Genomic DNA, 288,358 nt, shown 5'->3' on the forward strand with positions numbered 1-288,358 from the left:
AAGAGTTAAACCAGTCGTTGACCCATGAACAAAAGCTAGTAGAGGACTTCGCACAAGTGTATGCCGAGAAGGAAGCAAGAGGGAGGGTGATTGATGCATTGCATCAAGAAGCGACCATGTGGATGGATAGGTTCGCCTTGACCTTGAATGGAAGTCAAGACCTCCCGCGACTACTAGCCAAAGCAAAGGCCATCGCTGAAGTGTGTACAACCCCCGAGGAAATTCACGGGCTAATCAATTACTGTCAACACATGATAGATTTGATGGCCCATATAATTAGAAACCGTTAGGTTCTGTTGTAACACTTTTGTATGATCTTGGCTAGATAAAAGCTTTGTTCCTTTTTATAAAATGAGAAGTTCTGAAACTCATCACGTTATCTAAAAAGGGGCCTTGAGGTGGATCCAAGTGCTCTGATCATTCATTAGCATATTCATGTTTTGGTGGCATACTCACCATTGTTTGTTTCTTTAGGGAACTCACCATAACTAAGAAAGCGCAAAGGCACCCCTATAACACTCGATCCAGAAAAATGGATAATGAAGAGGGAGTGCAAGAACAGATGAAGGTCGACCTATCGGCCTTAAAAGATCAAATGGCTTCTATCACGGAGGCCATGCTAAAGCTTCAGAAAACTATAGAAGATAATGCCACGACAGCCGCCTCCAATACAGCTAGGGAAGCGGAACCGATGCTACAGCCCGCAATAAACTTGGGCCGAGACAGAAACACGACGGTGTTCGGTCGGAGGTATAGTCCTCAAGCCTACCCTTATGGTTTGCCTCCGGACTTCACTCCCCGTACCGCTCTAGACGATCTGAGCCAAGCCCCTACCTTCGAGGGGCAACTCCCTCCTTATGCCGACTATCCTCTGCAAGAAGATGATGAAGGAGAGGCCTATCTAGGCCCTCTACTTCCCCTCAAGGATCCGGCCCCCCATGAATTGTCCCAACCAAACATAGTTCGCCATGTCCCGTCTCCACCCGCACCCGTTAAAGAATCCGTTCCCTTTGCAAAAGATAAGGGAAAGAGGCAAAAACACCAAAAGGGGGTAGTTTTACAAATTATTTACCAAAAAGAGGCTATTTTGAAATTATTTCTGGGGGGGTCTGTTTTTTTATTACAAAGCGCCCCCCAGACAGGCGCCTCCACTGTGCACGTGACACGTGGCACAGCAGGTAGCGCCCCTGACGCGGGCGCCTTTCGTAGCGCCCAGGGGTCAGGCTCCACTGGTGGCGCCCCTGCTACAGGCGCTACTGCTAGCGCAGGGCAGCCAGGCGCCTGCCCCCCCACACCCCTCCCCCCCAGCCTCTTCTTGTCACACCCCCCCAGCCTCTTCCCACACCCCCCAGCCTCTTCCCACACCCCCCCACCCCAAAATTGTATATTTTTTTATATTGTTTATCAAAAATTTAAATTTTGTTTCATTTTTGTTATTAGTATTATTTGTTATTTTTTTATATTCCCACACCCTCCACCCCAAAATTTCAATAAGATTATTTTTTATACACTCTAAATTGTATATATTTTAATTTGTTTATAAAAAATTTAAATTTTTTTCATTTTTATTATTAGTATTATTTGTTATTTTTTTATATTTTATTATTCTCTCTTTTTGAAGTATATATAAGTACATTTTCAATAAAATACATTTTCACCTAAAATACATTTTGAAATCCTAAAATGTTTTAAAATGCTTTTTGATTTGGTCAATTCTTTTTTGATTTGGCCATTAAATTACGTTAGAGATCACTTTTGGTTTATGTGTCATTAACATTATGGTTATTTATTTTTATTTATTTTAAAAGCATTGCACAATAAGATTGAAACGTTGAAGTGACAATAATATAAAATTAACATGAAAATAAATCATACAAAGTACATGACAATATGAAACACATGGAAAAAAATAATACAAAGTACATGAAAATGTTAAACCATGTGGAAAAAATGTAAACTCATTATTAATCAATCATCACTATGTCTGTGATGCCGCGACAAAGTCCCACATGGCCGGTCCCAATTTCTAGCTGCCCTATCAGGATTTCTTCTTCTAGGATTCGCCCTTTCATCCACTTGGTCAGCCTCGGCAGAGAAATCATGACGTAAATCGACCCCTAATAAGTCGTCCATGTCGGGTATATCTCCAGGTACATTCCACGGACCAGCAAGTGGGGCATTTGGGGTCGATACTTGACCACTTTGGGTAAATGAAGGAATTCCCGTTGAAGAAGGAGAGGACCCGAATATGCCTGCAAAAACCCTGGTTGAAAATCATGTGGGTATGAATACATCGGCGGCATCTGAGACGGTTCTTGGGTGAATACCGGCGGTGTGTAATACATTCCATGTTGTCGTTCTGGCATCGGAGGCAAACTATATGTTGTTGCATCAACAGTTTACCGATGTCGCGCTAAGCCTCGAGTCTCCACACTTTGCCGTAGTATATTAAACTGTTGATGTTCAAATTGTGGCTGAGAAGGGGGAGCATCTTCATGTGCCTCAAGTATCCTATCCTCTTCCTCAGACAAAAGAGTGATCTTCTCGATACATGGCAATAAATCGTCAAAAGTACAAACCCTTCTCCCAACAGGCGACACCATAAAATGTAGTGTTTTAGCGATTTCACCCTGCATAGAAAATAAATGAATAGTTATTAAAATAATCTTCAATAAGCGCAACATTCTTTTCTAAATTATAATGGACAATGTATACCAATAGTCCTCTTCTTGCATGTTTTGGGTCGACATAAACTTTTGTTTTACGCCTGTACCACCTCATATATTCAGAGTTCAGACTGAGGGTCCCTGTTTGTGGCGGCGTTTGCTCTACTCTCCTTTCATAACGACTATTCCATTCATTAAGCGCGGGTTGCATTAGTCGCATCCAATTTTTTCCTTCCTTTCCCTTTAATGTCAAGTCATGTATGTTGTTGGGTTGCATTACTGGTCCCGGAATAGGTTGTTGCATTCCAAATTGTCTCATGACTCTATCCGGCTGGTGCCATTCCACTTTTTGAAAACAAATAACTGGTATGATACATGTCCATAATACAGACCCAAAAAAACAAACTTGACTCAAATTCATTTCCACATGTCCAGCATAAGGGATCCATACAAACTGCATATAAAAGTTAAATTTAATAAATTAATTAAGAAATACAACATCATTTAATAAACAAACATCAAAATTGTTACCTCGTCACGTTTCATGACATCTAATTTACGACGAAACTCAATTAAATTGTCATTGCCTATGTGATGCAATTCACCTCCCAACCATCTTCACAAAAAATTAAATAACAAAATAAAATGTTACATAGAATAATGATTAACATCAACCAAGCATGTTTATTAATAATGAATTCAAAATAGTAAAGGAAAGTATACCTGTAACCAAGTGGCGTGTTTTGTTGTTGTGGAGGAATAACTGAGGGGGCTAACGTTGGGCATCGTTCCCATGCCCATAATTGAATCAAGAGAGTGAAACCGCCTATTGATTTAGTATTATAGTCTGTTGCGATGCACATCTCTCTATAAAGGTTACCCAAAACAGCAGCTCCCCATGCATAACTGCTGCACTCTCTAAGGTCTCCCAGATTCTGCAAATATTTCAAATGCACCCGTTTCCTGCTTTTGTCAACAAACATTACCCCTCCTATGAATCGTAAGATCTAAGCACGAGCAAATCTTTCAAGGCCTTCTTGGTTGCCTGTAAAATCATGAATATTTGCAAAATGAGAAGACAACCAACTCAATTTAATTGAGTTCCCATCAATTGCAGCATCGTCAGGCATGACACCCAATAATTCATGAAACAACTCAAACCAGTCAATATTTGTATTTCCAATTAATGGTCTTCCATCCACAGGAATACCAAGTAGCACAGAAACATCTTGAAGTGTAATAGTTGCCTCTCCACACTTCAAATGAAATGCATGCGTTTCTGGCCTCCACCTTTCAATAAAAGCATTCACAAATGCTCCGTTCATTTTCAACTGCGCCAATTTCATTATCGGGTACAAACTCGAAATTTGTAATAGAGGAATAATTTCTTCGGGCGGTGCTTCTCTATGATTGTACAGTGGTGTGGCTCGTCGGATTTTTAATGTCCTATCATTAGCACCATTCCAAATATGTTGGGATACATGATTTTTTTGCACCCACAATAAATCATCCTCTAATGGTCCAGATGCCACGTCATAATGATGAGAAGATGACGAACTAGCCATATTAAAACTCCAGTATAGAAAGAAAAAAAAAATTAATAGTCACACATATCATAAATAATAAATAAAGTCAAGTACGTACGCGTAATTTAAATTTTAGAAACGAGCACGTAATTTAAATTTTAGAAACGAACACGTAATTTAAATTTTAGAAACAAATACGTAATTTAAATTTTCTTCACATTGAGGAATTTTTTTACTTAATTTTCAGAAAAATATATTTTTTTTCTCCATTTCAACAATTTCAAAAAACATATATATATAGATATATATATATATAATAATAATAATAATAATAATAATAATAATAATAATAATAATAATAATAATAATAATAAATAATTTCTACACATTGAGGAATTTTTTTTCTTCATTTTCAGAAAATATATATATATTTTTTGTCAATTTCAACAATTTCAATATATATATATATATATATATATATATATATAATAAAAAATAATTTCTTCACATTGAGGATTTTTTTTTCTCAACTTTCAGAAAATATATATTTTTTTTCCTCAATTTCACCAATTTCAGAAAATATATATGCCTTTCTTTTTTAAATACGCCTAATAACAATATTACAGTAATATTTATTATGAATCTTAATTAAATTTATATTCTAAAAATTAAACAACCGTAACAAAAATAAACAATTTGTTATATAATTAATAAAAAATAACTAAAATAATAAACAAATTAAACTAACAGCAAAAATATATAAAGATAAAGAAAATAACTTATTGTGTTGTGAGTTAATATAATTTTCTTGTACACAAGATGACTACGTGCAAAAAAAAACATACAAATAATAAAATATAACAATTTATAAAAAATAAATAAATTTGAAACAATTAAAAAAATAACATACCTTGCTAGGGAGAAAGGAAACAAAAATGGAGTGTTGGGAAGGGGGGGGGGACAAGCCTGGGACAGAGGAGAGCTTGGGGGAGAAGGAGGGAGTGGGGTGAGGGGGGGACCAGGAGGGGGTGGGGTGGGGGGGGGGGGGGGACCGCCCTTTATCGGGCTGGAGGGGGTGGGGGAGGTGCTAATACCTTCCTCAAACGTAAATACAACTCCCAAACTTGGAATATTCTTTTTGATCGGTTTCCTTCGGTTTTTCCGACGTTTTCCACAAATAAACGTTGGTGGCGACTCTGCGCATCTTTCCTCCTTTGAAAAGCACACCCGTGAGCCTCGCCTGCAAAAGGGAATGTTGCGACACATGTAGTCTTTTCTCTCAAGATAATCAAGGTATTTTGAGAGTTATTCTAAACTTTAGGAGCGAACTTTTTACATAAAGAATTTGAATATGAGCACGTCAGTTGGTTTTTCATCTCTTCAAAACTTCTGGTATTTATAGGCCTTCTTCAACAAGTGTTATTTATCTCTATACATATAGATTTCTTCTCCTAAGCATGTGTTTGAAGAATGTGGTCGTTGGGATACTTAATGCTTGCATTAAATGCACATACTTCTTCTTGCTGGAAAGCCACTCTTCTTTGCTAATGTGTTGTACACTTTAACAGGAAACCACTTCCTTTTGCGTCAAAGCAGGTATGTGCAGCATAACGCATCTTTTGATGGCAATTGACGAAATTTAGAGCTTAGGCTTCATTTATTCTTAATAAGATTCGATAGATCCTTGGAGAATGTCGCTGTGAAACAAATCTCAGATAGAGAGTATTAAAGGAAGTCTTTAAATGTAATCTTTAATATCCTATTAGATCATGATCTAAGCTTGTTATCATCTGGAAAATCAGACGCGGACTTGCGAAACATGTTCTGATAGCGCATAAGACACAAATTTTAACCTTTGTATTTGTTTACATCTAATCAAAATAACTAAGATTCTAATTCATCTTAAGATATAAATGTCTTTTGACTTAACAATCTCCATTTTCTATATGTACATGCCCATCGCTATGAGCCCACCATCTTTGAAAAACAACACTGACAACAAAAGAAAAGATATCAATTTTAAAAATATTGTTACCTAAGGAATTTATAAGGACACTCTTTGTCACACCCATGAATCTGAAAAAAAAAAGGGATAAAAATTGTTACCTAATCAATTTATAAGACACCCTTTGTCACACATGCAAAACTGAAAAGAAATAACATTAGAAATACTATTATGCAATAATCCAAAAAAAGTGTAAAAATTTTAACATTTTTGTTTTGTACATGCACACTCATCACATAATGTCTCTCATGTTTGAAAAACCAACAACAACAAAAATGAGAAGAGATCAATTTTAACATTATTATAGAGGTAGATGAATAAAGTATTTTTCTTGGAAGTAACAAGTAACAAATGGAAAGGAAGAGAAAAAAAATGTTACCTCACCAGAACACCCTTTTATCACAACAAAACATATAAAGGGATGAATAAAGAATACATTTAAAATTTAAAATGATATAATTAAATTCGATTCAAATAATCAAACCGAAAATATGGATAATCATAATTATATATTTTGTTGATTATTTATGATTCATTCCAACAACAAAAAACATTTAAAATAACAATAATAAAATTATAATATAAAATATTAATCATAATTTATATATATATATATATATATATATATATATATATATATATATATATATATATATATACTCAAATCTTCAACCAATTATTTATATTTCAAATAATTAATTAATAATTAAAAAATTATTATCCTTTATAATACATTAGGATATCTAACACAAAATTCTTATTATTTTTTTCTTAATTTACATTTTTGCATGTTAAAAATTTAAAATATTTTATAGTATTAGCATATATGTCATGTAAGACATGCATTGATCACTTGAATTTATGTTTTAATATAAAAATATATAAGTCAAAATGTGATTAAATATTTTGTTAAACTCATTTTTTTATTAGGAACTCTAAAATAATTATTTAAATTATTTTCTTACGTAATTAATTTTTATTTTTCTCATGTTATATTTTAAAAAGCATAATCTGTTAGATATATAATCAACTATTTATTTATAATAATGGATAATTAATAATTAAAAATGTTATAGTTTATAATTTATGATAAAACTAATATAAATATTAAATATTTTTATTATAAATAATTTCTAATATAAAACAAATAAATATTTATATATAAAATATTATACAACAATATTTATAAATAATATTTATCTGTGCACGACGCGAACACGGGTCACCTACTCTACTTACATATATAATCAACAACGTAAGATTTTTTTTTAAAAAGAACGTAAGAATTATTTAAATCGTGTTAGTTGTTACATTAAAATTATTTTCTCAGTTCAATTTTTTACATCAATATTGTCTTTTATTTTATATTAATATTATTTAATTAGTTTTTGAATTATATTTGGATAAAATATTTATTTTAAGTTTAAAAAACATGTATAATAGTATTATAATAGTATATCACTTTAATATTATATATACAAGTCATTTTAAAATATGAATAAAAACTAACGTAAATAGTACAAATGCACAGGTGTTATGCTGGAATATATCATGCCAACATATATAAACTAAAACTAATACTAATAAAACTTAAAATTAAAACAACTATAAATAAACTTATCAAACGAATAGTTTAAGCTTAAAATTATTATTACTTTACTAATACTATGGTCCACAACTCTTTCATCCAATCCATACATTACTGAAAGAGTGTAAGCAAAGAGTCGCACCTGCATGCAAGACATGTGTTTGACTAAAACGAAATGATTTTCTTTAATTAATAATTTTTCCTGAAACAAGAGTGAGATCATTTTGGTAATTGCAATGAGCCATGCCAAATTCTTCAATTTTCCGCCAGCCCGCATCTTTCGCAACCTTCTTTCTTTTCAGACAGTTTTGTTCTGCCCAGAACCAAAAAATAAAATAGTAACTTATCAACATATTTTTTGAAAAATTAAACTAATCTAACTCCCAATTAAACTCAATATTTTTATGTTAGTAGTCCTCAGTCTTGATTTTTCTATGTGAAAAATAAACCTCTATCGCTGTCATTTTACGCCGGTTGGCAGCTGAAACCGCTAAACCCACCCCTTGCAACTCAACACCTTGCTCTCCACTCAACTCATCTTCACTTCTACGCTTATTTTTCCTTTTTCTTTTTTTTTTTCTCTCTCTTAATTGAAACCGTTTTTCATTGCCAATCCTCAACAAGTTCTGATCTTGCATGCATTCTTGGCCAGTTTTATTCCAACCCATCACCAACCAAAACACTTCGTCATTTACTTTTATTACTTTCATTAATTTTATTTATTTAACTAATAATAATACACTCGTGGTGGTGGGGCTGGAGTAGCGCTTTCTCTCAGTGAAACGCCTTAAGCTATAGCTCAGACACTTGAGAGTGGTGATTTTGAGTTTCGGGTTCATTCTTGTTTTTTCGTTCCGTCATTGGTTTGTTTGTTTGCACCGAAAACCAGTTTCGAAACTGGCCTTAATTGTTTTTACTGTTCTGGTCGAAAAAAGAGTACACACAAACCATGGCTGGTGCCACCAAAAATTGGCTTACGTTTTCGTTGACTCCCATGGAAACGCAGTTCGGTCCATACGACATCACCACTCCCTCTCACTGCTTCAACGACAACAACTTTTATGGTAACGCCACTTCTAAAAAAAAAATCCACTCTCCTTAAAAAACTTTTTTGCTTAATCCCAGGGACACCCTTTTGGAACTACTCTCCTATTTATATTTCACATCCTCCAATTTCATTCCTCAGTCACAAATTCAAAGTCGCGTCTTTAATTTCAAAGCAAATAGTGAGCTTGTATATTTCTGTTTCATTCTAGACATAGGCATAGATATAGATAATTAGATACTAGTATTATCTACCATGTGCTATCTTTCTTTCTTTATTTTCTTTATTTGGTTTAATTTTTGTTATTATTTGTAGGGTGGGCGAATTCAAAGGGTGTGATGGATTCACAGAGTGAGACCCAACAACTTGCGGTGCCGAAAATGGAAGATTTTTACTTCGGTGATCACCAGCAAGATCTGAAGGCGATTGTTCCTGGGTTCAAAGCGCTCTCTGGGACCAACTCGGTGGATGACTCGGCCCCCAACAAGACGACGACTCGGGTTGCGCCCGCTGAGTTGACTGGTGCTCACTCAGGCGAGTCTTGCAAAGGATCTGCTTTGTCGTTATGCGATGTTGCTGCAAATGGTTCTGATGATAGTAATGATAATAAGGCCATTGTTGCGGTGGGGTTTGATACTCGGAAGAAGGTTGCTCATACCTTTGGCCAGCGAACTTCAATTTACAGAGGGGTCACAAGGTAGTAGAATCACCATCGTCAAACCATCATTTTGTTTTACTATTGTTATTATTAGGCAAATCTTAATAAAGTATTAATAAGTATCCTTAAAGCATTGTTAAGGAACTAAAATGACATGCTTTAATTAAAATGCGTAAAATTATATTATTGATTATTTTATATGTTTTTTTAATTTTTATAATAAATATTTTTTCTTTTTAATTTTTAATTAACGTCCTAAAGACACGGTTAGTCTTGTTATTGATATTATTATTATTATTGTGTTTTGTGTTTTTTAATTAATGAACTGATCTTGCTAATGCTGATTGCTGAGGTTGCGGTTCAGTTGTCATTTATTGAAATTGAGGTCATGGTCGTCATGAATTTTGGCCAGTTTGAATTGAAAACACCTTTTGTTACTAATATTTTTATTGTTTTTATTTTTATTTTTGTTTTTTGTTTTTTTGGGTTTCGTTCACTGCAGGCACCGATGGACGGGCAGATATGAAGCGCATCTATGGGATAACAGCTGTAGGCGAGAGGGTCAGGCCAGGAAAGGGCGTCAAGGTTCTCTCTCTCTCTCTCTCTCTCTCTCTCTCTCTCTCTCTCTCTCTCTATATATATATATATATATATATATATATATATTGTTTTCTTTTAGATTTGAACTTTGAAAATAAGAAAATGGTAAGAGTAAATGTAAATGAGTAGATACAAAAGGAAATAAAGAGGGTCACTGTAATGCTGAAAAGAGGGTTGCATGCGTTTGAAAGTTTACTTAATTAAATGCTTATTATTAAAATTGATTCACGGTTTCTTCAATTTGGCGGGGCATTGATATGGTATGTGTACATGTACTAATTTAATAATTAATGGAACTAACAGTACTTCTTGCATGTTCAATATTTTCACACTTTGGATGATTTAAGAAAGAAATTGGAAACTTTGACGAGTAATAAAGAAAGTGATAATGTTTTTAAAGTTATTTAATTTTAGAGAAATATATAATAAAGTGAAAAATTAAGATTTTTCTGAAGACATTTATGTCCTTATTCATAATATTTTCGTTATGCTACTTCTAATTTTCAAATCAAAAGGAAGAAATTAAAAATTGGCTTTTGTTTTATAGTAATTTTTTTCTTTCTTTACAAATTTTGTTGTTTCATGCAAAGCATGAGATTTATTTTGACCGATGTGCCGGCGTTTTGTCGCCGTGATTGTGAGTGGGGTCTGCAATTTCCTTCAGTTGATTTGATCCAATGTGCCGCCATTTTTTATGTTTAATAGTATCTCTCATGTTCCGTACCTGTTTGCGGGTGTGCCTCTTTTTGTTACTGTTCTGTTTTAAATTTTGATAAAATTAAATTTAGCATAGTTAGTAATTTTGAACTATTAAAATTATATATGTTTAAATTAATTTAAGTTACATTCTTTTTTTTTTACATTAAAATTGCGAGAAGAATTTTTAACTTTAAATTATAAAGACCATTACCTTTGTGCATGCATTAATTCTGAGTTTGGCTTTAACTTTTGCTTTTGCTTTCCATTCAGTTGGGTTTGAGGTTTGACCACTACACCATTTCTAACTCTCTATATTGAAATTTGCACATACATGAATGTTGAGGGTATGATCCACTGTTGGCTGAAAGGTTTTTCAGTGTGTCTGGCCCTGCAAAATAATAATGTCCTCTAGCTTTTTATTCTGAAACATACTCACAGGATTTATCAGATCCTTGGATGTTTTTGCTGTCACAAATTACATATATAATTCTTATCATAATAATAATTACTTTTGTATGAAAAGGTGAAAAATTGACATTTTGTCTACCAATTAGAATAGGCTATTTGACGTTTCATTTCGGCCTGTTTTTAGTTGGATATAGTGGGATCATTAAGACTCTGCCAAGTCAAAATTTTGAAAATTCACAATCAATTGGTTATTACAATTTTTTGGTACAATTAAACCTTGATGGGTCCTTCAGTGATGGCATCTCGTGTAATATTATCATTTGGCTACAATGGGAATGAAAAGAAGAGGGTAAAACAAATTAAAGCAACTTCTGTGCAGGCGCCATTGCATGCATTTGATCACTTTTCCTTTAGTCGTATGCATTTTTAGCTTACAAAAGTAGTTTTTACCAGAATATTTTGACCACCCCATATGGTTAAAATTTGATTTATTTTTTGGCCTTTTTTTTGCATGGAATGTGGCATTTTGCACTTCCTGACTGTGACCCGTCTTTATGACTGTTCCTACAGTGTACTTGGGTAAGAAATTAATGTTGCTACTTAATTTTATTTTTGGTCTTTTCCCAACTTATTTTTCAACTTGATACGTTTTGAGACATGAAAATTAAGTTGTGGTGATTATTATCAGGTGGTTATGACAAGGAAGATAAGGCTGCGAGGGCTTATGATTTAGCAGCTCTAAAGTACTGGGGACCAAAAGCAACCACTAACTTTCCTGTAAGAGTCACTTTTTTAATATTGTGTTCAGATCTCCATTAGCTGTTGTGCGTGCAATGTGCATAAAATCTTACATATATAGCTGAGCTGATCAGTGCATTGAAAAGGGGCTAAAGAGTGGGGGAGATTCTGCAGAGGGAATGATTTTAGTTCATATTTGAAGTAAGCGAATTAAGCTTTATTTGATACTTGGCTACTCTTTGTGTCATAGAAACATGCTTTCACCTAGTACGCAAAAAGGGTCAAGGCTACGATGGACAAGCCTTTAACTTAGTTCATGATGAACAAATTTTCTTAACCGTTAGATTCATCTGATCCTTACGGTTGTAATCTATGCTCACCACACGAGATCTTTTTCCTTCCCATCCCTTTCACTTTCCATCCTCCACCGGTCTACACCGTTTACTCTCCTTTCCTCTTTTCCATTGTCATCATCACCGCCACAACGACCTTGGTTTCGTGGCAACCACCGCCATCACCTATTACATCCTTTACGGAAAGTGCGTCTCCACCATGGACTTTTTTTGTGAGATCGAAACCCTTGGGGACACAGTCACGCAGAATGAGAATATTGTGCGTCTTGGACTTTGATGGCGGTCGTGCCCTTTGCCAACGACTATCGTATCTCGTCGGAGTCGTATGTTTACATGGCAATAGACTTGTCGCTCCGCCGGAGGCGTTTTACAGAGAAGTTTTGTCAGCAATGAGGTTGAGGATCGTGCCAAGGATACAAAGGAGGACCTCCTTGGTGGCTTTTGGCAGTGCGGAAGGGAAACTGACGGCGGCGACAACGGTGTCGTCGGGGACGAGATTTTCATCTGCGGTGGATGACGATGACGAAACAATTTAAACCTGTGTTCTCGTGGTGGTTGCTTTGTTGGTCCATTAAACTCTTTCTCGAATGCCACTGTAAAGTTTATTTCTTTTCATAAATTTCTGGGTTTGGTTTTTTTGCCTTGATTTTTGGTTGCTAAAGGTTCAAACATTCATTTGTGCATTAACGGAAATATGAGTAAGCCATGAAAGTACTCCTTTTAATCGATAAGTTATGAATCAATTCTCCAACTTTTGAGTTTTTTTTTAACATTTTCCTTTGGTCGTTGCTGTGTTGATCATTAGTATGTTGAATGTACTTTCAGTCATATGTATCACTTGATCTTGGAATAGCCTTAATTTAGCATTTTAGGGGTACCGGTAAATTTTGTGAAAGAGATTGTTGGGAGATGAAGAGACAATGGTGTCGAGGAAAGAAGAATAAGAAAAAAATGTTGCAGGTGACGGAGAATGATGGTCTAATGGTTATTGAGATGGAGAGAAATAAATCTAGTGTGGATAGTGTAAATTGTAACTATATAAATCATATGAATCCAACGGTTAATAGAATTGGACCTCTACGAACCTCTTAAATGACTTGTCCACCATAGCCTTGGCGGGCAAAAATTAGTGGCTATGGGGCCCCAAATAAATGGAGGGTTTGAACAAAGTTGAGCATGTCAACAATGACTAGGATATCTAGCATGGACCTCAACTATATGATTTAGTGTGAACTTTATTTGGAGTGGTCCGTTTATCAAACACTTTGTTACTGGGATAGAATCCAAGGGTCTTAATTTAAATGATATTTCAAGTGGTTGTGTTATATGTCTCAAATATATTATTTTATGGGTTTATATATTTTTAACCGTGTGCCGAATGATATCATGTGATCTATGTAGCCGATTCATCTAGTAGGATAAGGTTTTGTTGTTGTTATATTTGTGACACTGGAAATGTAGAAAAAAGAATTGATGATTTTGAATGGCCCGGTATTGGACCTTATTGCTTAGCATATTTTCTATCTTTTATAAATGTCTCAGATTTCCAATTATACAAAGGAATTGGAGGAGATGAAGCATGTAGGAAAGCAAGAATTTATTGCATCACTGCGAAGGTTTGCCTGTGCTACCCTGTTATACATATTTAGCACCATATTTCAATGCTGAAACTAAAGTTGTATTTGTCCTTTCAGGAAAAGCAGTGGTTTTTCGAGGGGAGCTTCTGCTTACAGGGGTGTTACAAGGTTTGTACTTTAAAATAATAATTTAACATTCTATTGATGTGCTACTGTGTAATTTATGATCCCTATTTCTTTTATTGTGTATACTTTTTGATCCTTCAGGCATCACCAACAGGGTAGATGGCAAGCGAGAATTGGCCGGGTTGCGGGAAACAAGGATCTATATTTGGGAACATTTTGTAAGTTTTTAGCATCTGCCATTGTTATCTTGCTATTATACAGTATGATTATTGGATTTAATTATGGATTATGGTTAAATGTCAGGTTCCACGTTTAACATCATAATTGCTACTCGATACTTGTTAGAGAGAAATCTTGCTATTGTACAGTATGATTGGATTTGATTAATGTATTATGGTTAAATGTCTCGTTTAACAATTGACATCATAATTCCTACTCACAAGAAAGAAAATTAATCTGAGCCCGTGACCTAATAGTAAACATGTAGGTTGAAAAATTAGGTCCTCAATGTCTTCAGGGTAGACGAGTGCAATGCTAACAATCTAGAACATTGCTTTGATAGCATGTCTTGAAAGTTAAAACAATTTTTCTTACATGTTAGATAATGGTTACCATTTTGTTTGTTTTTTATTTTTTATTCTTTTGAACTTGAATAGTTTTGGTTCATGCATTGTTACAGCAACTGAAGAGGAGGCAGCAGAGGCATATGATATTGCAGCCATAAAGTTCAGAGGTGCAAGTGCCGTAACCAATTTCGAGATGAGGCGATATGACGTCGACGCTATATTGAACAACTCTCTTCCAGTTGGCGGCATAGCAAAACGCTTTAAAGTTTCCCCAGAAACGGAGAACAAAGCTCTTGTCAGCACCATTCAACCACCTCAGAACACAAACGCCAGTAGCAGCATCAATTTCTCAACCATTCAGCCAGTGTCTTCTATACCCTATGATTCTGCAATCACATGTTACCCCCACAACCTCTTCCACCATTTTAATCCCACCAACGGTGAAAGTAGCACTGCAGAATTTGCTGCAACTATGACCGATGCAATCGCACTCGCTACCCTTCCACCACTGGCAGTTCCTGGGTTCTTCGTATGGCCTCATCAGAACTATTGAATTGTGGAAATGATCAACTAGCTAATTTTCTGTTCTGCTAACAAATAGAAAGCTAGTTTATGGTGCAATTTAGCTTGACCTGCTTCTGGGTCTGACCCCTCTTTAACCCTTTTGCTGAGAAGAAAGATAGGTTTTTTGCTCGGAAAGTCCGAGTCATAGTAACTGTAGGGAATGGATTATGTAAGTAACTTCTCTAAGTTGAGGAGTATTGAGTTGTGGTTTTTCAAGCTTGAACAAAGCTTTTCTAATTTTGCTTGATAACTTACTGCAGCATAATAAATGCTTACTTTTTTCTTCTCCAACTTGATTGAGATTTTCTTTATTTATATACACAAAACATGCATGCAATTGTGTTAGTTTGTGGAGCGCTATTAATTTATAAAATTTATATATTTTAAAGAAATTTTTCGAGATTTTTTTTATTAAAAGCTTTTGCAGCTTCAAAGTCAAACTATGATTTTTGAACATTAAATGTTTATGCAGTTTTTTTCAAAGCTGTATAACATCACTAAATTTTTTTAGGATATCCTTGTAAAGTTGTAATTATATTATTAACAATAAATAAATAGAATCACCTATGACTATTTTCTGGGGTCATTCATAAAATATTTTAGCTTTAGCCTCTGCACCTACCCTCCTTCACAGGTTATTGTTGTCATTTCTTAGCTTTAGCCTGCGGTTTAAGTAGTTTGTTCGACTCTTTTGCAGAACCTGATGTTACCCTAGTTCATTGGAGGGTTTTTTTTTTTTTTTCTCCAAAATACACTTTCACTCGAATGTTTTCTTAAAATACACATGTTTTTAGAAAAAATCTCAATATACACCACTTTCATGTAGCTTTGGAAAGTCCGGCTTGGTCACCTGACTTCAGCAAGGTCTTTTTTTAATTAATTTGTATGTTTAAATTTTTATTTTTATTTAAATTATTAAAATAATACAAATATTATATCATATAAATATATTTTAATAATTTTAAAAATAATTTTTTATTAAAATAATTTTTTAATAAGAAAATAATATTATTAAATATAATTTTCATTCTTGAATTATTTAATTTATATAAGACATTTTGTAGGTGAATATTTTTTTAAAATCTGAATTTTGTCTAATAATATATTTGCTTTAGTAAAAAAATTAAAACTTTTAATATTATTATGTTACTAAATATAATTTGTTTATTTATGTCATTAGTTTTTCTAAAAATGATAATACTTTTTGTTTAACAATTTATATATAGAAGAACATTATACAACATTATAAATAAAATACTTAAACAATTACATTTGAGTAAGAAAAACTTAAGATGAAGACATGTTGGGAAATTTTCTTTTTCTGTTATGGCCATGTTGTTGACAAATTCCACAATTTTTTTTCTATTTTTTCGTTCATTTTTGTCTTCGTCCATTTGAGTAGGAATGCAAGTTGAAATCGGACGACCCTTTGCGATTCTCTTTCTCCTTGGATCAGGACTGATCTCCTTCATATTCTTGTCAGATTAATTCGTGTGGAAATAAACCAAAAGAGTTGTCATAGACGTGCAAAATGTGTTATAAAGTGAATAACGACGGTGAGTGTTTAGCCTGATATTCACCACAATCACACTTTTGAAATTGTAACATTACTCTAAACTAAACCTTCTAGGTAGTCTGGATGCTTGACGTGGGGATTGGGTCTCTGTTACAATAAATGTGTGGTTGTGTCTGTCGAATTCATTTATAATGTGCGTATTTGATTATTGTTGACTGCTATTCATTGCCTAGCCTCACAGACAACTTCAGAATATTGTGAGCCGGAGTTGATCATTGCTTGAGTTTGTCGGCCTCTAATAGCAAAGAGTTGTGTGGTCTTGAAATACGTCTCCTTAGCCAACGATGACACCGACAAATGTCTTATGTTTTCGAACATGGAATTAATAGACTCAAACAAATTTGTAGTCATATATTCCCAATGTTTCCCCTCATCGAAGCATTGTACCCAATTTTTTTTGGATAACTGATCAAGCCATTCAGTTGCACTTGGCTTATTTGCACGAATATCCCTAAGATGTCGCCAGTGCATCTTCTCCGTGTATGTGTAACCTGTAAATATTCAATCAATCTATTACGTTATGAAATTTGATTGAAAGTAAAGTTTAACGAAGAAATAAAATAGATTCTCACCAGCCAGCATGAGTGATTTCTTTAAATGTTTGCAGTTTGAGTTATCCCAAAGAAAATTTTGTGCAATATGACGCAGGCAGAAGAAATGGGATGTGTCCTAAACCCATAAGTTACCTGCGTTGTTTTGCAGAGTAATATGTCTTCTCAAATTCTTTAGAAAAAAACCCCAAGCTGAAGTTGTCTCCCCTTCTACAATGGCGTAGGAAATCAGAAAAATATGGTTAACTCCATCTTGTGATGTAGTTATCAATAATGTGCCAATATACTTCTCGTACAACCATGTACCATCTACTTGTACTATGGGTTTGCAATATGCAAACCCATTAATGCATGGACCAAATGACCAAAATACATGTTTAAGCATTCTTTTGCCCGGTACGATTTCTCCTCCCTCAAACACGGATTATGTTTGAGCAGTGACCACAGTCCCCGAAACACAAGATTGCAAAGCTCCTAAAAGTTTTGGCAGCTTGGCATATGATTCTTCCCAGTTTCCATGAATCATCTCCAACGCTCTTTGCTTTGCTAACCATGTCTTTTTGTAGGATGGGATATAATTCATGAATGTTTTTATCTCTGCAATCAATGTCTTTGATGGAGACGGTTGTGTTTGTTTTGACAATTGGTTGGATGATCTGTGCTACGGCGTGTTTGTCGAGTTGCCGATGATCTTGCCTGAGCATTGGCGCGAAACAAGTGTGACGACCTTTGATACTCTTGATAATCCATTTCTTATGCCTCTTTGAACTGCATGCGCCTAAGCTCCATGTAGAACCATTTTCATGTGATCTACACACGAAATTTAGTCTTCTCTTGTCAGAATAAATTGTTCTGCAATCAAAATGATTTCTGATGTTGTATTCTTTGACTGCTCGAATGCATTATTCTTTTTCATCGAAGGTCATGCTAACCTCAAGTGCGCTGGTTGTACATTTTGTTGTTGCTGAACGAAATGGTGTTGATTAATGTAATGTGATAGGTGGTCAAGGTTCAAGTCGACTGGACACCTAGGTTGGTGATATTGCAACAGAGGTGACAGAGGTTTCGTTGGTCCACCAACACCCTCGTCATCGCTTTGGTGATTGATGTGATCAAAGAACTATTGATCCTTATCCTCACTAAAATCATCCATGTTTTCCTTATGAGATCGTATAATGGGATCTTCGTTAGCGATGAGATATTCATTTCGGTTTGATGTTTGTGTTTGTGGTTGTTGTGAGGGTGACCTAAAGGGGGATGAAGGATGGTTTTGTTGGTCAAAGGAGCTTTGTTGGGCATAAAAAAAGAATTATTTTCAAATAATAGTTGTGTGTATGAAGTATAAATGTCAAACGTGTCTTGTGTTTCAAGGTTGTTGTATGAAGACATTGGATCATTGAGGTTCAGGTTGTTGTATGTTAATTGTTGTGGAGGAGGTAGTTGTAGTTGTGGACATGACGGTTGTGGAGATGATGGTTGTGGTTGAGGAATAAGGTCAGTAACAACATAGAATTCGGCAGAATTTAATTGTGGATTTTGGAGAATTATTTCCATCGCGCCTCCGAGATCGTCATTGTCGAGTAGTTGTGATGAAATATAACGTGTTTGACCCTGATGAAATGAAATAGGGCCACAAAATAACAATTGAGCAACTTTTGCAGTTGCTCGAGTAGGGAGACGATTGTTAATTTTCTGAATCAATTGTGTTAACGTAATAGAACGACTGACGTAAATAAATATTGGGTTCGCACATGTGTACACCGATCCCTGAACTGGGTCGTCTGCAATGTGACCATTGTGGTAAATGACGATCACAATTTCTTTAGGTGGAGCCATGGTGGTGTTTGTGGGATATAAGTGGAAATAATGTGAGTGTTACAAATAGAGTTTTGTTTTGTGAGAATTTTATTGCATGTGATATGTTATCAAATGGTGAGATTATATATAGGGTGAGAAAGTTTAGTACGAGAGTTAGGCGTCAAAGTTAGGTAGGAGAGTTATATTGGAAGGTTAGGTGGCAAAGTTAGTTACGAGGGTTAGGTGGAAGGGTTAGGTAGGAGTGTTAAGTAGGAGGGATAGATGACAAAGTTAGGTAGGAGAGTTAGGTGAGAGGCATAGGTAGGATATTCAGTGCATGTGAGTGAATATTGTGCATTTGTAGAACAGTGTACGCATGTGAGTAAATAGTGTGCAACACCACACATTAATGTACATGACAGACTATTTGTTGCATCATGAGTGTTGATCGCGGTGTCCCTATTGGCATACAAAATTTCCTTCCTAAGAAGTTCCAAAACACTTCTAAGATGTTCTAGATGGTCATTGAGTGTCAAACTATATATCAAAATATCATCAAAGGAAACTACCACAAATTTTCCAATGAAGTGTCTTAAAACATGATTCATAAGTCTCATGAAAGTGCTAGGTGCATTTGTTAGCCCAAAAGGCATTACCATCCACTCATATAATCCAAACTTAGTTTTAAAAGTGATTTTCCACTCATCATCTTCTCTCATTCTAATTTGATGGTAACCACCTTTCAAATCAATTTTGGAGAAATAACTAGAATTGTGAAACTCATCTAATAAGTCATCAAGTCTAGGATTATACCTTACAGTGATGTTGTTGATAGCTCTACAATCTATGCACATTCTCCAAGTTTCATCCTTCTTTGGCACTAAGATGACAGGCATAACACATGGGCTCAAGCTTTCTCTCACCCATTCTTTTTCCCTCAAGCTCTCCATTTGCCTTTAGATCTCTTTTGTCTCTTCCAGATTGCTTCCATATGTTGGCTTATTTGGTAAGGAAACTCCTGGAATGAGATCAATTTGGTGCTCTATCCCTCTCAAAGAAGGTAACCCGTGAGGGGTGTCTTTTGGGGAAGACATCCCCAAACTCCTTCAATAATTCTTCCACACCCAGAGACAAAGAACTAGCAATAGAAGACAAATAATAATCATGAGACATTAGTAAATACATAGGTTTCCTAGCTAGCATCACTTTCTTCACCTCTTTTTCTCTCACGAACAAGCTCTGTATTTTTCTCTCTTCTTGATTTTCATCTTTTTTTACAGTTTCACTCTTTTCTTTATCTCCATTATTTTCTTTCTTTTCGCTTATTTCATGTTTCTATCTCTTTTCATCAATTTTGTTTTTCTCTTCTTTTCTCTCTTGTTCTCTTTTCACTATCATTTTTATTTGATCCTTACAACCTCACTTGGAGACAAAGGTGTAAGGCTAACCTTTTGCCCTTTATGTACAAATGAAAAATTGTTTGTGACCCCATTATGGACAACATCCCTATCATATTGCCAAGGTCTTCCAAGTAAAAGATGGCTAGCTTCCATAGGGACAACATCAAACAATATCTCATCAACATATTTTCCAATGGAGAAGCATATCAAAACTTGTCTATTTACAACTAACTCCCAATTCTCACTCAACCATTGTAGTTTGTAAGGCCTAGGGTGAGGGAAATTTTCAAAGCAAGCTTTTCAATCAATCTTTGGCTAGCTACATTAGTGCAACTACCCCCATCAATAATCAAAGAACATATTTTCCCCAAGACCATGCACCTAGTATGAAAAATATTCTCCCTTTGAATTTCATCTCTATCCTTACACACACTACCCATTAGCCTCCTAACCATAAAAAAATCACCTTCCAAGGGTTGTACATCACATTCACTTTCACTTTCACTAGAAGAATTAGAAGAAGATTCGATAGTGATATCCCTATTACCTAACACAACCATAGACTTTTTGTTAGGACATTGAGAGGCAATGTGACCCTTTCCTAAACACTTAAAACATTTAATAGAACTTGTTCTTGAAGAAGTGAGAGTAGGGTTAGAATTATTTTTACTAAGTGCATCACCTTTCTCATGAGATTTGAACGAAGATCCTCCCTTCTTCTTGAATGTATCCATATCTTTCCAATTTGAAGAGCCATAGGGGGACTTCTTGTATATTTGCTTCCTCTTTAATTGCTGCTCCACCTTGATAGCTTGATAAATGCGATCCTCCAAAGAGGCATAGTGGTGCAACTCTACAATGTCTTGGATCTCCCTATTGAGACCATGCAAAAACCTTGCCATGGTGGCCTTTTGAGACTCCTCAATTTGAGCCCTAATCAAGGAAATCTCCATCTCTTTGTAAATCTTATCTACACTCCTATTTCCTTGAATTAGTCTTTGAAGCTTGTTGTGAAGGTCTCTTCCATAATAAGATGACACAAATTTTTCTCTCAAAACTCTCTTCATGCCTTGTAAAGTATTAATCAAAGGGCTTCTCATCCTCTCAACACCACTCTTCACTTGGTTCCACCACACTAAGGCATATCCCTCAAACTCAAGGGAGGCCAATTTGATCTTCTTCTCTTCATTGTAGTTATAGCAAGTAAAGACTTGCTCAACCTTCATCCCCTACTCAAGATACACTTTTGGATCACAAGTCCCTTTAAAAGTAAGGATCTTCACCTTCACTACCTCAATTCCTTCCTCTCTTTGCCTACCTCTGTACCTTCTATGGTTTCTTCTCTCCCTATACCTCTCATATTCTCCATGAGAAGATTAGATGATCTGTCCTCTCTTCTTCGCTCTATATTGTCAATCCTCACACTTAAAGCTTTACTACTCCTTTGTATTCTTCCCAAGCTCTCCTCGTTCTCTTTTTTCATTCTTTCCATCCTTTCTTCATTTTCATAACTCATTCTTCTGATTTGATCACCAAGTTTAATCATCTCCGCCATGAGCCTTGCGGTTTTTGGAGATGGTGGAGTAGCATCTCCACTTGTAGAAGTCATTCTTACAAGGAAAGTTAGTGCACAAGTAATAAACAAAATAGGACTTCACCACTCAACTTAGTGTTTCACTCAAGTTCACTTGTGTATCACTCTTTCAAGGCTTTTTCTTTTATAATATGCACTCTTGCTCCTCTTTAGTTCTTAAGGAGAACCTTGAAGCTCAAAATCATGAAGTATTCAATGTGAAATATGTTACAAATCAAAACTCAACTCAAGAAGCCTAGAATAGAAATACTAACTAAGGAATTTTAAAGACAAGCAAAAATAATGAAAGGAATACTCAAAAGAAATGTCAAGGAAGACAAACTAGAAGACTCTAGAATCAACAAAAGGAATGTTGCAGAATTGAACTAAACTAGATGTAAATAGCCAAAAAAGACACATTTTTTTAAGTATAGGTATGTGAAAACTAGAAGGGAAACAATTCTAAATGCAAAACTTTTTTTATGCACTCTTTTTTTTTTGCGTTTTTTTCTCCTTTTTTATCTTTGCACTTTTTTGGCAAGAAATTCAAATTTGAACGCAAATATACAATTGGGCATATCCAAATCTAGACTAACAAAATTTTGGCTCCAAATTTGAAAAACAAATTCAGATCCTAACAACTTAAATTCAAATCTTAATGTAAACTCAATTAAAAAAATGTGAATGTTGTCATTCAAGATTTTAGATCTTGATGATGCAATAAGTGATGCAAAAGGATGCAAATCAAGCTCTGATTACCAATTGTTGAAACCCTAATTTGTGGATCTAATTTTTAACATCAACATACCGAGTAACCTATTTGGGGCTCTCTGGAATTAGGAAAAATAACAAGAAAAAAGGGAATTAGAAAAGGAGATCGAAAGAACAACACCACAATCTTGGAAGATTGATAAGTTGAGGATGATTCGCCACAAAGAATAAAATTCTTTGATAAGAACCTAAGGTTTCACACAAGAACCAAGAGAGACACTCTCTTAACTGCGTCCAATATGAAATTTCATCAAAATTGTTAACAAAGTATTTAAGAAGTCTATTTATATCAGATGCAAACCTACTCCCAAGGGTATTGGATAGAAGACTCCAAGAGGATTGGGCTAGAGCTTCTAAAGAAGGCCTTGGGGTTCTCATGAACCCCAGGGTAGATTTCGGAGCCAATGGACCAAGGTTGGGTCCTCTATTCTTTGTAAATATTAGAATAGGTTTTTCCTTCTTTTGGGCCTTGTATTTTGGCCATTCTAGTAGTATAGGGTTTTAGCCTTGTATTTCAAGGCATTTTGAGTAGTCTTTGTAGTAGGCACTTTTTTTATATTTTCATGTATTTTGGCATGGGGTGAGCTTAGCTATTATAGGGGATGTGTGTAGCTAAGCTCTAGCTTCTTTAGGAATCTTCTCAAGGAAGCTTCTCAAGGAGGTGAGCTTAGTTATTAGAGGGGTGTCTATAACTAAGCTCTAACTTCTCAAGGAAGTTTTCTCAGGAAAGCTTCTCAAGGAAGCTACCTAGTCTATAAATAGAAGCATGTGTAACACTTGTTGTAACTTTGATGAATGAGAGTCTTATGAGACAAACTTCAAAGTTCAACTTCTCTTCCTCTTTTCTTCCTTCAATTCCGTGCTCCCCCCTGTCTCTTTCTCTCTCTCTTTCTTTTCCTCCATTGAAGCATCTTCTTCAAGCTTCTTATCCAAGGCACATTCTTGGTGGTGAAGCTCCTTCTTCCAAGGCTTATTCCCTAGTGGTTGGCACCTCTTTTCACCTCTTCTCCTTTGTCTTCCGCTGCATATCCATGGTGGAAAATCACCATTGAAGGACATCATTGAAGCTCAAAGATCCAGCCTCCACAGAAGCTTCACATGCAAGCTTCCATCAAGTGGTAATCAGAGCACAAGAGCTTCAAGTAGGTGCTTCTTAAACCTCCATTAATTTTTTGCTTTACCTTCTTTTCCATTGTTGTTTCCTCATTTTTTTTCCATGTATCGCCACACATGTCTTGTGCTAAATGTTGTTAACATGATTCTTTAGAATTTCCACTGATTAATCTTGCTATAGAAGCTAGATTTGATTTTCTATGGTTCAAATTTCTTATTCATGTTCTTGAACTATGAGTTGTGTTGAGTTTAGGTTCATTTGAGTTTTGTCTTGCTATTTTTTGTGGCTGAAACCTAAACCATAAAATTCTTACAAAAACATTAAAGTAGAAGAAAACCTCAAAAATCTAGAGTGACTTGTTCACCTATTGTAGTTTTGTCATAGAAGTCATGTCTAGTCATGAAACTTGTCACATAAGATTTCTTATGTTGTGTTGAATTTTATTAATCTTGTTTCTTTGTCTAACTCATTTGTTCATGAGTGTATGAAATTCGTTTAGCCTATTATTTGATTTGGGTCAAATCTTGCATGTTAATTAGTCCTTAACATCTTCATGCAAAATTCTTAGAGAGTCTTTGATTGTGAACCTTTTCTTGAACTTTTAGGTTTCCTTATCATTATGTCTATTGTGAATTTGAGTTTTAGTGAATGAATTGCTGGCTGAAATTTTGATCCTAAGTGAATATTGAACTCCTAAAACTGTGGTAAACAAGCCTAGTGAGTTCAACATACATAGGAAGGCTGAAAGTAAACCCAAGGCAATCAATATTCCATGCTAAAAAAATTTTGAAGTCTAAAATCACTGGTGCTGGCAGCTTGGACAAACTAACTTGTAAAACTTACTGAGAATTGGTCACTGCGAATTTTGATCCCAAATTTTTACTGAATTTTCTAGACATCTGGGAAAAGGTTAGAAAAAAAAAATCAAGTGATTTGGATAAAATGAAAAATTACTAAAAATCACACAAGTTGACAGAAAAATCAGTATCCAGAAAAAAAAAGTGAAAGGGAAGTGTGCTTATTGTTTTGGCTCAAAATTTATTCTATAAGTGCTGCCTATTTTATACCAATCTTAGTTCCGAAATTTCAATTGAAAATTAGTGTGAAAAAAAATGCCATAACTTTTTTTTTGTTGAGTCTTTTCTTTTTTAGTTTTTTTACTCTGCTCTAGAGCCATTCTAAGTTTCTCTTTGAGTCCTAGCTTGCTTCTATGTCCTTTTCATTGCTTTAATTGTTGAATAATCCTTGAAAAAATTGTCTTGTTAAAAATCCATTGGTTTAGCTTTCATTTCATTTTTTTGGTCTTTGGTTATTTCTTGTCTCTTTGTTTCCTTGTTTGTGAGTTTCCATATAGGGAATTGGAAAGGAGGATTGGTGCCATCCATTGAAGAATTTTAGTCAAGAAGCAAGGGGCCAACCACCTTAAGAGCTATTGGACTAAGAAGCACTCCAAATTGAGTGAATCACCAAAGAGAGAACAACCACCAAAATTAAGGACCATTTTGTAATTTGCAATTTACGTACCTTCATTGCTTTCAAATTTTGTAACAAAAAGGCCTTTCATTGGAAGTAAGTTGGGAGCCTCCAATAGGTCACCCTACTTCCCTTTGTGTGTAATAATTTTAGGCGATTTTCCCTTAGGATTGTGAGTGTTTTGTTGGGAACCTTAAATGTGGTAATCCAAACACTCTTAGGATTCGCCTAGTTTACATTTCTTTCTTACTTTCATAGCTTATTTCCTTTACCTTCCATTGTTAAACCGCCTAGATAGCTTGCCTTTTACCAATTAGTTTTTATCTTATCTTTCACACCTCTTATAGTGTTTGTTTTGGCTAGTTTCAACCATAGTTTCTTTTACCTTTTGTTTTCAAACCCCCAACAAGAAAGAACCACATTTTAAGAACCAACATGAGTCTTCATTCTTCATCTAGTGTTAATGGTGAGTGTTCTACTCCTAAGGACCCCTTGTATAAGATATTAGATGAATTGAGATCTCTTAAGGTGTGGAAAGGAAAACAAGAGAGAAAAGAAAAAAGAAAGAAAGAGTGGAAGAAATATGTCAAGATGAAAAAGAGAAAATAAGGGAAGAAGAAAGAAGGAAAATACTAAAAGAGTTAAGAAAAGAAAAACATGTCTCCTATAGTAGTCATAACTCTTGCAAGAGCCTAAGTGAAGAACTTCGTGACTATTATGAAGGAAGGCATAGGTCACATCTTAGACCTCACTCCTATAGGAGAGAAAAGGAAAGAAAGCCTCAAGAGGCTAACATTAACCTCCCATACTTCCATGGGAAGGACAATGTAGAGGCTAACTTAGATTGAGAAATAAGGGTAGAGCAACAACTTAAAAAGAAGTCTACTTCAAAATCTTATGGCTCTCACTCTTATCCAAAGAAAGACCAAAGCCAAGGCATCCTAGGGGTGACACCTTCAAAGACCAAAGATGATAAGGGGAAGACAATAGAAAAGCAACCCCTTAAGGCTAGTATGCAAGAGAAGACTTGCTCCATGAAGTGTTTTAAATGTCTTGGAAGAGGACACATTACTTCTCAATGCCCCACCAAGAAAACCATGATTATGAGGAGCCAAGACATTTATAGTAGCCAAGATGAGGCTACTACTTCACCTTCCTCTAGTGAAAGTGAAGAAGCAAAATGGGAAGAATCTAGTGAAGAAATCTACCCCCAAGAAGAAGGACAACCTTTAATGGTTAAGGAGGAGTGTAAGGAGGTAAGTGTCTCCTCCAAGAGGCTAGCTAAGAAGGAAAGTAATTTTGAAATAAAGACAAACATTAAATAAACTTTCCCTCTTAGACCACCTCCACATCTTCTCCTTTGTAAAAAGACACTTGTTAGCACTGCCACATCTCTTGGGCTTGAGGTTATTCCTCAAGTAAAGAAGTTGTTGGATGAGGGTTTGGTTCGCAAGAGCTTAAATCCTTGTGCTTTGTTGATGCCTGAAATAGGTATTATTAGGCACCAAATCCCTAAAATAAGTGATATGATGAATGTGTTCAATGTTGCAACCATCTTTTGTAAAATCAGTCATGCACCCAACATCTTCATGATTCATGTACATAGGGACTCATTAGGTAGGTTTGTTTTTATTTTTGGTTTTAATACAAACTTAGGTGCTAATATGGGACACCTTAGGTTTTTCGTATTTTTTTGTAGGAATAATCAACATGAAAATACAGAAAAAGGTATGCTTTATTGCATTACTTTCTTTAATTTTTTAAATAGTGATCAAGGGGTTCCCACGGACCCTAAGAGAATAGAGGTCATTCCTGATTGGCCCACTCCACCAAGTATAAGGGAAATTAGGGGCTGCCATGACTTAACAAACTTTTACAAAAGGTTTATCCCGTATTTTTCTATACTTGTAGTACCACTCATTGAGTTGGTGAGGAACCATATTCCCTTATGGGAAGATGTCCATGAAAGGGGTTTTCAGACCTTACCCTACTCTAACATATCCAACACCACTAATACATATGTTTTTATTCTTTTTACAGGTGTCGAGGGAAGGAGCCCAGAATATGAAAAACCTTAGGATTTGAGGTCAAATCCTTTCCAAGGTGGAGGGGATGATGCAAACCTACCCCCCAAGGGTATTGGATAGAAGACTCTAAGAGGATTGGGCTAGAGCTGCTAAAGAAGGCCTTGGGGTTCTCATGAACCCCAAGGTAGATTTCGGAGCCCATGGACCAAGGTTGGGTCCTCTCTTCTTTGTAAATATTAGAATAGGTTTTTCCTTCTTTCGAGCCTTGTATTTTGGCCATTCTAGTAGTATAGGGTTTTAGCCTTGTATTTCAGGGCATTTTGAGTAGTCTTTGTAGTAAGGACTTTTTTTATATTTTCATGTATCTTGGCATGGGGGTGAACTTAGCTATTATAGGGGTGTGTGTAGCTAAGCTCTAGCTTCTTTAGGAATCTTCTCAAGGAAGCTTCTCAAGGAGGTGAGTTTAGTTATTAGAGGGGTATGTGTAACTAAGCTCTAACTTCTCAAGGAAGTTTTCTCAAAGAAGCTTCTCAAGGAAGTTTTCTCAGGAAAGCTTCTCAAGGAAGCTACCTAGTCTATAAATAGAAGCATGTGTAACACTTGTTGTAACTTTGATAAATAAGAGTCTTGTGAGACAAACTTCAAAGTTCAACTTCTCTTCCTCTTTTCTTCCTTCAATTTCGTGCTCCCCCCCTCTCTCTTTCTCTCTCTCTTTCTTTTCCTCCATTGAAGCATCCTCTTCAAGCTTCTTATCCAAGGCATATTCTTGGTGGTGAAGCTCCTTCTTCCAAGGCTTATTTCCTAGTGGTTGGCGCCTCGTCTCACCTCTTCTCCTTTGTCTTCCGCTGCATCTCCATGGTGGAAAATCACTATTGAAGGACCTCATTGAAGCTCAAAGATTCAGCCTCCATAGAAGCTTCACATGCAAGCTTCCATCAATATCTCCCACTAATAATCCTAAATTAGGCCCAAGGTCGAATAACTAATCTAATAATTAAAAGACTTGAAAATAAAAATAAAAGGTTGTGATAGCACATTACAAGTTCAAAAATAGGCCCAAAATACATTTAAAAATGAAAATAAATCCTATTCTAAAAGTTGGCTAAAATACATGAGTTTCGCTGCTTCTTCTCTTTCCTCTATGAGACAATTTAGTCTTTCCCCAAACTCTTCTTGAAATCTCTTACTCCTTTTTGTGGTGATATCCATGTAAAGCCCACCCAAGCCAAATTCTTTCTCCTTGGATAGCCCTCTATCATATAATCAACATGATGTAAGGGAGAAAAACATGATAAAGTATTTATTTTTTATTTTCAAGTCTATTTTCCCTATATGAAAAATATAAATTACAAAAGAATCTAAAAATAATAAATATGAATATATAATATTATATAATTATTAAAATTTGACTATTTGTTTTATTTATTGTTGATATAATGCTAATATGTAGTAATTTTTAAAAGCATTTATTATCAAAATTAAAATTTATTTTGAATTTGTTGAAATGGTGTAACTTTTATTAAATAGATATAGTTTTTAATTATTTTAAAATAATATTTTAATGAGTTTAAAGATATTAATTTTAATTATGTGATAATATTGAAGATTTGAATTGACTAAGCTTATTGCATCATAAATTGAATACTTCCATTTAGTATAATTAAAAATTTATATAATTATTATTATTATCATTATTGTTGTTGTTGAGAGAATTGAAAGCAATAAAGTATAATAATGAAGTACGACTAGCCCAAGGGTAAAGCAACTAAAGCCCTTGCTTTAGGCCTCCAAAAAAATTAATTAGGCCTAAAAAATATATTAATAATTATAAGACTCATATTTTCGTATAATACCCATAAAAAATAATATAGACGAAAAATAATTTTAATTTCTGGAAAGATCCATAATTTCATTGTCTAATTTCCACTTAAAATTAATTACTCACTGATTCTCATTAATTAGTTTGTCTCTTGACGGGTTATATCAAAGGTCTCTCAATGTAAATATATCAATTTTCATTAAAATTAATCTAAAATTTCTTTTCTTATTTTATTTAATTAGTGAAAGTAATCCAAAAGTCACTCTATTCTCTCTCAAATTAGTTAAAATATCACTCTCATTCTCATTTATACTCTTTGTGTTCTAATCATGCAGATTATTCCTTCCTTTATTCTCAGTTGATTAGGTATGCTTATTGATTTTTTTTCTTAATATTCCTTGCTTTGCTTTTGATTTGTGGCTTGGTTTTATTGCTCCTATTCCGATTCACATGTAAGGCATTACATATGTTATTTTAAAATTTCTTCTATCCATTTGGCTAAATCATTTGAATCCTTTATGCTCTTTTTTGCTTTTCAAAATATGATTATAATTTTTATAATTTTTTTATAATTCCATTTTGGTATTATTTTTGTATAATTTCTTGAAATTCTAAAATATTTTTATTTATATTTATTAGTTTCGGAGTTTAGAGAGCATTACGGTAAAATATCTCAACTCAAAGAAGTATATAAAGCAATCCATTTGCAAGTTGACAATTAGGTTTTATTGTTCTAACATTTTTTTTCATAATCTTGATTTATAATTTTTATTTATTTTTTATACATTAGTTGCTTTATTTCAAAATGTCAACTCGAAAATTTGAATCTGATTATTCAAAACTTAAAAAAATGAAAAGAGTTGATGCTTTAATTGAATCACAAAAATGGGGCTCTAGATAGATTTATCAAAACAGATAGAAATAAATATGAAAATATAGGTGATTGCTCGTTGAATGACTAATTTAACAACGTAGAAATTGAAGAAAACGAAAATAGAGAAGAAACATTATGTGTGAAAGATCGAATGAATTAGCTTTAATATCGACTAAAAAAGACATGTTAAAGGAAATTGATTATAATAAATTAATGAATAACTTTGTATCTTAAAAGCTCAAAAAATAAATTTTCAATAAAAATATAAATATTTAATAAAAATAATAATTTTTGTTAAAAAAATTATTAGACTAAAAAAGATCTCATTTCAAAATTTGTTTTAGGCGTCTAAATATGTTGGGCCAGTCCTGTCTCGAAGGATATATGACCTCATAAAAGCAACTACAAGGTCTTGTAGTCATCATCTAATGAACAATTTTTTTAAGTTATATTTTTATTTATTATTTAATTTAATACATATAATTTAATTTTAATGTCCAGAATTTCAGGTAATCATGTCTGTGAGTACAAAGAATTTCATGTAATCATTTAGGTAGCCTTACATGATCATTGATTTATGTTCATGTACAATAAAAAGATTGAGCAAGAAAAGGTAGTTTTGATTTTTGAAGGTTATGGACCTATCTTACATTGTGATAAGTCCTGTTTAGAGAGATAAAGACAGATACAAACAACTGTAGTGCTTAATCTAGTATTCCTAAAATTTAGGCGATCATGGATAACAAGTTTTCAATTGCTCCCTTGCTCTGCACGCTAGTTATCACGTCCTTCCAAGACGTTTAAATAACGTGGTTATCCTCATTGCTCTTTCATTTATGTCCTTCATTAACCGTGTTAGCTAATTTAGCTGTTTCCTGTTGGCTAAATTTTTTTTGGTGTTAACATAACTCTAAAATATTACATTAAAATATTCATAATGAAACTTTACTCTTATTTTTTCTTTTCATACTACATACTTTTTCTACATAATGGTAGAAGTTTTCATAATTATACTTCATGACATTACTTGAGAACAAGCCAAAGTAGATGATGATGCATGGTGGATGATTATGCAGTTTGGTCTTGGGCCTTTTAAATGTTTTGTTTGAGATTAAAACTATGTCTATTTTGAGTATTTTAGAACAAGCTACCTTGTATTCTAATATCTATCTTAAGGTGCTTAGTGTACTGTTTTATTTTGGAATTTGAGATCCCTTTGTTAATGCAGCTTGGCTGTACTTTTGCATTTTAATAAAATTGCATTGACCAAAAAAATTAGAAAAAGATATATTGGATAAATGAAAAAGGGAAGCATTTGAGAGTTTGGCAGATTTTGGTATTAAATTGTTTAAATGGCACCAGTCACTACAGGATCAAAAAAAGGTACAAATGCTCTCTGTTGCAAGATTTGTACATAGATTGTTTCTTTAAATATAGTTAGTTGTTCAGAGGCCTTTAGTCCTTAATGTTAGTCAACCATACAAACTATGATTGCTTCTTGAGAAATTATGCTCAGTACAAGTTCATGCCAATTTACAACCCTACGATATTTTGCCATGCCTAATAAAGGACCCCAGCTTGTGACATTGTCAACTTCACCCACAGGTGGACACTAACACACACCGCTACAAGTATTATTCCATAAGTTTTAATAGATATAGAGGGAAAACATGCAACCCCAAAAGGCAACATCAGCACATATAGCCCACACAATGCATCACTCCATGAGTAATTGCTTGTGCCGATTGAGGTCGTTCAAATAATTAGAGCAAGTATAATCTTCTAGGTCACATGCATCTATCAAGAGTGATCTTGGAGCTGATGAATTTTGATTGAGTTCATTAGGCACCTTTTCCCCTTTTAGTAGCTGCACAACCTGTTGTTCCCAAAGAGGCAAGTCATTAAGTACCCCATTATAAAAACAATAGTAAATTAAACTAACTACTCCCGAAGATTCGTGAAATCACAAAAACTCTATCTGCTTACTAATCCCCATTAATTGTTTGATAAATATACATTGATGCTCCTTAATATTACACTAATTACTCCTAATTGTTTGAAAAATATTATACCGTACTTTTCTATACATTATAAATGTTAAAAAAGGAAGGAGAGTTTATGTAATTTCATAAAATCTCAATAGCTAGTGTAATTTATTTTAAAATAAAGGGGCTAGTTATTTTCTGACGGGCAATAGTGACACAATATGGCAACAGAGACTAAGCTGAATGAGGAAGGATGCTCATTTGTTTACCTGATTCATGTATGGCCGCTTAGAGGACATGTGATGGATACACAAGGAAGCCGTTGCCATGACACACTTCATTTCTGCGAGATCATATTTATCTTCTAATCTGGGGTCTACTATTTCTTCGATCAACTTTGCATCCAGCAGTGGTTTGGCCTTACCAAAGCACAACATGGTGTTAGTCTGTCTTTCTTATATAATTAGTATGCAAATGCAACCTATAATTTTATAAGCTGAGGTATGAACATCTTGATTTCCAACAAGAAAAATACTAGAAACACACTTTTTCAAAAATACTCCTTATTATTGACTGAAATTATTAGAAATCAATTTTTTTTTATTGATTTTACTTCTTATTTAATTAGTCTCCACCTATTAAGTTGATTTTTTTTAATAAATTTAATGTGTTCAAAAATATGTTGCTAATACCTATCTTTTGTACAATCATGTTCAATCTAAGGACTCATTGGTTAATATTCTCAAAGACATTGATCACACTTATCTAGAAAGACAATTCACTTATACATGCCATAAATTCTACTTCATTTTTACAATCCTGTTTTCCTAATAAACTAAGGGAAAAATATATTTTTCTTCCATTAGCAATATTTTTTTCTTTGTTGGAACTATTTTACTAAGTGAACAAGAATAGAGACAAGGTAAGGAAACAGAGGACTTGAGTAGAGCTTTTGAAGACTTACCCATTTCACAAGACTTTCCCTACTATTTGAATCAACTGCACGACGACCTGTTATGAGTTCCAGTAACAAAACCCCAAATGCAAAAACATCAGTCTTCTCGTCAACAATTCCATGCATAAAGTACTCTGGAGCCAAATACCTGCAGCCATAAATCAACCAGCTTTTCAGAAAATGCAATTGCAGGGAGAAAAAAATATGTAAAAATGTTTAAAGATGCTGCAATGCCTACCCGAATGTGCCTTCTATTGGGAACACAACATGGTGGTCGCACTTATCTGCGAGCCACTTTGCCAAACCAAAATCTGAAATCTGCAGTTTATAACAGAAAGAATTGTTTACCTTTCCCCAAAAACAAAGATCAAGTTCACAATTTTATATTGTAGGCTCATACAAAGTACCTCAGCTTCATTATTTTCGTTGAGTAAAATGTTTGAGGCTTTGATGTCTCTGTGAATGATTCTTCTTGGGCAATCGTGGTGGAGATACTGCAATCCTTTTGCAACCCCAACAGCTACTTTAAACCTTATCTTCCACTCCAAACATTCAGAACCTGAAATGTTGAATGTCACCTCTATTAGCCATGTAAGACACCAACCCTTAACATTACTCTTAGTTCATTGGTAGCGTATATAACTCTGCCTATGCTACAAAGAGAAATACTGGGAACACACTTTCTAAGGCACTTTTGAATACACTCTTCTTTATCATGGGTCTCACATCATATTTAATGATTCTCTTTTCTGATTATGTAGTTTTCAATAAATTTTAACTAATTACAAAGAATGTGTCTGAAAGAGTGTATTAGAGAGTGTATTACAAAATATACAGAAGAGTTGAATTGTGAAGTGAGAAAGATTCAGCAATGTACCAAAGAGCAAAGAGGAAAGGCTGCCATGTGGGGCCAATTGTAGAACAAAGTAGAGACCATTGTCGATCCCAAACCCAATCAAGCGTGTTGCATTGGGGTGGTTAATGTGAGCAATGATTCCAAGTTCTGTCAAGAAATCACCAGCTCTGTCCTCGGCTTCTTTTTCATTCCTCATTATCCTCTTTACTGCTACAACTTGACCATCTGCTAAGTATCCTTTGTAGACTTCAGCATGACCACCTTTTCCAAGCAAGTTCTCTACAGAAACAGAAATTGTAAACTTGTAAAAGCAATATCTAAGAATGTTGTGCACATATGGTAATTCTCCTTGCATAGCAAATATATGAGATATATTTCGTTTTTCAGCCTTGGAATAATGTTACTTGAATAATTGATCATTCACCTTGGACTTGGATTAGTTACACAAAATGTTACATGTAGGAGTGTATACCAGTCAAGCTGTTAAAGTTTGGACTTGACTAATTAAACAAAATTTAGCTTGTACTTGACTTGCTAGTTCATTTATAACTTAATTATTTTTCTTTTACAAAATTATACTTAAATCATTTTTTAACTTTATTAATAATACTAGATAATAATCTACAAATACAAAAAATGTGCTTAACATGTGATACATGGAATTAAAAAAAATTAGACTATTACATTTTCAAAATTAATTCAATGTTTCTTTTTAAGAGACAAAAACACTTGATTTTTAGAATGAGTTATTCACCAGCCTTTACTGTCTAGCTTTTAAAGCTTTGGTTCAACTCATTTAAATAATCAAGTCTAATCTTAAGCTTGAATTTCTTTATTTAATTAAACAAAAGAGATTGAACGAGTATTTAACTAGTTAGTCTGAATAGTTTGGTTTATTTACCTCCCTAGTTGCACGGTTTTTATTTTTTTTTTCTTAAGGATTGCAAGTAAAATTAGATAAAAGCAAACGTGACAAGTCGCAACTTGTGTACCAATTATTTTGTGAAGTATATATATAAAATAAAATTAATGTTTTTGGTTAATCGGGTAAATTATTATTTGGCCTAAGGTTGAACGAGTTTTTATGCCAAGGATGGAAAACATATCAAATTCATCACTAATTTGCCATAGTGACGATAGCTACTAACTAGATCAAACTCAACAACAGTATTGTGATTACTAGAAATTACTAGTAGTCAATAACCACCACATGTTCATAATGTTTATCAAATAATGTGTGTTTGGTATTGTGAAAGTAAGAGAAGAGAGAAATAAAAAAAAAAGGTATGAGTTTACACCTTTTTACTTCTCTGCAAAACAACAAAGAAATGGGCAATAGTAAAAATTAATTAATTATGAATTGTTGATAATCAATTGTCTTCAATTTTATATGTAACAATGATTGTTTGAAGAAGATAAATCATTTGTTCTAATTCCCTTTATCTTATTTGAATTCACCTCTATCTTATTTCTCATCTATTCTTTTTTATTTCTTACCAAAACACACTCAAATTCATGTATTACAAGAAATTATTAGATATCAATGACCACCGCATGTTCACAGTGTTGATCAATCTATATGCATGACACGTACTCAAATTTTTTAATTTACAAGAGAGTTAATCACATCCAATTACATCTCATGCAGATTACTAAATCTTCCCAAACCACCAAACCATTTCTCCTACTCAAGAAACTGAAACATGATGACATGTAACTAAGCACAATAAATTAAGGTAATCATGCAAATTCACGACCGTGGAACATGAGCCTTAAGCTTTCAAGTTTCAATTAGAAATCACTTATCACTGCTTTATAACATGTTAGATTGTTTCAAACCACTCCACCCAAAGTGTTTTTGGCAACTTAAGTTCAATCCAACCGAACTTGTGCACTCAACACTAATATCGATCTCAAACCTCATAATATTTTCTTTTTTGGTGAATACTTCTTTATAATTTAATGGTAGGTCTCAGAATCAGTTTGCTGTCATTCTCTGTTGCTAGAGACACATAATTTGGCCTCATCCCTAACCAAATCCAAAAGCACTGGCAGAATTTATAGTGCATGTTTAATTAAAGTGCATCAGCATGTTTACACGTACATACACCATAACATAAACTAACTATTTCAAAATACAATGAACTCTAGGCTGTTTAGTTACAGAGAATTAAATAGACATAACCTGTTACGTAAAAACATACAAATAATTATTTATATCACATATCTAACAACCATTTCAATTAAAGAAATAGTTATACATGGACAACTAGCTAATATCCTCAAACGTACAAATCATATCTTACCAACATTCTTATACTTCTTTTTCTTCTCTCTTTATCTCTTTAGATGTCAAGAGTTTTGATTTGAGTTTTCACAATCATTTTCGCAACCCAGAACATGTACAAAACATCCATTTTTCAAACAGTTCTTAACAAACTCTACGAAAACTCATCCACAAATCCCATAAAGTTTGGCCCCAAATAAAATCAACTAATTAACAACGCGCATGTTGAAAACAAAAAACAAAAAAACAAGAGTGCGTGTTTAGTTTCGCGTTGATTCATACCAGGGCTGAAATCGTCCGTGGCAACGGCAAGGTCAGCGTAACTGAAGTTCCTCCAAGAAGGCTTAGTGGAAATGCCATCAATGTTAATACCGCCATCGAAGTCATCGTCTTCATTCGCAGGCCGAATACGCGCCAACTTGTTCCTCAGGCTCTTCCTCGAGATCTCGTAGCTCGCTGCGAGCAACGGGATCGTCGAGAATCTCCTAACGGACTTGAACCTCAAAACATCAATCATCGCCCTCCACTGCTGGCTCTGAGCCTGGGCTGCCTGGTTCTGGCCCAGGCCCGGCGACCCCGGCCCACCGCCGTAGTTGCTGCTCCCCGTGCTGTCTGAATCCGTCCCCGAAATAGGAACCCCAAACACATCCCTCGGCGATGCCAATACGTCGTCGTCACAGGCAACCACCTCTTTCTTCTGGTTCTGGCCACCCATCGTCATCAACGTTAACTCAATCTTTCGGCTCCATTTCTTCTCTTTCATTTCCTCCCTCTTGCTCCTCCTCTCTATTCTCTCCATCTATAATTATAATAGTAATAGGAATAATGATAATAATAATAATAAAAAGAAAAAACAGCCAGACATTAACGTCGTACTGCTTGCATGGTTTTTCCTTTTCTTTAAGGACAAGCCATGTAACTTATTTTTTCATATGTGAATATTGTGGGGAGAGGGTGTGATTAACGTGTGTTCTCTGTTGTTGAAAGAAAGGACATCATGGTGAAGGAATATTAAAGTTAGGGTGCCTTTAGGAGGCATGGTATGCATTTGGTTGAATTGGTTTGGTTTTCCCCCCTCGAAGGGTTTACTCCTAATATTCCAATTAGTGCTAGCGGATCATGTCGACACCAAAAATGTGAAAGGAGGGGGGTGAGGATTTTCAACGTTGCAAATTCCTTGCCTCCTTTTCCATTTGGTGAGGGTGTGAATCGAGAAGGGTGGTGAATTGGATCAGAGGGGATAAGAAGAAGGTGGATTTAAAATTGGGATATCTTTGAGTGGTGGTTATTCTTAGGACGAGGAGAAGACGAGCATGAGAAAGACCGGCTCACGATGATTGGAATCTTTACTATATTTATACATCTGTGTCATTTGCTTCTATCCTTCTTTCGGCTTTTGGTTCCTTTTTATGTTTATTTTTATTTTTCAAAGCTCTAGCTAGGATTGCTATTCTCTTTAAGTTTTTGCTATTCCCACTCCCACGTGTGTTTAAAATAAATTGTATTTCTAAAATACCCTATTAACTGAAATATTTTTAATTGTATAAATTAAAAGCACACAACAATGAAATCATATTTTTATTGCAGTGTAGCTAGTACGATAAAACTTACAATAGAAATATGTTTTTGTTATATACTTTATACAATAAAAACTTATTTTTGTAGTTGGATTTTTTGGCACCCCTATAACGCAAAGCAAATAAGATTTTTGCTGTATACTTTATACAATGAAAATGTATTTTTGTTTCATTGCCAATCTTCATCACATAATATTACGAAAACACATTTTCATTGCCAACATAACAAAACATAAACACGTTCCCATTTTGTTTTGTGACAAGCATGTATCATGAGATATTGTATTTGAATTCTTGGACTCCTTTGTTCTCGATGATATTTTTTCGTACATTGTATATAGTTTTGATGGTTCTGACATTTGTCTCTTCTTGATTTTTTTATTGTCAACAAAAATGGCAAGGTTTGACCATGTTCTTTATAATTTGATCTAACAATGTTTTTTTGTTAACTGCTTAAAGCAACTAGCATACACAAGAATCAATAATGTTTTAAACACTAAGTGGCTATAAAAATTGCAAACTACAAGTAATTTCCATATGAAATCTCTCTCAAACCTCCCTTTTAATTTCAAGGGATACCCACATTTTTTGGTTCTAGTAGACTTGTGGGTTAACTTTTATTTATATTGCTTATACTTATCTCCCTTTTCACAAGCCAATAACGCAAAGGTCTTCCTCCAAGTTTTTGACCTTTCTATCACAATAACAAATGCAAGCTTGTTTTTGACTTCTCGAACCTACTTCTACAAATCATCACGCTTTGCAGAAACATAGAATCCATAGACTTTTTTCAGTAATAATGCACATGCATATTAAATCTGACTTATAAATTGAATCATTAATTATTCAATATACCTTGTTAGTGATGTAATATTCATAGTAATCAAGAAAATGAGGTTGGGGGGTCAATATCCAAACCATTATCATTTTCTTCAATCAGAATTCCCACCTCATTACCATTTGCTTGTATTGGATGCTCAAAAGCATCCTTGCTTGCTTCAATCATATTTTTCTAACCACTTGGCATTGTAACACCATCATCAATCAAAGTATTTCAACTCCCTTCCATTATTTATATTCTATAGTCAACCAAAAGGGATCAATGAGTTGATAAATCGTAAATGAATTACACAACTTAAATAAATAAAAAATTAAATCATGATTTCATTGTATATTTGGGTTGATACACGAAATGAAATCAGTGTTGTGTATCTCAACCCAAACATACAACGAAATCATGATTCCATTTGTGTCTTGGTTGAAACACATAATGGAATCACGATTCCGTCGTCTCTCAACAAAAACACAAGTTGAATCATGATTTTATTTTTGTCTATGCCCAAATACATAATAGAATTTTGATTTCATTGTTCCCCCCAAGACATAAGAATCATGATTCCATTGCAACCAAATGCAGAAAATAACACATCCACAAAACGAATATGACATTGCTGAATGAGGTTCAAAATAGGAAAATTGGTTATTGAATGAGGTGTGATGCAAAAGCTACAAAAGGTGGGGTGTCAATTGTGGGATGATAAAGTGAGAGGGGAAGGGAAATTGAAGTGGTGTAAGGAATGGATGATGGGTAATTTTTTCACTTTACATTTTTTTTTTGAAATGTAAGGGTGAGAATGGCCAAAAAGTGGGGTAAGAATAACAATCCCTTTAGAAACTAATGAAAAAGATGATGAAACTCACAAACCAAGAGGGGGGGGGGGGTGAATTGGTTTCTAAATCAAATCAAACTTAAAAAACTAGAGTTTTGATAAACCAATATTTAATCAATCACCCTTAACACAAAATCTTTTGTTAAAGTTTTTTCTTCAAAAAGATATTTTCTTTAACCTTCAGTAAATTGATCAAGACTATAATGAGAAAAAGATAAGATCAAGAGAAGATGTATACCAATTTTTATACTGGTTCACTCTCTATCTCTAAAGAAGCTAACCAGTTATCTAATCCAAAATTAATTAGATTTTCACTGTGCATATAAAATTCTTACAGGCAATCACAATTAATCTTAGTTCCTACCAGAAAAAGAGACTAAGGCACCTAACCCTAGCGTCCTTTGTGAATAAGAGCCTTTGAGAAACCTACCCTTAGCCTAAACTTGAAAAACATATTCTAGCATACCTTCATAAATTCATGCATATGCTAACAATATGTAAAACACATGAAAAACTGAATCAAGTAGAGACACAACCTGATTAGTCAAAAGCAAGAACCTTGCTTGAGTGAATGAGTGTCATCTTGAACTCAAGAGAACTTCACAACTCACTTTTTACCATGAGATATTCAAAAAGGAAGTTTAGAGGTTGTGAGTTGCACACTTTTTCTAAGCACTTAATCTTCTCTTTCTTTCACTTATTTCTTTTCTGCATTCAAAAATGAGAACACAAGCTAGTTATTCATAAAAAAATTATAACCGTCTATAATTTGATTAAATATATAATGTAATCGATTATTTCAAGGAAGTAATCGATTATACTATCATTTCAATCGATTAAAGTGTTATTCCCATATCTGGAGAACTTTCAAGAACAATGTAATCGATTAGATTCTTGATGTAATTGATTAAAGTGTTCTTGATCACTTATGGGAACACTCTCAATAGAGAAGTAATCGATTACGATTATCTGGTAATCGATTAAAGCAGAGACTCATGAAAAATCAGGCATTGTCTTAATTGAATTGTGTAATTGATTATAGTTAACTTGTAATCGTTTAAACCGAAATGAGAATATCTTTGCAAGCTATAGACACTTATGTAATCTATTATGATTAGTCTTGTAATCGATTAAAACAAAGAGTTTTATGCACCGAAGAAGTTTCTAACTTATAGAAACAATCTTCTTTCCTCTATATGATGATGCATGATGTACACATAAAAATATAAAGACTAAGATGCAACAAACAAAACAACAATCAATACAAATGTCACTCAAAGAGTTGAGCATGTAAAAAGATAAAACTTCTTCAAGCTTCAAGGCTTAGTTTTCATGTTGCTCCCCCTATCTCTAAGAATCTCCCCCTTTTTGGCTTTGATGATGCCAAACTTGAATTGCTATTTGAGTGCATTTGGAGAGTCTTGAGAGTAGGAACTTTTCTTAGAAAACCTGAAAGTTTCTTAACACTAAGAGAAGTGTTAATTCATATCATCATCATCATTAGGTAGAGTTATATATGAATGTATGTATGCAATGCACTAATCCTTCCTAATGCAATGGTAATGTAATTTTTCTCCCCCTTTTGGCATAACAAGGCCAAAAAGTCACAGTTATTCATAAAATAAATAGACAAACATATGATGTGAACTGGGAAATAACATAGCATTTCATTCATTCAATAACAATTAAAATTTAATCAAACATCATGATAACTGATTAGAGATATAACGACAGGATTGAAATCAAACAGAAATGACAATTAGACAACAATAACAAGCACTTCAAACATGACTAAGCTTCATCCTCATCAAGGTTAAGGAGGTTGTTAAGGGTCAGCCTAATTTTTATGTTTTCCAGCTGGGTAGTTATATTCTCCAATGAACTATGAACTTCTGCTGAGTGCTCTTGATAGAGGTGAAACATAGCATCCATCTTCTGAATAATGAGTGACTCAAAAGGATTTTATTGATGTGTAGGCTCTTGTAGAGCTTCAGCTTCAACATCTTCTTCCATTTGCTGGCTCTCTAGCCATTATCTATTCATGATCAACAAACCTCATTCCAAGCTTCTTGAGATGCCTTTCGGTAATCTCACTGGATGCTTTGGTATAGTCCACAATCTCATTAGAGACATCAACATTGAAGTAGTCAATGAATCTTAAGGCAAGTACAATATAAGAAAATTCATAATCTACCAGAAGATTACTCTTCAACATAATGTCTTCAATCAGCTGTACCTAGTTCATCTTTATACCTAATTTCAGACCATAAACTATTTATAGATCATCATCCGTTACCTGAGCGTGATTACTTGACCTTGGAGTAAGAGTGTAGGTGATGAGGTAAACTAACATTCTGTCCTTTGCAGTCAGTCCACCAACTCCAAAGCTATTCCTCAAGTTCCTTGCTGAGTCAAGAAACATTCCCCTATAGGTCTACATCTTATTGTACCCATCAGGTGTTTCATCGAACTTGCGGACTCCACCCATGTCCAGACTAGCTACTTCCTTCCACACAGCTGCATCAATGACCATTTCTACTTCATTTACAGTAGAGAAAAGGTTACCTTTAAGGTCATCACGTGCACAAGTGTAGAAAACCTTGACTAGCTCTGGATAAAAGGTTCCTGTCATCTGCACCAGCTTTGACAATCGTTGTGCTTCCAGCAGATTAAGAAAGTTAAACCCTTGTTGAGAAAACCATTCCAAGTCCAAATACTTGGGGATCCTTATGTTGTTTTTACAACATATATCACCTTGTAGCCATTCTTCTTGCTTTCATTTGTGAACCATTTGTCCAAGCGATTGAGAGCAGCCTGTGAGCATTCATCTTGCTTCTTCTTAGAAGTTTTCACTTTCTTCTGTGCTCTTGAAGGATTGCTCACCATCTTGAAGAGGAGACAGAGGGTTTGAGAGTTGAAGATGTTTGGGTTCAGAGAATGGTGTTAGAGGAGGTGTTGGTGTGATTTATGAATAGGTTTAGGTTGGCTTTTATAGAGAGGCTGAGTCATTTTGATTGGCTGAGGTGGATGGCAGGAGTAAATGCAAAAATAATGGTGGTTAATGAGGTGAAGACAAAGAGATATAATGAATTACACGCAAAAGATACGCAAGTAATTGATTAAAATAACATAGTAATCGATTAAATTGATCCTCATTTTCACTTAAAAGCAAAAGTTGATATAAGTAATTGATTAAAACGTAGGCATAATCAATTAAATATGCCAGAAAAAATCCCCCGAGGCCTTTGTAATTGATTAAAGCGTAAGGTAATCGATTAAAATAGAACACAAAGCCAAAAGAAGCCATAAACCACAACATGTAATCGATTAAAATTAAGTCGTAATCGATTACAACAGAACAAAATTCCAAAACAAAGCTTTAAGCCCAACATGTAATCGATTAAAATAGAAAATTTTGAACCATAACACCACAAATGCATAAATGGTAATCAATTAAACCATGGGGTAATTGATTGAAACAAAAAATTTTAAAAACTAATAATGCACAACAACATAGTGTAGTCGATTAACACGAGAGAGTAATCAATTAAAACAATTAAAAAACACAAAATAACAAAGTAAAACATGTATTTTTATAGAAAAATGAACTACTCATTAACATATCAACATATTAAGACATTAAAGGAAAATTAACATACATAGGGAGCATATATAACAGGCTACATGTTCTAAGCATAACATCATTTAATACTAGATCCATCTAAGATACCTAGTTTATTCCTAATGAAGAAGAACCTATCTCTAGCCAGAGGTTTAATGCAGATGTCAACTAGTTGAAGTTCACTATCAATAAACTCAATGCAACAATCACCTTTTGATATATGATCTCTAAGAAAATAGTGTCTTATGTCAATATGTTTGGTTCTAGAATGCATGATAGGATTTTTAGACAAATTAATAGCACTTGTGTTGTCATATTTCAAGGAAATGTGATCACATATTACTCTAAAGTCTTTGAGTTGTTGTTTCATCTAAAGATTTTGAGCACAATAACTTTTAGCTGCAATATATTTTGCTTCTACAATGGATAGTACTTCACAAGCTTGTTTCTTGCAGTTCCAAGATACAAGAGAGCTTCTTAAGAGATGACATGTCCCACTTGTGCTTTTCCTATTTAGTTTGCACCCTGCAAAATCATAATCTAAAAAGACAATTAGATTTAAGGAGGTACCTTTGGGATACCACAAACCAACATTGGTTGTGCCCTTAAGGTACTTAATGATCCTTTTAACAGCAATTAAGTGAGATTCGTTAGGATGAGCTTGATACCTTGCACAAAGCAAACACTAAGTATAATATCTGGTTGACTTGTATTTAAGTAAAGAAGTGAACCAATCATATCTCTATACCTTGACTCATCTATTGATTTACCTTTTACATCTAAGTCAAGATAAGTTGATGTTGTCATTGGAGTTGATGCTTCTTTGCACTTTTCCATGCCGAATTTCTTAATTAGTTATGTATGGTGTTTTGTTTAACGTAAGAAGGTTCCATGTTTCATTTTCTTGACTTGAAGTCCAAGGAAGAAGTTTAACTCTCCCATCATAGACAACTCAAATTCTTTCTGCATGGAACTGGGAATTTTTTTACACAAAGTTTCATTAGTAGCACCAAAAATTATATTATCAACATAGATTTGTACAACTAACAGCTCATTGTTTGATCTCTTGATAAAAAAAAATATGTTTTTTCAACTTGACCTCTCACGAAAGATTGTTCAGTTAACAAATTGCTCAATCTCTCATGCCAAGATCTAGGTGCTTGTTTCAAACCATACAGAGCCTTTTTTAGCTTATAAACATGATTGGGATGTTCGAAGTCTACAAAATCTGGAGGTTGGTCTACAGATATCTCTTCTTCAATGTGTCCATTGAGAAAAAAACTCTTCACATCCATTTAGAATAACCTAAAATCCATAATACATGCAAAAGCAAGCAACAACCTAATGGCTTCTGACCTTGCAACAGGTGCATAGGTTTCATCATAGTCAATGCCTTCCTCTTGGTTGTATTCTTTTGCAACCAATTTGGGCTTGTTTCTTACTATGATGCATGATCCATCAAGTTTGTTTTGAAACACCCATTTGGTTCCGATTGACTTATGAGAGGCAGGTTTAGGAACTAAGTCCCACACTCCATTCCTATTAAACTCATTTAGCTCTTCATGCATAGCCATCAACCAATGTTCATCGTACAAGGCTTCATCTATGTTTTTTTGGTTCAATCTAAGAAACAAAAGCCATGTTATTGCATAAAATCTTAAGTTTAGAGTGAGTAGAAACTCCCTTTGATATTTCTCCAATAATGTTGTCCAAGGAGAGGTCTTTTTGAGTTCTCCATTCCCTAGGGAGGTTTTTAGGAGGTGTGGCAGTGATTTTTTTGTTTTGATCAAGCTCTTCAACTTTGGTTTCATCTTCAGGAGGAGAATCCTTATCCTGAAAACCTGCATCTTCATCTTCCAAAGAATTTTCTTAAACAATAGAATTAGTTTCATCACACAACATGAATAGATTTTTCCACACATAAAATTCTCCTATTAAACACTCTATATGCTTTTCTTTGCAATGAGTAACCAAGAAAAATAGCCTCATCGGCTTTTGCATCAAATTTACCAAGAGATTATTTCCCATTATTTAAGACAAAACATTTACAACCAAAGACTCTTAAATGAGATATATTTGGTTTTCTTCCTTTGTCAATTTCATAAGGGGTTTTCTTTAGAATAGGTCTTATAAGTACCCTATTTAAAGTATAGAAAATAGTATTCATAGCATCAACCCAAAAGTACTTTGGTAACTTTGTTTCATTTAGAAGAGTTCTAGCTCCTTCTTCAAGGGATCTATTTTTCCTCTCCACAACACCATTTTGTTGAAGTGTTCTTGGGGCGGAAAAAATGTGGTGAATTCCATTTTCTTCACAAATTTTTTCGAAATACTCATTTTGAAATTCACCTCCATGATCACTTCTAGTTGAAACCATGTTAAGACCTTTCTCATTTTGAATAACTTTGACAAGTTTGCAAAAAGCATCAAAAACTTCATTTTTGGTTTTCAAAAACAAAGTCCAAGTGAACCTTGAATAATCATCTACAATTACTAAGCCATAGTATTTGTCACCTAAACTCATAGTTCTTGAAGTTCCAATTCAGTCTATGTGAAGTAGTTCAAGGGGTTTTGAAGTGAAAACAACGTTTTTACCTTGAAAAGAGTTTTTAGCTTTTTTTCCCTTTTTGACATGCTTCACACAATTTATTTTTCTCAAACTTGAGTTTCGGAATACCAATTACTAAGTCCTTTTTAATTAGATGATTGAGATGGTTCATGTTTATATGTGCAACCCTACAATGCCATAACCAAGAATCATCAATCTTACTTACCAAGAAACTAAGTTCATGAAATGATGCATGCTCAATATTCAACACGTAGATATTACCTATTCTTTTACCTATGTGAACAACCTCACCAGAAGTAGCTTCACAAATGAAACACCAATTCTTGTTGAATTCAATTTTGAAGCCTTTGTCACATAGTTGACTAATGCTCAAGAGATTGTGCTCAAGTCCATTAACATATAGAACATTTTTTATTTGTGTCTTGTGCTGATTTCAAATGTTTCCTTCTCCCATAATTCTTTCCTTATTATTGTCTCCAAAAGTGACATATCCTTCTTCCTTTGACACAAAGTCAGTAAGTTTAGACTTGTCACCCGTCATGTGCCTAGAGCAACCACTCAGTTTCTTCAATGGTTGAGGAGTTATTCATTGAATCTCCCATCAAGCATATATTTGCAACAATTTCTTCACTAGAAGAGTCAGAGGATGTGGATGCATTGTCTTCCCAAGCTATGTAGGCCTTTTTCTGTTTTCTATCCTTCTTTCCTTTCTTTTCAACAAGTTGTTTTCTAAGGTAGATAGGACATTTAAATTTGATGTGACCTTGCTTTCCACATTTGAAACATGTGAATGTGTTGTTGTTGCTCTCTATAATCTTTGAAGGTTTAGAGAATTTTCTATCTTTGGATCTTTTGAGAAATTTTCCAAACTTCTTCACCATCAAGCTTAAATTCTCTACATCTTCGTCATCCCTAGAGCTTTCTTTGCAGTCTTCCTTTGAAGAATTAACCTTCATTGCAATTCTGTTTCTTTTCTTTTTTGTTTCTTCTGCATGAGATTGTTGAATCAACTTATGTTCATATCCAAGCAATTTTCTGAAGAGAGCTTCCATCGACATTGATGCTAAGTCCTTGGGTTCCTTGATCGTTGCGATCTTTGGTTCACAGATTCTTGTAAGACAATTGAGGATTTTAATGTTTTAGCTCATCATCATTAAACGTTTTTCCAAGACCAAGAATTTGATTCACAATATGGGTGAATCTTGTTTGAAGTTCCGAAATGGGTTTTCCATTCTTCATTTGGAAAGCTTCATATTTGGATACAAGGGTGTGCTTTCTTGCACTTCTTACATCCGCAGTGCCTTCATGAGTGACTTCAAGCATTTTTCCTATTTCCTTTGCACTTTTGCACCTCAAGTGACTTCAAGCATTCTTCATGAGAGATGCACCTTCATTGAAAGTGATTTTTTTAGAGCCTATTTTAGAAAAAATGTGATCTTGAGAAACTTTCAAGATGTAGCTCTGATACCAATTGAAAAAGATGATGGAACTCACAAACCAAGAGGGGGGTGAATTGGTTTCTAAATCAAATCACACTTAAAAAATCAGAGTTAAAAAAACTTCTTTTCCAAGGATCGTATTACAAACTTTTGATAAACCAATATTTAATCAATCAACCTTAACACAAAATCATGTGTTAAAGTTCTTTCTTCAAAAAGATATTTTCTTTAACCTTCAGTAAATTGATCAAGACTAGAGTGAGAAAGAAAGATAAGATCAAGAGAAAATGCACACCAATTTTTATACTGGTTCACTCTTTATCTATAGAGAAGCTAACCCAATTATCTAATCCAAAAAGAATTAGATTTTCACTATGCATATATAATTCTTACAAGCAATCACAATCAATCTTAGTTCCTACCCCATAAAAAAAGACTAAGGCACCCAACCCTAGGGTCCTTGCTGAATAAAAGCCTAAGAGAAACCTACCTTTTGCCCAAACTAGAAAAACCTATTCTAGCATGCCTTTAGAAATTCATGCATATGCTAACAATATGTAAAACACACAAAAAATTGAATCAAGGAGAGACACAACCTGATCAATCAAACACAAGAACCTTGCTTGAGCGAATGAGTGTCTTCTTAAACTCAAGAGAAATTCACAACTCACTTTTTACCATGCAATCTTCAAAAATGAAGTTTAGAGGTTATGAGTCACACACTTTTTCTAAGCACTTAATCTTCTCTTTCTTTCACTTATTTCTTTTTCACACTTTTTTGCACTCAGAAGTGAGAACACAAGCTGGTTATTTATAGAGAAAATAATTATAACCATCCATAATAGATTAAATATATAATATAGTCGATTATTTTGAGGAAGTAATCAATTATATTATCATTTCAATTGATTAAAGTGTTCTTTCCATATCTGGAAAACTTTCAAGAACAATGTAAGTGATTAGATTATTGATGTAATCAATTAAAGTGTTCTTGATCAATTCTAGGAACACTCTCAACAGAAAAGTAATTGATTATGATTATTTGGTAATCAATTAAAGCAGAGACTCATGAAAAACCAGGAATTTTCTTAATTAAAAAGTGTGACTGATTACGATTAACTGTTAATCGATTAAACCGAAACGAGAATCTCTCTGCAAGCTACAAACAATTGTGTAATCTATTATGATTAGCCTTGTAATCGATTAAAACAAAGAGTTTTATGCACCGAAGAAGTTTTTAACTTTTAGAAACAATCTTCTTTCCTCTATATGATGATGCATGATGTACATATGAAAATATAAAGACTAAGATATAACAAACAAAACAACAATCAATACAAATATCACTCAAAGAGTTGGGCATGTAAAAAGACAAAACTTCTTCAAGCTCTTTCAAGTTTCAAGGTTTAGTCTTCATGTTGCTCCCCCTCTCTTTAACAACTAAAGGTGTTCAATCTCGGCCTCTTGTCTAGCTGGTATGCTCGACATTTGGGAATTGCTTCTTACACCCCTATTCTTGCTTCATTTACCTTAAAATGAGCCAAACGAACCACAACATCCAACCACCCAACAACATCGTGCCCCACCTCTATGCAACCATCCAACACTATTGATACACACAAACACCACCACCCAACATTGTGATCAACCGTTGTGGTGCTGGGGAAGAAGGCATGCATGGTGTTGAGACACAGGAAGTGTAAAACATGACAACGTTTTGAAAATGGTATTCCAGAATAGTGATTTTTTTTTTACATTCTAGAAAAAGGTTTTCGGAATTGGGATTTTAACATTCTGGAAAGTCGTGATAGTTAGAACTTTGTGAATTTTATCCAAGAGTATGAGTACCTTAGAGCCTTTAGGACTAGGATTAGCCAAGATGGAAAGAAATCTCGATTGGGGGTGTAGTGCAAGAAGTTATAGTGTGGTACACTTTAGATGGCTTACGATGTGGTCTTTATATCTAAGGGGTGTATTGCGTGAATGCGTGCAATCCTAGGGTTGGGCTTACAACCTATGTGTTAGGATAAGTGTTGTTATCTTGCACATCCTGATAAACTTTGGGCTATTTGTGATGATGCAAAGGGTATATCTTTTGTGGTTTTGCATAGTTAGTTAACATAACGAGACTAGTATTCTTGATATGGATATGGATGTTGATGATTAATAGGTTGACATTGGCGTCAGGGTACCTTAGATTGTGGTTTAGAGATATACTTACTCTTTATCACTTCTTGAAGGATGATTTATGATCAATGGTTAATTAATTGATTGTATGAATCTATATTATTACAATGCGATGTTTTGAAGATGATGTGATGATGACACCATGAAGATGTTGAAAGAGATGATACAGACCTAGAACTCTTGTAGGTTTCCTATAGGATTATTATATTTGATTGTTTGCTTGTATGAGGTGGAGTGAGATAAAGCTTCGACTCTTCCCATGGAAACGATATCAAAAGAATGCATCCTCACTCCATACTTTTTGAGTTTCTTTTGTATGTGATGTTTCACAAAGATGGATTGGATTATCTAGGACATCATTGTGGAGTTTGACCCAATAGGTATGTGGATGCTCTTCCCTGAGAAGCGTTGGTATTATTATTGAGGAGATCTCATCGTTCACTTCATTTGCATGTAGGAATCCATTGCAGCAAAATCCAATCCCTAGCTAATAATGAATCCACTGATTAGAAGCAAAATCTCATCATCAACAATGATGAGGGTAAATTCTTAGCTAATAGTGAATCCACTTAAAGATGATGTCGAGGAAGAAGATCCCGAGGATGATCTAGAGGAGAATTCATAGGAAGAGGACCTCGAGATGGATTCATCCAAGGGATCAATATCTGTTTCAATGGAGTATTGACCATAGCTTGTGAGCTCAAAGGATGTGTTCATCAGATCTCCCTATTAATCTTATTAGTTTGTAGGTTCACCCAATTACACACTGTCATCTTTGAACCCTTGCTTAACAATAGGGATCTTTTGTGCTTGGGGATTCTTATAGCGACATGGAGGGGTATTCTAGAGACGATAAGAGAGAAAGTTACGTTAGGGTTTTGTATCACTGCAATGTGGGGTATGGCTAGTTGATTAGGATGATGGATGGTCATTTTTATAGTACCTATGTTTATTTCAGTTTCGATGTATTTGCTTTAGTTGTATCTGACCTTTAGGTACCTTAAACCTATGATTAAGTATTAATGTTATTTTTCCCTTCACTATTAGATTTTGTATTATTTAGTTTTCGCATTTCTATATTAATGTTTATCGCACAATTTTTTTTATAGTTTTCATAAATAAATTAATTAAAGAATTTTATTAAAATGAATTAGTAAGCACATGATGTAAGATTTGGGACAATGTAACAAAGGATGTTGCACTCAATGTTTGAGAAATATCTTTTGTTAAGACAAACAAAACTAGTTAGATGCTTTTGTTTGAAAGTAAAAACATTGTTGTGAAACTTAAGAGCATGTCAAGGGTGGACCACTTGGTCATGTGGTCCACCAAGATCCATTTGTTCTAAGTATTATTATAATAATATAAAATTTTATTTAGTTTTTTCATTTAAATAAAATTATAATCTGAATACATGAGTAGTCATATATGCCCTTCATTAATCTATGGTAAATAATGAAATTCCCAATCCCACGAAGGCTAATTCCCCAAAGTTGAGTTAGTCTTGTTATCATTGTCCCAACATTGGTGCGAGTGATCTCAACGTTGGTGTGATAAAGCAAAACCGGTGCGTCAAAAGACATCGAGCCCATCGTTTGTGGTGGTGGTCATGGCAAAGTGCTAGTCGCGGTTGGTGGTGGTAGTGTCGAAGTGATAGTCATAGTTGGTAGTGGTAGTGTCAAATTTTTGGTCGTGGCAAACATATTTTGAACTGGTTAGATAGGATTCTTAATATTTCTTAAGCTCCTGAATCCTTATTAGGGTAAAAGAACAAAAAAAAAAAAAATTCAAAGTATATGGTGCAAAAGTTATGGTTGAAGATCAACCCTTTGTGAATTAGATGAAAAAGACTAGTATTCCTATATATTGCTATGATAATGCTCAAGGTAGCATTGGCAAGCTTGCTGAAGGAACAGAAACAAAAAGTTATTCCCATAGAGAAATCACAAAATTCTAAAAATTTAGCTTAGTCTCGAGAATCAAATGATGAAGTTGGTTGGTCGTGGTGAACATATTATGAAGTGGGCGTGCGGTTAGTTTTCCTTCTTGGTTCTTTAGAATTTCCTATAGAATTTTTAAGAACAAAATTGAGATATCATACATATATCTCTTCTTCTATCATATTTGTTATCACTTTTGTGTTTGTTGCCAAGTTTCGTTTGGTTAACTGTGCCGTTTAAGGGTAATGGTTTATGTGTTGTGTGTGATATTGGTGGACTTCTGTGCAGTGGCGGATCCAAGACCCTAAGTTAATGGGTGCAAAATATAAAAAATAAAATCAGTGGGTTCAATTATATAAATATAAATAAAATAAAATATAAAAATATAAGATTTTATTTACAAATTTAGTGAATTTTAAAAAATGAGGGGGTGCAAGTGCACACCCTCACAGCAACGTAGGTCCGCCACTGCTTCTATGTATAGTGGTTACTAATTTAGATTTAGAATAGATTGATAGGAGAAACATAGTCATTGGATGCAGAAAGCACAAGGAAAAGAAAAAATGATGATGTTTGTAAGACGAAAACATGGAAGGTGTAAAACCTTGAAATTTCCTTCTACAATTATTTTCTACACATGTAAAAAAAATTCATTGTTAAAGACTAGACAATGAAAATTTTGCACTATATAATTTAATTATATGATTGTGTGATTTGATTTATTCTATGTATGATCTTAATTGTATAAGTTTAGAGTTAGTTTTATTTATTTTTAGTGGAAATAATTTATTTAGTTTGTTAGTAGAAATTTGAAAAACTACATGAATAAAAAATTTCATCAGTAGCGAAATTGCATCGAGCACTGAGTGATAGTGTAATTTAACTCTGTGTTAGAGTGTTCTTTGTGTGAGGGTCATTCTAAGTACACGTGTTCCTAGAGAGATTAGCACAATAACCTAGGCAATTAAGATAAGATTTACTAGTTTTGATAAAAAGAAAAAATACCCATTTTGGCAAATCCTATCCCTTCCATTTTTGGAAGTTTTGCAAAAAGATAAACAACCCATTTGTGGTATGGCTTGGAAAGTTCAAATTGGCTGCCAAGGGGGTCATTAAAAGTGTCACAAAGCCTTGTCAATGAGAGCCTACACCATAGCTTATTGGCCTTGTGAAGAAAAAATCTTTTGGAGTCTTATCCCTTCATTTTTGCACGAATTTAAAGCTTGAGGGAGGGGAGTTCAGTTCTTCTTCTTCTTTTTCTTCTTCTTCCTAGTTGGTTCTTTGTGTTCTTGAGCCTTTGAGTCATCAAGCTTAGGTAAATGAGCTTCATTCTTCATCCTAGACTTGATTTCTCTTCATTCTCTTGTTCTAGTTTCTCTAATAACTTGGAACTGCCATTTTTTTACTCATGAAGGGAAATTTGAAAAACCTGAATATTCTTCATTCTCCTTCAAGATTTCATGAGTTTTTCAAGAGGTAAGGGGGGTCTCTCCAACTCTTGAACCATGTGGTTGTTGTTGAACTTCCTTGAAAATGTTGCTTTGAAATTTTTGAGCTTGCTGTCATGTCCTGAATCTGTGTGTTGAACTATTTTCCTTGAATTTTTTATGCCAAAAATGAGTTCTTTTCATGTTAAAACATAGATTTAGCCTTAAAATTTTCCTAAATCGGAGTTTCCTAGCAAAAGTTGCAAATAAAACAAGTTTAGGGACCTTTATTAAAATGAAAAATCTATCACGAATTAGGATCGAGAGTTACAGCAGTATGAACTATTTTTATTAAATTTTTTACCTGAAAAATGAGTTTGTTAGGTTTGAAAATGTAGGATAGCATATAAGATTTGTGAAAATCCAACTCTAGGAGCATCGAGAGCGCTAAAAATAAGTTAGGAGCGAAACTGTGAAAAAACCAAGTGACAGAGAGATTTTAGATAGTATATAACTTAACTTTGGAATCTGTGTCTCTGTATAAATTATCTTAGAATTATTTATCTCTCAGAACTACTGATTTATTTACTCTATATTGTTGAGATAAATGCGAGATTTGATGAGTGATGTATATTTTGAAAGTGTGATATTTCTCTGTTGATAAAATTACTGAAATGTGTGCCTATATTCTACTATGATTATTGAATGATAAGACCGATAGAGTGTGAACTTCAGCAATTATAGAAATGGCATGCAAATTTATTTTATAATATATATATATATATATTGTCTGCATATTGTTATTTTTGTCTGTACGTGTTGTGGTTTGAGTTCGGAGGTGTTCGACCCTCAGCAAATTGTTTGTTATTTCTGGTTAGATAGTCATAATTATAGTCGTTATGTTGTCCATTTGTTTGTGTGGCAAGTGGTTTCTACCACTTAAGGGATCACACTTGTTTCCCTGAGAGCAGTATGTAGGCGTGAGCCTCGTCTCTCTTTCTTGTTTGTTTGTTTGTATGCGATCGTTTTTGTATGTGGTACAAGGACTGCACAAGCGATACGATGGAAAAATTCAAGAGGACTGGATAAAGAGTAAGAGAACCAATGGTTCTATTTCCTTCTGTGAGAAGGTATGGTTGTGTTGAGGAAGTGGATGATGGACAAAGATACACTAGGGTGTTGTGGGCAGAGAGGTTCGAAGAACCTAGGGGAAATAACGAGTGGTGACTACCCAACATTTGGTGCACTCATTTAGCGTGGGTAACTCACATGCCTCACTTTGTTACTCCTAACGGGCTCCTAGCCTATGCTTTTTGAGTTGGGAGATGAGGGGTCGGTGTACGATATATCCGTATGTAGTGATTGCTCCCGACTGTCATTCACATGATTTCTACGACAACCAAGACCTAGGAGGATTGGTGGCAGTGATTGGGTCCTATGGTGAATTAAGTGTGATAGTTACACGCTTAGGATGTGAAAGTGTTGTTTGTTTAGACAACGACACGCAATGGTTACGTAGATTGTATGTTTTAATTTTGTTTTTCTATTTCCTATTGTTTGTGGTGTTCGAGGAGTGGAGAATTCACCCTTGCAACCACTAATTTCAGGGGGAGGTCATGGAGCATCAATGGAGGATGGTCAAATGGATCAATAGCTATCGCTACAACTACACAATGGAGAAAGAGGAATGCCTCCATGAATATTTTGGATACATTCGGTGCCACGTTTTGTTGTTAGATGAGCCCCATGTTCCACTAATCACCATAGAGGCAAATGCTTCATATCACTACCCGTTTGAGCATACATCTTAGCGTGATATTGCCCATATCATTTCCTACTACACTTACTTTGGACTTCCACGACTAAACAATCCTCTATGATTTGTGCAGCGGTTCTTCGGGCACGATGTCAATGAGAAGGCTACTAGATCTACCTTCTGTCAGGACACGGCCATTGAATGTTACGAGGATGTGGGAGATTTTAGTGATGTTGAGGATCTTGCACCGTTCAAGATTGCCTACAGTCGAGATGTTATCGGTGAAGAGATACTTGAGGGAGAGATGCTTTCATCTGACAAGAAACACGATTCCTTAGGAGATGAGAGCGACCCTTCTGAAGATATGACTTTGCCCTAGGTAGATGTGGGTCTTGGGTAGTGACTGCTCTAAGTGTAGGATGGTTTCAGTGACATAATATTTTGTTTTATGAAACCTTTTGGTGATACTATATGATGTTTTGACGGAAAAGGGGGGGGGGGTTATGAATATTTATTTCTTGTTACGGTTGTAATGATTCCAATACACTTATTTTTAAACCTTAAGGGTCATTGAGACTCAATATGGATGTTTATTATTCCTTCCAATTGTTTTCATCATAATTTTGTGCAAGTTATTTCCTTATACTATGTACTTTATTATAGCGTTACATAAGGACAGAAGAAAAATGGAAGCAACTTTCAAAATGTTTATTTTTCTTACTCATTTTGACAATACCTTTTATTCATAAGCATTTAATTATATGTACACGTTTTAATCAGGCACGAAAAATATATATGCATATGTGTTCCTTCATTTCCCAAAAGAAAAACAAATATATTGAGATAATTTGTCAACTTAGAAATAGAAACTAAAATTTAATGACATGTATTCCGCAATATTTACTATATAAACGATTTTAACGCAATATTTCAAGAAAAAAGAAATTGAGGCGTTACAGAAGGAAATTGTGAGTGATAGGAAGATGAAGATTGAGGAGGTTCATGTTGTATTCAAACAAGTGGTCATTTGGTTGTTTTTGTAGCTTTCCATATGCAATTTGACATAAGTGTTCTAATTTGCTTGGTACAAATATGATACGACATTGGGATATCAGAAGTCACATTCTTCAACATCGTACATCGGCTTTAAACAAGGAACCTAATGGCAAGTGGTTGGTGGTTTGGAGCCCAAGTTATGGAAACATTGAAATAGGATAGTTTTTAAAGATGAGTCTGTGAACAAGGATAAAGAGTGAGATCCAATAGTGTGAACCTCATTGTCTTGGTTATCAAGAAAACCAAATAATGGATATTCTTTGTTGATATAAGTTGGCCTTATTTGTTTTTGTATGAATGGAGGGATACCCTTTATTAATATTATAAAAATTTGTTTGTGTCGGTTGTTTAAGTAGCAAAATTGAGAGGAAGGTGTTTGTTAGTCATTTTTAAAGTGTTAAAATGTAATGTTGTTTTGAGACAGTCTGATTATGGGTGGATAATTTTGTGTCATTTGTACTTGGCACAGAAGTGTTTGTTGGTTATATGGTTAGGTAGTATGAACTAATGTGCTTTTATCATTTTGCTGGTAGTTGATTGGCTTGCTAAAATGACGAGACCTATTGAGGAAAGGTTGCAATGGTAGTTAAGCATGTGTTGTGTAAGCAAGATGAAGGGCAACATAAAATTCATTTGTGGGAAGTATGGATGTGGGAAATGTAGGGTGGTCACCGTGGTGTAGTTGCTTGTAGTTTATAGTGGAAAGCGAACTACAATGTGTGATAATGTATAGTGATACTAGAATCGTTGCATAAACCCATTTTGATAGTGAATTGGGCTTCTCAAAAGATGTGATAATACTTATAAAGAAAAGGCTTTTGCTATATCCACTTTCCACTTTTGCTAATACACTCTCCTTTTTAAGTTTCCCCCCAAAATATCCTTAATTCTGGAAACTAATACACTCCCCTTATGCTTCCTCTCTCTAGATACAGGATTCTGCCAAATTGACATGGCAACATAATGAATTATGTGTCCCAATTTGAAGCTTGTATATTACATTATCACTAGGCAATGAAATTGGAGTAGGGGATTATAAAATCTTGATTTATTAAAGCCTGACAAAAAAGCCTATTTTGGCTTCTTCCCTTTTTCCTAGTTTTACATAAAACATACAACCATCACATAGGAATGGATAATACCTCCTATTGGTAATAAAACATAACCATTGATCACAATAATAAGAGCCCCCAAAATAGAATGTTAATATATTGAATGGGGTGATGTATTTCTTTTTCATTGTTCAAGAGGAAATTGCTAAATACACCCCCAACCCTTACTTTTTTTAAGTTCTTTTTACAAAACAACCCTAAAGTTCCTTCAATCAATCTACCTCATTCTAGATTTCAGTTTCTGGTGAGGGTAATTTTAGAAAAAAAAAAAAGTTAAAAAGGGGTGCAGAAGTATAAAGGAAGGTGCAATTAATAATTTGATGCAATTTGTGTTGTAATTCCGTGATTCCTTAGTGTTGTAATTTTTGTAACATGCGAATCCTGATTTCATTGTGTTATAGACATTGTAGGTGGCAAAGAGAGGTTGCCAATATTGGAGGAAAAAAGGCATAGGGTATTTCGATATTTGTGCATTAATGGCAGGGGACATTATAATTCCCTTAAATCTGGGGCCAGATTTTTGGTTAACTTATTGCTTAAGGCCTTGTTTGTATGACGATTGATATGAATCTGATGGAAGTTGAACTGCTAGCCCAATAAAGTTAGTAACATAGTAAGATAAATAGTAAAATATTATCTGAGGAGTCAAATTTTCATCTAATTATATTCACCGTTGAAAAAAGCATTATATTTGTATAATATGTGGTTGAAATGTTTATAACTTTGTTGTATAGTATAGTTATTATGATATTATCATTATAATACCAATTAAAATATTTACTATAAAATGATTATTTGTGTTTATTTTCAATAGTATAAATTGTTTTAATATTCAAATATTATTAAAGTTTAAATATGATTTGTCCTTTAAATTTGACGAATTTTTTGTATTGATTCTCCAATTAGAAATTGTGTTTTGTGTATGTTGCTTTTAGCCCCTTAAAAATTGATTTTATTTAGAGGAGTGAAAAGCTTTTTTAATGTTCTAATTGAGTATTGTGTGCTAAAAACATGAGTAACTACCCTTTTTGTCCCAAAAAGCTATTTTGCGCTAAAAACATGAATAAGTATGCTTTTTTGTCCCTAAAAGTGATAGATGTTAACAAATTCATCCCTCAAATATGGAAAATTAAAATTTAGTTATTAAATATAAAAAAGTGTGACAAAAATGTTTTGTTTATGCAAATTATGTTTGTTTTGTGTTTTATCTTTACTGTGAGTCTTTGTTACAAAAATGATCACGTGGCAAAAGGAGGAATCTGTGAAATTGGTGCAGCTAAAACAGGAACATGAGGGGGAGGTATGGACTCGCCTCTAGCCTCAAAATTGACAAAAGGAGGATTCAGCATGAAATTATCATTCTTCTCTTTTTTTTTCTGTAACATCTAGAGCAATTGTGTCGACATGGATGTTTTACTAGAAAATAAATGAATAAGTACAAAGGGTTGAATGATAAGAGAGGTAGTCAATAGAGAAAGTGAGATACCTTTTTAGCATCATCTTCACCATCCTTAGAGGCGATCGATCATCTTCCTTCATTTCGGTTAGGAAAAAGGAGCAATTGACTTCATTCTCCGCAGAAGAAATATTAATGAATATATGTTGATAACATCAGAAGGCAAGATCTTACCAAAATCCCAACAATATAATAAAATAATAAAATAATATATTTTCAAATATTATTTAGGATTTATTATCTTTTTAATTCCTAAATTTTTTAAGATTTATGTTTATAATCCTTTGAACTTTATCTTAATGCTCAACTTCTCATACCTTTTTTTCATCTTTACTTTTAATATCTTAAAAGAAGCTAAAAGTAATAATGAAAAAAAAAGAGTTAAGAGCCGAAAGTAACTAACAAAAAAAAGTTAAAAGAAGTTGACTAATTTAAAAAAGTTGAAAGACTATAAATAAAAATTAAAAAAAATTAGACACTAAAAGAAGAATAAACCCTATTGTTTGTTTTGGTGGCCAATATTACATAAAAAATACTAGCTCTTTTATTTTTATCAATGATAATGTTTAGAAATAATGAATTCAGAAATATATATTTTTAGAGTTTAATAAATATGTATTGAAAGTATAATTTTTTTATACAATTAAATAATATTAAATAAATATTAATATAATTTTAAAGTAATCATTATAAAACTATCACACACACACACACACATATATATATATATATATATATATATATATATATATATAATTGTGTTAATTATATGTTATTTATTTTTTATTAAATAATGATAATGAAAACAATTACTCTATCTTTTATAATTATTAATTTTTCAACTAACTGTGTATTTATTATTGTTGACTATTAGATGGAAAAGGAGAAAGACAATTTCACACTCACAAGAGATGAACGAGGAAAAGGGGGCCAACAAAATGTACACTCCAAAATATATTGGCCAGAAAGACGCGCGATATATAGAAAGACGATAATTAACACTAGTGTTAATTCATAATATTTATATTAATAATTTAACTTTACATGCATAACATCATTTTCTTTTCCAGTAAATAACATTTTTTAAATAATGATATGCGTGCAATAAATTCTAACAAATTTAGAATTCTTTTTTATATTTGTTTGAATAATATTATCTAGTTTCTTTCATATTATTTTAAATCTTTCTTTTATTACATGAATTATTGTAAAAAAATTAGGTAAGAAATAGGTTTATCTTTTTTATTTTTTGATAAGCGGTTTATCCTTTTCTTTACATTGATGTTAAACATAGTTTAATTTTAAATAAGGTATGGTAGAATAATAATATAATATACAAATATATTTTTTAGAATATACTATCTTTTTTAGTAGGAGTAAGCAGAAATACTTTACCCGAGAGTGATTGTGCAACCCGCATCATTAAACAAAGAATTGTTGAAAAGGTGCAGAGTTGGTTGCATAGCTGCATTGTTGACTTGTAGTAGATGTACTCTTAGATCTTTGTGTTGAGCATTGCACGGGTTACATGTTATTAAATTTGAGAGTTTATTTATAAATTTAGATTTATAAATTTGTAAGAGTTTATTTTATATATAAATAATAAAATATTTATAAATAATATATTAATTAAATATTTTAACAATAAAATAGAATAAAATAATAAATTATAAATTTTATAATACTTAAATAATTAAGTCTAATAATACATCATTATTAGATAAAACTTGTCAATGTTATAGTACTGATAGATTATTTTCATCTAGGATTTAATGTTATTAGAAAATAAGGATTTGATGTTACTAATGGTGATAATTTTTTTATTCAGAAATAACACACTAAATGAAAGTATGTTGAACATTAAACAAACAGAACATAATCTATATTTTAGTCTAATTTTTTTAATTTATTGACTCGTTAACTCGATAGTAAACTCAAAAGTCTACCAAATTTATTCAGAGTTTATAAGATTTATCTAGAATCTACTAAAAAAAGAGTTTAGACACGAATTAACTTGTGGAGGATGAGTGAACTTCTATATATTTATAAGAATTAGCGAGTTAACTCGAGAGTTTGACATGCATCCCATTAAACTTGTAGATTAAAGCATTGTGATTTTTATCTTTATCTATTCAAATAACATCCTAAATTTTATTTAATCAAGATTATTTTATTTTATTAAAGGTTAACCATTAAACCTTCTCCCTATTTGCAACCGAGCATTGACTGGACGATTACGCGCCATGGACTTTCCTGGTCGATTTTCAGCGGATTGTGTGTTTTGAACTCAAACCTGACCGTAGCTCACCCGTTTTTTTAAGTAGCTAATAAACTTTTTAAAATTTGTGTTTTTAGTCTCTTTAACTTTTTCTTTTGGTTACTTTTAATCCCTTCCCAAAAATTAAAAGTAAAGACAAAAAAAATTAAGAATGCTAACCAGTAAAAAAAAGTTTAATGATTAAAAACAAAATTCATGAAAAAATTACATGCTAAAATGAGAATAAACCCTATTATTTGTTATTGTTGCCTATATTAAATGAAAAAAATACTAGTTCTTTTATCCTTTTGTCAATAATATTGTTCAAAAACAGACTTCAAATACATAATTTTAGAGTTTAATAAATATGTATTGTGAGTGCAAAAGTTTTTATAGAATCAAATAATATAAAATGATCATTAATATAATTTTTAAAACAACAATTGTAAAATATATATATATATATATATATATATATAGATATATATGATTGTATTAATGCATGTGTTATCTATTTTATTTTTTATTTTTGTTATTAAATAAAAATAATAACTTCTCGTTTTATAATTATCAATCTTTCAACTACCTGTTTATTCTTTTATTATTGACTGTTAGTTAGGAATGACGAAAGATAATTTGACAGTGACAACAACAGATGCATGAGGGAAAGGGCACCAACAAATTAAGGTACCATAATAGAGTGAAAATGTGAGTATTTAGTTTTTTTTAAATAGAAAGAATAGGACAAAAAAAGACGGAATGAACAACTATTCATTTCTCCTTATTTTATGAGACTTCGTTCTTCTCTTATTTTTACTGTCCAAACTCATAATATTTTCATTTCCCTTCGGTTTTCACTCTTTCTTTTCTCTGTTTTGAAAATTGACCTGTAACCAACTGATTAGATTAGAAAATCAGGGAATGGATCATGCAACAGTTCAAATACAGCGTAGAACCGCCCTAAGGAAAAACTGATCAAATAACTGACAAATTAGACAAAAATCGGAAAACCCAGTCAAAATAGATCAAAACATGATTTTCAATAGGGTGAATGAAAAAAATGCTTAATAGAGCATCACTCTGACTTGTTATCTTTACTGTGAAATCGTATATTAAAATATGATTTATTTATTTTCATAATTTTTTTAAAAATACCTACTATGATAATTTTTTAAAAATATGTCCATTTTCATAATTAACCTTTATTCATGCTTATTGGTACCGCGCGAAATGTAATATCAATAACACTACTGTTTAGAAATCACAACTTAATATCATCTTTTATTTTTATTTTTATTTATGATGACAATATTAAAAAAATGTAATATTATCGTCATATATTTCAACTACCATTTTTTCAACGAATTGACGGAAACGACCAATGAGGGGCAATTTTTTTTTTAAATTTAAAATTTGAGGGTAAATTTCAAATTAATATGCAAAAGGAGTAAATCGAAATAAATATGACTTTTAAATTGAAACTCATAACATTTTTTACGTCTTCTATTCTCTTTTTTGTATTGGAGTATAAAATTTTACGACTTCTATTTTATTAATATGACTTTAAAATAATAAGGTTTTTAATTTATTTTATTTATGACTTTAAAGTCATTAATTTTAATTTTTTTTTACTATAAAGTAGTAAAACTTCAATTTTTTATTGAAGCCGTAAATTAATTTATGACTGTAATTTTTTATTTTAAAATTATAAATAGTTTTTATATTAATTATTTAATAAATTAATGTGTATTTTATTTTTTTAGTTTTATTTAATATTTTTATATGAATTTATTTAATATTTTTTATATTTGGATCTATATTATATATCTGATCCTAAAAAGCCAATGATAAACATAAGAAATGTCAGCGTCCATACAAATAAATTGATGACTAATCTTATTTTTACTTTTTAGTTTTATATTTATGTTTAATTTGTACGGTTCATTTTATGTTTTTATGTTAATGTATTATGTTATTTTTATTATTAAATTATTTTCTATTGTTAATATTAAAATAATTTATATAATAAAATTAATTTTGTAACAAAATATTTTAATATTTTGTGTTAAACAAATATGTAATGCACTTTAATATTTTTATTTAAATTCAAGACTTTTACATTATTTTTTTAATTTACAAAACAAATAATAATCCTTAACAATAATAAAAAATATAGAAAATATATTAAATAAAATAATATAAAAATATTAAATAAAATCATATCAAATAAATATAAAAAATATTAAATAAAACTAAAAAAAGTAAAAGATACATTAATTCATTAAGTAATTAAAATAAAAAAATCTTACAACTTTAAAATCATATTTAAAAAAAAATTAAAGTCATAAAATATTTTATGACTTTAATGAAAAAAATAAAAGTCATAACAAATTATAAATTATTAATTTAAATTTTACTTCCAAATAATACATTTTAAACAAAAATTGTCCCTCATTGATGTATCCCCGAATTGACCGTGACAAGAGATAATGCATTATAAAAAGGAGCAAATGAAATAAACAGAACGTGTGGACGTACACTTTCTTTTAGCTCTTTGTTAAGTTTCTAATCCTAGAGCTTGTTCTGAAATGGCTAGAACCGAAGAAAAGCTTCACATTGTAATGTTTCCATGGCTAGCCTTCGGACACTTAATCCCAAACCTTGAACTGGCCAAACTCATTGCTCAAAAGGGTCACAATATCAGTTTCGTGTCCACCCCAAGAAACATAGAGCGTCTCCCCAAACTGTCCCCAAACCTGGCTTCATTCATCAAATTTGTGAAGCTTCCACTGCCCAAAGTGGACAAACTTCCAGAAAACGCAGAAGCCACCACTGATGTTCCCTACGACGTCGTTCAGTATCTCAAAAAAGCCTACGACGATTTGGAAGAACCCTTGACCCGTTTTCTCGAATCTTCCAAAGTTGATTGGCTCTTCTACGACTTAATTCCCTTCTGGGCAGGTACTGTGGCTTCTAAACTTGGTATAAAGAGCGCCTTTTACAGCATTTGTACTCCACCGTGTATGGGCTTCCTTGGTCCTCCTTCAGTTCTCATGGGTGAAGATCCCGTCCGGACAAAACTCAAAGGTTTCACCGTTACTCCGCCGTGGATCTCTTTTCCGACTACCGTGGCATATCGATACTTCGAGATGATGAGAAACTCTGACGCCGTCTCCGATAATGACTCCGGAATTTCTGACATGTACCGTTTTGGTGCGGTTATCAAGAACTGTGATATTGTAGTGATTAGAGGGTGTACCGAGTTCGAACCAGAGTGGTTTCAAGTGTTGGAGAACATTTATCAGAAACCGGTTCTTCCTGTGGGTCAACTCATCAACAGAGAGTTTGAGGGAGACGAGGATAACATCACCACGTGGCAGTGGATGAAGGATTGGTTAGACAAGCAACCATGCGGGAGTGTGGTGTACGTGGCCTTTGGAAGCGAAGCAAAACCAAGTCAAGATGAAGTGACACAGATAGCTCTAGGTTTGGAGGAATCAAAGACTCGGTTTTTCTGGGTGCTTAGGGTTCAACGTGGGCCATGGGACCCAGATGTGTTACGGTTACCAGAAGGGTTCGAAGAGCGAACCAAAGGGCGTGGAATAGTGTGCACCAGTTGGGCACCACAGTTGAAGATACTGAGCCACGTAGCAGTTGGTGGGTTTTTGACTCATTCTGGTTGGACCTCTGTAGTGGAGGCTGTTCAGAACGAGAAACCTCTGATTTTGTTAGCATTTCTTGCAGACCAAGGGTTGAACGCAAGAGTGTTGGAAGAGAAGAAGATGGGGTATTCGGTTCCTCGGGACGAACGTGATGGGTCGATCACGAGTGACGCGATCGCTAACTCAATAAGGTTGGTTATGGTTGAGGATGAAGGAAGGGTCTACAGGGAGAAGATTAAAGAGGTGAAGGATTTATTTGTCAATACTGTCAGACAAGAAAAATATATCGATGAATTACTACACTACCTTAGTAGGAATCTTTCGAATTGTTAATCTTGTTGGTGTTGGTTTCGCTTGAGCCTCTACTAAATTTGTTGTCGAAGAAATAAGATATGGTCTTAATTACCATGGTTTGTGTGGTTTGTCTGTGTTGCTTATATGGTGGCGCAAAAAATAACATTATCTTCAAAGGCGAGGAAGTATGTAAAGGACATCATAAAATTTAAATCATGTTCTTGGTTAACACCTCATATGAAGGGTTTCTATTTTTGTTGTTTAGATGGCTTTTGAATGATATGGTCTTACAGGGCCGGAACCACGTTATGGCTGTGCCCTCCCCCAATTTAGTTGTTACAATAATATTAATAGTTGGATTGATAGTTATTTTTGTTTTTAAATCTGTATTGATAGTTTTGCGAATTCTAAAAACAATCTCTTCAACATATATTATGATATTACATGTTTACTTCCCTAGAACAGTCCCATGCATCAGACCAATGCAAACAAGTCCAACAGTAACACAAAAGTGACGTGAAGAGATGATTTTTACCTGTGATTTTTAAAACAGTCGTTGAAAAGTGAATAATTTTAGTTGGACATGTGAGTAAATAAGTCCAATAGTAAACAAGTCCTTATATAAGAATAGATTTTGAAATCATATTAAAATTCAAACATATATATATATATATATATATATATATATATATATATATATATATATATATATATATATATAGCCTGTACGGGGGACAACTGTTTTATTCATTAGGTAGATAGATAAAGTATATGCTAATTGTTATATTTGTTTTTAATTATTTATATTAATTTTATCTATAATTATGTCATGTTATGTTAATTATTTTTACTTATATGTTAATTGCTATATAAATATTTAGAAAATTGTTATATAAATTGTTCATTTTCTTTTATAAATTATAACCACACTAATTTTCAACAAAAAAATATAACAACACTAATTATTTCATTTGCTATATAACTTTAGCAATTATACATTAATTTCTTTTAGTTATCTAATTTTTGGTACAGTTTCAAATACGTTAATTGATTAGGTTTTTTCATTTAGGTGTTAGGTTTTAAATTTCTTTTTGGTTGATAGATAAACTAGTTTATACAAGAAAAATTAATTAACTATATATCATTGTTATTGTGAAAAAAACTATATATCATTATTGATTTATGTGCTAAATTTTCGCTGCCTAATAAAGTTCTTTGGTTCTGCCTCAGGTCTTACCATGGTTTTTGGCATATTCATTGAAGCATAAATGATTGCCTGCATTTTTTAATTTCTATTGATTCTTCCCTTGGCTTGCTTTTAGTTGTGATTAAGTTTATATTTCTAGTTTTTTAATCCAGTGATTATGGCTGTTTCGGGTGTTTTTTACTACCGTCGGAATTCGGAGAAATTACAAATAAATTATAAAAATGAAATTATTTTAAAATATATCATCTAAAATGATGTTATTTTTTCCATATATCTGAAATTAAGTTTCATGAAGAATTACAGTACTATGTCGTGTTTAAATTTATAAAAAATGTTACGTGAGTTGTTCATCTCTTTTTTCAAAATAAAATAATATATTACGTGCAACTCGCTAATTCAAAAAGAAAAAAATGTGGCTCTTGCACCATTATGGTATAATTTTTAATTTTTTTTATCATAATAGGTAAATTTTTTAAAAATTACAAAAATATGTAAATTATGCTTTGAAGTACGATTTTACTTTAAAGAAATCGTGCTTCAAACCACGATTTTGCTTTGTAGAAAACTTTTACACTGAAATCCTATATTATCATAGGATTTCAGTTTTTTTTGTTTTTTTATTATTAAAAGTTAAAATCGTATATCAACATATGATTTCAACATGTTTTTTTAGTTATTTTATAAATCTTGTATTTGAACACAATTTTTTTAATTATTTAAGAAATTGTATATTTTAACATGATTTTGTTTTTTTTATAAATTATTTAAGAAATTGTGTATTTGAACACAATTTTGTTTTTTAATAAAAAATGTTTTAAGTAGGTAACACTTGTTTTTAATTTCTTTTAATAAGTTTTGGCTAGCAAATATAAAATACTTGAAATTTTTCATAAAAATAAGAAAAACAAATACACATTACATATATTAAAAAATTACTTGTGGGCTGATGTTCCACATGTAGGTTGTCGCGTGTGGCGTCTTGGTCTTCCTTCTTCTTGTTGTTGAGTTGGTTCCGCTTGTTATTGCCTTCGTCTACGATCATGTTGAGTTGGATGTGTGGCGTCCCTAAATTAATGACTGGTTTAATAGAAATAATTTAAATAACAAAAACCATGGTAAATTTTTTTTTTCTTCTTTTTCTTTTTCATTTCTTTCTCTTTTCACCATAACTAGGTTTAGAAGGAAAATCCTCACTATAAAGTCCTGAATGGCCAGTTCACAACTCTATTCGGAGTCATTTCTTTCTTACCGCTCATAATTCTCTAAATTATTTTGCTGTTTCAAAAGGAAGAATGTACCAGCCATTACTTTAGGTCGTCACATGAAGATAAAAGAATAAAATACGGTCGATAAACTCTTTTACAAATAAAGTTGCTAATGCTTTCTTTTCAAATAACAAGATCGATTATAAATGCATTCATCATTTAAAGTTGTCCAAAATATGGGAGTTTTACAAAATATATAGTGTCATCCAGAGCAAAGGTGTCCATAGTGGTGGCTTCAGCCACATGTATACAATCATCAAATTCCTATACATCAGGCCTACCCATACAAAAACAAAAGAGTAAACCTAACAGTCAGTCCTAGATACACCCACCCTCAAAAAGTATACAAAACTAATCCAAAAAGCTGTCCACTAGGATGAAGAGCCTCCGCTGATCGCCATCTCCCTCGGGCCACTATCCTCCGTAGAGTCTGCCTCAGATGCCGACATGACTTCCTCGGGAGAATCCACCTCAAGAAGTGGATCCTCATCACCCTCTAGAAAGTCAAGGGCATCCACAGCAGGCTCAGGAGGTAGCTCCTCCAGGTCCTCCTCAGGGTCTTCCTCGGATGACGTTACCTCGATCACTTGAACGGGCTCCACTAGACGATATGGTGTAGGCGTGGGTAGTATCCACTCCATAGTGCGCTGAAGCGTCCGTGCAGGTTCATCTGGATGCACCAAAGAAGTAGCCGTGAATCGAATGGTGCCCCGAAATCGGCACCTCGTGTTGCCTTCGAGAGTCTCCCAAGCTCCCTCTAGACACTCCATCTCTACTCGATCACGGATTAGCTGCGCCGCCATCACGATCTACAAGGAAGAAGAGAAAGGGGTAGACTCTTTCACAAGAATCTAACTGCGCTACACACAATTTGTCTCATAACCACTACATGCAAGTAAAAGGGGTATTTTAAGGCTTTCCATCTCTGGTAATCGATTACACAGCCTTGGTAATCGATTACCAGAGGCTAAACTTGAATTACACAGCCTCAGGACATGAAATATGCAAAAATGCACTGTGTAATCGATTACACATACCTGGTAATCGATTACCAGTGACCCATCCCTCTGTGTAATCGATTACACAGGCTGGTAATCGATTACCAGAGGCTCCCTTAGCTTCCTGACTTCGTTTTCAAGCCTGGTAATCGATTACATCCCCTGGTAATCGATTACCAGAGACCATCTTAGCCTCCTGTCTTCAATTTTAAGCCTTGTAATCGATTACCCACCCTTGGTAATCGATTACCAGAGGCCACAACCCACATATCACTCAAGTTTCACAGCTGGCCAGCCACCACAAGCCTCCTTGCTTTGTGGTCTTTGTTCCTTTTATCTGTTGACTGCCAGGAGCTCGCCTGTTTAGGTACATCACAGGTTCTCACTGACCGACTATGCCCGGGTTGGGTCGGGATTGGTCAAGCTTGGTTTTGGGCAATAGCACCCCACCTGACGTCCCCAAGGTCTCCTGACCCCCGCGACATATCTCCAGGTACCACTCTGTGGTCAACAATAAAAGCAGGAAGTTTCACCCTTCAACACTTCCTCATCTCAAGCTTGTAGGATTATGGGGTACCCATCACATGTGGTACTAGGTGGCGGTCGGGCGATGGTGCACAACAAGTTTTCCACATCCACAATGCGCGCATAAACCCACCATCCCCTGTTGCCCACCTCCAACTGAGCTCACGTACTCCCACGTAGCCCATATCCTCGTTTATCTCAACACCGGGTCCCCATCAATCCTCCCAAGCTTCCACAACATCCAAGCAAAACAGCATTCAAACCGCACAAGCTATCACAGCCAAGCAAAACAGAGCAAAGGCAGAAAACTCTGCCAAAACACCAACCAAATCACAGCTTTTCTCACTTAAAGACCCCAGTAACAATTCCTTCGATCCAATTCGCTAACCGTTGGATCGACTCCAAATTTTTACTGGAAGTCTATAGTACATAAGCCTACATTATGACCGTTGGGATCTACTACAAACATCCAAAACGCATTATGCATTACTCTTTCCACAACCAGCAAATACATGGATTTTTCTGCACTTGTGCAAAATTCTGCTGCACAATTTTACAGCAAAATCTGCACAAAGAGCATATTTCGAAAACCACACTTCCCCTCATCCAATCTTGCCCAAATCAAATCCTACAAGTCCCAAATCATGTATCAATCATGTCTAAACCAAAGTCAAGCTTCAAACCACAGCAACACAAAATCTAGGTGTCCAAAACCCCTCATTTTAATGGATTTTCAAGGTTTGAAAAGTGAAATTTAGAATGAGGTAAATTTGAAGCAAACTCTCACCTCACCCCAGTCCATAACATCTATTTAGACTTGTTCAAACTGGATTTACACCTAAAATCTCACCGAATCAAAATTTGACTCTTCAACACCCAATTTTGCCCTAGAAATGGCTCTTTATTCACTTTGATCATTTGTTTTTCTCTCTAGCACAGTCCAAGCTTTTTCCCAAGTCCTAAATGAAATTTCAAGCTAGTATTAACTCACTTTAACCTCCATTTACCACAGAATTCAGACTTAGCCTTCCAACTCTCAAAGCCTCACTCTTTTTCCACTCATAACACCACATTCTCACTTTCTAACCCTAAGTTAACTCTACCCTTCACCTCTAACAGTTTTCCATAAGGAATCTCAGCATATAAACATCACAAACATCATCACTAAAACCCTAAAACAGAATGGGTATGTCTAACTCATCCAAACATGGCAATTTCAACAAGCTTTCAACAAATGTCTTCACAAATAATCATCACACAGCAGAAACCTAGCAAGACTACCCATAATATCTCCCAAAACCCCATACCCACGAAAATCAAGAGGGAAAGAAGTCCACCCAAACCTGAATTTTCGAAGTCCCACTCGTAGCCACGCACTTCACGACTCCGAAAATGCTCTCCTTTCGCGATTTGGAGCAGAATTGAGCACCAAAGGTTGAAGCTTTGTTGGGCAACAATGGTGGATGGGAGAAAAGAAGAAGAAGGCTGCGTGAGAGAGAGGGAGAGCTGTCTGAAATTTTGTGGGGCTGAGTGAAGAGAGAGAGAGTTGCTTTTTGGTTTTAAAAGAAGGGTTTTCTCTTTTTTTCTATTATTTTATTCAAGCTATGCCACATGTCTCCATTTGAGTGGAGCAAGAAGGGCCCACTTTCCCTTTTGACTGTGACCCATACTCAGTCACAAAAGTGAGGAAAATCTGACCTTTGAAACGCTAAAAATCCTACCTCGGTTTGCGTGCCATTTCTCTGGTTCCAGTTTCTCGCGTTTCTCTGCGTCCGTCGGGGCCAGTTTTCGAAAGCAAGCAATATATATATCAAAACGCTCAGAATAAAACCCCGAGCGTGGTTCAGAGGTTGGTTTCGTTAAATTTTAAGTCGCACGCAAAACGATGATTTTTAACTAATTAATTAGGAATTAACCCATAACCTCCCAGTTATGGATTTCTCTCCCTTAATTAGTCCAACCCGCATATCTTGCCCCCACTATTCCTACTTCTACCAAGAACATATAGGCATAGACACTGAATAATACTTATATATATAATCATTCAAAATACATCGTTTTCAAAAATTCCGGGTAGAAATTTCCAGGATGTTACAGGCTGGGTTTCCCTTGTTGTAGTATCATCACCGTCATTAGTGGTCCAAAGACTACCAACATCATTGTTGTTATTATCTTCATATCCATCGCCTTCATCATCACCATTGTTCCTCGTCTGAGGAGGTAATGTGGGATGATAACAATCCATTAATGATGTTGGATTGTATGCAGACGGTGGTGTTGTGGAATATGTGGCAAACATATTTGAATGCCCACGAAAAATATTAGAAGTATAAGAAACTTGATGAAACGCAGATCAAGATGTATACGTTGAAAACCCCATTGGCTGAAATGCTTATTGACTTGAACTGGGCCTATTCCCGGAGAAGTCAGTTTGTTAATAAGTAGATTGCTCAACAAATTGATTTTGGGGCATATAACTTGAGGAGGTCAGTTGTTGATAAAAAGATTGCCCAACATCATATTGATGGTGGGGTATATATTCAAAAGAGCCAACGGGTTGACAATTGGGTTCTACTTGTGGCTCATTATGAATAATTGGATACAATTTTTAAGTAGTAAAATATAAATTTATATTATATAAGATTGTATACTTACTTCCTCACTAGGTGGTAACTCGTGAGGTGATATGTGGCATATAGTTCTCAGTATATACCATTGCATGTATTGTGAACATGTTATAGGATAGTGACGATCATTCCACATATCCATTCTTGGTGGTATTGGGGCCAATATCTATCGGTTCTTCCTTTCATGTCTTCTTTGAGGAGTTTATCAGTATTTAATGGATCAAGTGGAATATGTTGAGGAAAGTCAAACTGTCTCATGACCTGGTTTGCTTGATGCAATTCCATAGTAGCAAAACATATGAGAGGTACGAAAGCACGAGTTACAAGAGAAACCTCAACATTTCGATAAGGAGTCCATAAAAATTGCAATTAAAATTATATTAGCATATCACAATGGTTTAAAAAATACAATAAAGGTCTTATTAATCAAATAACCTCATTTGGACGTAACCGGTCAAACATGTAGTGTATAATATGCATTGCATAGGTAGGAGTGGTTTTTTTTTCATGGGACGAGACCACCTATCATGTAACACAATTCATTCGTTATACCTGTGAGAAGAAAAAAAATGAAAACAATTAATAGAATCATCTAGTTGATGACACACCTACGCGTAAGAGGAAACCTTAACCTTGTGTGAGCCTCATCATTTGTGTATTCTTCTACGCATGGAGAAATACATGTGATCCAATCCCACACCCATGATAAGAGGAGAAACATACATCCTCCAATGTTTTCCTGCTTAAAATTAATCCCATGATCTAAAGCTCAGTAAAGGCAAGCCAAAACAACTAAACCCTAATTGTAATTGCTTACACTACTTAAGTCCTACAACAACAATTAATACATCAAATGAACCCTAAAGCCTGATGTATCCTGCATCAATAAACCTCCTATGAATGACAAAATATGAGCTTGTGCATGTTGTGCAAAAGCAACATCATTTGCATCATTAGGAAGTTGTTGGAATGCATTGTTCATCCATGATAACTTGATCATATTTCCCGATGCAAAGCCTATGGGAAGAATAGAACCCAATAAAGGTTCACACCAAGCAACCAAATCACCACTACTAATGCTAGTGACGACTTCTCCATCACTGTGGTTTCCTCGTATGGAAAATGGAATATATGTGTCTTTATTCTCCATCTTTCCAATAAGGTTGTTATTAAGTAATGATTGATCTCTACTGGTTGAATTTTTAGGACATGACCAAAACCAGCTTGATCAATTAACACTACCACAAAAACAAGCTTCTACATCGGTGGAAAACCAGCATCTACGACGGGCCCAACACCGTCTTTGTTCCAGGTGTCGTTGTATGTCGACAACAACGACATCGGTCAACTAGCACCCGTCTTTGTAATGGAAAAAAACAACGTCAGTGGCTAGAAAAGAACCCGTCGTTGTTGTGATCCATTTCAACGACGGGTATGCCAAAACACGTCGTTGTTTTGTCCCATTTCAACGTCGGGTAGCCTAACACACGTCGTTGTATGCTTCCATTTCAACGTCGGGTTAGAAAGGCCCGACGTTGTTTTCCAGCATATCAACGTCGGGTAGCCTAACACACGTCGTTGTATGCTTCCATTTTAACGTCGGGTTAGAAAGGCCCGACGTTGTTTTCCAGCATATCAACGTCGGTGTCCGTAGCACCCGCCGTTGTTGGAAAAGAACAATATAAAGACGAATTTAGTATACGACCGTCGTTGATGTATTTTGCCTGCTGACGAAATTTTTGTTATGCCATTCAAATTTCAAAAACAAAGCTACATTTATATACAACAAACATATATATATGAAAACAAAAAAAAAACCAGAAAGAGTGAAGTCTCATGAAGTTCCATATATTTATATAAGTAATCAAGGGTGTAATAGTTAATGTTTGGATCAATATATGACACATACTACAGCTTCAACCTGAAAGAGTGAAGTCCCATTACTATGAGAATAGCTCTAATGACCCCTGAAATCAGCTGCAGATAAATCCACTGTTTCAAAGCTATAGCTCTGTTATGAACAGAGAAACCTCAATGCAGGGCAGCATAGACATAGCAGCAAACATAGAAGGTGAACACACAAGCACAGGGGTGCAGAAAGAAACAATACTCAAAAGAAAGGTCAAAAAGCCCACTTATCTGAAGGACTTTGTCTTAAGGAATCTATAGGAAATTGCCAGCTCAGACAATCTTCCACAATCCTCCTGCTGATGCTGCGTATCTGAGGAAAAAGCATCCATAACAGAATTAGTTATATTCCTAGGATTATACCAATTCTAGAAGGAAATTATTCCTTTCTAAGGATTTATAAATACTATGTAAATAACAGAAGGATTAATAAGAGAAAAAGCTGGAATTCCTTATCTTAGAACTTCTCTAATTTTCCTTCTCTTCTCTGGAGGAGCTGAACCTCTAAATCAGCCCAGTTCCTAACATGCTCTAATGACTATAGCTTTTTAAGATTGTCATGTTTCAACTTTTATGTAAGAAACACCAAACTTTTAGTTTATGCTACAAGAGTGAGTCAATTAAAACGTTTAAGCTTCTTTCTTTGTGCCTAAAACAAGATATGTTCATTGGGAGTGAATATGAGTATTGAGTACTTACCCTCCAAGATATATTTTTTCTGAAAGGATGAAGGCACCCATGATGGCTACGATAATCATCATCAAAGGGCTGAAAGCAGTAACGAAATCTTATTAGTTAATAACATGCAGGAAATCTTATTAGTTAATAACACTTCATTTGTTCACTTAACTGCTGCAGTGGCAAGCTTGGTGGTACTATAGCTGCACTAAATTGTTGCCGTGGTAATCAAATGCAGATGCAATGCAGTAGAAGGGGGTAAAGACAATATATTACTACAATTATATGAAATTGAGTAGGTAATACTAAGAACAGAATATTAGTAGCATGACCGAAAATAAAATAGCCGCTGTGTCAAATAACATAACAATTGTCTCAAATACAGGAAAAAAAATACTCCAACGCCATCATTAGCCGTTTTGACTTATTGCTGTCTTTAAAAAAAATGTTGCCCATTTCTTTCGAATTGTGGTGATGATGTCGATGTCCAACAGTGTGTCATTAGCAAACCACTGCAAGTATTCATAATTGTAAGTTAGTACTGCAAATATAAAAATTCAGTTCCAATTGTACTGAAGTTTATGCATACCATGGACCAATCACTCTTTATGTCGCTGGTTATGATGTTCCAGATCCAATGCATTATGTAATATCCACATTCATAACAGTCGGTTTGAACGTGACTCTACATATGGAAAACATTTGAACATCGTATACATTACATAAGTTCATGACTTAACTAGACAACACTAACGCATGGTACATAGCTGACTTACCTTTACTTCAATCCACTTAGGTGCAACTGCCTTAGTTTCAGGAGACAAGGTCTTCTTCAATTTTTTCATTACACTGCTTTTAAAAAACCACATCAACGCATATACAACAAAATGTCAATCAATAATGACCATTAAAGAAGGCTTGCAAAAAGTTATATGGTATGAGATAACCTATTAATTGTAGCTTTGATATGCATATCAGGTTTCCTACGCAAAGAACAGAACCAAACAACAACATGTTGCCTAGGACACAAAATTACGAGTTGCCAATGTGCCCTGCATGTCATTCACATTAGATACGTATACACCCAAACATCATTTGAAGTATGTTTGTTAAATAGCACTTACTGATGGAAGTAAGGTCCAATGTACACCTCTCGGTCAGATTCCTTAAGCCATCTTTCAAGATATTGTTCGCATTCGCTGCATCTATCCTTTGAACAAACCAACGACTGTGGCTCAAGGAATGCATACATGAAACCTTGACTGAATATCTGACTCCACTCATGCATATACCTATTCACATGATTTGAAAGTATTGTAGTGGATCATGATATAGAATGAATGAGGAATAAATAAATGAAGGATTTCACTTACATTAACCATAATTGTATGACAGATATGTTCAGACTTTTGTCTCCTGCTATTATTTCAGTAACATCTGAATATGTGATGAATATCGATGTAGATGCATCTACAATTCCAAGAAAGCTCCCATCAAAGCTGATTTCAAGTGGCTTGTCGTAAATATCGAAACTGTACTTCATCAATCCACGCAACGGATCATCTGCGTCCACATTAGCCGGCTTCGGCACATGTGCATCCTCGTTGTGTGGAATACTTTGTGGATGCTACATGGTTAATGAAAGTGGGTGAGTATTTGTACTGTAATCTATGAATGTTTTACTTTACGTATGTCAAATCAAACATGTTACCTCATCTAATACAGCTTTCACAAGGTGTGTGGGCCAAGCTACAAATGTATAGACGGCCTGCTTCACATATTGTATTTCTGAGGTGGCATAGGGGACCTCAGCCTCAGGATCAATAACTGTTTCTACACTTATCCTGACAACATCATCTGCATATGCCACTGTGTGTATGATTGAATCCCCCTCCATTATTTTCCCCATGGCCACCAACCTTAAATGAACCATAAACAAAGCTTGTTTTAATGCATATAAAACACAAACTAAACCATGAACAAAACACAAACCAAACCCAACAATTACAGCTGCAAGAAAAAACAAAACTCCGATTCAATTGTAAGTAAGGTAATATTTCTACAAACCTTTGTGTACCATCGTTACGCTGCACAAACAGTCCCATCAATGGTATGGCATCAGCATCATGTTCTTGTGAAGCCTGCGCATTGGTAACAACATTACTTCCCTGTGTGCTGACACGCGCACCTAGTTGTTGTATGTCCGGCTGAATTTGGAGTGCCTCTTGGGATCCTTTATTTGACAACTCTTTTTTAATAGCCTCTTTCAATGCATTGGTCATTATTTCCAAGCTCCTTCTATTTTCCTCTTCTAGCTGAGTCCTCAATTCTTCCTTAATTTGAGTCCTCAATTCTTCCCTAATCTGGCCAGTCATGTCTTCCCTAAGCCTTGCAACAACTTCATCTAGTTGTTGTTGGCTGATGGACGTGGACGAGATGCTGCATGTCCTTGATGCCCTTCCGTAGTACTGAGTAATAGTCACACCTGAGCCTGCTGCCCGAACGCGACCCCCATGGTCAGGTCGGCCAATGGCAGTGTTCAGTATGTCTTGCCGACCATGGGGTACAAACGAACCCTGCGTTACCTGCTCTTCTAAGGAGTCCTACACAAAACAAGTGACACAAAAATACACAACGTGCAGTCATTTTCATTACAAAATACTTAAACATATGAACATTGCAACATATTGGTGAACTTACTATTTTATCTGCAATTTCCTGTGCGGAGTCAGATGTCATATTGCCAACAGCCCTGGTCCGAGCAACCTTCCACTTAACATGCCTTTTTATTGGGGATGGGGGCTCATCAACACTTGCTGGATTTTCACTCAACAATGCTTCCTCTTGTATCCTTTTTCGTTTCTGGTCTAACAATTTCTTCTCAAGCAAATCATATCCCCCACGTGAAAGTACGTGAGGGCAGTCGTTGTGTTTTTGAATTGATTGTGCTCGTTTCCTAATACCCTGTAATGTGACATACATAATTGCGGAGATTTTTTTGAAATTAAAATAATCAAATTGGCAAAAAAATATTCATTTGAAGTTACCATAAACAGATTCAACTAACCTCCCAGTTAGGTGTCAGGCGGGTTTCTTCAAATTGTTTCCACGCTTTAGGATCTAGTCCATATTTTGTCACAACATCCTGTGTTTGTTGACCTTCAGTCTTAGCAAACACAAATTTGCTAGTCAATGTGGACTTAAATTGCCGCCATCTCGTCGCTACTGTTGACATAACCTTCGCCTTCATCTTCGTAGCTTCTGCGATATCAAACTTTGCCTACATAACCAGGTGTCAAAATTTGTGGAAAAAGGCAGCCAAATGTATATCATTATACAATACTAGCAATCAACAATTTAATGACAATGTTCTGCCATAATACCCCCAGTAAAGCAAAAGCATCCAATCAGCATATAATGTAAGTTTACCATGCAGTCACAACCATCAAATTTAACATCCAAATTGAAGAAATAATAAATGAAAAAAAAATTGTGACACTCACTAATAACAGTTATTGCCTTAAAGTATGAATTCCTAGAAAAACTTGTTTTCATGGTTTGTTAAGAACATGCTTCAGCCTTCGCACAAATTGAGTTTTTATCAATGATGTTATTGATAATCCATGCACATTGATAATTCTTAAGTAATTTGAAATCATTACTAAAACATTGATTTCTCATGTTTTCTGCACAATACTAAAAACAACAGAGTAATAATCAAAACTTATGGCATACGCAGATTATTCACTAGTAAAACAAAAGAAAAGTCGGTGCAGGTGATTAGTGAATTCATCTTCCAACTATGCAGATACTATTTGCTGTTTTCCAAAATTTGGGTGCTAGAATTTCATGGTTCAATCACAAATTACCTTTATACTGATGTTGTTATCACAAATTACCAACTATGCATTATAATTAATTTGTGGACATCATACCTCCTATTTAACACCTAACATCTAATTAAATATTGAGATACATGGTTAAAAAATATAAACATAATAAATTATATGATGTGATAGAAGAAGAAACGAAATATAGTCAAAGTGTTTAAAATAGAAGAATACCTACCTTTTATTACAAATTTAAAAAAATATGAAGAGGTATTTATCTCTCACAAGGCGACAAAAAAGGTCTGAATGTATGCTGTAAGAGGTATTTACGTTTGATGCCTAATTATCTCCGAAGAAACATGTCTTAAATTAATTCAAAATCTTACGTAAAATAAGCCAAGAAATTGACAGATCAAAAAACCAAAAGCTGGTAACAGAATTGCAAAAAAAAGGACCAGTAGTGCTAGTATTGAAAATTTTATTTCAGCTATGTACAAACATGTTATTCAACCAAGAAGCAATGTGCCCTTCAATCCAAAAACTTACTAAAAATGAATCTGAAATCCACAAATAATGCACTAACAACAAATCTACACATTTTGCAAGCAAGGAAAGTTCACAAGCCTAGGCATCATCACTCCAATCAAATGTCTCAGCAATTAACTTCAAACCAGATAAGCTCAGCAGCAACAGAATTAAAATTCTTCGAATTCGAAGCAGAAACCCCATCCTGTTTCGAAGTAGTCTCACTCTGACCTAAAATGTGGAATATCTTCCACTCCCAAACCTGCTGGAGCTACCAGATACTTGTTCAGCTGAATTAGAACTATGTTCCGTCCCATCAACATCTCTAAGAAATTCAGGCTCCTTAGTGGTAACCATGAAGTCCATCAAGTTGCGGCTGAACCCCAAATCAGAATACACCCTCAAGGCATCCTAGATATGAAAATAGATACTACTAGATATAGCAGTGGTAGAACATAAAAAAAACTGATATATTGAATAATATCACAATAAAGCACCCATATATATGTTTATATCCTCTACTGTCAAATCAGACAAAGAACTCATATGACTGTGTCTCATTCCTTATGCAGTAGCCATAAAGCCCAATGAAAACAAGCTAAGACTAAGGCCTAATGATTTCAAAAAATAATACATTAAAGTACATGCTTCTTTTACTTATTTTGACAGTCTCATGCTATCATATATAAACATATTATGTATAAACATAATATTTTGACAGTCTCATGCTTCCTTCATTTTTTATTTGCCATTCAGCTACACGTGTTTTATTTTTGTATCCTTATACAAATTAAAGGAATTGTAATTAAAAATGTATGTGCCTGGTAAAATAATTGCTACAATGGCATGTTGAAGAGTTAAACAGTATCAGAGGCAAAGAAGTTAACATAGACAATCAAAGGCTTGAGAAGGGAGATTATAGTGAAGTCAAATGAATCACTGCAGCCCAGGTCTAATTCTAATTCTTAATTATGCCAGGGAGATTATAGTGAAGTCAAAGGAATCACTGCAGCACATGTTAAAAAATTGTCTTATTATAAATTTATTAATATTTATAAAATAAGTTAAAATTTAAAATGATAGGTATCATAATTTATGATTAGCAAGTACTTTATATTATCAGTAGATCACCTTTAAATTCATATTTATATTTAAAAAACGACCTAAGTAGATTAACAAAATTAGATATTGAAGTAAAATTGTAATTAAAAAAATACCACATAATTTAAAAGTTACATTTTAAATTACTTGTTTAGTTGTTATTCCTTATGGTTCGAGTAATAATAACGATAACAATTCAGCCTGAATTGTTTCAGATTAATTTTCTTTTTTGCAGAAAACAAATACGAGAACGAGCAACAATTTGAAGGTTGTACATTCAGGAACTAAAGAATTCAAAATAGCTAGTAATAAGAGGGATTTGTTTTTGGGATTTTCTGAGCACCAATAGCGGGTACGCTAGAAGCTTGCACTTGAGGAGGGAAGCATATTGGCAGCTAATGAACAACTTTCTTAACTATTTGCCGTTCAGATTTGACTGTTTCTTTTGGTAATATGTAAATATAAATAGTATAAGGCTATGGCTTATGGACATGGTCTTTTTCACCCCTAACAATCTTAGAAGTCAATATAGACCATGTTTTTACGCCATAGCTTATACTATTGTGATGTACATATTAACAAGAAGAACCAGGAAAGTCTGAAGGACAAGTAGTTAAGAAAGTTGTTCATTATCTGCAAACATCCTTCCCTCCTCAAGTGCAAGCTTCTTGCGTAGCCGCTCTTGGTGCTCAGAAAATCCCAAAAACAAATCCCTCTTATTACTAGCTATTTTGAATTCTTTAGTTCCTGAATGTACAACTTTCAAATTGTTAGTCATTCCCCTCTTTGTTTTATGCAAAAAAGAAAATTAATCTGAAACAATTCAGGCTGAATTGTTATCGTTATTATTACTCGAACCATAAGGAATAACAGCTAAACAAGTAATTTAAAATGTAACTTTTAAATTATGTAGTATTTTTTTAATTACAATTTTATTTCAATATCTAATTTTTTAATGTACTTAGGTGGAGGATGTTGACGAAGAGAAGGAGAAGGAAGAAAATAATTTAAAGAAGATTAAGGAAGTGTCATTCATGATTGACTAGTGAGGATTCTCTAGTGCAATCCTCCATCCTCGCCTTTTTTATTCGGAGCCCCATGAATTGCGTTTTCGTTCATGCATCCTCCACCCAAAGAGTTTGGAGCCATACTTCATGATTGACTAGTGAGGACCCTCTAGTGCAATCCTCCATTCTCCAGGGTTTTTCATCGTCAAGTGCGGATCCTCTTGACTGGGAAATGTGATCTTTGTTATTTTCCTGATTGATTCCTTTGCCAAACGTGTATATGTATATTATGATATTGTTGTTTTTGTTGTTGTTTGTATTTTGTTTTGTGTTGTGCAGAAAAAGAAGGAGTAGAGACGAGAGTCGTCATAGACTAATCACGGAAAGGGCAAGATGGACGAAATCAGTGTCTTATCTTTGCTTTCCTCTTATCTCCGATAAAAGGTAAGTAAAGACGGGCAACTGTCATACCCTAATTTCGTCCGGGGATTATTACTTGATGATATGCAACCTTTGATCGGCCGCTTTGAGATACTTGGCATCCTTTGTTTCACAATATGTGAAGTCTCGAGACATGCCGGAAATCAAAAGGAAGCAGGCTTACGCGATCCGTGAAATTTCGTAATGTGGCGAAAACCAAAAGGAGGTGTTTTTGCTTAATCCGTGAGTTTCCCTAACTTCTTCGAAAGCTAAAAAAGAGTAAATAAATGATCCGTGAGGATTTGTAACCTTACGGAAAGAAAATAGGTGTCGTTACGAAATTCGTAAAGTTTCGTAACGTTACGGAAAAAGAATTACCAAAAAAAGTAGAAGGGGGTGCATTTAGTAAAAAGGGGGGTACAAATAGCAATCAGGCCCACTTGGGCCTTCCAATTTCTTCCTCCAGAAGGCGGTTGCTTCTGGAGGAAGCAACCTTGCTTGCTTGGGCGAGCTGAGCTCGCCTGGGCGAGCTGGGTGGCAAGCTCCTCCCCTATTTTGCTATAAATAGGGGAATGTGTGAAGAGGAAAGGGGTTCAGCCTTCTTGGGACTTCTTATTCTCTCGAAATTGCTGAGGAAAATTGTTTCTTTGAAGAAAATCCAAGCCGAGGCGCTTCCGTAACGTTTCCGTAACATTTCCGTGAGTAATTACGCGAAGATTTTCAACCGTTCTTCGACATTCATCGTTCGTTCTTCGTTTTCTTTAGTCCTCAATTGGTAAGTACCTCAAACCGAGCTTTTCAATTCATTCTATGTACCCGTGGTGGTCCAAATTTTGTTTCATGTATTTTTATTCTCGTTTTCATTTACTTTCCATACCCCCTTTTGACGTGCTTCAGTCATTTATCCCCTAATCAAAAAATAAAATAAATTTCCACCGATCATTTGATTTGTAATATCCGTTAATTTCTGTAAAAATGAATTCCGACCGTTCGGTCGTGCCGTAACCACGTTGGAAATAAAAAAAGAGGTAAAATAATAATATAATAATAAAAAAATACCTTTTAGTAAAATAAAGCGAAAAATCAATCGGACGTTTTCTCTTTGGAATTTCTCATTCTTAATCGAATTGACTAATAACTAGAGTGAAACTAAGGCTAGAATCAACTCGCCTAGTCAAGCTCGTCCACAGAAAAGGTCACTAAATGGGGTTTGAAAGTTTATCATTTCAGTTTTCCTTATCAAGTAAATGGATCATTTTTAAGGTCCAACGCCTTAAAATGATCACTTTTCAAGTAAAAAGAATCACTTGATTCACTCTTAAGAAAGAACTACGTAGGTCTGATTTCCTCTTCGATGGAGGGTACGTAGGAGCAAAAGCCCCGCTTTTGTCGACCTCAAAAAATAAAAAGAAATAAAAGTTAAGGTAATACAATTTCCACAATTCTAAAGAACTACGTAGGTCTGATTTCCTCTTCGATGGAGGGTACATAGGAGCAAAAGCCCCGCTTTTGTCGACCTCAAAAAATAAAAAGAAATAAAAGTTAAGGTAATACAATTTCCACAATCCTTTGAAACAAACGTGAGAGGTGTTAATACCTTCCTCAAACGTAAATACAACTCCCGAACTTAGAATTTTCATTTTGACCGGTTTCCTTGGGTTTTTCCGACGTTTCCCACAAATAAACGTTGGTGGTGACTCCGCACATCTTTCCTCCTTTGGAAAGCGCACCCGTGAGCCGAGCCTCGCTCGCCTGCAAAAGGGCATTGTCGCAACCTACCCTTCGGCGGGAGGGCGACGCGTGACTCGTGGGATGCGTGTTTCACGAAAGGAATACGCGCGGAGTCGCCACCAACATTTATTTGAGGAAAACGTCGGAAAAACCGGAAAAGACGCGATCTACGAACTTTTAAGTGAAAGGTTCGGGAGTTGTATTTACGCACGGGGAAGGTGTTAGCACCCCACACGTCCGTCACAAGGGACGGCAGCCTTTAATCGAATGTGCAAACATGACTTTGATTTTTACGTTCCCTTTACGTTCTTATATCTTTTATGCCCCTTTTTTATATTTTTCTCTTTTTGTGGTCGACAAGGGTGTTTTCCCTTTGCTCCTACGTATTCCTCAATTGTGATGAGGAAATAAGACCTACGTAGTTCTTTCTTTATGCGTGAGTCAAGTGATTCTTTTTTACTTGAAAGGTGATCATTTTAAGGCGTTGGACCTTGAAAATGATCCATTTTACTTAGTAAGAAACATAAATGATAAACTTTCAAAATCCTATTTTTGTGGACGAGCTTGACTAGGCGAGTCGATTTTAGCCTTAGTTTCACTTTAGTTATTTAGTCAATTCAATTAAGAATGAGAAATCCCAAAGAGAAAACGTCCGATTGATTTTTCGCTTTATTTTACTAAAAGGTATTTTTTTATTATTATATTATTATTTACCTCTTTTTTTTTTATTTCCAACGTGGTTGCGGCACGACCGATCGGTCGGAATTCATTTCTACCAAAATTAACGGATGATACAATTCAAACGATCGGTGGAAATTTATTTTATTTTTAGATTAAGTGAGAAAATGACTTAAATAAATGGCTTAAGCACGTCAAAAGGGGGTACAGAAAGTAAATGAAAATGAGAATAAAAATACATGAAACAAATGGGGACCACCACGGGTACATAGAATGAATTGAAAAGCTTGGTTTGAGGTACTTACCCATTGAAGACTGAAGAACGATGAAGAACGAATGAAGAACGTCGAAGAACGGTCGAAAACCTTCGCGAAATCACTCACGGAAACGTTACGGAAGCGCCTCGGCTTGGATTTTCTTCACGGAACTAATTTTCCTCAGCTATTTCGAGAGAGAGAGAAGTGCCTAAGGGTTTTCTACCTCACTTCTCCCCCTATTTATAGAAAATTGGGGGAGAAGCTTGCCACCCAGCTCGCCCAGGCGAGCAAGGTTGCTTCCACTAGAAGCAACAGCCTTCTGGAGGAATCTTCTGGAGGGCCCAAGTGGGCCTGGTTGCTTTTTGCACCCCCATTTTTACTAAATACACCCTCTGCCCTTTTTTTGGTGATTCTTTTTTCGTAAAGTTACGGAAACTTACGAATTTCGTAACGATACTTGTTTTCTTTCCGTAATGTTACGGAACCTTGCGGATTACATAATCATCCCCTTTTTTACTTACGGAATGTTACGGCACCTCACTATTTGTGCAACGATGCTTCCTTTTGATTTCCAGTGTGTCACGGAACCTTACGGATTGTGCATCAATATTTTCTTTTGATTTCCGGCACGTCACGGAATTTCACAAATTGCCTAATGATGGGTGCCAAGCACCTCAAAATGACCAAACACAAGTTGCATGCCACCAAGCAAAGGTCCCCGGACGAAATTAGGGTATGACAGTTACCCCTCTTTACTTGTCTTTTATTGGAGATAAAAGGGAAGTAAAGATAAGACACTAATTTCGTTCCTCTCGGTTGACGAGAGTCGCGGGTGACCATAAAATCTCCGCGTGCAAATGACTTGTTGTTCCCGGGGGAACAAAGGGTGCAGAAGACGATGTCAGTCTCTGCATGCTATCAAGCGTTCTGTCATATAGATAGCAAAAGAATGTTTATACGGATAACCACTCGGGTATTTCCGCCCGTCAGCGTGACTCAAAAGTCAGTATGACAGATCTTGTGAGCGCGGAAGATGATGTAAATCTTCGCGTGTCAACGGGCTTGTCGGCCGCGATTGACGAAGGGCGCAGAAGACGACGTTAGTCTCTATGTGCTATCAGGCTTTTCGTCTTACAGATAGAAAAAAGAATGTTTATACGGATAACCACTCGGGTATTTCCGCCCGTCAGCGTGACTCAAAAGTCAGTATGACAGATCTTGTGAGCGCGGAAGATGACGTAAATCTCCGCGTGTCAACGGGCTTGTCGGCCGCGATTGACGAAGGGCGTAGAAGACGACGTTAGTCTCTGCGTGCTATCAGGCTTTTCGTCTTACAGATAGCAAAAAGAATGTTTATACGGATAACCACTCGGGTATTTCCGCCCGTCAGCGTGACTCAAAAGTCAGTATAACAGATCTTGTGAGCGCGGAATATGATGTAAATCTCCGCGTGACAACGGGCTTGTCGGCCGCGATTGACGAAGGGCGCAGAAGACGACGTCAGTCTCTGCGTGCTATCAGGCTTTTCGTCTTACAGATAGCAAAAAGAATGTTTATACGGATAACCACTCTGGTATTTCCGCCCGTCAGCGTGACTCAAAAGTCAGTATGATAGATCTTGTGAGCGCGGAAGATGATGTAAATCTCCGCGTGTCAACGGGCTTGTCGGCCGCGATTGACGAAGGGCGCAGAAGACGACGTTAGTCTCTACGTGCTATCAGGCTTTTCGTCTTACAGATAGAAAAAAGAATGTTTATACGGATAACCACTCGAGTATTTCCGCCCGTCAGCGTGACTCAAAAGTCAGTATGACAGATCTTGTGAGCGCGGAAGATGACGTAAATCTCCGTGTGTCAACGGGCTTGTCGGCCGCGATTGACGAAGGGCGCAGAAGACGACGTTAGTCTCCACGTGCTATCAGGCTTTTCGTCTTACAGATAGCAAAAAGAATGTTTATACGGATAACCACTCGGGTATTTCCGCCCGTCAGCGTGACTCAAAAGTCAGTATGACAGATCTTGTGAGCGCGGAAGATGACGTAAATCTCCGCGTGTCAACGGGCTTGTCGTCCGCGATTGACGAAGGGCGCAGAAGACGATGTTAGTCTCTACGTGCTATCAGGCTTTTTGTCTTACAGATAGCAAAAAGAATATTTATACGGATAACCACTCGGGTATTTCCGCCCGTCAGCGTGACTCAAAAGTCAGTATGACAGATCTTGTGAGCGCGGAAGATGACGTAAATCTCCGCGTGTCAACGGGCTTGTCGGCCGCGATTGACGAAGGGCGCAGAAGACGACGTTAGTCTCTACGTGCTATCAGGCTTTTCGTCTTACAGATAGAAAAAAGAATGTTTATACGGATAACCACTCGAGTATTTCCGCCCGTCAGCGTGACTCAAAAGTCAGTATGACAGATCTTGTGAGCGCGGAAGATGACGTAAATCTCCGCGTGTCAACGGGCTTGTCGGCCGCGATTGACGAAGGGCGCAGAAGACGACGTTAGTCTCCACGTGCTATCAGGCTTTTCGTCTTACAGATAGCAAAAAGAATGTTTATACGGATAACCACTCGGGTATTTCCGCCCGTCAGCGTGACTCAAAAGTCAGTATGACAGATCTTGTGAGCGCGGAAGATGACGTAAATCTCCGCGTGTCAACGGGCTTGTCGGTCGCGATTGACGAAGGGCGCAGAAGATGACGTTATTCTCTGCGTGCTATCAGGCTTTTCGTCTTACAAATAGCAAAAAGAATGTTTATACGGATAACCACTCGGGTATTTCCGCCCGTCAGCGTGACTCAAAAGTCAGTATGACAGATCTTGTGAAGGTGGCCGACAAAAGCGAGGCTCTTGCTCCTACGTATCCTCCAATGAGGAACTCAGACCTACGTAGTTCTTGATAACTTGTGAGACTTGAAAAAGTCTCCACCGGAAGATGCTGACATCTCCGGAAAGGGTGCAGATGACCACATTGGCCTCTGCTCGTCAATCACACTTGGGGTCACTGAATGACGAGGTGCGGATAACCGTAAGGTGTCTCCGCGGGCTACCAGCTCTTGGGTCATGGTAACAAAAAGCGGTGTGGTCGACAAAAGCAGTGCTTTTGCTCCTACGTATCCTCAAATGAGGAACTCAGACCTACGTAGTTCTGGATAACTTGTGAGACTTGAAAAAGTCTCGGTGTTTTCTCCACTAAAATGCAAACATGCTTTAGTAAAGAGACAAATATTCCAACTGATTAGAGCAACATATGCTTTTTTCAGTGAAAAAAATGCGTCTACCGAGGAAGGAGAGTATGCTGATGATATTTTCTCATAACCATAAATGAGATTTTGGATGTTTAGCATTTCGTTTCTAAGTGACCATTTAGAGGAAACACTGGGTTCGACAAAAATAGAAGAAATCCACTCAAAGTGTATCAATCTCGCACAGGTAAGTGTTTTATCCTAATTTCGAACCATAGATATGTCATGACTTGATTTTACAAATCATTTCCTATCAAATCAAAGATTACATGCGTGATCATGGATCAATAGGACTTCCCTTGGAAACGGGTTCTTTTGGTGGGTTTTTTGGCTTTTGACCTCTTCTTTTTTTGGCCCTTTTTCTGGCTTTTTTCCTTTTCTGTTTTGGTTTAGTGCGGGGCGAAAAAGTCGCTAGCACACAATATCTTGGTTGGCAATTAAAGGGAGAAGACCACTTTAGGTCACGGTTTCCTTTCCTTCTTTTCGTTCATTTGGTGACAATTCTGTATTGTTCAGATATTGTCCGGTCCAAAGACCTTTCTGCACATTTCTTCTGTTTTCTTTCGATCCTTGATCAGGAGCTTTCTTTCCTTCTTCTTCTTCCCTTTTTTACTTTCTCCCATTCTTTGATTGGGAATTTCCTTTCTTTTCTTTTTGCTTTCTCTTTGATTGGAAATTTTCCTTCTTTTTCTTTTTTTGCTTCCGAGGGTAAGGATTGACATTCTCACCCTGGGTCGAGTTTTATGGTGAGTCAGGATTTTGGCTCGAGGCTTGTAGAATGGCTAGACATGATACATGTCAGGGTTTGGTTTGGTTCAAGGATAAAAGGGATGCCCCACATTATTTCCATGACACAAATGCAAAAATGATGATTTGGAAATTTTATGCAAAACTGGTCATGCATGCACCTATGCGGACACTCAAGCGTCAAATTTTTATGGTCATGTGATGCTAGGGCTCAGGATTCATTTCCTCTATTTTAGTCAACCCAATGTTTCCAAAAGATGTTCTTTTATCCATTTGTGCATTCATCCGAGTCTATTTGGGGCGTCCGGGAAAATTTTCACAGCATTCACCCTTCAGGTGTATACACATTTTTCAAAAACTAGTTATGATCAGTGAATTTTTTCAAAGAAAAGTTGGAAGTCATCTCTTTTCAAAAGCATGTTGGTTTTTCAGCTAGACAACTTATTTTTCTTTTTTCTCTTTTTTTTTTCATTTGTTCATTTCTTTTTCTCGTTTGTTTTTTTTTTCCCCTTTTTTTTCATGAGGTATTTTGCTACCTAAACATGTGTATATTTTTGTGAGGTATTTTTGCTATATACATGCATATCCAAGGTATCTTGCTACCTAAACATACATATATATATTTTGTGAGGTATCTTTTTGCTACATACATGCATATCTAAGGTATCTTGCTACCTAAACATACATATATATATTTTGTGAGGTAGTTGTTTGCTACCTAAATTACATACATGCATATCTAAGGTATTTTTCACTACCTAAACACGCATACATATATTTTGTGAGGTATGACTACCTTCCAAGCTTGTGCTCGTTTTATTTAAATTCTTAGGATCATGAGCAACTAGGTGTGTCCCAATAAGACTTGAGAAACAAAAGGTGATCAAATAGCAAGCAGAAATTTAAAAGTTACTAGGTTGCCTCCTAGTAGCGCTTCTTTAACGTCTTGAGCTGGACGCCTAATGATTTGTCGGTCATGGACCTAGTACTTTGCTTACCTTTGGCTTTGGACTTGGTCGCCTATTGGTCGGCCATGTGTCATAGGCAACGCTCTAACCTTTTTGTGGATGAGCTGAGGTGAACTCTAGAGGTGGTGGCGGTGTGTCTATTGCCTGCTACCGGCCATCCCAATGCTGCTGTGGTGTTTTGCCCTGGGCCTGCCTGGGGGCGCAGTACTTCTTGATGAAAGCTCGATTAGTAGGGGGCCTGATGACCTTGCTGGGGGCGACAGGCACTCCGTAGAACAGAAAAAGGTCCGTAATAAGAGCTAGAAACCCCAAGACCCTGTTGGACTTCTCCGAGTCCACTGGGTGTCTTGCGGGCGCGATCCCTGCAAACAATAGATGACATCAGAAATCAGTTGAGAGAAGTGCATACTTACCTATGTCACGATGGCATGACCTTGCTGGGGGGAACGGGCACCCTGTAGGACTAACAGAGGCCCGTAACCAGAGCTGGAAACCCCAAGGCCTTGTTGGACTTCTCCGGGTCCACTGGGTGTCTTGTGGATGCGATCCCTGCAAATAATAGATGGCATCAGAAATCAATTGAACCATATGCATACTTACCTATGTCGAAACGACATAGACCAACTGATACTTCCACAGGGGGAGATCGACATTGCGGTCGCTGGGCAGAATGTTGCTAAGTAGCAACGTCATCTATATCTATGTAAGAGTGGTCATGTTGGTGCGCATGATCCGCACTCGTCTCTTTGCAGCGGCACGGGTGAAATCTTGCCCCAGTATGCATAGTAGCTGTGTGATAGCCTCCCACTCTGGTTGTGCTCGCACAGTTGGCCCTCCTCCAATATCAGGGGGTGGCCCAGGAATCGTTAAAAGGAAACTACTGGCCCCTTAACCGGGAGTGCAAGTCTCGGTTAAGCATTTGAGGGCAGAGGACCTTAAATTCTCTTAAGGTGTGGATGTGGAGCACACTGAAAATGAGGACGCGTAGCCCTCTAAAGGTGAGGGCGTGCAGTCCTCTGAGGGTGAGGGAGTGCAGCCCTCTCAAGGAAAGAATGCAATGAGCAATGCAACCAATGAAAAGCATGGATGTATGCGAATGATGTACAGTTGAAGTATTGCGAATTTTTACGCAGGATATGGGGTTGAATCAATTTAGATTTTCAACATGGTCCATGACATCTTTGTCAAGGTGAAACTGGAAGTAACAAGGACATCAACAATCCTAAATATGTTTGGCAGTAGATGAAGCAGTGATGTGACTCGATTCATCTTTTGCCCCAATTTTGCAAGACGGTTACTTCCATATTTCAACTTGACTTGATGAACCTTTTTGTAAAAGCATGAGATTGGTTCAACCCTATAATCCAAGGAATGGCAATTCTGATCGCCAATACTTCAACAACATCTCATAGGGATGAATGACTCGGGCATACTTTAAGCTTATGCACGGAAAATGTAATTATGAAATTGAGATGCCCGAAGAAACACCATTTCCTAGTTAACCATGCATTAGGTACCATGTTCAATTATTTTGTTTTGTTGTTGTGTGTTTTTTTTTTAGAAATGGGTTTATGATCCCAACATGGTTGGCTCATGGTGCCTAACACATGCAACTAAGAATGTAGTGTGAAGTTTCACGCTTCCCCTTTTTTGTTTTTGTTTTGTAGAGGAAAACGCAAGGATGAGCAAACATGAAAACAAATGGTATGCAATTTTGCAGATCAAAAAGTTTGTTGAACGCATATGCATGATGATGCCATGACTCATGCAAAATGTGAGGCTGTAATATGATAACAGACAAATGCAGGAATGATATGTTCATTATGATGCCATGAAGAGATGTTTATGCGATGCATGATATGAATGCATTTACATACACGAGAGCACGAAAAATTATCTCTTCTTACTTGCGCATTTGGGGGCGCAGTGCCCTATGTGTACAGTTAAGAAGGTGATATGGACCTTCCGGCTTCCCGTGACAAAGGACGAGACCAACATACAATGCATGCTAGAGACAAAATGCGGGAGTGACTTGATTCGCACTGATTTTTGGAGTAAAAACGTGGAATAAACTCATTTTATTCAAAAAGTAATAACTAGTCAAGATCTGAGCGACAATACAAACTTCCTAGCGGTTTCTAATCATATGGTCCATTAAGTCTATCATATGCTGACAATAGCTGAGAAGTCCGTGGATCTCCTTGGGGGCGGAGTAGGTGTCTACCATTGCTTTGGCCTTGGCTAGCAATCGGGGAAGTTCTTGACTCCTGTTCAAAGTAAGAGCAAATTGGTCCATCCACATTGTTGCCTCTTGGTGCAATGAATCCATTGCCCTTTCCCTTGCTTCCCTTTTTGCTGATATCTTGGCATACTCATCCTCTAGCCTTTGCTAGTGAGTCGCTGCTAGATTTAGCTTCTCTTTGCACTCATCGATGATGGCCCACATATTCCCTTCAGTCTTGCTTAACTGTTGGGACAAATTTCTTTTCGACCTAAGGCAAGCCTTTAGCTCGTCCTTCAAGATCATGCCTTTGACCCGTGATGATTCCTTTCACCTCTTCGGAGCTTGAGCTCACTATTGCTGCCCTATAAAGCCCCTCAAAACTTTGTTTTGGTCGTGTTCTTCCTTTCGGGCCTTCTTGGTTTCTCGTTCCAAGGCTTCAGCGGTGGCCATATTGACGTCCCTTAGTTCATCATACTCTCTTCATACTTTGATGGCTATGGACTTGAACTTCTCTTTGACTACTCGGGCTCTTTCAAGCTCTGCCTTTAGGGCTTGTACCTCATCACTTTCTTCCGAAGCTTTAACCTCATCGTCTCTCACAGTCTTTAGATTTGGGAGCCAATCCAATCCTTGTGTCCGGACTCTCAGCCACTTATGATAGCCGCCGATGATCCCATTACTGCTTCCCCTAAGCTCTCTGTCCTTTCTTCATGCCGCATCCCATGCCTTGCGAACTCCTTGGAGTACCCTCGCGTTATGGTCACTGAAACCCCGTGCGATGAAAGGCGTGATGCTTTCGTCTGATGGCACTCCTCTCATGGGGTAGCCAAGCTGTCTTATGGCGAGGACCGGATTATAATTAATACAACCCCTTGTTCCCATCAAGGGAACATTTGGACATCCTTCGCATGAAGATAGAATCCTGATTCTTCCTTCCTTCTAGCGAGGGAACCAATTAACAGACGCCCCTCTATGCTAGCCAAGAGTTGGTCCCAATTCGTCTTTCTTTTTTCGACGCACGAGCGGTGACCTTATAGCGGATAGACGGGCCTACCTTCTTGGAGAAAAAGGTGCGAAACCAGCCACACATAGAGAGCCGGTGTACAACAAACAATTCTTGCGCCGCTCTTTTCACATCTCTTGTCGAACGTGTCATGCATGGCCAAAATGGCGACGACCGGGCTTCCCTTGCCATGATGAAAGGCGAGGAAAGCGTCAATCGCTGCTAGGTCCACTAACCCTTCCATATTTGGAAAGAGGACACCTCCAAAGATCAAAAGCGCCAAGATGTCAATAAAAGAAGCCCATTCGCCTTGATTTTGCCAAGGCCTTTGCCCTTTCCTCCAAACACTTCCTTGGTACTCCGACTACTCCATTTATGTTTTGCTTTACACGGTCCAACTCTTGTGCTGAGATTTTCACTACCTTGGCAACTCTTGTCGTGGAGGGATAGAACCCAGACAAAAAGATATGGCTTCCTTCCTCCCAGTGGGCATCCCAGGATTTCTTCAAACTCTTTCACAGTCGGCACTAGCTGGAAGTCCTCAAATGTGAAGCACCTTAGGGGCTGGTCATAATACTGGGAAAGGGATGCAATCGGTTCCATGGAGACTTCTACCCTAGCTAGGTCCAAATCTTACCATAGGCTTTGCGGAAGGCTTGCCGTTGAAGTTGACCCATTAATTGCCCCAACTCTCGTAAACTAGTGACCTCTAAGCTCTTGATTTTGACTTGATAGAACCTCTTTTTAAGCAAAGGCTTTTGACTTGATCCCATGTTTTACTAAAGTGAAATAAAATCTAGTGCGAATCAAAACTCCGACATCTATCATGGGTGGAATGGATGAATGCATGAAGAAATGCATATGACACAGATGCAATTTACGAATACGGGAGCCCGGGAAACTGTCTCCTTCTTAGATACAACGTCTAGGGGTAGCAAAGTGCCCCAACGTATGTATTTAAGACGGTGACCCGGACCCTCGGTTGATTTGTCTATAGAGGGGATCAAGACAGAACCCATGTGCGATGCATATGCAAAAGGTGCAATACGGGAATGTACACAGTATGACAATACTTACTGAAAAAATGTGAAAAAATGTACACAATATGATACTTATGCATGGCAATGTGAAAAAATGGCACGCAGCGTGTTTGCTCCGTGCCCCTATTTAAGGGACCTATAAGGGAGAGAGCTAACTAGGCTTTTAGTGATAACCCCCAAGGTAGTCATATCTCTCTTGATGGTTCTAGAGGTATCATCCCCTTCGAAGAACATACAGCAGCAGTAGGGACTACTAGCAACAGTATGTTTTCAAAGAGAAAAACTCTAGATGAGGGTTCACTGTAATCAAGCAAGTCGGAGACCTAGCATGATCACAGATTCACCTCCACTCCTTATGTTCCCATGAACCCGGGTATAGGGCCCTTTTTCAACTCACAGTGTGTGCAAATAGTGTTGGTGTTTGTGTGCATCAAATGAATAAATATTTACCTCATGCATACATTTTAAAAATGCACTAAAAGCAACAAAGAGTTTATATACACAAGAACATAAGACAAATAAAGGGAAACAAAGGAGAAAGTCATGATAAAACATTGCACAAGATTAAGTGGCCTAACTCTCTAAAAAGGTCCCCAGTGGAGTCGCCAACTGTCGCAACCTACCCTTCGGCGGGAGGGCGACGCATGACTCGCGGGATGCGTGTTCCACGAAAGGAATACGCGCGGAGTCGCCACCAACGTTTATTTGAGGAAAACGTCGGAAAAACCGGAAAAGACGCGATCTACGAACTTTTAAGTGAAAGGTTCGGGAGTTGTATTTACGCACGGGGAAGGTGTTAGCACCCCACACGTCCGTCACAAGGGACGTCAGCCGTTAATCGAATGTGCAAACATGACTTTGATTTTTATGTTCCCTTTACGTTCTTATATCTTTTATGCCCCCTTTTTATATTTTTCTCTTTTTGTGGTTGACAAGGGTGTTTTCCCTTTGCTCCTACATATTCCTCAATTGTGATGAGGAAATCAAACCTACGTAGTTCTTTCTTTATGCGTGAGTCAAGTGATTCTTTTTTACTTGAAAGGTGATCATTTTAAGGCGTTGGAACTTGAAAATGATCCATTTTACTTAGTAAGAAACAGAAATGATAAACTTTCAAAATCCTATTTTTGTGGACGAGCTTGACTAGGCGAGTCGATTTTAGCCTTAGTTTCACTTTAGTTATTTAGTCAATTCAATTAAGAATGAGAAATCCCAAAGAGAAAACGTCCGATTGATTTTTCGCTTTATTTTACTAAAAGGTATTTTTTTATTATTATATTATTATTTACCTCTTTTTTTTTTATTTCCAACGTGGTTGCGGCACGACCGATCGGTCGGAATTCATTTCAACCAAAATTAACGGATGATACAATTCAAACGATCGGTGGAAATTTATTTTATTTTTAGATTAAGCGAGAAAATGACTTAAATAAATGGCTTAAGCACGTCAAAAGGGGGTACATAAAGTAAATGAAAACGAGAATAAAAATACATGAAACAAATGGGGACCACCACGGGTACATAGAATGAATTGAAAAGCTTGGTTTGAGGTACTTACCCGTTGAAGACTGAAGAACGATGAAGAACGAATGAAGAACGTCGAAGAACGGCCGAAAACCTTCGTGAAATCACTCACGGAAACGTTACGGAAGCGCCTCGGCTTGGATTTTCTTCACGGAACTAATTTTCCTCAGCTATTTCGAGAGAGAGAGAAGTGCCTAAGGGGCTGAACCCTTTTCTACCTCACTTCTCCCCCTATTTATAGAAAATTGGAGGAGAAGCTTGCCACCCAGCTCGCCCGGGCGAACAAGGTTGCTTCCTCCAGAAGCAACAGCCTTCTGGAGGAATCTCTGGAGGGCCCAAGTGGGCCTAGTTGCTATTTGCACCCCTATTTTTACTAAATACACCCCCTGCCCTTTTTTTGGTGATTCTTTTTTCGTAAAGTTACGGAAACTTACAAATTTCGTAACGATACTTGTTTTCTTTCCGTAATGTTACGGAACCTTGCGGATTACATAATCATCCCCTTTTTGACTTACGGAATGTTACGGAACCTCACTATTTGTGCAACGATGCTTCCTTTTGATTTCCGGTGTGTCACGGAACCTTACGGATTGTGCATCAATATTTTCTTTTGATTTCCGGCACGTCATGGAATTTCACAAATTGCCTAATGATGGGTGCCAAGCACCTCAAAATGACCAAACACAAGTTGCATGCCACCAAGCAAAGGTCCCCGGACGAAATTAGGGTATGACAAGCATGTTGCGGCAGATGGTCAATGTCATCAGATAAAGCGGATCATCGACCTCCGGATATGGCTTTTGAGGTGGTTTTGCCGGAGACACAACTGGATGTTCATGAAACAAAGTTAAATGGGTTAATTTGAGGCACACTGAATAAAGAAGAAACATATAGTAAGAGTAAAGTACCTGCTATGATAAAGACTTGACCAGATGTGTCGATCAAGCAAGGAAGGTGTGAATTGTCTGCCCCACTAAGGAAACCTCATCAGTGGGTGCAGGAACTGGAGCATCTAGATCTTTAACCTCCTCCACACCCACCTATACTTGGCCAAGAAACAAAGGAGTGTTATGAACAATAGTGGATCCCTCATAAACTCTTCCTAGGGCAACCAGGCGGGCAAGATTTGCTTCGATGTACAAGCCACACCTGTCAGAGTCACCCGTCTCAGGATTGTTTCATGAGGGATCAACAAAACTCTCCTTTGTGCTTACTCGAGGACCTAAGGGACCAACCAGAGGCTCCGGAGGCAATGCAAGTCCCTGAGATTTCATCTGGGACTGAAACTGGGACGGCATCTAGTTGAACGTTGCCATGAGCTACCGAGTCACTTTTTCTGTGATCGACTCCTCTAACTAGTCCTTGATTTGCTGGGTCAACTACTACAATTCTTCAGGAGACAGCAAGGAAGAGTTGCGGGACGTCCATGGAGCCGATCCGAAGTATTGCTTGATGGTGACACCGGCTCCAGTAGCACAGGCACGTCTAGGGTGCTCTGGACGTCCAATAGCAGCGGTGATAACATCCTAACATCCATGGGGGACGAAAGATCCCTGTGTCTCCTGCTCCTCAAAGGAATCCTGCACAGAAAAGACACATTTGTACATGGCATTCAAAAAATAAAGAAATATAATTATAATGGTTACTTGAAAATGACTTATGATCTTCTCAGCGATTTCCTTTGCGGCCTCAGTCGTCATCTCCCCTGTTTTCTTGGTGCAGGCCATCTTCCACTTCACGTGGCGTCTGGCAGGGGATGGAGGGTCGATGACGCCATCAACGCTTCCTGACTGTGCAGCTTCCTCCAGTTTCTTCCTGGTCTTCTCAGCTAGGAGCTTCTGCTCCAAATATTCACAACCCCCATGAGACAAAACATGGGGGGCAGTGTTCTATTTTTGGATGGCTTGTGCCTTTTTCCACACATCCTGAAAAAATAAAACAATAATCTTTCAAATTGCTAGAATGAATTATAACAAGTTAATGTTTTTGAAAAACAACTTAAATGGCAAGGTACATACCACGCAAGAAGGGTCTCTACGAGTTTGGCAAAACTGGGCCCATTTTTCCTTGCTTATGCCATATTTCTCACAGACAGTGTCGTCCACACTGTCCTGATCGGTTGTAAGGGCCCATTTCCTCGTGAGGTCTGATTTAAACTACCTCCATCTCTCGCCGATAGTCTGAAGTACCTTCTTTTTCGTCCTACTGTCTGAAGCCTCTGGGATTTCAAATTTCGCCCGACAAGGGAAGGCCCTAGGGTTCTCATGAGCCTTAGGGTAGATTTCGAGACCATGGGCTAAGTATGAGCCCGCTTATCTTTGTAAATATTAGAATAGGTATTTCCTTCGTCTGGGCCTTGTATTTTGGCCATTCTAGTAGTATAGGGTTTTAGCCTTGTATTTCGGGGCATTTTGAGTAGTCTTTGTAGTAAGGACTTTTTTTTGTATTTTCATGTTTTTTGTCATGGGGGTGAGCTTAGCTATTATAGGGGGTGTGTAGCTAAGCTCTAGCTTCTCATCTCAAGGAGGTGAGCTTAGCTATTAGAGAGGTATGCGTAGCTAAGCTCAAGCTTCTTTAGGAATCTTCTTAAGGAAGCTTCTCAAGGAGGTGAGCTTAGTTATGAGAGGGGTGTGTGTAGCTAAGCTCTAGCTTCTCAAGGAAGTTTTCTCAAAGAAGCTTCTCAAGGAAGTTTTCTCAAGAAAGCTTCTCAAGGAAGCTACCTAGTCTATAAATGGAAGCATGTGTAACACTTGTTGTAACTTTGATGAATGAGAGTCTTGTGAGACACAACTCAAAGTTCAACTTCTCTCGCTTTTTCTTCCTTCAATTTCGTGCTCCCCCCTCTCTCTTTCTCTCCCTCTTTCTTTTCCTCCATTGAAGCATCCTCTCCAAGCTTCTTATCCATGGGTCATCTTGGTGGTGAAACTCCTTCTTCCATGGCTTATTCCTTAATGGATGGCGCCTCCTCTCACCTCCTTTCCTTTGTCTTCCGCTGCATCTCCATGGTGAAAAATAACCATTAAAGGACATCATTGAAGCTCAAAGATCCATACTCCATAGAAGCCCCACAAGCAAGTTTCCATGAAGTGGTAATCAGAGCACAAGAGCTTCAAGTAGGTGCTCCTTAAACCTCTATTAATTTTTTTTCTTTACCTTCTCTTCCATTGTTGTTTCTTCATTTTTCTCCATGTATTTCCTCACATGTCTTGGTCTAAATGTTGTTAACATGATTCTTTAGAGTTTGCACCGATTAAACTTGCTATAGAAGTTAGATTTGATTTTCTATGGTTCAAATTTCTTGTTCTTGTTCTTGATCCATGAATTGTGTTGAGTTTATGTTCCTTTGAGTTTTGTCTTGTTATTTTTTGTGGCTGAAACCTAAACCATAAAATTCTTACAAAAATATTAAAGTATAAGAAAACCTCAAAAATCTAGAGTGACTTGTTCACCTATTGTAGTTTTGTCATAGAAGTCATGTCTAGTCATGAAACTTGTCACATAAGATTTCTTATGTTGTGCTGAATTTTATTTTCTTGTTTCTTTGTCTAACTCATTTGTTCATGAGTGTATGAAATTCTTTTAGCCTATTATTTGATTTGAGTCAAATATTTCATGTTAATTAGTCCTTAACATGTTCATGCAAAATTCTTAGAGAGTCTTTGATTGTGAACCTTTTCTTGAACTTTTAGGTTTCCTTATGATTGTGTCTATTGTGAATTTGAGTTTTGGTGATTGAATTGCTGGCTGAAATGTTGATCCTAAGTGAATATTGAACTCCTAAAACTGTGGTAAACAATCCTAGTGAGTTCAACATACATAGGAAGGTTGAAAGTAAGCCCAAGGCAATCAATATACCATGCTTAAAGAAACAAATCGCTGGTGTTGGCAGCTTGGACATACAAACTTGTAAAAATTACTGAGAATTGGTTACTTCGAATTTTGAGCTGAAATTTTTACTGAATTTTCTAGACATCTGGAAAAAAGTTATAAAAAAAGAAACAAGTGATTTGGATAAAAGGAAAAAAAATACGAAAAATCGCACAAGTTGGCAGGAAAATCAGTATCCAGAAAAAAAAGGTGAAAGGGAAGTGTGCTTGTTGTTTTGACTCAAAATTTATTCTATAATTGGAAATTTCAATTAAAAATTAGTGTGAAGACAAGTGCCAAAGCTAGAGTTTTGTTGATTCTTTTTTTCAGTTTTTTTACTCTACTCTAGAGCCATTCTAAGTTTCTCTTTAAGTCCTAGCTTGCTTCTATGTCCTTTTCATTGCTTTAATTGTTGAATAATCCTTGAAAAATTGTCTTGTTAAAACTCCATTGGTTTAGCTTTCATTTCATTTTTTTTGGTCTTTGGTTATTGCTTGTCTCTTTGTTTCCTTGTTTGTGGGTTGCCATATAAGGAATTGGAAGGAGGATTGGTGCCATCCCTTGAAGAATTTGAGTCCAGAAGCAAGGGGCCAACCATCTTAAGAGCTATTGGACTAAGAAGCACTCCAAATTGAGTGAATCACCAAAGAGAGAACAACCACCAAAATTGAGGACCGTTTTGTAATTTTGTAATTTGCAATTTACTTACCTTCATTGCTTTCAAGTTTTGTAACAAAAAGGCCTTTCATTGGAAGTGTGTTGGGAGCCTCCAATAGGTTACCAAACTTCCATTTGTGTGTAATAATTTTAGGCAATTTTTACTTAGGATAGTGAGTGTTTTGTTGGGAACCTTGAATGTGGTCATCCAAACACTCTTAGGATTCGCCTAGTTTACATTTCTTGCTTACTTTCATAGCTTATTTCCTTTACCTTCCATTGTCAAACCGCCTTGATAGCTTTCCTTTTACCAATTAGTTTTTTACCTTATCTTTCACACCTCTTTTAGTGTTTATTTGGCTAGTTTCAACCATAGTTTCTTTTACCTTTTGTTTTCAAACCTCCAACAAGAAAGAACCAAAACTTAGGAACCAACATGAGTTATCATTCATCTAGTGTTAATGGCAAGGGTACTAGTCATAAAGACCCTTTATCTAGAATCTTAGATGAGTTGAGTTCCCTCAAGTTATGGAAAGAAAAACAAGAGAGAAAAGAAAAAGAAAAAAAAAGAGTGGAAGAAATAAGTCAAGATGAAAGAAAGAAAATAAGAGAGGAAGAAAGAAGAAAAATAATGAAAGAAATGAAAAGAGAAAAACATGCCTCCTATAGTAGTCATAACTCTTGCAAAAGCCTAAGAGAAGAACTTCGTGACTACTACGAAGGAAGGCATAGGTCACATTTTAGACTTCACTCCCACAGGAGAGAAAAGGAAAGAAAGCCTCAAGAGGATAGCATCAACCTCCCATACCTCCATAGGAAGGACAATGTAGAGGCTAACTTAGATTGGGAAATAAGGGTAGAGCAACAACTTAAAAAGAAGTCTACGTCAAAATCTTATGGCTCTCACTCTTATCCAAAGAAAGACCAAGGTCAAGGCATCTTTGGGGTGACACCTTCTAAGCCAAAAGATGATAAGGGGAAGACAATAGAAAAGCAAGCCCCTAAGGCTAGTATGCAAGAGAAAACTAGCTCTATAAAGTGCTTTAAATGTCTTGGAAGAGGGCACATTACTTCTCAATGCCCCACCACAAAAACCATGATTATGAGGGGCCAAAACATTTATAGTAGCCAAGATGAGGCTACTACTTCACCTTCCTCTAGTGAAAGTGAAAAAGCAAAAGGGGAAGAATCTAGTGAAGAAATCTACCCCCAAGAAGAAGGACAACCATTAGTGGTTAAAGAGAAGTGTAAGGAGGTAAGTGTCTCCTCCAAGAGTTTAGCTAAGAAGGAAACTCCTTTTACAATAAAGACAAACATTAAAGAAACTTTCCCTCTTAGACAACCTCCACATTTTCTCTTTTGTAAAAAGGCACTTGCTAGCATTGCCACACCTCTTGGGCTTGAGTTTATTCCTCAAGTAAAGAAGTTGTTGGATGAGGGTTTGGTTCGCAAGAGCTTAAATCCTTGTGCTTTGTTGGTGCCCAAAATAGGTATTATTAGGCACCAAGTCCCTAAAATAGGTGGTATGATGAATGTTTTGAGTGGTGCAACACTCTTTTGTAAAATCACTCATGCATCCAACATCTTCATGATTTGTGTACATAGGGACCCATTAGGTAGGTTTATTCTTATTTTTAGTTTCAATACAAACTTAGATACTCATATGGGACACCTTAGATTTGTCATACTTTTTGGTAGGAATAATCAATATGAAAATACAGAAAAAGGTATGTTTTATTGCGTTACTTTTCTTAATTTTTCAAATAGTGATCAAGGGGTTCCCATGAACCCTAAGAGAATAAAGGTCATTCCTGAGTGGCCCACTCCACCAAGTATAAGAAAAATTTGGGGCTTCCATGACTTAACAAACTTTTACAAAAGGTTTGTCCCATATTTTTCTATACTTGTAGCACCACTCATTGAGTTGGTGAGAAACCATGTTCTTTCATGAGAAGATGCCCAGGAAATGGGTTTTCAGACCTTACCTTACTTCAACATACCAAACATCACTAATACATATGTTTTTGTTCTTTTTACTGGTGTTGAGGGAATGATGCAATCCTACCCCGCAAGGGCATTGGGTAGAAGACTCCAAGTAGATTGGCTAGAGATCCAAGGGAAGGCCCTAGGGTTCTCATGAGCCTTAGGGTAGATTTCGAGACCATGGGCTAAGTATGAGCCCGCTTATCTTTGTAAATATTAGAATAGGTATTTCCTTCGTCTGGGCCTTGTATTTTGGCCATTCTAGTAGTATAGGGTTTTAGCCTTGTATTTCGGGGCATTTTGAGTAGTCTTTGTAGTAAGGACTTTTTTTTTGTATTTTCATGTTTTTTGTCATGGGGGTGAGCTTAGCTATTATAGGGGGTGTGTAGCTAAGCTCTAGCTTCTCATCTCAAGGAGGTGAGCTTAGCTATTAGAGAGGTATGTGTAGCTAAGCTCAAGCTTCTTTAGGAATCTTCTTAAGGAAGCTTCTCAAGGAGGTGAGCTTAGTTATGAGAAGGGTGTGTGTAGCTAAGCTCTAGCTTCTCAAGGAAGTTTTCTCAAAGAAGCTTCTCAAGGAAGTTTTCTCAAGAAAGCTTCTCAAAGAAGCTACCTAGTCTATAAATAGAAGCATGTGTAACACTTGTTGTAACTTTGATGAATGAGAGTCTTGTGAGACACAACTCAAAGTTCAACTTCTCTCCCTTTTTCTTCCTTCAATTTCGTGCTCCCCCCTCTCTCTTTCTCTCCCTCTTTCTTTTCCTCCATTGAAGCATCCTCTCCAAGCTTCTTATCCAAGGCTCATCTTGGTGGTGAAGCTCCTTCTTCCATGGCTTATTCCTTAATGGATGGCACCTCCTCTCACCTCCTTTCCTTTGTCTTCCGCTGCATCTCCATGGTGGAAAATCACCATTAAAGGACATCATTGAAGCTCAAAGATCCATCCTCCATAGAAGCCCCACAAGCAAGCTTCCATCACTTAATACGTCATCAAAATGTAAATTTCGATTACAGACAAATATCAACATCAACAGTTCTTTATGTAACTAAATTGGAAATCAGGGTTTCAGAGGGTGCTTATGCTTTATTATTGTAGTTGGGTATGAGTCTTCTTTTGTGAATATGTTAGAGGTATGACAGATTCATTTTATCTGTGATTTATTGTTATCTGAGGCTTTTGGATTGGAGAGGGACGGTCTCTCGCTCTGTGTGTGTGTGTGTGTCTCTCTCTCTCTCTCTCTCCGTGTCTGTGTGTCTCTGTGTGTTTACTTACATTTTTATTAAAAGAAAAACTCAACTAATAATTGGGAGAAGTACACGCCTTTGCGTACTTCAATATAATTTGTGATGATTTAGGAGTAAAGAACCATATTATGCTCCTCGCTATAATGAAATGACAAAGAAAGAACATATCAATTCTTTAAATAACAAGATGCATGATGTTAGGGGTCAAGTAGTCTAAAGGCCCAATATAAGCAACAGGAAATGGGTGGTACAAATCAATTGTGTCAACTAAGATTTGGCAAGAATATACTACAAAGGATGGGAAGGGAAAACAGTGAAGGTGACTCACAATTCACAGGTAACTAATGGAAAAGAGGTCTTGTATAAGACCCTTACAGGGAGGGAGAGGCTACTTTGTGACTCTATTTCTGCATCTTGAGGCTGTAAGCTAGGCATAGGTGCAACTTCACCATCATCTACACTTTTAGTAAGTATCGGCCAAGTTCTTGACTGTGAGGCTGTGGAAAAGATAAAGCTTTTCTTTTGTACAAATAATTTGTATTACTTTATGGATCTGTGAGTTGTTAAAAATTTCTTGACTGTGAGTTGTTAAAAATTTCTTAATACTGTATTCAATTATTCAATTCATACGGATAAAAAAAATTAATTACATCACCACTACTAAGTTGACTCTAGCAATTTAATTTGAACATGTTACATACTGGAACTATATTGAAACAGGGTTAAATAATCATACCATGAAACTTACAATTGTAACTTTTTATCACATATGGGTAAGAATATTCCAAACTAGTGACATCCAACTTCAATAAATCAATAATTGATACGCAACATCGCCAATATAGCTTTTCTCCACTATTATGCAATGATTACAATTAATCCTTGCAACACTACTTTCATTTTAAGATTTTGGATTATATCTCTTAGTTTTATTTCAAGATTCTGTTAGACAAGTGGCCTCAGATATCTTAAGAAGGGGGGGGGGGGGGTTGAATTAAGATATTCGAAACTGTTTCCCCTAATTAAAAATCTATTTGACTTTTTACTCAAGTTATGAATTCCCTTAATGACAATCTTCTTAAATATTAATTCAAATGAAACAATTTGAATATGAATATAAAGCAATAATAAATAAAGGAGATTAAGGGAAGAGAAAATGCAAACTCAGTTTTATACTGGTTCGGCCACACCCTTGTGCCTACGTCCAGTCCCCAAGCAACCCGCTTGAGAGTTCCACTATCTTGTAAATTCCTTTTACAAGTTCTAAACACACAAGGACAATCCTTCCTTTGTGTTTAGAGATCCTTTACAACAAGAGACTCACAGTCTCTTAATCCCTTAGAGAATGAGAAGAAGAAGAAGAACAAATCTCTCTAGAAAGAGATGGATTTTACAGATTGAGCACTCAAATAATTCCTTAATGAATTGCAATTGAATTGGCCAAGGAATTCTTAAGAGGATAAAATGAATTTGCTCTTTGAGAGGATAAACACTTTGTTGTTCTGAAAATCTCTGAGCAATTTCGTGTTTAAGTCACATATATATAGACCATTGGTGGTCATGAGTAAAGCCTTTGAAAAGTTGTGACTCTTGAAATTATTTTTCTGAAAATCCTGTCTGGTAATCGATTACAGTAATTGTGTAATCGATTACAGCTTTTAAAATTTGAATTAAAACGTTTACTAACTGCTGGTAATCGATTACCAAAATTGTGTAATCGATTACAGCTTTTAAAATTTCGAATTCAAATTTTTATAGCTGTTATAAAACGTATTTGGCCACTGGTAATCGATTACATCCTCTGGTAATCAATTACCAGAGAGTAAAACCTTTGAGAAACACTTTTTATTTTAAATCACTTGGCCAAACCTTTGCTAATTCAATTAGGAATTCCCTTCCTAATATTCTAGTGATCATCTTGATGTTGTGACTTGTAATCTTGAAGTATTGTCTTGAATTTTAATCTTGAAAAGCCCATTTGCATCAATTACAACACATCATCATGATCATCATCAAAACATCAAAGCCAATTGCATCTACAATCTCCCCCTTTTTGATGATGACAATACAATACCTGAAATCAAGATTCAAGCAAGCAACAAACAATTGTATATAGATAAAATGTGCATTCGTTTACTCCCCCTATATTTCGGAATTCATGATCACTTGATTTCTAAGTTTGTTAAGCTTTTTCTTAAGCTTTTTCTACAACCTTTTCTCCCCCTTTGGCAACATCAAAAAGCCAAAGACCTCGGAAATCAACACATATATGACAAAGGAGTAAAAAAATATATAAATATCAGAGTATAAAACACAAGAAGCCAAACTCACAAAGAAGAAATAATCAAACCAGAATCCAAATAACTGAAAATGTCAACAATCACAAAACATCCAAGACTGAAATTTAAAAACCACAAGATAAATAAGCAAAGTACTTAGCATAATAATGTAAATTCTAAGAAACTAAAAGCCAAAATACACGGCTTATAAAAGATAAATAATCAGAAACTAAAATCTAAGAAGACGGAGGTGGTGGTGGAAGATCGAAACTCTGACGAATGTATCCGACATCCTCTTCAAGCTGTGTAAGACGAATGTCCATACCGGCAAAGCGTGAATCTAACGAGTCGAAGCGGTCACCAACATAAGAACGAAGACCCCGTAATTCGGAGAGGACTTCATTCATGAGTGCGGAATCTTCACGTTGAGGGGGAGGTGAAGGAGTACGTTCATCTTGAGGAGGGAGTGCATCCTTCTTCAGCCATTGTCCATTCTGATCTTTACGATACCCAAAGGAGGTCACTGCACCAGCACCAATTGCAAAGGAACGCTTGACTTGAACAAAGGGTTCATCATCAAGCGGAATTTGAAAATGACGCAAAAATAGAGTAATCAAATGTGGATAAGGAAGAGGTGCATTGGCCCGTAATGCCTTATGCATTCGGTACCGAACCAAATGGGCCCAGTCGATCTGACGACCGGTTAGAAAAGCCCACATAAGAATCAAATCCTCCTCAGAGGCTTGTGCTAAATTTGAAGACCGAGGAAGCAAAATTCTAACAATGATATAATGCATGATGCGATTATCAAAAGTTAATGACCCAGCCAACAATCTACCGGTCATTTCAGCTTGATCATTGCAGACCATGCGACGAGCATCATGACTCGAATAATCGAATTCCCAGTCATCAACAATGGTGCCCTCAAAAGGTGCACCTTGACTGGGTAAATGAGTCAAAGAAAAGAAAAGTGACTGATCAATGACCATAGAAGTACCATGCACCTCAGACATAATAATACCATCCTGAATTTTTAAATTGCAGTAGAAGACCTTTACAAGTTCAGGATAATATGGCAATTTAAATGACATGAAATCAACAAGACCAGAATTTTGAAACACTTGATAGCAATCAAACGTTTCATCATTAAAGAACTCTACGTCTAGGTACTTAGGGTCTAAGATTATTCTAGAAGAAAACTGAGAAAGGTACCGTAGACGTTGATCATCGGATGAAAACAGTGTTGATGATCTTGGAGATGACAAAGAAGGAGGAATAGGTGCTGTGGGTGCTCCGGATGGGCCGTGACGGCGATGGGCAGCAGCGGTAGCGGTGGAGGATGATCCCTTTCTCTTCTTTGATGGCTCTGCCATTTGATGAAGTTTTTCTGGATTTTGATCGATGGAAGTGAAAGAGGAGTGAAAAAGAGGAAGATTGGGCTTTACGGGACGTGATTTGGTGAAGAATTGAGTGAGAATCGAAGGTTTGAAGTTTTAGGTATGGAGGAAAACGTGGAGAATGCTTTGGCTGCGCAGCAGCTCTGATTTCGTGAGTATTTATAGAAGATGACGCATTGTAATCGATTACAGGTATTGGTAATCGATTACAGGCCCAATAAGCCTTCTGGTAATCGATTACAGGATGTTGTAATCGATTACAGGCTGCCTGTTCATGTGTAATCGATTACACTGGATGGTAATCGATTACCAGAGCCTATCCTAGGCTAGTTTCTTAAGAGAATATCTATATTTATGCTCAAATACATCCTATATGACTAATTTTCACTATTAATACACTAAATTCAATCATTCAATTACTATATACACAAGAAATCATAAATTCTATCATAAAAACAAGAATTCAAACAAGATCAAACAAAATAATCTACAATCAAAAGGTAAAAGTAAATCAACCAATCAATCCCTATTTTTCTAAATCTCTTACATCTAAGAGACCTAATTCTCTTCTAATAGAGAAGAACACTTCCTTGGGGAGAGGTTTAGTGAAAATATCAGCAAGTTGATTCTTAGTATCAACAAATTCTAATACACAATCTCCCTTTAGGACATGATCTCTAAGAAAGTGGTGCCTAATCTCTATATGTTTAGTTCTTGAATGTTGAACTGGGTTTTTGGATAGATTTATGGCACTAGTATTATCACACTTAATAGGTATGCGATCAAGAATGATGCCATAGTCAGATAATTGTTGCTTCATCCATAAAATCTGTGCACAACAACTACCGGCAGAGATATACTCCGCTTCAGCAGTAGATAAAGCAACACTGTTTTGTTTCTTACTATGCCATGAGACAAGAGCCGATCCAATAAATTGACAAGTTCCACTTGTACTTTTTCTATCAGTTTTAGATCTGGCAAAATCAGAATCAGAATATCCTATTAAGTTACATGTTGAATTCTTAGGATACCATAATCCTAAATTGATTGTTCCTAATAGATATCTCATGATTCTCTTTACTGCACTTAAATGTGATTGTTTGGGGTTGGATTGAAACCTAGCACACATGCATACACTAAACATAATATCAGGTCTACTAGCAGATAAATAAAGAAGAGATCCGATCATACCTCGATATTGTTTTATGTCTATAGACTGACCAGATTCATTTTTATCTAAGTAACAATTAGTGCTCATCGGTGTAGACATGTGTTTTGCACTATCCATCCCAAATCTTTTGATCAATTCCTTGCAGTATTTGGATTGATTGATGAATATACCTTCTTGAGTTTGCTTGATTTGTAATCCCAGAAAGTACTATAGTTCTCCCATCATTGACATTTCAAATTCACTTTGCATATCAAGGGAAAACTCCTTGCACAATGAATCATTAGTGGATCCAAAAATTATATCATCAACATATATTTGAACCAACAAAATATCATTATGCTTTCTCTTTATGAACAATGTGGTATCCACTTTACCTCTGGAGAAATCTTTTTCTAGAAGAAAATTGCTTAATCGTTCATACCATGCCCTAGGGGCTTGTTTCAAACCATAAAGAGCCTTTTGTAATTTATAAACATGGTTTGGTTTATCAGGAATTTCAAAACCAGGGGGTTGTTCAACATATACCTCTTCTTGAATTAAGCCATTTAGAAAGGCACTCTTAACATCCATTTGATAAAGTTTAAAATTCATTATGGATGCATATGCCAATAGCATTCTAATGGCTTCTAATCTTGCAACAGGAGCATATGTTTCTTCATAGTCTATTCCTTCTTCTTGATTGTACCCTTTTGCTACTAACCTGGCTTTATTTCTAATAATTATACCATGTTCATCTAATTTATTTCTAAAAACCCATTTTGTTCCTATGATAGGATAATTTTCAGGTTTTTCTACTAATTTCCACACATTATTTCTTTCAAATTGGTTTAATTCTTCTTGCATTGCAATGATCCAATTATCATCTATTATGGCTTCTTTTATGTTTTTAGGTTCAATCATGGATACAAAAGCCATATTATTGCATAAGTCTTTAAGAGAGTGTCTAGTTGTTACCCCTTTTGAGATATCACCAATAATGTTGTCGAGGGGATGATCTCTTGAAGTTTTCCATTCTCTTGGGAGTGCATCATTGGATTTGACTTCTTCTGGAGGATCTTCATTGTTTCCTTTGTCATTTCCTTTGGAATCTTGTTCATGAATGTTCATATGTTCTAAAGAATCTGCAATGTCATCTAGCATATTCTTTCTTGACAATATAGCATTAGATTCATCAAAGGTAACATGAATGGATTCTTCTATATTCATAGTTCTCTTATTATATATTCTATATGCTTTGCTTTGTAAAGAATATCCAAGAAAAATGCCTTCATCAGATTTTGCATTAAATTTTCCTAGATTATCTTTACCATTATTAAGTACAAAGCACTTGCAACCAAAAACATGAAGATGAGAAATATTAGGTTTTCTACCATTAAATAACTCATATGGGGTTTTCTTTAAAATAGGTCTTATCAAGGCTTTATTCATGATGTAACATGCAGTATTGACAGCTTCAGCCCAAAAATACTTTGGAAGAGAAGTATCATTTAATAAAGTTCTTGCAATTTCTTCCAATGACCTATTTTTCCTTTCAACAACTCCATTTTGTTGAGGGGTTCTTGGTGCAGAAAAATTATGTTCAATACCATGTTCATCACAAAATAATTCAAAATCTTTATTTTCAAATTCACCCCCATGATCACTTCTAATGGATGCAATCTTGAGATTTTTCTTGTTTTGTATGACTTTAGCAAGTTTCCTAAATGCTTGGAATGAATCACTTTTATGTGTAATAAATAATGTCCAAGTATATCTAGAGAAATCATCAACTATAACTAAAGCATAGTAATTTCCTCCAAAACTCATGGTTCTAGACGGACCAAATAGATCCATATGCAATAACTGTAATGGTCGAGTGGTTGAAACAACATTTTTAGATTTGAATGAGACTCTTGTTTGTTTGCCCTTTTGACATGCATCGCATAGTTTATCTTTTTCAAATTTCAATTTAGGCAAACCAACTACTAAATCTTTTGAAATTAATTTATTTAAGTGATCCATGTTTATGTGAGCAATTCTTTTATGCCATAACCATGGATCATCATCTTTACTAAGAAAGCAATGATTGTTTTCTTGTTTTATGCTTAAGTCTATCATGTAAACATTATTGACTCTATGTCCTACATGCTTTATATTAATGTCATGCTTATGTTCTATAAGACATTTCTGAGAATCAAATGATACTAGATAGCCTTTGTCACATAGTTGACTAACGCTAAGCAGGCTGTGCTTAAGGCCTTCAACAAGTAGAACATTTTCAATGGAGTTTGAAGAATTTGTACCTATTTTACCCACTCCAAGAATTCTACCTTTGTTGTTGTCACCATATGTTACATGCCCACTTTTCTTTGGAGATATGTGTGTAAAATTTGATGCATCTCCAGTCATATGTTTTGAGCATCCGCTATCTATGTACCACTTCTTTCTCAAAGATACCTGCATAATCAAGTTTTTGACTTAGGTACCCAAATTTTATTGGGTCCTTGCATGTTAGTATAAACTGAGGATCCTTTTGGGACCCATATCATTTTAATGTTACTGTAATTTTTCTTGAAGTAGCAAGTTGATATGCCATGTCCTCTTCTTCCACAGTAAAAACAAGTGATAGAATTAGAATTACATTTTTGTGTGGAAGTGGAAAAGTTTTTATGAACCTTTTGTAGTTTTTCAGATTTATACCCTAGTCCATTTTTATTAGACACATATCTTTGTTTACTTAATATAACATCTAAATTATTTCTACTATATGAAAATTTTGCAAGAGAATTTTTTAACTCTTTAATTTCTTTTACATATTTATCACAACAACTACAAGAATCTGTTATTTTCTTGTCATTAATAGTGAAGATATTAACTTTTTCATTTGTTTTAGAGATTGAGACTTCATTTCTAAGAAGATCTAATTCTTTGTTTAATTTTGAAATTTCATTTTCTAAATTTGAAATTGTTTTCTTTGATGATGAAACTAATTTTGCAAGTTTAATTGATTTTTTATGCAAATCAGCAAATGCATCTTGCAATTCATCAAAAGAAATAGATAAGTTGTTTGAAGATGTTACCTCTTCATCACTTTCGTAACTTTTGGCCATAAGGCAAAGATTTATCTCTTCATTTTCAGAATCTTCAGAGGATTCCAAATCATTTTCATCCCATGTGATGTATGCTTTCTTTAGTTTCTTCTCACTATGATTTTTCTTTTCAGATTTTTCCATCTTTTTCTTGAAGATGGGACAATCAACCCTCAGATGTCCAGGTTGATTGCATTCAAAGCATTTTAGAGTAGAGGATGAATTTTCTGTCCTTCTCTTTGATTTAAAATTTGGTCGCCTCTGATTTCCTCTTACTTTAAGAAACTTGTTGAATTTTTTTACAAAGAAACTTAGATCATCATCATCATCTGCATCATTATCCTGATCACTTTCTTCTTGAATTGAGGATGATGCTTTAAGAGCAATTCCTTTCTTTTTCTTGTCATTTTCTTCATTTTGATGCAATCTCAATAGTTCCATCTCGTGTTCCTGCAACTTACCAAATAAAGTGGCAAGAGACATGTTAGACAAATCTCTTGATTCAGAAATAGCCGTTACTTTGGGTTGCCATTCTCTACTTAAACATCTTAGCACCTTGTTTATAAGATCTTCATTTTGAAATTCTTTGCCTAAGGCTGCTAGATGATTTACTATATGTGTAAATCTCTTTTGCATACTCTGAATATTTTCATTTGCATTCATTCTAAATAATTCATACTCATGAGTTAGTGCATTTATCCTAGATCTTTTAACATCTGTAGTTCCTTCATGTGTTAATCGAAGAGTGTCCCACATTTCCTTAGCACTCTTACAATTTGAAACTCTGAAATATTCATCCATTCCTAGGGCAGATGTTATTATGTTTTTGGCTTTTAGGTTGTATTGTACTCGTTTTCTATCCTCTTCAGACCATCTATCTCTAGGTTTTTCTATGGTTATGCTTTCACTTGATGAACTACCATCTATTGAAACTCTTTCTACTGTGGTGGGTATATAAGGCCCTATTTCTATGGCTTCCCAAATATTTAGATCTATTGCCTCGATAAAAATTTGCATTCGGGTTTTCCAGTAGTGGTAACCCTCTCCATTAAAAATTGGAGGTCTATTGATAGAATTCCCTTCTGGAAATAAGGAATTTGCTGAGGCCATCTTTTTCTTGAGCTTCTAAACTTTGTACAAGAATGAAGCTCTGATACCACTTGTTAGACAAGTGGCCTCAGATATCTTAAGAAGGGGGGGGGGGGGTTGAATTAAGATATTCGAAACTGTTTCCCCTAATTAAAAATCTATTTCACTTTTTACTCAAGTTATGAATTCCCTTAATGAAAATCTTCTTAAATATTAATTCAAATGAAACAATTTGAATATGAATATAAAGCAATAATAAATAAAGGAGATTAAGGGAAGAGAAAATGCAAACTCAGTTTTATACTGGTTCGGCCACACCCTTGTGCCTACGTCCAGTCCCCAAGCAACCCGCTTGAGAGTTCCACTATCTTGTAAATTCCTTTTACAAGTTCTAAACACACAAGGACAATCCTTCCTTTGTGTTTAGAGATCCTTTACAACAAGAGACTCACAGCCTCTTAATCCCTTAGAGAATGAGAAGAAGAAGAAGAACAAATCTCTCTAGAAAGAGATGGATTTTACAGATTGAGCACTCAAATAATTCCTTAATGAATTGCAATTGAATTGGCCAAGGGATTCTTAAGAGGATAAAATGAATTTGCTCTTTGAGAGGATAAACACTTTGTTGTTCTAAAAATCTCTGAGCAATTTCGTGTTTAAGTCACATATATATAGACCATTGGTGGTCATGAGTAAAGCCTTTGAAAAGTTGTGACTCTTGAAATTATTTTTCTGAAAATCCTGTCTGGTAATCGATTACAGTAATTGTGTAATCAATTACAGCTTTTAAAATTTGAATTAAAACGTTTACTAACTGCTGGTAATCGATTACCAAAATTGTGTAATCGATTACAGCTTTTAAAATTTCGAATTCAAATTTTTATAGCTGTTATAAAACGTATTTGGCCACTGGTAATCGATTACCAGAGAGTAAAACCTTTGAGAAACACTTTTTATTTTAAATCACTTGGCCAAACCTTTGCTAATTCAATTAGGAATTCCCTTCCTAATATTCTAGTGATCATCTTGATGTTATGACTTGTAATCTTGAAGTATTGTCTTGAATTTTAATCTTGAAAAGCCCATTTGCATCAATTGCAACACATCATCATGATCATCATCAAAACATCAAAGCCAATTGCATCTACAGATTCTGGATTTGGATTATATATATATATATATATATATATATATATATAGAGAGAGAGAGAGAGAGAGAGAGAGAGAGAGAGAGACAGAGACAGAGACAGAGGGAGAAAGAGACAGGTGAGTGTGTAGCCTTATAGGTTATGAGTGGGGGGGGATACAGTTTTAGGATTGAAAAAAAAGTAATTGTTGTTGTTGGTGGTGAATGGATGATGATGAAGACCAATGGGCTAAACCAGTTGTGTTTTTGTTTAGGGTTGCAAATGGTGTTTATCTCTTTTTCTTGTAATCTTTAATGGATTAGCACCCAGTCCCTATACAATATCTAGGTATTTCGTATAAGGTAGCAGCAGTAAAGAGGCATAGAAGTTAAAAAAGTGGAAATTAAAAGACTAGGAATGATTTCCTTGAGCCTACTGCAACAATAACCAGAAAATTCAACCTCATGCAAAGCAATTAAAAGTAACAATCAATTCAATTTAGATTAGCTTCTAGGTGGTCATGCTTAAATTAGAATCATTTTGGCATAACAAAACATGCAGTGGTCATGCTTAAATTAGAATCAACCTCCAGGTGGTCATGCTTAAATTTATATTAGCTTGCAGGGGTCCACAAAATGAATGTAGCTTTTACAATAATTTGTGGAGCAAACAAAACATACACACCTTCTAGGCGGTCATGCTTAAATTAGAATCATTTTGGCAGAACTTTCACTTTTTTATATGCTTATGTCGACATTGTAAACAAAAACACCCGGTATAAATATAGAACAATTTTTTCTTTGTACCAAGTGATGCTAGGTAATAGTTGACTTGTTTGATGTTGTACTAGTCCTATATCCATCTTTGCTTGTGTGAGTTTGTAGTTAGTTATTCAGACATTAATCAATTCCTTAAAACCCATTAATTTAGTAATTATTACTTTAGGCAAAGTGCTATAGGTTCAAATTCCTTAAAACCCATTTTAGGCAGCTAGTCTGTAGACGTATTATTGATCATATGAGGAGAATTCAACTAATGAAAGTCATAAAGAACTTTTGGTATTGCAAGTCTTGGAAACACTCTTGGGGGGGGGGGGGTTATATTCATGAATTATGGTGTTATCACTTGTTTTCTTCATAATGGTGGGTCTTAAAACAGATAAAACTATAGGCCACATATGGTGTCATTTAGGATGAGTATGGCATGGTTAGATATTAGTAAGTGTAATCAAAAGCCACAGGGACTTAGTGTATCTTTCTGTAATCAACGTATGGTACTGAATCAAGGGTGGTAGTAAATGCATGGGCAATTATGAAAGACTCAAGTGCATGGAGTGAGGCAGAGAATTTCTGGCCAAAGAGATTTTTTTTTTTTTTTTTCTGAAATAAGCTCATTTCATTTGTGTGTAAATAAAATATTGAATACAAGGTGATATGTACTAAAAAAATATGGTGACTAACATAGAATTGCGACTACCTAACTAAAAAGGTGAGCAACTCAATTAGCTTGCTCCTACCAAAAACTAAAAACCCAAGTTTGGATAAGAATTTAATCTATGTTTACACATTTAATCTATGTGTCGCAACCTACCCTTCGGCGGGAGGGCGACGCGTGACTCGCGGGTGCGTGTTCCAAGAAAGGAATACGCGCGGAGTCGCCACCAACGTTTATTCGAGGAAAACGTCGGAAAAACCGGAAAAGACGTGATCTACGAACCCTAAGTGAAAAGTTCGGGAGTTGTATTTACGCACGAGGAAGGTATTAGCACCCCACGCGTCCGTCACAAGAGACGGCAACCTTTAATCAAATGTGCAAATATGACTTCAATTTATATTCTTTTCCCTTTTTACGTTCTTATGTCTTTTTTATGCCTTTTTTATGTTTTTCTTTTTGTGGTCGACAAGGGCGTTTCCCTTTTGTCATACCCTAATTTCGTTCGGGGACCTTTGCTTGATGACATGCAACTTTTGTTTGGTCCTTGTGAGGTGCTTGGCACCCATCATTAGGCAATTTGTGAAATTCCGGGACATGCCGGAAAACAAAAGAAAATATTGATGCACAATCCGTAAGGTTCCGTGACACACCGGAAATCAAATGGAAGCATCGTTGCACAATTAGTGAGGTTCCGTAATATTCCGTAAGTCAAAAAGGGGATGATTATGTAATCCACAAGGTTCCGTAACATTACGGAAAGAAAACAAGTATCGTTACGAAATTCGTAAGTTTCCGTAACTTTACGAAAAAAGAATCACCAAAAAAAGACAGGGGGGTGTACTTAGTAAAAATGGGGGTGCAAATAGCAACCAAGCCCACTTGGGCCCTCCAGAAGATTCCTCCAGAAGGTTGTTGCTTCTGGAGGAAGCAACCCTGCTCGCCTGGGCGAGCTGGGTGGCAAGCTTCTCCCCCAATTTTCTATAAATTGGGGGAGAAGTGAAGTGAAAAAGGGTTCAGCCCCTTAGGCACTTCTCTCTCTTTCGAATTTGCTTGGAAAAATTGTTTCCGTGAAGAAAATCCAAGTCGAGGCGCTTCCGAAACGTTTCCGTAACGTTTCCGTGAGGAATTTCGCGAAGGTTTCGACCGTTCTTCGACGTTCTTCATTCGTTCTTCATCGTTCTTCGATCTTCAATGGGTAAGTACCTCGAACCAAGCTTTTCGATTCATTCTATGTACCCGTGGTGGTCCACATTGTATTTCGTGTATTTTTATTCTCGTTTCATTTACTTTTTATACCCCCTTTTGACGTGCTTAAGCCATTTTATTTAAGTCATTTCTCGCTTAACCTAAAAATAAAATAAATTTCCACCGATCGTTTGAATTGTATTATCCGTTAACTTCGGTTAAAATGAATTCCGACCGTTCGGTCGTGCCGTAACCACGTTGGAAATCAAAAAAGAGGTAAAATAATAATATAATAATCAAAAAACGTCTTTTAGTAATCGGACGTTTTCTCTTTGGGATTTCTTATTCTTAATTGAATTGACTAATAACTAAAGTGAAACTAAGACTAAAATCAATTCGCCTAGTCAAGCTCGTCCATAAAAATAGGTTTTTGAAGTTTATCATTTCAATTTCTTACTAAGTAAAATGGATCATTTTCAAGGTCCAACGCCTTAAAATGATCACCTTTTAAGTAAAAAAGAATCACTTGATAAGAAAGAACTACGTAGGTCTGATTTCCTCATCGCAATTGAGGAATACGTAGGAGCAAAGGGAAACACCCTTGTCGACCACAAAAAGAGAAAAAAATATAAAAAAGGTATAAAGGATATAAAGACATAAAAAGGGAACATAAAAATCAAGGTCATGTTTGCACATTCGATTAAAGGCTGTCGTCCCTTGGGACGGACCTGTGGGGTGCTAATACCTTCCCCGTGCGTAAATACAACTCCCGAACCTTTCACTTAAAAGTTCGTAGATCACGTCTTTTCCGGTTTTTCCGACGTTTTCCTCAAATAAACGTTGGTGGCGACTCCGCGCGTATTCCTTTCGTGGAACACGCATCCCGCGAGTCACGCGTCGCCCTCCCGCCGAAGGGTAGGTTGCGACAGTTGGCGACTCCACTGGGGACTGTTTTTAGAGAGTTAGGCCATTTAATCTTGTGCAATGTTTTACCGTGACTTACCCCTTTGTTGGTTTCCCTTCATTATGTTCTTGTGTATATAAACTCTTTGTTGCTTTTAGTGCGTTTTAAAATGTATGCATGAGGTAAATATTTATTCATTTGATGCACACAAACACCAACACTATTTGCACACACTGTGAGTTGAAAAAGGGCCCTATACCCGGGTTCATAGGAACATAAGGAGTGGAGGTGAATCTGTGATCATGCTAGGTCTCCGACTTGCTTGATTACAGTGAACCCTCATCTAGAGTTTTCCTCTTTGAAAACATATTGTTGCTAGTAGTCCCTACTGCTGCTGTATGTTCTTCGAAGGGGATAATACCTCTAGAAACCATCAAGAGAGATATGACTACCTTGGGGGTTATCACTAAATGCCTAGTTAGTTCTCTCCCTTATAGGTCCCTTAAATAGGGGCACGGAGCAAACACGCTGCGTGCCATTTTTCACACTGCCATGCATAAGTATCATATACCCTTTTGCTTATATTTGTTTGTGAATATTGTCGTACTATGTACATCCCCGTGTTGTGCCTTTCGCATATGCATCATACGTGGGTTTCGTCTTTGATCCCCTCACTTTAGCAAACCGACGGAGGGTCTGTGTCGCCTTCTTAAAAACATACGTTGGGTGCCATGTTGCCCAAACGTTGTATCCAAGAAGGAGACAATTTCCCGGGCTCCCGTGTTAATAAATTGCATCTGTGTCATATGCATTTCATCATGCATTCATCCATTCCACCCATGATAGATGTCGGAGTTTTGATTCGCACTAGATTTTATTTCACTTTAGTAAAACATGGGATCAAGTCAAAAGCCTTCACTTAAAAAAAGGTTCTATCAAGTCAAAATCAAGAGCTTAGAGGTCACTAGTTTACGAGAGTTGGGGCAATTAATGGGTCAACTTCAACGGCAAGCCTTCCGCAAAGCCTATGGCAAGATTTGGGACCTAGCTAGGGTAGAAGTCTCCATGGAACCGATTGCATCCCTTTCCCAGTATTATGACCAGCCCCTAAGGTGCTTCACATTCGAGGACTTCCAGCTAGTGCCGACTGTGGAAGAGTTTGAAGAAATCCTGGGATGCCCACTGGGAGGAAGGAAGCCATATCTTTTCTCTAGGTTCTATCCTTCCACGACAAGAGTTGCCAAGGTAGTGAAAATCTCAGCACAAGAGTTGGACCGGGTAAAGCAAAACAGGAATAGGGTAGTCGGAGTACCAAGGAAGTGTTTGGAGGAAAGGGCAAAGGCCTTGGAAAATCAAGGCAAATGGGCTTTCTTTTATTGACATCTTGGCACTTTTGATCTTTGGAGTTGTCCTCTTTCCGAATATGGAAGGGTTAGTGGACCTAGCAGTGATTGACGCTTTCCTCGCCTTTCATCATGGCGAGGAAAAGCCCGGTCGTCGCCATTTTGGCCATGTATGACACGTTCGACCGGGGATGTGAAAAGAGCGGCGCAAGAATTGTTTGTTGTGCACTGGCTCTCTATGTGTGGCTGGTTTCACACCCTTTTCTCCAAGAAGGTAGGCCCGTCTATCCGCTACAAGGTCACCGCTCGTGCGTCGAAAAAGGAAAGGCGAATTGGGACCAACTCTTGGCTAGCATGGAGGGGCGTCTGTTAATTGGTTCCCTCGCTAGAAGGAAGGAAGAATCAGGATTCTATCTTCATGCGAAGGATGTCCAAATGTTCCCTTGATGGGAACAAGGGGTTGTATTAATTATAATCCGGTCCTCGCCATAAGACAGCTTGGCTACCCCATGAGAGGAGTGCCATCAGACGAAAGCATCACGCCTTTCATCGCACGGTGTTTCAGTGACCATAACGCGAGGGTACTCCAAGGAGTTCGCAAGGCATGGGATGCGGCATGAAGAAAGGACAGAGAGCTTAGGGGAAGCAGTAATGGGATCATCGGCGGCTATCATAAGTGGCTGAGAGTCCGAACACAAGGATTGGATTGGCTCCCAAATCTAAAGACTGTGAGAGACGATGAGGTTAAAGCTTCGGAAGAAAGTGATGAGGTACAAGCCCTAAAGGCAAAGCTTGAAAGAGCCCGGGTAGTCAAAGAGAAGTTCAAGTCCATAGCCATCAAAGTCTGAAGAGAGTATGATGAACTAAGGGACGTCAATATGGCCACCGATGAAGCCTTGGAATGAGAAACCAAGAAGGCCCGAAAGGAAGAACACGACCAAAACAAAGTTTTGAGGGGCTTTATAGGGCAGCAATAGTGAGCTCAAACTCCGAAGAGGTGAAAGGAATCATCACGGGTCAAAGGCATGATCTGGAAGGACGAGCTAAAGGCTTGCCTTAGGACGAAAAGAAATTTGTCCCAACAGTTAAGCGAGACTGAAGGGAATATGCGGGCCATCATCGATGAGTGCAAAGAGAAGCTAAATCTAGCGGCGACTCATGAGCAAAGGCTAGAGGAGGAGTACGCCAAGATATCAGCAGAAAGGGAAGCAATGGAAAGGGTAATTGATTCATTGCACCAAGAGGCAACAATGTGGATGGACCGATTTGCTCTTACTTTGAACAGGAGTCAAGAACTTCCCCGATTGCTAGCCAAGGCCAAAGCAATGGCAAACACGTATTCCACCCCCAAGGAGATCCACGGACTTCTCAGCTATTGTCAGCATATGATAGACTTAATGGACCATATGATTAGAAACCGCTAGGAAGTTTGTATTGTCGCTCAGATCTTGACTAGTTATAACTTTTTGAATAAGATGAGTTTATCCCACGTTTTTACTCCAAAAATCAGTGCGAATCAAGTCACTCCCACATTTTATCTCTAGCATGCATTGTATGTTGGTCTCGTCCTTTGTCACGGGAAGCCGGAAGGTCCATATCACCTTCTTAATTGTACACATGGGGCACTGCGCCCCCAAATGCGCAAGTAAAAAGAGATAATTTTCCGGGCTCTCGTGTCCGTAAAATGCATTCATATCATGCATCGCATAAGCATCTCTTCATAACATCATAATGAACATATCGTTCTTGCATTTGTCCGTTATCATATTCCAGCCTCACATTTTGCATGAGTCATGGCATCATCATGCATATGCGTTCAACAAACTTTTTGATCTGCAAAATTGCATACCATTTGTTTTCCTCTACAAAACAAAAACAAAAAAGGGGAAGCGTGAAACTTCACACTACATTCTTAGTTGCATGTGTTAGGCACCATGAGCCAACCATGTTGGGATCATAAACCCATTTCTAAAAAAAAAAAAAAACACAACAACAAAACAAAATAATTGAACATGGTACCTAATGCATGGTTAACTAGGAAATGGTGTTTCTTCGGGCATCTCAATTTCATAATTACATTTTCCGTGCATAAGCTTAAAGTATGCCCGAGTCATTCATCCCTATGAGATGTTGTTGAAGTATTGGCGATCAGAATTGCCATTCCTTGGATTATATGGTTGAACCAAGCTCATGCTTCTACAAAAAGGTTCATCAAGTCAAGTTGAAATATGGAAGTAACCGTCTTGCAAAATTGGGGCAAAAGATGAATCGAGTCACATCACTGCTTCGTCTACTGCCAAACATATTTAGGATTGTTGATGTCCTTGTTACTTCTAGTTTCACCTTGACAAAGATGTCATGGACCATGTTGAAAATCTAAATTGATTCAACCCCATGTCCTGCGTAAAAATTCGCAATACTTCAACTAAACATCATTCGCATACATCCATGCTTTTCATTGGTTGCATTGCTCATTGCATTCTTTCCTTGAAAAATAAAATAAAATAAAATAAAATGAACTTAATCATTGTTATCAAAAAGAAAAGGACACGCTTTACGGCGCCCTTACCGAACTCGTGCTAGAGCTAGAGTAATGGGTGAAGCAGAGGAGGTGCAAGAGAAGATGAAGGCTGACATGGAGGCCATGAAAGAGCAAATGGCCACAATGATGGAGGCCATGATGAGCATGAAGAAGATAATGGAAGCCAATGCGGTTATAGTTGCTGTTACTAGCGCTGTCGCTAAGGTGAACCCGATGCTTCCATCTGGCCTCAAGCAAATGAATCATCCAACCTCAAATATGGTAGGCAAAGATTTGGGAAGTACGGACGACCCCATGATGTGCAAATTCAAAACGAGCACGCCTTCCCATCATATGGCTTGCCTCCCAACTATACACCACCCAATGTGGCATACAATCTCAATGAAAATCTCAATAACTCCACTCTGATACTCATTGAGAACCAATAACCTCAATCTGATCAGGCGCATATCTCTCAAACCATGGGGGAGACACATGAAATTCCCCACCACGATCTAGTTGACTTCGAGCCTTGGCTCGGATATGCCACTGAAGGGCAAGTAGTTGGTGGTATATCCTTTGAAAACACTTTGGAGGGCCCTCAGTTTCGCCCACAACCACAACCATTGCATTTTGCGGTGGGAAGAGCCCCTCCTGCTATGGCCGAAAAGGGAAAGGCGGATCATCTAAAGGAAAGGCTCAGGGCCATTGAAGGAGGCGAAGATTACGCCTTTTCTAACCTAGAAAAGTTGTTCCTAATACCCAAACATGGTCATTCCCAAGTTCAAGGTGCCGGACTTTGACAAAACAAAGGGACTACTTGCTCCAAGAACCATTTAAAGATGTATTGTCGGAAGATGTGGGCATACGCAAAAGATGAGAAACTGCTGATATATTTTTCCTAAGAAAGTTTTACTAGGACAACTGTCACCTGGTATACTAACTTAGGAACCTTCCTGAGTCCATTCTTGGAAGGACCTAATGGTTGCCTTCGTTAGGCAGTGTCAGTACAATTTTGATATGGCTTCGGATAGGATGTGTCATACCCTAATTTCGTCCGGGGACCTTTGCTTGATGACATGCGACCTTTGTTTGGTCCTTGTAAGGTGCTTGGCACCCATCATTAGGCAATTTGTGAAATTCCGGGACATGCCGAAAAAAACAAAAGAAAATATTGATGCACAATCTATAAGGTTCCGTGACACACCAGAAATCAAATGGAAGCATCGTTGCATAATTAGTGAGGTTCCGTAACATTCCGTAAGTCAAAAAGGGGATGATTATGTAATCCGCAAGGTTCCGTAACATTACAGAAAGAAAACAAGTATCGTTACGAAATTCGTAAGTTTCCGTAACTTTACGAAAAAAGAATCACCAAAAAAAAGCAGAGGGGGTGTACTTAGTAAAAATGGGGGTGCAAATAGCAACCAAGCTCGCCTGGGCGAGCTGAGCTTGCCTGGGCGAGCTGGGCGGCAACCATCTCCCCTATTTTGCTATAAATAGGGGAGGAAGTGAGAAGGAAAAGGGTTCAGCCCCTTAGGCACTTTTCTCTCTTTCAAATTTGCTTGGAAAAATTGTTTCCGTGAAGAAAATCTAAGCCGAGGCGCTTCCGAAACGTTTCCGTAACGTTTTCCGTGAAGAATTTCGCAAAGGTTTCAACCGTTCTTCGACGTTCTTCATTCGTTCTTCATCGTTCTTCGATCTTCAACGGGTAAGTACCTTGAACCAAGCTTTTCGATTCATTCTATGTACCCGTGGTGGTCCACATTGTGTTTCGTGTATTTTTATTCTCATTTCCTTTACTTTTTATACCCTCTGTTGACGTGCTTAAGCCATTTTACTTAAGTCATTTCTCGCTTAACTTAAAAATAAAATAAATTTCCATCGAACGTTTGAATTGTATGATCCGTAAACTTTGGTTAAAATAAATTTCGACCGTTCGGTCGTGCCGTAACCACGTTGGAAATCAAAAAGAGATAAAATAATAATATAATAACAAAATATACCTTTTAGTAAAATAAAGCGGAAAATCAACCGGACATTTTCCCTTTGGGGTTTCTCATTCTTAACCGAATTGACTAATAACTAAGGTGAAACTAAGGCTAAAATCAACTCGCCTAGTCAAGCTTGTCCACAAAAATAGGTTTTTGAAGTTTGTCATTTCCATTTCTCACTAAGTAAAATGGATCATTTTCAAGGTCCAGCGCCTTAAAATGATCACCTTTTAAAGTAAAAAAGAATCACTTGATAAGAAAGAACTACGTAGGTCTGATTTCCTCATCGCAAATTGAGGAATACGTAGGAGCAAAGGGAAACACCCTTGTCGACCACAAAAAGAGAAAAATATAAAAAGGGTATAAAGGATATAGAGACATAAAAAGGGAACATAAAAAATCAAAGTCATGTTTGCACATTCGATTAAAGGCTGCCGTCCCTTGGGACGGACGTGTGGGGTTCTAATACCTTCCCCGTACGTAAATACAACTCCCGAACCTTTCACTTAAAAGTTCGTAGATCGTGTCTTTTCCGGTTTTTCCGACGTTTTCCTCAAATAAACGTTGGTGGCGACTCCGCGCGTATTCCTTTTGTGGAACACGCATCCCGCGAGTCACGCGTCGCCCTCCCGCCGAAGGGTAGGTTGCGACAGTTGGCGACTCCACTGGGGAATGAGGATTGCCAAGAAGCTTTTGGAAGGATCAAGAAGTGCCTTATGAATCCTCCCGTGCTTATGCCACCAGTACCTGGAAGGCCTCTCATTTTGTACATGACAATCTTGGACGAGTCAATGGGGTGTATGCTGAGGCAACATGACGAATTCGGGAAGAAAGAGCGCGCTATTTACTACCTAAGTAAGAAGTTCACGACTTGTGTGATGAATTACTCCTTGCTCGAAAGAACGTGTTGTGCTTTAGTATGGGCATCCCATCGCCTAAGGCAGTACATGCTGAGCCATACTACCTGGTTGATATCCAAGATGGACCCGGTTAAGTACATCTTTGAAAAGCCAGCTCTCACGGGACGAATCGCCCGGTGGCAAGTCCTGCTATCCGAGTTTGATATAGTCTACGTCACCCAAAAGGCGATAAAAGGAAGCGCCTTAGCAGATTATTTGGCTCAACAGCCTCTTAACGACTATCAGCCCATGCATCCTGAATTCCCGGATGAGGACATCATGGCCTTGTTTGAGGAAAAATTGGACGAAGATCGGGACAAATGGACCGTATGGTTTGACGGAGCGTCAAACATTCTAGGTCATGGCGTTGGGGCAGTATTGGTCTCTCCGGACAATCAATGTGTACCCTTCACAGCCAGGCTAGGATTCGACTGCACCAACAACATGGCCGAATATGAAGCATGTGCCCTAGCCGTCCAGGCAGCGATTGACTCCAATGTCAAACTACTCAAGGTGTACGGCGACTCGGCATTGGTAATCCATCAGCTGAGAGGGGAATGGGAAACTAGAGATCCCAAGCTGATACCCTACAAAGCCTATATCAAGGAATTGGCTAAGACCTTTGATGAGATCTCCTTCCATCATGTTCCCCGCGAGGAAAATCAAATGGCGGATGCACTTGCTACTTTGGCGTCTATGTTCCAGCTAACACCGCACGGGGATCTACCTTACATTGAATTTTGGTGTCATGGCAAACCTGCGCATTGTTGCGAAGTAGAAGAGGAACGGGACGGAAAGCCTTGGTATTTCGACATCAAGCGATATGTCGTAAGCAAAGAATACCCGCCAGAGATTGCCGACAATGATAAGAGGACATTAAGAAGGTTGGCAGCCGGTTTCTTCATGAGCGGAAGCATACTGTATAAGAGAAATCACGACATGACACTCCTGCGGTGTGTGGATGCCAGGGAGGCAAATCACATGATCGAGGAAGTCCATGAGGGCTCGTTTGGAATGCACGCCAACGGGCATGCTATGGCCAGGAAGATCCTAAGAGCAGGTTATTACTGGCTTACCATGGAAAGTGATTGTTGTGTCCATGTAAGGAAATGCCACAAATGTCAAGCGTTCGCAGATAATGTCAATGCTCCACCGCATCCTCTGAATGTCATGTCCGCCCCTTAGCCTTTCTCCATGTGGGGAATAGATGTCATCGGGGCCATTGAGCCCAAAGCCTCGAATGGTCATCGCTTCATCCTCGTAGCGATAGATTATTTCACCAAGTGGGTCGAGGCGGCTTCATATACCAATGTCACGAGGAGTGTGGTGGTCAGGTTCATTAAGAAAGAGATCATCTGCCTATATGGTTTGCCAAGGAAGATTATCACAGACAACGGCACCAACCTGAATAACAAGATGATGGGGGAAATGTGCGAGGAGTTTAAAATCCAGCATCACAATTCCACACCCTACCGGCCAAAGATGAATGGAGCCGTGGAAGCGGCCAATAAGAATATCAAAAAGATTATCCAAAAGATGACCGTGTCATACAGAGATTGGCACGAAATGCTCCCCTTCGCGTTACACGGTTACCGAACTTCAGTGCGAACGTCAACTGGGGCAACGCTGCTCTCATTAGTATATGGGATGGAGGCTGTGTTACCGTTTGAGGTAGAAGTCCCGTCATTAAGGATCTTGGCAGAATCCGGATTAAAGGAATCAGAGTGGGCTGAAACGCGCTATGACCAGCTCAACCTCATTGAGGGTAAGCGCTTAACGGCCATGAGTCATGGGCGCGTGTACCAGCAAAGGATGAAGAGTGCATTCGACAAGAAAGTACGCTTGCGCAAATTCCATGAGGGAGACCTTGTGCTAAAGAAAATGTCCCATGCTGTCAAAGACAATCGAGGGAAGTGGGCCCCGAACTACGAAGGGCCTTTTGTTGTGAAGAGGGCTTTTTCCGGAGGAGCCCTGGTGCTTACCAACATGGATGGCGAAGAGCTACCTGCACCCGTGAATTCTGATGTCGTCAAGCGATATTATGCTTAGAATTTGGGGCAATTAAGGATGTCGCTGCATGTTCTTTATCTTTATGCGTTTTCTGGATTTCCCCCAGGGATTTCCTGTCTGCTGTATCTCTCGTTACAATCTTTCAAAGAAATGAACGTGGATTTGAGGCTTTAGTCCTCACGTTGGTTTCAAACCTTGCATTGATTTGTGATCACCTGAGCTCTTCCGCTCAGTTCGTGGGATGCCCCAAGCGCTTAATTAAAATTGAACCTAAACCAACTTTTGCTAAAGTTTGCTGCGTTTGAAAACATTCATGCATACGCATATGCATGCATATTGTTGTGGTAAAACAGAGGCAGGATCATCTTGAGCTACCTTCTGGGGTGGGGACAAAACATGGACAGCAGAAACCAATCAAGGTAAGACAACGTCGCGGTCAAGATTGGCCAAACCTGGTTGTTTATTACTTGCAGGTACTTAGGAACGGATGCAAGTGGGGATGGGGTCACGACCGACTGATCGTTGCCCTTTCTCTGCGCTAGACAAGCAGAGAACGTCGCTGCAAGGTAGCCCCGTATCCTTTGTATTCGCAGTTGTCTTACTATTTGTTTGTTTTTAAAAATAAGTAATCAACGCCTAATTCTAACTTAAGTAAGTTCAAGTTAGGCAAAGCGCTAAAAGGAAGGAGGGGACATGGTTAATGTTCCTTTCAAAAAAAAAAATGCAGGTTAGCTCGCCTGGGCGAGCCACCCCTGCACCAAATTATAAGAATGACGAAAGGGGGGATGTTTTTGCATTCAAAAACTTCTTTTTCCCCCTTTCAAAAGCCATACCCACGAGATTTATGAGTTTGTAGCCCTAGGGTCATCATTTTTCGCATTTTTTGATTCCGTTTCACGCTTTTGTTCATCACCAACAAGTAGGTATTCCATCCCTAAGCTTTCTAGCTTTTCATTGGTGTATTTTGATCTCCTTTTGGTGCTCTAAAATGTGGGAATGTGCTCAAATATGTGGGGCAATTTTGGTTTGTTTTCTTGCTTGATTGGGTTGAATTGGGGGTTTGTATGGGATGGCCCTAGGCCTATAGTGCATTTTGAAGCAATGGGACATGCCACATTGTCCCCGTTCTCTTGCTATTGATGCCTAAACGCGCGCCCACCAAGTGTTCGGTGAAATGCCTCAATGGCATTAGCGCGTGATTTTTATAAGGAAACAACCCGTGGGGCATTTTGGTTTGCACATATTTTCTATTTTTTTGGGACATGCATTCAGTTTCGAAAGGGCTAGAGTAATTGCCCCACATATATCCTAGGCCTAGGAACCAAAGTTTTATGCAAAAAGAACACAAGAGGAGGTGCATATTGGGTAAAGTTACCTTTTTTGGCCAGCAATCAGCTATGGGCCACGCTACAATAATTTCCCTACGCCTAGATGGTTAGGAATTTTGCTCATCATAAATGTGTAGGTTTAGAATAGGTAGTGTCATACCCTAATTTCATCCGGGGACCTTTGCTTGATGACATGCGACCTTTCTTTGGTCCTTGTGAGGTGCTTGGCACCCATCATTAGGCAATTTATGAAATTCCAGGACATGCCGGAAAACTGAAAAAATATTGATGCACAATCCGTAAGTTTCCGTGACACACCGGAAATCAAACGGAAGCATCGTTGCATAATTAAGTGAGGTTCCGTAACATTTCGTAAGTCAAAAAGGGGATGATTATGTAATCCGCAAGGTTCCGTAACATTACGGAAAGAAAACAAGTATCGTTACGAAATTCGTAAGTTTCCGTAACTTTATGAAAAAGGAATCACCAAAAAAAAGCAGAGGGGGCTGTACTTAGTAAAAATGGGGGTGCAAATAGCACCCAGGCCCACTTGGGCCCTCCAGAATATTTTTCCAGAAGGCTGTTGCTTCTGGAGGAAGCAACCTGGCTCGCCTGGGCGAGCTGGGCGGCAACCACCTCCCCTATTTTGCTATAAATAGGGGAGGAAGTGAAGAAGAAAAGGGTTCAGCCCTTTAGGCACTTCTCTCTCTTTCGAATTTGCTTGGAAGAATTATTTCCGTGAAGAAAATCTAAGCCGAGGCGCTTCCGAAACGTTTCCGTAACGTTTTCCATGAAGAAATTCGCAAAAGGTTTCAACCGTTCTTCGCCGTTCTTCATTCGTTCTTCATCGTTCTTCGATCTTCAACGGGTAAGTACCTTGAACCAAGCTTTTCGATTCATTCTATGTACCCACGGTGGTCCACATTGTGTTTTGTGTATTTTTATTCCCGTTTCATTTACTTTTTATACCCCCTCTTGACGTGCTTAAGCCATTTTACTTAAGTCATTTCTCGCTTAACTTAAAAATAAAATAAATTTCCACCGAACGTTTGAATTGTATTATCCGTTAACTTCGGTTAAAATGAATTCCGACTGTTCGGTCGTGCCGTAACCACGTTGGAAATCAAAAAGAGGTAAAAAATAATAATATAATAACAAAAACATACCTTTTAGCAAAATAAAGCGGAAAATCAATCGGACGTTTTCTCTTTGGGATTTCTCATTCTTAATCGAATTGATTAATAACTAAAGTGAAACTAAGGCTAAAATCAACTCGCCTAGTCAAGCTCGTCCATAAAAATAGGCTTTTGAAGTTTGTCATTTCAATTTCTCACTAAGTAAAATGGATCATTTTTAAAGGTCCAACGCCTTAAAATGATCACCACTTAAGTAAAAAAGAATCACTTGATAAGAAAAAACTACGTAGGTCTGATTTCCTTATCGCAAATTGAGGAATACGTAGGAGCAAAGGGAAACACCCTTGTCGACCACAAAAAGAGAAAAAATATAAAAAAGGATATAAAGGATATAAGGACATAAAAGGGAACATAAAAATCAAAGTCATGTTTGCACATTCGATTAAAGGCTGCCGTCCCTTGTGACGGACGTGTGGGGTGCTAACACCTTCCCCGTGCGTAAATACAACTCCCGAACCTTTCACTTAAAAGTTCATAGATCGCGTCTTTTCCGGTTTTTCCGACGTTTTCCTCAAATAAACGTTGGTGGCGACAGTTGGCGACTCCACTGGGGACTGTTTTTAGAGAGTTAGGCCATTTAATTTTGTGCAATGTTTTACCATGACTTATCCCTTTGTTAGTTTCTCTTCATTATGTTCTTGTGTGTATGAGCTCTTTATTGCTTTTAGTGCGTTTTAAAATGTATGCATGAGGTAAATATTTATTCATTTGATGCACACAAACACCAACACTATTTGCACACACTGTGAGTGAAAAAGGGCCCTATACCCGGGTTCGTGGGAACATAAGGAGTTGAGGTGAATTTGTGATCATGCTAGGTCTCCGACTTGCTTGATTACAGTGAACCCTCATCTAGAGCTTTTCTCTTTGAAAACTTATTGTTGCTAGTAGTCCCTACTGCTACAATATGTTCTTCAAAGAGGATAATACCTCTAGAAACCATCAAAAGAGACATGACTACCTTGGGGGTTATCACTAAATGCCTAGTTAGTTCTCTCCCTTATAGGTCCCTTAAATAGGGGCACGAGCAAACACGCTGCGTGCCATTTTTCACACTGCCATGCATAAGTATCATATACCCTTTTGCTTATGTTCAGTGAATATTGTCATACTGTGTACATTCCCGCATTGTGTCTTTTGCATAGGCATCACATATGGGTTCTGTCTTGATCCCTTGTGTAAACAAACCAATGGAGGGTCCGTGTCGCCTTCTTAAAAACGTGCGTTGGGGCACTTTGCTACCCCTAGACGTTGTGTCTAAGAAGGGGATGAATTCCCCGGACCCCCGCATTCCTAGATTGCATCTGTGTTATATACATTCCTTCATGCATTCATCCATTCCACCCATGAGATATCGGAGTTTTGATTTGCACCAGCTTTTGTCTCACTTTAGCAAGCATGGGAACAAATCAAACCGACAAGAGGTTCTACCAAGTCAAGGTTAAAAGCTTAGATACCACCAGCATCAAGGAATTAGGGCGGTTGATGGAACCTCTCCAAATGCAAGCTTTCCGCAAGACTTACGGAAAGATCTTAGAGTTGACCTTAGCAGAGGTATCCATAGAAGCCATTGCATCACTCACCCAATACTACGACCAGCCTTTGAGATGCTTCACATTCGGAGACTTCCAATTAGTACCAACCATTTAAGAATTTGAGGAAATTCTAGGATGTCCTCTCGGGGGAAGAAAACCATATCTTTCATCCGGGTGTCTCCCCTCTTTGAGCAGAATTGCAACTGTGGTCAAGGATTCAGCAAGAGGTTTGGACCGCATAAAACAGACTCGGAACGGCATAGCGGGCCTACCACGGAGGTACCTAGAAGACAAGGCGAGGGGTATGGCCAATCAAGGAGATTGGGTCTCGTTTATGGATGTGTTAGCTTTGCTAATTTTTGGGGTCGTCCTCTTTCCAAACATGGATGGTTTGGTGGACCTAGCAGCAATCGACGCTTTCCTTGCCTACCACCATAGCAAGGAAAGTCCGGTGGTAGCTGTCTTGGCAGATCTATTTGACACATTTGACCGAAGGTGCGAAAAGAGTAGCGCACGGATCATCTGTTGCTTGCCCGCCCTCTGTGTTTGGTTGGTTTCGCACTTGTTCCAACAAGACACAAGGCATCCATGTCCGCTCCTGAGCCATCGCTCGTGTACTGAAAAGAGGAGAATAGATTGGGACCAGCTTTTGGCCGGGATAGGAGGTAGAACAATCAGTTGGTTCCCCCAATGGAAGGAAGGAAAAGAAGGAGTCCTTTTCTCATGTGGAGGATACCCAAACATTCCGCTGGTAGGAACGAGGGGTTGTATTAACTACAATCCCGCGCTCGCTATAAGACAACTAGGGTACCCCATGAGGGGAGCACCGACGGAAGAAAGCATGTCTCCTTTCCTTGTGAGGGATTTCGGCGCACAAAATTCCAAGACTATACAAAGAATCCATAAGGCATGGGAAACCCCGTTAAGGAAAGATCAAGAACTTAGAGGCATTCGTAATGGCATCATTGGTGGCTACCATGAATGGCTGAAAGTTCATATACGAGGTTTAGATTGGCTCGCCAAGTTAAAAGTCGTCAGCGAAGAGAGTTTTGAAGCACCGGAAGAGGACGAAGAAGTCCAAGCTCTCAAAAGCGAGTTAGGAAAGGCGAATTTTGCCAAGGAGAAGTTCAAGTTGGCCGCAACACACATTCGGAAGGAGTGTGCCGGGTTACGGGAAGAGAATGCAATTACCGCAAGAGCCCTTGAACAAGAGTCCAAGAGGGCTCGCAAGGAAGAGTATGGCCGGAATAAATTTCGCGGAGCTCTATGGGGTAGCAATAGTGAACTCAAGCTGCGAAGGGAAGAGAGGGACCAGTCGCGAGCACATAGCATGGTTCTAAAAGAGGAGTTAGTTGCTTGTTCAAGGTCCAAAAGAAGCTTGTCTCAGCGTTTATGTGAGACGGAGACCAACATGCTAGCTATCATCGCCAAGTACCAAGAAGAGTTAGGTCTAGCCATGGCCCACGAGCATAGAATCACGGACGAGTATCCTCAAGTATACGCGGAAAAAGAGGCTAGAGGAAGGGTGATCGACTCTTTACACCAAGAGGCAACCATGTGGATGGATCGGTTTGCTCTTACCTTGAACGGGAGTCAAGAACTTCCCCGCTTGTTAGCCAAGGCCAAGGCGATGGCAGACACCTACTCCTCCCCCGAAGAGATTCATGGGCTTCTCGGCTATTGTCAGCATATGATAGACTTAATGGCCCACATAACTAGAAATCGTTAGGAAACTTGTATGGTCTCTCAGACCTTGACTAGATACGACTTTCTTTTTGAAATAAAATGAGTTGGTCCCATGTTTCTACTCCAAAAAGCTTGTGCAAATCAAATCACTCCTACATTTCATCTCTAGCATGCATTTTCTTTCTTTCTTTACCCACTCCTCATGTTTGGTTTTTTAGGGAAAAACACCATAACTAAACGCGCCACAAGGCATCCCTATCGCACCAGATCCAAATCTAGAACGATGGGTGATCAAGAGGAGACACAGGAACAGTTGAAAGCCGACATGTCGGCTCTGAAAGAACAAATGGCCTCCATGATGGAGGCCATGTTAAGTATGAGGCAGCTCATGGAGAAGAACGCGGCCACCACTGCCGCTATCAGTTCGGCTGCCGAAGCAGACCCGACTCTCTTGGCAACTGCGCACCATCCTCCCTCAAACATAGTAGGACGGGGAAGGGACACACTGGGGCACGATGGCAGCCCTCACCTGGGATACAACCGAGCGGCTTACCCTTATGGATTGCCGCCCAACTACTCACCACCCGTCTTGCAAGAAGATGCGGGCCACATTGCTTCTCCCGTCCTTGAAAGAGAGCCTCCTCAACAGCCCGACGAAGTCCACAAAGACCCTCAAGACTATGCTCGAAGGGATGTCGAGTTTTATCCCCCGATCCCCGAAGGGCCGGCACCAGGCACGTTGCCTTAACTCAACATCGCGGCACCACCAATAGTTTTGTCCACGGAAGGACCGCCCCCAGCAACTGAAGAAAGGAGGAAGCTCGATCTCCTTGAGGAAAGATTGAGGGCCGTGGAAGGATTTGGGGACTATCCGTTCGCAGACATGACGGATCTTTGCTTAGTACCCGATGTTGTTATTCCCCCGAAGTTCAAAGTGCCGGACTTCGACAAGTATAAAGGGACGACTTGTCCCAAAAACCATCTCAAGATGTACTGCCGTAAGATGGGCGCCCACTCTAAGGATGAGAAGCTATTAATACACTTCTTTCAAGATAGCTTGGCCGGAGTCGCGGTAGTGTGGTACACTAATTTGGAAGCTTCCCGTATCCGTACTTGGAAGGATCTGATTACTGCCTTCCTAAGGCAGTATCAGTACAATTCTGATATGGCTCCCGACCGCACTCAACTGCAGAATATGTTCAAGAAAGAGGGTGAAACCTTTAAAGAGTATGCGCAGCGGTGGAGGGGTTTGGCGGCACAAGTAGCTCCTCCCATGGTTGAGAGAGAGATGATCACCATGATGGTGGACACCCTGCCAGTGTTCTACTATGAGAAGTTAGTAGGTTACATGCCGTCTCTTCAACACCCGCGTGGGTCAAACCCCAGCAAACGCCTCATGGTACCCATCAGTACGCGCAACATCACCCGAGCTTCTCAGCTCATACCGGAAACGCCTCTAGTTCAACACCCGTGCAGCCTAAGGCACCCACCCAAAGGGAAGCTCCCCAAGTTCCAACTCCGAACACGACTCGCCCGGCCGGTAATTCCAACACGACAAGGAATTTCCCTCCGAGGCCATTTCCGGAATTCACCCCACTCCCAATGACGTACGAAGACCTTTTGCCATCCCTCATCGCCAATCATTTGGTCGTGGTAACTCCCGGAAGGGTCCTCGAACCCCCTTTCCCGAAGTGGTATGACCCTAACGCAACTTGCAAGTACCATGGGGGTGTCTCGGGGCATTCCATTGAAAAATGCTTGGCCCTTAAATACAAGGTCCAACATTTAATGGATGCTGGATGGCTGACTTTCCAAGAGGATCGGCCCAATGTGAGAACCAACCCGCTCGCCAATCATGGAGGGGGAGCGGTTAACGCCGTCGAGTCCGATAGGCCGCACAGGTCTAAACCTTTAAGGGATGTGGCAACCCCTAGGAGGTTTATCTTTGAGGCCCTACAAAAAGGAGGTGTGATTCCCCATAGTGGGTGTAAGGAGGATTCCTGTTTGCTACATTCTGGCGAGCTGCATGACATCGAGACGTGTTTGGGAGTAGAGGAATTGTTACAGCGGATGATAGATCAAGGTCGACTGGAAGTCGGCAGTGAAGGAAAAGAAGAGCAGCATATATGCATGCAGTCTACGGAGGGGAGCAGTGTCGCGAAGCCCAAACCCTTGGTGATATACTTCACTAAAAGCGCAGCTTCGCAAAAGCTCGGACACCCCTTAGTAGCCAAACCTGTTCCTTTCCCGTACCAAAATAGCCACGCAGTCCCGTGGAGATATACACCTCCGAGGGAGAAGGAAGAAGAAGCCACTGACGTCAGCTCGCTGTCAGCTAAAGTAACAAATATCACGGGACTGAGTGGTGTGACCCGTAGTGGTCGTGTGTTCGCGCCTCCGAACCTACCAGTCCAACCCGCGGACGTCAAGGGAAAAGGAAAAGTGGTGGAGGAACAAGATGGCGAAGCACCCCACGCTTCGAATAAAGATATTCCGGCAAAGGGCCTCCCGGAGAAAAAGGATGGTAAAAAGGAGGTGTCGCTAGAGGAAGCCAGCGAGTTCCTCCGGATAATTCAGCAGAGCGAATTCAAGGTTATCGAACAGCTCAACAAAACCCCGGCCAGGGTCTCGCTGTTGGAGTTACTTATGAGCTCCGAGCCTCATCGGGCTCTGCTAGTAAAAGTTCTGAACGAGGCCCATGTGGCCCAAGATATCTCAGTAGAAGGTTTCGGAGGGCTGGTCAACAATATCACTGCCAACAACTATCTTGCCTTCGCCGAAGAAGAAATCCCCGCCGAGGGGAGAGGGCATAATAAGGCTTTACACGTATCAGTCAAGTGTATGGACCATATCGTAGCCAAGGTGCTCATCGATAATGGTTCCAGTTTAAACGTGATGCCTAAAAGCACTTTGGAGAAGTTACCATTCAATGCTTCCCACTTAAAGCCGAGTTCAATGGTGGTTCGTGCCTTCGACGGCACTCGCCGAGAGGTTAGGGGAGAGATCGATCTCCCAGTACAAATAGGCCCTCACACCTGTCAAGTCACCTTCCAAATAATGGATATTAACCCCCCCTACAGCTGTCTGTTGGGGCGCCCGTGGATCCACTCAGTGGGAGTTGTGCCCTCTACGCTCCACCCAAAGTTGAAATTCGTAGTGGAGGGGCACTTGGTCATCGTGTCAGGCGAGGAAGACATCTTGGTAAGCTGCCCATCCTCTATGCCTTATGTGGAAGCCGCAGAAGAATCATTAGAAACCGCTTTCCAGTCTTTTGAGGTGGTCAGCATTTCCTCTGTGGACTCCCTCTCTGGGCAACCTTGTCTGTCCGATGCAGCAGTAATGATGGCCCGAGTTATGTTGGGGAACGGTTATGAACCCGGGATGGGTTTAGGCAAAAGCAACGGCGGCATAACTAGCCTGATAAATACCCAAGGAAATCGTGGGAAGTATGGTTTAGGCTATAAGCCCACTCAGGCAGACATGAAAAGAAGCATCGCGGGAAGGAAGAACAGTGGTCAAAGCTCGCGTTGGAGACAAGAAAGTGAAGGAAGCCCGCCCTGCCACATAAGTAGAAGCTTTATAAGCGCGGGTCTGGGAGACAAAGGTCAAGTGGTCGCGATATGCGAAGATGATGTTCCGAGTACATTGGATTTGGTACGACCATGCCCTCCTGATTTCCAGCTGGGAAATTGGCGAGTGGAGGAACGCCCCGGCATTTACGCAACGAGCATAATGTAAACCTTTACGGTTTTAAAAGCTCTATAGTTGGGCCTAGGCTTTAGAGTTTTTCCTTTTGTTAAGGCTTTGTGTCTTTTGTTTTTGAATTTCTAATACAAGGATCTTTCTTCATCTGTTCCTACGTCTCTACCCATTCTCATTCATTTGCATGTTTACTTCTTTTTCTGAAACGGCAGATCCGATGACGAGTCCCTCGAAGGTACTAATACCTGGGACCCGCCTATCGACTTCGAGCAAGAAATGAATCAAACGGAAGATGAAGGAAACGAGGATGTGGGACTTCCCCCAGAATTAGAAAGAATGGTCGCCCATGAGGACCAAGAAATGGGGCCTCATCATCAAGAAACAGAGCTGGTAGACTTAGGAATTGGCAGTGGAAAAAGGGAAGTAAAGATAGGTACAGGTATTACCGCACCTATCCGTGAAGAATTAATAATCCTGCTAAAAGACTACCAAGACATCTTTGCTTGGTCATACCAAGATATGCCCGGTTTGAGTTCTGACATTGTACAACACCGATTACCTCTAAATCCCGAGTGTTCCCCGGTAAAGCAGAAACTGAGAAGGATGAAGCCCGAAACATCCTTGAAGATAAAAGAAGAAGTGAAGAAGCAATTTGACGCTGGATTTCTGGCCGTCGCTCGGTATCCAGAATGGGTTGCCAACATCGTACCAGTTCCTAAGAAAGATGGGAAAGTATGAATGTGTGTGGATTATCGGGACCTGAATCGGGCCAGTCCCAAGGACAATTTTCCTTTACCACACATCGATATCCTCGTAGATAACACGGCCAATTTCGCTTTATTTTCCTTCATGGACGGTTTCTCTGGTTACAATCAGATAAAGATGGCGCCCAAGGATATGGAAAAGACTACTTTCGTCATCCTGTAGGGAACGTTCTGTTACAAGGTGATGTCCTTTGGACTCAAGAATGCCGGGGAAACTTATCAACGGGCCATGGTAGCTTTGTTCCATGATATGATGCATCAAGAGATCGAGGTCTACGTGGACGACATAATTGCTAAATCTAAATCCGAGGAAGAACACCTTGTCAACCTGCGAAAGTTGTTCGAAAGGCTTAAGAAATATCAATTAAGGTTGAACCCCGCTAAGTGTACCTTTGGGGTCAAATCAGGGAAATTGCTTGGTTTCGTTGTAAGCCAGAAAGGGATAGAGGTAGACCCCAAAAAGGTGAAGGCTATCCTTGAGATGCCAGAACCTCGTACAGAGAGGCAAGTCCGAGGTTTCCTGGGACGCTTGAATTATATTGCCAGATTCATATCGCAGCTCACCGCCATTTGTGAGCCGTTGTTCAAACTCTTACGCAAAAACCAAACTGATCACTAGAATGAGGATTGCCAAAAAGCTTTTGGAAGGATCAAAAAGTGCCTTATGAATCCTCCCGTGCTTATGCCACCAGTACCTGGAAGGCCCCTCATTTTGTACATGACAATCTTGGACGAATCAATGGGGTGTATGCTGGGGCAACATGACGAATCCGGGAAGAAAGAGCGCGCTGTTTACTATCTAAGTAAGAAGTTCACGACCTGTGAGATGAATTACTCCTTGCTCGAAAGAACGTGTTGTGCTTTAGTATGGGCATCCCATCGCCTAAGGCAGTACATGCTGAGCCATACTACTTGGTTGATATCCAAAATGGACCCGGTTAAGTACATCTTTGAAAAGCCAGCTCTCACGGGACGAATCACCCGGTGGCAAGTCCTGCTATCCGAGTTTGATATAGTCTACGTCACCCAAAAGGCGATAAAAGGAAGCGCCTTAGCAGATTATTTGGCTCAACAGCCTCTTAACGACTACCAGCCCATGCATCCTGAATTCCCGGATGAGGACATCATGGCCTTGTTTGAGGAAAAATTGGACGAAGATCGGGACAAATGGACCGTATGGTTTGACGGAGCGTCAAACATTCTAGGTCATGGCGTTGGGGCAGTGTTGGTCTCTCCGGACAATCAATGTGTACCCTTCACAGCCAGACTAGGTTTCGACTGCACCAACAACATGGCCGAATATGAAGCATGTGCCCTAGCCGTCCAGGCAGCGATTGACTCCAATGTCAAACTACTCAAGGTGTACGGCGACTCGGCATTGGTAATCCATCAGCTGAGAGGGGAATGGGAAACTAGAGATCCCAAGCTGATACCCTACAAAGCCTATATCAAGGAATTGGCTAAGACCTTTGATGAGATCTCCTTCCATCATGTTCCCCGCGAGGAAAATCAAATGGCAGATGAACTTGCTACTTTGGCGTCTATGTTCCAACTAACACCGCACGGGGATCTACCTTACATTGAATTTTGGTGTTGTGGCAAACCCGCGCATTTTTGCCAAGTAGAAGAGGAACGGGACGGAAAGCCTTGGTATTTCGACATCAAGCGATATGTCGTAAGCAAAGAATACCCGCCAGAGATTGCCGACAATGATAAGAGGACATTGAGAAGGTTGGCAGCCGGTTTCTTCATGAGCGGAAGCATACTGTATAAGAGAAATCACGACATGACACTCCTGCGGTGTGTGGATGCCAGGGAGGCAAATCACATGATCGAGGAAGTCCATGAGGGCTCGTTTGGAGCACACACCAACTGGCATGCTATGGCCAGGAAGATCCTAAGAGCGGGTTATTACTGGCTTACCATGGAAAGTGATTGTTATGTCCATGTGAGGAAATGCCACAAATGTCAAGCATTCGCCGATAATGTCAATGCTCCACCACATCCTCTGAATGTCATGTCCGCCCCTTGGCCTTTCTCCATGTGGGGAATAGATGTCATCGGGGCCATTGAGCCCAAGGCCTCGAATGGTCATCGCTTCATCCTCGTAGCGATAGATTATTTCACCAAGTGGGTCGAGGCAGCTTCATATACCAATGTCACGAGGAATGTGGTGGTCAGGTTCATTAAGAAAGAGATCATCTGCCGATATGGTTTGCCAAGGAAGATTATCACGGACAACGGCACCAACCTGAATAACAAGATGATGGGGGAAATGTGCGAGGAGTTTAAAATCCAGCATCACAATTCCACACCCTACCGGCCAAAGATGAATGGAGCCGTGGAAGCGGCCAATAAGAATATCAAAAAGATTATCCAAAAGATGACCGTGTCATACAAGGATTGGCACGAAATGCTCCCATTTGCGTTACACGGTTACCAAACTTCCGTGCGAACGTCAACTGGGGCAACGCCGTTCTCATTGGTATATGGGATGGAGGCTGTGTTACCATTTGAGGTAGAAGTCCCGTCATTAAGGATCTTGGCAGAATCCGGATTAAAGAAATCAGAGTGGGCTCAAACGCGCTATGACCAGCTCAACCTCATTGAGGGTAAGCGCTTAACAGCCATGAGTCATGGGCGCGTGTACCAGCAAAGAATGAAGAGTGCATTCGACAAGAAAGTACGCTTGCGCAAGTTCCATGAGGGAGACCTTGTGCTAAAGAAAATGTCCCATGCTGTCAAGGACAATCGAGGGAAATGGGCCCCGAACTACGAAGGGCCTTTTGTTGTGAAGAGGGCTTTTTCCGGAGGAGCCCTGGTGCTTACCAACATGGATGGCGAAGAGCTACCTTCACCCGTGAATTCTGATGTCGTCAAATGATATTATGCTTAGAAGCTGGGGCAATTAAGGATGTCGCTGCATGTTCTTTATCTTTATGCGTTTTCTGGATTTCCCCCAGGGATTTCCTGTCTGTTGTACCTCTCGTTACAATCTTTCAAAGAAATGAACATGGATTCGAGGCTTTAGTCCTCACGTTAGTTTCAAACCTTGCGTTGATTTGTGATCACCTGAGCCCTTCCGCTCAGTTCATGGGATGCCCCAAGCGCTTAATTAGAATTGAACCTGAACCAACTTTCCCTAAAATTTGCTGCGTTTGAAAACATTCATGCATACGCATACGCATACGCATGCATATTGTTGTGGTAAAATAGGGGCAGGATCATCTTGAGCTACCTTCTAGGGTAGAGACAAAACATGAACATTAGAAACCAATCAAGGTAAGACAGCGATGCGGTCAAGATTGGCCACACCAGGTTGTTTCTTACTTGCAGGTACACAGGAACGGATGCAAGTGGGGATGGGGTCACGACTGACTGATCGTCGCCCCTTTCTCCACGCTAAGCAAGCGGAGAACGTCGCTGCAAGGCAGCCCCGTATCCTTTGTATTCGCAGTTTTTTTTTACTTTTTGTTTGTTTTAAAAATAAGTAATCAATGCCTAACTCTAACTTAAGTAAGTTAAAGTTAAGCAAGACGCTAAAAGGAAGGAGGGGACATGGTTAATGTTCCTCTCAAAAAAAAAAAAAGAAAAAAAGAAAAAAAAATGCAGGTTAGCTCGCCTGGACGAGCCACCCCTGAACCAAATTATAAGAATGGCGAAAGGGGGGACGTTTTTGCATTCAAAAACTTCTTTTCCCCCTTTCAAAAGCCATACCCACGGGATTGACGAGTTTGCAGCCCTAGGGTCATCATTTTTCGCATTTTTTGATTCCGTTTTGCGCTTTTGTTCATCACCAACAAGTAAGTGTTCCATCCCTAAGCTTTCTAGCTTTTCATTGGTGTATTTTGATCTCCTTTTGGTGCTCTAAATTGTGGGAATGTGCTTAAATATGTGGGGCAATTTTGGTTTGTTTTCTTGCTTGATTAGGTTGAATTGGGGGTTTGTATGGGATGGCCCTAGGCCTATAATGCATTTTGAAACAATGGGACATGCCACATTGTCCCCGTTCTCTTGCTATTGATGCCTAAACGCGCGCCCACCAAGTGTTCGGTGAAATGCCTCAATGGCATTAGCGCGTGACTTTTGTAAGGAAACAACCCATGGGGCATTGTGGTTTGCACATATTTTCTATTTTTTGGGACATGCATTCATTCCCGAAAAAGGCTAGAGTGATTGCCCCACATATATCTTAGGCCTAGGAACCAAAGTTTTTATGCAAAAGAACACAAGAGGAGATGCATGTTGGGTAAAGTTACCCTTTTTGGCCAGCAGTCAGCTATGGGCCACGCTACAATATTTTCCCAATGCCTAGACGGTTAGGAATTTTGCTCATCATAAATGTGTAGGTTAGAATAGGTAGCAAAATACCTTTGGCAATTTACACTTTGGGAATGGTAGCAAAATACTTGGATGTATGTACATATAATTTTTGGTAGTCAAAACGTCTCACAAAAATCTATAAATATGTTGCATGTTATGTAAAGAAAATACATTACAAAAATACCTTTTAATTTGAATACAATTTTAGTGAGCAAAAGAAAATATACTTGAATTTGCATGCGGCTTTAGGTAGTAAAAACACTTGAAAAAAAAAAAAAGGGCGAGAGCATGAAATATAGCACCTTATTGTGTAGATAGTCAAGATTCATCATGAAGTTTGTGTATGTATAGGTATTAGAAATACCAAGATGTGCACGTATGCAATTTTTGATAGCCAAAGTGTTTAGAGTATGCATGTATGTGAATTTAGCAAAGGAAATGTGTGTGATGTAGGTAACAAATACACCTTGGAAGTACATGTAAATAATCTAGGTAACGAAGGTGCCTTGATTGTATATGGGTGCATTTTTCTTAGTTATAAGAATGTCTTGTGCAAGTGAACGTTCGTGAAGAAGTATGCGCATAAGCTTGCTCTAAATTTACATTGATGTTTGTATTTATTGGAGGGGGTTGTATGCCATTTTTGTTTTAAGGGTAGCATTTCTTGGTAAAAACTAACTTTCCAAATGTTTGCCTTCGTAGGAATGGCCCCGAGGAAGCTTGCCTCAAAGAGGTCCAGGAAGGACAAGGCGGCCGAAGGAACTAGTTCCGCTCCGGAGTACGACAGTCACCGCTTTAGGAGCGCTGTACACCAGCAGCGCTTCAAGGCCATCAAGGGATGGTCGTTTCTCCGGGAGCGACGCGTCCAGCTCAAGGACAACGAGTATACTGATTTCCAGGAGGAAATAGGGCGCCGGCGGTGGGCATCACTGGTTACTCCCATGGCCAAGTTCGATCCAGAAATAGTCCTTGAGTTTTATGCCAATGCTTGGCCAACAGAGGAGGGCGTGCGTGACATGAGATCCTGGGTAAGGGGTCAGTGGATCCCGTTTGATGCCGACGCTATCGGCCAGCTCCTGGGATATCCGTTGGTGTTGGAAGAGGGCCAGGAATGTGAGTATGGCCAGAGGAGGAATCGGTCTGATGGGTTCGATGAGAAGGCCATCGCCCAGCTGCTATGTATATCGGGGCAAGATTTTGCCCGGACTGCTGCAGGGAGGCGAGTGCGAATCATGCGCACCAACATGACCACCCTGACCCAGATATGGATGACGTTGCTCCTCAGCAACATCCTGCCCAGCGATCATAATTCCGACCTTCCCCTGCCGAAGTGTCAGCTGGTGTACGCCATCCTGACGCGGATGAGCGTCCATGTGGCTCAGTTAATCGCTGATGCCATTTATATTTTTGCAGGTATGGCGCCTACCAGGCATCCTTTGGATCCAGATAAGTCCAACAGGGCCCTGGGATTTCCCTCGCTGATCACAGGACTCTGCCAGTCATTCGGAGTCCCCGTTGCACCTACCAAGGTAATTCGGCCGCCCATCACCCGGGCTTTTATCGAGAAGTACTGTACCCAGAGACAGGCTCAGGGTGATGCTCCACAGGCTGCAGACGCACCACCACCACCTCATCAGGCTGGCCAGGCTGGGGCATTTGACATGGAGCAGTATTTACGACATTTGGTTCGCCAGCAGGCGGCCAACCACCGAGCGCATGTACAGACCCATGATTGTCTGTACCAGATAAGCCTCAGCATGCAGAGCCAGGGCTTCGCTTCTTTTACATGCCCTACTCCAGACCAGTTCAGGGCAGAGGTCGCATGGCCCGGAGATTGGCCCGAGGCCCAAGCAGGAGAGGCACCCCCAGAAGCTCCCGGCGGTGGAGAAGAGGCCCACGAGGACGAGGAGATGGCCGATTTGCTTGACTTCTTGGGAGGGAGTGGAGATACGTGACTGGGAGATCCCCAGATTCATGTTTTCTTTCATATTTCTTTTATCATTTTTATGCTATGTTATTGTTTTGACTTGAGAGACTAATGTTTGTTTTTGTTGTTTTGATTGTCATTTGTACAGCGCATACATTTTTGTTTAGATTGTTGCGTTAGTGTTTATATATCATTACTATCGATGATGTTTGAAATTCTGGAACCGTGTAGAGTTCTTCGTTTAGGAACATCGTCCAAAAAATATATATGTAAAACAAACAAAAATCATGATAAAAGTAAAAATAGAAAAGAAAAAAAAATGAAATGAAGAAGAGAACAAAAGAGAAAAGAAAAGAGCAAGTAAAGAAAAAGAGAGCAAATAAGGAAAAAGAAAGCAAGTAAGAAAAAGGTGGAAAAAGAGAAAATAAGTTGTCTAGCTAAAAACCGACATGCTTTTGAAAAGAGATGATTTCCAAACTTTTCTATGAAAAAAAAATTCATTGATCATAACCAATTTTTGAAAAATGTGTCTACACCTGCAGGGTGAATGCTGTAAAATTTCCCCGGACGCCCGAAATGGACTAGGATGAATGCATAAATTGATAAAAGAGCATATTTTGGAAACATTGGGTTGACTAAGATAGAGGAAATGAATCCTGAGCCCTAGCATCACATGACCATAAAAATTTGACGCTTGAGTGTCCGCATAGGTGCATGCATGACCAGTTTTGCATGAAGTTTCCAAATCATCATTTTTGCATTTGTGTCATGGAGATAATGTGGGGCATCCCTTTTATCCTTGAACCAAACCAAAACCTGACATGTATCATGTCTACCCATTCTACAAGCTTTGAGCCAAAATCCTGACTCACCATAAACCTTGACCCAGGGTGAGAATGCCAATCCTTACCCTCGGAAGCAAAAAAAAAGGAAAAAGGAAAAATGAGAAGGAAAATTTCCAATCAAAGGAAAAAGGAAAGGAAATTCCCAATCAAAGAGAAGGAGAAAGCAAAAAGAAAAGAAAGAAAATTCCCAAACAAAGAATGGGAGAAAGAAAAAAGGAGAGAAGTAAAAAAGAAGAAAGCTCCTGGTCAGAGAAACCAGAAGAAATGTGCCGAGAGGTCCTTGGACCAGAAATTATCTGAACAATACAGAATTGTCACCAAATGAATAAAAAAGAAGGAAAGGAACCCACGACCTAAAATGGTCTTCCCCCTTTAATTGCCAACCAAAATCTTGTGCGCCCTGCACTAAACAAAAACAAAAAAGGAAAAAGCCAACCAAAAATCAAAAGCCAAAAACACACAAAAGCCAAAAAAAAAAAAACACCAAAAGGACCCATTCCCAAGGGAAGTCCTATTGATTCATGATCACGCATGTAATTTTTGATTTGATAGGAAATAATTTGCAAAGTCAAGTCATGACATATCTATGGTTCGGAATTAGGATGAAACACTTACCTGTGCGAGATTGATACACTTTGAGTGATTTTCTTCTATTTTTGTCGAACTCAGTGTTTCCTCTAAATGGTCATTTAGAAACGAAATGCTAACATCCAAAATCTCAGTTAAGGTTATGGGGGATTTCATCAGCAGACTCTCCTTCCCCGGTAAACACATTGTTTTCCACTCAAAAAAAAGCGTATGCTGCTCTAATCAGTTGGAATATATATCTCTTTACTAAAGCATGTTGGCATTTTAGCGAAGAAAACACCGGGACTTTTTCAAGTCTCACAAGTTTTCCAGAACTACGTAGGTCTGAGTTCCTCATTGGAGGATACGTAGGAGCAAAAGCCTCGCTTTTGTCGACCACACTGCTTTCTGTTACCATGACCCAAGAGCTGGTAGCCCGCGGATACACCTTACGGTTATCCGCACCTCGAGTGTGATTGATAAGCGGAGGCCAATATGGTCATCTGCGCCCTTTCCGGAGATGTAGGCATCTTCTGGTGGAGACTTTTTCAAGTCTCACAAAGTTATCTAGAACTACGTAGGTCTGAGTTCCTCATTGGAGGATACGTAGGAGCAAGAGCCTTGCTTTTGTCGGCCGCCCCATAATCTTTGTCATACTGACCCTGAGGTCATGTGACGTGCACCCTTGTGTAATCCAGAGGCGGCGGGCCCGATGACACGCGGAGATACCTTACGGTTATCCGCACCCTTTTGTCATCTAGAGGCGGCGGGCCCGATGACACGCACAGACAAAATTTGGTCATTCTGCACCCTTGTGTCATCTAGAGGCGGCGGGCCCGATGACACGCGGAGATACCTTACGGTTATCCGCACCCTTGTGTCATCCAGAGGCGGTGGGCCCGATGACACGCGGAGATACCTTACGGTTATCCGCACCCTTTTGTCATCCAGAGGCGGCGGGCCCGATGACACGCAGAGACAAAATTTGGTCATTCTGCACCCTTGTATCATCCAGAGGCGGCGGGCCCGATGACACGCGGAGATACCTTACGGTTATCCGCACCCTTTTGTCATCCAGAGGAGGCGGGCCCGATGACACGCAGAGACAAAATTTGGTCATTCTGCACCCTTGTGTCATTCAGAGCCGGCGGGCCCGATGACACGCGGAGATACCTTACGGTTATCCGCACCCTTGGGTCATCCAGAGGCGGCGGGCCCGATGACACGCGGAGATACCTTACGGTTATCCGCACCCTTTTGTCATCTAGAGGCGGCGGGCCCGATGACACGCAGAGACAAAATTTGGTCATTCTGCACCCTTGTGTCATCCAGAGGCGGTGGACCCGATGACACGCGGAGATACCTTACGGTTATCCGCACCCTTTTGTCATCCAGAGGAGGCGGGCCCGATGACACGCGGAGATACCTTACGGTTATCCGCACCCCTTTGTCATCCAGAGGCGGCGGGCCCGATGACACGCGAAGATACCTTACGGTTATCCGCACCCTTTTGTCATCCAGAGGCGACGGGCCCGATGACACGCAGAGACAAAATTTGGTCATTCTGCACCCCTGTGTCATCCAGAGGTGGCGGGCCCGATGACACGCGGAGATACCTTACGGTTATCCGCACCCTTTTGTCATCCAGAGGCGGCGGTCCCGATGACACGCAGAGACAAAATTTGGTCATTCTGCACCCTTGTGTCATCCAGAGGCGGCGGGCCCGATGAAACGCGGAGATACCTTACGGTTATCCGCACCCTTGAGTCATCCAAAGGCGGCGGGCCCGATGACACGCGGAGATACCTTACGGTTATCCGCACCCTTTTGTCATCCAGAGGCGGCGGGCCCAATGACACGCAGAGACAAAATTTGGTCATTCTGCACCCTTGTGTCATCCAAAGGCGGCGGGCCCGATGAGACGCGGAGATACCTTACGGTTATCCGCACCCTTTTGTCATCCAGAGGCGGCGGGCCCAATGACACGCAGAGACAAAATTTGGTCATTCTGCACCCTTGTGTCATCCAAAGGCGGCGGGCCCGATGAGACGCGGAGATACCTTACGGTTATCCGCACCCTTTTGTCATCCAGAGGCGGCGGGCCCGATGACACGCAGAGACAAAATTTGGTCATTCTGCACCCTTGTGTCATCCAGAGGCGGCGGGCTCGATGACACGCGGAGATACCTTACGGTCATTCTGCACCCTTGAGTCATCCAGAGGCGACGGGCCCGATGAGACGCGGAAATACCTTACGGTTATCCGCACCCTTTTGTCATCCAGAGGCGGCGGGCCCGATGACACGCCGAGACAAAATTTGGTCATTCTGCACCCTTGTGTCATCCAGAAGCGGCGGGCCCGATGACACGTGGAGATACCTTACGGTTATCCGCACCCTTGTGTCATCCAGAGGCGGCGGGCCCGATGACACGCGGAGATACCTTACGGTTATCCGCACCCTTTTGTCATCCAGAGGCGGCGGGCCCGATGACACGCAGAGACAAAATTTGGTCATTCTGCACCCTTGTGTCATCCAGAGGCGGCGGGCCCGATGACACGCGGAGATACCTTACGGTTATCCGCACCCTTTTGTCTTCCAGAGGCGGCGGGCCCGATGACACGCAGAGACAAAAGTTGGTCATTTTGCACCCTTGTGTCATCCAGAGGCGGCGGGCCCGATGACACGCGGAGATACCTTACGGTTATCCGCACCCTTGGGTCATCCAGAGGCGGCGGGCCCGATGACACGCGGAGATACCTTACGGTTATCCGCACCCTTTTGTCATCCAGAGGCGGCGGGCCCGATGTCACGCAGAGACAAAATTTGGTCATTCTGCACCCTTGTGTCATCCAGAGGCGGCGGGCCCGATGACACGCGGAGATACCTTACGGTTATCCGCACCCTTTTGTCATCCAGAGGCGGCGGGCCCGATGACACGCAGAGACAAAATTTGGTCATTCTGCACCCTTGTGTCATCCAGAGACGGCGGGCCCGATGACACGCGGAGATACCTTACGGTTATCCGCACCCTTTTGTCATCCAGAGGCAGCGGGCCCGATGGCATGCAGAGACTGACATAGTCTTCTGCACCTTTTGTTCCTCTGGGAACAACAAGTCATTTACATGCGGAAATTTTATGGTCACCCGCGACTCTCGTCAACCGAGAGGAACGAAATTAGTGTCATACCCTAATTTCGTCCGGGGATCTTTGCTTGATGACATGCGACCTTTCTTTGGTCCTTGTGAAGTGCTTAGCACCCATCATTAGGCAATTTGTGAAATTCCGGGAACAACAAGTCATTTACATGCGGTGCTAACACCTTCCCCGTGCGTAAATACAACTCCCGAACCTTTCACTTAAAAGTTCGTAGATCGCGTCTTTTCCGGTTTTTCCGACGTTTTCCTCAAATAAACGTTGGTGGCGACTCCGCGCGTATTCCTTTCGTGGAACACGCATCCCGCGAGTCTCGCGTCGCCCTCCCGCCGAAGGGTAGGTTGCGACAGGTAGCAAAATACCTTTGGCAATTTACACTTTGGATATGGTAGCAAAATACTTGGATGTATGTACATATAATTTTTGGTAGTCAAAATGTCTCACAAAAATATATAAATATGTTGCATGTTATGTAAAGAAAATACCTTACAAAAATACCTTTTAATTTGAATACAATTTTAGTCCGCAAAAGAAAATATACTTGAATTTGCATGCGGCTTTAGGTAGTAAAAACACTTGAAAAAAGCATGAAATGTAACACCTTATTGTGTAGATAGCCAAGATTCATCACAAAGTTTGTATATGCATAGGTATTAGAAATACCAGAATGTGCACGTGTGCAATTTTTGGTAGCCGGAATGCTTTGAGTATGCATGTATGTAAATTTAGCCAAGGAAATGCATGTGATGTAGGTAGTACACCTTGGAAGTACATACAAATAATCTAGGTAACAAAGGTGCCTTGATTGTGCATGGGTGCATTTTTCTTAGTTAGAAGAATATCTTGTGCGAGTGAATGTTCGTAAGGAAATATGTGCATAAGTTTGCTCTAAATTTACATTGATGTTTGTGTTTATTGAAGGAGGTTGTACGCCATTTCTGTCTTAAGAGTAGCATTCCTTGGTAAAACTAACTTTCCAAATGTTTGCCTTCGCAGGAAATGGCCCCGAGGAAGCTTGCCTCAAAGAGGTCCAGGAAGGACAAGGCGGCCGAAGGAACTAGTTCTGCTCCTGAGTATGACAGTCACCGCTTTAGGAGCGCAGTACACCAGCAGCGCTTCGAGGCCATCAAGGGATGGTCGTTTCTCTGGGAGCGACGCGTCCAGCTCAAGACGTTAAAGAAGCGCTACTAGCTGGCAACCTAGTACCTTTTGAATCTATGCTTGTTATTTGATCACTTTTTATAGTAGGACGCACCTAGTTGCTCATGATCCTGGGAATTTAAATAAAACAAGCGCAAGCTCGGAAGGTAGTCATACCTCACAAAATATATATATGTATGTTTAGGTAGTGAAAATACCTTAGATATGCATGTATGTAAACAAAAGAACACTTCACAAAATATATATATGTATGTTTAGGTAGAAAGATACCTTAGATATGCATGTATGTAAACAAAAAATACTTCACAAAATATATATATGTATGTTTAGGTAGCAAGATACCTTGGATATGCATGTATGTAGCAAAAATACCTTACAAAACATATATATGTATGTTTAGGTAGCAAGATACCTTGGATATGCATGTATATAGCAAAAATATCTCACAAAAACATATATATGTTTAGGTAGCAAAATACCTCAAAAAAAAACAAAAAAAAGAGAAAAAAGAAAAATAAGTTGTCTAGCTGAAAAACCAACATGCTTTTGAAAAGAGATGACTTCCAACTTTTCTTTGAAAAAATTCACTGATCATAACTGGTTTTTGAAAAAATGTGTATACACCTGAAGGGTGAATGCTGTGAAAATTTTCCCGGACGCCCAAAATGGACTCGGATGAATGCACAAATTGATAAAAGAACATATTTTGGAAACGTTGGGTTGACTAAAATAGAGGAAATGAATCCTGAGCCCTAGCATTGCATGACCATAAAAATTTGACACTTGAGTGTCTGCATAGGTGCATGCATGACCAGTTTTGCATAAAGTTTCCAAATCATCATTTCTGCATTTGTGTCATGGAAATAATGTGGGGCATCCCTTTTATCCTTGAGCCAAACCAAACCCTGACATGTATCATGTCTAGCCATTCTACAAGTCTTGAGCCAAAATCCTGACTCACCATAAACCTTGACCCAGGGTGAGAATGTCAATCCTTACCCTCGGAAGCAAAAAAAGGAAGAGAAGGAAAATTTTCAATCAAAGAAAGAGAGAAGGAAAATTTCCAATCAAAGAGAAAGCGAAAAAGAAAAGAAGGGAAATTTCCAATCAAAGAAAAAGAAAAAAAAAAAGAGGAAAGGAAATTCCCAATCAAAGAGTAGGAGAAAGAAAAAAGAAAAGAAAGAAAATTCCCAACCAAAGAATGGGAGAAAGTAAAAAAGGAAGGAAAGAAAGTTCCTGATCAAAGAAACTAGAAGAAATGTGCAGAGAGGTCTTTGGACCAGACAATATCTGAACAATACAGAATTGTCACCAAATGAACAAAAGAAAGAAAAGGAAACCATGACCTAAAGTGGTCTTCTCCCTTTGATTACCAACCAAAATCCTGTGCGTCGGTGACTTGTTCGCCTCGCGCAAAACCAAGAACAGAAAAGGAAAAAGCCAAAAAAACTCAAAAGCCGGAAAACCCACCAAAAGAACCCATTTCCAAGGGAAGTCCTATTGATCCATGATCACACGTGTAATCTTTGATTTGATAGGAAATAATTCGCAAAGTCAAGTCGTGACATATCTATGGTTCCGAATTAGGATAAAACACTTACCTGTGCGAGATTGATACACTTTGAGTGGATTTCTTCTATTTTTGTCGAACCCAGTGTTTCCTCTAAATGGTCATTTAGAAACGAAATGCTAACATCCAAAATCTCATTTATGGTTATGGGGAGTTTCATCAACAGACTCTCCTTCCCCGGTAGACGCATTGTTTTTCACTCAAAAAAGCATATGTTGCTCTAATCAGTTGGAAGATTTGTCTCTTTACTAAAGCATGTTTGCATTTTAGTGGAGAAAACACCAAGTCCTTTTTAAGTCTCACAAGTTATCTAGAACTACGTAGGTCTGAGTTCCTCATTGGAGGATACGTAGGAGCAAGAGCCTCGCTTTTGTCGACCGCACCGCTTTTTGTTACCATGACTCAAAAGCTGGTAACCCGCGGAGACACCTTACGGTTATCCGCGCCTCGTCATTCAGTGACCCCAAGTGTGATTGATGAGCAGAGGCCAATATGGTCATCTGCGCCCTTTACGGAGATGTCAGCATATTCCGGTGGAGAATTTTTCAAGTCTCACAAGTTATCTAGAACTACGTAGGTCTGAGTTCCTCATTGGAGGATACGTAGGAGCAAGAGCCTTGCTTTTGTCGGCCGCCCCACAAGATCTGTCATACTGACCCTGAGGTCATGTGACATGCGGAGACAAAATTTGGTCATTCCGCACCCCTTTGCCATTTAGACACAGTCGTGTCCGATGGTACGCAGAGACAAAATTTGGTCATTCTGCACCCTTTGTCATCCAGAGGCGGCGGGCCCAATGACACGTGGAGACAAAATTTGGTCATTCCGCACCCCTTTGCCATTCAGGCACAGTCGTGTCCGATGGTACGTAGAGACAAAATTTGGTCACTCTGCACCCTTTGTCATCCAGAGGCGGCGGGCCCGATGACACGCGGAGACAAAATTTGGTCATTCCGCACCCCTTTGCCATTCAGACACAGTCGTGTCCGATGGTATACAGAGACAAAATTTGGTCATTCTGCACCCTTTGTCATCCAGAGGCGGCGGGCCCGATGACACGCGGAGACAAAATTTGGTCATTCCGCACCCCTTTGCCATTCAGACACAGTCGTGTCCGATGGTACGCAGAGACAAAATTTGGTCATTCTGCACCCTTTGTCATCCAGAGGCGGCGGGCCCGATGACACGCGGAGACAAAATTTGGTCATTCCGCACCCCTTTGCCATTCAGACACAATCGTGTCTGATGGTACGCAGAGACAAAATTTGGTCATTCTGCACCCTTTGTCATCCAGAGGCGGCGGGCCCGATGACACGCAGAGACAAAATTTGGTCATTCCGCACCCCTTTGCCATTCAGACACAGTCGTGTCCGATGGTACGCAGAGACAAAATTTGGTCATTCTGCACCCTTTGTCATCCAGAGGCGGCGGGCCCGATGACACGCGGAGACAAAATTTGGTCATTCCGCACCCCTTTGTCATTCAGACACAGTCGTGTCCGATGGTACGCAGAGACAAAATTTGGTCATTCTGCACCCTTTGTCATCCAGAGGCGGCGGGCCCGATGACACGCAGAGACAAAATTTGGTCATTTTCCGCACTCACAAGATCTGTCATACTGACTTTGGAGTCACGCTGACGGGCGGAAATACCCGAGTGGTTATCCGTATAAACATTCTTTTGCTATCTGTAAGACAGAACGCTTGATAGCATGCAGAGACTGACGTCGTCTTCTGCACCTTTTGTTCCCTCGGGAACAACAAGTCATTTACATGCGGAGATTTTATGGTCACCCGCGACTCTCGTCAATCGAGAGGAACGAAATTAGTGTCTTATCTTTACTTTCCTTTTATCTCCAATAAAAGACAAGTAAAGAGGGGCAACTGTCATACCCTAATTTCGTCCGGGGACCTTTGCTTGATGACATGCGACCTTTGTTTGGTCCTTGTAAGGTGCTTGGCACCCATCATTAGGCAATTTGTGAAATTCCGGGACATGCCGAAAAAAACAAAAGAAAATATTGATGCACAATCCGTAAGGTTCCATGACACACCGGAAATCAAATGGAAGCATCGTTGCATAATTAGTGAGGTTCTGTAACATTCCGTAAGTCAAAAAAGGGATGATTATGTAATCCGCAAGGTTCCGTAACATTACGGAAAGAAAACAAGTATCATTACGAAATTCGTATGTTTCCGTAACTTTACGAAAAAAGAATCACCAAAAAAAAGCAGAGGGGGTGTACTTAGTAAAAATGGGGGTGCAAATAGCAACCAGGCCCACTTGGGCCCTCCAGAAGGGTATAAAGGATATAGAGACATAAAAAGGGAACATAAAAAATCAAAGTCATGTTTGCACATTCGATTAAAGGCTGCCGTCCCTTGGGACGGACGTGTGGGGTGCTAATACCTTCCCCGTACGTAAATACAACTCCCGAACCTTTCACTTAAAAGTTCGTAGATCGCGTCTTTTCCGGTTTTTCCGACGTTTTCATCAAATAAACGTTGGTGGTGACTCCGTGCATATTCCTTTTGTGGAACACGCATCCCGCGAGTCACGCGTCGCCCTCCCGCCGAAGGGTAGGTTGCGACAGGATGCAACTACAAAAAGTGTGCAAAAAGGGGGCACGAATCTTTCAAAGAATACGCCCAAAGATGGAGAGACTTGGCAACTCAAGTAGCACCCACAAAAACAGAGAAAGAGATTATCACAATGATAGTAGACACGTGACCGGTGTTCTACTATGAAAAAAATGGTGGGTTACACACCTTCAAGTTTTACAGATTTGGTCTTCGCCAGCAAAAAGATTGAAGTGGATCTGAAAAGAGGAAAATTTAATCATCCTGCTTGGACGAAAGAGAAAACTGGGGCAAATAAAGAGGGTGAGGATGAGGGAGAAACCCATGCTGTGACTGCCATTCCTGTACGGCCAAGTTTCCCACCAACCCAACAATGTCTTTACTCAGCCAATAACAAACCTTCTCCTTACCCACCGCCCAGTTATCCACAAAGGCCATCCCTAAATCAACCACAAAGTCTGTCTACCGCACTTCCAATGACGAACACCACCTTTCGCACAAACCAAAAACACCAACCAAAAAATGAATTTTTGCAGCGAGATAGCCTGTAGAATTCACCCCAATTCCAGTGTCCTATGCTGACTTGCTCCCATATCTACTTGATAATTCAATGGTAGCCATAACCCTAGCCAAGGTTCATCAACCTCCATTTCTCCGAGAATACGACTCGAAACGCAACGTGTGCTTGTCACGGAGATGCCCCGGGGCGTTCCATTGAGCATTGTAGGGCTCTGAAGCGTAAGGTGCAAGGTCAAATTGATGCGGGCTGGCTGAAATTTGAGGAGAATCGCGTGTAAATCCTGACATTGACAAGAGATGCCACACATGGGGCAATTTTGAAGGCTGTTGTTAGGTGTCTCTAATGACTCATCAGGGTTTCCAAGTTTATGCCATTATTGTAAACCACAGTTACAATGTTAAATGAAATGGATAAAGTTGATATCTTTGTCCCTCATCCTCTCACAAACGCATGTTTGCTTATTCAACTTACACCGGAATGTGGGTGCAAGCCATTGGTCTGTTTGCTCAAGCGACCTGCGCTCCTGAGTGTTGACTTCCAAGACTGTTCAATCAGAGATTACTCGTCTTGCACGTTGGTGGGGGTGCTGTAAAACAACGAGTAAAGTTCAAAACAAATAAGTTTCAAAATAAAAAAATAAGTTTCAAAAAAAAAAAAAAAAAAAAGAGGGGAAAGCATTTGATTAACTGTGTTTTTTCAAGACGTTCATGTGACCTCATTCCGGAAAGTTTAGGATGTTGGACAAATGGCCTCAGAAGGGAAGGGTTGAATTAAGATACAAAGACTATTCCCTAATTAAACTTTCACTCTCTCTTTTCGGATTAACAATGCACCCTTAACATGAATTACTCAAAAGACAATTCAAAATAAACTTCTTTGAAGAAAAAGATAAATAGCAATAAATAAAAGAAGTTTAAGGGAAGAGAGGAATGCAAACTTGATTTATACTGATTCGGCCACTTCCCGTACCTACGTCTAGTCCTCAAGCAACCCACTTGAGATTTTTCACTCTCTTTGTAAAACTCATTTTACAAAGCCTGAACCACACAGGGACAACCCTTCCCTTGTGTTCAGGAATCCTTTACAACAAGAGACCCACGGTCTCTTAATCCCTTTTCAGAAATAAGAAGAAGAGAAGAAGAAATCTCTCTTAAAAGAGATAGATTGTACAATGAAGACCAATCAAAATTCCTTATTGAATATGCAAGTGGTTGACCAAGGAATCTTTTTGAGAGGATAAGACAGTTCAGTTCAGAAAAACTCTTAATCTTTTGAGAGGATAAACTTTGTGGGCAATGAAAACTCTCTTTAAATTCGTGCTTCCAAGCCACCTTTGATGCCCATTCATAAACCATTTGAATAGATGTGACTCTTGGAAATTATTTTCCGAAAATCCCCTCTGGTAATCGATTACAAGACTTGTGTAAACGATTACAGGTTTTGAAATTTGAATTAAAACGTTCAAAAAACTGTTGGTAATCAATTACCATCCATGTAAAGTCGATTACCCATTATAAATTTTGAATTCAAATTTCTAGTGACTGTTATAAACATTTTCAGCTGCTGGTAATAGATTACCAGAGAGCAAATCTCAATTTGAAATGATAGAATTCTTTGGTCAAACCTTTTGTTTTTCAATTTGGAAACTTCTTCCTAAAGATTCTAGAGATCAACTTGATCATATATCTTGATTTTCTTGGATTCTTGTCTCGAATAAAACTTAGAAGCACTTGATCCTTTGGCATCATTAAAGCATCAAAACATCTTGCTTCTACATAGGAGTCATTTGACTTAATCCATCAACTGAAAAATTCTTCGACTATTTCTCGTCCTTGGAAAATTCTTTTTTCAAGAATCAACTGCTTCTTTCATTCTTCCTCACTACGAGGTTGTGAAAACAAGACAACGATTGTACCTCAAAGCCTTACACTGGGGCAATGAAAGGCACCATGCAAAAATCTCAAGCGAACCTAGGGGCAGATTAGAAGTTCTCACCCAATAGGTTCCCAGCTACAAGGTCATGACGAAAGATAACAATTGGTACCTCGAAGCCTTACACTGGGGCAATGAGGGGCATCGTGCATAAGCCTCAAGTGAGCATAGGGGCAGATCAAAAGTTCTCACCCGTCGATGTTTTTAAACAAGAAAGAAAAAGGGGGAAGACAAACCCTGGAATTTCAATAGATTGATTAAACGTCAAACGACTCCATTTTCGTCACTCTAAAATGGTCAAGTGACTAAATCAAGCAGAACATACACTCTGAGGGAGTTACCGGAGAGATTCGCAGAAAGATAGGATGAGGTTGCATGAATTATCACCTCTTTCAAAAGGACAGTCAGTCTGTGTTTTCCAAAAAAAAAAAAATTTAAATCAAAATCAAAATCACAAAATAGGGAAAGAATGTCATGAACGTTGTACAACTTTCCATTACATTGCATTGTTTCATATGAAGTCTGCATTTACCGCATTTCAAGACAAAGGTTGCATGCATCTGCATCCCTAAAAATCATGTTAACTGCATAGATTTCCTACATCTAATATCCAGTCGTGTGGATTTGGGATGACCGACCCTCTCGATGAGTCGATCTCTTGCTTTCTCATAAGGGTGAACCCTTGGGTACTAGTACCCTCACCTCTAGAGGACTACATGTCCTCGCCTTTAGAGGACTACACGTCCTCGCCTTCAAAGGGTCATGTACCTTCAACTTCAGAGGACTACACGTCCTCGCCGTCAAAGGGTCATGTACCTTCACCTTTGTAGGGCTACACGCCCTCACCTTCCGAGGACTACATGTCCTCATCTTCAGAGGACTACATGTTCTCACCTTTAGAGGGCTACATGCCCTCGGCTCCGAGGACTATACGTCCTCATCTTCAGAGGACTACATGTCCTCACCTTCAGAGGGCTACACGCCCTCGCCTTCGTAGGGCTACATGCCCTCACCTTCCGAGGACTACATGTCCTCACCTTCAGAGGGCTACACGCCCTCGCTATCAGAGGACTGCATGTCCTCACCTTCGTAGGGCTACACGCCCTCACCTTTAGAGGACTACACGTCCTTGCCAACAGAGGGCTGCACGCCCTCACCTTGAGAGGACTACACGTCCTCGTCAATAGAGGGTTGTACGCCCTCACCTTGAGAGGACTGCACGTCCTCGCCAACAGAGGGCTGCACGCCCTCACCTTGAAGAGGACTACACGTCCTCGCCAACAAAGGGCTGCACGCCCTCACCTCCAGAGGACTACACATCCTCACCTTGAGAGGGCTGCACGCCCTCACCTTTAGAGGGCTACGTGTCCTCATTTTCAGTGTGCTCCACATCCGCACCTTAAGAGAGTTTAAGGTCCTCTGTCCTTAAATGCTTAACCGAGACTTGCACTCCCGGTTAAGGGACCAGTAGTTTCCTTTTAATGGTTCCTGGGCCACCCCCTGATATTGGAGGAGGGCCAACTGTGCGAGCACAACCAGAGAGGGAGGCTATCACACGGCTACTATGCATACTGGGGCAAGATTTCACCCGTGCCGCTGCAAAGAGACGAGTGCGGATCATGCGCACCAACATGACCACTCTTACACAGATATAGATGACATTGCTACTTAGCAACATTTACCCAGCGACCGCAATGCCAATCTCCCCCTGCAAAAGTATCAGTTGGTCTGTGTCGTCCCGACATGGGTAAGTATGCATATGGTTCAACTGATTTCTGATACCATCTATTGTTTGTAGGGATCGCACCCACAAAGACACCTAGTGGACCTGAAGAAGTCCAACAGGGCCCTGGGGTTTCCAGCTCTGGTTACGGGCCTCTGTCGGCCCTACAGGGCGCCCGTTCCCCCCAGCAAGTTCATGTCGTCGTGGCATAGGTAAGTACGCACCTCCCCCCAACTAATTTCTGATGTCATCTATTGTTTGCAGGGATCGTGCCCGCAAAACACTCTATGGACCCGGAGAAGTCCAACAGGGTCTTGGGGTTGCCAGCTCTAAATACGGGTCTCTGTCAGTTCTAGGGAGTGCCTGTCGCCCCCAGCAAGGTCATCAGGCCCCCCTACCAACCGAGCTTTCATCAAGAAGTACTGCGCCCCCAGGCAGGCGCAGGGCGAAACACCACATCAGCATTGGGATGGCCGGTAGTGGGCAATAGACACACCGCCACCACCTCTAGAGTTCACCTCAGCTCATCCATAAAAAGGTTAGAGCGTTTCCTACGACACATGGCCGACCAATAGGCGACCAAGTCCAAAGCCAAAGGTAAGCAAAGTACTAGGTCCATGACCGACAAATCATTAGGCGTCCAGCTCAAGACGTTAAAGAAGCGCTACTAGGAGGCAACCTAGTAACTTTTAAATTTCTGCTTGATATTTGATCACCTTTTGTTTCTCAAGTATTATTGGGACACACCTAGTTGCTCATGATCCTAAGAATTTAAATAAAACGAGCACAAGCTCGGAAGGTAGTCATACCTCACAAAATATATGTATGCGTGTTTAGGTAGTGAAAAATACCTTAGATATGCATGTATGTAATTTAGGTAGCAAACAACTACCTCACAAAATATATATATGTATGTTTAGGTAGCAAGATACCTTAGATATTCATGTATATAGCAAAAATACCTCACAAAAATATACACGTGTTTAGGTAGAAAAATACCTCATGGAAAAAAAAAGGGAAAAAAAAACAAAAAAACAAACAAGAAAAAGAAATAAACAAAAAAAAGAAGAAAAAAAAAGAGAGAAAAAAAAGAAAAATAAGTTGTCTAGCTGAAAAACCAACATGCTTTTGAAAAGAGATGACTTCCAACTCTTCTTTGAAAAAAAATTCGCTGATCATAGCTAGTTTTTGAAAAATGTGTGTACACCTGAAGGGTTAATGCTGTGAAATTTTCCCGAGTACCCGAAATGGACTCGAATGAATGCACAAATTGATAAAAGAACATATTTTGGAAACATTGGGTTGACTAAAATAGAGGAAATGAATCCTGAGCCCTAGCATCACATGACCATAAAAATTTGACACTTGAGTGTCCACATAGGTGCATGCATGACCAGTTTTGCGTAAAGTTTCCAAATCATCATTTTTGCATTTGTGTCATGGAAATAATGTGGGGCATCCCTTTTTATCCTTGAACCAAACCCAAACCCTGACATGTATCATGACTAGCCATTCTACAAGCCTTGAGCCAAAATCCTAACTCACCATAAACCTTGACCCAGGGTGAGAATGTTAATCCTTACCCTTGGAAGCGAAAAAAGAAGAGAAGGAAAATTTCCAATCAAAGAGAAAAGAAGAGAAGGAAAATTTCCAATCAAAGAGAAAAAAAGAGAAGGAAAATTTCCAATCAAAGAGAAAAAAAAGAGAAGGAAAATTTCCAATCAAAGAGAAAGCAAAAAAGGAGAGAAGGAAAATTTCCAATCAAAGAAAAAAAGAGAGGAAAGGAAATTCCCAATCAAAGAGTGGGAGAAAGCGAAAAGAAAAGAAAGAAAATTCCCAACCAAAGAATGGGAGAAAGTAAAAAGGAAGGAAAGAAAGCTCCTGATCAAGGATCGAAAGAAAACGGAAGAAATGTGCAGAAAGGTCTTTCGACCAGACAATATCTGAACAATACAGAATTGTCACCAAATGAACAAAAAGAAGGAAAGGAAACCACGACCTAAAGTGGTCTTCTCCCTTTAATTACCTACCAAAATCCTTTGCGTCGGCGACTTTTTCGCCCCACACTAAACAAAAACAGAAAAGGAAAAAAAGCCAAAAAAACACACAAAAGCCGAAAAACAAAAAACCACCAAAAGAACCCATTCCCAAGGGAAGTCCTATTGATCCATGATCACGCATGTAATTTTCGATTTGATAGGAAATAATTTGCAAAGTCAAGTCATGACATATCTATGGTTCGGAATTAGGATGAAACACTTACCTGTGCGAGATTGATACACTCTGAGTGATTTTCTTCTATTTTTGTTGAACCCGTTGTTTCCTCTAAATGGTCATTTAGAAACGAAATGCTAAACATCCAAAATCTCATTTATGGTTATGGGGGGTTTCATCAGCAGACTCTCCTTCCCCGGTAGACGCATTGTTTTTCACTCCAAAAAGCATATGCTGCTCTAATCAGTTGGAATATTTGTCTCTTTACTAAAGCATGTTTGCATTTTAGTAGAGAAAACACCGAGACTTTTTCAAGTCTCACAAGTTATCCAGAACTACGTAGGTCTGAGTTCCTCATTGGAGGATACGTAGGAGCAAGAGCCTCGCTTTTGTCGACCACACCACCTTTTGTTGCCATGACCCAAGAGCTGGTAGCCCGCGGAGACACCTTACGGTTATCCGCACCTCGTCATTCAGTGACCCCAAGTGTGATTGACGAGCAGAGGCCAATGTGGTCATCTGCGCCCTTTTCGGAGGTGTCAGCATCTTCCGGTGGAGACTTTTTCAAGTCTCACAAAGTTATCCAGAACTACGTAGGTCTGAGTTCCTCATTGGAGGATACGTAGGAGCAAGAGCCTCGCTTTTGTCGACCACACCACCTTTTGTTGCCATGACCCAAGAGCTGGTAGCCCGCGGAGACACCTTACGGTTATCCGCACCTCGTCATTCAGTGACCCCAAGTGTGATTGACGAGCAGAGGCCAATGTGGTCATCTGCGCCCTTTCCGGAGGTGTTAGCATCTTCCGGTGGAGACTTTTTCAAGTCTCATAAAGTTATCCAGAACTACGTAGGTCTGAGTTCCTCATTGGAGGATACGTAGGAGCAATAGCCTTGCTTTTGTCGGCCGCCCCACAATCTCTGTCATACTGACCCTGAGGTCATATGACATGCGGAGACAAATTATGGTCATTCCGCACACCTTTATGCCATTCAGACACAGTTGTGTCCGATGGCACGCAGAGACAAATTATGGTCATTCTGCGCCCTTTTGTCATCTAGAGGCGGCGGGCCCGATGACATGCGGAGACAAATTATGGTCATTCTGCACACCTTTTTGCCATTCAGACACAGTCGTGTCCGATGGCACGCAGAAACAAATTATGGTCATTCTGCGCCCTTTTGTCATCCAGAGGCGGCGGGCCCGATGACATGCGGAGACAAATTATGGTCATTCCGCACACCTTTTGCCATTCAGACACAGTCGTGTCCGATGGCACGCAGAGACAAATTATGGTCATTCTGCACCCTTTTGTCATCCAGAGGCGGTGGGCCCAATGACATGCGGAGACAAATTATGGTCATTCCGCAACCCTTTTGCCATTCAGACACAGTCGTGTCCGATGGCACGCAGAGACAAATTATGGTCATTCTGCACCCTTTTGTCATCCAGAGGCGGCGGGCCCGATGACATGCGGAGACAAATTATGGTCATTCCGCACCCCTTTTGCCATTCAGACACAGTCGTGTCCGATGGCACGCAGAGACAAATTATGATCATTCTGCACCCTTTTGTCATCCAGAGGCGGCGGGCCCGATGACATGCGGAGACAAATTATGGTCATTCCGCACCCCTTTTGCCATTCAGACACAGTCGTGTCCGATGGCACGCAGAGACAAATTATGGTCATTCTGCACCCTTTTGTCATCCAGAGGCGGCGGGCCCGATGACATGCGGAGACAAATTATGGTCATTCCGCACCCCTTTTGCCATTCAGACACAGTCGTGTCCGATGGCACGCAGAGCCAAATTATGGTCATTCTGCGCCCTTCGTCAATCGCGGCCAACAAGCCCGTTGACACGCGGAGATTTACATCATCATCCGCACTTACAAGATCTGTCATACTGACTTTTGATTCACGCTGACGGGCGGAAATACCGAGTGGTTATCCGTATAAACATTCTTTTGCTATCTGTAAGATAGAACGCTTGATAGCATGCAGAGACTGACATCGTCTTTTGCACCTTTTGTTCCCCTGGGAACAACAAGTCATTTGCATGAGGAAATTTTATGGTCACCCGCGACTCTCGTCAACCGAGAGGAACGAAATTAGTGTCTTATCTTTACTTTCCTTTTATCTCCAATAAAAGACAAGTAAAGAGGGGCAACTGTCATACGCTAATTTCGTCCGGGGACCTTTGCTTGATGACATGCAACTTTTGTTTGGTCCTTGTGAGGTGCTTGGCACCCATCATTAGGCAATTTGTGAAATTTCGGGACATGCCGGAAAAAAAAAGAAAATATTGATGCACAATCCGTAAGGTTCCGTGACACACCGGAAATCAAATGGAAGCATCGTTGCACAATTAGTGAGGTTCCGTAATATTCCGTAAGTCAAAAAGGGGATGATTATGTAATCCACAAGGTTCCGTAACATTACGGAAAGAAAACAAGTATCGTTACGAAATTCGTAAGTTTCCGTAACTTTACGAAAAAAGAATCACCAAAAAAAGGTAAGGGGTTGTACTTAGTAAAAATGGGGGTGCAAATAGCAACCAGGCTTACTTGGGCCCTCCAGAAGATTCCTCCAGAAGGCTGTTGCTTCTGGAGGAAGCAACCCTGCTCGCCTGGGCGAGCTGGGTGGCAAGCTTCTCCCCCAATTTTCTATAAATAGGGGGAGAAGTGAAGTGAAAAAGGGTTCAGCCCCTTAGCCACTTCTCTCTCTTTCGAATTTGCTTGGAAAAATTGTTTCCGTGAAGAAAATCCAAGCCGAGGCGCTTCCGAAACGTTTTCGTGAGGAATTTCGCGAAGGTTTCGACCGTTCTTCGACGTTCTTCATTCGTTCTTCATCGTTCTTCGATCTTCAACGGGTAAGTACCTCGAACCAAGTTTTTTGATTCATTCTATGTACCCGTGGTGGTCCACATTGTGTTTCGTGTATTTTTATTCTCGTTTCATTTACTTTTTATACCCCCTTTTGACGTGCTTAAGTCATTTTATTTAAGTCATTTCTTGCTTAACCTAAAAATAAAATAAATTTCCACCGATCGTTTGAATTGCATTATCTGTTAACTTCGGTTAAAATGAATTCCGATCGTTCGGTCGTGCCGTAACCACGTTGGAAATCAAAAAAGAGGTAAAATAATAATATAATAATCAAAAAACGTCTTTTAGTAAAATAAAGCGGAAAATCAATCAGACGTTTTCTCTTTGGGATTTCTCATTCTTAATTGAATTGACTAATAACTAAAGTGAAACTAAGACTAAAATCAATTCGCCTAGTCAAGCTCGTCCATAAAAATAGGTTTTTGAAGTTTATCATTTCAATTTCTTACTAAGTAAAATGGATCATTTTCAAGGTCCAACGCCTTAAAATGATCACCTTTTAAGTAAAAAAGAATCACTTGATAAGAAAGAACTACGTAGGTCTGATTTCCTCATCGCAATTGAGGAATACGTAGGAGCAAAGGGAAACACCCTTGTCGACCACAAAAAGAGAAAAAAATATAAAAAAGGTATAAAGGATATAAAGACATAAAAAGGGAACATAAAAATCAAGGTCATGTTTGCACATTCGATTAAAGGCTGCCATCCCTTGGGACGGACGTGTGGGGTGCTAATACCTTCCCCGTGCGTAAATACAACTCCCGAACCTCTCACTTAAAAGTTCGTAGATCACGTCTTTTCCGGTTTTTCCGACGTTTTCCTCAAATAAACGTTGGTGGCGAATCCGCGCGTATTCCTTTTGTGGAACACGCATCCCGCGAGTCACGCGTCGCCCTCCCGCCGAAGGGTAGGTTGCGACACCTTTGCTCCTACGTATTCCTCAATTGTGACGAGAAAATCAGACCAACGTAGTTCTTTCGTGAACAAAACGTTTTGGTTATTTTTTATCCTTTTTTGCAAGATATGTTTTTATTGAATGAAAGGTCATTTAAGGCGTTGGACCATTAAACAAAAGTTTAACCAATAAAAGCGGAAAAGACCATTTCAAGGCGTTGGACCTTTGAAAATGGCATTTTTAGGCGATGACAAAAGTTTGGTTTATGAATTGATTTTAGCCTTAGTTTCACTTTGGTTATTAGTCGATTCGATTAAGAAAGAGAAATCCCAAAGAAAAATGTCCGATTGATTTTTTTGATTTATTTTATTGAAAGATATTTTTGATTATTATATTATTATTTTACCTCTTTTTGGTTTCCAACGTGGTTACGTCATGACCGAACGGTCGGATTTCATTTTAACAGAAATTAACGGATGTTACAATTCAAATGATTGGTGGAAATTTATTTTAATTTTCATTAGGTGAGAAAATGACTTAAGTAAATGACTAAAGCACGTCAAAAGGAGGTACGAAAAGTAAATGAAATGAAAATAAAAGCACGTGAAAACAAATGAGGACCACTAAGGGTACATAGAATGAATTGAAAAGTTCGATTTCGGGAACTTTCCGGTTGAAGACCGAAGAACGACGAAGAACGAACAAAGAACGTCGAAGAACGGTTGAAAATCTTCACGAAATCACCCACGAAAACGTTACGGAAGCGCCTCGGCTTGCATTTTCTTCACGGAAACAATTTTTTTCACTAATTTCAAGTGATCTTGAAATACCAGAAGGGTTGAACATTTTTCTCCTTCACTCCTCCGCCTATTTATAGGAAAATAGGGGAGGAGCTTGCCACCCAGCTCGCCCAGGCGAGCTAGGTTGCTTCCTCCAGAAGCAACCGCCTTCTGGAGGAACATCTTGGAAGGCCCAAGTGGGCCTGGTTGCTATTTGAACCCCTATTTTTACTAAATACACCCCCTGCCCCCTTTTTTGATGATTCTTTTTCCGTAAAGTTACGGAAACTTACGAATTTCATAACGATACTTGTTTTCTTTCCGTAATGTTGCGGAACTTTATGGATTACATAATCATCCCTTTTTTGCCTTCCAGAACGTTACGGAACTTTACGGATTGCGCAATAACACTTCCTTTTAATTTCTGGCATGTCACAGAACTTCACGGATTGTGCTACGACGCTTTTCTTTTGGCTTCCGGCATGTCTCGAAACTTCACAAATTGCCTAACGATGGGTGCCAAATACCTCAAAGTGGTCGAGCGAGGGTCGCATCCCAACAACGGATGGTCCCCAGACAAAATTAGGGTATGACAGTTGCCCCTCTTTACTTGTCTTTTATTGGAGATAAAAGGGAAGTAAAGATAAGACACTAATTTAATTCGAGCGAAACACCATTCGGCCAGTGAACCTCCCTGCCAGCTGAACCTGCAAAAATTTGAAAATGATCAGTACCGACACATCATCCTGATACTGTCGAATTTGTTCCTCTTGGTTGATACAAGACACAGAATGATCATAATTTGTCTTTGCGTTTTGTTGGACACGATCGAGCCTGGGCGGCGAGACACAGAATGACCATAATTTGTCTCTGTGTCCCACCAGACACGATCGCCTCTGGATGGCGAAAAGGTGCGCGGAATGACCATAATTTGTCTCCGCCCACCTCTCGACTTACTGTCCCTGAATGACAAAGGGCACAAAATCTGTCCCTGCGCGTTTATCACTCGACTTGCGAAATATGAATGACAAAGGGCGCAGAATCTGTCTCTGCGCGTTTACCACCCAACTTGTTGTTCCTGAATGATAAAGGGCACAAAATTCGTCTATGCATGTTTATCACCCAATTTGCGAAATCTGAATGGCAAAGGGCGCAGAATTTGTCTATGCGCGTTTACCACTCGACTCGCTGCTCCTGAATGATGAAGGGCGCTGAATTCGTCTATTCGCGTTTATCACCCAATTTGCGAAATCTGAATGGCAAAGGGCGCAGAATTCGTCTATGCACGTTTACCACTCGACTCGCTGCTCCTGAATGATAAAGGGCGCATAATTCGTCTATGCGCGTTTATCACCCAATTTGCGAAATCTGAATGGCAAAGGGCACATAATTCGTCTATGCGCGTTTACCACTCGACTCGCTGCTCCTGAATGATAAAGGCGCAGAATCTGTCTCTGCGCGTTTACCACCCAACTTGTTGTTCCTGAATGATAAAGGGCGCAAAATCTGTCTCTGTGTGTTTACCACCCAAATTGTTGTTCCGGAATGATAAAGGGCGCAGAGTTCATCTATGCGTGTTTATCACCCAATTAGCAAAATCTGAATGGCAAAGGGCTCAAAATTCGTCTATGCGCGTTTATCCACTTAGCTTGCTTCTCTCGAATGATAAAGGGCGTATAATTCGTCTATGCACGTTTATCACCCAATTTGCAAAATCTGAATGGCAAAGGGCACAAAATTCGTCTATGCGCGTTTACCACTCGACTCGCTGCTCCTGAATGATAAAGGGCGCAGAATCTGTCTCTGCGTGTTTACTACCCAACTTGTTGTTCCTGAATGATAAAGGGCGTAGAATTCATCTACACGTGTTTATCCACTTAGCTTGCTACTCTTGAATGATAAAGGGCGCATAATCTGTCTCTGTGCGTTTATCACCCAATTTGCGAAATCCGAATGGCAAAGGGCGCAGAATTCGTCTATGCGTGTTTACTACTAGACTCGCTGCTCATAAATGGCAAAGGGCGCAGAATTTGTCTCTGCGCGTTTATCACTCATCGAGCGTGCGGATAGCCGCATGTCATCGGGCCCGCCGCCTCTGGATGACAAAAGGCGCAGAAGACAACGTTAGTCTCTACGTGCTATTATGCTTTGAGTCTTATAGATAACAAAAGTATTTTAAAAGTGCGGGACCAAATGGTTCCCGCATGTCATCAGGCCCGCCGCCTCTGGATGACAAAAGGCGCAGAAGACGATGTTAGTCTCTGCGTGCTATCATGCTTTGAGTCTTATAGATAGCTAAAAGGTGTGGGACCAAATTGTTCCCGCATGTCATCGGGCCCGCCGCCTCTGGATGACAAAAGGCGCAGAAGACGACGTTAGTCTATGTGTGCTATCATGCTTTGAGTCTTATAGATAGCAAAAGGTTTATACGGATAACCGCTTGGGTATTTCCGCCTGTCACATGACTCCAAGGTCAGTATGACAGAGATTGTGGGGCGGCCGACAAAAGCGAGGCTCTTGCTCCTACGTATCCTCAATGAGGAACTCAGACCTACGTAGTTCTGGATAACTTGTGAGACTAAAAATAGTCTCGGTGTTTTCTTCACTAAAATGTGAACATGCTTAAGTAAAGAGAGAAAACTTCCAACTAGTCAGAGCAACATATGCTTTCCGGATGAAAAACAATGTGTCTACCGGGGAAGGGGAGTATGCTGATGAAATCTTCTCATAACCACAAATAAGATTTTGGATGTTAGCATTTCGTTTCTAAATGACCATTTAGAGGAAACACTGGGTTCAACAAAAATAGAAGAAAATCACTCAAAGTGTATTAATCTCACACAGGTAAGTGTTTCGTCCTAATTCCGAACCATAGATATGCCATGACTTGATCTTGCAAATCATTTCATATCAAATCAAATATTACATGCATGATCATGGATCAGTAGGACTTTTTCTTGGGAATGGTGTTTTTTTTGTGGGAATTTTGGCTTTGAATGTTTTTGGCCTTTTCCTTTTCTGTTTTTGTTTAGTGCGGGGCGAAAAAGTCGCCGACACACAGGATTTTGGTTGACAATCAAAGGGAGAGGACCACTTTAGGTCGTGGTTTCTTTTCTTTTCTTGTTTACTTGGTGACAAATCTGTATTGTTTAGATATTGTCTGGTCCAAAGACCTTTCTGCATGTTTCTTCTGTTTTCTTTCGATCTTTGATCGGGGATTTTCTTTCTTCTTTTTTTTCTGCTCTCTCTCCCTCTTTTAATTGGGAATTTTATTTCCTTTTTGCTTTCTCCCTTTCTTTGATTGGGGATTTTGGCTCAAGGCTTGTAGAACGGCTGGACATGATATATGTCAGGGTTTGGTTTGGTTCTGGAATAAATGGGGATGTCCCACATTATTTCCATGACACAAATGCAACAATGATGATTTGGAAATTTTATGCAAAACTAGTCATGCATGCACGTATGTGGACACTCAAGTGTCGAAAAATTTTTGGTCATGTGATGCTAGGGCTCATAATTCATTTTCTCTATTTTAGTCAACCCAGTGTTTCCAAAACATGTTCTTTTATCAATTTGTGCATTCATCCGAGTCTATCTTGGGTGTTTGGAAAACTTTTCACAGCATTTACCCTTCAAATGTGTACACACATTTTCTTTTCAAAAACTGGCTGTGATCAGCGAATTTTTCCTTCAAATAAAAGTTGGAAGTCATCTCTTTTCAAAAGCATGTTGGTTTTTCAGCTAGACAACTTATTTGTCTTTTTTCTTTTTTTTTTTCCTTTTTATCATTTGTTTATTTCTTTTTCTTGTTTGTTTTTGTTTTTTTTTTTCTTTTTTTTCATGAGGTATTTTGCTACCTAAACATGTGTATATTTTTGTGAGGTATTTTTGCTATATACATGCATATCCAAGGTATCTTGCTACCTAAACATACATATATATATTTTGTGAGATATTTTTGCTATATACATGCATATCCAAGGTATCTTTCTACCTAAACATACATATATATATTTTGTGAAATATTTTTTGTTACATGCATGCATATCCAAGGTATCTTTCTACCTAAACATATATATATTTTGTGAAGTATTTATTGTTGCATACATGCATATCCAAGGTATCTTTCAACCTAAACATACATACATACGCATATATATATATATATATATATATATATATATATATATATATATATATATATATTGTGAAGTATTACTACCTTCCGAGCCTGTGCTTGTTTTATTTAAATTCCCAAGATCATGAGCAACTAGGTGTGTCCTACTATGACTTGAGAAACAAAGGTGATCAAATAACAAGCAGAGATTTAAAAGGTACTAGGTTGCCTCCTAGTAGCACTTCTTTAATGTCTTGAGCTGGACGCCTGATGACTTGTCGGTCACGGACTTAGTACTTTGCTTACCTTTGGCTTTGGACTTGGTCGCCTATTGGTCGGCCATGTGTCGTAGGCAATACTCTAACCTTTTTGTGGATGAGCTGAGGGGCTCTGGAGGCGGCGGCGGTGCATTTGTTACCTGTTGCTGGCCATCCCCAAGCTGTTGTGGTGTCTCGCCCTCTGTCTGCATGGGGGTGCAATACTTTTTGATGAAAGCTCGGTTAGTAGGAGGCTTGATGACCTTGCTGGGGGTGACGGGCACTCCGTACAACTGACAGAGGCCCGTAATTAGAGCTGGAAACCCAAGGACCCTGTTGGACTTCTTTGGGTCTACTGGGTGTCCTGCGGGCGCGATCCCTGCAAACAATAGATGACATCAGAAATCAGTTTGAACCATATGCATACTTACTTATGTCGCGATGGCATGACCTTGCCGGGGGGGTACGAGCACCCTGTAAGACTGATAGAGGCCCGTAACTAGAGCTGGAAACCCCAGGGCCGTGTTGGATTTCTTCGGTTCCACTGGGTGTCTTGTGGGCGCGACCCCTGCAAATAGTAGATAGCATTAGAAATCAGTTGAACCATATGCATACTTACCTATGTCGTGACGGCACAGACCAACCGATACTTTTGCAGGGGGAGATCGGCATTACGGTTGCTGGACGAAATGTTTGCTAAGTAGCAACATCATCCATATCTGTGTGGTCACAACCTACCCTTCGGCGGGAGGGCGGCGAGTGACTCACGGGAGGCGTGTTCCACGAAAGGAATACGCGCGGAGTCGCCACCAACGTTTATTTGGGGAAAATGTCAGAAAAACCGGAAAAGACGTTATCTACGAACTTTTAAGTGAAAGGCTCAGGAGTTGTATTTACGCACGGGGAAGGTATTAGCACCCCACACGTCCGTCACAAGGGACGACAGCCTTTAATCGAATGTGCAAACATGACTTTGATTTTTACGTTCCCTTTTGTGTCCTTATATCCTTTATATATTTTTTCTCTTTTTGTGGTCGACAAGGGTGTTTCCCTTTGCTCCTACGTATTCCTCAATTGCGATGAGGAAATCAGACCTACGTAGTTCTTTCTTATGCGTGAATCAAGTGATTCTTTTTTACTTGAAAGGTGATCATTTTAAGGCGTTGGACCTTAAAAATGATCCATTTTACTTAGTAAGAAACTGAAATGATAAACTTTCAAAAACCTATTTTTGTGGACGAGCTTGACTAGGCGAGTTGATTTTAGCCTTAGTTTCACTTTAGTTATTAGTCAATTCAATTAAGAATGAGAAATTCCAAAGAGGAAACGTCCGATCGATTTTTTCGCTTTACTTTACTAAAAGATATTTTTTTATTATTATATTATTATTTTACCTCTTTTTTGATTTCCAACGTGGTTACAGCATGACCGAACGGTCGGAATTCATTTTAACCGAAATTAACGGATGATACAATTCAAACGATCGGTGGAAATTTATTTTATTTTTAGGTTAAGCGAGAAATGACTTAAATAAATGGCTTAAGCACGTCAAAAAGGGGGTATAAAAAGTAAATGAAAACGAGAATAAAAATACATGAAACCAAATGTGGACCACCCCGGGTACATAGAATGAATTGAAAGGCTTGGTTTGAGGTACTTACCCGTTGAAGACTGAAGAACGATGAAGAACGAATGAAGAACGTCGAAGAACGGTCGAAAACCTTCGCGAAATCACCCACGAAAACGTTACGGAAGCGCCTCGGCTTGGATTTTCTTCACGGAAACAATTTTCCTAAGCAAATTCGAAAGAGAGAGAAGTGCCTAAGGGGCTGAACCCTTTTCTACTTCACTTCTCCCCCTATTTATAGAAAATTGGGGGAGAAGCTTGCCACCCAGCTCGCCCAGGCGAGCAGGGTTGCTTCCTCCAGAAGCAACAGCCTTCTAGAGGAATCTTCTGGAGGACCCAAGTGGGCCTGGTTACTATTTGCACCCCCATTTTTACTAAATACACCCCCTGCCTTTTTTTGGTGATTCTTTTTTCGTAAAGTTACGGAAACTTACGAATTTCGTAACGATACTTGTTTTCTTTCCGTAATGTTACGGAACCTTGCGGATCACATAATCATCCCCTTTTTGACTTACGGAATGTTACGGAACCTCACTAATTGTGCAACGATGCTTCCATTTGATCTCCGGTGTGTCACAGAACCTTACGGATTGTGCATCAATATTTTCTTTTGATTTCCGGCATGTCCCGGAACTTCACAAATTGCCTAATGATGGGTGCCAAGCACCTCACAAGGACCAAACAAAAGTTGCATGTCATCAAGCAAAGGTCCCCGGACGAAATTAGGGTATGACAGTTGCCCCTCTGTGTGCTATCAGGATTTTCGTTTTACAGATAGCAAAAAAGAATGTTTATACGGATAACCACTCGGGTATCTCCGCATGTCATGTGACTCCTGTGTCAGCATGACAGAACTTGTGAAAGTGGCCGACAAAAGCGAGGCTGTTGCTCCTACGTATCCTCCAATGAGGAACTCAGACCTACGTAGTTCTTGATAACTTGTGAGACTTGAAAAAGTCTCCACCGGAAGATGCTGACACCTCCGGAAAGGGCGCAGATGACCACATTGGCCTCTGCTCATCAATCACACTTGGGGTCACTAAATGACGAGGTGCGGATAACCGTAAGGTGTCTCCGCGGGCTACCAGCTCTTGGGTCATGGTAACAAAAGGTGGTGTGGTCGACAAAAGTGAGGCTCTTGCTCCTACGTATCCTCCAATGAGGAACTCAGACCTACGTAGTTCTGGATAACTTGTGAGACTTGAAAAAGGCTCGGTGTTTTCTCCACTAAAATGCAAACATGCTTTAGCAAAGAGACAAATATTCCAACTGATTAGAGCAGCATATGCTTTTTTGAGTGAAAAACAATGCGTCTACTGGGGAAGGAGAGTCTGCTGATGAAACCCCCCGTAACCATAAATGAGATTTTGGATGTTAGCATTTCGTTTCTAAATGACCATTTAGAGGAAACACTGGGTTCGACAAAAATAGAAGAAATCCACTCAAAGTGTATCAATCTCGCACAGATAAGTGTTTTATCCTAATTCCGAACCATAGATATATGTCACGACTTGACTTTGCGAATTATTTCCTATCAAATCAAAGATTACATGCGTGATCATAGATCAATAGGACTTCCCTTGGAAATGGGTTCTTTTGGTGGGTTTTTCGGCTTTTGATTTTTTTTGGCTTCTTCCTTTTCTGTTCTTGTTTGACGCGAGGCGATCAAGTCACCGACGCACAGGATTTTGGTTGGCAATCAAAGGGGGAAGACCACTTCAGGTTGTGGTTTCCTTTCCTTCCTTTTGTTCATTTGGTGACAATTCTGTATTGTTCAGATATTGTCTGGTCCAAAGACCTTTCTGCACATTTCTTCTGGTTTCTTTCGATCTTTGATCAGGAGCTTTCTTTCCTTCCTTTTTTACTTTCTCCCATTCTTTGGTTAGGGACTTTTCTTTTCGCTTTCTCCCACTCTTTGATTGGGAATTTCCTTTCCTTTTTTTGCTTTCTCTTTGATTGGAAATTTTCCTTCTCTTCTTTTTTTTTTTGCTTTGAGGGTAAGGATTGACATTCTCACCCTGGGTCAAGGTTTATGGTGAGTTAGGATTTTGGCTCAAGGCTTGTAGAATGGCTAGACATGATACATGTCAGGGTTTGGTTTGGTTCAAGGATAAAAAGGGATGCCCCACATTATTTCCATGACACAAATGCAAAAATGATGATTTGGAAACTTTATGCAAAACTGGTCATGCATGCACCTATGCGGACACTCAAGTGTCAAATTTTTATGGTCAAGTGATGCTAGGGCTCAGGATTCATTTCCTCTATTTTAGTCAACCCAACGTTTCCAAAACATGTTCTTTTATCCATTTGTGCATTCATCCGAGTCCATTTTGGGTACTCAGGAAAATTTCACAGCATTCACCCTTCAGGTGTACACACATTTTTTTTCAACAACTAGCTATGATCGGCGAATTTTCCTTTCAATCAAAAGTCGGAAATCATCTCTTTCAAAAACATGTTGGTTCTTTATCTTCTATTTTCCTTCTTTTTCTCCTTACTTGCTCTCTCTTTCCCTCTTTTTTTTTATTATTTTTATCATGATTTTTGTTTGTTTAATTTTTTGGACGATGTTCCTAAACGAAAAACTCTACACGGTTCCAGAATTTCAAACATCATTGATAATAATGATATAAACACTAACGCAACAATCCAAACAAAAATGCATGCGCTGTACAAATGACAATCGAAACAACAAAAACAAACATTAGTCTCTCAAGTCAAAATAACATAACATAAAAAATGATAAAAGAAATATGAAGGAAAACATGAATCTGGGGATCTCCCGGTCATGTAGCTCCACTCCCTCCCAAGAAGTCAAGCAAATCGGCCATCTCCTCGTCCTCGTGGGCCTCCTCTCCATCGTCGGGAGCCTCTGGGGGTGCCTCTCCTGCTTGGGCCTCGGGCCAATCCCCGGGCCATACGACCTCTGCCCTGAACTGGTCTGGAGTAGGGCATGAAAAAGAAGCGAAGCCCTGACTCTGCATGCTGAGGCTCAGCCGGTAAAGACAATCATGGGTCTGTACATGTGCCCGGTGATTGGCCACCTACTGGTGAACCAAATGCCGCAAATACCGCTCCGTATCAAATGATCCAGCTGGGCCAGCCTGATGAGGTGGCGGCGCGTCTGCGGCCTGTGGAGCATCACCCTGAGCCTGTCTCTGGGTGCAGTATTTCTCAATAAAAGCCCGGGTGATGGGCGGCCGAATCACCTTGGTAGGTGCAACGGGGACTCCAAACGACTGGCAGAGTCCTGTGATCAGCGCGGGAAATCCCAGGGCCCTGTTGGACTTATCTGGATCCAAAGGGTGCCTGGTAGGCGCTATACCTGCAAAAATATAGATGGCATCAGCGATTAACTGAGCCACATGGATGCTCATCCGCGTCAGGATGGCGTACACCAGCTGACACTTCGGCAGGGGGAGGTCGGAATTATGATCGGTGGGCAGGATGTTGATGAGCAGCAAAGTCATCCATATCTGAGTCAGGGTGGTCATGTTGGTGCGCATGATCCGCACTCGTCTTCCGGCAGCAGTCCAGGCAAAATCTTGCCCCGGTATACATAGCAACTGGGCGATGGCCTCCTCATCGAACCCATCAGACCGGTTCCTCCTCTGGCCATACTCGCACGCCCTCCTCTGTTGGCCAAGCATTGGCATAAAATTCGAGGACTATTTCTGGATCGAACTTGGCCATGGGGGTAACCAGTGATGCCCACCGCCGGCGACCTATTTCTTCCTAGAAATCGGTATACTCATCGTCCCTGAGCTGGACGCGTCGCTCCCGGAGAAATGACCATCCCTTGATGGCCTCGAAGCGCTGCTGGTGTACAGCGCTCCTAAAGCGGTGACTGTCATACTCAGGAGCGGAACTAGTTCCTTCGGCCGCCTTATCCTTCCTGGACCTCTTTGAGGCAAGCTTCCTCGGGGCCATTTCCTGCGAAGGCAAACATTTGGAAAGTTAGTTTTACCAAGAAATGCTACAAAAATGGCATACAACCTCCTCCAATAAACACAAACATCAATGTAAATTTAGAGCAAACTCATGCACATACTTCCTTACGAACATTCACTCGCACAAGATATTCTTCTAACTAAGAAAAAATGCACCCAGGCACAATCAAGGCACCTTCGTTACCTAGATCACTTATATGTACTTCCAAGGTGTATTTGCTACCTACATCACATGCATTTCCTTTGCTAAATTTACATACATGCATACTCAAAGCACTTTGGCTACCAAAAAATTGCATACGTGCACATTCTGGTATTTCTATACCTATTCATACACCAACTTCGTGATGGATCTTGGCTACCTACACAATAAGGTGCTACATTTCATGCTTTATTCAAGTGTTTTTGCTACCTAAAGCCGCATGCAAATCCAAGTATATTTTCTTTTGCTGACTAAAATTGCATTCAAATCGAAAGGTATCTTTGTAAGGTATTTTCTTTACATAACATGCAACATATATATATTTTTTGTGAGACATTTTGGCTACCAAAAATTACATGTACATACATCCAAGTATTTTGCTACCATAACCAAAGTGTAAATTGCCAAAGGTATTTTGCTACTTATTCTACACCTACGTGTTTATGATGAACAAAATTCCTAAACATCTAGGCGTAGGGAAACTATTGTAGCGTGGCTCATAGCTGATTGCTGGCCAAAAGGGTAGCTTCACCCAATATGCATCCACTCTTGTGTTCTCTTGCATAAAAACTTTGGTTCCTAGGCCTAGGATATATGTGGGGCAATTACTCTAGCCCTTACGAAACTGAATGCATGTCCCAAAAAATAGAAAACATGTGCAAACCAAATTGTCCCATAGGTTGTTTCCCTACGAAAATCACGCGCTAATGCCATTGAGGCATTTCACCGAACACTTGGCGGGCGCGCGTTTAGGCATCAATAGCAAGAGAACAGGGACAATGTGGCATGTCCCATTGCTTCAAAATGCATTATAGGCCTAGGGCCATCTCATACAAACCCCCAATTCAACCCAATCAAGCAAGAAAACAAACCAAAATTGCCCCACATATTTGAGCACATTCCCACAATTTAGAGCACCAAAAGGAGATCAAAATACACCAATGAAAAGCTAGAAAGCTTAGGGATGGAATACTTACTTGTTGGTGATGAATAAAAGCGCAAAACGGAATCGAAAAATGCGAAAAGTAGAGATCCTAGGGCTGCAAACTCGTAAATTCCGTGGGTATGGCTTTTGAATGGGGGAAAAGAAGTTTTTGAATGCAAAAACGTCCCCCTTTCTTCGTTTTTTATATTTTGGTGCAGGGGTTGCTCGCCCAGGCGAGCTAACCTACACGCTTTTTTTTTTTTTTTTTTTTTTGAGAGGAACATTAACCATGTCCCCTCCTTCCTTGTGGGTTAGCGTTTTGCCTATTTGAGCCTACTTAAGTTAGAATTAGGCGTTAATCACTTAAAAAAAAAACAAACAATGGTAGAAAAATACTGCGAATTCAAAGGATACTGGGCTGCCTTGCGTGACGTTCTCTGCTTGTTTGGCGCAGAGAAGGGGCAACGATCGGTCGATCGTGACCCCATCCCCACTTGCATCCGTCCCTATGTACCTGCAAGTAAGAAACAACAAGGTGTGGCAAATCTTGACCGCGTCGTTGTCTTACCTTGATTGGTTTCTGCTGTTCTAGCTTTGTCTCTACCCCAGAAGGTAGCTCAAGATGATCCTGCCCCTGTTTTACCACAACAATATGCATGCGTATGCGTATGTATGAATGTTTTCACACGCAGCAAATTTTAGTGAAAGTTGGTTTAGGTTCAATTTTAATTAAGCGCTTGGGGCATCCCATGAACTGAGCGGAAGGGCTCAGGTGATCACAAATTAACGCAAGGTTTGAAACCAACGTGAGGACTAAAGCCTCGAACCCACGTTCACTTCTTTAAAAGATTGTAACGAGAGATACAGTAGACGGGGAATCCCTAGGGGAAATCCAGAAAACACATAAAGATAAAGAACATGCAACGACATCCTTAATTGCCCCAGATTCTAAGCATAATATCGCTTGACGACATCAGAATTCACGGGTGAAGGTAGCTCTTTGCCATCCATGTTGGTAAGCACCAGGGCTCCTCCGGAAAAAGCCCTCTTCACAACAAAAAGCCCTTCGTAGTTTGGGGCCCATTTTCCTCAATTGTCCTTGACAGCATGGGACATTTTCTTTAGCACAAGGTCTCCCTCATGGAACTTGCGCAAGCGTACCTTCTTGTCGAATGCATTCTTCATTCTTTGCTGGTACAAGCGCCCATGACTCATGGCCGTTAAGCGCTTACCCTCAATGAGGTTGAGCTGGTCATAGCGCGTTTGAGCCCACTCTGATTCCTTTAATCCGGATTCTGCCAAGATCCTTAATGACGGGACTTCTACCTCAAACGGTAGCACAACCTCCATCCCATATACTAATGAGAACGGCGTTGCCCCAGTTGACGTTCGTACTGAAGTTCGGTAACCGTGTAACGCAAATGGGAGCATCTCGTGCCAATCTCTGTACGACACGGTCATCTTTTGGATAATCTTTTTGATATTTTTATTGGCCGCTTCCACGACTCCATTCATCTTTGGCCGGTAGGGCGTGGAATTGTGATGCTGGATTTTAAACTCCTCGGACATTTCCCCCATCATCTTGTTATTTAGGTTGGTGCCGTTGTCCGTGATAATCTTCCTTGGAAAACCATATTGGCAGATGATCTCTTTCTTAATGAACCTGACCACCACACCCCTCGTGACATTGGTGTAGGAGGCCGCCTCGACCCACTTGGTAAAATAATCTATCGCTACGAGGATGAAGCGATGACCATTTGAGGCCTTGGGCTCAATGGCCCCAATGACATCTATCCCCCACATGGAGAAAGGCCAAGGGGCGGACATGACATTCAGAGGATGCGGTGGAGCATTGACATTGTCTGCGAACGCTTGACATTTGTGGCATTTCCTTACATGGACACAACAATCACTTTCCATGGTAAGCCAGTAATAACCTGCTCTTAGGATCTTTCTGGCCATAGCATGCCCGTTGGCGTGCGTTCCAAACGAGCCCTCATGGACTTCCTCGATCATGTGATTCATCTCCTTGGCATCCACGCACCGCAGGAGCGTCATGTCATGGTTTCTCTTATACAGTATGCTTCCACTCATGAAGAAGCCGACCGCCAATCTTCTCAATGTCCTCTTATCATTGTCGGCAATCTCTGGCGGGTATTCTTTGCTTACGACATATCGCTTGATGTCGAAATACCAAGGCTTACCGTCCCGTTCCTCCTCTACTTGGCAACAATGCGCGGGTTTGCCACGACACCAAAATTCAATGTATGGTAGGTCCCCGTGCGGCGTTAGCTGGAACATAGACGCCAAAGTAGCAAGCGCATCCGCAATTTGATTTTCCTCGTGGGGAACATGATGGAAAGAGATCTCATCAAAGGTTTTAGCCAATTCCTTGATATAGGCTTTGTAGGGTATCAGCTTGGGATCTCTAGTTTCCCATTCCCCTCTCAGCTGATGGATTACCAACGCTGAGTCGTCGTACACCTTGAGTAGTTTGACATTGGAGTCAATCGCTGCCTGGACGGCCAGGGCACATGCTTCATATTCGGCCATGTTGTTGGTGAAGTCGAATCCTAACCTGGCTGTGAAAGGCATGCATTGATTGTCCGGAGAGACCAATACTGCTCCAACGCCATGGCCTAGAACATTCGACGCTCCGTCAAACCATACGGTCCATTTGTCCCGATCTTCGTCCAATTTTTCCTCAAACAAGGCCATGATGTCCTCATCCGGGAATTCGGGATGCATGGGCTGATAGTCGTTAAGAGGCTGCTGAGCCAAATAATCTGCCAAGGCGCTTCCTTTTATCGCCTTTTGGGTGACGTAAACTATATCAAACTCGGATAGCAGGACTTGCTACCGGGCGATTCGTCTCGTGAGAGCTGGCTTCTCAAAGATGTACTTAACCGGGTCCATCTTGGATATCAACCAGGTAGTATGGCTCAGCATGTACTGCCTTAGGCGATGGGATGCCCATACTAAAGCACAACACGTTCTTTCGAGCAAGGAGTAATTCATTTCACAGGTCATGAACTTCTTACTTAGGTAGTAAACAACGCGCTCTTTCTTTCCGGATTCGTCATGTTGCCCCAGCATACACCCCATTGACTCGTCCAAGATTGTCATGTACAAGATGAGAGGCCTTCCAGGTACTGGTGGCATAAGCACAGGGGGATTCATAAGACACTTCTTGATCCTTCCAAAAGCCTCTTGGCAACCCTCATTCCAGCGATCAGTTTGGTTTTTGCGTAAGAGCTTGAACAACGGCTCACAAATGGCGGTGAGCTGCGATATGAATCTGGCAATATAATTCAAGCATCCCAGGAAACCTCGGACTTGCCTCTCAGTACGGGGTTCTGGCATCTCAAGGATGGCCTTCACCTTTTTGAGGTCTACCTCTATCCCTTTCTGGCTTACGATGAAACCAAGCAATTTCCCTGATTTGACCCCAAAGGTACACTTGGCGGGGTTCAACCTTAATTGATATTTCTTAAGCCTTTCGAACAACTTCCGCAGGTTGACAAGGTGTTCTTCCTCGGATTTAGATTTAGCAATTATGTCGTCCATGTAGACCTCTATCTCTTGATGCATCATATCATGGAACAAAGCTACCATGGCCCGTTGATAAGTTGCCCCAGCATTCTTGAGTCCAAAGGACATCACCTTGTAACAGAATGTCCCCCACAGGGTGATGAAGGTAGTCTTTTCCATATCCTCTGGTGCCATCTTTATCTGATTGTAACCGGAGAAACCGTCCATGAAGGAAAATAAAGCGAAATTGGCCGTATTATCTACGAGGATATTGATGTGTGGCAAAGGAAAATTGTCCTTGGGACTGGCCCGATTCAGGTCCCGATAATCCACACACATTCGTACTTTCCCATCCTTCTTAGGGACCGGTACAATGTTGGCAACCCATTCTGGATACCGAGCGACGGCCAGAAAACCAGCATCAAATTGCTTCTTCACTTCTTCTTTTATCTTCAAGGATGTTTCGGGCTTCATCCTTCTCAGTTTCTGCTTTACCGGGGAACACTAGGGATTTAGAGGTAATCAGTGTTGTACAATGTCAGAACTCAAACTGGGCATATCTTGGTATGACCAAGCAAAGATGTCTTGGTAGTCTCTTAGCAGGATTATTAATTCTTCACGGATAGGTGCGGTAATACCAGTGCCTATCTTTACTTCCCTTTTTCCACTGCCAACTCCCAAGTCTACTAGTTCTGTTTCTTCTTGATGAGGCCCCATTTCTTGGTCCTCATGGGCGACTATCCTTTCTAATTCTGGGGGAAGTCTCACATCCTCGTTCCCTTCATCTTCCGTTTGATTCGCTTCTTGCTCGAAGTTGATAGGCGGGTTCCAGGTATTAGTACCTTCGGGGGACTCATCATCGGATCTGCCGTTTCAGAAATAAAGGAGTAAACATGCAAATGGATGAGAATGGGTAGAGACGTAGGAACAGATGAAGAAATATCCTTGTATTATAAATTCAAAAAACAAAAGACACAAAGCCTTAACAAAAGAAAAACTCTAAAGCCTAGGACCAACTATAGAGCTTTTAAAACCGTAAAGGTTTACATTATGCTCGTCGCGTAAACGCTGGGGCGTTCTTCCATTCGCCAATTTCCCAGCTGGAAATCAGGAGGGCATGGTCGTACCAAATCCAATGTACTTGGAACACCATCTTCGTATATCGCGACCACTTGACCTTCGTTCCCCAGACCCGCACTTATAAAGCTCCTACTTATGTGGCAGGGTGGGCTTCCTTCACTTTCTTGTTTCAACCGCGAGTTTTGACTACCGCTCTTCCTTCCCGCGATGCTTCTCTTTATATCTGCCTAAGTGGGCTTATAGCCTAACCCATACTTCCCACGATTTCCTTTGGCGTTTATCAGGCTAGTTATGCCGCCGTTGTCTTTGCCTAAACCCATCCCGGGTTCGTAACCGTTCCCCAACATAACTCGGGCCATCATTACGGCTGCATCGGACAGGCAAGCTTGCCCAGAGAAGGAATCCACGGAGGAAATGCTTACCACCTCGAAAGACTGGAAAGCGGTTTCTAATGACTCTTCTGCGGCCTCCACATAAGGCATAGAGGATGGACAGCTCACCAAGATGTCTTCCTCGCCTGATACGATGACCAGATGCCCTTCCACTACGAATTTCAACTTTTGGTGGAGTGTAGAGGGAACAACTCCCCCTGAGTGGATCCACGGACGCCCCAACAGACAGCTGTAGGGGGGGTTAATGTCCATTATTTGGAAGGTAACTTGGCATGTGTGAGGGCCTATCTGTACTGGAAGGTCGATCTCTCCCCTAACCTCTCGGCGGGTGCCGTCGAAGGCACGAACCACCATTGAACTTGGCTTTAGGTGGGAGGCATTGAATGGTAATTTCTCCAAAGTGCTCTTAGGCATCACGTTTAAACTGGAACCATTATCGATGAGCACCTTGGCTACGATATGGTCCATACACTTGACTGATACGTGTAAAGCTTTGTTATGCCCTCTCCCCTCGGCGGGGACTTCTTCTTCGGCAAAGGCGAGATAGTTGTTGGCAGTGATATTATTGACCAGCCCTCTGAAACCTTCTACCGAGATGTCTTGGGCCACATGGGCCTCGTTCAAAACCTTCACTAGCAGAGAACGATGAGGCTCGGAGCTTATGAGTAACTCCAACAGCGAGACCCTGGCCGGGGTTTTGTTGAGCTATTCGATAACCTTGAATTCGCTCTACTGAATTATACGGAGGAACTCACTGGCTTCCTCTAGTGACACCTCCTTTTTACCATCCTTTTTCTCCGGAAGACCTTTCGCCGGAATATCTTTATTCGAAGTGAGGGGTGCTTCGCCATCTTGTTCCTCCACCACCTTTGCTTTCCCCTTTACGTTCGCGGGTTGGATTGGTAGGTCTGGGGGTGCAAACACACGACCGCTACGGGTCACACCACTCGGTCCCGTGATATTTGTTACCTTAGCCGACAACGAGCTGACGTCGGTGACTTCTTCTTCCTTCCCCCTCGGAGGTGTATACCTCCATGGGACTGCGTGGCTATTTTGGTACGGGAAAGGGACAGGTTTAGCTGCCAAGGGGTGTCCGGGCTTTTACGAAGCTGTGCCCTTGGTGAAGTATATCACCAAGGGTTTGGGCTTTACAACGGCGCTCCCATCCGTGGACTGCATGCATATGTGCTGCTCCTCTCTTCCTTCACTGTCAACTTCCAGTCGACCTTGATCTGTCATCCGCTTAACAATTCCTCTACTCCCAAACACGTTTCCATGTCATGCAGCTCGCCGGAATGCAGCAAACAGGAATCCTCCTTACGCCCACTATGGGGAATCACACCTCCCTTTTGTAGGGCCTCAAAGATAAACCTCCTAGGGGTTGCCACATCCCTTAAAGGTTTAGACCTACGCGGCCTATCGGACTCAACGACATTAACCGCTCCCCCTCCATGATTGGCGAGCGGGTTGGTTTTCACATTGGGCCGATCCTCTTGGAAAGTCAGCCATCCAGCATCTATCAAATGTTGGACCTTGTGTTTAAAGGCCAAGCATTTTTCAATGGAATGCCCCGGGGCACCCCCATGGTACTTGCAAGTTGCGCTAGGGTCATACCACTTTGGAAAAGGGGGTTGGAGGACCTTTCCGGGAGTTACCACGGCCAAATGGTTGGCGATAAGGGACGACAAGAGGTCTTCGTACGTCATTGGGAGTGGGGTGAATTCTTGAAATAGCCTCGGAGGGAAGTTCCTTGTTGCGTTGGAATTGCCGGCCGGGCGAGTTGTGTTCGGAGTTGGAACTTGGGGAGCTTCCCTCTGGGTGGGTGCCTTAGGCTGCACAGGTGCTGAACTAGAGGCGCTCCCGGTGTAAGCCGAGAAGCTCGGGTGATGTTGCGCGTACTGATGGGTACCATGAGGTGTCTGCGGGGGTTTGACCCACGCGGGCATTGAAGAGACGGCATGGGCATCTCCTTCCTTCCTTTTTGCCCCCGTTGTCCCGATTCTTTTGGCATTCGCACTCGTGGAGGAAACGTAATTGAACTTTCCTCTTTTCAACCTTACCTCGATTCTTTCACCGGCGAACACTAGGTCCGTGAAGCTGGACGGCATGTAACCTACTAGCTTCTCATAGTAGAACACTGGCAACGTGTCTACCATCATAGTGATCATCTCTCTCTCGACCATGGGAGGAGCCACTTGTGCTGCCAGGTCTCTCCACCGCTGTGCGTATTCTTTAAAGGTTTCGCCCTCTTTCTTGAACATATTCTGCAGCTGAGTGCGATCGGGAGCCATATCGGAATTATACTGATATTGCCTTAGGAAGGCAGTAATTAGATCGTTCCAAGTACGGATACGGGAAGCTTCCAAATTAGTGTACCAAACTACTGCGGCTCCGGCCAAGCTATCTTGGAAAAAGTGTATTAATAGCTTCTCATCCTTAGAGTGTGCGCCCATCTTGCGGCAGTACATCTTGAGATGGTTCTTGGGACAAGTCGTCCCTTTATATTTATCGAAGTCCGGTACTTTGAACTTCGGGGGGATAACAACATTGGGTACTAAGCAGAGATCCGTCATATCTGCGAACGGATAGTCGCCAAATCCTTCTACGGCCCTCAATCTCTCCTCGAGGAGATCGAGCTTCCTCCTTTCCTCAGTTGCCGGGTGTCATACCCTAATTTCGTCCGGGGACCTTTGCTTGATGACATGCGACCTTTCTTTGGTCCTTGTGAGGTGCTTGGCACCCATCATTAGGCAATTTGTGAAATTCCAGGACATGCCGGAAAACCAAAAAATATTGATGCACAATCCGTAAGTTTCCGTGACACACCGGAAATCAAATGGAAGCATCGTTGCATAATTAAGTGAGGTTCCGTAACATTCCGTGAGTCAAAAACGGGATGATTATGTAATCCGCAAGGTTCCGTAACATTACGGAAAGAAAACAAGTGTCGTTACGAAATTCGTAAGTTTCCGTAACTTTACGAAAAAAGAATCACAAAAAAAAAACAGAGGGGGGTGTACTTAGTAAAAATGGGGGTGCAAATAGCACCCAGGCCCACTTGGGCCCTCCAGAATATTCCTCCAGAAGACTGTTGCTTCTGGAGGAAGCAACCTGGCTCGCCTGGGCGAGCTGAGCTCGCCTGGGCGAGCTGGGCGGCAACCACCTCCCCTATTTTGCTATAAATAGGGGAGGAAGTGAAGAAGAAAAGGGTTCAGCCCCTTTGGCACTTCTCTCTCTTTCGAATTTGGTTGGAAAAATTGTTTCCGTGAAGAAAATCTAAGCCGAGGCGCTTCCGAAACGTTTCCGTAACGTTTTCCGTGAAGAATTTCGCAAAGGTTTCAACCGTTCTTCGACGTTCTTCATTCGTTCTTCATCGTTCTTCGATCTTCAACGGGTAAGTACCTCGAACCAAGTTTTACGATTCATTCTATGTACCCGTAGTGGTCCACATTGTGTTTCGTGCATTTTTATTCTCGTTTTCTTTACTTTTTATACCCCCTCTTGACGTGCTTAAGCCATTTTACTTAAGTCATTTCTCGCTTAACTTAAAAATAAAATAAATTTCCACCGAACGTTTGAATTGTATTGTCCGTTAACTTCGGTTAAAATAAATTCCGACCGTTCGGTCGTGCCATAACCACGTTGGAAATAAAAAAAAAAAAGAGGTAAAAAAAATAATATAATAATCAAAAAACATCTTTTAGCAAAATAAAGCGGAAAATCAATCGGACGTTTTCTCTTTGGGATTTCTCATTCTTAATCGAATTGATTAATAACTAAAGTGAAACTAAGGCTAAAATCAACTCACCTAGTCAAGCTCGTCCATAAAAATAGGCTTTTGAAGTTTGTCATTTCAATTTCTCACTAATTAAAATGGATCATTTTTAAGGTCCAACGCCTGAAAATGATCACCACTTAAGTAAAAAAGAATCACTTGATAAGAAAGAACTACGTAGGTCTGATTTCCTCATCGCAATTGAGGAATACGTAGGAGCAAAGGGAAACACCCTTGTCGACCACAAAAAAGAGAAAAATATAAAAAGGGTATAAAAGATATAAAGACATAAAAAGGGAACATAAAAATCAAAGTCACGTTCGCACATTCGATTAAAGGCTGTCGTCTCTTGGGACGGACGTGTGGGGTGCTAATACCTTCCCCGTGCGTAAATACAACTCCCGAACCTTTTACTTAAAAGTTCGTAGATCGCGTCTTTTCCGGTTTTTCCGACGTTTTCCTCAAATAAACGTTGGTGGCGACTCCGCGCGTATTCCTTTCGTGGAACACGCATCCCGCGAGTCTCGCGTCGCCCTCCCGCCGAAGGGTAGGTTGCGACAGTTGGCGACTCCACTAGGGACTGTTTTTAGAGAGTTAGGCCATTTAATCTTGTGCAATGTTTTACCGTGACTTACCCCTTTGTTGGTTTCCCTTCATTATGTTCTTGTGTATATAAACTCTTTGTTGCTTTTTGTGCGTTTTAAAATGTATGCATGAAGTAAATATTTATTCATTTGATGCACACAAACACTAACACTATTTGCACACACGGTGAGTTGAAAAAGGGCCCTATACCCGGGTTCATGGGAACATAAGGAGTGGAGGTGAATCCGTGATCATGCTAGGTCTTCGACTTGCTTGATTACAGTGAACCCTCATCTAGAGTTTTTCTCTTTGAAAACATATTGTTGCTAGTAGTCCCTACTGCTGCAGTATGTTCTTCGAAGGGGATGATACCTCTAGAAACCATCAAGAGAGATATGACTACCTTGGGAATTATCACTAAAAGCCTAGTTAGCTCTCTCCCTTATAGGTCCCTTAAATAGGGGCACAGAGCAAACACGCTGCGTGCCATTTTTCACACTGCCATGCATAAGTATCATATACCCTTTCGCTTATATTTGTTTGTGAATATTGTCGTACTATGTACATCCCCGTGTTGTGCCTTTCGCATATACATCATGCGTGGGTTTCGTCTTTGATCCCCTCACTTTAACAAACCAACGAAGGGTCCGTGTCACCGTTTTAAATACATACGTTGGGGCACTTTGCTACCCCTAGACGTTGTATCTAAGAAGGAGACAGTTTCTCGGGCTCCCGTATTCGTAAATTGCATCTGTGTCATATGCATTTCTTCATGCATTCATCCATTCCACCCATGATAGATGTCGGAGTTTTGATTCGCACTAGATTTTATTTCACTTTAGTAAAATATGGGATCAAGTCAAAAGCCTTCGCTTAAACAGAGGTTCTATCAAGTCAAAATCAAGAGCTTAGAGGTCACTAGTTTACGAGAGTTGGGGCAATTAATGGGTCAACTTCAACGGCAAGCCTTCCGCAAAGCCTATGGTAAGATTTGGGACCTAGCTAGGGTAGAAGTCTCCATGGAACCGATTGCATCCCTTTCCCAGTATTATGACCAGCCCCTAAGGTGCTTCACATTTGAGGACTTCCAGCTAGTGCCGACTGTGAAAGAGTTTGAAGAAATCATGGGATGCCCACTGGGAGGAAGGAAGCCATATCTTTTCTCTGGGTTCTATCCCTCCATGACAAGAGTTGCCAAGGTAGTGAAAATCTTAGCACAAGAGTTGGACCGTGTAAAGCAAAACAGGAATGGGGTAGTCGGAGTACCAAGGAAGTGTTTGGAGGAAAAGGCAAAAGGCCTTGGCAAATCAAGGCGACTGGGCTTTCTTTTATTGACATCTTGGCGCTCTTGATCTTTGGAGTTGTCCTCTTTCCGAATATGGAAGGGTTAGTGAACCTAGCAGCGATTGACGCTTTCCTCGCCTTTCATCATGGCAAGGAAAGCCCGGTCGACGCCATTTTGGCCATGTATGACACATTCGACCGGGGAGGTGAAAAGAGTGGCGCAAGAATTGTTTGTTGTGCACTGGCTCTCTATGTGTGGCTGGTTTCACACCTTTTTCTCCAAGAAGGAAGGAAGAATCGGGATTCTATCTTCATACGAAGGATGTCTAAAGGTTCCCTTGATGGAACAAGGGGTTGTATTAATTATAATCCCGTCCTTGCCATAAGACAGCTTGGCTACCTCATGAGAGGAGTGCCATCAGACGAAAGCATCACGCCTTTCATCGCACAGGGTTTCAGTGACCACAACGCGAGGGTACTCCAAGGAGTTCGCACGGCATGGGATGCGGCGTGAAGAAAGGACAGAGAGCTTAGGGGAAGCCGTAATGGGATCATCAGCGGCTATCATAAGTGGCTGAGAGTCCGAACACAAGGATTGGATTGGCTCCCAAATCTAAAGACTGTGAGAGACGATGAGGTTAAAGCTTCAGAAGAAAGTGATGAGGTACAAGCCCTAAAGGCAGAGCTTGAAAGAGCCCGGGTAGTCGAAGAGAAGTTCAAGTCCATAGCCATCAAAGTCTGAAAAGAGTATGATGAACTAAGGGACGTCAATATGGCCACAGCTAAAGCCTTGGAATGAGAAACCAAGAAGGCCCTAAAGGAAGAACACGACCAAAACAAGTTTTGAGGGGCTTTATAGGGCAGCAATAGTGAGCTCAAGCTACGAAGAGGTGAAAGGAATCATCACGGGTCAAAGGCATGATCTGGAAGGACGAGCTAAAGGCTTGCCTTAGGTCGAAAAGAAATTTGTCCCAACAGTTAAAGCGAGACTGAAGGGAATATGTGGGCCATCATCGATAAGTGCAAAGAGAAGCTAAATCTAGCGGCGACTCACGAGCAAAGGCTAGAGGATGAGTACGCCAAGATATCAGTAGAAAGGGAAGCAAGGGAAAGGGTAATTGATTCATTGCACCAAGAGGCAACAATGAGGATGGGCCGATTTGCTCTTACTTTGAACAGGAGTCAAGAACTTCCCCGATTGCTAGCCAAGGCCAAAGCAATGGCGGACACCTACTCCGCCCCCAAGGAGATCCACGGACTTCTCAGCTATTGTCAGCATATGATAGACTTAATGGACCATATGATTAGAAACCGCTAGGAAGTTTGTATTGTCGCTCAGATCTTGACTAGTTATAACTTTTTGAAAAAACTGAGTTTATCCCACGTTTTTACTCCAAAAATCAGTGCGAATCAAGTCACTCCCGCATTTTATCTCTAGCATGCATTGTATGTTGGTCTCGTCCTTTGTCACGGGAAGCCGGAAGGTCCATATCACCTTCTTAATTGTACACATGGGGCACTGTGCCCCCAAATGCGGAAGTAAGAAGAGATAATTTTCCGGGATCTCGTGTCCGTAAAATGCATTCATATCATGCACCGCATAAGCATCTCTTCATAACATCATAATGAACATATCGTTCCTGGATTTGTCCGTTATCATATTCCAGCCTCACATTTTGCATGAGTCATGGCATCATCATGCATATGCGTTCAACAAACTTTTTGATCTGCAAAATTGCATACCATTTGTTTTCATGTTTGCTCATCCTTGCGTTTTCCTCTACAAAACAAAAACAAAAAAGGGGAAGCGTGAAACTTCACACTACATTCTTAGTTGCATGTGTTAGGCACCATGAGCCAACCATGTTGGGATCATAAACCCATTTCTAAAAAAAAAAAAAAAAAACACACAACAACAAAACAAAATAATTGAACATGGTACCTAATGCATGGTTAACTAAGAAAGGATGTTTCTTCGGGCATCTCAATTTCATAATTACATTTTCCATGCATAAGCTTAAAGTATGCCCGAGTCATTCATCCCTATGAGATGTTGTTGAAGTATTGGCGATCAGAATTGCCATTCCTTGGATTATAGGGTTGAACCAAGCTCATGCTTTTACAAAAAGGTTCATCAAGTCAAGTTGAAATATGGAAGTGACCGTCTTGCAAAATTGGGGCAAAAGATGAATCGAGTCACATCACTGCTTCGTCTACTGCCAAACATATTTAGGATTGTTGATGTCCTTGTTACTTCCAGTTTCACCTTGACAAAGATGTCATGGACCATGTTGAAAATCTAAATTGATTCAACCCCATATCCTGCGTAAAAATTCGCAATACTTCAACTGTACATCATTCGCATACATCCATGCTTTTCATTGGTTGCATTGCTCATTGCATTCTTTCCTTGAAAAATAAAATAAAATAAAATAAAATGAACTTAATCATTGTTATCAAAAAAAAAAACATGCTTTACGGCGTCCTCACCGAACTTGTGCTAGAGCTAGAGTAATGGGTGAAGTAGAGGAGATACAAGAGAAGATGAAGGCCGACATGGAGGCCATTAAAGAGAAAATGGCCACAATGATGGAGGCCATGATGAGCATGAAAAAGATAATGGAAGCCAATGCGGTTGCAATTGCCGCTACCAGCGTTGTTGCTAAGGTGAACCCGACGTCCCCATCCGGCATCAACCAAATGAATCATCCAACCTCAGATATGGTAGGCAAAGATTTGGGAAGTACGGGCGGCCCCCATGATGTGCAAATTCAAAACGAGCACGCCTTCCCATCATATGGCTTACCTCCCAACTATACATCACCCAATGTGGCATACACTCTCAATGAAAATCTCAATAACTCCACTCCGATACTCATTGAGAACCAATAACCTCAATCTGATCAGGCACATATCTCTCAAACCATGGGGGAGACACATGAAATTCCCCACCACAATCTAGCTGACTTCGAGCCTTGGCTCGGATATGCCACTAAAGGGCAAGCAGTTGGTGGTATACCCTTTGAAAACACTTTGGAGGGCCCTCAGTTTCGCCCACAACCACAACCATTGCATTTTGCGGTGGGAAGAGCCCCTCCTGCTATGGCCGAAAAGGGAAAGGCGGATCATCTAGAGGAAAGGCTCAGGGCCATTGAAGGAGGTGAAGATTATTTCTTTGCTAACCTAGAAGAGTTGTTCCTAGTACCCAATATCATCACCCCTCCCAAGTTCAAGGTGCTGGACTTTGACAAGTACAAGGGGACTACTTGTCCCAAGAACCATCTAAAGATGTATTGTCAGAAGATGGGGGAATACGCAAAAGATGAGGAATTGTTGATACATTCCTTCCAAGAAAGTCTTACTGGGGTAGCTGTTACCTGGTACACTAACTTGGAATCTTCCCGAGTCCATTCTTGGAAGGACCTAATGGTTGCTTTTGTTAGGCAGTATCAGTACAATTTTGATATGGTTACGGATAGGATGCAACTACAGAACATTTGCAAAAAAGGGGACGGATCTTTCAAAGAACACGCCCAAAAGGTGGAGGGATCTGGCGGCCCAGGTGGTACCCCCAATGATGGAAAAGGAGACGATGATCGTGATGGTAGACACATTATCGATACTCTACTATGAAAAGATGGTGGGCTACGCACCCTCAAAGCTTTGCGGGTTTGGTCTTCGCCAGTGAAAGGATCGAAGTGGATCTGAAAAGAGGCAAATTTAATCATCCTGCTTGGACGAATGAGAAAACTGGGGCAAATAAAGATGGTGACGATGAGGGAGAAACCCATGTTGTGACTGCCATTCCTATACGGCCAAGTTTCCCACCAACCCAACAATGTCATTACTCAGCCAATAACAAACCTCCTTACCCACCACCCAGTTATCCACAAAGGCCATCCCTAAATCAACCACAAAGCCTGTCTACCGCACTTCCAATGACGAAGACCACCTTTAGCACAAACCAAAAAACACCAACAAAAAGGAATTTTACAGCAAAAAGCCTGTAGGGTTCACCCCAAATTCCGTTGTCATATGCTAAACTTGATCCCATATCCACTCGATAATTCAATGGTAGCCATAACCCCAACCAAGGTTCCTCAACCTCCATTTTTCTAAGGATACGACTCGAACGCAACGTGTGCTTATCATGGAGGAGCCCCTGGGCATTCCATTGAGCATTGTATGACCCCGAAGCATAAAGTGTGAAGTCTAATTGATACGGCCTGGCTGAAATTTGTGGAGAATCGCGTGTAAATTCTGACATTGACAAGAGATGCCACACATGGGGCAATTTTGAAAGCTGTTGTTAGATGTCTCTAATAACTCATCAGGATTTTCAAGTGCAAGCCATTGGTCAGTTTGCTCAAGCGACCTGTGCTCCTGAGTTTGGACTTCCAAGACCGTTCAATTAGAGATTACTCGTCTTGCACGTTGGTGGGGTTGCCGTAAAACAACGAGTAAAGTTCAAAACAAATAAGTTCCAAAATAAAAAAAAAGGTTCAAAAAGAAAAAGGGCATTTGATTGAGTGTGTTTTCAAGTAAAAATATAGACGTTCATGTGGCCTCATTTTATCATGCCGGAAAGTTTGTCTTCTTAGAGAAGCGAGTTGTCAAGAATAGGATGTTGGACAAATGGCCTCAGAAAGGGGGGGTTGAATTAAGATGCAAAGACTATTCCCCAATTGAACTATCACTCTTTCTTTTTGGATTAACAATGCACCCTTAACATGAATTCCTCAAAAGACATTTCAAAATAAACTTCTTTAAAGCAAAAGATAAATAGCAATAAATAAAAGAAGTTTAAAGGAAGAGAGGAATGCAAACTTGATTTATACTGGTTCGGCCACTTCCCGTGCCTACATCCAGTCCTCAAGCAACCCACTTGAGAGTTATCCAGTCCTCAAGCAACCCACTTGAGATTTTTCACTCTCTTTGTAAAACTCCTTTTACAAAGCCTGAACCACACAAGGACAAACCTTCCCTTGTGTTCAGGAATCCTCTACAACAAGAGACCCACGGTCTCTTAATCCCTTTTTAGAAATAAGAAGAGAAGAAGAAATCTCTCTTAAAAGAGGTAGATTGTAAAATGAAGATCAATCAAAAATTCCTTATTGAATATGCAAGTGGTTGACCAAGGAATCTTTTTGAGAGGATAAGACATTTCAGTTCAGAAAAACTCTTGATCTTTCGAGAGGATAAAACTGTTTGGGCAATGAAAACTCTCTTTAAAACATTTGAATGGCCGTTCATAAAACATTTGAATAGATATGTCTCTTGGAAATTATTTTCTGAAAATCCCCTCTGGTAATCAATTACAAGACTTATGTAATCGATTACAGGTTTTAAAAATTTGAATTAAAACATTTTCAACTACTGGTAATCGATTACCAGAGAGCAAATCTCAATTTGAAATGATAGAATTCTTTGGTCAAACCTTTTGTTTGTTTCAATTTGGAAACTTCTTCCTAAAGATTCTAAGAGATCAAACTTGATCATATATCTTGATTTTCTTGGATTCTTGTCTTGAATAAAACTTAGAAGCACTTGATCCTTTAGCATCATCAAGACATCAAAACATCTTGCTTCTACATAGGATTCATTTGACTTAATCCATCAAAAAAATTCTTCAACTATTTCTCGTCCTTGGAAAATTCTTTTTGCAAGAATCAACTGCTTCTTTCATTCTTCCTCACTACGAGGCTATGAAAACAAGACAACGATTGGTACCTCAAAGCCTTACACTGGGGCAATGAGGGGCATCATGCATGAGCCTCAAGTGAACCTAGGGGCAGATTAGAAGTTCTCCCCCAATAGGTTCCCTCCTACAAGGTCATGATGAAAGACAATGATTGGTACCTCAAAGCCTTACACTGGGGCGATGAGGGGCACCGTGCATGAGCCTCAAGTGAACATAGGGGCCGATCAAAAGTTCTCACCCATCGATGTTTTCAACAAAAAAAGGGGGACAAACCCTAGGATTTCAATGCATTGATTAAACATCAAACGACTCCATTGCCGTCACTCCAAAATGGTCAAATGACTAAATCAAACAAAACACACACTCTGAGGGAGTTCTCGGAGAGATTTGCAAAAGATAGGATAAGGTTGCATGGACTATCACCTCTTTCAAAAGGACAGTCAATTTGTGTTTTCCAAAAAAAAAAAAAAAATCAAATCAAAATCAAAATCACAAAATAGGGAAAGAATGTCATGAACATTGTACAATTTTCCATAACATTGCATTATTGCATACAAAGCCTGCATTTACTGCATTTCAAGATGAAGGTTGCATACATTTGCATCCCCAAAAAATCATCATGTTCATATTAGGTAATAAGTGAATAGATGAGAGGCCCTCTCAAAGAGTTAACCTCTTGCTTTCTTGTAAGGTTAAAGTCCTTTGGTACTTGTACCTATTGGCTCGCCTTCAGAGGATTGCATGTCCTCACCTTCGTAGGGCTACACGCCCTCACCTTCAGAGGACTGCATGCCTCGCCTTCGTAGGGCTACACGTCCTCGCCATCAGAGGACTGCATGTCCTCACCTTCAGAGGGCTACTAGTTACCCTCACCATCAGAGGACTATACGTCCTCACCTTGAGAGGACTACACGTCCTCACCATCAGAGGGTTTCACTCCCTCACCTCCAGAGGACTACATGTCCTCGCCTTGAGAGGGCTACACGCCCTCACCTTGGGTACTAGTTACCCTCACCGTCAGAGGACTACACGTCCTCGCCTTGAGAGGACTACACGTCCTCGCCATCAGAGGGCTGCACGCCCTCACCTCTAGAGGACTACATGTCCTTGCCTTGAGAGGGCTACACGCCCTCACCATTGGGTACTAGTTACCCTCACTGTCAGAGGACTACGCGTCCTCACCTTGAGAGGACTACACGTCCTCACCATCAGAGGGCTGCACGCCCTCACCTCTAGAGGACTACATGTCCTTGCCTTGAGAAAGCTACACGCCCTCACCTTGGGTACTAGTTACCCTCACTGTCAGAGGACTACGCGTCCTCACCTTGAGAGGACTACACGTCCTCGCCATCAGAGGGCTGCACGCCCTCACCTTCAGAGGGCTACACGCCCTCGCCATCAGAGGGCTGCACGCCCTCACCTCCAGAGGACTACACCTCCTCACCTTGAGAGGGCTACGTGTCCTCATTTTCAGTGTGCTCCACATCCGCACCTTAAGAGAATTTAAGTTGCTCTGTCCTTAAATGCTTAATCGAGACTTGCACTCCCGGTTAAGGGACCATTAGTTTCCTTTTAACGGTTCCTGGGCCACCCCCTGATATTGGAGGAGGGCCAACTGTGCGAGCACAACCAGAGAGGGAGGCTATCACACAGCTACTATGCATACCGGGGCAAGATTTCACCCGTGCCGCTGCAAAGAGACGAGTGCGGATCATGCGCACCAACATGACCACTCTTACCCAGATATAGATGACATTGCTACTTAGCAACATTCTGCCCAGCGACCGCAATGCCAATCTCCCCCTGCAAAAGTATCAGTTGGTCTGTGTTGTCCCGACATGGGTAAGTATGCATATGGTTCAACTGATTTCTGATACCATCTATTGTTTGCAGGGATCGCAACCACAGAGACACCCAGTGGACCTGAAGAAGTCCAACAGGGCCCTGGGCTTTCTAGCTCTGGTTACGGGCCTCTGTCGGCCCTACAGGGCGCCCGTTCCCCCCAGCAAGTTCATGTCGTCGTGGCATAGGTAAGTATGCACCTCCCCCAACTGATTTCTGATGTCATCTATTGTTTGCAGGGATTGTGCCCGCAAGACACCTAGTGGACCAGAAGAAGGCCAACAGGGTCTTGGAGTTGCCAGCTCTAAATACGGGTCTCTGTTAGTTCTAGGGAGTGCCTGTCGCCCCCAGCAAGGTCATCAGGCCCCCCCTACCAATCAAGCTTTCATCAAGAAGTACTGCGCCCCCAGGCAGGCGTAGGGCGAAACACCACATCAGCATTGGGATGGCCGGTAGTGAGCAACAGACGCACCGCCATCACCTCTAGAGTTCACCTCTGCTCATCCACAAAAAGGTTTGAGTATTGCCTACACCACATGGCCGACCAATAGGCGACCAAGTCCAAAGCCAAAGGTAAGCAAAGTACTAGGTCAGTGACTGACAAGTCATAAGGCGTCCAGCTCAAGACGTTAAAGAAGCGCTACTAGGAGGCAACCTAGTACCTTTTGAATCTATGCTTATTATTTGATCACTTTTTATAGTAGGACGCACCTAGTTGCTCATGATCTTGGGAATTTAAATAAAACGAGCACAAGCTCGAAAGGTAGTCATACCTTACAAAATATATATATGTATGTTTAGGTAGAAAGATACCTTAGATATGCATGTATGTAAACAAAAAATACTTCACAAAATATATATATGTATGTTTAGGTAGAAAGATACCTTAGATATGCATGTATGTAAACAAAAAATACTTCACAAAATATATATATGTATGTTTAGGTAGAAAGATACCTTAGATATGCATGTATGTAAACAAAAACACACTTCACAAAATATATATATGTATGTTTAGGTAGAAAGATACCTTGGATATGCAGGTATACAGCAAAAATACCTTACAAAACATATATATGTATGTTTAGGTAGCAAGATACCTTGGATATGCATGTATATAGCAAAAATACCTCACAAAAATATACACATGTTTAGGTAGCAAAATACCTCATGAAAAAAAAGGAAAAAAAAAACAAACAAGAAAAAGAAATAAACAAATGATAATGATAAAAAAAAAGAAGCAGAAAAAAGAAAATAAGTTGTCTAGCTGAAAAACCAACATGCTTTTGAAAAGAGATAACTTCCAGCTTTTCTTTGAAAAAATTCACTGATCATAACAAGTTTTTGAAAAAATGTGTATACACCTGAAGGGTGAATGCTGTGAAAATTTTCCCGGACGCCCGAAATGGACTCGGATGAATGCACAAATTGATAAAAGAACATATTTTGGAAACATTGGGTTGATTTAAAATAGAGGAAATGAATCCTGAGCCCTAGCATCACATGACCATAAAAATTTGACACTTGAGCGTCCGCATAGGTGCATGCATGACCAGTTTTGCATAAAATTTCCAAATCATCATTTTTGCATTTGTGTCATGGAAATAATGTGGGGCATCCCTTTTATCCTTGAACCAAACCAAACCCTGACATGTATCATGTCTAGCCATTCTAGAAGTCTTGAGCCGAAATCCTGACTCACCATAAACCTTGACCCAGGGTGAGAATGTCAATCCTTACCCTCAGAAGCAAAAAATAAGAAGAAGAAGAAGAGAAGGAAAATTTCCAATCAAAAAGAAAGAGAAGGAAAATTTCCAATCAAAGAAAAAAGCAAGGAAATTCCCAATCAAAGAGTGGGAGAAAGAAAAAAGAAAAGAAAGAAAATTCCCAACCAAAGAATGGGAGAAAGTAAAAAAGAAGAAAGCTCCTGGTCAAAGAAAACAGAAGAAATATGCAGAAAGGTCTTTGGACCGGACAATATCTGAACAATACAGAATTGTCACCAAATGAACAAAAAGAAGGAAAGGAAACCACGACCTAAAATGGTCTTCCCCCTTTAATTGCCAACCAAAATCTTGTGCGCTAGCGACTTTTTCGCCCCGCACTAAACAAAAACAGAAAAGGAAAAAGCCAACAAAAAATCAAAAGCCAAAAAAAACACACAAAAGCCGAAAAACCCGCTAAAAGAACCCATTCCCAAGGGAAGTCCTATTGATCCATGATCACGCATGTAATTTTTGATTTGATAGGAAATAATTTGCAAAGTCAAGTCATGACATATCTATGGTTCGGAATTAGGATGAAACACTTACCTGTGCGAGATTGATACGCTTTGAGTGGATTTCTTCTATTTTCATCAACATACTCTCCTTCCCCGGTAAACGCATTGTTCTTTTCACTAAAAAAAAAGCATATGTTGCTCTAATCAGTTGGAATATTTGTCTCTTTACTAAAGCGTGTTTGCATTTTTAGTGAAGAAAACACCGAGACTTTTTCAAGTCTCACAAGTTATCCAGAACTACGTAGGTCTGAGTTCCTCATTGGAGGATACGTAGGAGCAAGAGCCTCGCTTTTGTCGACCGCACCGCTTTTTGTTACCATGACCCAAGAGCTGGTAGCCCGCGGAGACACCTTACGGTTATCCACACCTCGTCATTCAGTAACCCCAAGTGTGATTGGCGAGCAGAGGCCAATGTGGTCATCTGCGCCCTTTCCGGAGATGTCAGCATCTTCCGGTGGAGACTTTTTCAAGTCTCACAAGTTATCTAGAACTACGTAGGTCTGAGTTCCTCATTGGAGGATACGTAGGAGCAAGAGCATTGCTTTTGTCGGCCACCCCACAAGATCTGTCATACTGACCCTGAGGTCATGCGACATGCGGAGACAAAATTTGGTCATTCCGCACCCCTTTGCCATTCAGACACAGTCGTGTCCGATGGCGCGCAGAGACAAAATTTGGTCATTCTGCACCCTTGTGTCATCCAGAGGCGGCGGGCCCGATGACATGCGGAGATACCTTACGGTTATCCGCACCCTTGTGTCATCTAGAGGCGGCGGGCCCGATGACACGCGGAGATACCTTACGGTTATCCGCACCCTTTTGTCATCCAGAGGCGGCGGGCCCGATGACACGCGGAGATACCTTACGGTTATCCGCACCCTTTTGTCATCCAGAGGCGGCGGGCCCGATGACAAGCAGTAGCCAATGTGGTCATTCTGCACCCTTGTGTCATCCAGAGGCGGCAGGCTCGATGACACGCAGAGACAAAATTTGGTCATTCTGCACCCTTGTGTCATCCAGAGGCGGTGGGCCCGATGACACGCGGAGATACCTTACGGTTATCCGCACCCTTTTGTCATCCAGAGGCGGCGGGCCCGATGACAAGCAGCGGCCAATGTGGTCATTCTGTACCCTTCGTCAATCGCGGCCGACAAGCCCGTTGACATGCGGAGATTTACATCATCTTCCGCACTTACAAGATCTGTCACACTGACTTTTGAGTCATGCTGACGGGCGGAAATACCCGAGTGGTTATCCGTATAAACATTCTTTTGCTATCTGTAAGACAAAACGCTTGATAGCATGCAGAGACTGACATAGTCTTCTGCACCTTTTGTTCCTCCGGGAACAACAAGTCATTTACATGCGGAAATTTTATGGTCACCCGCGACTCTCGTCAACCGAGAGGAACGAAATTAGTGTCATACCCTAATTTCGTCCGGGAACCTTTGCTTGATGACATGCGACCTTTCTTTGGTCCTTGTGAGGTGCTTAGCACCCATCATTAGGCAATTTGTGAAATTCCGGGAACAACAAGTCATTTGCATGTGGAGATTTTATGGTCACCCGCGACTCTCGTCAAATCGAGAGGAACGAAATTAGTGTCTTATCTTTACTTTTCTTTTATCTCCAATAAAAGACAAGTAAAGAGGGGCAACTGTCATACCTTAATTTCGTCCGGGGACCTTTGCTTGATGACATGCGACCTTTCTTTGGTCCTTGTGAGGTGCTTGGCACCCATCATTAGGCAATTTGTGAAATTCCAGGACATGCCGGAAAACCAAAAAATATTGATGCACAATCCGTAAGTTTCCGTGACACACCGGAAATCAAATGGAAGTATCGTTGCATAATTAAGTGAGGTTCCGTAACACTCCGTGAGTCAAAAAGGGGATGATTATGTAATCCGCAAGGTTCCGTAACATTACGGAAAGAAAACAAGTATCGTTACGAAATTCGTAAGTTTCCGTAACTTTACGAAAAAAGAATCACCAAAAAAAAGCAGAGGGGAGTGTACTTAGTAAAAATGGGGGTGCAAATAGCACCCAGGCCCACTTGGGCCCTCCAGAATATTCCTCCAGAAGGCTGTTGCTTTTGGAGGAAGCAACCTGGCTCGCCTGGGCGAGCTGGGCGGCAACCACCTCCCCTATTTTTCTATAAATAGGGGAGGAAGTGAAGAAGAAAAGGGTTCAGCCCCTTAGGCACTTCTCTCTCTTTCGAATTTGCTTGGAAAAATTGTTTCCGTGAAGAAAATCTAAGCCGAGGCGCTTCCGAAACGTTTCCGTAACGTTTTCTGTGAAGAATTTCTCAAAGGTTTCAACCGTTCTTCGACGTTCTTCATTCGTTCTTCATCGTTCTTCGATCTTCAACGGGTAAGTACCTCGAACCAAGCTTTTCGATTCATTCTATGTACCCGTAGTGGTCCACATTGTGTTTCGTGCATTTTTATTCTCGTTTTGTTTACTTTTTATACCCCCTCTTGACGTGCTTAAGCCATTTTACTTAAGTCATTTCTCGCTTAACTTAAAAATAAAATAAATTTCCACTGAACGTTTGAATTGTATTATCCGTTAACTTCGGTTAAAATAAATTCCGACCGTTCGGTCGTGCCATAACCACGTTGGAAATAAAAAAAAAGAGGTAAAAAAATAATATAATAATCAAAAAACATCTTTTAGCAAAATAAAGCGGAAAATCAATCGGACGTTTTCTCTTTGGGATTTCTCATTCTTAATCGAATTGATTAATAACTAAAGTGAAACTAAGGCTAAAATCAACTCACCTAGTCAAGCTCGTCCATAAAAATAGGCTTTTGAAGTTTGTCATTTCAATTTCTCACTAATTAAAATGGATCATTTTTAAGGTCCAACGCCTTAAAATGATCACCACTTAAGTAAAAAAGAATCACTTGATAAGAAAGAACTACGTAGGTCTGATTTCCTCATCACAATTGAGGAATACGTAGGAGCAAAGGGAAACACCCTTGTCGACCACAAAAAAGAGAAAAATATAAAAAGGGTATAAAAGATATAAAGACATAAAAAGGGAACATAAAAATCAAAGTCACGTTCGCACATTCGATTAAAGGCTGTCGTCCCTTGGGACGGACGTGTGGGGTGCTAATACCTTCCCCGTGCGTAAATACAACTCCCGAACCTTTTACTTAAAAGTTCATAGATCGCGTCTTTTCCGGTTTTTCCGACGTTTTCCTCAAATAAACGTTGGTGGCGACTCCGCGCGTATTCCTTTCGTGGAACACGCATCCCGCGAGTCTCGCGTCGCCCTCCCACCGAAGGGTAGGTTGCGACACCGGGGGTGGTCCTTCCATGGACAAAACTATTGGTTGTTCTGTGATGTTGGGCTGAGGCAACGTGCTGGGTGCAGGCCCTTCGGGGATCAGGGGATAGAACTCGACATCCCTGCGAGCATAGTCTTGAGGGTCTTCGTGGACTTCATCGGGCTGTTGGGGAGGCTCTCTTTCAAGGACGGGAGAAACAATATGGCCCGCATCGTCTTGCAGGACAGGTGGTGAGTAGTTGGGCGGCAATCCATAAGGGTAAGCCGCTTGGTTGTATCCCAGATGAGGGTTGCCGTCATGCCCCAGTGTGTTCCTTCCCCGCCCTACCAAGAGAGTTGGGTCTGCTTCGGCAGCTGAACTGACAGCGGCAGCGGTGGCCACGTTTTTCTCCATGAGCTGCCTCATTCCTAACATGGCCTCCATCATGGAAGCCATCTGTTCTTTCAGAGCCGACATGTCGGCTTTCATCTGTTCTCGTGTCTCCTGTTGATCACCCATCGTTCTAGATTTGGATCTGGTGCGATAGGGATGCCTTGTGGCGCGTTTAGTTATGGTGTTTTTCAATAAAAAACCAAACGTGAGGAGTGGGTAAAAAAAGAAAGAATGCATGCTAGAGATAAAATGCAGGAGTGATTTGATTCGCACAAGCTTTTTGGAGTAGAAACATGGGACCAACTCATTTTATTTCAGAAAGTCGTATCTAGTCAAGATCTGAGAGACCATACAAGTTTCCTAGCGGTTTCTAATTATATGGGCCATTAAGTCTATCATATGCTGACAATAGCTGAGAAGCCCATGAATTTCTTCGGGGGCGGAGTAGGTGTCCGCCATTGCCTTGGCTTTGGCTAACAATCGGGGAAGTTCTTGACTCCCGTTCAAGGTAAGAGCAAACCGATCCATCCACATGGTTGCCTCTTGGTGTAAAGAGTCGATCACCCTTCCTCTAGCCTCTTTTTCCGCGTATACTTGGGCATACTCGTCCGCGACCCTATGCTCGTGGGCCGTGGCTAGACTTAACTCTTCTTGGTACTTGGCGATGATAGCTAGCATGTTGGTCTCTGTCTCGCATAAACGCTGAGACAAGCTCCTTTTGGACCTCGAACAGGCAACTAACTCCTCTTTCAAGACCATGCTATGTGCTCACGACTGGTCCCTCTCTTCCCTTCGCAGCTTGAGTTCACTGTTGCTACCCCACAGAGCTCCGCGAAATTTGTTACAGCCATACTCTTCCTTGCGAGCCGTCTTGGTCTCTTGTTCAAGGGCTTTTGCGGTAGTTGCATTCTCTTCCCGTAATCCGGCACATTCCTTCCGGATGTGTGTAGCGGCTAACTTGAACTTCTCCTTGGCAAGTTTCGCCTTTCCTAACTCGTTTTTGAGAGCTTGGACTTCTTCGTCTTCTTCCGGTGCTTCAAAACTGTCTTCGCTGACGACTTTTAACTTGGCGAGCCAATCTAAACCTCGTATATGAACTTTCAGCCATTCATGATAACCACCAATGATGTCGTTATGGTTTTCTTCCCCCGAGAGGACATCCTAGAATCTCCTCAAATTCTTCAATGGTTGGTACCAATTGGAAGTCTCCGAACGTGAAGCATCTCAAAGGATGGTCGTAGTATTGGGTGAGTGACGCAATGGCCTCTATGGATACCTCTGCTATGGTCAAATCTAAGATCTTTCCGTAAGTCTTGCGGAAGGCTTGCATTTGGAGAGGTTCCATCAACCGTCCTAATTCCTTGATGCTGGTGGTATCTAGGCCTTTAACCTTGACTTGGTAAAACCTCTTGCCGGTTGGATTTTTCCCCATGCTTACTAAAGTGAGACAAAAAGCTGGTGCAAATCAAAACTCCGATATCTCATGGGTGGAATGGATGAATGCATGAAGGAATGCATATGACACAGATGCAATTTAGGAATGCGGGGGCCCGAGGAATTGCCTCCTTCTTAGATACAACGTCTAGGGGTAGCAAAGTGCCCCAACGTATGTTTTTAAGAAGGTGACACGGACCCTCCGTTGGTTTGTTTACAGAGGGGATCAAGACGGAACCCACGTGTGATGCATATGCGAAAGGCGCAACATAGTATTACAATATTCACAAAACATAAGCAAAAGGGTATATGATACTTATGCATGGTAGTGTGAAAAGATGGCACGCAGCGTGTTTGCTCCGTGCCCCTATTTAAGGGACCTATAAGGGAGAGAGCTAACTAGGCTTTTAGTGATAACCCCCAAGGTGGTCATATCTCTCTTGATGGTCTCTAGAGGTATCATTCCCTTTGAAGAACATATTGCAGCAGTAGGGACTACTAGCAACAATAAGTTTTCAAAGAGAAAAGCTCTAGATGAGGGTTCACTGTAATCAAGCAAGTCGGAGACCTAGCATGATCACAGATTCACCTCCACTCCTTATGTTCCCATGAACCCGGGTATAGGGCCCTTTTTTCAACTCACAGTGTGTGCAAATAGTGTTGGTGTTTGTGTGCATCAAATGAATAAGTATTTACCTCATGCATACATTTTAAAACGCACTAAAAGCAACAAAGAGTTTATATACACAAGAACATAAAAAATAAAGGGAAACCAACAAAGGAGAAAGTCATGATAAAACATTTGCACAAGATTAAATGGCCTAACTCTCAAAAACATTTCCCCAGTGGAGTCGCCAACTGTCGCAACCTACCCTTCGGCGGGAGGGCGACGAGTGACTCGCGGGAGGCGTGTTCCACGAAAGGAATACGCGCGGAGTCGCCACCAACGTTTATTTAGGGAAAACGTCGGAAAAACCGGAAAAGACGTGATCTACGAACTTTTAAGTGAAAGGCTCGGGAGTTGTATTTACGCACGGGGAAGGTATTAGCACCCCACACGTCCGTCACAAGGGACGGCAGCCTTTAATCGAAGTCGCAGCCTTTTGTGTCCTTATATCCTTTATATATTTTTTCTCTTTTTGTGGTCGAAAAGGGTGTTTCCCTTTGCTCCTACGTATTCCTCAATTGCGATGAGGAAATCAGACCTACGTAGTTCTTTCTTATGCGTGAATCAAGTGATTCTTTTTTACTTGAAAGGTGATCATTTTAAGGCGTTGGACCTTAAAAATGATCCATTTTACTTAGTAAGAAACTGAAATGATAAACTTTCAAAAACCTATTTTGTGGACGAGCTTGACTAGGCGAGTTGATTTTAGCCTTAGTTTCACTTTAGTTATTAGTCAATTCAATTAAGAATGAGAAATTCCAAAGAGGAAAAGTCCGATCGATTTTTTCGCTTTACTTTACTAAAAGATATTTTTTTATTATTATATTATTATTTTACCTCTTTTTTGATTTCCAACGTGGTTACGGCACGACCGAACGGTCGGAATTCATTTTAACCGAAATTAACGGATGATACAATTCAAACGATCGGTGGAAATTTATTTTATTTTTAGGTTAAGCGAGAAATGACTTAAATAAATGGCTTAAGCACGTCAAAAAGGGGGTATAAAAAGTAAATGAAAACGAGAATAAAAATACATGAAACCAAATGTGGACCACCACGGGTACATAGAATGAATTGAAAGGCTTGGTTTGAGGTACTTACCCGTTGAAGTCTGAAGAACGATGAAGAACGAATGAAGAACGTCGAAGAACGGTCGAAAACCTTCGCGAAATCACCCACGGAAATGTTACGGAAGCGCCTCGGCTTGGATTTTCTTCACGGAAACAATTTTCCTAAGCAAATTCAAAAGAGAGAGAAGTGCCTAAGGGGCTGAACCCTTTTCTACTTCACTTCTCCCCCTATTTATAGAAAATTGGGGGAGAAGCTTGCCACCCAGCTCGCCCAGGCGAGCAGGGTTGCTTCCTCCAGAAGCAATAGCCTTCTAGAGGAATCTTCTGGAGGGCCCAAGTGGGCCTGGTTGCTATTTGCACCCCCATTTTTAATAAATACACCCCCCTGCCTTTTTTTGGTGATTCTTTTTTTGTAAAGTTACGGAAACTTACGAATTTCGTAACGATACTTGTTTTCTTTCCGTAATGTTACGGAACCTTGCGGATCACATAATCATCCCCTTTTTGACTTACGGAATGTTACGGAACCTCACTAATTGTGCAACGATGCTTCCATTTGATCTCCGATGTGTCACGGAACCTTACGGATTGTGCATCAATATTTTCTTTTGATTTCCGGCATGTCCCGGAACTTCACAAATTGCCTAATGATGGGTGCCAAGCACCTCACAAGGACCAAACAAAAGTTGCATGTCATCAAGCAAAGGTCCCCGGACAAAATTAGGGTATGACATGTGTAAGAGTGGTCATGTTGGTGCGCATGATCCACACTTGTCTCTTTGCAGCGGCACGGGTGAAATCTTGCCCCGGTATGCATAGTAGCTGCGTGATAGCCTCCCTCTTGCACAGTTGGTCACCCTCCAATATCAGGGTGTGGCCCAAAAACTGATAAAAGGAAACTACTGGCCCCTTAACCGGGAGCGCGAGTCTCGGTTAAGCATTTAAAGGTAGAGGAACTTAAATTATCTTAAGGTGTGGATATGGAGCCCACTGAAAGTGAGGACGCATAGCCCTCTAAAGGCGAGGGCGTGCAGCCCTCTGAAGTTTAGGACGTGTCACCTTTTGAAGGCGAGGGAGTGTAGTCCTATGATGGCGAGGACGTGTAGTCCTCTAAAGGTGAGGGTGTGTCGCCCTCTAAGGGCGAAGGCATGTAGTCCTCTGAAGGCGAAGGCGTGTAGCCCTCTAAAGGCGAGGACGTGTAGTCCTCTGAAGGTGAGGACATTTAGTCCTCTGAAGGCGAGGGCGTGTGGCCCTCTGAAGGCGAGGACGTGTAGTCCTCTGAAGGCGAGGACATGTAGTCCTCTGGAGGCGAGGATGTGTAGTCCTCTGAAGGTGAGGACGTGTAGTCCTCTAAAGGTGAGGACACGTAGTCCTCTGAGGGTGAGGGCGTGTAGCCCTCTGAAGGCGAGGGCGTGAAGCCCTCTGAAGGTGAGGACGTGTAGCCCTACGAAGGCGAAGACATGTAGTCCTCTGAAGGTGAGGGCGTGCAGCCCTCTGATGGCAAGGACGTGTAGTCCTCTGAAGGCGAGGACGTGTAGTCCTCTGATGGTGAGGACTTGTAATCCTCTGATGGCGAGGATACTAGTACCCAAGGGTCCATCCTTATGAGAAAGCAAGAGATCGACTCATCGAGAGAGCCGGTCATCCCAAATTCAAAAGATTAGATGTAGGAAATCTATGTAGTTAACATGATGTTTAGTGATGCAGATGCATGCAACCTTTGTTGTGAAATTTGGTAAATGCGGACTTCATATGAAACAATGCAATGTAATGGAAAGTTGTACAATGTTCATAACATTCTTTCCCTATTTTGTGATTTTTGATTTTGATTTAATTTTTTTGGAAAACACAGATTGACTGTCCTTTTGAAAGAGGTGATAATTCATGCTATCTTATCCTATCTTTTGCAAATCTTTCCGGGAACTCCCTCAGAGTATATGTTCTGTTTGATTTAGTCACTTGACCATTTTGGAGTGACAGCAATGGAGTCGTTTGACGTTTAATCAATCCATTGAAATTCTAGGGTTTGTCCCCCCCCCCTTTTTGTTTAAAAACATCGACGGGTGAGAACTTTTGATTTGCCCCTAGGTTTGCTTGAGGCTCATGCACGATGCCCCTCATTGCCCCAGTGTAAGGCTTTGAAGTACCAATCGTTGTCTTTCGTCATGACCTTGTAGCAGGGAACCTATTGGGTGAGGACTTCTAACCTACCCCTAGGTTCACTTAAGGTTTATACATGGTGCCTTTCATTGCCCCAGTGTAGGGCTTTGAGGTATCAATCGTTGTCTTGTTTTCACAACCTTGTTGGAAGGAAGAAGCGATTGATTCTCAAAAAGGACTTTCAAGGACGAGAAATAGTTGAAGGATTTTTCAATTGATGGATTAAGTCAAATGACTTCTATTCTTGATAACTCACTTCTCTAGGAATGATAAAATGAGGTCACATGAATGTATATATTTTTACTTGAAAACACAGTCAATCAAATGCTTTTTTTTTTCTTTTTGAACTTTTCTGCTTTACTCGTTGTTTACGGCACCCTCACCAACGTGCAGGATGAGTAATCTCTGATTGAACGGTCTTGGAAGTCAACACTCAGAAGCGCAGGTTGCTTTGAGCAAACAAACCAATGGCCTACACTCACATTCCGGTGGAAGTTGAATAAGCAAAGATGTGTTTGTGAGAGGATGAGAGAGACAAGGATGTCAAATTCATCCATTTTAGCATTGTAACCGTGGTTTATAATAATGGTATAAACTTGAAAATCCTAATGAGTCATTAGAGACATCTAACAACAGCTTTCAAAATTGCCCCATGTGTGGTGTCATTTGTCAATGTTAGGATTCACAAGCGATTCTCCTCAAATTTCAGCCAGCCTGCATCAATTTAGACTTTGCACCTTATGCTTCAGGGTCATACAATGCTCAATGGAATGCCCCGGGGCTCCTCCATGATAAGCACACATTGCGTTCGAGTCGTATCCTTGGAAAAATGGAGGTTCAGGAAACCTAGCAAGGGTTATGGCTACCATTGCAGTATCAAGTAGATAATGGAACAAGTTAGCATAGACACTAGAATTGGGGTGAATTCTACAGGCTTTTTGCTGCAAAATTCCTTCCTTGATTGGTGTTTTGGTTTGTGCTAAAGGTGGGTTTTGTGGTTGATTTAGGGATGGCCTTTGTGGATAACTGGGTGGTAGGTAAGGAGAAGGGTTGTTATTGGCTAAGTAATGACATTGTTGGGTTGGTGGGGAACTTGGCCGTATAGGAATGGCAGTCACAGCATGGGTTTCTCCCTCCTTCTCATCCTCTTCATTTGCCCCAGTTTTCTCATTCGTCCAAGCAGGATGATTAAATTTGCCTCTTTTTAGACCCACTTCAATCCTTTCATCGGTGAAGACCAAACCCGCAAAGCTTGAAGGCACGTACCCCACCATTTTTCCTAGTAAAACACTGGTAATGTATCTACTATTATTGTGATCATCTCTTTCTCCATCATTGGAGGTCCCACTTGAGCTGCTAGGTCTCTTCACCTTTGGGCGTATTCTTTGATAGATTGGTGCCCCTTTTTTTGCACACTTTCTGTAGTTGCATCGTACCCGGAGCCATATCAGAATTGTACTGACACTGCCTAACGAAGGCAACCATTAGGTCATTCCAAGAATGGACTCAGGAAGGTTCCTCAGTTAGTATACCAGGTGACAGTTGTCCCAGTAAGACTTTCATGGGAAAAATGTATCAGCAGTTTCTCATCTTTTGCGTATGCCCCCATCTTCCGACAATACATCTTTAGATGGTTCTTGGAGCAAGTAGTCCCCTTGTACTTGTCAAAGTCCGGCACCTTGAACTTGGGAATGACCATGTTCGGGTATTAGGAACAACTCTTCTAGGTCAGCAAAGGCATAATCTTCGCCTCCTTCAATGTCCTTGAGCCATTCCTCTATACGATCCAACTTTCCCATTTCTGCCATAGCATGGGGTTTTTTACTTGTTGTGGAATGCAAGAGGTGTAGCTGGGGGTGATATTGAGGGCCCTCCAAAGTGTTTTGCAGGGGTATACCACCAACTGCTTGCCCTTCAGTGGCATATCCAAGCCAAGGCTCGAAGTCGGCTAGATTGTGGTGGGGAATTTCATGTGTCTCCCCCACGGTTTAAGAGACATGTGCATGATCAGTTTGGGGTTGTTGGCTCTCAATGGGTATAGGAATGGAGTTATTGACATTCACATTGGGAGTGTACGCCACATTGGGGTGCGTATAGTTGAGAGGCAAGCCATATGGCGGGAAGGCGTGCTCGTTTTGAATTTGTGCATAATGGGGGGCCACCCGTACTTCCCAAATCTTTGCCTACCATACCTGAGGTTGGATGATTCATTTGGTTAAGGCCAGATGGGGGCATCGGGTTCACCTTAGCAATAGTGCTGGTAGCAGCAACTGTAACCACATCGGCTTCCATTATCTTCTTCATGCTCATCATGGCCTCCATCATTGTGGCCATTTGCTCTTTCATGGCCTCCATGTCGGCCTTCATCTGCTCTTGCGCCTTCTCTACTTTACCCATTACTCTAGCTCTAGCACGGGTTCGGTAAGGGCACCGTAAAGCATGTTCTTTTCTTTTTTTATAACAATGATTAAGTTTGTTTTTCTTTTTTCAAGGAAAGAATGTAATGAGCAATGCAACCAATGAAAAGCATGGATGTATGTGAATGATACACAATTGAAGTATTGCGAATTTTTACGCTGGACATGGGGTTGAATCAATTTAGATTTTTCAACATGGTTCATGACATCTTGGTCAAGGTGAAACTGGAAGTAACAAGGACATCAACGGTCCTAAATATGCTTGGTAGTAGATGAAGCAGCGATGTAACTCGATTCATCTTTTGCCCCAATTTTTGCAAGATGGTTACTTCCATACTTCAACTTGACTTGATGAACTTTTTTCGAAAAAGCATGAGCTTAGTTCAACCATATAATCCAAGGAATGGCAATTCAGTCGCCAATACTTCAACAACCTTTCATAGGGATGAATGACTCGGGCATACTTTAAGCTATGCATGGAAAATGTAATTATGAAATTGAGATGCCCGAAGAAACATCATTTCCTAGTTAACCATGCATTAGGTACCATGTTCACTCATTTTGTTTTTAAGTGAAACGGGTTTATGATCCCAACATGGTTTTCTCATGGTACCGAATATATGCAACCAAGAATGTATCATGAATTTTCATGCTTCCCTTTTTGTTTTTGTTTTGTAGAGGAAAATGCAAGGATCACGCATGAGCGAACATGAAAACAAAACGTATGCAGTTTGTAGAACAAAAAGTATGTTGAACGCGTATGCATGATGATGCAATGCAAAATGTGATGCTGGAATATGATAACGGGAAAATGCCGGAACGATATGTTCATTTATGATGCCATGAAGAGATCCTTATGCGATGCATGATATGAATGGATGCTAGAGATCAAATGCGGGAGTAATTTGATTTGCACTGATCTTTGAAGTAAAAAAACATGGGATAAACTCATTTTATTCATAAAGTATATAACTAGTCAAGATCTGAGCGACAATACAAACTTCCTAGCGGTTTCTAATTATATGGGCCATTAAGTCTATCATATGCTGACAATAGCCGAGAAGTCCGTGGATCTCCTCGGGGGCGGAGTAGGTGTCCGCCATTGCTTTGGCCTTGGCTAGCAATCGGGGAAGTTCTTGACTCCCGTTCAAGGTAAAAGCAAATCGTTCCATCCACATTGTTGCCTCTTGATGTAACGAGTCGATCACCCTTCCTCTAGCCTCCTTTTCCGCGTGCACTCGGGCATACTCGTTCGCCACTTTATGCTCATGGGCCGTAGCTAGATTTAGCTCTTCTTGGTATTTGCTGACGATAGCTAACATGTTGGTCTCTGTCTCGCATAACCACTGAGACAAGTTTCTTTTGGACCTTAAGCAAACCTCCAACTCATCTTTCAAGATCAAACTGTCTACTTGTGATTGGTCCCTTTCCTCTCTCCGGAGCTTAAGCTCATTGTTACTGCCCCACAGAGCCCCTCGGAACTTGTTCCGGCCGTGTTCTTCCCTACAAGCCCTCTTGGTTTCTCGTTCCAAGGCTTTGGTGGTAGCCATATTTATATCTCTCAGTTCGGCATTCTCCTTTCGGATTTTAAGAGCTGCTGATTTGAACCTTTCTTTGACTGTTTGAGCTTGCTTGAGTTCCGTCCTAAGGGCCTGCACCTCTTCGTCTTCCTCCGGTGCCTCAACTTCCTTCCTTTTAGCGGTTCTCAAACTCGGGAGCCAATCTAAACCTTGCACGTGGGCTTTCAACCACTTACAGTAGCCACCGATGGGCCTATTGTTACTGCCCCTGATTTCTTTGTCCTTCTTTTGCAACACCTCCCATGCCTTGCGGACCTTCTGAAGTGTCTCCACGTTGGTCTTATTGAAGCCTCGTGAAATGACAGGCGCGAGCTCATCCTCTAGTGGTGCCCCTCTCATAGGGTAGCCAAGTTGTCTTATAGCAAGAACGGGATTGTAGCTGATGCAACCCCTCGTCCCCAATAAGGGAACATTTGGAAATCCTCCGCATGAAATAAGAACTCCGGTTCTTCCTTCCATCGAGGGAACCAGTTGACAGATGCTCATTCTTTGCTTGCTAAGAGTTGCTCCCAATTTGCGCCTCCTTTCTCTGTGCATGAGCGGTGACTTTCTAGCGGGCAAGCATGCCTTACCTCTTGGCAAAAAAGGTGCGAAACCAATCATACATAAAGAGATGGAGTACAACAAACAATCCTTGTATTGCTCTTTTAACATCTTCGGTCGAAGGTGCCATATATGTCGGCTAGCATAGCGATAATCGGGCTTTCCTTGTGGTTATGATAGGCGAGAAAAGCGTCGATCGCTGCCAGGTCCACCAACCCATCCACATTCAGAAAGAGGACTCCTCCGAAATTAACAGTGCAAGAATATCTATGAACGGGGCCCACTCGCCTTTACCTGCCAAGATTCTTGCTTTTGCCTCCAAATATTTTCTCGGTAATCCAACCACCCCATTTTCAACTTGCTTTCTGTGGTCTAATTCCTGCGCCGAGATTTGGACTATCTTAGAAGTTCTAGCTAATGAGGGATAGAACCCTGAGAAGAGGTATGGTCCCCTTCCCCCTAAAGGACATCCTAGGATCTCTTCAAATTCTTCCACCATGGGTGATAGCTGGAAGTCCCCAAAGATGAAGCACCTCAACGGCTGATCATAATACTAGGCGAGGGAGGCAATGGCCTCTGTGGAGACTTCTACCATGGCTAAGTCCCAGATTTTACCGTAAGCTTTGCGAAAAGCTTGCCGCTGGAGCTGACCCATTAACTGCCCTTACTCCTTTAGACTGGTGGTCCTTAGGCTCTTGACCTTGACTTGATAGAACCTCTTTTTAAGTGAAGGCATTTGACTTGATCCCATGTTTTACTAAAGTGAACAAAAATTGGTGTGAATCGAAACTCCGACATCTATCATGGGTGGAATGGATGAATGCATGAAGAAATGCATATGACACAGAGTGCCCAACGTATGTATTTGAGAAGCTGGTACGGACCCTCCGTTGGTTTGACAAAGAGAGAGGACCAAAACAGAATCCATGCGTGATGCATATGCGAAAGGCGCAATACGAGAGTGTACAGTATGACAATATTCACAAAATATAAGCAAAAGGGTACATGACACTTATGCATGGTAGTGTGAAAAAATGGCACACAGCGTGTCCGCTTCGTGCCCCTATTCAAGGGACCTATATGGGAGAGAGATAAAAAGGTTTTTAGTGATAATCCCCAAGGTGGTCATATCTCTCTTGATGGTCTCTAGAGGTATCATCCTCTTCGAAGAACATATTGCAGCAGTAGGGACTACTAGCAACAATATGTTATCAAAGAGAAAAACTCTAGATGAGGGTTCACTGTAATCAAGCAAGTCGGAGACCTAGCATGATCACAGATTCACCTCCACTCCTTATGTTCTCACGAACTCGGGTATAGGGCCCTTTTTCAAATCACCGTGTGTGCAAATAGTGTTGGTGTTTGTGTGCATCCAATGAAAATATTTACCTCATGCATACATTTTAAAACACACTAAAAGCATAAAAGAGTTATATACACAAGAACATAAGGAAAATAAAGGGAAACCAACAAATGAGGATGCCATGATAAAACTTTGCACAAGATTAAATGGCCTAACTCTCAAAAAATGGTCCCCAGTGGAGTCGCCAACTGTCGCAAGAAAGGAATACGCGCGGAGTCGCCATCAACGTTTATTCGAGGAAAACGTCGGAAAAACCGGAAAAGACGTGATCTACGAACCCTAAGTGAAAAGTTCGGGAGTTGTATTTACGCACGAGGAAGGTATTAGCACCCCACGCGTCCATCACAAGAGACGGCAGCCTTTAATTAAATGTGCAAATATGACTTCAATTTATATTCTTTTCCCTTTTTACGTTCTTATGTCTTTTTAATGCCTTTTTATGTTTTTATCTTTTTGTGGTCGACAAGGGCGTTTCCCTTTGCTCCTACGTATTCCTCAATTGTGATGAGAAAATCAGACCTACGTAGTTCTTTCGTGAACAAAGCGTTTTGGTTATTTTTTATCCTTTTTTGCAAGATATGTTTTTATTGAATGAAAGGTCATTTAAGGCGTTGGACCATTAGACAATCTTTCGATTCTTTTGAAAAGTGAGAAAACATTAAGGCATTGGGCTATTAATGATTTCTTTATTTTTGAAAGAGGTAACAAAGTTACATATTGATTTTAGGCTTTTTAGAAATCTACATTTAACCAATAAAAGTGGAGAAGACCATTTCAAGGCGTTGGACCTTTGAAAATGGCTTTTTTAGGCGATGCAAAAGTTTGGTTTATGAATTGATTTTAGCCTTAGTTTCACTTTGGTTATTAGTCGATTCGATTATCAAAGAGAAATCCCAAAGAAAAACGTCTGATTGATTTTTTTGATTTATTTTACTAAAATATATTTTTGATTATTATATTACTATTTTACCTCTTTTTGGTTTCCAACGTGGTTACGGCATGACCGAATGGTCGGATTTCATTTAAACAGAAATTAACGGATGTTACAATTCAAATGATCGGTGGAAATTTATTTTATTTTTGATTAGGCGAGAAAATGACTTAAGTAAATGACTAAAGCATGTCAAAAGGGGGTACAGAAAGTAAATGAAATGAAAATAAAAGCACGTGAAAACAAATGAGGACCACTAAGGGTACATAGAATAAATTGAAAAGTTCGATTTCGGGAACTTACCGGTTGAAGACCGAAGAACGACGAAGAACGAACGAAGAAGGTTGAAGAACGGTTGAAAATCTTCGCGAAATCACCCACGGAAATGTTACAGAAGCGCCTCGGCTTGGATTTTCTTCACGGAAACAATTTTTTTCACTAATTTCAAGTGATCTCGGAATACCAAAAGGGCTAAACATTTTTCTCCTTCACTCCTCCCCCTATTTATAGGAAAATAAGGGAGGAGCTTGCCACCCAGCTCGCCCAGGTGAGCTCAGCTCGCCCAAGCGAGCTAGGTTGCTTCCTCCAGAAGCAACCGCCTTCTAGAGGAACATCCTGGAAGGCCCAAGTGGGTCTGGTTACTATTTGAACCCCCATTTTTACTAAATACACCCCTGCCCTTTTTTGGTGATTCTTTTTCCGTAAAGTTATGGAAACTTACGAATTTCGTAACGATACTTGTTTTCTTTCCGTAATGTTGCGGAACTTTACGGATTACGTAATCATCCCTTTTTTGCCTTCTGAAACGTTACAGAACTTTACGGATTGCGCACTAACACTTCCTTTTAATTCCCGGCATGTCACGGAACTTCACAGATTGTGCTACGATGCTTTTCTTTTGGCTTCCGGCATGTCTCAGAACTTCACAAATTGCCTAACGATGGGTGCCAAATACCTCGAAGTGGTCGAGCGAGGGTCGCATCCCAACAACGGATGGTCCCCGGACGAAATTAGGGTATGACACTATGGAAAATCAAAGAACAATATGTCAATAAGATTTGTGTTGATTAACCTGATTGCAAAAGCAGTATGGATAGCAAGGTCAATGTTTAGAGCTAACAAGAAGATGTTTCAGGCACTAGCACCCTTTTCTCCTACCCCATCCCCTTCAAAATTCCTTACTTAACCCTACCCTTCTCCCTTGCACCCGCCATGGAATCCCTACTTCTTTCTCCCTCTCCCAGGAATCCTATTATCATCATAACCCTACCTGATTTTTGTGTTAAATACACTCAATACATTGACTATCCTAGCCCACTGTAATATAGGAGTGATGAATTATGCCTGATTTCACTACCTCTTTAGTAAACCACCCAAAAATAACAAGCCAAAGTTATAAATAAATTTTGCAATAGGTAAAGATATAATTTTAAACAATCAGAAAAGTGTAGTTGTCACTTACTTGCTTTGGTGAGCTCTCTTCACATTGATGTATGTTTTGTTTAGATTGAGGTTTGGTGCAGCTCGGGACTATATACAAATGTGGATTAAATATTAATCAATCTGAATAATGTGTATGACTTATGTAAATGAATCTAGCAAAATCAAATATATAAATAGAAAATTACATTAGACGATGTTAATTAATTCTCCTTCATCATGATCATTACGATTAGCATGAACGTCGTCAGCTTCTTCTTCTTCGACAATGTTAGGAGTGATTTGTGCGGTCAAAGGACTAACATAGGTGTCCATGTATGAATCATCATCTTCTACATTAACACCAATTGTTTTGCCCTGTAGAACCACGCACCACCTTTCATCACAAGGGTCTTGCACGTAAAATACTTGTCTAGCTTGTTCTGCCATGATGAAAGGGTCATTATGGTAACCACGTTTCTTTAGGTCTACCAACGTAAATCCTATATCATCGGTGCGCACATTGGTGTTGCTGTCAACCCATTTACATTTGAAAACACAAACAATAAATTTCACATAGTTAAGCTCCCAAATTTCATCAATGAACCCAAAGTAAGGGATGGAAGCTACACAGGGATTAGCGTCATGCACACTTGCGAAGTCTTGAGATTCAGCCCTTAGGATGACCCCGCTGTTCTGCATTGTACTTTTGTCATCCTGTGCTTTTTTGTGAAATGAATACTTGTTTATGTCGTATCTTTGCCAAGTTATAACATTTCTGTTAGGCCCATCTGCTAGCTATCTTAATGTTTCTGAAGCATTTTCTTCTACAAAGATTGTATCTTTAAACCTATCACAAAAAGTCTTGTTATGGTAACCACGTTTCTTTAGGTCTACCAACGTAAATCCTATATCATCGGTGCGCACATTGGTGTTGCTGTCAACCCATTTACATTTGAAAACACAAACAATAAATTTCACATAGTTAAGCTCCCAAATTTCATCAATGAACCCAAAGTAAGGGATGGAAGCTACACACGGATTAGCGTCATGCACACTTGCGAAGTTTTGAGATTCAGCCCTTAGGATGACCCCGCTGTTCTGCATTGTACTTTTGTCATCTTGTGCTTTTTTGTAAAATGAATACTTGTTTATGTCGTATCCTTGCCAAGTTATAACATTTCTGTTAGGCCCATCTGCTAGCTATCTTAATGTTTCTGAAGCATTTTCTTCTACAAAGATTGTATCTTTAAACCTATCACAAAAAGTCTTGTTATGCTTTTTCAACACCCAATTCTTTGACATTTTTGGATTATTCTGTTTGACTAAAGCTTCATGCTTAAGTATGTATGGCAAAACTTCATTACTGTTGTTCAAGACATACAAGTGAGCTTGTAAAAAATCTTCTAGACTTGGAGTGATCACATGTAGTCCTCTTGAACCCTTACCACCCACTTTGTCATCATGTTGAGACTCAGGAAGGCCAATAGGTTTACCCTTCTCAATGTATTCTGAACAAAATTCATTGGCTTCTTCTACAATATACCTCTCAACAATAGATGCTTCTGGATGATATAGATTCTTTGTATACCCTTTTAATATTTTCATGTATCGCTCAACCGGGTACATCCACCGCAAATAAACAGGACCACAACATTTGATTTCCCTGACCAGATGCACAATCAAGTGAATCATGATGTCAAACAAAGCAGGGGGAAAATACATCTCCAATTGGCACAGTATAATTGTGGCCTCATTTTCCAGCTCATTAAACTTTACAAGATCAACGACTTTGCTACATATGGCATGGAAGAAAAAGCACAGGCGAGTTATGGATAACCTGACTTTGTTTGGCAAGATGTTTCATATAGCCACAACTAACAATTGTTGCATCAACACATGATAATCGTGAGACTTTAACCCTACAAGCTTAAGCTCCTTCTACTGCACAAGGCTTTTAATATTTGAAGAGTATCCTTGTGGAACCTTCACCCGACGAAGACACTGACAAAAACTTATCTTCTCCTTTTTGGAAAAAGTATGACAAGCTGGGGGCAAGTAAATTTTCTTCCCATCAGACCTTGGATGCAATTGTGATCGTATCCTCATATTAGCTAGATCTTGACGGGTATTCAAGCCATCCTTCATCTTGCCTTGAATGTTAAGGAGCGTCCCAATCACACTGTCACAAACATTTTTCTCCACATGCATAACAATAATACAATGTCTAACGTGTAGATCAGACCAGTACGGAAGATCAAAGAAAACGGATCTCTTCTTCCATATGCAACTCTTATTTTTATCCTTCTTTTGGGTCTTTCCAAATACAATATTCAGGTGTTGAACCCGCTGGTATACCTGCTCACCAGTCAACAATATCGATGCAATATTGTGCTCTTGACTTCCATTAAAAGCTTTTTTCAGTAGTCTGTAAGGATGATTCGGTGTTAGAAAACGATGATGCCTACTGTAGACTGTTTTTCTTCCATGTTTTAGTTGTGTGTTTTCTTCACAGATGGGGCATGCATGATGACTCTTAACACTGTAACCGTTGAGATTCCCATATGTTGGAAAGTCATTAATTATACAAAAAAGCATTGCACGCATTTCAAATGTCTCCTTGCAAAGCGCATCAAACACTAAAACCCCTTCGTCCCATAACTTTCTCAGGTCTTCAACCAACGGACTTAGATAAACATCAATGTCATTTCCTGGCTGTCTTAGGCCCGATATCATCATAGACAACATCATGTATTTTTGCTTCATGCACAACCAAGGAGGCAAATTGTAAATTACTAGCAGAATTGGCCATGAACTGTGTTGAGTGCTTAATGTGCCATATGGATTCATTCCATGACTGTCTAGTCCAAGTCTAAGATTTCTTGGCTCTTTCCCGAAATCCGGATACAAACCATCAATCTTCTTCCAGTGCGACTAATCACCTGAATGATGGGCCATTCCATCACAAATCCTTCCATTTGCATGCCATGTAAGGTCTTTTGCGTCGTCCTCGTTAGCAAAAAGATGCTTAAACCTTGGAATGATTGGAAGATACCACAAAACCTTCGCTGGAGGGCCCTTGTTTGAGTTTTCATCAGAACTGCTTTCCTCTTCATCCTTCACTTTGTACCGTGAAGTCCCACAGATAGGGCATTTGGACATTTCTTGGAATTCATGCCTGTACAGTATGCAATCATTGGGGCAAGCATGAATCTTCTCATAATCCATACCCATCGGACACAATATCTTTTTCACCTTATAGTAAGTTTTAGGCAGCATGTTGTCCTCTGGAAGCAGATTGTGCACTACCTCGAGCAGTGAGGAAAAAATTTTGTCACTCCACCTATACCTTGCCTTCACATTAACCAGAATTAATACTGCAGACAGCAGGGTTAAGGAATTCTTGCACCCTGTATACAAAGGCTTCTTTGAATCACTCTGCAATCCTTCATACATAGGGGTGTGTGCTTGCTAAAAAGACTCTTTGATGGAAGCTTGCTTGTGGAGCTTCTATGGAGGCTGGATCTTTGAGCTTCAATGAGGTCCTTTAATGGTGGTTTTCCACCATGGAGATGCAGTGGAAGACAAAGGAGAAGAGGTGAGAGGAGGCACCATCCACTAGGGAATAAGCCATGGAAGAAGGAGCTTCACCACCAAGATGAGCCTTGGATAAGAAGCTTGGAGAGGAGGCTTCAATGGAGGAAAAGAAAGAGGGAGAGAAAGAGAGATGGGGGAGCACGAAATTGAAGGAAGAAAAAGGGAGAGAAGTTGAACTTTGAGTTATGTCTCACAAGACTCTCATTCATCAAAGTTACAATAAGTGTTACTCATGCTTCTATTTATAGACTAGGTAGCTTCCTTGAGAAGCTTTCTGGAGAAAACTTCCTTGAGAAGCTTCTTTGAGAAAACTTCCTTGAGAAGCTAGAGCTTAGCTACACACACCCCTCTCATAACTAAGCTCACCTCCTTGAGAAGCTTCCTTAAGAAGATTCCTAAAGAAGCTTGAGCTTAGCTACACATACCTCTCTAATAGCTAAGCTCACCTCCTTGAGATGAGAAGCTAGAACTTAGCTACACACCCCCTATAATAGCTAAGCTCAGCCCCATGACAAAAAACATGAAAATACAAAAACAAGTTCTTACTACAAAGACTACTCAAAATGCCCTGAAATACAAGGCTAAAACCCTATACTACTAGAATGGCCAAAATACAAGGCCCAAACGAAGGAAAAACCTATTCTAATATTTACAAAGATAAGTGGGCTCATACTTAGCCCATGGGCTCGAAATCTACCCTAAGGCTCATGAGAACCCTAGGGCCTTCCCTTGGATCTCTAGCCCAATCTACTTGGAGTCTTCTACCCAATGCCCTTGCGGGATAGGATTGCATCACTCTTGTCCAAGGTCATAAATCATGTCCTCCAAGCGATCTCCCATTTCTACATCAAACGGTTCAGTTTGGGACCCACTCTGCATGTCTGTCACTTCACCATGCCATATCCACGTCGTGTAATTCTTCTTAATCCCATCACACAATAGATGCTCTCGTATGTCGTCCAATAGTTGTCGTCTTCCGTTCAAACAGTTGATGCAAGGACAATAATATTTTCCTTCTTCATTCGGTCGACCTCTTTCTGAAGCAAATTGCAAAAACTGCTCGACGCCATCCTCATATTCTGGGCTCATGCGACTTTGATTCATTCAACTTCGATCCATCTAACCAATTCCATGCATGAAAATCACACTTTTTTATTTATAGGTGTGGCCCTATCCAATTTAGGAAGACTGTCTTTTATGTTACCTTTATATGTTAGGGTTAGCATTATTTTGAAAAATTTGACTAAATTTTGGCAGCATTTCGCATTGGTTTCCAAGTACACGACATGACATCGGTGAAATTAATTTCCCGATAATCAAGTATGCACTCAGAGAACAACTTGAAATGCATTGTACCGAAATTTCATCAAATTAATCAAAATAATAATAACCTTAACGAATGAGTCTAACATAAAAATACCAGTCTCCCCAAACTGTCCAAACAAACAATTCAAGACAAAATACAATGACTAATGCAAACTGTCCGCAAGAATCATTGCATTCAGTCTCAAATGGGAATCTAAGGTTCACTCAACATGAACAACATTTGTTTATATAGCAAATTACATTGATGACGTACAAGAACATAAAAAATCTAAATTTCGATTATAGACAAATATCGACATCAACAGTTGTGAGACTAGTCATAATAATACAAGCAAAAGCAATATGCTAACCAAGATCTAAATATCCTTATAAAGTTATAATAATACAAGCAAAAGCAACATGCTAACCAAGATTGGATGTTAGGATCCAACAGGGTATGAGACTAGTCCCACATTAGAAGTATGTGATTCTAGTGTGGGTAGTAAAAGAGAAATCGCTCCCACTGGTAGTGAGAAGGTGGTCTCCAAAAACTCTCTTGGCAACTAATAGGTTCATTTGTGAGATCTGCAACAAGGGATTTCAAAGAGACCATAATCTCCATGAAAGCTGAAGCAGAGATCAAGCAACAAGATTATAAGGAAGAAGGTGTATGTCTGCCCAGAAGCTAGTTGCGTGCACCACGACCCTTCAAGGGCAAGTAAATTGTTGGACTAAGTTGACAGAACTGCCAGTAAATTGCTGGACTAAGTTCACAAAACTGCCAATGATATGAGACGTATCTTTGAAAACAAAGAGAGATGGATCACACTTGCTTCCAGAAAAACCAAGATGCAAGAGAGTGGATTTTAGGTTGTCAAACCACTGTCTTGGTGCTTGCTTAAGCCCATATAGAGCCTTATTAAGTTTACAACCTACAGAGGTATTGGGGTTTTCAGAACCAGGGGGTTACTGCATATAAATGGTTTCCTCTAGAAAACCATTTAAGAAGGCATTGTTGTACAGTGAGCAAGTAACAGAGTTGGACTAAGCCTAGGTAAATGGATTCCACACTTTAATATGATATGCATAGGATGAGAATTAACTGCAGCAACATTTTTCAATGTTGTATTGTGGAAAATTTCAGAAGGAGACTAATCTAATGACTGAGGAGAATTAGCTTGCACAGAAGTAGATCCAACTTCAAAGATAGGAGCTGTAGGCTCAATAGTAGGACTAGAATCAACATTGAGAGGAGAACTAGAGTTGGAATTTGAATCTGTTGTGGGATCAATAGAAGTAGGACTAACAACAGAATTGCTAGTGTGTGTGTGTGTGTGTGTGTGTGTGTGTACGTGTCTGTGTGTGTATTGGTCATTAATTGGGTATATGCATGAAATTAGGATGTGTCTGTGTGTGTATTGGTCATTAATTGGGTATATTGGTCACGAAATTAGGATGGCTGCAGTTTGTGTGTGGCAGTAGTGTTAATTTAACTAAGATTTTGATGTGTAGTGGTGGAGATTGCAGCTAGTTGCTGGTATCTGATGTGTAGTGCTGGAGATTGCAGCTAGCTGATGTGCAGTGGTAGCTGATCATGCATCAATCATGCCAATGATTGATCTGTTACCTACTGCTTACAGGGATGCTGGCAGTGGAATTGCACTAAAAACTCTTAAGCGTGTGCAGAAAGCCTGGGGTCAAGGAAGTATATCTAGTTTACTGCCTCAGCAGAATGATTTTCTTGATTACTATGATTGTAGTGGTTAATTGTTTGTTTCGTTCTTTCTGGATATGTTTACCATTTCTTTTTATGTTTCTATGTACCTCTTCAAGAGAGAAAGAGAGAGAGAGAGAGAGAGAGAGAATTACAGTAATAGAAGGAAGTAGAAGATGAAGGAGAGAGAGAGATTTGGAGGTGGATTTTCGTAGTGAAGCACTAAACAGGAGCTGCTTATAGAAGTGGTGTGGGAGGACAAAAAAGCAGATTTTAACAGACAAAGAGGAATGCATAGTTCACTTTTAGGAGAGGGAGATTCAGATTAGAGAACCCCCCCCTCCCCCCCCCCCCAAAAAAAAAAAGTGGGGGTGCTTGCTTTGCTTTGCTTAACTATCAACTATCGAGTTTACACCATATAAAGGGGAGCAATGTGTCAAATAGTGGTGAGGACAAAAGATGGCAGAGAGAGACAGAAAGACAGAGAGAAAGGACCTTTCTTCAAAACAACATTTTAGTCATCTTTCTAAAAGCTATACTTCAGGTGAACATGCTTCGTTTTATTTAAGAATTGAATTTTATTTGAATATAAATGTTTCCACTTAAAATACCTATCTCCGCATGCAACAGATAGTTGGACTTCTAAAGGATATTGAACCTACAAACTTGTTAGTCAGCATGATGAGAAAGAGTCAAGCATTTTCTCTGCATTTCTTTAGTATTCATCAATTGACTACAACTCTAATATACACAATTGACCAAAAGACTCAAGCAATTGACTAGAGGAACAAAAGCAGCAAAGCAGGTAGCCTTACGGGAGTTATTGCTATCCTAGCAATTACATCAAAACATTCAAACATTGCAGCAACACCAGTAATCAATGCATTGCATTTAACACACCTAAACTAGTATCAAAGATTCAAAAATTGAAGAAATGGGATACCTGAAAATTGCCCAAGAAACCAGAAAAAGCAACGCAGACAATATATGGACCAACTTTCTGCTCAGACCCTGCCTAATCAATTTTCACTAACCCAATCAATCACATCATACCTAACCACCAACACACAAATCAAAAGTGTACTACTTAATTTCAGACCCTGCCCAATCAATTATGGGTTTACTTGTGGATGTGATAGGTGCAAGATTGAAGCTAATTGGGATGGTGAACAAAACAATCAAAAGGGAAAAAAATGAGATGATATATACTTGGATATAGACATCAGACATGCATGTCTTTGTCCTGTTTCAGTCTTTCTTTAAAAAGTGTTGTGTTGTCTTTGACAAAATCACTATTTAAAACATAGAACAAAAAAGTACAAGACAAATTAGTAAACTATATGACTTTTACACACATTTTTATAACTAATATATCTTTTTTATTTCTCGATCTCTAAAATCAAAATGCTTATGATACTTCCAAAACATTTACACTGTAAATGTATTCTACTTTTCTTTCAATTTTTTTAATTTATGCCAGATTAATCAAAGAGACATCCCCTCAAAATTTTATTATTAGGCCAGTGATAGGGATTGTGTAGCTATTATGCATCTTTTAGTAAACATTGCATTTTATAATATGTACATCATATATAGGTGGGAATTTTATAATCCTCCTAACAGAGACAAACTTGAACATGTTTCCTAACTAAACTAGAAATGAAAAAGAGACCAAGCTTACCTCGAACCCAAACAGTGACAATGGCAGTGAGATCTAACAAAATGGTGCGAAACTTAGCTTTCCTCGTACCTCAATCAGCAATACTGCAACTGAAGACGTATTATTATTATTATCATCAATAAAGGAAAAAAAAGAAGCATTTCATATGGCAGGTGTTCCATAACATAATCCAAAATATTACCCCTCCTTATTTAATTTATTGTTAATTGATTGCAACTCATTTCTATTCAATATAGTATATGCTTGTGTGGTCCTAAAATACACAGGATTTGCTAAGGGGAGGTCAGTTAACCATTTAGCTACCACCGCATAACAAACATAGTGCCAAAACTGACAGAATCCCAAAGCCCAAAATTTCCTAAACTTGAATACTTGCCATCAACAACTAATCCCTAGGTCTATTCTAAGAGGTATAACATCATTGCAGTTTACAAAGATAAAAAATTGTGCTGAACAGAAAAAGAATGATACCAGATTGACCCAAATCTTATTTAGAGGTAGATACTTCTATTTTTTCCTCCCATGTAATTTAGTTCTTAAAAAAAAGTATATACTTGTCAAATCTTATTTGTTGGACTAGATTGCCCCGAATCTTCCCGTACTGTATACAGATCAGAATAAATGTTGTGATGAATTAAATGAAGGTCAAATTTTAAGAAACCACTCTAATTAAATTAATGAAAAATGGTCATTCTTTAGTAGAGGCTAGGATAGTATCCTTATATAAAACCCTAAATTCACTAAATTTGAATTGTAGATAGCAAACAAAAAAAAACTAGAAACTATTACTCAAAGTAGTTTCTCAAAAAAATCAGAAATCATTTTTTCAGTACATTCTTATTTTCTTAAAAAACTTGATCAAACACTAATTTTTTTAATATTAATTTGTTACTTCATGGGAAAAACTTGAAATAAATTAGCTCATAGTAGGTTTCACATGATAGATTCAGTGTCTTGCCATTATGTGTTTCTAAATCTGACTCAGAAGCTTGCCCGAGTGTATTTCTTTGGCAGAGAAGCTTACTTTACTTTATAAACAGGATTGAGAAAAGAACCACAAACAAGATGTTTAGCATTTGACAAAAGTAGGATCAAGTGGTTTGTGAAATAGAAAGGATAACATATTAACATGGGAGCAGTTTGGGATAATGAAATTATTCTCCTCAGAAATTGGTAGATACATAATGGGAGTGGATTAGCAGCTGGTTCTGAATGCCAACATACATATAATAACAACCAAGCTGGCCCCGAAGAAGCAACATTTACCCTGCACTAATTACTTCGATTATTGTAGCTGCCATCCTTTCCTAATTACAAAAAGCTACTGTTAGATTGCCTTCAATTAAAGCTCCCCTACCCTCAAAAGGAACAACACTAACTGAGGCAGAGGATCGATCTTAAGGTTGGGGGTAAGAGCAAAAAGACCAAAAGAACAACACCAAAGTCCAATGACATCTACCTCAAATTACTTGTCAAGGTTCCTTAAATTAATCAAGGTTTCTTAGCAATGATAATGAGAGTGGAAAAAAGGGTGAAGTTGGGGTTAGGGGACAACATTATCAAATTGGATTTAGGGACACGAAACACATGGGAATTGTAGTTTGTTGGTAGAAACCCCCTATTATAACTCCATCTTTCTTGTTGTTCTTTGGCTTTATTCAACTACTGTATTTCTCAGCTTTATTTAATGTGATTTATATAAAATGCTTCAGTGCATTAACAAAAAGGCTTATATAGATGTATGCTACCATTCCCTGTTCTTGATGCTACTCTTAAGAACTAATTATGTAGTTTTCCAAATTGTAAGATTAGGAGGTACACTAACAGCAATAAACTTGTAATTTCTTTTATTTTAATGTGTGAACTACAGATTTTATAAAACTAACAAACTTGTTAGTTGAAGAGGTTGATTATAAGTTGACAGAAGAGGGAGAGTGTAATTTGATCAATTTGAGAGTAATTCAAAGACTAACTCTTATTAGAAATAGAATTCTGATTCGAGGATGATGGCGAAGGGCACAAAAATGGTGAAGAAGAAGAAGAGGAAGAGGAGGAGGGTGGTTTTGATTTGGAGTGCAGCTATGCAATTGTATAGAGTAATTGGCACCTTTCCATTGAATTTGTTGGATAACATTTGAACAAGCAAATTCCTATCATCATGCTTCAAATGTGCTACTTTTTGGTTGTTGACAACACTTCCATACCAATAATGCTTGACATTGCCAATTTGGAACCTACCAACATTATTAATAGACAATTTTTGTCATTTTATAGGGCCATGGAAGAAGCTTTTCAATTGGGCAGTATGACTTACTAATGTACACATAAAGGGTTATCAGCTGCATAAGCTTATATCAGAAAATTGAGGCCAAAAAGGTTATTGAATGAAGAACATGAACTAATTAGACAACAAAAGCTACAGTACCTAAACTGGGAGCAGCAGGACAAACAATTAGTGTCTTTGGCTTCTAGCATCAATGGCATTGAGTCTTCACACAAAAGAATGGTTGGAAGATACTTGAAACTTAACCTTTTAGACCAAAGCCAAAATCAAACAACTAAAACTGCAACTAAGTGTCTAATACATAGGAGCAATGAATGACTATATTTTTGAAACATAATCATAGTAACACGAATGGGTAAGAGAAGCTAACTAGTTTTCAAACAAAATTAACTATGATGACTTAGGGAATCCAAAACAATAAGGCCAAAGTGAGACTTCAGGAACTGAGAAAGAAGCTCAACAGTGTTAGGGAATCTAAGCAATTAGCAATAGAAGTTGCTGAAGTTGTGAACAATAAGGCCAAACAACTTGAACAGGCACTATCCCAAAAAGCTATAAGATATGAAGCATGGAAACAAGAACTAGAGCATGAAAGAAAGTAGGACAAAACAACAATGAAGGAAGAAAGTAAATGCTTCCACGCAACAACTCAACAAAATAAGGCAATATTTTGACACAGCTTTGGAAGCAAGACTAGCTGCATTCAAAACCCTAGTAGTAGTAACTAATTAACAAACTAACTAACAATCTATAAGAAAAAAGAGCACAAAGAGCACGTACACAGAAGCACAAAGTTACAATAAAGACATGAAGCTTACCTCGAACCCAACACTGACAATGCCAGCGAGATTGGCAGTGAAATGTACCTTAGGTCACCACGAGTTCCCCAATCCTTGCACCAGAAACCAAAAAAGGTCCTTAGCTTAACCATGAGATCTAGATACAGACCTAGCTATTCAATAGAACAACACAGGTAGACAAAAGGTACCTAGGTAAGTTGGGGATGGACAACAAAAAGTGATCTGTCACGGTCTTCAGTGCAATGGAAAACATGAAGCTTCGATGTTAACAGTGCAATGGAGAAGAGAGCGCGAGATCGAGGGTACACGAAGAAGAAGAGAGCGCGAGCAAAATAGGTCGCGTCAAATATAATTTAAAATGTAAGTTCAACATCGGTTTTCAATAAAAAAAAATCGATGTGAACATTAACATCGGTTTTATTCAACAAACCGATGTTAACTGATCATATGTTAACATCAGTTTTGAAGAAAACTGATGTTAACGTCACTTCGTTAACATCGATTTTCTTTAAAACCGATGTTAACGGACACACATTATTTACAATTATGCCACCACGTTTATGTTGACATCGGTTTTGTCAAAAACTGATGTTAATGCATCAATGTTAAATCTGCTTTTTCTATTAGTGTGACTTTGTTCACCATAAATACAAATATACACAGAACCTTACATGTTATAGGAATTAAAATGTTTGCAAGGTAAGTAAGTAAGTGTAGGTTCCAACTTAAAAGTGAGGAGAGAGACAGAAGGGGACCTCACCATACTTGGGAGGAGAAATTAAAAAAAAAAAGGAACAGAAGGCCACTCGTGGGGTCTCTCCTTTTCAAGTAAAAAAATCATGAAAGATTCAGTGTCAAGTGTGACTGCTCAAGTTTTAACTGAGACATCAAGTTGATATATATATATATATATATATATATATATATATATAATGTGAATTGTGATGATTTGTGAAATAGACCATGAAAAGAAAATAATAATTGAGGTTGAAGTGGAAGGAAGGGGGCAGTGGCAGTGGGTGGGTGAGATGGTTAAAGTGAAGGGAAGGGGCCAAGGGGGTATACAAAAAGACAGTCCAGTGTAGTTGAGCTGAGTAGTTAGACAGCACAGGTGAGCATAAGATAAAGGCATCTAACGTAGCATGACAACTCATCCCTTACCCAAACCATATTTTTTTCTGTTTTTTATGCCTTGCCTTTTCATAAATTTTATTCAATTTTTATTTATTTTTTTATTTTCTCATGCTCCATTTTGGTTTCCCACTCCAGCTTTTTCGTAGTGGACCATTCACAATGACACAATTGCCCCCACTCCATGCAAATTTCTTTTTTTTTTTCCTATTCTACTGGAAACAAAAACTTGCCTTTATTCCCTTGATCCCATGTAATTTAAAGTTTATCTTATGCCCATGCCATATTCAATAACTAAAACTAGTAGAATGTTTATGACTGAAATGCTTCAATCTACGATATATAGACCAAAGAATCTGAAAGGAAACAAAATCATTTAAGCTTAAAATGGAGAAATAATTGAAATCACGATTAAACAATATTATTTACGTAATTAATGGTAGTTGTTACTAACTGGATTTTCAAATACATCTTTCTAGACATGGTTAGTTCTTCTAAAACAACTTGTAGAGGGTTCAACCATTTGATTTACTTCTAAATTTTGGGGTTCATGCTCATCTCCTAGAGGCAATCATAGGGGATGATGCTTCCACAATTGAAGAAGAATATTCTCAAGTGAGATGGACTGTTGGAATTTGGGTTATCACTCACTTGACAATGATTTTCCCAAGAAAAGTCTAAAATTGAGAAAGTTGAACCATTTAATTCTACAAAGAAAGTGATGGGGGTGGTAGAGTGGTTTTGCTTGTGCTTACGAGTTATTATTACGGGCAACTGAAAAATTTAGGTACATGTCACAAAGTTGTAGACTCAAATGATACGGATGTTTCCCTTGATAAAGACCCCATCAATCACTCTTGCATGGATACAAAAGAAAGGTTTGCTGGTAAAGAAGCTCTTTACCTTGTTTTCTTTAATCACGTATATAAGCAACTATGTTTGAACTTTTAAGTATGATTGAAAATTTAAATGTAGACATTTCTCTTAACAAAGACTCTAATATTAGATTAGAAACTAAATGTACATATTTCTCCTAATGAATATTATAACCTTAGTTTCTTATGTTACAAGATATTAGTTCCTTATTCAACTCTGCCTTATTTACCATTACATGGATAGGATATTCACTACTAAAAAGGTGATTTTCTAAGTCAGTTGATTTGCACTTTTTAAGATGGTTATGAGCCATCGTCGAAGTGTTCGTCGTAAATTGTCGTCAACACTATGACAACAGTTCAGTACCTGTCGTAGAATATCATATATCTTAAGAAAGATTTGTTCAAAACCCGTCTTAGTATCTAGGACATTCTAAGATGGGTGTCCACATAACCATCTTAGTATGTATGACATACTAAGACGGTTGTGGCAGACAACCATCTTAGAATGTCCTACATACTAAGTCGGTTATGCAGATAACCGTCTTAGTATGTATGACATTCTTAGACGATTTTCTGTCATAATCCTCTTAGTATGTCGTGACACTATTAAGATGGGTTTCGACCATACCCGTCTTATGATTTGAGACATTTTACGATGGTTATGCAAATAACTGTCTTAGAATGTCATATACCTTCTAAGACGGTTTTTGACATAACCGTTGTAGAATTTTTTTTTTTTGGTTTCCCATGTATTTTACAATATTCATCTCCATCATCAAAATTCAAGTACGTTGAAGGCTTAAATCTTGGACAAATAATGCATTTTAAATGCGATGCATTTCATTATGCGTGAATCATATAAGTTGTGAAACAACTAAAACTATATTCACATCAATGCTCAATACTTGATGTGAATGACTCAACACCAATGCGTTGAAACATTTGTTTTTAAAGGAAAACAAGAAAAGGACAATTTTTGGACAGATTCAAAAATTAAGTGTACAAGTAAAACCAATTACATTTGCAGGGAATTTTTAGGACCCAAACTAAACCCAAACCATGGTTATGCCAAATTCTAAGCCATAAAATGCACTTGCACCCAAAGAATTATCTTTTTGAAGCTAATACTCCTGAAGCATACATTTATGAAATAACTTTCTCAATTAAATTAAGAATGAACAAATATCAATCTCTAATTTATATTCATTCTTCTTTTGCCAAAAAAAAAAAACTAATATTCATTCTTTTCATTATCTTCAATCACAATATACAAGAAATATGCTAAGTGATCATCTGTTTTTACACAGAGTATTATCACATGCCAGTCACAAGCAGGGCTTATTTTTTTTCAACACAGTGCTCATAAAAAGAATGATATTTTGCTGGGACGTAATCCTTGAACCTATTTCACACAATATGATGAAGGTCAAGACATGATTCAACATATGAAAATTTCAATATGATCATAAGTTTGAAATATATTTCCTTCATGTAAATGGAATCATGCAAGGAAGTCAGTCTAAGTGGCAACTTCAAGAAAGGAATTAGTCACTTTCACATACCCTATATTATATATTCTGCAGCACTAAGCTTATGTCATACATGTAGGGCACAATTTAAATAAAAGTTGTCATCAATTGACAACAAAGGAACATAAAATTTCAACACCATGTTACCCCATAATATAATCCATCGTGTCCCAAGTATAAACCTTGAGGGTACATTACATTAATTATGAAAGTACTGTTCAATTGGAATGCAAGCTGACCCAGTATATTTGTAAAATTAACAACAAAAAGCTTGGACTACAAATTTCCAGTTTAACTTGTATAACAATTATGACATGAGTACTTGTGTAAAAATTAACACCAAACCTAATCATGTCCTTATAGGTCCTGTTTATAATTTACATAATTTATTAGATTTCCTTTTGGCACTTATTGGATTTAATCATTAATTTTTTTGGCTCCACTTCTAGTTATTTCCAATTATACCATTCTCTACTTCTGATTCAACTTGCATATTTAAGTTTACATATAGATTCAACGGGAAGATTTCTTAAATATAGACTTTACCTAAGAAAGGAATGTTGGCATTTCATCACCAGCAGAAGGCATAGAATCAGTAGGAACATTTCCCTTTTGTGTAATCAACTAAAGACTGTCACCCACACCAATAAGTTATGCTGCAGGTCTACACCACATTGAGCACTTTCTCTACCTATATTATAAATCTTCCCACTTATCATGATTTACATTATTACAAACTAAAATGAGAGCTTAATGATTGAAACAAATCATACCAGATGATGAATGTTCATTAGAATTTCCAAAATATTGCTTTAAGTCATAATCTCCTGTTATAAATTTACGCTTCTTGGAAGAACAAGGAGCTATTGTTGTATCCTTTGATTTTTCATCTAGATGACAATTATAAGCCAAATCAAGCCTATCACATTCTTGTGATTGCAGAGTCTTCCTTCCAAGCATAACCTTCCCACATATATTTCTTGAACTTTCACAGCATATAGTTTTGATGAGATTCTTATTCGACATTATTATTCCATAGACATGTACATTACTAGAGCATGAAATTCATTAACAAAAGAAAAAACTTAAAGGTCCTTAAACTAAAAAACTTAAGCAACAAAACAATTATGATGAAAAGCATCACAAAACCTACCTTCCACAAATTCTCATGTCATAATTACTTCAACAAAAATGAAGTATCTACATATATAAATGCTATTTTCTGCAAATAAGATAATTGTAAAAATAGCAGTATCATGTTACCTCATCATTCATCACCCAACCACCTCCAACAATTTCTAGCTGTCCATTTTTTACCAAATTGATGAAGGATTCCTTCATCTCATCTGATGCATCCCTCCACCATCTTTCTAAGTACGACGTCTCTTCCCATATGAACTTTCGTCGAGATTCCTACATAGCCAAATCATCCAGTCAATATCATAGATTCATAGCTCATGTTGCTCTCAAAATGAAGATTAAAATAAAAAGAGCTACCTAGGGAACTGATGACAGGCTTATTAGCTCCATTTCATTGGGGCTTTTTAATCTCCTACAGTACAACCTAACCTGTAAACCTTACCAAATTAAGAAAACAATTTTAACATTTAATGTCCACCACTTTTGTTATCACAAGGACTGCCCAGCATGATAATGGTTGCAAAGGAGGTTAAGCTCATCACACCATCTTTTTTCATTTACTTTACATGAGGATACTCTTTTCCTTTCCCTAGTTTTCTAACTAGCACTAGCAGTTAGAATAGAAAGTTGCTAAACTTTTGCATAGGAATATGTTAGGCTACATGATATATTAGAATGGAATCCAGTTATCATCAATCAATGGATTTAGAGATGTATATCTCACCTGTTGTCTCAAATTATTTATAAGTTATGACTCAGCCATATCATTCCACCAACCATTCTTTTCTATCCACTTTCTAAATCTAGCCATAGGATCACGTGTCAATCTCCACCATTTAATCTCATTCACGGGATGATACTTGGTAGAGTCATCTGATGCGGTGTGGTGTCCCACTCTATATGTAAGAGCCTGAAAAAAATATCAGATAAAATAAAATTAGTTTGCCATTAAAATGCCTTAATATTACACCATACTCTACCACTTTTCTTTTAAACATGGCCAAAGATTTGCCTTAGAAAGTTATCATTTATCACTTTACTTCTATTAGAATTGGTCTCTCTTCAGTAATTGCCATTTGATGAGCAGCTTGAATAGCACTATAGATATCTAGGGCATCATTGCCATCACGAATGCTACGGACTCCATATGCTTTCCCTTTCACGACAACACCATCACTTATACATAAACAGGTAACCCAGAACACAATAAGCCTTTATATATTGCAAGACAATGCTAAAGATTTTAGACTAAATGGAAGAAATGGACAAAGGGAAAGGAAAATTACTTGGAAACTGATCTGAAATGGGTGTGCTGATAGCCCATCCATTGTTCCAACATATAAAAATAACTGGGGCCTCCAAAACTGCTGAAAATTTAAGGCAACATGGAAATGTCCCTGTCATTACACAATGCATTAGAATATAACAAAGAAAAACAATTTTCTTAAGCTATCAAAGATCCTTGAAAATGATTGCTAAAGAAAAGAAAAAACATTATACTGCATCCATTTAAAAGGATGAGGTCTTTGGAATAGGCCCCACTCCAAGTTCCAAAATTGGAAAAACGTATTGAGAGTGAGTTTGTTTTAGCCTAAAGTGATACTATATTGCCTAAAATCCATTAAAAAAATTCAAGGATAGAGTCTAAGTTCTACATCCATGCTTTATCTAAATCCCAATAAAAATTTCTTTTTCAGTAAAGGGATAAATGAATCTTCTATTATGTTTATCTCACTTGAGCCACCATCACCAAAGTAAGTGACAACACATGCATCCTTTTTATCCATCTTTAAGGAATAAGTAGCTCCAACAACATGGGAAATTTGTGTACTATAGACCAATTTAAAATTTTCATTTTGTAACGTTCATAATCATGGGGCAAAGCAGCATAGATAAATAGATAGAAAAATATATAGAGAGAAACACCAAAGCCTTGTATGTAAAAAATTTCAATACTTACGCAATAGTTGATGCTACTGTAAAGTAATTGTGCTTTTTGGGCCTATAATGAGTTAGCATCTGCCTTCCTTTCACATTATCATATTTATTGGCATCTGAGCATTTTCTTGCTACACCCCATTGCCACATTATATAGTCACCCTTTGTGGATATCCTTCATGCTTTACATGCCTCATGACACCTAAGCACACCTTGGACTTGATCTTGGATTAGTGGGCTGAACCATAGCTAAAATTCACTAATTATAATTAGTGAAATTTTGGCTCCAAAATTTGGCTCCAAAAATTCAATTTCAAATTCAAGTGAAATTTGAATAGAAATTCAAATTTCTCTCCAATTTTGTGTGACACTTAGGCTATAAATAGAGTCCATGTGTGTGCATTTTTTCAACTTTGATCATTTGATAATTACTCTTCAAAGTTCAGACCTCATTTGAGGTACAAAATTTTGTGCTCCTTCTCTCCCCTCCCTCCATTCATCTTCTCCTTGAAGTGGCACCTCCAATCATCTTTCTTCCTTCTCCATTCTTCTGCCATTAAACTTCAAGAAGCAAAGGACTCCATTGATGAAGAAAATCCAAGGCCTACAAGCTCCACATGGAGCTACATCATGTGGTATCAAGAGCATCTTCGTCTAGGTGATGTTCTTTTGCTTCCTCTATCTTTTTGTTTGGTCAATTCACTTTAATCCCTTGTTCTTCATCTTATTCTCCATGTATATCCTCCATTGTCTTGTGGTTTGGTGCTGTTTAGAGTAGATTAAAAAAAATAAACCGATTAAATCTTAGATCTACACTTGTTCTTGCATTTCAATGGTTCAAATTTTATAGATCTACTCTTGAATCGTGTTTTTGTGTTGATTTTAGGTTCTATCATTTTTCAGCCATAATCTTCTTGTGCTGAACCTTTAGATCTAAATTTTCTTCCAAAATAGTGATTAGAAAAAAAAACACAAAAATGTATGTGTAAATCACTTAATCCATGTTGTCTTAGAGTCATGTTTAGTCATAATAATTGTCACATTATGTTCTAAGTTTGTGTTGAATTTTTATTTTGTTGATTGAATTCTAGATATATTTGTTCATGTATTCTTGTCATTCTTATCATATCTTTTGAGTTTTGATTCTAATTCATGCATGTTATTTAGTTCATAACATGTTCTAAATCAATTCCTAGAAGTAGTCTTGTTGTTGAACTTTGTTTTGTTTTATAAGTTTCCTATATGATGCTTATGAAGAAATTGAGTTGTGGTGCTGAGTTGTGGCTGGATTTGTGAATCAAAATAAGTCTTTATTTCTCTTGAATTGTTTTATTCAAGACATTTGAGTATAAGCAAACACAAATTGTAATTATCCAAGCCTTAAGCAACATAAACACTACTCTTGATTTCTAGGTTGAAATCGCTGGTGTAGGCAGCTTGAACATACAAACTTGTAAGAATTACTGGGGACTGGTCAATGTGAATTTTAAGCTGAAATTTTTACTGCAGTTTCTAGACATCTGGAAAAAAATTAGAAAAAAAGAAACAATTGATTTGGTAAAAGGAAAAAATACTAAAAATTATGTAAGTTGGCTGGAAAATTAGTGTCCAGAAAAAAAAGTGAAAGGGAAGTGTGCTTGTTGTTTTGGCTCAAAATTTGTTCTATAATTGGTGCCTATTTTATAAAAATCTTAGTTCTGAAATTTCAATTGAAAATTAGTGTGAAAACAAGTGCCAAAACTAGAGGTTTCTTGAGTCTTATTTTTTTAGTTTTTTTTTACTCTACTCTAGAGTCATTCTAGGTTTCTCTTTGAGTCCTAGCTTGCTTTTGTGTGCTTTTTATTGCTTTAATTGTTGAATAATCCTTGAAAATTTGTCTTGTTAAAACTCTATTGGTTTAGATTTCATTTCATTTTTTGATCTTTAGTTATTGCTTGTCTCTTCGTTTCCTTGTTTGTTAGTTGCCATATAGGGAATTGGAAAAGAGGATTGGTGTCATCCCTTGAAGAGTTTGAGTCAAGAAGCAAGGGGCCAACCACCTTAAGAGCTATTTGACTAAGAAGCACTCCAAATTGAGTGAAACACCAAAGAGAGAATAGCCACCAAAATTGAGGACATTTTTTTTTGTAATTTTGTAATTGGCAATTTGCTTTGCATTCAAATTTTGTAACAAAAAAACCTTTCATTGGAAGTAAGTTGGGAGCCTCCAATAGGTCACCCTACTTCCATTTGTGTATAATAATTTTAGACAATTTTCCCTTAGGATAGTGAGTGTTTTGTTGGGAACCTTAAACGAGGTCATCCAAACACTCTTAGGATCCGCCTAGTTTGCATTTCTTACACTTTAATTTCTTGCTTACTTTCATAGTTTATGTCCTTTAATTTCTATTGTCAAACCGCCTAGATAGCTTGCCTTTTACCAATTAGTTTTTACCTTATCTTTCGCACCTCTTTTAGTGTTTATTTTGGCTAGTTTCCACCATAGTTTTTTTACCTTTTGTTTTCAAACCCCTAATAAGAAAAGAACTGCAACTTAGGAACCAACATGAGTCTTCATTCTTCATCTAGTATTAATGGTGAGAGTTCTACTCCTAAGGACCCCTTGTATAAGATATTAGATGAGTTGAGATCCCTTAAGTTGTGGAAAGAAAAACAAGAGAGAAAGGAAAAAGGAAAAAAAGAGTGGAAGAAATAAGTCAAGATGAAAGAGAGAAAATAAGAGAGGAAGAAAGAAGAAAAATAATGAAAGAAATGAAAAAAGAAAACATGTCTCCTATAGTAGTCATGACTTTTGCAAGAGCCTACGTGAAGAAATTAGTGACTATTATAGAGGAAGACATAGGTCACATCCTAGACCTCACTCCCATAGGAGAGAAAAGGAAAGAAAACCTCAAGAGGTTAACATTAGCCTCCCATATTTCCATGGAAAAGATAATGTCGAGGCCTACTTGGATTGGGAAATGAAGGTTGAAAAACTCTTTACTTGCCATCATATTAGCGAAGAGAGAAAAGTTCCATTGGCTAGCCTTAGCTTTCAAGGGTATGCCCTCTATTGGTGGACTTCCCTTGTTAGGGAACGAAAGATTCATGGGGATCCTCCAGTAGAGTACTGGAATGATCTTAAGAGTGCCCTTAGGAAGAGGCACATTCCCTCCTACTAGGGAAGAAAGCTTATGGACAAGCTCCAAAGGCTTAGACAAGGGAGTATGAGTGTTGAAGAATATAGACAACAAATGAAACTACTCCTTTTAAGATCTGGACTTAGGGAGGAGGAAAGGACAAGCATAGCTAGATTCCTTAGTGGGATTAATATGGAAGTGAGGGAAAAGGTTGAACTCCTTCCATATAGAGACCTATATGAGCTAGTCCAACTTTGTATAAGAGTGGAGCAACAACTTAAAAGAAAGCCTTCTTCAAAATCTTATGGATTTCACTCTTATCCTAGGAAGGACCAAGTCCAAGGAATTTTTGGGGCTGCACCTTCAAAACCCAAGGAAGATAAGGGTAAGACCATAGAGAAATCCACCCCTAAGACTAGTTCCCAAGAAAGGACTAGCAGCATTAAATGTTTCAAATGTCTTGGGAGAGGTCACATTGCCTCTTAATGCCCCACAAAGAAAACCATGATTATGAGGGGTCAAGACATTTATAGTAGTCAAGAGGAGACTACTTCTTCCCCTTCCTCTAGTGGAAGTGAAGATGAAGTAAGGGGTGAAGAGTCTAGAGAGGAAGTCTACCCCCATCAAGAAGGTGACCTCCTAATAGTTAGAAGGCTTCTTGGAGGTCAATCTTGTGATCTATCTCAATCCCAAAATGAGAACATCTTTCATACAAGATGCAAAATTTTAGATAAAACTTGTTCTCTCATTGTGGATAGTGGATCTTGTTGCAATTGTTGTAGCACAAGATTAGTTTCCAAGTTGAACCTCACTATCATTCCCCACCCAAAACCTAATAAACTTCAATGGTTCAATGAGCAAGGGGAAATGACAATTAACCAACAAGTGAAGGTACCTTTCTCCATTGGGACATATAAGGATGAAGTTAATTATGATATAGTTCCCATGGAGGCAGGGCATATTCTTTTAGGAAGGCTATGGCAATTTGATAGGAAGATCATTTACAATGGCCTAACTAATGAAATTACCCTCACCCATCTTGGCACTAAATTTTTGTTGCATCCTCAAACACCTTCACTGATGGCAAAGATCAACTAACTATGCAAGATAAAAGGGATGAGGGAGAAAAACTAGAAAAAAGATAGAAAAAGAAGGATAGCCTTGTCTTCAAAGGCCATAGGGAAGGAAAAAGAGGAAAAGGATTCCCCCAAGAAGATTGTTAAGAAGGAAAATCATCTTGCAACAAAAGGTGATATTAAAAGATCACTCCTTCTTAAACAATCTTTCTACCTTTTCCTATCAAGGGAAACATCCCTTAACATTTCCAAACCTCTTGAGTTTGAGGTTATTCCTCAAGTAAAGGAGATGTTGGATGAGGGTTTGGTTCGTAAGAGCTTAAATCCTTGTGCTTTGTTAGTGTCCAAACTAGGTATTATGAGGCACTGAATCCCTATGATAGGTGGTATGATGAATGTGTTGAGTGGTGCAACCCTCTTTTGTAAAATCACCCATGCATCCAACATATTCATGATTCACATACATAGCGACTCATTAGGTAGGTTTGTTCTTATTTTTAGTTTCAATACAAACTTAGGTATTCATATGGGACACCTTTGGTTTGTCGTACTTTTTGGTAGGAATAATCAACATGAAAATACAGAAAAAAGGTATGCTTTATTGCATTACTTTCCTTAATTTTTTAAATAATGATCCAGGGGTTCCCGTGAACCCTAAGAGAATAAAGGTCATTCCTGAATGGCCCACTCCACCAAGTATAAGGAAAATTTGGGGCTTCGATGACTTAACAAACTTTTACAAAAGGTTTGTCCCATATTTTTCTATACTTGTAGCACCACTCATTGAGTTGGTGAGGAACCATGTTCCCTCATAGGAAGATGCTCAGGAAATGGGTTTTCAGACCTTACCTTACTCCAATATACGAAACACCACTAATATATATGTTTTTATTCTTTTTACAGGTGTTGAAGGAAGAAGCCCAGAGTTTCAAGAACCTTTGGATTTGAGGTCAAATCCTTTTCAAGGGGGAGGGAATGGTGCAATCCTACCCCCCAAGGCCATTGAATAGAAGACTCCAAGAAGATTGGGCCAGAGATGCAAGAGAAAGCCCTAGGGTTCTCAAGAGCCTTAGGGTAGATTTCAGGCCCATGGGCTAAGTATGATCCCACTTATCATTGTACATATTATATTAATATTTTAGGACACCTAGACTAGTTTTTTGTAATAGGGGTAGTTTTTTAATTTCATATGCATTAAGTGAATATTTGATGTGTGTGTTGGGAAATAAATTTAATTGAATTGGGAGAAGCCCAATCCAATTAAATTTTAGAGGGGGAGGTGAGCATTTGCTTGTTACACCCCATTGCCACATCATATAGTCACACTTTGTGCATGTCCTTCATGTTTTACATGCCTCATGACACCTAAGCACACTTAGTGGTGAATCTTGGACTTGATCTTGGATTAGTGGGCTGAACCATAGCTAAAATTCACTAATCATAATTAGTGAAATTTTGGCTCCACAAATTCAATTTCAAATTCAAGTGAAATTTGAATAGAAATTGAAATTTCCCTCCAATTTTGTGTGACACTTAGGCTGTAAATAGAGGTCATGTGTATGCATTTTTTCAACTTTGATCATTTGAGAATTACACTTCAAAGTTCAGACCTCATTTGAGGCACAAAATTTCGTGCTCCTTCTCTCCCCTCCCTCCATTCATCTTCTCCTTGAAGTGACGTCTCCAATCATCTTTCTTCCTTCTCCATTCCACTGCCATTGAACTTCAAGAAGCAAAGAACTTCATTGATGAAGAAGATCCAAGGCCTACAAGCTCCACATAGAGCTACGTCAAAAATAAACTAAAGCTATCCGCACACAGACCCCTCACATCACATCTCATGAACCAAATAACAACCTTATTTAACCAACTGCAGTCATCTACAATTTAATGAAAGATTAAACAAGAAAACATAACTTACGTTTAATAATCATGTTCTATCAATATTTTTTTTTACAGATTTTACAATTTTATTCAATCACAAATTGTCAGGTATGGTAACTCTATTGACTTTTACACTAAAATTCATACTTACAATGACTTCTGATGAGTCGATAGTGTAAATTACATAAACATTGCATAGAAATTAGACATTATATAAAAGTCCACAAAAATTAGATGATGTTGTAGAAGACCTTATACACCCCTGTCAATGTATATTATATTACTAGTATAATAGATAGAAACAATACCCATTATGCTTTAACAAAACAAATTTACACTTTCAGTGCAACAATAACAAGTCTATGTGCAATGACATGACAACAAACAAAATATAGTACTAGAAGACACTGACCCCTATTATAAGCTTGTAACAATGACACCTTAGTAGGACCCTGAGTTCCCACATCTCAAAACAATCTAGTTAGAGTGAAAATGACTTCTCCAAATGTTGAGAAACATTGCAAGATTGGAAACCAATTGGTATAAAAATATGTAATCCAAAAAGACAATTCCAGTGAAGAATAGCACCTTGATGTGAGGTTGTATCCAACGTGACTCTTGAGACTAACAATGTTGATGTGAAAACCTGTAATAACCCCAATAGTAGGAATAATCCTTAGCAAAAATTCGTAAAACAATAAAGGCTAAATTAATAACTGTTGCGGTATATGTTAGTCGATGAATATGACTAACTTTTGTGTATAAAACCTGTGTAAATTGTATCAAACTCCTCCAATTTATGGTTATTTCGTAGTGTTGTAATTAATTTTTGTTAAAGATAGGTAATAAATACTTAGTACTCCCATTTTGTGTGTTTAATAATCATTTCCTCTCAATTTCAGGTTAATTAGGCAAGTTTGTGAAGTGCTGATTTTCATCCACTCGCTAAGCCAATCTTCTGGCTTAGCGAGCCATTCGCTGAGCGCAACACTCCTTTGGCTGAGCGCGAGGAAGAATCTGGAAGAAGGATGAGCTGTGGATGTTCACCGAGCGAGGGCTAATCCCACTAAGCGCACCGCTTGAGTCCATCTGTTGAGCGAAAAGACGAGCGCTAAGCCAAAATTCACTAATGCGCGCTAAGCGAGCTAGAGTTGCGCTAAGCGTGCAAGCACCAACAAGGGCACCTATTTAAGCCTGATATCAGAAATGGAGAGGGATTTTGGCCATTTTCTCGAAGAGCTTCTGCATGTGAGAGATTTTAGAGAGAGAAGGGTCCAAATCAAGAGAGTTTTGAGAGATTTTGCTGTGCAAAGACCTGCAGAGAATGGAGCTTGAAGAGGAAGTCGGCCTGAGAGCTTGAGCTGAGTTTGTGAGTGATTGTGATGTTCTAGAGGTGGAGGAGACATCCTCACTGCTTGTATTTCTTCAATCCTTCATTTTTCTCTTCTCTTTGTTGTAAAGGAAGCTTCACAGTTATGGAGAGCTAAATCCTCTGTTGGTTCTTCCTTGCAGGTACTTGATGTAAATACTTGTATATCTATTTAATGATGTTTTATGTGTTCTCTGTGCTATCAGTACGTCATTTCAGTGTGCTTTTGCCTTGATCACGTAGATGCATGCTTTGTTAGGATCATTCAACAGTGAAAACTGGTCTGATTCTTAGAACTTGATAGGACAGGGCTAGTTTATCGTATTATCACGAGGGATCGGGGTACAATAACCTAGTTGTTTGTATGTTTGTCTTGATGCAATTCTGGACGAGTTTAGTCCAACAAGAGGAATCTGAGGACAATGCTTGATCAGGATTAGGCTAGACTATCATGAGAAATCGGGGTTTAGCATTTCATGAGACACCATAGAACACATGAGCATTGTTAAGTAGAGAATATCCGTTTAACATCAGACACCTAATAGGAAGACCAACGTGTTGTCTACTTGTCTTTACACATCATTACTCACGTGATTTTCCTTTTAATAGTTAGTTTACATACCTGTGCATAGTTGACACATCTCTTTTCATACTAGACACCTATTCACTGAATATCTTTTTTCACGTGACTTCAATATTATTTATTTTCCCTTTTTATGTTTCTTTATTTTTGGGGTTGACAAGGGTGTTGCCCATGCTCCTACGCATCCTCAAGTGCGATGAGGAATTCAGACCTACGTAGTTCTTTAAGTCTAAAAGTTTGTGTGTTAAATTGATTTTATGTTTTTGAAAGATTTATCTTAATTGCGAACAAAATGTCATTTATGGAGTTGGACCTTGAAACGATCTCAAGTGATATTTTGATAAAAAGAAGTTATTTATGAGTTGTTTTTATCTTGGTTTTGTTTATTAACTTTCAATCTTTTTAAAGACGACTTTACAACACTAATGATTGGTAAAGATGAGTAGGAGCATGGGCAACACATCATTACTTGGTAAAGATATTTCAGTGAATAGGTGTCTAGTGTGAAAAGAGATATGTTTACTATGAACAGGTGTGTAACCTAACTGTTAAAAGGAAAATCACGTGAGTAATGATGTGTAAAGACAAAAAGACGACATGTTGGTCTTCCTAAAAGGTGGCTGATGTTAAAAGGATATTCTCCACTTAACAATGCTTATGTGTTCTATGGTGTCTCCTGAAATGCTAAACCCTAATTCCTCATGATAGTCTAGCCTAATCCTGATCAAGCATCGTCTGCAAATTCCTCTTGTTGGACTAAACTCGGCCAGGACCGCATTAAGACAAACATACAACAACTAGGTTATCGTACCCCGATCCCTCGTGATAGTACGACAAACTAGCCCTGTCCTATCAAGTTTTAAGAATCAAACCAGTTTCCACTGTTGAATGACCCTAACAAAGCATGCATCCTTGTGATCAAGGTAAAGGCATGCTAGAATGAAATACTGATAGCATAGAGAACACACAAAACATCACTAGATAGATAAAAAGATATTTACATCAAGTACCTACAAGGAAGATCCAACATAGCATTTAGCTTTCCATAACTGGGAAGCTTCCTTTACAACAAAGAGAAGAGAAAGATGAAAGATTGCAGAAATACAAGTAGTGGGGATGTCTCCTCCACCTTTAAGACCTCATAATCACTCACAAACTCATCTCAAGCTCTTAGGACGGTTTCCTCTTCAAGCTCTGGTCTCTGCAAATCTTCACACAACAAAATCTCTCAAACTCTTTGGAACTTGGACCTTTCTCTCTCTAGAACTCTTTAGACATGCAGAAGCTTCAAGATAAGGCCAAACTCTTCTCCAAAATCTGATTTCAGGCTTAAATAGGTGGCTTTGTTCGTGCTCGTGCGCTTAGCGCAATTCTAAACCGCTTAGTACGCATTAGTGAATTTCGGCTTTGCGCGGACTTTTCTCGCTCAGCAAATAGACTGAAGCGGTGTACTTAGCAGGATGCTCCTTTGCTCAGCGAACATGCACAACTCATCCTTCTTCCAGATTCTTCCTCGCACTCAGCCGAGGAGTGTTGCACTCAGCGGATGGCTCGCTAAGCCGACAGGTTGGCGAGAGGGTGAAAATCAACACTATACAAACTCACCTAATTAACCTAAAATTGAGAGAAAATGATTATTAAACACACAAAATGGAAGTACTAAGTATTTATTACCTATCTTTACCCAAAAGTAATTACAACATTACAAAATAATCATAAATTAGAGGAGTTTGATACAATTTACACAAGTTTTATACACAAAAGTTAGTCGTATTCATCGACTAAATGCTCCCCCAAATTTACAGTTTTGCTTGTCCTCAAGCAAATAAAGAATAGTTCACTGGTCCCCAAGTGACAATAACATGCAGTGATTATGTACAAAGGTGTATGCAGCAAAAGTCACTGATTGCATGACACAAGAATAAAGCAAAATGCTCTCATCATGGCCTTCATTATGTCCTCATTTATACATTTCATTCTAAAATTCAGAGATTCATGCAAAGATTAATACTCACAGCTAGTTGTTCACTCACAGTTTAAGATCACACTCTCACCGATTTTGGTTCAAGCTTTTCTTTCTTAATCAATTTGTCTACTGACTAACAATTCTAAATGCAAGTTTACATTCTTGTTCTTTCTGTCTAACATGCACATTTGCTCAAACTTATGAAAAGAACACAAACTCCATCACAATCATGCATTCGATCCAAAATCAATTCATACACCCATTTTCACAAAAAGATAAAAGTGTTTCACTGCTATATCATCAAAATCAAGTCAAACTATTCTAAATGCTTCAGAATGAGCAAACCAACTACCCATAAAAAAAACTAGCAATGTATATAAACATAAAAGAAATATTGTACTGAAACCATAATCATAATAATAATAATCCAAAAATCAAAAGCATCATCAGGAATCAACAGTGTCTAAACTGGGGAATCAGTGAGAGCAACAACTTCTCCAGATGATGAATCAGAAAGATAGGCAATTCCTCCAACTGAGGAATTAGGGGGATCAGCTGTTTCCCCAGCTGGTGAATCAGGAGGGGCAATAGTTTCATCTGATGATGCATCGGAGATGATAATAAGAGGTGGAGATGGGGGAACTACTTCAAGCTCAGGAGAAGGAGGTGGATTCACCACTAGAGATCGTGGCTCAGCTGGCATTGGTTCAACCCGTGCCGGTGCAAGCTTAGGAGGAGCAGCCTCATTTGGTCTCACCAACGGAAGTTGAGCTTCAAGCTAGGCTACTTGCTCAAGAAAATGCTCCATAGGTATGATTGGCCTATTGTGAGCCAACTCTCGCAGGCTGTGCATGATAATAAGATGTCCTCTGAATAAGCTTTGTAGCATAGGGACTAAGGTTTGCGAGTGTTGGACATCTGGTCCTATGGTTGCTGACTGAGGAGCTAGGATGGATGATGAAGGGATGTCATTGGTTCTAGTCCTCTTTCTTGATGCCATCTACAACTAAAAAGAACTCAAAACTTCTTAGACCAAATTTATTCAAGTTCAAAGACTGAAAAAGTAAACTTAAAAAGACATTATATGCTTAGCTAGACACAGTTCGCTTAGCTGGCCTTCACAAAACACACTACCGCTTAGCGACATGTGAGGCCGCTTAGCAGAAGTTGCAGAAATTCAGTTTCTGCATAATTGGCTTAGCTGACAAGTTCCCGCTAAGCCTAACGTCTGCCGCAAGGATATGCACTCAACTCCTCATAGGTTGCGCTTAGCGGCACCATACAGTTCACAAAATACATTAAGTATGGGAGCTTAGTGAGCGGGGCTCGCTTAGCCCAACGGATGCTGCGACAAAATGCACTTGGCTCAGGAAAGTAGGCTTAGCGCACGACTATCAACAAAAATTTTTGACTAAGTTACCTGGGCTTAGCGGATCAGCCTCGCTTAGCCACAGGCACGCTCAGCAAGAGGATAAGTGTTCATCCTCAAATGATAAACTCGCTTAGCGCGGTAGGCACGCTTAGCGAGTTCTACCGAAAGCGCATGTATTCAATGAATATTGATGAACTCGCTTAGCGCAGCAAGTGCGCTGAGCGAGTTCATCGCGTTTTCCAGAAAAAACACAGAAAACACAGTGCGTTTTCTTTCATTTTTCAAGCCTCTAAAAGGCATATCAAACATGCAATGTTCCCAAAATAATCTATACAGTCCATTCATATATAAAGTCCTAATCTTTAACTACTTCTAAAAACATTAAAATCCTAAAAATCTAAGGTTTTCTATCCTAAAGTTCAACAAAGAAAAATAGAAAAGGAAGTAGAACTTACTTGTATCATTGATGCTTTATGATTTGAAGTAGACAATGCAAAAAGAAAGTACAGATGAAAGATGTATAGATTTTGGGGGAGAGAGAGAGCAGGGGAAGTGTTTGCGAAAATCTTGGGCAAATGTGAGTGTAACTGACGTTACACTCAATTAAGCAGTTTTTGACCATCTCACTTAGCGAAATTCCTCGCTAAGCGAGCCAAAGAGATGTTTGGTTTCCCAAAGAGGCTCGCTTAGTGGATCTGCGCGCTTAGCCCACATTTGAAATTCAATTTTTTTTTACACACACAAAGGGCTTGGCTTAGCGCGCGGATAGGACCGCTTAGCGAGTTCTACAGATCAACAAACCTGTAACTCTCACTAAGCTGGGCTCTGGGCTGGCTTAGCTAAAATGATGCATCTTGAGTTCAGAGCAACATGCGCTTAGCGGAAAAGGAATCGCTTAGTGCTAACACTGCCGCAAGCATTTGAGCTTAGATGCCATGAGTGGTGCTTAGCTCGATGAAACCCAGTTTAGGTCGCAAGGAATTCAGCTTACCCGCCATGACTGGCGCTTAGCTCCATGAACCCTAGTTCTGGCCGCAAGGAAATGAGCTTGGCAGCAACGAGTCGTGCTTAGCGAAAGAATACAATATGCTTAACGGTCAGGCCATCGCTTAGCCGAATTTAGATCGAATTGAAATTGGCTTAGCTCAACCTTGGCCAGCTTAGCGGACCAAATCATCCTAAGTTGCAAGGGTTGAGCGCTAAGCGCTTGAGACTCGCGGCTTAGCACATGACCAAAGATGCGCTTAGCGCGAGGCTTCCGCTTAGCGAAAGGACTGTTTTTTAGAAAATATTTTCTAAGTTATTTTCCAGTCCCTTTCTCAAGAAATTGAAACCCTTATATATAACATTCAAGGATAAGCTGATACACTCCAATTTTATAGATTATAAAGCAAGTTCCACATGATATAATGCATGAAAAACAAAGATAACAGAAATTAAAACTAGGTTGCCTCCCAGGAAGCGCTTCTTTAACGTCATTAGCTTGACGCTTTTACCTCAATGGGTGATATCATGTTTTGGTTCTTACCTCCAGAACCTCTTGACCCACTTCCATTACCTGTAAGCAAACATTTTGTTCTGGAGCAGGCTTGTCTTCAACAAACAAATTAAAATCAATTTTCTGATCTTCAAAACCCATCTCCAGCTTCTTTCTACCCATATCAACTATGTAGTTTGTAGTTAACATGAATGACCTTCCCAATATTACCGGAATGTCAGTATCTTCATAGATATCCATTACCATAAAGTCTGCCGGGAAGATAAAATGTTTCACTCTGACCAGCACATCTTCAATTACTCCATATGGTCAGGTAATGGACCGGTCAGCAAGTTGTAAAGTCATCTTAGTGGGCATGATCTCCTAATCTCCCAACCTTCTGGACATGGAGAGTGGCATTAAATTAATGCTGGCTCCTAGGTCAATAAGAGTCTTTCCCACAGTGACTTCTCCAATTGAACAAGGAATAGTTACACTCCCAGGGTCTTTATGCTTGGGTGGAGGGATCTTTTGAATCAAACACTACAATTTCCTTCCACTATGATGTTTTCCTGGTGAATATACTTATGTTTCCTTGTTAACATATCCTTCAAGAACTTGGAGTAGAGTGGCATCTGTTGTAAAGCTTCTCCGAAGGGCATGGTTATTTCCAATTTCCTGAAAATATCTAAAAATCTCGCCAAATGACGGACCTTCTCCTTCTTGGAAGGTACCACAGGATATGGTACTTCCTTACCTTCGTTCACAGCTTTATCACTTCTACTCTTATCTTCATTCTCATTTTTTTCATCTTTTTTAAATTTTTTTATTTTTTTTTTCTTTTTCTACTTCTTTTTCTTTTTCTTAATCATTAAATTCTTTTTTCTTGACCATTATTTGTTTCTCTTTTTCCTGATTGCTTTCACCTCTCACATCATTTTTCTTGCCATTAGTACTTTTCTTTTCAGCAGCTTTCTTCTAGTGCACAACACTCTCCTCATCCTCAGCCTCCACAAACCTCTTACTCCTTGTCATCACAACTTTGCATTCCTCCTTCAGATTCTTTTCTGTACTTGCCACAAAATTGTTGGATGACTTGTCAGCTATCTGCTTGACCAGTTGTCCCACCTAGACCTCAAGGTTCTTCAGTGCTGACTCACTACTTTTATGATTTGACATTGTTACTTGCATAAACTGAGTCAAAGTCTCCTCCAACTTAGTAGTCCTCTGAAAGATGTTAGGCCCTTGTTGGATTGGCCTGTTCGAAGGTCCACACTAGTCTTTATTGAACTGATTGCCAGGGTGTGACCTCTACTGTCCTTGTTGATTATAAGGACCCTGCTAGAAGCTTGAAAATCCTCCTTGAGTATACCCTTGTCACTGTTGATTTCCCATATAATGAATTTCTTGAGTGTTTTCTTTAATGGGAATACATTGGCCTATTTCATGAGCCTCACCACAGGTGGTACAACCTGTAACCTGCAAAACAGAAGAATGTGTAGGTTGACCAATAGATAGTTTAGTTGGCAACTTACCAAGTGTTTCTGTTAAAATCTCAAGTTGCTTAGAAAGCAACTTATTCTATGCCAATAAAGCGTCATGTGATGATAGTTCTAACAAGCTTTTTTTTATGGGTTGATGGGTTCTGTCATGCAGAATGGCATGATCACTGGCTGACATATTCTTAATTAGCTCAGTTGCGTCTTCTAGGGTCTTTAGCTTTATTTTTCCCCCTGCAGAAGCATCTAGCAGTTGCTTGGTTTGTGGTCTCAGCCCATCTATAAGCATATTCAATTGAATTGGCTTAGAAAATCAATGGGTGGGAGTTCTTCTCAATAAACCTCTAAACCTCTCCAATGCTTCACTCAGAGATTCATCAGGGAACTGATGAAATGAAGAGATTGTAGCTTTCCTTTCCGTAGTCTTGGACTCTGGGAAGTATTTCTTTAGAAACTTTTCAACAACTTCTTCCTAGGTTTTCAGACTGTTACCTTTAAATGAGTGAAGCCACCTCTTGGCCTTTCCTGCCAATGAGAATGAGAATAGGCTGAGTCTAATAGCTTCATCTGGCACATCGGCAATCTTAACAGTGTTGCATATTTCAATGAATATTGCCAAATGTCCATAGGGGTCTTCATTAGGTAATCCTTAGAATAAATTCCCCTGTATTAAATGAATTAAAGAATGCGGGTAGTTGATGTTGTGAGCTTGCACTTCAGGACATGCAATGCTAGTAAAGAATTGTGGTACTGAGCTGCTTGAATAATCCTCAAGGGTGATCCTCTGGTGTTGCTCGTCTACCATGATAGTGGTTTCAGGAAATTGAGTAGCGGATTCCCTTGATGATGGTGAATCAGGTGATAATAAATCAGAAAAATGAGTTTCTTCCTCAAGAATGAATGCAATTGTTCTGTCTTGCAGAAGTTTCCTTCTCCTCTCGGCCCTGTTCCTTCTCAATGTAGCTTCAATTTCTAAGTCTAGAGGAACTAAATTTTCAGTGGGAGATCTATGCATATAAAATACTAACAAAAACAACAGTTATCCAATTCAATAAGAGAAGACAAATATGAATTGAGAACAAATATTCACAGATAATTCAAAGAATAACGACTAAAGAATAGGCACCTAAAAACAAACAAATTTTCCAAATAAAAAGAAGTTCCCCGGCAACGGTGCCAAAAACATGTTCGCTTCCTACAAGTGCACCGGATCGCACAAGTAGTATAAAACAGTAAGAACCGAGTATCGAACTCTCGGGGAACTTGTGTTACTTGGTAAAGCTATTTCAGTGAATAGGTGTCTAGTGTGAAAAGATATATGTTTACTATGAACAGGTGTGTAACCTAACTATTAAAAGTAAAATCACGTGAGTAATGATGTGTAAAGACAAAAGGACAACATGTTGGTCTTCCTAATAGGTGCCTGATGTAAAAGGATATTCTCTACTTAACAATGCTTATGCGTTCTATGGTGTCTCCTGAAATTCTAAACCCTGATTCCTCATGGTAGTCTAGCCTAATCCTGATCAAGCATCATCTGCAGATTCCTCTTGTTGGACTAAACTTGGCCAAGACCACATTAAGACAAACATACAACAACTAGGTTATCGTACCCCAATCCCTCGTGATAGTACGACAAACTAGCCCTGTCCTATCAAGTTCTAAGAATCAGACCAGATTACACTGTTGAATGACCCTAACAAAGCATGCATCTACGTGATCATGGTAAAAGCATGCTAGAATGAAATATTTATAGCACAAAGAACACATAAAACATCATTAGATAGATAAAAAGATATTTACGTCAAATACCTACAAGGAAGATCCAACAGAGGATTTAGCTTTCCATAACTGGGAAGCTTCCTTTACAACAAAGAGAAGAGATAAATGAAAGATTGTAGAAATACAAGTAGTAGGGATGTCTCCTCCACCTCTAAGACCTCACAATCACTCACAAACTCATCTCAAGCTCTCAAGACGGCTTCCTCTTCAAGCTCTGGTCTCTGCAAATCTTCACACAAAAAAATCTCTCAAACTCTCTGGAACTTGGACATTTCTCTCTTTAGAACTCTCTAGACATGCAAAAGCTTCAAGAAAAGGCCAAACTCTTCTCCAAAATCTGATTTCAGGATTAAATAGGTGACTTTGTTCGTGCTCGTGCGCTTACAGCAATTCTGAACCGCTTAGCACGCATTAGTGAATTTCGGCTTAGCGCGGGCTTTTCTCGCTCAACGAATGGACTGAAGCAGTGCACTTAGCGGGATGCTCCTTTGCTCAGCGAACATGCACAACTCATCCTTCTTCCAGATTCTTCCTCGTGCTCATCCGAGGATTGTTGCGCTCAGCGGATGGCTCGCTAAGCCGACAGGTTGGCATAGCGAGAGGGTGAAAATCAGCACTATACAAACTCACCTAATTCACCTGAAATTGAGAGAAAAAATGATTGTTAAACACACAAAATGGAAGTACTAAGTATTTATTACCTCTCTTTACTCAATAGTAATTACAACATTACAAAATAACCACAAATTGGAGGAGTTTAATAGAATTTACTCAAGTTTTATACACAAAAGTTAGTCATATTCATCGACTAACACAGGCAGATGAGGTGCTAATACCTTCCTCATGCATAAACAACTACCGAACCCTTCTCTTCATTATTTGCAAACCTTCGTCTTTTTGGTTTTTCTAACGTTTTCCTTGAATAAACGTTGGTGGCGACTCCTACGCATTTTCCTTTTTTGGAAGATGCTCATTTTGGCTTTTTGCTTCGCCCTCCCGTCGAAGGGTAGGTTGCGACAGTTGGCGACTCCACTAGGGACTTGTTAGAGAGTTAGGCCATTCGATTAGTGTGCAATTTTTATCGTCACTTCATCTTTATTTATGTTCCCTTTTATCTTTTGTTTTGTCCATATTTGTATATAACCTTTGCTATGTTGTTGTGTTTGGTGTCTATCTATCTATTACATTCATAGTTAGAAATATTTTTTCTATGCACACATGGCACCTACACCTCACACACACGTTGAGATATTAGGCCCTATACCCGGGTCTATGTGAACCATAAGGAGTGGAGGTCGATCTTTGGTCATACTGGGTCTCCGACTTGCTTGATAACAGTGAAGCCTCATCTAGAGTTTTCCTTTTCTGATAATCCATTGTCACTAGTAGTCCCTACTACCATAATTTTGTTACCTAAGAGGATGATATCTCTAGAAGCCAGTAAAATTACGTGCAACCACCCTTGGGAGTTGTCACTAAAAGTGAACTTTTGGATCCTTTCCATTAGGTTCTTGAATTAGGGGCACATAGCAAACTCACTTTGGCTTGTTCCTTCATCACATCATGCATCTCTTCATGGCATCGTAATAGACACATCATTTCTGCATTTATCATTTATCATATTCATGCATTGCATTTGCATAAGTCATTGCATTATCATATATCTTCATTTAGCATGATTTTGTTCTACCAACTGCATACATTTTATTTTCATTGTTTGCATGTTATGTTCACTCATGCATGATCATTGCATTTTCCTCTACAAAAAAAAAACAAAAAAAAAGAACAAAAAAATGTTCGATTGACTATGTTACAAATAAAAAGTACAGACATCCATGTGACCTCATTTTATCATTCTTAAAGGTTTTCTTTTGAGAGAAAAGTGAGTTTTCAAGAACAAGAGTCATTTGACTTAATCCGTCAATTGAAAATCCTGTAAATATTTCTCGTCCTTGAAAATTCATTTTCGAGAACCTGCACAGTTTCTTTCATTTTTCCTTGCTATAAGGTCATGACAAAATACATGAATAGATACCTTAGAGCCCTACACTGGGGCAATGAGAGGCACCATGCATGAGCCTCAAGCGAACCTAGGGGTAGATCAGAAGTTCTCACCCGATAGGTCGAAAATCCGAAAGGGCGGCCTAGGCAAAAATTAGGGTAGCAAAAAATAAAAAAATAATCAGAAGCGTGTTTACCAGAGGTTTGGTACCAAAATCCAAACTATGAAAGGATCTAAGTCAAGATTTGAAATGACACATGGTCGTGTTTCAATATCCCAAACACTAATTCATCCATTGATATCCCCTCTGAGCCAAGGCATATTTGTTTTCTAAAAACAACACAAAAGACAACAAGAACAAAATAAAAACCTTGAGTAGGAACCACCGCTAAACCAGCGGGAAGAGCAATGCAAACAACACATGCATGAAGTTGGGCAACAATGAAAAGAAAAGGAAAATAAAATTCGCCAAAGGAGAGCAAAAAAAGAGAGACAAAAGATCTCTAGATTTTAGAAGGAATGCACAAAAGTGCAAAAAGGATTAATGTATAAGACAAAAGGAGTAGAATCCAACCCAAGAGTTGAAATGAACAAAGTACAAGCAACGCTCTCAAGGTTCTTACTCAATATAACCCTTAAACACTCTTTGAGCCTCTCTGATCCTTTCTTTCATAGCCCTCTTACCCCTGACCACATTACGAGCCCAATAAAGCCCATATGGATCAAGGAATGACTAATTTTGCTTTTAAGTTGGAATTCTGGAATGGAACCGGGTGAGAACTTCTGATCTACCCCTAATTTCGCTTGTGATAGTTGGAAAAAAAAAGAGAGAGAATCCTCAAGGTTCTGCACTTGCACATTTGAGAAAAATAATCGTTCAACCTAGAGCTCGTGGAAAATACCCAAAGACAATTGTGATAGAAGGGTACATCTGATGTTAGTTGCTTAGGATTCCTTTTGAATCTAAGGGTGGCCTTTGTTGTATAAATTCTTTTGGGATCAGCGCATGCCATCAAGTTTCAGCGGGATCAACAGACCCTTGGCATCACTCTATAATCTTAAGTCAGGATAGTTTCATTTAGTCATACGCCGAAGTGTAACCATCCATTGCCATCCTCCCATGGTGCATGCAATCAGTCCCAAAGCCTTATATGTTCTTGCTGTGCAAAATCGTCAAAGTATTAAACGAAAGGACAAGGGAAAACCCTAGGATCAATATTTTAGTTGATTGATTAAATGTCAAACGGCTCCATTGCCATCACTCCAAAATTGTCATGTGACTAATTCAAACAAAACATACACTTTGAGGGAGTCCCCGAAGAGATTTGCAAAAAGATAGGATCAGGTCTCATGAGTTATCACGTCTTTCAGAAAGAGACAGTCAATTTGTGTTTTCCACCAAAAGCAAAAAAAAAAAAGCAAAAAAAATCAAATCAAAAACAAAATCACAAAAATAAGAAAGAATGTCGTGAGCATTACACAATTTTCATGATTCAAAACCTTTTGCATTACTAGATACAAATCCTACATTTCAAGATGAAGGTTGCAAGCATCTGCATCCCAAAAATCATGTTCATATTAGGCTATAAGTGCATATATTTCGCTTTATATACCAATTTCCCAAATCTAGTGCCCTATCTTTTGAGTTTAGGATGAGAGACCCTCTCAAAGAGTCAACCTCTTTCTTTCTCATAAGGTTGAGCCCTTTCGTACTAGTAGCTATTGGCTTGTTTCATAGGACTCAACGTCCTTTGCTTTATGATTTCGTGGGACTCAAAGTCCTCGCTTTTATCTTTCATAGGACTCAAAGTCCTCGCTGTTATTTTTCATAGGACTCAAAGTCCTTGCCTTTATTTTTCATAGGACTCAAAGTCCTCTGCCATTTATGCTTTCAAAAGACTACAATGTCTTCATTTACATTTCAAAGACTTCAATGTCTTCAATCATTTACACTTTCAAAAGACCACAATGTCTTCATTTACATTTCAAAGACTTCAATGTCTTCATTCATTTACGCTTTCAGAAGACTACAATGTCTACATTTACATTTCAAAAAGTTCAATGTCTTCAATCATTTACGCTTTCAAAAGACTACAATGTCTTCATTTACATTTCAAAGACTTCAATGTCTTCAGTCATTTACACTTTCAAAAGACCACATTGTCTTCATTTACATTTCAAAGACTTCAATGTCTTCAGTCATTTACGCTTTCAAAAGACTACAATGTCTTCATTTACATTTCAAAGATTTCAATGTCTTCACTCATTTACGCTTTCAAAAGACTACAATGTCTTCATTTACATTTCCAAAGACTATAATGTCTTCATTTACATTTCAAAGACTTCAATGTCTTCAGTCATTTACGCTTTCGAAAGACTACAATGTCTTCATTTACATTTCAAAGACTTCAATGTCTTCAGTCATTTACGCTTTCAGAAGACTACAATGTCTTCATTCACATTTCAAAGACTTCAATGTCTTTAATCATTTGCGCTTTCAAAAGGCTACAATGTCTTCATTTACATTTCAAAGACTTCAATGTCATCAATCATTTACGCTTTCAAAATACTACAATGTCTTTGTTTACATTTACATTTTCAAGACTTAAATATCTTCTGTCTTTTACACTTTATAAGACTTCGACGTCTTCTGTCTTTTATAGGATTCAGTGTCCTTGTCTTTGTGATTCTTAGGACTCAATGTCCTCTATTTCTATGCTTTGAAAAAAAACACTTCAATGTTCTCTTGTTTTTTTTTTTCGATTTCACTTCCTTGGTTTTCGCCAGTTGCCCAGTCAAATAGCAAGGTCGCTCGAACGAAATTAGTGTCCTTATCTTTACTTTCCTTTTATTTCCAATAAAAGATAAGTAAAGAGGGATAACCGTCATACCCTAATTTCGTTCGGTGGCTACTCAACTTACGGTGTTGAACACGAGTTACAGTGCACAACAGATGATTATTCAATGTTTTGATCAAGAATGCAAAAAATACCAAAAAGGAAGGGCAAAAGGGTCTTTTTATTGAGTTTCCTAGACCTTCTCTTGCCTAGGCTAGCCTCTGGCTCTCCTGGGCCACCAAAAGACTTCCATGTTAAGTAACCAGCTCGCCTGGGCAAGCTCCAGCTCACCTGGGCGAGCCAGTTACTTCATGGCTAAGTCTCAGCTCACCTGGGCAAGCTACAGGTCCCCCAAGTGCCTTTTTTGCTATAAATAGGCGTGAAGGGGGCTGAGGAAGAGGTTTGAAGGTTCAGCATTGAAGCATATTGAGAGAAGAGGGAAAGAAGAAGAAGAAAGAAGAGAAAACGAGGCTTAGGCGCTACCAAATCACAACCGTGATCATTCCCTTCATTGTTCCTTGTTTGGTTTTCTTTGTGCGACCGTCGGTTAGTTTTGTTTTTAAGATGTGAATGTGATCTATGCACCCTTAGGGGTCCCCCTTGTCATTTTGTGCATATTCATCTCCTCATTCTATCATCGGTAATCTCATTTTCTTTGTAAAGTTCAATCTTAACCGATCACTAGTGTTGTAAAGTCGTTTTTAAAAAGATTGAAAGTTAACAAACAAAACCAAGATGAAACCAACTCATAAATAACTTCTTTTTTATCAAACTATCACTTAAGATAGTTCCAAAGTCCAATGCCTTAATGATTTTCTCCGTTTTTCAAATTTAAAAGATCATTCCAAGGTCCAACGCCTTAACGATTCTCTATGCTTTTCAAAATTTAAAACATCATTTCAAGGTCCAACGCCTTAAATGAAATTTTGTTCGCAATTAAAATAAATTTTTCAAAAACATAAAATCAATATAACACACAAACTTTCAAACTTAAAGAACTACGTAGATCTAAATTCTTCATCGCACCTAAGGATACGTAGGAGCAAGGGCAGCACCCTTGTCGATCCCAAAAAATAATGAAACATAAAAAGGGAAAATAAATAATATTGAAGTCACATTTTTGCACACTCAATTAAAGGCTTCCATTCCTTGTGACGGGCGTGTGGGGTGCTAATAAATTCCCTATACGTAAACAACTCTCGAACCCTTCTCTTCAATATTCGCAGACCTTCGTCTTTTTGGTTTTTCTAACGTTTTCCTCAAATAAATGTTGGTGGTGACTCCCACGCATTTTCCTTTTTGGAAGACGCTCTTTTTAGCTTTTCACCTCACCCTCCCATCGAATGGTAGGTTGCGACAAGTATGATGCCCATTTCTTGTGAAGTGTATTGATGGCCTCCATGTCTAACGCTGTTCCATCAGAAAACCACTACAAAATTAACAACCCATGACATTATTAGTAACGACCACAAACATAACTTAACAAATATTAACGAAACTAACAATTGAAATTTGTGTCAGTAAATATACCTTGTTCCATTCATCCTTCAAACCACCAGTAACTATGCACCACATCCGATGCATGACATAATATCCACACTCATAGCCTCTGGTTTGAAGATGACTCTAAATTTAACAGTGAAAATATGTTTAACATTCAACCCATAGAAAGTTACAAATGTCTTCATTGCAAACACCTATTTATTAAATAATTACTAACCTTTGGTTCAATCCACCAAGGTGCTGCTTGATCAAACATACCTTTGAAAGTACTGGTTATTGTCTTCATTGCACTTGTTACAAAAATTAAAAAAAAACATATATATCATGACAAACCTTGTGATAGCCTAAACAACAATTATGCAGTAAATCAATTATAAATTTGAAGAGAACCTGTTAATTGTAGCTTTTATGTTAACATCAGGCTTCTTCCGCAAAGAACAAAACCAAACAACAATGTTTTCCCTTGGACATAGAACAACTAGTTGCCAATGTACCCTAAAGTCAACAATTTTAATTAGCTACTTCATAAACCAAATATTTTTAGAATCTACTACAAAACTCGAACTTACTGATTCAAGTAAGCTCCTAAGTACAGTTGTTGTTGCAACTCCTCCTCCCATGTTTCAATGTAATGTTGACATTGTTGACGTCTATCCTTAGCATTGTGTATAGACTGTTACTCAAGGAAACCATACACTGAACCATGACCTCTGCTTTTACCGTAGTCATCCATAAACCTATTTCCAACCCAAGCAAATGATTATTGTTAAAAATTTTGCTTACATTGAATCAATAATCATTATAAGGTAATAAAAATGAAACCTTGTACTTAAAATGACTTATGTCATCCACAGCTGCAGTATAGATATGTTCAAACACTTGTCGCCTATTATAAATTCAGCTACATCAGCAACTGTGATGAAAAATCTTGCTTCTACATTTGGAAGCCCAAATTTCATCCCATCCCACGGGAGTTCCATTGGCTTTTGGTAAATGTCATACAATATCTTCATCAATTCTCCCAATGGATCTTGTGCAGCACCTACAATGCACCCATCAACACGTCCCACCGGTTTCGACACATTATGGTCTGAATCCTATATGGTTAAAGAGAAAAACAATTACATTTATTTTGTGAAGGAGGTATTACCAATGTGAATGTCAACAACAACAAGCAGAGTCAAAATCAGTTCACTTACATCAGAGATAGGTTTCACAAGATGTGTCGGCCATCCAATGAATGTGTTAATGGCCTCCCTGACATACTGAATCTCTGAAGTGGGAAATGGGACCCTCGCGTCACCGTCATTAACAGTTAATACACTGACCCAAACCACATCATTTGTGTAAGGGACATTATGTATCATGGCGGCACTATCAAACACCTTTCCTAAGGCCATTAACTGTGTACAATCCTCATCAATTATGTACAAGCCCATACGAGTGACATCAATAGTAGAAGGCTCCTCAGCTACAACATTTCCAGCAGCTTCAGCACAGCTTCCTTTGGTGCTTACATGTGTAGCCAATACGTCAGGGTCAGGCGCGTCTACTGGGCGTGAGTGTTGTGAGGCCATTTGGGATAACTCTGTTTTGATTGCCTCCTTCAACTCTTTTTTCATTATCTCGATACTCCGTCTATTTTCCTGTTCTACCTCTCTCCTCCACTCTTCCTTCAAATTTCCTATGATTTCAACCAATTGATCTGGGGTGATTATTGCCAAAGAAGTGTCAGAGCCACGTGATGCCTATCCAAAGTAATGACCGATGGTGACACCATGTCTAGCAACACGAACACGACCAAGATGCTCTACTCGGCCAAGCCCAGTATTCAGTATGTCCTAACGACCATGTGGCACAAAACTGCCTTGTGTAGTTTGTTCATATAAATCATCCCGTGACAACAACAAAAAAGGAGTTATACAGTCTTCTTAGGTTATGCTTTTCATTCCAACAGTTGTAATTCAAATGAACTCATAACATGAACTCACAATTTTGTCAGAGATTTCTTGTGTCGCTGTAGATGTCATCTGGCCATATCGCTTTGTTCTGGCCATCTTCCATTTGACATGTCTTGCAATCGGGGATGTAGGGTCTACAATCACACTTGAATTTTCGGTAAAGAAGGAGTTTAGTCTTCATTTTCTCGTCCATCATTTGTTTTCCAGAAGATCGTACCCCTCATGAGACAGTAAGTGGGGGCAATCATTGAATTTTTTAATCTCTTGAGCTTTTTTCCTTATTCCCTGAAAAAACAATATCTAGTAAATAATGAGTTAAACAAATCTTACCGTCATAAGCATTTTATCTAATCATCAAGTTAGGTCAAACCCGCTAATTTGGGGTTTGTCGGCTCTTTGCAAATTGTTCAGTCTCTGGATCCAAACCATACTTAGCAGATGGATCATGGTTATCTTCACCGTCTTTGTCAGCATATACATATTTAGTGGTGAGGGATGACTTCAATTGCCTCCATCTCGTGGCAACCGTCGACATGACCTTCTTCTTGGCAATTGATCCTTCAGGGATGTCAAATTTACCCTACAATAATAAATTGTATTAAAACGCTTACTCAACGAAGACCTTTGTAACTTAATTAAACAAATATAAAACCTAAATGGTTACTAAAGTCCACTTACCAAAATTTCATCCCATATTATATTTTTTCGAGATTCGGGGACAACTTTCCAACTCAAGTATACAATAGGAATTTTTTCCCGTGCTACTACCCCCAGGTAATTATGGAATTTTTCTTTATGTGGGCCAGATCCTCTATGGGTAATAGGGTTGACATTGACAGTAGGTCGTGGCTGATCCAAGCTTCTGCTTGTCAATTTACTGAGCCGGGTAGTTTGTCTAGTCTTCCTTATTGTAGTTGCGCTTGGAGCATCTAAAGGTGGAGGGAAACTCAGGGGTGTTGCCATGTGCCTGTAAAAAATAAAAATGAAAATGAAACACAACTTAATTAAAACAACATGTAAGCATGAAATTGTAAATAAAGACAATTAATTGTAAATAAACCAAATATAATTTTTCAACATGTTAAACATTATTTGGGTATATACCATAGTTATGTAGCCGTATTCTCCCATAAACCTTCATCAAGATCGTTACAATTTGCATGTACATCATTCTCCTCATTTTCAGTATTTGTGGAAGGCATCTGTGGGGAGAATGTCGACATCTCATTAAAATCAAGAGTTGAAGCATCAATATCATAAGGGATACCACTTGTTTTCCCATATAGAACAACAAACCATCTTGAGTCACTCGAATCTTGAACATAAAACACTTGTCTTGCTTATGCTGCCATGATGAAAGGCTCATCCTTGTAACCAATCCTTTCAAGGTCAACCAAAGTAAACCCCATTTTGTCTTGACGGACACCCACATTTCCATTAACCCACTGGCACTTGAAGACAAACACTCTAAATTCACCATAATCAAGCTCCTAGATTTCTTCAATCACTGCAAAATAAGGCATGTACGCTTGAATCGGATTGTTATCTAATGCACTACTAAAGTGATCCGAATGACCATCAACAATCACCCCACTGTTCTGCATGGTACTTTTATCATCCTGTGACTTTGTGTAGAAGGAATAGTTGCTGATATCATATCCCTTACAAGTCAGGACATTGAGATTTGGCCCAACAGCTAACAATCTTAATGTTTTAGAATAATTGTCATCATATTAATGTTTGGGTGAGTAGCTGCGACACTTTATTTGTGAGAATCTATGTATGGGATAACCTCTACTGTGTTGTTTAGTACATATAGATGCACTTGTGAGACCTGTTGGAGATCCATGGTTACAACATTCAATCCTCGTATTCCCCTACCTTGCTATGTAGACTCATGAAGACTTTCAGGAAGGCCGACAGGTGTAGCAATTTCTTTATACTTAGAACAAAACTCAATAGCTTCTTCTCCAACATACCTTTCGACAATGCTTGGTTCCGGTCGATATTGATTCTTGGTATAACTTTTCAAGACCTTCATGTATCGCTCAACTGGATATATCATGGAAGCCTCATTTCCAAATCATCCAATTGTTGAGGGTCGATGACTTTGCTGCAGATTGCATTGAAGAAGAAACACGACTGAGTTATGGCAACCCTAACTTTGTTAAGCAATATACCGCGAAGGGCTATAGGCAATAATTGTTGCATTAAAACGTGACAATCATGAGACTTCAACCCAACCAATTTCAAATCGTTGACGGATACAAGGAAATTGATATTTGAGGAGTATCCTTGTGGGACTTTAACATTTTTAAGACAAAGTCAAAATCTTTTTTTCTCGGTCGTTGACATGGTATGACATATTGGGGGTAAATACGTTCGATGACCTTGTGGTACTGGATGCAACTGTTGTCATATACCCATTTCTGCCAAATCTTGACGACATTTCAAACCATCTTTTATCTTACCTTTAATGTTAAAAGAGTGCCAATTAAACTATCACACACATTTTTCTCGACATGCATAATATCTAAACAGTGTCACACATGTAGATCGCACCAGTAAGGCAGATAAAAGAATATTAACCTTTTTTTCCAAATGCTCTTGTCGGACCCATCCTTTTTTTGTGTCTTCCCAAACATAGTTGTGATGTCCTTGACCTGATCAAAAACTTGGTGTCTAGACAATGGCTTCGGTGCACTGTCAATCTCAGATGTTTCATTAAATGCTTTCTTCATTCGCAGATATGGGTGATAAGGCTTTAAAAATCTTCGATGCCTTGTATACATTGTCTTCTTTCCATGCTTTAGTTGGATGTAACTTGTGTCTTTCTCACATATAGGACATGGATGGTAGCCTTTGACACTATATCCACTCAAATTCCCATAAGCTGGAAAGTCATTAATGTTGCAAAATATCATTGCACGCAACCTGAAGCTCTGCTAAAGATTGGCATCTTACACATCAACCCATTCTACCCACAATTTTCTCAGGTCTTTCATCAAGGGAGCAAGATAGAAATCAATGTCATTTCCAGGCTGTCTTGGACCAGCTATCATCATACACAACATAATGTACTTTTGCTTGATGCACAACCAAGGAGGAAGGTTGTAAATCATCAGCAAAATAGGCCATGAACTATGGCTGCGGATCACGTTACCAAAAGGATTCATTACATCGGAAGCAAGAGCAACCCTTAGGTTTCTGGGATCCTGTCCAAATTTCGGATACGACTGATCAATAGTCTTCCATTTAGGAGAATTAGTAGGATGACAAAGCAATCCATCATTTATCCTCCCATCAGCATGCCATGTTAGGTTTTTTACGTCATGTGCATTAACAAACAATCTCTTAAACCTTGGTATTACTAGAAGATAACAACACACCTTTGCTGGACGATCCTTGTATGTGGTTGCATCATCACTTCACTTTGTAGCGTGGCACCCCACATGTAGGGCAGTTGCGCATTTGTGTAAACTGATTTCTATACAAAATACAATCATTAGGGCAAGCATGTATTTTTTGGTATTCCATACCCACTGAACATAAAATCTTCTTGGCCTCATAATGATTCTTGGGTAACGTGTTATCCATAGGAAGCATATTCTTCAATAACAAAAGTAGTTCATTGAAGCTTTTGTCACTCCACCCAAATCTTGCCTTCAAATTCACCAAAGCTAACACCTTCGATAATCGTGTGAAGTTTGCGCATCCGAGATATAATGGCTTCTTCGATAATCTTGCCTTCTAATTTTTCATAATAAGGTGCATGTGCTTGCCTAAAACCCTCTTGTCCAAGATCACGGAGCTTGTCTTCTATATGATCACCGACTTGTACATCAACTGCATCAGTCGGAGGGACTATTGACATTTGTGGTAACTCACCATGCCATATCCATTTTATATAAGTAAGACTGATACCATCATATACAAGATGTGTTCTAATGTCATTCAATGATTGTCGTTGCCCATTCAAACATTTAACACATGGACACAAATATACTCCACCCATTTCTGGTTCATTTTGTTGGGCAAATTGCAAGAATTCTTCAACCTTGTTCTCATACTCATCACTTATTCTTGTTACTTTCATCCAACTTTGATCCATCTTTGGTGTACTATCACACAGAGTAGATTATCCGATATGCATGACAACCTATCTTTTTTCATAAAAAGGTGTGACCCTACCCATTCAGGAAGACAAATTTTTACTTGATTCACACAAACAAGTTAAGATGGTTATGTTAAATTTGATGAAATTTCAGCAGCATTTTGCTTTGGCCTCCAAGTACACGACATGAAAGCGGTGACATCAATTCACCACGATCATGTATGGACCCGGAGAACAAAGCAAGATGCACTAAACCAAAATTTAGTCAAAATTAACACACAATACTTAACTTATAAGTAAGAATAAAGTAAAAATAATTAGTCTTCCTAAACTGTCCAAACGGACAATTCAAGATTCAATACAACAATTAATCCAAACTGTCCATATTAATTGTTGTATTCAATGTTAAACAGGAAACTATGGTTCGCTCACAACGTAGAAACATGTAATATTAAACAATACTCACATTTCAACAACAAATGTAATAAATAACGACATACGTGTCAAAATGACATACATACCTTGAAAGAAGCTACTAACAAAAACTTTGGTTGCGGTAACACCGGTGATTATAAGATGAGTGTATGTTTAGTGAACCAAGAAGAACTTTTTTGGTATCCTTAACAAACGATAGACAATTAAATAGTACTACCTACATACAATAAAGTGTGTTTAATACCAAAGTAGGAGCACAATTGTCAAAACAAAATAAATTCAAACACACAGACGACATATGTATTTGTGATCAGGTAAAAGGAGTGGATATGGGTTTTCAACGGACCACATTTTTGTAACTAGACATTAATAAGCAATACATATTACATGCCCATTACTTGATTGCCATTATTATATGTTGTTGCTTTAGTCGCTATGCTTGTAGGCTATAGACTTGTTGCCTATTTTGCCCTTATGATTGGCACTAAACTTAACTCTAAATTTAACTGTAGATGTCAAAATGTGTTGCTGACATTTTTTAAGGGAAAATTTTAATTTATTGTTCATCACAATAAATTTGTACATAAAAAAAATTAAAGCCTGTGATTAATAAGGCACCTCTTCAACCCAAACCCGAGTCAAAGACTATAATAACCAATTGATGTGCTACCTTATTCCCATCCCTCTTAATAAACACGAGTTGTGAATTACTAAAAGATTTACAATTTGCCATTATTCAAGCAAAATAACTCATGTTAGAAGATGTATTATTGTTTGAAGCAGGTACCAGCTAAAGGCAGTCAGCTTCAAAGACTATAAGCGTGTTTATTTTATCATGCGCATCAACACAAGCCCCCCTTGCTTCTCACAACATGTAAGTAAACACACACTAAGTTTGTGAAAAAGAACTCTCCTGCCAAATGAATAACCCATTTGAAACACAAAGCTTCTACAACTTTCAGTGTATAAATCATCTCTGCAGAACTTGTGGCTAGCTACACGAAGAACCTCCCCATCAGGGTTTCTTGCAAAAAATTAATGCCATACTCGTGCTTTTATTTTTCTCAAGTGCACTAAAGCATTGAAGTTTATCTTGATTATGTTCAACCCAGGGCACTACCATTTAGCTGGGAAAGTGGACTCTTTCCCTAATTTCTTCGGGACAGTTATGTGTTAATTGCTTGCTTTTGCAATAACCTAATGAAAATTCATAAACCTGCCATTATGTAGTACGTAGTTGGTTATGGCTGAACCATTTTGCCCAAATAATGCTACAAATATCAGACAATGTCCTTTCTCATTCGTAATAGAATGCGCTTTGTAGATTTAGCCTTTGCACTATACTTCATTCTTGCCATTTGGTGACCAGATTTGACGTTATAACTGTCATCCTCACAATATTGCCATAATAGTGTGTTAGGTTCATGTGAATATATAGCTAAGGGGTATGCAGAGATAGAATAATAGCCACTGTATTTGGAGAGAACAAATGATTTTTTCCTTACTACTCTTACCTCCCTCAATGAAGTTGCTAAATCATTGATTTTTTTTTTATGTTGGAGGCAATTTCTTGAGCTCTATTTTGGTTTTAGGTGAATCTAGAGGTTTTGGACCTAGGGGTAAAGAATCGTGGTGGTGGAATGAAAATGTTCAGAGCAAAGTTAGAGTAAAAAAGGAGTGTTTCAAGGAGTGGTCTAGGTGTAGAAATTCTGAAACTTGGGATAAGTATAAGATAGCTAGAAATGAAACCAAAAAGGCGGTGAGTGAGGCAAGAGCCCAAGCTTTTGACGGACTATACCAAGCTCTAGGAACCAGGGACGGAGAAAGATCTATATATAGGCTTGCTAAGGGTAGAGAGAGGAAGACTAGAGATTTGGATCAAGTAAAGTGTGTTAAGGATGAAGAAGGCAAAGTCTTAGTGCATGAAAAAGATATCAAGGAAAGGTGGAAGGCGTATTTCCATAACTTATTTAATGATGGATATGGATATGACTCTAGCAGTCTAGACACAAGAGAAGAGGACCGGAACTATAAGTACTATCGTCGGATTCAGAAACAGGAAGTAAAGGAAGCGTTGAAAAGAATGAGTAATGGTAAGGCGGTGGGGCCAGACAACATACCTATTGAAGTGTGGAAAACTCTTGGAGATAGAGGTCTTGAGTGGCTCACCGAACTCTTTAACGAAATTATGAGGTCAAAACGCATGCCGGAGGAATGGAGGAGAAGCACGTTAGTGCCAATCTATAAGAACAAGGGGGATATACAAAATTGTGCAAATTATAGGGGAATCAAGCTCATGAGTCATACCATGAAATTATGGGAAAGAGTGATTGAACGGAGATTAAGAAAGGAGACTCAAGTTACTGAGAATCAATTTGGTTTCATGCCGGGAAGGTCGACCATGGAAGCGATTTATTTATTACGGCGGGTGATGGAGCAATATCGCATGGCCCAACAAGACTTGCACTTGATTTTTATTGACTTGGAGAAAGCGTATGATAGAGTGCCTAGAGAGATTTTGTGGAAAGCTCTAGAGAAGAAAGGGGTTAGGGTTGCATATATTCGAGCTATCCAAGATATGTATGATAGGGTATCGACTAGTGTTAGGACACAGGGTGGAGAGTCAGACGATTTTCCCATCACAATTGGATTACATCAAGGGTCAACTCTTAGCCCCTACCTTTTTACCTTAATTCTGGATGTCCTCACGGAACAAATCCAAGAGATAGCGCCAAGATGCATGCTTTTTGCAGATGACATAGTCCTCCTTGGAGAGTCGAGGGAGGAGTTGAATGAGAGGTTGGAAACTTGGAGACGAGCTCTAGAAACACATGGCTTTCGCCTAAGCAGAAGCAAATCGGAGTATATGGAATGTAAGTTCAACAAAAGAAGGAGGGTTTCTAACTCAGAGGTGAAAATAGGAGACCATATTATCCCTCAAGTCACACGGTTTAAATATCTTGGGTCTGTAATACAGGATGATGGGGAAATTGAAGGGGATGTGAATCATCGCATTCAAGCAGGATGGATGAAATGGAGAAAAGCATCGGGGGTGTTATGTGATGCAAAGGTACCGATCAAGCTAAAGAGAAAGTTTTATCGGACTGCGGTAAGACCGGCGATTTTGTACGGAACAGAATGTTGGGTGGTCAAGAGCCAACATGAGAATAAAGTAGGTGTAGCGGAGATGAGGATGTTGCGGTGGATGTGTGGTAAGACTCGATAGGATAAAATTAGAAACGAAGCTATTAGAGAGAGGGTTGGAGTAGCGCCTATTGTAGAGAAGATGGTGGAAAATAGACTTAGGTGGTTTGGGCATGTAGAGAGAAGACCGGTAGACTCTGTAGTGAGGAGAGTAGACCAGATGGAGAGAAGACAAACAATTCGAGGCAGAGGAAGACCCAAAAAGACTATAAGAGAGGTTATCAAAAAGGATCTCGAAATTAATGGTTTGGATAGAAGTATGGTACTTGATAGAACATTATGGCGGAAGTTGATCCATGTAGCCGACCCCACCTAGTGGGATAAGGCGTTGTTGTTGTTGGTGTTGTATTTTGGTTTTAGGGGAAGGTAAAAAAATAAATGAAGATATTCAATGGAATTTAGTTGTAGTCTTAAACGATAGGATACAATGAATTTAAGGTTTTAAAGATTGATTGTATAAGGATTGGTTCAGATTTAGTTTTATCCTTAAGCCTTATATTCAGATGCTCCAACCAGGAAATGTGAAAACATACAACATTAATGGCATAGGAAAAAGAAGAGGTTTGTCCATATGAGAAGGTAAAACATGGTTAAAAAAGCTTGTTTGACAGTGATATCTAAGATAAGATTGAATGACTCTAGATACAGTCACAAGCACTATGGGTATTCTTACATTCCTCGTTTATTATATCTGCAAGACAAATATGTTTTGTTTGCTTTATTTTAATCATTTCTACCACTCGAGTTTCAACCATAAGATTTTAATGTTGCATGGACTATGGAGTAGAATGTTGGCCTATAAAGATAGTCACTAGGTGAATAAGCTATTAAACTTACTGTTGCAAAGATAAGAATGTTGTGGTAGATAAGTGTACATACAAGATAGAGGATAAAAAATGCATACATTAGACGGAAATTAGGGTAGCATCTATTGAGGAAAACAATTAATAATCTTGCCTAAGGTGGTTTGGCCTTGTGAGAACAAGGCTAATACAAACACAATATGGACTATGGAGTGAACCAGTTGTTTGATAGCCATATAATTAGATGTAGGACTAGGAGACCAAGAAAGGTCTAGGTGAAACCATTAAAAATAAATCTATAAATGGATTTTCTAAGGATTCATGATAGAACACATGATATCATTTGATTTCTATAGCTGGCACAACCTAGTGGGAAAAAGACTTTGGTGGTGGTGGTTGTAAATTTGTGTATGTGGTTTTTACCTCTTTCCTCTCCTCACTCGTACATTTATCCCCTTAACTATCTGAACTGATGATTCCACGTAATATACAATAGCTACTTTGTATAATTTACCATGGAACTTGATCAATTAGTGAACGATCTAACTTATTTTTATTTAATGTTTGAATAGGTTGTGTGATGAAAATGAGGGTTGATGATCCAGCTGCCATGAAAGATTTCATTCTTAGTGTTAAGAATACATCAAATAAGTTGAAGGCTTCCTCTAGAGATGACATTGAAAAGAAAAATAGTAAAAGAGTGACCATGCTTTGTTTTATTATAAAAGGGGAAAAAACTATTTTTCTACACACATTCAGTACTGATTACTTGGTAACACTTGTAGATGGAGTTCATGCTTGAAATCATATGTGACATCAAGAATAACAAAAAAAAGCCAAATGAGGACTTTGCACATCACACTCGGATTATGAAGTGGTTACAAAAGGTGGTACCTTGTCTCTAATATGTGTTTTGTGGCATTGTTTGTTGTTGAAATTTCTTTTTGCAAAAATATTACCTCTTATGTTCCATTATAGTTTTTTTCTCAAAAAATTTTAAAAAAAATTACCTTGTACTTTGCTAAAAATAAAGCTAAGTTATATGTTGGTTGTGCTTCGCTAAGGCAATCCTTTTTTTCTGGATAGCCTAGTGAATCATCTAACAAATGATGTTCATGTGGCCGAGCATCCTTGCTGCAAATGCTACTATTTATAAGACCAAATAATGCACTTTATTTAGAGCTATTCAAACATATATAATTGAAGATCCAACCTTAGGTATTATGGATCATAAAAATGAGTTAAAACTTTTAATTATGTTGTATATTGTATGCTTTATGAGGTGCAGCTTTGACCGTTGTTTAGGTATGGTGTCTATTTTCCCCCACTTTCTTACTAACTTCACAACATTAAGTTTCACCAAAAGTACTTTCAAATTCCATAATTTGGGGGATTAACCTTTTCACTTGCATTGAACCTTGTAACAACCAACTTTCTGCCCGCAAAGTTTTGACAATGGAATCTTGTATATGTTCAATTGTTATCTAGCATAATAATATAAGCTTTTAAAGGAGGACTATCCAAATGTATCCTGCATAGGTTCTTTGGTTTTCTTATTCCCTTAAATGACAGCTTCAACATGGATAAGGACATACCTCTAACTACATATTTAGTTTAATTTACTTTTAAAGTAGATTATACTTGATGATATATATATATATATATATATATATATATATATATATATATATATTGTTAATTATTTGTTAATGTAGAACATTAGGCAGGGTAGTGAGTGTACATTAAAAATAAGAGTGTATTTGATGAGATGACAATGGTAATGGCAATGGCAAGGGTAAGTATAATGAAGACAAGGAGAGGGAGAAGAGGGAGAAAAAGGAAAAGGAAAAGGAGAATAAGGAAAAAAGACAAAAAGGCTACTAAAACAACGTCATGTCACAAATTATGACAAGCTGTCACCTCTGCCAACCAGGCAAGAAAAAGGGTTCTGCAGAAAGCTGAAGAAGAACAAAGACCAGAAAGCTTGTTTCATTCTGAGTGCACATACAGAAAGCCAATGAAGAACAAGAAATAGAACGCTAAATCATTGACTGCAACAGAAACACGTGTGAAGCCACTTGCAAGAGTAAGTTTCAAGGACCCTCAATTTTTCTATACTAGTTTTCAATACATAAAACCATAAATAGTTCATGCACTAAGAGTGTAATGTAATATGGTCACAAAAAAATTATATATATAGTAACTTTGTTAACTTCTACCAATACTTGCTTTAAAAGGTATACCTACTATTGTTTATGATTTTTGATGAGAGAAGAAAGTTTTAACTTAAATGTATTGATACAGAAAAGTGTTTTTACACTCTATAAATTAAAAGTATTGATGGTGTAAAGTGTTTTAAATTCAATTGGACTGGAACCACTTGCTGTCATGTTTGACACACACACTCTTGTCGTTGCAGGCAATAGAGTGTCTCACTAGGATGATAAGGTTGATTCTCTCATAATAAAATGGGATGAATGAACTAGTCAACATTCCCACATATGGAGAGGCTAAATGGAGGGCTAATGGTGATGAAAGAGAAGTGGTTGTGGAGAGAACCAATGAGACAAACAGTGTCACAGTCATAATTTCAAGCATGGTTGAGATGGATATTGGTGTGAAGCCAATTGGACAGAACTTGCACCAAGGTTCACAATTACCAGTTGCCAGTAGATTATGCCTTTGCTCATAGTTCTGGTTTAAGAAAAGTATTGATAATTTTGAAGGAGTTTTGGGTCAGACTTATAGGCCAGGGTATGTTAGCCTTGTCAAGAGAGTGGTTCCTATGCCAGTGACGGTGGGGAACATCAAATAAAAATTATATGGCCCAAATTACAATGTTTGAACTACTGGTATTGCACTTAATTCCAATACATTAATAAAATTTATGGTGAAATGTGTCTGGTCTATAAACTAAATCAAAATATTAGTTATATATGTCAACACAAACCACATAAATGTGTACACATAATTTGCATCCTTCACATAAATCAAACAAAATACTATGCATGGGCATTAGATAAGAAGCAACTTTGAAAGGATTCAACAAATATTAAAACCCTTAAGAATACATATAAGTATGTACCTCAGAGACTGACAAGCTAGTGATCTTTTGATTGCAATATTCACCTGAAAGCATAACAAAAATGCGTACAATGTAAGGTGTGGAAGCAATGCTTTCCAAGTTTATTTTGATGATGCCAAAGACTCAAGTCAAGAATCAAGAGTCAAACAAGTTTCAAGAATCAAAGAGTCATTCAATCAAGAATCAAGATTCAAGTGAAGTTTCAAGAGAAGACTCAAGATATGCAAGAACTTCAAGAAAAGCATCAAGATAAGTATAAAAAGAGTTTTTTAAAATATTGAATAGCACAATTTTGTTCAAGAGAATTTTTCAAAGCAAAATCTTTTACCAAGAGTTTTATTCTCTGGTAATCGATTACCAGAAGGCAATAATCGATTACCAATAGCCAACATTCTTTTCAAACTGATTTACAAAGCAGTAATCGATTACCAATGTTTTTGAACGTTGAGATTTCAAATTTCAAGAGTCATAACTTGTGATAAAACATTTTCAAACTTGTGTAATCGATTACACAATATATTTAATCAATTACCAGTGTTTCTAAATGTTTTGATTTTTAAATTTAAACATGAAGAGTCACATTTATTGATGTGTAATCGATTACACTATAATGGTAATCGATTACCAGTGACTTATTTTGAAAATTAAATTACCAAAAGTCACAATTCTTAAAGTGACTAGTTTCTAAGGATTTTTTAAAAAGTCACAACTTTTAAAGTGACTAGTTTTCAAAAAGAGTCACAACTTTTAAAGTGACTAGTTTTCAAAAGAGTCACAACTTTTAAAAGTGACTAGTTTTAAAGAAATTGCCAAGAGTCAAAAACTTTAACTTGAGTCATCAAATGACTATAAATATGTGACCATGGCACGAATTTCAAAAAACTGATTTTCATTCAATTATTCTCAACATCTTTCTAAGATTTTTTGTTTTGTACTTTCTTTGTTAAGAAAAGTTCATTGGTCAAAAACATGTGTTATTCTTCTTCTTCATTCCTTCTCCCTTTTGCCAAAAGAATTCAAAGAACTAATCGTCTGAGAATTCTTTTGATTCTTTTCTTCTCCCTCCTGCCAAAAAAATTCAAAGAACTAACCGTCTGAGAATTCTGTGTAAGAAGTGGGTAGCTTCTTGGTTGTAAAAGTGAACACAAGGGAGGGTACATCCTTTGTGGTTTGCTTCAAGTAGAGGGTACATCTACTTGGTTGTTCAAAGAGAACAAGGGAGGGTACATCCCTTGTGGATCTTTGCTTGTAAAGGATTTTACAAGGTTATTGCAAATCTCAAGAACCGTGGGTTGCTTGGGGACTAGACGTAGGCACGGGTTATGGCCGAACCAGTATAAATCTTGTGTTTTCTTTCTTCTTCCCTACACTCTTTACTTTTCCGCTGTGCACTTTTTATTTATGCTTTACTTTTGTCTAAGTTATTGTTTTTGTTTTTTACTTTCTCATAACTTAGTAGTAAAGCCTAATTGAATCTAGTAATATTAAGAAGGATAAATTTTAATTAGTCAAGACACATTAATAATTAATTCAACCCCCGTCCTTCTAAATATTTCGAGGCCACTTGATCCAACATAAGGGCATTGTAGTAAGAAACAGAACATGTAGGGGACTTGATGGCATTCACTCACTGTATTAAAACCGCAATCGGTCGTTGTCATACCCTAATTTCATTTGGGGACTATCATTTGTTGATCTTTTGATCCTTGCTAGTCGACTTACGGTGTTGAATGCCAATTACAATGTGAAACGGATGATCATTCAATGATTTGATCAAAAGTTCGAAAGATACTAAATGGGGCGGGCAAAAGGGTCATTTGAGGGAGTTTTCTGAACCCTGGCTTGCTTAGGCTAGCCTCTGGCTCGCCTGGGCCCCCAGTTTGCTTAGGGGTGAAGGAACCAGCTCACCTAGGCGAGCTGCCATGTCACTAAATGCCATTTTTGGCTATAAATAGGCGTGAGGGAGGCTGAGTGAAGGATTCCAAGGTTCAGCATTGAAGGATATTGAGAGGAGAGGGAAATAAGAAGAAGAAAGAAGAGAAAACGAGGCCGAGGCGCTACCAAATCGCGACTGTAATCAACTTCTACAACGTTCTTTGTTAGGTGTTCTTTGTTCGTCATTTGGTTAGTTTTTGTTTTAAGGATTACAATACGATCTATGCGCCCTTAGGGGCCCTCTTTGTTATTTTGTGTATCTTCATCTCCTTCTTCTATCATCGGTAAATCTCTTTTCTTTTGTAAAGTAGATTTTAATCGATCATTAGTTACGTAAGTCATCTTTTAAAGAGATTGAAAGTTAGTAAACAAAACCAAGATAAAACCAACTCATAACCTCTTCTTTTTATCAAATATCACTTGAGATCATTTCAAGGTCCAATGCCTTAACAACTTTCTCCTTTTTCAAAAATCAAAAGATCGTTTCAAGGTCCAACACCTTAACGACTCTCTCCGCTTTTCAAAATTTAAAACATTGTTTCAAGGTCCAACGCCTTAAGCGACTTTTGTTCGCAACTAAAATCAATCTTTCAAAAAACATAAAATCAATTTAACACACAAACTTATGGACTCAAAGAACTACATAGGTCTGAATTCCTCATCACACCTGAGGATATGTAGGAGCAAGGTCAACACCCTTGCCAACCCCAAAAAAATGAAAAAAAAATATAAAAAGGGAAAATAAATAATATTGAAATCACGTTTTTGCACACTCGATTAAAGGTTGTCATCTCTTGTGACGGGCGCATCGGGTGCTAATACCTTCCCTATGCGTAAACAACTCTCGAACCCTTATTTTCAAAATCTGCATACCTCTTTTTTGGTTTTCCTAACGTTTTCCTCGAATAAACGTTGGTGGCAACTCCCACGCGTTTTCCTTTTGGGAAGATGCCCATTTTTTCTTGCCTCGCCCTCCCGTCGAAGGGTAGGTTGCGACAGTCGTGAACCATGCCCATGCTCAAATTAAAGATAGAAGTAGATAACATGGGTTTCCTACAATTTTCAAAGAATCTGGTTAAACAAAATTTCATCGCAAGAAAATACAAGCTAGTTACATTCATGCCACTAGGGTGTACGTGTAGCAATGCGTAGAATGCAACAACTCAAAGTCCACGAATGTACTTGTGTTCACATTGCTAATAGAATCTCAATGTGAAATAAACCATTTGTGGTATGTTCCCAAATTCTAAGCGTTCAAAAACCTAATCAGGGTACCCAAACATGCCCTTATTTCATCTTACCATTAAGGTAGTAGCTTGCATACATGGTGAGGGACGACATGACTCACGCAAGTGTAGAAGCAAAGACTTTGCCTTTGATGTTTTGATGATGCCATATGATCATGATGTTTTGATGCCTTATGAAAATGTGCTTCTCAAGTTTAATTCAAGACAAAAATCCAAGAATACAAGATACAACATCAAGAAGATCTCTAGTGCTTTAGGAAGGGAATTCCAAATTGAAGCAGCAAAAGGTTTGGCCAAGAAATTTAAGCAAAAATGTTTTTTTCAAGAGATTTACTCTCTGGTAATCGATTACCAGAGGATGTAATCGATTACCAGTGGCCAAAATGATTTATAACAGCTATTAGAAATTTGAATTCAAATCTTACACCGTGTAATCGATTACATGTGGATGGTAATCGATTACCAGCAGTTACTAAACGTTTTGATTCAAATTTTAAAGTCTGTGTAGACGGATGGAGTTAATTAAGTTCCAACTAACAACGACGGTCTTAAACACAAAACTGTCGTTGTCTCTGATCATTCTATTTAGAATTTTCCCACTAACGTACATTTTAAGGCGGTTCCTTATAACCGTCTTATAATGGCCGACGTAAAATACAAATTTTACCCTCTTAATTACAAAACTACCACCGTCTCACATTCAAAGACGGTTCCAGATAATCGTCTTAGAATGTGCGTCATAAAATCATAATTTTCTAGTAGTGATTGGACATAAAGTTGTATATTATATGTTTTCTTATGGATGGGGGTGTTTCCTATGTTTCTAAGCACTGGTTTCAACATACATTCTAAGCATATTGTGTCTGCAACAAAAACTCATTATACTTGCTAAGTTGCTATGTAGCAACTATCCCAATAGCTTAAGTTGTTGAGTGAAAACACATAAATACTAAATAGTTTCCAATTACATATCCCTTCACACAAAATCCCTTTAGGCCTGAAGCATAGAAAATGCACAAGTCCACCCAACCTTGTGTTGAGATTTAACCACTTAGTCACAAAGGCTTTGATTACATATGGTGAACCAATTATTCCAAAATGTTAAAGTCATTGGGCAAAATCACAAAAATGATTTTATATCTAACAATACCAAAGCTAATATAACCCAATTCATACTTCATATAGAACTTCTTAACCCCTCGAACACCAAAGCAAATCCGAATTATACAATACTCATATACCTAAACATAAATAAATTTCTCAAACCTAACAAGCACGAACAATTGCACCACAGGCAAGAAAAATGCTAACGAAATTACGAACGAAAACACAAACTTGCTCTTATAGCAATACATTACACTAAAACTAAAAATTTCAACCCAAAACACAATAAAACCAAGCTTTTGAGGTTACCTTAAAGTAAGCATTTTCTGCAGCCTTTTCCTCCTCGCTAAGTATTTTTCCAGAACCACTGCTAAATAGCCTTCTAGATCTGTACCTTGCAGCCACACGTGAATCAATTGACTTTGGAAAACAATTTCACAAACCCATCAAAGATACCAAGCAAGCACACAGAATTAAAGGAGACAATAAAACATGAAAATGGGCCACAGATGAAAAGACTATTTGGAAAATGCATAGTCTACGAAAATATTAACTTACAGGAGATTCACAACTGAGTGGAAGTGAGTAAAATAAAAACCCTTGTTTCATAGCTTCTTAATAGTACTAAATTAAACGGTAAATAGACTGATTGTTTGATGACATTACCTATATGACGACCTAACACGTACGGAGGCACGCAAAGACACACTTTCGATGGCTACTCAGCTAACAAAAGGAAAAAGGGGTTTGACAGAGACACTGTTTGAGGGATGCTTCGTTTCGATGAGGCTGAATTTGAGGGAGAGAATGGTTGAGGGCTAACATCGTAAGGGCACAATGGAGGAGAGTGTTTGAGGGAGGGTGACGTTCGATAGAAAGGTCGTTCTTCGTACGGTATGTCGCAAATTATTGAATAGGGTATACGAAGATGGTTTTACGTAAAAAAACGTCGTTGTCTTAATTCCTTCTAATTAGAAGATCGCCACCAAATGACATTCTAGGACGGTTCTTTATAATTGTCTTAGAATGTACGACGTAAAAAACAAGTTTTATTCCCCTAATTACAAAATTGTCACCGCTTCGTATTCTAAGACGGTTCTGCACAACCATCTTGAATACGCGTCGTAAATTAGCGCTTTTGTAGTAGTGTTGTCAGATCACAAACCTGGTCGAGGATAAAATTGTGAAATGTGAACTTGAGGGAACTTGTACTCTTTATTAAGGATGATAGTTTTCACAAAATCTTCATTAGTTTCACGTAAAAAGGAACAAAAAATAAGTGTTAATAAGATCAATGTTTGATACATTCTAGACTATCTATATGAATTCCAAATCATTTCAATCATATACAATATAATATGAAAGACTAACTAAATATTCTTTCACATTTCCAGTTCATTATAATATCCATTTACCATGTCATTTATTAATAAATTTATATGAATCAAAAGCTTAGATTACTATGACATGTTTTCATACAAAATGATTCATAATTTCAAGAGTTATTTTATACTAGACATTTATTGCTCATAAAATTATGCATGTCAGGAAATGCTATGTAACAAAACACATAACAAAGATTGTCTACTAACTAGGAAATCCGCATATAATATCAGTGGCAATCTGCATCTCTGGCACATGCTCAATTAGAGTATCTACAACAGTCATAGACTCACTCATAGTATAATCTCAATTCATTGTATGAGACATTCAAATTAGTTAATAAGTTTAAATATGTTTTCGATCCCTAATAAATATTTTATTTTGTATTTATTTTCTTATAAATTTTTGTTTTGCTATGAGTCTCTAATAAAATAACAATTTTTTTTCTTGACACTTATTCTTAATAAATTTATAAATTTTGTGTTTGCTCCATGATAAGTGTTTCTCATTTGTTATTAATACAGACTAAAACAAAATTTTCTAATTTATTGGAAAACAAATAATTTTTTTTAATTTATCAAGGACTTAAACAAAATATAAAAGATAAAAAATAAAAGTGTTATTTTATTAAGAACTCAATACAAAACAAAAATTTATTAGGGAATAAAAATACAAAAATTGAGTATTTATTAGGAATAAAAATATATTTAAGCCTAGTTAATATAGTATTTAGCATATTATAGTAGACAATCTTATCAATAATTTTTATGACTTACACTCAAAATAGTATCACTTCCAGATTGAAGTGGTACATGTAGAAAAGAGTAAAATTATGCCTCATTTTAAAACTTTTTAACACATGAATGTGCCTTCATATTCAACACACTTATTCTTCCTTGAGGCAGATAGAGACAATGTTGCCTCATTTTAAAACTTTTTAACACATGCCTACAAAAATGTTGGCACTTCAAAGGTCTGTTAAGTTGTTCAGTTAAATATATGTAGCTAGTAATCCAAATTAGTTAGTGGTTGGAGGAATATTTGGTGCATGTGCAATGATTGATGTGCCCGTTAAAAATATATAAGCTAAAGCTGGTCATTTGCTTAACTATGGAATGTATATGGCTGTGATATGTAGCTTCTAACTGATAGTTAATCATTTGTAACTTTGTTAATTTAATGATTTTTTCACAAAATCATGCCTATAAATTGTTCCACCTATGCTTGTGAACATTGCCACTCAAGAAAGAGGAAGCACACACCCGTTATTGCAAGTTTTTTAAAGCCAAACGTGCCAAAGCCATATGATGGATGAGGTTTGTTAGGAGAAGAAAAGAACCAAAGGCCCAAAAAGGAAGAAATGGAAAGGAACTTGTATTTTGTTTTCTATCTTTTCATACAATTATGGCTCAGTATATAGCCTTCATTAGATCATTCGAGATGCTACAAACACATACCCGACAAGGATAATTGATATGCCTAGCTTCGAGGGCTTGGAACCTCCAGAGCACAAGAAGGAAGAAATGGAAAGGAACTTTTATTTTCTTTTCTACCTTTTCATACAATCATGGCTCAATATATAGCCTTCATTAGAGCATTCGAGATGCTACAGACACACCCAACAAGGATAACAGATATGCACTACTCCTATAACAGAATTATTCTACCAAGCCTACTAAGTGATAACCACTCCCTCACTGTTAGCTGGGCTACCTCTAACAGCATTTGATCCTATAATATCCTTCCTAACATTACAGGATCGAATGCTGATAGAGGTAGCCCAGCTGGCAGTAAGGGATCCAAGACCATCTAGGTTTAGGGGTTTATTTAGAGATTCTCTTGGTGCTTGGCTCAGTGGTTTGTATGGGTTTTTCAATTACACCACTAATGTGAATTTGGAACTACATGCAATTCTAAATGGTCTCCCTCTTGCTTGGCAGAAAGAGTTGAAAAATTTCTAATGTGAGTCAAACTCGCTTGTGTCAGTAAACCTCATCAAACATGACAACATTGACTTGAACCCATTAGCATCTTTTCACCATGAAATTTCCTTATTAATTTATTTTTCTACACGTGTAAAATTGCATACCCTAATTTCGTCCGGAGACTATCGTTCATTGATCTTTCGATCCTTGCTAGTTGACTTATGATTTTGAATGCCAGTTACATTGTGAAAAACAGGTGACCATTCAGCGTTTTGATCAAGAATGCCTATTTTCATGGACCCTAGCTCGCCCAGGCTGGCCTTTGGCTCACTTGGGCCACTAAATAGCTTCATGATGAAGAAACCAACTTGCTTGGGTGAGCTCATTGCTTCAGTACTAAGTTTCAGCTTGCCTAGGCGAGCTCCAGCTCACCTAGGCGAGCTACAACTACCCCAAAGTGACCATTTGCCTATAAATAGGCATCCTACGAGTGTTTTATAGGGTTTCAAGGTTCAGAAGTGGAGGGAATTGAGAGAACTAAGAAAGAAGAAGAAGAAAGAAGAGGAAACAAAGTTGAGGCACTGCCGAATCACGACTATGATCAAACTCTATATCATTTCTTGTTCGGTGTTCTTCGTGTGACCATCGGTTAGTTTTGTGTTTTTTTAAGATTGAATGTGATCTATGTACCCTTAGGGGTCCCCCTTGTTATTATGTGTACATTCATCTTCTCCATCTAAAGACAATTGTGATAGTAGGGTACATCTAATGATAGTCGCTTAGGATTCCTTTTGGATCCAAGGGTTGCCTTTGTTGTCTAGATTCTTTCAGGATCAGCCCATGTCATCAAGTTTCAGTGGGATCGACAGACCCTTGGCATCACTCTATAATCTTAAATCAGGAAAGTTTCACTTGGTCATACACCAAAGTGTAACCATCCATTGCCATCCTTCTATGGTGCATGCGATCGGTCCCAAAGCCTTATATGTACTAGCTGTGCAAAATTGTCAAAGTTTTAAATGAAAGGATAGGGGAAAACCCTAGGATCAATATTTCAGTTGATTGATTAAATGTCAAACGGCTCCATTGTCATCACTCCAAAATTCTAAAGTGACTAAATCAAACAAAACATACACTCTGAAGGAGTCCCTAGAGAGATTTGCAAAAAGATAGGATCATGTCTCATGAGTTATCACGTCTTTTAGAAAGAGACAGTCAATCTGTGTTTTCCAAAAGAAAAAAAGGAAGAAAGAAAATAAAAAAATCAAATAAAAATTAAAATCACAAAAAGTAGGAAAGAATGTCATGAGCATTACACAAATTTCATGATTCAAAACCTTTTGCATTACTAGATACAAAGCCTACATTTACTGCATTTCAAGGTGAAGGTTGCATGCATCTGCATCCCAAAAATCATGTTCATATTAGGCTATAAGGACATAGATTTCTCTTTATATACCAATTTCCCAAATCTAATGTCCTATCTTTTGAGTCTAAGATGAGATGCCCTCTCAAAGAGTCAACCTCTTGCTTTCTTATAAGGTTGAGCCCTTTGGTAATGGTACCTATTGGCTTGTTTCACAGGACTCAAAGTCCTCGCTTTTATTTTCATAGGACTCAAAGTCCTCACCTTTATCATTCATAGGACTCAAAGTCCTCGCTTTTATCTTTCATAGGACTCAAAGTCCTCGTCTTTATCTTTCGCAAGATTCAAAGTCCTCGCTTTTATCTTTTATAGGACTCAAAGTCCTCACTTTTATCTTTCATAGGACTCAAAGTCCTCGCTTTTATCTTTCATAGGACTCAAAGTCCTCGCCTTTATCCTTCATACGACTCAAAGTCCTTGCTTTTATCTTTCATAGGTGTCATACCCTAATTTCGTTTGGGAACTATTACTTGATGGCATGCAACCTTTGATTGACCGCTTCAAGGTACTTGGCACCCTTTGTTGCACAATATATGAAGTCCCGAGACGTGCCGGAAATCAAAAGGAAGTGTTGTTACGCAATCCGTGAAATTTCGTAACGTAACGGAAATCAAAAGGAAGTATTGTTACGCAATCCGTGAGTTTCCGTAACTCTTCGAAAGCTAAAAAAGGAGTAATTATATGATCTGTAAGGTTCCATAACCTTACGAAAAGAAAACAAGTATCGTTACGAAATTCGTAAAGTTACGGAAAAAGAATCACCAAAAAAAACCAAAGGGGGTGTATTTAGTAAAAAAAAGGGTGCAAACAGTAACCAGGCCCACTTGGGCCTTCCAGATTCTTCCTTCAGAAGGCGGTTGCTTATGGAGGAAGCAACCTGGCTCGCCTGGGCGAGCTGGGTGGCAAGCTCCTCCCCTATTTTGCTATAAATAGGGGGAGGAGTGAAGAAGGAAAGGGTTCAGCCTTCTTGGCACTTCGTATTCACTTGAAATTGCTGAGGAAAATTGTTTCCGTGAAGAAAATTCAAGCCGAGGCGCTTCCGTAACGTTTTCGTGGGTGATTTCGCGAAGATTTTCAATCGTTCTTTGTCATTCATCGTTCGTTCTTCATTGTTCTTCGATCTTCAACCGGTAAGTACCCCAAATCAAACTTTTCAATTCATTCTATGTACCCGTGGTGGTCCCCATTTGTTTCGTGTACTTTTATTCTCGTTTCATTTACTTTCCGTACCCCCTTTTGACGTGCTTCAGTATCTACTTAAGTCATTTTCTCGCCTAATCAAAAAATAAAATAAATTTCCACCGATCGTTTGATTTGTAATATCCGTTAATTTCTGTTAAAATAAAATCCGACCGTTCGGTTGTGCCATAACCCCGTTGGAATTCAAAAAGAGGTAAAATAATAATATAATAATCAAAAAATATCTTTTAGTAAAATAAAGCAAAAAAAATCAATCGGACGTTTCTCTTTGGGATTTCTCTTTCTTAATTGAATTGACTAATAACTAAAGTGAAACTAAGGCTAAAATCAACTCGCAAAGTCAAGCTCGTCCGCAAAAAATCACTTAAAAAGGATTTTAAAATTCAATACCTCAGTTTTTCTTACCAAGTATAAAGGATCATTTTTAAGGTCCAACGCCTTAAAATGACCACCCTCCAAGTAAAAAGAATCGCTTGATTCGCCCTTAAGAAAGAACTACGTAGGTCTGATTTCCTCTTCGATGGAGGGTACGTAGGAGCAAGAGCCCCGCTTTTGTCGACCTCAAAAAAAAAAAAAAAAAAATAAGTAAGGGTAACACAATTTCACACAATTCTAAAAACAAGGTTGTTGTCCTTTGAGACAAACGTGAGAGGTGCTAATACCTTCCTCAAACGTAAATACAACTCCCGAACTTGGAATGTTCTTTATGACCGGTTTCCTTCGGTTTTTCCGACATTTTCCCCAAATAAACGTTGGTGGCGACTCCGCGCATTTTCCTCCTTGGGAAGACGCACCCATGAGCCTCGCCTCGCTCGCCCGCAAAAGGGTAGGTTGCGACAGTTGGCAACTCCACTGGGGACTGTTTTTTGTGAGTTAGGCCTATTTTAGGGAATTGTGGAATTGTGAAACTTTGTGTGCATTTTGTTGAACTGTGTAAATGTAATAATTGTTGTCTTTTCCACATTTTTACACTGCATTCTAAGCACCCACGGGTTTGAGTAAAAAAGGGGCCCTATACCCGGGTTCATGGGAATCTAAGGAGTAGAGGTGAATCTATGATCATGCTAGGTCTCCGACTTGCTTGATAATAGTGAAACCTCGTCTAGAGCTTTCTCTCTTTATAATGTGTTGTCGCTGGTATTCCATACCGCCACAATATTATTATCTTGAGTGATGATACCTCTAGAAAACAGCCATGTGAGTTATGAATCGTTGGGAGTAGTTATTAGAGACCCCTAGATATTATCCTATAGGTTCCCAAATAGGGGCATAGAGCAAACACGCTCCGTGCCATTTGTTCTCATGCATTCTTCTGCGAATAGCACATAAATTATAGTTTTGCTAGTGATATTTTGTTTCTCTAGAGTAATACATCACTTTTTAATACATACATTGAGGCACCATAATGCCTAGAACGTAGTATTAAAAAGATGGATCTTTTTGGTCTCGTATATGTAAATTACCCCTTATTTTATTTTCTTTCCGTTTCATGCATGCGCATTGCATCATTCATATCGGAGTCTTGATCCACCCCTTTTTTAGGTAAATGATGGGGACAAATCAAAACGGAAAAAGATTTATCAAGTCAAGATTAAGGGCCTAGATGTCACCAGCCTTAAGGAGTTGGGACGGTTTATGGGACCCCTCCAAAGGCAAGCCTTCCGCAAAGTGTACGGAAAGATTTTAGATTTGACCGCAGTGGAGGTATTTACGGAAGCTGTTGTATCCCTCGCCCAATACTATGACCAGCCGTTGAGATGCTTCACGTTTGGGGACTTCCAAATAGTATCGACTGTTGAAGAATTTGAGGAGATATTAGGATGCCCTCTTGGGGGAAGAAAACCGTATCTTTTCTCCGGGTTTCTTCCCTCCTTGAGCAAGATTGCAGCTGTGGTCGGAGATTCGGTAAGAAAGTTGGATCGTATGAAGCAAACTCGAAACGGCGTAGTGGGCCTACCGCGGAAATACTTGGAAGGCAAGACAAGGGATATGGCAAGTAAAGAAGAGTGGGTCTCGTTTGTGGATATACTAGCTTTGCTAATCTTTGGGGTTGTCCTCTTTCCGAACGTGGACGGTTTGGTGGACCTAGCCGCAATTGATGCTTTCCTTGCATATCACCATAGCAAGGAGAGCCCAGTGGTGGCTATCTTGGCGGACTTATTTGATACATTTGACCAAAGTTGCGAGAAGAATAGCGCACGGATCGTCTGCTGCTTACCCGCTCTTTGTGTGTGGTTGGTTTCGCACCAATTCTAACAAGACATAAGACACCAGTGTCCGCTTCAAAGTTATCGCTCGTGCGTCAAAAAGAGAAGAGTCGATTGGGACCAATACTTGGCTGGGATAGGAGGCAGCACAATCAATTGGTTTCCTCGATGGAAGGAAGGAAAGGAGGGAGTTTTTTTTTCATGTGGGGACTACCCAAACGTTCCGTTGATAGGGACGAGGGGTTGTATTAACTATAATCCCGTAGTTGCCATAAGACAGCTAGGGTACCCTATGAGGGGAGCACCAACGGAAGAGAGCCTCTCGCCTTTCCTTGTGAGAGATTTCGGCACGCAAAGTCTCAAGGTTGTACAAAGAGTCCACAAGGCGTGGAAAAGTCCGTTGAGGAAAGATAAAGAACTTAGGGGCATCCGTAATGGCATCATCGGTAGTTATCATGAATGGCTAAGAGTTCATACACGAGGGTTAGATTGGCTCTCCAAGTTGAAAGTTATCAACGAGGAGAACTTCGAAGCTCCGGAAGAGGATGAAGAAGTCCAAGCTCTAAAATTAGAGCTAGGGAAGGCAAGACTCGCCAAAGAAAAATTCAAGTCAGCCGCTACAAACATCCGGAAAGAGTGTGCCGAGTTACGAGAGGAAAACGCGGCTATTGCAAGAGTCCTTGAACAAGAAACCAAGAGGGCCCACAAGGAAGAGCATCGCCAAGATAAATTCCAAGGAGCTTTGTGGGGCAACAACAATGAGCTCAAGCTCCGGAGAGAGGAAAGAGACCAGTCACGAGTATATGGCATGATCTTAAAGGAGGAGTTAGCTGCTTGCTCAAGATCCAAGAGGAGTTTGGCCCAACACTTAGAAGCCACGGAGCAAAGCATACTATCTATAATAGGGCAGTACAAAGAAGAGTTAAACCAGTCTTTGACCCATGAACAAAAACTAGTAGAGGACTTCGCACAAGCGTACGCCGAGAAGGAAGCAATAGGGAGGGTGATTGATGTATTGCATCAAGAAGCGACCATGTGGATGGATAGGTTCGCCTTGACCTTAAATGGAAGTCAAGACCTCCCGCGACTACTAGCCAAAGCAAAGGCCATTGCTGAAGTGTGTTCAGCCCCCGAGGAAATTCACGGGCTAATCAATTACTATCAACACATGATAGATTTGATGGCCCATATAATTAGAAACCGTTAGGTTTTATTGTAACACTTTTGTATGATCTTGGCTAGATAAAAGCTTTGTTCCTTTTTATAAAAAGAGAAGTTCTGAAACTCATCAGGTTATCTAAAAAAGGCCTTGAGGTGGATCCAAGTGTTCTGATCATTCATTAGCATATTCATGTTTTGGTGGTATACTCACCATTGTTTGTTTCTTTAGGGAACTCACCATAACTAAAAAAGCGCAAAGGCACCCCTATAACACTCGATCCAGAAAGATGGATGATGAAGAGGGAGTGCAAGAACATAAGAAGGCCGACCTATCGGCCTTAAAAGATCAAATGGCTTCTATCACAGAGGCCATGCTAAAGCTTCAGAAAACTATAGAAGATAATGCTACGGCGGCCGCTTCCAATACAGCTAGGGAAGCGGAACCGGTGCTACAGCCCGCAATAAACTTGGGCCGAGACAGAAACACAACGGTTTTCGGTCGGAGGTATAGTCCTCAAGCCTACCCTTATGGTTTGCCTCCGGACTTCACTCCCCGTACCGCTCCAGACAATTTGAGCCAAGCCCTTACCTTCGAGGGGCAACTCCCTCCTTATGCCAACTATCCTATGCAAGAAGATGATGAAGGAGATGCCCATCTAGGCCCTCTACTTCCCCTCAAGGATCCGGCCCCCCATGAATTGCCCCAACCAAACATAGTCCGCCATGTCCCGTCTCCACCCGCACCCGTTAAAGAATTCGTTCCCTTTGCAAAAGATAAGGGAAAGATTGATTTACTTGAAGAGAGGATGAGAGCGGTAGAAGGCCTCGGCAACTACCCAATCTCGGATTTAGCAGATCTGTGTCTGGTACCTGACATCGTCATCCCTCCCAAGTTTAAAGTACCAGATTTTGATAAATACAAAGGGACGACATGTCCAAAAGGTCATCTTTGGATGTATTGCCGAAGGATGGGGGCATATTCTACGGACAAAAAGGTGTTGATGCATTTCTTTCAAGACAGCTTAGCCAGAGCAGCAGTGGCATGGTATACCAATCTGGAAGCTTCTCAGATCCAGTCATGGAAAGACTTGGCAACTGCCTTCATTAGGCAGTACCAATACAACACAGATATGGCTCCTGATCAGAACCAGCTTCAGGGCATGACCAAGCGAGAACATGAGTCCATTAAAGAATATGCTCAAAGGTGGAGAGACCTAGCAGCCCAAGTCGTCCCGCCCATGACTGAGAGGAAGATGATCACAATTATGGTAGATATGTTGCCTATGTTCTACTATGAGAAGCTGATAGGATACATGCCAGCTAACTTTGCAGACCTTGTCTTCGCCGGAGAAAGAATCGAGTCCGGACTGAGAAAAGGCAAGTTTGAATATGCCACCAACGTTGCCCCCAACAACAATAGAAGAGCCCCGGTGGTGGGCATATGGAAAAAGGAAGGAGATACCCACGCGGTCACCACCGCCCCAACATGGATGAAAGCACCCCAAAATGCCCAAAACTCATACCAGCACAACCATCCGAACTTTTCGATCCGAGCCGGAAGTTCCCTCCCAACTCAAGTAGAAGGGCCTCCCGCAACGGAAAAAATGCCTGCCCAACACACAGCTCCGGCCATTCCCCGGCCAACCAATAATACAACTCCTGGCGCGAGTTATAACAATGCACGGCGCCTGATAAATGCCGGCTGGCTATCATTCCAAGAGGAGGGCCCCAACGTTAAAACCAATCCACTAGCCAGTCATGGAGGGGCTAGCGTAAATGCCATCGAAAAGGATGGGCCATCAAGGGCAAAGAGATTAGAAGATGTGGCTATGTCTAGACGATTCATCTACCAGTCGCTGCAAGCAACATGCATGGTCTCTCGTGCTGGAGACAAAAGTGACGAATGTTTGTTTCATCTCGGGGAATCACACGACATGGCAACTTGTCCCACGGTGGAAGAGTTACTTCAACGGCTCATGGACTGGGGGCAGCTCGAAGTGTCCAAGGGAGATAGGTAAGAACCACAGATTTGCATGCAGTCAGAAGAAAAGAAGGTTCCCTCAACCCCCAAAGCCCTAGTAATATGTTTCACTAGGAATGGGACCGGCTCCAGGCCCATGTACCCCCCGACAGCGCCCAAGCCAACGCCGTTTGCATATCAAAGCAATAAGGTCGTTCCGTGGAAGTATACCCCTCCCGCTTTTGGAGAAAGAGTTGCAACCGAAGTTGACTCCTTGTCAGCCAAGGTGACCAACATCACCAGCCTTAGTGGCGTAACCCGCAGTGGCCGGGTGTTCGCTCCCCCTCACTCGGCAGAATTGCCCTCCAAGGGGAAAGCACCCATGATCCAAGAGCCCACAAACATGGCCAACCCCTCAAAAGAAGTGGATCCTCCGGTGGTAAAAGGAGCTGAAAAGAAAGAAGGTCTTCAAGGAAAGGCGGTGACTTTGGAAGAGGCTCATGAGTTCCTTCGTCTCATCCAACAAAGCGAGTTTAAAGTAGTTGAGCTATTGAATAAAACTCCGACAAGGATCTCTTTGCTCGAACTGCTCATAAACTCCGAGCCTCATCGTGCGCTATTGGTAAAAGTCCTCAACGAAGCCCACGCAACACACGACATCTCAGTTGAGGGTTTTGAAGGCATTGTTAATCATATAACTACCAATAGCTATATCGCGATTGTGGAAGAAGAGATTCCCGTTGAGGGGAGAGGGCACAACAAGGCTCTACATGTGTCTGTCAGATGCATGGACCATGTCGTCGCTAAGGTACTCATCGACAATGGTTCAAGTTTAAATGTGATGCCAAAGACCACCTTGGAGAAACTTCCTTTTAATGCGTCACGTCTAAAACCAAGTTTGATGGTGGTACGAGCCTTTGACGGTAGTTGGCGGGAAGTGATGGGGGAAATTGACTTCCCCATTCAGATAGGCCCCCACACTTGCAATGTGGTTTTTCAAGTGATGGACATAAATCCTGCCTACAGCTGCCTCTTGGGGAGACCCTGGATTCATGCGCTAGGAGTGGTCCCTTCGACGCTTCACCAGAAATTGAAATTCGTGGTTGGTGGACTTTTGGTGATAGTGTTAGGCGAAGAGGATATGTTGGTGAGCTGCCCCTCCTCCGCACCATATGTAGAAGCAGCGGAAGAATCATTGGAAACAGTTTTCCAATCCTTCGAGGTAGTGAGTTGTGGGTCTGTGGAAACGAGTCTGTTGCTACCTTCTTTCTCTAATGCAGCCATAATGGTGGCACGGGTGATGCTCAAGCACGGTTATGAGCCCGGAATGGGTCTGGGCAAGGACGGCCTCGGGAATGCCGATGTGGTCGACATTAGGGGAAACCCGTACAAATATGGGTTGGGGTATGAACCCGAGATGTCGGGAAGGAGGAATGCGCCGTCAAGACTCCGGGCAGATAGGGCATGGCCCGACCATGTTAGCCAGTGTTTCACCAGTGTCGGGATAATGTTCGAGGAAGAGGTGGCGGCAATAGGAGAGGAGTCTCCACAAGACCCGCCAAGTTTCGTGCGACCATGCCATCCCGATTCCCAAGTGGGGAACTGGCGCGTGATAAGCCAGTCAGAGGTCTATACCGCTGATTCAATGTAATTAGAGGCTATAGATTCCTTTCTCTTTCATTTTTTGAAACCTACCTTATTAAATAACAAAGAGATCTTGTTTCATCTGTTCTTGCAGTTCCACCTTTTCTCATATCATTTTGCATGTTTTTGTTTCTTTTGTCTTGATTGGTATAGATATGAGGGTCGATTCTTTGAGGATCCTAACAATGAGGGTTTGATAATCGATTTTGACCGAGAAGTAAGCCAAACAATAAACGAAGAAGAGGAAGAGGATGTCCTTTCGCCAGAGTTGGAGAGGTTGATCGCTCAGGAAGAGCGCGAAATGAAGCCTCACCAAGAGGGAACTGAACTGATAAACTTAGGGACCAGGGAGGGAAAGAGAGAAGTGAAAGTAGGAACCGGTATGACCGCACCTATCCGCCAAGGCTTGATAACCCTTCTTCAAGAATATCAAGACGTCTTTGCATGGTCGTACCAAGACATGCCAGGTCTGGACCTCGACATTGTGCAGCATAAGTTGCCATTGAATCTTGGGTCTTCCCCGGTTAAGCAAAAGCTATGAAGGATGAGACCCGAAATGTCTTTCAAAATCAAAGAAGAAGTGAGAAAGCAGTTCGATGCGGGTTTCTTAGTTGTAGCTCGATACCCGGAGTGGGTAGCCAACATTGTCCCGGTCCCAAAAATGGACGGCAAAGTGCGAATATGCGTAGACTATCGGGACTTAAACCGAGCCAATCCTAAAGACAATTTTCCCCTTCCACACATTGATATAGTGGTAGATAATACAGCCAAGTTCGCCCTTTTCTGTTTTATGGATGGTTTCTCAGGGTATAATCAAATAAAGATGGCACCCGAAGATGTGGAGAAGACTACTTTCGTCACCCTATGGGGAACATTCTGCTACAAAGTGATGGCCTTCGGGCTAAAAAATGCTGGGGCAACCTATCAGCGTGCCATGGTAGCGTTGTTCCATGACATAATGCATAAAGAGATAGAGGTCTATGTAGATGACATGATTGCCAAATCTCGAACTGAGGACAAACACCTCGTCAATTTGCGTAAGCTGTTTGGAAGGCTGCTGAAATACCAACTGAAACTAAACCCAACCAAGTGCACCTTCGGGGTATAATCGGGGAAGTTGTTGGGATTTATCGTGAGCCAGAAAAGGATAGAGATAGATCCCGAGAAAGTGAAGGCCATTCTTGAAATGCCAAAGCCACGTATGGAGAAGCAGGTTCGAGGTTTCTTGGGCAGGTTGAATTACATCACGAGATTTATCTCGCAACTCACCCCTACATGTGAGCCCATCTTCAAGCTGTTGCGTAAGAACCAGGCAGTCCTATGGAATAGCGACTGCAAAGAGGCCTTCGAGAAGATCAAACAGAGCCTCACAAACCCCCCGGTGCTTATGCCACCTGTAACAGGAAGACCTCTTTTCCTGTACATGACTGTGTTAGACGAGTCTATGGGGTGCGTGTTGGGTCAACACGATGACTCTGGGAAAAAGGAACAAGCCATTTACTATCTAAGCAAGAAGTTTACCGCATGTGAGATGAATAACTCAATGCTGGAAAGGACGTGATGCGCCCTGGTATGGGCGTAACATCGTCTTAGGCAGTACATGCTCAGTCATACCACGTGGCTTATTTCCAAAATGGATCCTGTGAAATACATCTTTGAGAAACTGGCCCTCACGGGACGAATCGCTAGGTGGCAGGTACTACTATCTGAATTCGATATTGTGTATGTCACCCAAAAGGCGATAAAGGGAAGCGCCTTGGCAGATTATTTGGCCCAACAACCCCTCCAAGATTATCGGCCGATGCACCCTGAGTTCCCGGATGAAGACATCATGGCCCTATTCGAAGAGAAGCAGACGCACGAGGACATAGACAAATGGATTGTTTGCTTCGATGGGGCATCTAATGCTTTGGGCCATGGAGTAGGGGTAGTCCTTGTATCCCCGGATGATCAGTGTATTCCTTTCACGTCTAGGCAAGGTTTCGATTGTACCAACAATATGGCCGAATATGAAGCGTGCGCCCTTGGGATTCAAGCGGCCATTGATTTTGACGTAAAGCTACTCAAAGTGTATGGAGACTCGGCTTTGGTAATACGCCAGTTGAGAGGAGAATGGGAAACTAGGGATACAAAGTTGATACTCTATCAAACTCATATCTTGAAGTTAGCCGAATTCTTTGACGACATTTCTTTCCACCACATACCTCGGGAAGAGAAACAAATGGCCGATGCATTGGCAACCTTGGCATCCATGTTTCAACTTGCCCCACACGGGGATCTACCGTACATTGAATTCAGATCTCGGGGCAAGCCGGCACATTGTTGTGCGATAGAGGAAGAGCGAGATGGGAAACCGTGGTATTTCGACATCAAACAATATGTTGAGAACAAAGAATATCCACCAGGGATTTTCAACAATGACAAAAGAACGTTAAGGAGATTGGATACTGATTTCTTTGTGAGTGGTACCATCCTGTACAAACGAAACCACGACATGACCCTCCTACGATGCGTAGATGCCAATGAGGCGAACTACATGATTGAGGAAATCCACGGGGGTTCATTTGGGACACATGCCAATGGGCATGCTATGGCTAGGAAGATCCTTAGAGCCGGTTATTACAGGCTCACTATGGAAAGCGATTGTTGCGCCCATGTAAGGAAATGTCATAAATGTCAAGCATACGCGGACAATGTCAATGTTCCACCACATCCTCTGAATGTCATGTCCACCCCTTGGCCTTTTTCCATGTGGGGGATAGATGTCATTGGGGCCATCGAACCCAAAGCTTCGAATTGTCATCGCTTCATTCTTATGGCGATAGATTACTTCACCAAATGGGTCGAAGCAGCTTCTTATACCAATGTCATGAGGAGTGTGGTGGTCAGATTCATTAAGAAGGAACTGATTTGTCGATACGGACTCCCTAGGAAGATCATTACTGACAATGGCACCAATCTGAACAACAAAATGACGCAGGAAATGTGCGAGGATTTCAAGATCCAGCATCATAACTCCACCCCTTATCGGCCAAAGATGAATGGGGCTGTAGAGGCTGCAAATAAAAATATTAAGAAGATTATTCAGAAGATGACGGTGTCATACAAAGATTGGCATGAGATGCTGCCTTTCGCCCTGCACGGATATAGAACCTCGGTATGAACTTCTACTGGGGCAACGCCGTATTCCTTGGTTTATGGTGATGGAAGCTTTCTTGTGGGGCTTCTATGGAGGTTGGATCTTTGAGCTTCAATGAGGTCCTTTAATGGTGATTTTCCACCATGGAGATGCAGCGGAAGACAAAGGAGAAGAGGTGAGAAGAGGTGCCATCCACTAGGGAATAAGCCATGGAAGAAGGAGCTTCACCACCAAGATGAGCCTTGGAAAAGAAGCTTGGAAGGATGCTTCAATGGAGGAAAAGAAAGAGGGAGAGAAAGAGAGAGGGGGGAGCATGAAATTGAAGGAATAAAAGAGGGAGAGAAGTGGAACTTTGAAGTGTATCTCATAAGACTTTCATTCATCAAAGTTGCAACAAGTGTTACACATGCTTTTATTTATAGACTAGGTAGCTTCCTTGAGAAGCTTTCTTAAGAAAAATTCCTTGAGAAGCTTCTTTGAGAAAACTTCCTTGAGAAGCTAGAGCTTAGCTATACACACCCATCTAAAAACTAAGCTCACCTCCTTGAGAAGCTAGAGCTTAGCTACACACACCCATCTAGAAACTAAGTTCACCTCCTTGACAAAATACATGAAAATACAAAAAAAAGTCCCTACTACAAAGACTACTCAAAATGCCCTGAAATACAAGGCTAAAACCCTATACTACTAGAATGGTCAAAATACAAGGCCCAAAAGAAGGAAAAACCTATTCTAATATTTACAAAGATAAGCGGGCTCATACTTAGCCCATGGGCTCGAAATCTACCCTAAGGCTCATGAGAACCCTAGGGCCTTCCCTTGGATCTCTAGCCCAATCTACTTGGAGTCTTCTATCCAATGCCCTTGCGGGGTAGGATTGCATCATATGGGATGGAAGTGGTACTCCCATTTGAGGTAGAGGTCCCTTCCCAGAAGATACTAGCGGAATCAGGTCTAAAAGAGTCAGAGTGGGCTCAAGCACGTTACGACCAACTCAACCTTATTGAAGGTAAGCGTTTGACGGCCATGAGCCATGGGCGCCTGTATCAACAAAGGATAAAGAATGCATTCGACAAGAAGGTACGCCCGTGCAAGTTCAACGAGGGGGACCTTGTGCTAAAAAAGATATCCCACGCTGTTAAAGATAATCGAGGGAAGTGGGCCCCAAATTACAAAGGACCTTTTGTTGTGAAAAGGGCTTTTTTCTGGGGGGGCTCTGGTACTCACCAACATGGATGGCGAGGAACTACCCTCGCCCATAAACTTCGATGTCGTTAAGCGATATTACGCTTGAAGTCTGGGGCAATTGGGGGGACCGCTGCATGTTCTTTTTATTTTTTTAGTTTTTTGTTCTTCTTGGTTTCCTCCAGGGATTCCCATCTGCTGTAATTGTCTTGTCACGTTTCTTTAAAAGAAGAGAACATGGGTTGAGGCTTCAGTCCTCACTTTGGTTTTTAACCTTGTGTTAGTTTGTAATAACCTGAGCCCTTTTCGCTAAGTTCACGGGGTGCCCCAAACGCATAATTAAAACTGAACCTAACCAGCTTTCACTAAGAAGATCATTGCATTGAAAACATTCATGCATGCGCATACACATGCATATTTTGTGATATCAGGGGCAGAATCGTCTTAGGCCACGGTCAGAAGTCGAGACAAAGTTAACGGCAGAAATCAACCAAGGTAAGACGACGAAGCGGTCATGATTTGCCACGCATTGTTGTTTCCTACTTTCAGGTACTTAGGAACGGATGCAAATAGAGGATAGGGTCACGATCGACAGATCGTCGTCCCTTCCCGGCGCTGGACAAGCGGAAAACGTCGCTGCAAGGCAGCCCAGTATCCTTTAAATTCATAGTAATTATTACTACCGTTTGTTTAAAATAAATAATGGATGCCTGATCTAACTTGAGTGGGTTCGAGTAAGCGAACGCCAACCTGTAGAGGGCCATGGTTATGTTTCCCCTAAAAAAAAAATTGGCAGGTTAGCTCGCCTGGGCGAGCAACCCCTGCACCAAAATATAAAAAACGAGGGAAGGGAACGTTTTCTGCACCCAAAAACTTCGCCCCCTCATTCAAAAAGAGAGAGCTCACGGGACTCACGGTTTTTGCTCCCCCAAGCCACCTTTGGTTGCATTTTGCTTTCATTTTTTATACTCCTACTCACTCCATCAAGTAAGTATTTAATCCTTGAGTTTTTTAGCTTTCCATTGGTGCATCTTGTTCATCTTTTGGTGCTCTAAATTGTGAGAATGTGCTCAAATTTGTGGGGCGGTTTTGGGTTGTTTTCATGCTTAATTTGTTTGAGTTGAGGGGTTGTAGGGGATGGCCTTAGGCCTATGTTTTATTCTGAAGCAATGGGGCATGCCACATTGCCCCCACTCTCTTGCTATTCATGCCTAAACATGCGCCCACCAAGTGCTCGGTGAAATGCCTCAATGACATATGAATATGGTTTTGTAAGATTGGGATTGTGGGACTATTTTATATACATAGGGACAGCATAGAGGATTCGAAATGGGTGCCCAAATGCAATTCTAAGCTTAGGAACCCAAGCTCTTAACTTCAATTCAAGGAAGCATGACTTATGCCTAAGAATCTAAATTTTGGTTTTGAAAGTGGAAAGGCATGAAAATTAGGACATGCTTGAGAGGGTTTTTTCTAGAGTTTGGCTGCCCCATGAGGGATACTTTGCATCTAGGTAGCATGGAAAATACCTTTCAATGGTATGTATATATGTGTGTGAATATAGGTAGCATGGAAAATACCTTTCAATGGTGTGTATATATGTGAATATATGGCATAAAATGCCTTGCAAAGTGTGAATGAGTAGCAAAAAAAATGCCTTTCAACATATGCGTATTTGAGGATAGGTAGCATTAGGAGCCTTTTCGAAAATGTACCCATGTCAAAAATGGCCTGAGGACACTTCCTAAATGAATATATGATGTGGAATTATCCCTCAAATATAGATGGCATGGAATTTCCTTTTCAAATGCAAGTATGTGCATGACGTAAGATTAGCTTTCCAATGTGCGTATATGTATAAATAAATGTGAATGAAACAACAAAAATTTGTATGTTAAATAAAATACTTCAATTGTGTGTAGGTAGTTTGTGATAGCAAAATATTTAGGATATGAACATGTGTAATTTTGACACAATGCCTTAAGCACGGGAATGTGTATTCTTTTCAAAATATATATATATATATATATATATGTGTGTGTGTGTGTGTGTGTGTGTGTGTGTGTGTGTGTGTGTGTGTGTGTGTGTGTGTGTGTGTGTGTGTGTGTGTGTGTGTGTGTGTGTGTGTGTGTGTGTGTGTGGTAACTAGAATGTTTTGAATGTCCTTGTATGTTGACATAAATAGTAGGATATTTTACACATACGCATGTTCATAAATGTGTTACATTAAATGTGTGCACGAGTTTGTTCTAAATCGGAAAGACTAGTGTGTCATTTTTGTGTTAAAATAAGCGTTTTCTTGTAGACTAACTTTCCAAATGTTTGTCTTCACAGGAAATGGCTCCGAGGAAGCATTCCTCAAAGAGATCTAGGAAGGACGCCGTGGCCGAAGGGACTAGTGCCGCTCCCGAGTTTGATAGCCATCGTTTTAGGAGCGCTGAGCACCAGCAGCATTTCGAAGCCATCAAGGGATGGTCCTTCCACCGAGAGAGACGCGTCCAGCTCAGGGACGACGAGTACACAAATTTCTAGGAGGAGATAGCTCGCCGGCATTGGACGTCGCTGGTCACTCCCATGGCCAAGTTTGATCCAGATATAGTTCTCAAGTTTTATGCCAATGCTTGGCCTACAGAGGAGGGCGTATGGGACATGCAGTCATGGGTAAGGGGCTAGTGGATTCCTTTCGATGCAGACGCCCTCAATCAGTTCCTGGGATACCCACTAGTATTGGAAGAGGGCCAGGAGTGGGAATATGGTCAGAGAAGGAACCGGGCCGATGGATTTGACAAGGAGGCCATTGCT

General features: G+C 39.2%; 3 protein-coding genes and 1 pseudogene across 4 annotated transcripts; 2 read left to right on the forward strand and 2 right to left on the reverse strand.

The window, feature by feature from the left end:
• Positions 1-8,128: 8,128 nt before the first annotated feature.
• Positions 8,129-15,410, forward strand: LOC100795280 (AP2-like ethylene-responsive transcription factor AIL7). 2 transcript variants are annotated; one of them, XM_041011886.1, is made up of 9 exons: positions 8,129-8,849; positions 9,146-9,527; positions 9,991-10,073; positions 11,766-11,774; positions 11,884-11,972; positions 13,829-13,902; positions 13,981-14,031; positions 14,144-14,207; positions 14,669-15,410. In XM_041011886.1, the coding sequence occupies exons 1-9, from the start codon at positions 8,735-8,737 to the stop codon at positions 14,711-14,713; spliced, it is 912 nt and encodes a 303-aa protein (XP_040867820.1). In that variant the 5' UTR covers positions 8,129-8,734; the 3' UTR covers positions 14,714-15,410. The 2 variants fall into 2 exon arrangements, with proteins under 2 accessions (XP_040867820.1, XP_003551311.1); XM_003551263.5 differs by having other exon boundaries at positions 8,163-8,849; positions 14,131-14,207.
• Positions 15,411-31,430: 16,020 nt separating this feature from the next.
• LOC100794225 (receptor-like cytosolic serine/threonine-protein kinase RBK1) lies at positions 31,431-37,507 on the reverse strand. The gene is made up of 7 exons (XM_003551262.5): positions 36,460-37,507; positions 33,912-34,169; positions 33,442-33,593; positions 33,273-33,352; positions 33,044-33,182; positions 32,349-32,498; positions 31,431-31,970 (listed from the first exon to the last, which is right to left on the reverse strand). The coding sequence occupies exons 1-7, from the start codon at positions 36,974-36,976 to the stop codon at positions 31,812-31,814; spliced, it is 1,455 nt and encodes a 484-aa protein (XP_003551310.1). The 5' UTR covers positions 36,977-37,507; the 3' UTR covers positions 31,431-31,811.
• Positions 37,508-62,752: 25,245 nt separating this feature from the next.
• On the forward strand, positions 62,753-64,631 carry LOC100793699 (UDP-glycosyltransferase 91A1). The gene has a single exon (XM_003551261.5). It carries the CDS (start codon positions 62,834-62,836, stop codon positions 64,238-64,240), a length of 1,407 nt encoding a protein of 468 aa, XP_003551309.1. The 5' UTR covers positions 62,753-62,833; the 3' UTR covers positions 64,241-64,631.
• Positions 64,632-77,995: 13,364 nt separating this feature from the next.
• Positions 77,996-234,360, reverse strand: LOC113000181 (2-oxoisovalerate dehydrogenase subunit alpha 2, mitochondrial-like; annotated as a pseudogene).
• Positions 234,361-288,358: the final 53,998 nt, after the last annotated feature.

This window comes from Glycine max, chromosome 18, assembly GCF_000004515.6.
Source record: "Glycine max cultivar Williams 82 chromosome 18, Glycine_max_v4.0, whole genome shotgun sequence".
NCBI classification, from domain to species: domain Eukaryota; kingdom Viridiplantae; phylum Streptophyta; class Magnoliopsida; order Fabales; family Fabaceae; genus Glycine; species Glycine max.

Coding starts and splice junctions, on each gene's coding strand:
- LOC100795280 (XM_003551263.5), top strand. CDS start 8,735: ATGGCTGGTGCCACCAAAAATTGGCTTACGTTTTCGTTGACTCCCATG. Junction 8,850..9,145: donor CAACGACAACAACTTTTATG/GTAACGCCACTT, acceptor TATTATTTGTAG/GGTGGGCGAATTCAAAGGGT. Junction 13,903..13,980: donor TTTATTGCATCACTGCGAAG/GTTTGCCTGTGC, acceptor TTGTCCTTTCAG/GAAAAGCAGTGGTTTTTCGA.
- LOC100794225 (XM_003551262.5), bottom strand. CDS start 36,976: ATGGAGAGAATAGAGAGGAGGAGCAAGAGGGAGGAAATGAAAGAGAAG. Junction 33,353..33,441: donor ACGAAAATAATGAAGCTGAG/GTACTTTGTATG, acceptor TATAAACTGCAG/ATTTCAGATTTTGGTTTGGC. Junction 31,971..32,348: donor AGCGGCCATACATGAATCAG/GTAAACAAATGA, acceptor TGGGAACAACAG/GTTGTGCAGCTACTAAAAGG.
- LOC100793699 (XM_003551261.5), top strand. CDS start 62,834: ATGGCTAGAACCGAAGAAAAGCTTCACATTGTAATGTTTCCATGGCTA.